The 288,358-nt window shown below is 37.7% G+C and overlaps 1 long non-coding RNA gene and 2 pseudogenes across 2 annotated transcripts; all 3 read left to right on the top strand.

Moving 5' to 3' along the window:
- The first annotated feature begins 6,109 nt into the window (after positions 1–6,109).
- On the top strand, positions 6,110–14,061 carry LOC149158950 (G-type lectin S-receptor-like serine/threonine-protein kinase At5g24080; annotated as a pseudogene). The gene is made up of 7 exons (XR_016261736.1): positions 6,110–6,662; positions 6,993–7,180; positions 10,492–11,764; positions 11,854–12,009; positions 12,166–12,382; positions 13,622–13,701; positions 13,801–14,061. The product of XR_016261736.1 is annotated as a G-type lectin S-receptor-like serine/threonine-protein kinase At5g24080 (transcript).
- Positions 6,223–6,633, top strand: LOC149158951 (DNA damage-repair/toleration protein DRT102 pseudogene; annotated as a pseudogene).
- Positions 14,062–285,126: 271,065 nt separating the features above from the next.
- LOC149158949 (uncharacterized) lies at positions 285,127–286,375 on the top strand. The gene is made up of 2 exons (XR_016261092.1): positions 285,127–285,857; positions 285,962–286,375. It is a non-coding gene; the product is annotated as an uncharacterized LOC149158949 (long non-coding RNA).
- The last annotated feature ends 1,983 nt before the right edge of the window (positions 286,376–288,358 follow it).

Here is a 288,358-nt window from a genome sequence, read left to right as displayed (position 1 = left end):
ATAATGCCAACAATGCATTATTGGAAGCATAGGAAATTCTCCCTTTGAACCTGTGCCATATCTATAGACTGTACTCAACCAATTCTAGAACCAATTAATAAAATTGGAGCTTGTTTCTTCATCATACCAAGATATACGCGATTGTTCAGTTCATAACTTGCATATATACGTGACTTGTCTTTATAGGATCCATGTACAAAATGTGAAATACTGAAACCTCTTACCTTCAGCTCCTCTTGAGCCTATAATGTCTATGCCAGTTTATTGTTACGACATCTGATGCAATGTCAATAATGTAAACAATCATGGAAATAAAAATCAACCATGGGAGTCATCATCAAGACACATATTTGTTACTCCCCCTGAACTTGAACAATCAACAAAGTGATGAGGCAGGGACCATTCCTAATTTCTTTCTGAGATATTCAAATGCATCATGTGGAAGAGGTTTTGTAAAATTATCAGCAACTTGTTCTTTTGAGGGAACATATTCCAGTTTGACCTTTTGTTCAAGTACTTGTTCTCTTAGAAAATGGTATTTAATTGGAATATGTTTGGTCTTTAAATGAATAACACGATTTTTGAAATACTGATGGCACTTTTATTATCACATAAAATGGAAATGGGTGGAGAACAATTGATTTGAATATCCTGCAATGTTTGCATCATCCAGAGAAGTTATGTGCAACAAGATGCATCAGAAACATATTCTGCTTCTATAGTAGATAAAGCAATTGAGATTTGTTTTTTTGCTGAACCATGATACCAAGTGGGGTCCCATATAAAATGTTCCCCCAATAGTGATTTTTCTGTCATTAAAATTTCTTGCCCAATCTTCATCTATATAAGCATGAAGGGTAAGATTTGCATCTTTGGGATACCATAAACCAAAGTCTTGAGTGCCTTATAGATATTTGAAGATTATTTTGACTGCCTGAAGATGCATTTCCTTTGGATTAGCTTGAAATCATCCAACAATCCCACTGCATGTTATGAAACCAGCTCACAAAAAGATAGAAAAGATAGATCAACGCCTTAGAATTCAGCCTCTTCGAGGGGGCAACCTCCTTTACATTACACAAATGAATGATTCCTTTCCTTCCACAGAAAATTTCATGAAAAGTTCTTGAAAATTAAAAGCTATTGTACCCAAGGACTGCAGCCATTGGACTCCTAGTACAACATCAACACCTCCCATTGGAATGGAAAGCATTGGGCTAGTCAATACATATTCTCCCATGGATAGCTAGATATTATGGCACTTTCCAGAGCAATTTATTTTTCCTCCATTTGCAACCATCACTTGACACTCTAGTGCTGGATATAGGAAGCAATTCAATTCTTTTGCTACCTTGAAATGAATAAAATTGTGGGTACTTCCTGAATCAATCAACACTATTACCTTTTTCTTCTTGATTTGTCCTTCTATCTTGATGGTTTGAGGAGTGGTAATTCTAGCCAATGCATTACAATATATGGCCATATTCATTTCTTCTTTATCTAGGCTTTGTTCTTGGAGTATATCCTCTTCTTTTGACCTTTCTTGCTCCTTTTATTCTTCCTCTTCACAATCTATGTAGAATAATTTATTCTCAGCACACTTATGACCTTTAGTGTATTTGCTATCACAACTGTAACAAAGCCCTTTTGCTCTTTTTTCTTCCAATTGTTTTGGTGTCAACCTTATAGGTTGTGGAAGACTAGGGGCAACAACACTTCCATCTTTATAGTTGTGACTGGTATGCTTCCTAGTTGCCATAATTTTGCTTTCCATTTTTCTTGTTAACCTGAATGCATTCTCTAATGAATCAAGTTCCCAAAGGCGAACATCATGTTGGATATTATCCTTTAATGTCCCTATGAACACATCAATCCTATGCTCCTCTGGAATATTTTTTACCCTTATGTTCAATTTTTGAAATTCCTCAATGTGCTCCATTATTGAACCCTTTTGTTTGAGACTTATCAATTGGCTAAAAAAAGTGTTGCTTTTTGTATCCTCATAATGTGCTGTCAATTCTTTCGTAAAAATTTCCCAAGTGATAATTTTTTTACGAGAGCAAAGCCATTGATACCATACAAACTGATTTGGTTCCAAATAAAAAGTTGGAATACGTACCTTTTGTGTGTTTTGCACATTATTGAGATCAAAAAATTGCTCCATCTGTAATATCCATGTTGCGGGATCCTTGCCATCAAACTTCCTCATATCGATTTTTGGAATATGGTGGGTCTTCAATCCAACATTAGAGTCTATGAAATCATGATTAACATTTCTTTTGTTTGCATCATGAGTTTCCTTTACTACCCTTTCACCATTAGTAAGTATTTCTTGTAGAAAATTTGTCAAATCTGCCTTCAAATCTGCCATGCCTATCTTCAAAATTGTGTTCAAATCTATCTTCCCATACCAAATGTTATGAAACCAACTCACAAAAAGATAGAAAAGATAGATCAACGCCTTAGATTGCATGCATGATATATGGTCTCATTCTTGTAAGATAAAGTACAATTTCAATCATGGATCTCTATTATGGTTGGTTGACTGCAAGAGAATCATCATGCGAACTGAGACTACATCCTGTCACCATGGGTGTGCATACCGGTTTGCAATCTTCCATTCCATATTTCTTCAGAATTTGCTTGAGGTACTTTGTTTGTGAGAGAAAGATGTCATTCTTTGCTTTTTTCACTTGTAAACTTTGATAGTATGTTCATTCACCAAGTAAATACATTTCAAATTTTTGCTACATGATAGAAGCAAACCCTTGAATCATGGATTCTTCATTGCTACCAAAGATGATTTCATCCACATAAACAACAACAATTAAAAGTTTACCATCCTCCACCTGTATATATAGGTTTCTATCTGCAGACCCCTTAAAGAATCCTTGTTGTTGAAGATACCTATCAAGGCGATAATACCATGCACGAGGGGCTTCTTTTAGCCCATATAATGCCTTCTTGAGTTTGCAAACAAGATTTTCATCATTTCCTAGAATAAACCCTTCAATTTGTTCAATATAGACTTCTTCTTCTAGGTTCCCATTTAAAAATGTAGATTTAACATCCAATTGATAAATTTGAAATGATGAAAGATTGGAAAGGAACGAAAAATTCTTATGGCTTCAAGTTTGGCTACAGGTGCAAATGTTTCTAATTCTATTCCTTCTTGTTGAGCATAACCTTTGCAAACAAGTCTTGCTTTATTTCTAATTACTTCTCCATTCTCATTCAATTTATTTTTGAATACCCATTTTGTCCCAATAACATTCATATCATGAGATTTAAGAACTAATTCCCAAGTGTGATTCTTTTCTATTTGGTCAAGTTCTTCATGCATAGCCTTCACCCGACATTAATTTTTGCTAGCTTGATTTAGATATTTTGGTTAAATTGTGGATAGTAAGGCTACATGACTAGCAGTTCCAACAAGAGTTCTTCTAGTTTGTATTCCAACTTCCTTACCACCTAGAATTTGAGATTATGGATGATTTTTCAAAAACTTTACCTTGATGGAGTCTTTTCTGGTGCTTCTATATTGTCACTTCCTTCATTTGATGCTTCATTTATTCTTTCTTCATCATTATTTTGGCTTGTTTTAGGAGTATCTTCATCATCTACTAGTGCTTCCTTTTTGATACTTTTGGATGCTTCATCAATCACAACATCAATGCATTCAACAATCTTTTGAAGTCTTTTATTGTAACATTTATATCCTTTGCTTCTAGAGGAGTATCCAAGGAGAATTCATTCATCAGCTCGAGCTTCAAACTTTTCAAGTTTGTCATTATTATTCTTTATGTAACACTTACTTACAAAAACTCTAAAATGCTTAACAATTGGGGGTTTATCATACCAAAGTTCATAAGCCATTTTATCATTGTTCACACAGATATGAGCTTTGTTAAGAATATTCATTGTTGTATGTGTTGCTTCGCCCCAAAAGGTATGAGGTATCCCAGACTCATCAAGCATGTCACGTGCCATTTGTTGAATTGTTTTATTCATTCTCTCTGCTACCCCATTTTTTTGAGGAGTTTTAACTATAGAGAATTTCCTCTTGATGACATGTTGTTCACAAAAGTCGAAAAATTCATCTGATATGAATTCTCCTCCTCTGTCAGATCTGAGACATTTGATTTTCAAGTCTAACTCATTCTCTACTAAAGCTTTGAAGACTTTAAATTTATCAAATGCTTCATATTTATACTTTAATAAACCAATCCAACACATTCTAGTAAAGTCATCAATAAATAAGATGAAATATTGTTCACCTCTAGGTGACCTTTTCTTCACTGGCCCACACAAATCAGTATGAATAAGTTCAAGGGGTCTACTTGCAGAACCTTATTTGGCATTGAATTGTACCTTGGTTTTCTTACCGAATTTGCATGATTTGCATATATTATTTTCTAGTAGAGAGATGTTGGGAAAATCACGAACTTCTCCTAGCTTGCTTGACTTATGTATTTGAGTGAAGCTTAGATGTCCCAATATTTTGTGCCATAACCAACCTTCTTCTGTTTTTCTTAAGTAACATTGTTCTAGACCACCTTCCAAGACATAGACATTACTTGGATTTCTTGTTCCTTTTATTACGGTTTTGCCTGTATCGAGATTTCGAACCACACAATTATTTGATCTGAAAATCACTTCATTCCCTTGGTCACTGTTGGGTAATTTAATTGATTGTTAAATTACTTGCATTTATATGTCAATCCAGGTACGTGAGCTTACGAAGTACACTACACTATATGTGCTAGGAGATTAGCTTTCAATACTTATGCATAACTAAAATGAATTGGAAACTTAAAAAAGAAATTAGATTCTTTAATATAAACTATGAAAGTACTAAGTTTTTGGAAAGGAAATTAATATTAAACTAAAAAAAAGCATAAAGATTCTTGATCTACGAAAACATGATTTTTACCCTATGAAAGCATAAACATTTAATCTATGGAAAGCATGAGTTTTTAATCTATGATAAGCATAAAAATAATCTATGTAAAACAAACCATTCATGAGAATATGAAATAAATGGAAATAATCTATACTATTCTCATAGATCTTTAGGGGGCCCTCTCGAGGACTGCAAGGTGTTGAAAACTCAAATCAAGAGAAGAGATTTAAATCACCAATTTCATTCAGAGTTGTGCCATATTAAAAAAATTACATTCAATGAAAAAAATAGAGTTCTTCTCCTTCAATAAGAAGAAACAATTACAAATTAAGATCATCCTTGACATCTCTGATCATCCCCCCTCTCATCAAAGAGACTGCAATTTATAGAATTTTGAGACAATTAACAAACTCAAAATTTCTTGCTTGAGTTTTGGTCATGAGATCAAATCAAATAAAATTTCATGGATTTTTGGATCAAAGATCAGCCCAAATCTGATCAAACTTATCTCTATGCCACAAATTTTCTAAAGAACAGCTCGTTCTTTTTTTTTACTGTGCATTAAATGAAAAATTGAAAAACCATATATCCACGTAATTTGCAAAATAAGGCTCCAAAGAACTTCAAAAATCTCTCAAATGGTAACGAATTTGAGAAAACTGCTCATAGAAAACCTAATTGGGCCCGTGCTTAACAAAGCACATGTTTTTGTTTTCCAAAATTCGCTTTCATTTTCTCATAAAATGCATTTGAAGTTGACTAGTCAAAACTGCTCCACTTTTCCCTTGATTTGATGCTAGAGGTCCACATGTGCATCTGGGTGGAATTTGACCAATAAAAATACATTTTGGAGCTTCTAGAAACTAAGTCCAAGTGTTGTATTTCCTTATAGAGTGGTGCTACTACCTCAACCGTGGAGATAGCTACGAAAAATTGACAAAATTGCAACAACTTGAACTTGCTAAACTGCCATTAGTAAAACCATGCAAAATTCTTCTTAATTCATTATGTAGTAAGGCGTTCCCTCTGAAATGAACTCCCCTCCATGCCACCGTGTCTTGTTATGGGCCCTCAGATCGATTGTTAGACAATCAAATAATCTTCAGCCATTGGATCATCGGTGAAGAATGTTGTAGGCAGTTTAGAATATTGGAATGTCATAGGCCAGAGTTCCAGGACACCCCTTGGGTGCAGCACAATCCCAAATCCAGGTGCATGCACCTGTGTGCACCTACTCCTCCCTCTATATTCGACACTACCCTTTCTCCCTTCATTGCTTTTCCAATCTCCCAAACCCTCCTCATTGGCGGTCCAGGAAAATGGGAAGCACTGACGCCAATAAGCCTCTTAAGATCATTGCAGGAGCTGATGACTTCGGCTGCACACTCAAAGATTCATTTGTCGAACACCACCGATCAAAGGGTATCGAGGTCCAAGATCTCGGCACCAATAAATACTACAATGTCGGGGAAGAAGTCGGAATAAGGGTGAGCGAAGCCGAGCACAGTGAAAATCAAGTGGAAATCAAGGGACTGGTGGCCTGCGGAACCGGTGTCGGGGTCTCCATTTTTGCCAACAAGTTCCCAGGCGTCTATTCTGTCACCTGCGATTCCGTGGAGGATGCCCAGAACTGCAGGTCGATCAACAACTCGAACGTTATACCAGTTGGAGGAATGCACACCATCCCCGAAGAGGGCTTCTGTCTCAGACCCCACTTCACATTTCTTTGACAATGGAGGGCGATTCAAGATAATGTCTGGTACAACCCTCCGCCTTCCCAATAATCAAAATCCCTGTTTCCAATTTAATGCAATTCAAAATCAACCTTTTCGAATTAAAGTTTGGATCAGATTGGACATTGTTGTCCGAATCAGTTCAAACTCTGGTTTTGATTCTTATATATACATGTATAAACTGAGGGATACATGTGGCAGTGGAGGAGGAAGCAGAAGTGGGAATTGCATTGATAGAGAGGCCATTATTATTAGAATCATTATTTACTGATTCATTAGTAGCAGGAATGTATTCATATATAGCCCTAATAACGTTAATGATAATCTACTTCATACCACCCTCCTTGCAATTTTAGGGTGAGATGACGACGGGTCGGGTTTCCCTCAATTCCACAATTTCAGTGAAGGGGCAAAAGTTTTGGATGTCCAAGAATGGGACCTTTGCATTAGGCTTTTATCCCGTCTCTTGCCAATTGTATGTGTTGGGCACACTGTATGTAGGCATACCGGGCAATAATAACAAACCTGTTTCGATGGCAAATAGGTATGTTCAACTCTGCATTTTAATTTGCAACATTTTGTGTGCTTGTCGTTATCATTAAAAGAGACTTGATGCCATTAAGATTCAAGATATACAACCAATGGTGAATAAATTCTTTCAGGCTATCATACAAACTAAGAGAAAACTTTCCCCACATAAACCAGAATGCCTCTTATTAACATAAGAATCTGTTTATTGATGCATTGTTGGGTGGCATGCTGCCACCTGCCAAGGTTGGATTCCCTCAAGAATAAGTTATTTGGACAGAGTGCAAGTCCCGACAATACTTAGCCAAATGAAGGTGCTTGCTTTAAGTAGCTTCTCCTTTTTAAATTTGATCTAAACTGAAATAGTATTACATTTCTTAAACATTATTACATTTCTTTGAGCTTGCATATGCCGATATCCTGGCATGGAGCAAAGCCAACAGTTAACTTTGTTTCATTCTCTTTGGGATGTCTAGAATCTGTAATTGAGATTTGTTTCATTCTCTTTGGGATGTCTGGAATCTGTAATTGAGATAAAGATGTCTATTATATTTAGCTTAAAGTTAACTATGAGGAACTTGCTAATAATCTTATTTCAAAAATTTGAAAAAATGAACTACTTGGAAATTATCAAACCTGGTGTTGCTATGTTGCTATTTCTCTAGTGAAGCTCACTGCACAGAATGATGGGAGAGTATCATCAATTCTGGTGTTGCTACTTCTCTCGTGAAGCTCACTACATGCCTTAGGAGATGAAAAAAATTACAAAGATCTGAGAACAACAGACGAGAGCTCATAACTCATTATCTAAACTTCTTGCTTCTTGATACCTGTACCAAAGAAAGTCTACCCTCCAACTCCCACCAATTAGGATCCAAAGCCTGGTGATTTTCTGCTGTGTAGATTGCTGGTTTGGGCCATCCGAGTCATCTCCTCTATAGCTATCTCTCCTTTTCACCATAACATCATCCATGACAACCCGGTACCTGTGTAGCCTCAACATCTTGTAGAGGATGTCTTTCAATTCCTTGCAGTCCTTTTTGCCCCATCCTGCTCTCTTCACTTGTTTACTCCTCCTGAGATTTATCTCGATCATCTTTGAATGAATGAAGACTTGAGGAGCAGGATTTGAATTTAGCATCTGAGGTGCATGCATTAATATAAGACTGTGATGAGCCAGCCACGTTACACCAGCCTTCAACTCTCTGTCGTTGCATTTAGCGTAAGGTCCTAATCATAGCTTTTGAGAAGATAGTTCCTATTGTTTGGCTGACATGCAGCCAAGCTGTTTCTTTTTCTCATCAAGGCATGATCATTGGCCTTAGTACCATATTTTGTGGGCAATATTAAACATCATGTAGTAAGTGAATGTTTGATTCTTTCTGTCCTGTTCATTGATTATTATTTTATTCTCATTCAAGAGAGAAGATGTAAAGGCAGTGAGTGAATCAGTAACTTACTATATGGTGCTTAATATTTGCTGTGAAGGTGCATTTTGTGTGCTTGTCGTTATCATTAAAAGAGATTTGATGCCATTAAGATTCAAGAGATACAGCCAATGGTGAATAACTCCTTTCAGGCTATCATACAAACTAAGAGAAAACTTCCCCCACATAAAACCAGAATGCCTCTTATTAACATAAGAATCTGTTTATTGATGTGTTGTTGGGCGACATGCTGCCACCTGCCAAGGTTGGATTCCCTCAAGAATAAGTTATTTGGACTGAGTGCAAGTCTCGAAGATACTTAGCCAAATGAAGGTGCTTGATTTAAGTAGCTTATCCTTTTTAAATTTGATCTAAACTCAAATAGTATTACATTTCTTAAACAATATTACATTTCTTTGAGCTTGCATATGCCGGTATCCTGGCATGGAGAAAAGCCAACAGTTAACTTTGTTTCATTCTCTTTGGGATGTCTGGAATCTGTAATTGAGATTTGTTTCATTCTCTTTGGGATGTTTGGAATCTGTAATTGAGACAAATATGTCTATTATATTTAGCTTAAAGTTAAGTATGAGGAACTTTCTAATCAATCTTATTTCAAAAATTTGAAAAAACGAACTACTTGGAAATTATCAAACCTGGTGTTGCTATGTTGCTATTTCTCTAGTGAAGCTCACTGCACGGAATGATGGGAGAGTTTCATCAATTCTGGTGTTGCTACTTCTCTCGTGAAGCTCACTACATGCCTTAGGAGATGAAAAAAATTACAAAGATCCGAGAACAGTAGACGAGAGCTCATAACTCATTATCTGAACTTCTTGCTTCTTGATACCTATACCAGAGAAAGTCTACCCTCCAACTCCCACCAATTAGGATCCAAAGCCTGGTGATTGCCTGCTATATAGATTGCTGGTTTGGGCCATTTGAGTCATCTCCTCTATAGCTATCTCTCCTTTTCACCATAACATCATCCATGAGAACCCGGTACCTGTGTAACCTCAACATCTTGTAGAGGATGTCTTTCAATTCCTGCTCTCTTCACTTGTTTACTCCTCCTAAGATTTATCTCGATCATCTTTGAATGAATGAAGACTTGAGGAGCAGGATTTGAATTTAGCATCTGAGGTGCATGCATTAATATAGGATTGTGATGAGCTAGCCACGTTACATTAGCCTTCAACTCTCTGTCATTGAATTTAGCGTAAGGTCCTAATCATAGCTTTTGAGAAGATCATTCTTGTTGTTTGGCTGACATGCAGCCAAGTTGTTTCTTTTTCTCATCAAGGCGTGATCATTGGCCTTAGTACCATATTTGGTGGACAATATTAAACATCATGTAGTAAGTGAATATTTGATTCTTTTTGTCCTGTTCATTGAATATTATTTTATTCTCATTCAAGAGAGAAGATGTAAAGGCAGTGAGTGAATCAGTAACTTACTATATGGTGCTTAATATTTGCTTATTATATGGTGCTTAATATTTTTTGTGAAGGTGTGTAAAATGACAGGGAGAACGAAAGCAGTAGGAATTATATTAATGTCCAAAGATCACCAAATCAGGTTGATGGGAATCATGAATTCCAATTCCTTATCATCAAGTCCAGAGATTAGTCAGCAATGTTCAAATTGGAATTCATGGAAAAATAGCCCCCAAAAAATACACCCTCTGTTTTTGCATTTTTACGTTCCTCTCTTATGTTTGTTACTGCATTGCTTTTGTATTAGCCGACTCATATTTCATATATGTTACGGTAGTGTCTTTATATAGTGAAATTTCCTGTTTGGATGCATAAGTTCTTGGATTGCAGTGATGATCGACTTTTATTATTGTATTGTCTATGTATTTGTTAAATTTGAAGGTTTGCGGTTTTAGGTTTGTCAGAGACCGGCCAGTAAGTGAAGAAGGACTCCTCACTCTTGGCCAAGATGGAAATCTTCAACTGGGAGATGGACAATCAATGGTCTGGATGGCTGAGACCACTGGATTATCTGTTGAGTCAGGGGAGATGCAAGATTCGAGCAATTTTGTTCTCTACAACTTCGACTCAGACATTGTTTGGCAAAGCTTTGCATCTCCAACAGACACACTACTACCAGGACAAGAATTGACACAATCTTTAAACCTCACCAGCTGGAATTCTTCTACTGATGTATCTAGAGGCCGTTACTTTCTCAAAATAATGCAAGATCCAGAATCTCTGAAGATTGCATTGAATTACAATATCCCTTATGAATTTTTCAATTATTCATACTGGTCAGGGCCCATGATATACAACGTGACCGGTTCTGTGGTTGCTTTCCTCAATCTGTTTGGAAGTTTTAGCATGAGCTTTGGTGAGCCCTCAAAGGAGTTGGTATATATTTATCATAACAAAAATAGTTTGGCTCAAGACGGTCGAGCGTTGAGGCAGATCACTCTCGAACATGATGGCAATTTGAGATTGTACAGATGGGATGCTAATGTCAGTTCCAGCTGGATTGTAGATTGGGTTGCAGTTTCGAATCCTTGTAGTATTGCTGGAATTTGTGGGAATGGTATCTGTCGCCTTGATGCTAAGGGTAACCCACATTGCAGCTGCCCACCTGGATCAAATCCAGTTGATTCAAGTAGACCATTTCTAGGGTGTTTGCCTCTAATTTCATGAGTATTCAAGGTACAAGATTGTGACTGTTCTGCAAACAAATTACTATGGTGGAAGTTCAGTCATTTTCAATTACAGAAATATTTCTGCAATGTCTGCATGTTGGGATCTCTGCTTGTCTACATGCTCATGTGTAGCTTCTGTATATGGGGTTTCTGACCTGAAACCCTACTGTTGGACACTAGGAAACCTTCTTTTTGGAGGTTTGCAAAATCCCAATTACACATTTTTCATGAAAGTTAGCCTCATTAATAATAGCAGAATGGGATCCTCAAATGGGTGCCCTCTCCAGCATTTGAAATATCAATCCCATCTAAAGATACTTATTCTAGGAACTATTCTTGGTGTTGTATTTCTAGTGTGTGTGTTTATCTTATTTGCTGTAGCAGCATAATTATGATGAAAAATAGATGAAGCTTGGATGCTTCCATTTTTGTTCCAGGACTCCTGTGAGTTTTCCCTTCGTGAATCTATAGATTGCGACAAACAACTTCAGAGAGAGGCTTGGAACTGGTATGAAAGCCTAACAATTTATCTGCAAAATATAAAGGTTTTGATTTTAAAATTTGTTTTGTACTAATGGGAGACCGCTTTGGCATGAGGTTTTGGGACTGTATACAAGGGTTCACTCTCAGACGGTTGGAGAGATTGCTGCCACAAGGAGAGAGGGAATTTAAAACAGAGGTGACAACGATTGGTGCCATTCACCATAGGAATTTAGTTCGTCTCTGTGGATATTGCTCCGAGGGATTACAAAGGTGAGTGTTTGTTTGCATTCCTTTTGATTTTTCACATCTTCATCTTAGCAAAGAATAGGACAGAATCCCAGATTACGTGTTAAGGTAAAAAATCCCTGCTAAAGTGTGTATCACAGAACTACTAATGAAATTTAACTTGTAAATTATTCATTTTAGGCTCCTTGTCCATGAGTTTCTGCCAAATGGATCCTTGGATAGATGGATATTCCGTTCATCTTCGAATGATCCAAGGTTTCTAGATTGGGATACTCGCTACAACATCTACTTAGCTACAGATCAGGGAATTACATATTTTCACGAGAAATGTAGGGATAGGATCATACACTGCGACATCAAGCTTGAGAACATCTTGCTGGATGAGAACTTTTGTGCTGTGAATAGTTGTCAGATTTTGGGCTGGCCAAATGGGCTTCAACAACATCTGCATATATGACATGTAGTGATGTTGTAGGTACATTTGGGTAAATATCCATTTCTTTCTTTACACCAGCTCTTTCCTTAGGAAAATAAATGTCATTATAATCAAGATTTCATAAAACTAGCTGCTATCATATTTCAGGTATCTGGCTCCCGAATATTTCATGTATGACAAGGTTAATAAGAAGACGGATGTGTATTCCTTTGGAGTAGTTCTTCTAGAGCTAATAACTGGAAGAAAACCAATCAATGACAAGAATCCTAAAGGCCAAGAAAGCCTGGTTATGTGGGTAGGGCTCTAGTGTCCTTGCTTGTTTTGTATTTGATAATTTTGGATTCTTTTGGTTTCATTGTCTTGGTTCAGAATCTTAATCTCTTGTAAATTTCAAAATTTAGGCAAGGCTATTACTGGCAGTTGGCTTTGTAAAAGAACTTGCAGATCCACTTTTGGAAGATGCTTATGACATGAGCGAGATGAAGAGAATGGTCATTGGTGAAGCACGTTGTCCAAGACAGGCAACTCAGTTTCGACCTTGAATGAACAGAGTAATTACTCTTATTCTCTTTCCTTGCGTATATATGTTTCAGTTTCTGATCTTATGTCAAATTTAGTTGCTTGAAGACGTTTCCTTTCCTGCGAGGAGTTAGTGCTAGAATTGTTTTTGCCCATAACGAAGAAATTGTTTCATTAATTGGTTACTGTGTTGAAGAGGAGGAGTACTTTTTGGTCTACAACTTGTTACTGAGAGGAAGTCTGGAAGAAACTCTTTATGGTATGTAGTATGCCAATTTTCATGCATTTATCATGTTACGTCCTTGGAGATTTTTATTATTTTTTAGTGTTAAGTGTTGTTCCCAGTTCTCAGAAAAAGTTGGGTTACAGGAGGAAAGGACAAGCCACAGGCCCATTGGAAAGGTAGGCTGAAAGTGGCCATTGGAATTGCTGAAGCTTTGACTTATCTGCATGAAGGTTGTTCTCATCCTATCATCCATAGAGATGTGAAATCATTTAATATTTTTCTTTCTGAAAACATCGAACCTCAGGTATCTTGATCTTTGTGAGAGAAACAAGTTCTCAAGCTTCTGTTGAATTGTTTGTATTTTTTGGTTGGAGATGTTATAATAAGATTTGCTTGATCATTAACTAGCAAATCATCTTTCGATGGATTGTTAACTAAAGATATTCTGTGAATAGTTGTCAGATTTTGGGCTGGCCAAATGGGCTTCAACAACATCTGCATATATGACATGTAGTGATGTTGTAGGTACATTTGGGTAAATATCCATTTCTTTCTTTACACCAGCTCTTTCCTTAGGAAAATAAATGTCATTTATAATCAAGACTTCATAAAACTAGCTGCTATCATATTTCAGGTATCTGGCTCCAGAATATTTCATGTATGGCAAGGTTAATGAGAAGACGGACGTGTATTCCTTTGGAGTAGTTCTTCTAGAGCTAATAACTGGAAGAAAACTAATCAATGACAAGAATCCTAAAGGCCAAGAAAGCCTGGTTATGTGGGTAGGGCTCTAGTGTCCTTGCTTGTTTTGTATTTGATAATTTTGGATTCTTTTGGTTTCTTTGTCTTGGTTCAAAATCTTAATCTCTTGTAAATTTCAAAATTTAGGCAAGGCCATTACTGGTAGCTGGCTCTGTAAAAGAACTTGCAAATCCACTTTTGGAAGATGCTTATGACATGAGTGAGATGAAGAGAATGGTCATTGGTGTAGCATGCTGTTTGAGACAGGTAGCACAGTTTTGACCTTGAATGAATAGAGTAATTACTCTTATTCTCTTTAGTTGTGTATATATGTTTTAGTTTCTGATCTTATGTCAAATTTAGTTGCTTGAAGACGTTTCCTTTCCTGTGAGGAGTTAGTGCTAGAATTGTTTTTTCCCATAACGAAGAATGGCATATGAAATATCGAGTTGATGGTGGATTATGGAAAAATATTCAAAGCCTCAATTTCCAATAATCTCTTTTTCCATTAATGAAATATAAGATTCTTTGAATATTAGCGAAAGAGATTACATCATATCTCAAACTAAATATTCAGTATGCAAATTACCCCTCCCTGAATAGGCAAGAAGAGCCAACATATCTACTTTCGCTCCAATATCAAGAGAGTATATATCTTTTCTGAGAATCACTATCCTAGCTTAAATCTGGATTGCAAGATCTGAATTGAAAGCTTTGGTTTCTCCAAATAAAGTGGCTTACCTTTTCATTAAACTGGCTTTGTCAAATTTCAAACAATGGATAAATGTTAATGTAAGAACGTGAACTTATTCTTCCTCATTGTTTGTGTATAACTTATTATTGCAGATTTTAAAATTACTACAGAGGAGAAGGAGATGACCTACCTTATTTGACCAAGAGGCAATTGACAATGTCCATGGAATTAGATGAATTGATTGAGGATGAATCTGGAGCAAACTCTGGGAGTTGTGACATCCAAACTCATCTATCACTTGCAATGCTTGGAGTTGATGATGATTTGGTATCAAACAATAGTCCAGATCAAAGTGTAGATCTTGTACATGAGAGCAGAACCTTGGAAGATTATTTCTATGGATGTTATAGCCATTCAACAAGCTTTGATTGATTTAAATCTACTTCTCTGAGCTTCATAATTTTTCTTACTCCTTACTTCTATAAAAGCTTCAATATTTTATACTTGGTGTATCACTGTGAGCCAATGTCACTACTTAGTTGTGTTCAATTTCAATCACTCTGCATATTGGCTGAAGTTGTGTTTGAAGTTGAGTGGAGTCCATGTAAAATCCCTTGCCAGTTCCTTGTATAAATGTGAAAGTCATTAGTGGTCACTAGTTTTAGTGACCCACTGGTGCTCACTAGAGCTGAAAATTTTCTTGTCCTTGCCTTTGGAGCAATTGTATGTATGTGGAAGGAAAAACAATTATGATATCGCAATTGATCTGCCAAACCATTGTTATGTATTTTTTCAGGTCTGAAGATGTGTAACTTGTGGTTTAGCAGAACTGTCTGCATGACAGAATTGCATTGGGCTTGAACTTTTCTAAAAAATTAAGTTGAATTTAAAGAAATATGGTGTCCAAAAAGCATAGAACTCCAAACATCAAATCTCTTTGCTCCTTGTAGGCTTGAACCAACATCTCTTCTAGAGAAATTTGACAATTCTAATTTAATAATCCTATCGACCTCTCATTGTACCTTTTGGGACAATTGCTAGTAATAGCCAATGTTATTTGGTTATGTTCCTTGGTAGCAAAAATAAGAAGAGTAGCTCTCCTCGTCTTTTATTTTTATTCTTTTCTGGGTTTGCAAGTACACGTGCAACCTTAAATTGTATATATTTTTGTCAGTGGTTATGTTGATGTTTGGGATGGAGTGAATGTGTATTTAAATTTTTCCTAATTATATTTTCTTTAATATTTGTAATTACATTTCTGTGTGCTTTTAAAAGTTTTTGGTGCTTTTGAAACAAAATGTAATGATTGCATGATCTCGTCTTCTTTTTATTTTCTTTAATATTTATAATTACATTTATGTGTGTTTTTAAAAGTTTTTGGTGCTTTTGAAACAAAATGTAATGATTGCATGATCTCATCTTCTAATGATTGCATGATCTCGTCTTCCTTTTAGAGGAATATCAACAAGTAATTTTGTGTTGTTACAAAATGTTGCGCTGATTCCTGTTTTTTTTTCCACTTCAAGACAGTGAATTTGAAGTCGTCAACAAGATTGTAGGCAATTTTCTAAGGCATTTGTCAACTTACCTTAGAGCTTTGTTGGGTTTTCGGTATGGTATCTTCTTTATTGTTATTGCTTCCTAGAGACTGTTATTGTAAGATAAATTCATTTAATAATATCAAATTTACCTGAAAGCTTTGTAAGAATTCTCACTAATTGATATAATTAATTGATTCTAAGGGATTTTATGGGATTTAAGGGATTTTAACCTTGAAACAGTTTTTGAAGTTGGCAAGAATATGCTTGAAATTACTAGCTCCTCTCATGTGGGAGTCGCATGTCTAATGGTCATATAGACATTTTTCCATTAAGTTGCATTAATTAAAAAAATTCACTTAGACCATTAGTAACGATGATGAAATGCGCAGTAACATAATTTGCATTTTTAATTGCATTTTGTTGACTGTTTCAATGCAGTTCTATGTCCTTTTAGTTCAGTCCAACCCTTGGCAAGCTTGTCAAAGGAATTGGTAGCAATTCAGTTAATGAATTTTGTGCATATTCTTATCTGCATACATACACATTTCATGGCCATTCCAAACAAATTGGGGTTAACGCATGAGCCCTCTTCAAAATATATAGTGAGTTATATCAGTAATCCTCACATTTCATGGCCATTCCAAACAAATTGGGGTTAACGCATGAGCCCTCTTTAAAATATATAGTGAGTTATATCAGTAATCCTCGAGAAAGGATCGAAATTTTAAGGAGTTTTCTCTACAATGTATAGTGAATCTTTTTACAATTCGCGGGAACCTGTTAGCCTGAAGATTACTCTGGAATGCAGTATGTAATTTGCAGAAATAATATTTGATGTCAGAATTAAATTATCTCAATGTATAGTGAATCTTTTTACAATTCTCTAGGCTGAAGAATCTTCTGGAATGCAGTATGTAATTTGCAGAAATAATATTTGATGCCAGAATTAAATTATCTCATGCATTTGAAATATTTTAAGAGAGTCTTCGTTTTACAATATTAACATCAGTGATTAAACAAGCAATACCTTTAAAATGTTCTACAAGATTAAGATTATAATTTCCTTGAAAAGTTACAACAACTTTCTCTTTTATGTGGTAACTTCTATTCGAATATTATTAATTTTTTTGATGAATTTTTCACCCTCCCCTCTCTCTTCATTATGCTTAAACACCTTTTTAGCTTCTAACCAATAACCCTGCTCCCCATAGGCATCAATATTCAAATATTCTGCTGGACCATGGATTGCATGTCAGTCTTAGAATTTGTATAGAGACTGCCCAGGCATTTCTTAACTGCCATGAACCGCCTATTTTCCACAAAGATGTAAAATGTTCAAATGATTTTACAAATATTCTATTGGACGAGGAATTGCATGTCAAAGTAGAGGATTTTGGACTTTCAAGATTTGTAGCAGGTTTGTAATTTTAAAATTTATTCTTTGGGACAACCCAGTAAGTTTAAGTTTATAGCGCAATAAGTTTATACCCTGTAACTCTAATTGCAGTATGGAAAATGTTTATATGGATAGAATTCTTGTAAATCTATTTCAAACTCTAAAATATTCCATAATCTGAAACTTGTTTTTTTATTATTTATATTTTCCTACACTAAAATAGTATGAATGACAGCTTCCAAAAATTTAATTACATTATGGAAAATGATTATATAGATAGAATTTTTGTGAATAGATTTGAAACACCAAAAATATTCCATAAACTAAGGCTTGTTTTTATTTATTTATATTTTTCTACTCTAAAACAGTATGAATGACAGCTTCCAAAAATTTAAACACTAATAAAACAGTTGCATGTACACTTTTATTTACTGCATATAATAATATTTATAACCACATATCTCTCCACTACATAACCCTTCGAAAAGGTATATGTAGTATGGCTTCTGTGTCTCTGCTCTCTGTTTCGGTGATTTTCATTCCAAGTCAATATCACAGCGCCACTTATATACACCCAGGATTTAAGCAGAATAAAGCAAAGCAAAAATCTGTTAATAGGAGTAAAGCAAAGGACAAAGTTCCCAACCGTTGAGATTTTATATTTCTTATTTTATTGACCACTTAAATTTTCTTTAAATCAGTGTATTTTAGGAGTTGCCACTATAATGCATGTTCTTAAAAGTTAACATATCGATTTAAAAGAGAAAAGAAAAAGAGTAACCATCTAAAAAGTAAAAGAAAAAAGAGTAAGCATTTCACTACTCATTAAAAAATTCAATTATTTGCAAGAACAAAACTAAATCTAATTTTATTTAACTTGTAAAGGTTTGCGATTAACCTTATTTTGAGTTGGTGGTTTTGGAGGTGACGTCATTAGTTAAATACCTTTCCCAAATGAATTTGGATTAATTTTCTGATCTATGTAAATGTTTGTTATTATGTTAAATAATCAGAGAAAATATTGAATTAATTGTTTCCTTACTAATTTGAATTATGTAGTACATATAGTATATATTTTTTTGGCAACTAAATGATCTGTGCTCAACTCTAAACTAATTCAATACTATTGACAGAGGATTTAATGTTCACTCTAAAGGTGACAATTTAGCTCTCCATTAATATATCATTCTTCAAATATACGTTTCGTTCATAATAACTCTCTTAATGTTTTCTTTCTGCCTAGATAAGCAAGTGCACATCTCCTTCCTGAATGGTTTCACTCATTTCCTGCACAGACTTTAATATTAATTAGTCAAACTCAATAATAGAATATTTTTTCAACACGGATACGAAACCTTCAATTAATTATTAAACCTAAAAGTTCCCAGTTAAATAGATATTGGAGATATGGTGAGAATAGAATATGAGGCACCTAGGTCGAGTTCCCTGGTAGCCTTCGTTGCTCTGGGTGTAATTCTACACAAGAAAACACTTTCATTTTTATTTATTTTATTCCAAGATAAAAGCTAATCACAAACACGTGTTCGGTTGAATGGTGGGAGGGAGGACTTTTCAAAAGCACACCCAAGTTTCATAATCCACGTTCAAGGCACGTTTAATAGGTTAAATAGTTGATAATGATCTTGCCAATTGTAAATTAAAATAAGAATAGACGGAGGTAACTTAAAAACGATATTTGGAAACATATGATTTTATCAATTAGATCATGTATGCGAGAAGGAATACTCGTATATTGTTTAGTCTAGACTATCCATAATTTTTGAAAATTTAAATTACTTTTAAAACAAATATACCATGCCCATGCTAACAAAAACAAAAATAGTTTTATTGTAGTTTTAAACAATAAATATGTTTTTTTTTAATAATAAATATAGTTTGATACCATGTTTGACTACAAAAACAAATATCTAAGTGCCTATGTGAATGTAAAAGAAATTAAAATATGGTTTAGGAAGAGATGAAAACGAAAATTCTGTAAACAGGGCCCCACTCTGATGCTGTCCACTCTGATGCTGTCCATGCTGGCCAACAGACCACATGCACCCTCGTGCACATATGCAATCGCTGTTGTTTGTGGCCTTTGATGTTGCCGTTTAGTCTAGGTGGATCCCACTATAATCTCCAAGAAATTATTCGATGTGATCTCTCCGAAAAATTCTCTTCTAATACATTTATTATATTAACATTGTTTTATATATTAATAGAATATTAGTTATTACATAAGTATTGTTAATATATTGATAGCTCTATTTAAAATTATAATCTAATTCATATATAATATAATAATAACATTTAGTTATTAATAATAACATGCATTTATCTAATGATAAAAAATTATTATATATTTATTAACATAATTGTCCATATATTTTATATATTTACTTGGAGTATATTAATACTATAAACTATATATTAAACTAAAATATATTATAGGAAATAAAATATGAAAATATATATATATATATATATATATATATATATATATATATATATATATATATATATATATATACAATGATGGTGATGGTGATGGTGATGGTGGTTAACATTCACGACCAAACTTTGGTCTATCTGACCTAAAGAAACCAATTATTTAGTTTGATTTAAGATTTTATTCTTGTGCTCAAAAAGCTTGGAGGTTTGGAGAGAAGCCTCTCGAGCTCACTATAATTTTGACATCGTAAAAGGCTAGGAAGGTCAGTGTTGCAAAAAATATTATGAAACTGAGATCTAATGTGGTTGTATGCAGGGCACTCTAAGAGGAAGTGATTTTCATCCTCGATGTTCATATTCTCATTGTGATGGCAAATCCTTTCCATCCATGGTGTTTTAGGAACTGCCCAACGACTCATTTCACTATGGAGCTCATAAGAGTTTGTTCTAATCTTGGCTATATTAATTTTCTTCTTTGAGCTAGTTAAAACATAGAGATGCTTTTGATCTTATAGGGTGAGGTTGATGACCTCCTTATAATATCTTAATTTTCTTTTCACTGCTAGATCTTTCTCACACCACATTTTTTCTTTGAATTTAGAAGTAACGATATTTTTAATGTTATTAATGTTTTGCAATGTAACATTCTCGTTGATCTCCCAATGATTTAACCAAGAGCTCATGTCTTTATACCAACCTTGTTTGAGCCTTAGGTGGTTTTGGCTAGAATTTAAAGCTAACATAGGAAGTCTACGGTCTCCTATGTTATTGAGTTTGTTCTTGTACAACAAAAACCTAGTCATAGCTAGGCTCTCGATAGGGGAAAGACACACTTCTATAAGGAGAATAGGATAGGATGTATTGCTTTTAATTTTGAGGTTATACCTTATAAAACGCTTCTGGAACATAAGATAACCTTAAGCAATTGGTATTCCCATAAATACTTAGTAATAGGATTTAGAAATACAATTTGTTAATTGAAATTTAGAGTGAAAATCATTTTGATACCTGGAAAAGAGTGAAATGGATCAAGAAAAGGATAATAGTTTACTTTTACTTGTTGGCTGCACAGTTGGGGTTCCTTTAACTACATCATGCCTCCCTTGAATTTCTAAGGCCAACTCTGTTATTATAACTTGTAGCTTTGTTCCAACCAACAAAATTATCTGTATATTTTGGAGATAAAATGACATAAAACCCAAAGAATTCAATCAAAAAAATTGTTATGATTATTATCTCCCATTATCAATAATTCAGTGTCATATAAGTCCAAGATTTTTGTGCACTTACATCTAAGGGAACTAAAGAGAGCCAACAGAATGAATACCAACAGCAGCACAAACGCCTTTTAAGAATATGCAGATTGAAGTCAATAGAAGCAGAGATAGAGTGTTGAAGACTTACCATACACACTGAGAAGCAAAAAGATTACAGAAAAAGCCCACAATGGAGGACTCTAGATAACCCTTTTTAACCCTTCTTAGTTCCTCTTTTCTCGTTTCCCTTATTCATCTTACTAATGACGACAACATTCTACTCCTCCTCAATACCTACAATAGTATTCAATATTGTCTCCTTCTAGTTGAAGTCATTCCATAGCCTCCTAAAAATGGGAAGTTTTTTTTCCAAGATGTCATAGCCAAAAAGTTTCCAAAAAAAACAAGACCTATTTAATGCAATGGACATTGGGTATTAGCTCTTTACCCTTCACCTACTAATTTTCATCTTCAATGATTCTTTATATGTCACAATGCTTCTTGAATTTATGCCTTACGACGTTTCTTTTGCAACGTCTGGTGCAAATGCTAGTTAAAAATAATGGAAGTAATAATAATAAACCATGTAAACATGTATGCGGGAGTTTGGTGTGTTTATGAAAAAATGTGGTTAAAAATGATGACAATGGGTGAATGGAATGATGCAAAATTGGATGGTTTCATCAACAAAATCATGACAAGTTGGAGGTCCAACATTCCCCCACACCGAGGATTTTGCATGTCCTCATGCAAAAAAATCATTTCAAAGTTTCATAATCCAACTGGTTCCTTGTGTTCCTTTATTCTGTCATTTCAACTAAATCCTTGACCAAAGCTCCAAGAGAGAAATATTGACCCTCTATCTCAATAAGATGCACTTTTCTCTCTCTATTTTTCAAGATTACTAATCTGGTAGCATAACTCTTTGTTTCTACACTTTCTTGTTGTGTCATTAGAGTAAGAAAGAAGAGTTACCCATCCTCCTTTGAAAGTCAAACAACTTGAAGTCTTCACATACTAGGTTGCTCATGGATGCTATAAAGGTAGAAGCGATGCTTGTTGATTTGTTCTTCTCTAATAAAACAAACATCCCTGCATTACTTATTAGCCCCTTGCACATTATCATATACAACTTGTGTGAAGGGAAAGGGTGCCCACAAAGTAGCACATCCAAGTACTTTTTCATTGTTGTCAAAGCCTTTGCAAATTCATGTTTTTTATTATTTAAATATATCTCTTTCAATAACTTGGAAACTATTTATGAGGTTCTTGTCACTACTTAATTATGCACAATTTGTTCAATCCTTGGTAGAATGCCATATTGTGAAGAACACATCAAGACTCTTACTACATCCATAGAATGTGCTTTCCATCCTTGTGAAATTCATCCCATTAGTATGGCTGGAAATGATCATAGATTGCAGCCCATAATGATTGTCTTCTTATCATCCATGCATAACAACCAATCTTATTTCAACAATGTTATCAAATAGTTTCTTCAAGAACTCACAAACTAATGAATGAAGAAGACTTCCCAATGTGAAGCTTTGACAAGATGAGTTGCACATAACACAAAATAAGAGTTGTTGGTGAGGGTTATACAACTTATCAAAGCCTAAAATATGCTTCCAAGTGATTTCAAGAGTGTGTGAACAAAGCCTTGTTGCAACCTTCTTCTTCTTGTGGCTTTGTACTCATCATTCCTTGACTTGCATTAAAAATTTGAAGATGAAAAATATGACAACATAATTTAAGTGCTCCATGTACCTTTTGATCATGTGCTACAAACATGTACCATGAAGTCAAGTTTTTCTATTTCTCAAGAACATCATGTTGATGGACCATTAAGGAAAGCATGGATTAACAAGAAGAGAAAGTTTAAACAAGAGAGTGGTGAAAGCATAGAAGAACATCATTATGACCATGGAAAACAATGAGATGATTGCATGGGTGGCAAGACTTTGTTGATAAAGAATCAATCATAGCTTGTGGGATTGGTTGTTAAAGGGTATGACAAAACATAATGGGAGATAAATTGGAACTACATGTTTACAATAGCTTTTCATCAAAATTTCTAGAATTTTTAACAAATTAAAAAGTTTAAGGCTAGTTTTACCTCAAGTTTACCTTTTGGAATTGGAGAAGAGAACATGATCTGATGGCTGATTTGGTGTTGACTTGGATCAGGTACTCTGCTCCATGATGCGTTGACCACCACTTTGACCTTGTTCCACAAAATCTATCTTTTTCATGTAACAAACTTGTTTTTCCACTTTCTCTCAAATGGTAAATTAGATTCTCCTGAAATTTCCTGAGATTTTTACCATTACTATTATGAATCTTACCACAAAATATCTTTGCCAATGGGTGCATAGATCTTGAGAAAATTGAGAAATGGTTGTAGGTGAAAGCGGTCAATTTCTTGAAAAATACACTATAATTTCTTGAAATTTTGTGTATTTATTTACCCTACCTCAGTGCATTTACCATAAATTTTTTAGGACCAACAAATGCATGGTTTGAAAGTTATGATCAAATCAATTTCTTCCCTATTTCACCCTTCTCACTACCCAATGTTGCAACAAAAACATATGCCACGAACTCATTTTAAGGCCAAATTGAGTGTTTCAAAAGGGAAACAATGTACTTTTACCTTTTTAACTACTACATGCCTTCATAATCCATTTTTGATGTTGAAATGTAGTTTATCTGCAAAAATACCAAATCCTATACTAATTTGTGCACATTGATAAAAATTGAAAAACTTCCTTAAAAACCCGTTGAAAAGTCCTAGAAAATTGCGCTTTTTTTTAAATTTTCTCACGTTTTACTTAATTTACCATATTCTGAGAAAAAAACAAAAGCTCGTAATTTTTTATTTCTGCTCCAATCTCTTGCAATATTTGTGCCAAAACTACCTCTGGAACAAGTTGCTACAAAAAAGAGAGGTTGTTACAGCAATAGTTGCAAAAACCGCAACTTTCCATAGTTGTTGGAAAAATTTTAATTTTTGTAGAAATTTGTTTTCTCCAAGTTTGAACTGTTGATTTGGATTGTATACTACATGCTGAAGTAGAAACCATGAAACATAATGCATATTGAGTGAATTAGACCCAGTTTTATTGTTTTGCTTGAAAATGAAGTGAATGTAAAAGCGTTGTAGTGGTGCCATCATGCTATTGTTGAATGAAAACAAGATGAACATGCTGCTACAAGGAACCAATAAAATATATTGTTACAAGTTGTTGTTGATTCCATAAAACCATATAGTCTTCATCAAAGCCAAAATTCATGGTGCAATTCTTACCATGCGAATGAATGTGTTGAAGTTGAGCATGGAAATAAATTATTGGATTACCGATCAATGATGAAAATCATTAACCAATGCGAGAAAACTCATCGATAATGTAAATGAGTGTCAAGGTACCTGAGTGCATCTAGACATGGACAAATGAATGTGTTGAAGTTGAGTCACCTGCAATATTTGATAATCAAGAGACATTGTTGTATTACCATTGTTGTCAAAGAGGAGGCTTTCCATTGATGTATGCAAGTTCCAAGGCACTCCAAATAATCTATGATCTTAATCCCAGATAAGGTGTTGAGGTCAATGGGACAAGATATGTTAGAAGGTGGGTCTTAAGGAATCCCATATTAACCCACTCGAGCATAGAACCAAAAATGATTTCAAGAACCATAAATAAAGATTGAAACCATCATAAAATTGAAGAACTTATTATGAACTTTGCTTGCCAATTGCTTGGTTTTCAAGCAAAGGTCAAGTCCAATTGCGCCAGCAAGATGGTTTTCACAATAGGACTTATTTTTCTCTTTAATTTTTTATTTTTTATTTTTTATATGTCCTACTCTATTTGAAAAATAAATCTTGTTCAAGTATATGAATACTTCCAATGGAACCATGTGTGTAATAAGATGATAGATAAACTCATGTGCAAGTTTGAAATATACTCTTTGATATGTACTAATATATGAGAGACCAACTTCCTTGATTGAGATGATGTTAGAAGATACTGAAGAATGGAATATTGGGATCTAATGACTATCTTGAACCAATATTCAATGTAATCTTGTCTTCCTTGGCTTCCTACTATCATGCCATGCAAGTGTTCAGAGACATGATCTTCATTCATAGAACATGGTGATAGGCATGCATGAAACTTTTCAATCTCAGGTGCCAACAATTTCTCTTTATCTACAGACATCCATGATTCTTGGACTGTTATGAAACCAGCTCAAGAAAAGATAGAAAAGATAGATCAACGCCTTAGAATTCAGCCTCTTCGAGGGGGCAACCTCCTTTACATTACATAAATGAACAATTCTTCGATGATACAAATGACAAAACCTCCTTTCTATATATAGGAGTCTAAGGAGTCACAATATAATCCAGTCGACCTAACAATAATAATATAAAGCCACAAAAATAACAATAGAGGGATTCTATGGGGCACAGAAATAACAACATGGGGGTAATAGGGGCACAACAATATAAATAAGGGGTATAACTACAATAGTAATGGGGTAATCACTAGTATTATAGGGACCCAACATGCCCCTCTCCTTCAAAAAAGTGTTGTCCTCAACGCTTGAGTAGTTCTGGATACTTCTGCATAAAATTCTCATCCTCCCATGTGGAATCTTCAGCGGATAAGTTCTTCCACTTGATAAGATACTCTGAAATTGATCGATTTCGTAGCTGTCGAGTTCTTGTTTCTGTGACTGCTTCTGGTTCTAATATAATTTTTCCTTCCTCATCAAGTTCTGGCAATATTGTTTGCACTGGGAGCTTGTCGCCTATAACCTTCTTTAAACATGAAACATGGAAAACTGGGTGCAATCGAGAAGCTGCAGGAAGCTCCAATTTGTATGCCATAGTACCAATCTTTTGCAACACCTTGTACGGACCATAATACTTTGGTGATAATTTATTATCCTTCTTAGCTTGCTTTAGGGACATTTGCTTATATGGTTGTAGCCGTAGGAATATCCAATCACCTACATCAAAACTTCTTTCACTGCGATGTTGATCTGCCTGTTGTTTCATTATATTTTGTGCCAACATGAGGTTATCCTTTAAGAGTTGGAGGACTTGTTGTTGATGTTCGATGTGATGTTCCACTGCCTGAACCTTAGAATTTTCTCTTAAATATGATGTGATGGATGGTGGTTGATACCCATAAAGTGCCATAAATGGGGTCATTTTTGTTGCTGTATGGAAGGAAGTGTTATACCACCATTCAGCTAGAGGCAACCATTTGACCCATTGTGTCTGTTTATTAGATACAAAGCAACGAAGATATCCTTCCAAACATTTGTTTACTATCTCAGTTTGCCCATCAGATTGAGGATGATAAGATGAGCTATGAGCTAACTGAGTACCAAGACAAGAAAATAATTCTGTCCAAAAATTTCCAGTGAAAATGGGATCTCTGTCACTTACAATAATCTTTGGGTTTCCATGTAGCTTTTGAATTGTTTCCATAAATGCAGTAGAAACTGTACTGGCTTTAAATGGATGTGATAATGCACAAAAATGTGCATACTTGGTAAGTCTGTCAACTACCACCATGATGACACTCTTTCCCTTAGACTTGGGTAAACCTGTGATAAAATCCATTGAAACCTCCTCCCAACGTTGGCTTGGAATGGATAAAGGTTGTAATAGACCCGGTGTCTTAATTGTTTCAACTTTATTTTGTTGGCAAACCAAACATTCCGCCACAAACTTTTGAATATCTGATTTAAGGCCATCCCAAAAAAATTCCTTCTTAACCCTGTGGTAAGTTTTTAAAAATCCTGAGTGCCCTCCTAAGGGAGAAGTGTGCAATTCCATAAGAATCTTTTGTTTTAGCTGTGAATTCTTACAGAGGTATAAGCGATCTTTGTACCATAATGAATCATTTTTCCAGCTAAATGTATCAGACGTACTGGAATCTTGTTGTAGCTTTCGAATAAGTGCCCACACTTCTTCATTATTCTTCCATTCCTCCCTTGCTTCGTTTATCCAATCTGGTTGGATAATAGAAATGGCGCACAACAATGCTTCCACATCCTCATCCTTTCTTGAGAGTGCATCTGCCACCACATTTTGCTTCCCTTTTTTGTAGATGATTTCAAAGTCATAACCCAACATCTTTGTGACCCACTTTTGTTGCTCTTCAGAGGATAATCTTTGTTCTAAAAAGTATTTAAGGCTATCATGATCCGTTTTTACCTTGAAGTGTCTTCCCATTAGGTAGGGTCGCCATTTCTTAAGTGCATGGAGTATTGCCAACATTTCCTTCTCATAAATAGCTTTGCTTAAAAACTTTCCCTTGATTGGACGACTTTCAAAAACAATGGGTCTTTCATCTTGCATTAGAACAACACCAATTCCATTTCCTGAAGCATCACATTCCACAATAAAGGTTTTTGTGAAGTTCGGTGTAGCTAAGACGGGTGCTTGGCACATTGCCTCTTTAAGATGTTCAAAGGCCTTTGTTGCTTCCGGAGTCCATGAAAATGCATCTTTCTTCAATAATGTTGTTAGAGGTGTTGCTATTCTCCCATAATTCTTAACAAACTTGCGATAATACCCTGTAAACCCAAGAAATCCTCGCAGATGCTTTATGGATGTGGGGATTTTCCATTCCTTAATGGCTTTAATTTTGCTAGGGTCTACCTTAACTCCTTCATGAGATACAATATGACCCAAATATTCCACCTCCTGGACTCCAAAGAAAAATTTGGATCTTTTTGCATATAATTGTTTCTCCTCCAATAGTTGTAGCACCCTGTCAACATGTTCAACATGATCCTTCCAAGACTTGCTGTAGATTAGTATATCATCAAAAAATACTAACACAAATTTTCTAAGGAATGGTTTGAAAATTGAATTCATCAAACCTTGAAATGTTGAAGGTGCATTAGTAAGGCCAAAAGGCATGACCAAAAATTCATAATGACCCTCATGAGTTCTAAATGCCGTTTTCGGAATGTCTTCAATCTTCATTCTGATTTGATGATATCCCGAACGAAGATCCAACTTGGTGAAGTAAATTGATCCATGCAATTCATCCAGTAATTCATCAATGACATGAATGGGGAACTTATCTTTAATAGTGAGCTTGTTGAGCTCCCTATAATCTGGACACATGCGCCATGATCCATCCTTCTTGTGCACCAATACTACTGGAGTAGAGAAAGAGCTTTGACTTGGTTGAATTATACCAGCCTCTAGCATTTCTGCAACCATACGTTCAATTTCACTTTTTTGGACATAGGGATATCTGTACGGCCTGATGTTTGGAGGAACACTTCCTGGAATCAGATGAATAGCATGATCATGATCACGCATAGGTGGGAGACCTTTGGGATTCTCAAATACCTTGGAATGATTGTCCAGGACTTTTTGGAGATCTGGAGAAATAGATGATTCCGATGTGGAAACATCTAGCGAACATAATTGTGAAATTACACCTCTTTGCTCCTTTTTTAGAAGCTTTGTCATACCATTAGAGCTGATTATCTTTCCTGGTTTCCCTACAATACCCCTTAATTCAACTTCCTTTCCTTCCGTAGAAAATTTGATGAAAAGTTCTTGAAAATTAAAAGCTATTGTACCCAAGGATTGTAGCCATTGGACTCCTAGTACAACATCAGCACCTCCCATTGGAATGGAAAGCATTGGGCTAGTCAATACATATTCTCCCATGGATAGCTTGATATTATGGCACCTTCCAGAGCAATTTATTGTTCCTCCATTTGCAATCATCACTTGACACTCTGGTGATGGATATAGGAAGCAATTCAATTCTTTTGCTACCCTACAATGAATAAAATTGTGGGTGCTTCCTGAATCAATCAACACTATTACCTTTTTCTTCTTGATTTGTCCTTCTATCTTGATGGTTTGAGGAGTGGTAATTCCCGCCAATGCATTACAAGATATGGTCGGATTTATTTTTTCTTCATCTAGGCCTTGTTCCTGGAGTATATCTTCTTCTTTTGACCTTTCTTGCTCCTTTTCTTCTTCCTCTTCACAATCTATGTAGAATAATTTCTTCTCAGTACACTTATGACCTTTAGTGTATTTGCTATCACAACTGTAACAAAGCCCTTTTGCTCTTTTTCCTTCCAATTGTTGTGGTGTCAACCTTATAGGTTGTGGAAGACTAGGGGCAACAACACTTCCGTCTTTATAGTTGTGAGTGGTATGCTTCCTGGTTGCCATAATTTTGCTTTCCATTTTTCTTGCTAACCTGAATGCCTTCTCTAATGAATCAGGTTCCCAAAGGCGAACATCATGTTGGATATTATCCTTTAAAGACCCTATGAACACATCAATCCTATGCTCCTCTGGAATATCTTTTACCCTTATGTTCAATTTTTGGAACTCCTCAATGTGCTCCATTACTGAACCCTTTTGTTTGAGACTTATCAATTGGCTAAAAAAAGTGTTGCTTTTTGTATCTTCATAATGTGCTATCAATTCTTCCGTAAAAATTGCCTAAGTGATAAATTTTTTACGAGAGAAAAGCCATTGATACCATACAAACTGATTTGGTTCCAAATATACAGTTGCCATACGTACCTTTTGTGTGTTTTGCACATTATTGAGATCGAAGAACTGCTCCATCTGTAATATCCATGTGGCGGGATCCTTGCCATCAAACTTCCTCATATCGATTTTTGGAATATGGTGGGTGTTCGATCCAACATTAGCGTCTATGGAATCATGATTAACATTACTTTTGTTCACATCATGAGTTTCCTTTACAACCTTTTCACCATTAGTAAGTATTTCTTGTAGAAAATTTTTCAAATCTGTCTTCAAATATGCCATGTCTATCTTCAAATCTGTCTTCAAATATGCCATGTCTCTCTTCAAATCTGTCTCCGAATCATTCATCTTAGCTTCCATGCCCTTTATCTTAGATTCCACGCCATTTATCTTAGATTCCACGCCACTTATCTTAGCTTCTGTTAGCTTTTGTGAGCGTGACATTTGTTGCACTTGTTCTTGTAATTTTGATATATCATGTAGCATTTCTTCCTCTTCTTCATGAGTCATGCTAGAGATTTCAGGTTCCTTACTAGGTGTTTGAATTTTCTTTCCTTGGGGCATCAGTTACCAATAATAATGCTTTACTATGTCCTTTGAATTCCGTTAAACCAAGCTTACACAAAATTTTTAAAAAACACACCTTTTTTCACTTTATAGAAGCCTGATATTGAACTGATGTATCTCTGTAATTTCGGATCATCTAGTTCTGAAATTGCGACCTGTAGTAGCCTTCTTCGTCCTCTTTCCAATGCCACAAGTCTGACCCAACTTGGATTCTCCAAGGAAGAGTTATGTGAAATCTCCCACAGTGACTTGCTTTTAGACTAGTTCAGTAGAGCGAACTTGTACGACTTGCCACGAGTCACTATTTAAACCTTTGAATCTGAAACACACATACAAGAAACTGCAGTCTGTCCTCTTTCTGTACCTTCTTATGAAATTTCAATCCAATCCCCAGAGAGAAAGTTATGATGATTTTCCCCAGGTCACCTGTTTTGAATGTAATTCAGGAGTCTGCAAAAAGACCAACTTCCTCAGATCATATCTCTGCAAATATCGCGTAAAAAGCTCTCAAATTTGGACCCAAGGTTCAGCGCGATTTCTTCTCAAATGGGTTTTTTTTGCAACTTCTGAAACGTCACAGAAAAAAAGTTATAGCGAAAATTCCATGATGACCTGTTTGGAGCAGCGAAACCCTAGAATCCAAAGCTCTGATACCAAATGTTATGAAACCAGCTCAAGAAAAGATAGAAAAGATAGATCAACGCCTTAGAATTCAGCCTCTTCGAGGGGGAAACCTCATTTACATTACATAAATGAACAATTATTCGATGATACAAATGAAAAAACCTCCTTTCTATATATAGGAGTCTAAGGAGTCACAATATAATCCAGCCGACCTAACAATAATAATATAAAGCCTCAAAAATAACAATAGAGGGATCCTATAGGGCACATAAATAACAACATGGGGGTAATAGGGGCACAACAATATAAATAAGGGGTATAACTACAATAGTAATGGGGTAATCACTAGTATTATAGGGACCCAACATGGACCTTATCTGAATCTTCTTCTTTTGGTTGTTGTTCTTCAATGACAACTAGAGAATCATTTTGCAATACCTAAAAATTGTAAGTGGAATGAGGTGTTTTATTGTTGGGTATTCGAAATGGTTGTGCAGGTAGTGGAGTGGGAATGGATATTTAGGGTGTTTGTGTGGTTGGTAATGAGAAAGGTTGGATTGAGGTCAACTGATGGTGAAACTGGTGTTGCGGTGGAGGTGAATGGTATGGATAACATTGGTATTGGTATTGAGGATAGTGAGGAAAAGATTGAGGATATGGTGGATTTCCTCTATAAGGCCCTTTCCAACCTTTTTGTAAAGATTGGTTTTGAGATTGGGATTGAGATATCCAAGGTTTCCAAGGCAAGGGTGTTTTCCAATTAATTTTTGATTGTTGTGCATAACGTGAAATAAGATATCTCATCATACTAGATTGATGAGTCTGTCATGGTCTTCTTGGAGCTACATAATAGGATTGTTCCGGTGTTTTATTTGATCCTTGGTAAACTACCTTTAACCCTAGTAATGATGGACAATCTTTAGTAGTATGTGATGCACAAATTTCACAAATTTTAATGTTATCAAGTGGACATTCATGAAAAGCATGTTTCTTTCTACATTTAGGGCAAAATATAAATGAAGCAATAATCTCAACTTTTTGCTTGTTTTGCATTCTTAGCATATTAATTTGTTCATTTAAACTACCAATAATGCTTAGCAAAATGTTAACTTCAGTGTGACTTACCAATTCTGATGTTGATTTACTTACTCTTGCCATAAATGGGATATTGAGGGGATCTTACATACTTTACTTTTCCTCTTGATATGTTCTTGCACAGTTCACAAATATCTTGAAATGACAATTGAGAGACATCTCCTTTTCCCACCAGGTTAAGAACAACAATCCATTCATCTCTTATAGCATTTAGTAGAAGAGTTTTTAATGTGTCTGATCCTAAATTATACAATTTAGATATTTTTATATTATAAGTAAATCTCTCCACTAAATCTTCTAAGCGTTCATCCTCTTTTTGGTTCATCTTAAAGACTTCATTTCTAAGGTCATGGTATATGCAATAATCTTTATATTTTTCCAAAAATACTCTTTTCATATCATCCCATGTCATTATAGAATTTTTTCTTAAAGTCATGAACCATTAAGAGCTCTATCCTTCAATGTTGCCAGAAACAAATTCAATTTTTCAATGTGTAATGAGTAGCCATAAGATCTACAAATTATTTCAAATTCAAACAGAAATGTTTCTGAGTCTTCTGATCGCATGCCTTTGAAGTTAGGAAGTATGAATGGAGGGATGTTCTTCATATGAACATTGACATTAGTTTCTTGAATGAGAAATTTAAAAGGATCTTCCTCATTGTCATAATCTCCATCTATTTCTTCAACCTCCTTTGTCACCTTTTCTTCTATTTGCAAAAATAAGAATTCATTATGTGGATGTGTGGCTCTTACTACACCACGTGATATAGTGGGGGTGGTAGGTGATTGAAGTTTTTTTTTAATGAATCTACTTCTAGTATGTACCAAAATGAAATTAGTCTTATGCAAATAAATGGATGGAACTAAGAATGATATGTAATTGAAATCTAACGCCTATGTATACTTCCTTGGCAACAATGCCAAAATGTTGGGTAATTTAATTGACTGTTAAATTACTTGCATTTATATGTCAATCTGGGTACGTGAGTGATCCAGGTGGATATTGGTGGCCACCTGCATATTCCAGCTAGACCCCCTAGTTAGTTTCATATGTTTGCTTGTTCATTTTAAAATTTACTATTTTTAGTAGTTTTCGGGTCCTGAACTTCCAGAGCAGTTTTGACCCCCTAAACGACATTTTTTTTGGGGTTTGCAATAGACCCATAGTTGTAGGTAGGGTAATGCGGTAAAACGTATAGTACTCAAAGAGACCTTTCCAACAAGGTATCATACGCGCCAAACAGAGATAATATGACAAAGTTACTACCCCGGGAAGTTCGCTGCCCAACTAACCCCAACGGGGCCCACAAACTCTTGGTGTTACATCTCCTAGGGTTAGGGTTTTGGTTGTTTATGGTTTTCTCATATTTTCCAATAACAAATAGACTCTTGAACCTCATTGTAACTCAGTTCAGAGGCATTTAGCTGCCACATCTCTTCTCAGAGATAAGCTACCATTGCCCAATATATCTTATTTCCATTTTGTTTGTAAGCATAGTTCAATATTTTTCTATTAATGAAATGAAGTGTTTTTCTACTGCATCTCTATGTTTATGATTATATCTGTAAGTTGTTGCATTCCTATTTAAGTTCGTATCAATGGTATCAGAGTGATCTTCTATTTCTCGATCTTTTATTTGCATGTCCCCAACGAGGTCAGGGTATAAGGAGATAGGGCTTGATCTGGTTGAACCATTGCCAGATCAGTGTTGCAAAACTCGACGACCTCACATGGCAGAAGAAAATAAAAATGAGGGGTAGGAGATCCTTTCAAAATGTTGCTCGAGGAAGCCCTCGAGCGAGAGAGCGACGCAATGATGGATAACTTTGCTCAAATCCTTTAGTGGCTACCCATAGGTGATGCATCTTCATCCAACAGCCACTCTGGAGGCACCATTCCTTTTAAGGTACAAGTTAACTTTGATATTCCCATATTCGAAGGCCTAATAGATGTAGACGCTGTAGATAAATGGTTAAATCTATTCGAAGGATATTTTTCAATTCACGACTTTTCCAATCAGCAAAATATTACTTTTGCACTTCTTAAAGCCGCCCCACACATCAAGGATTGGTGGGAAACCTACTGTGAACAAAAGGACAAGAGTGAACCCTCATTCTTTTTAGCTGCACCCACTTGGAATTCTTTCCGAGATGCCATCAAGGAACAATATTACCTTGTCAGGAGCTATGAAGACAAATACATAAAGTGGACCACACTATGGTAGGGAAGGGACCAAGAGGTGCTAGAGTTCACAAATAATTTCCATACCCTTGGTGCTCAAGTACCACAACTGTTTGCATAGGTACATCCAGGACGAGATGGAGTTCTTGGACATTTTCTCGCTTGGCACAACGTAGTTGTACGCTGTCAATATTGAGCATAAGTTTAACAGAAGAAGCGGGAAATTAGATATGTGAATCCAAAGCAAGGAAAAGGCGCCCCCAAACCACAAAATAAAGGACCAAGCCAAGGAGAAGATACCCAGGACAACCCGCCGAAGCCACAAGCAAAGAACAACACTTGAAGATGAAGAAGTATATGGGAAAATGGTGTGATTTCCATAAGAGATCCACTCACAATACAAGTGAGTGTTGGGCCAACCAGTCATTGGTGGCTGAGCTGAAGGCTTCCGAATTAGATGCAGGTTCTAACTTTGAATTAGACCTGATAAGGGAAATGATAAATGGAAGCAGATCATTGATGTGGATCCCTGTGCCACCGTAGCCAACACTAAGATCTAGAAGATTAATCTTGAAGATCCAAAGGATGGGGAACGCCTCTTCCACTCATAGATGTGGGTGAAGGGTTCTCTGTTGCAATACATTGTTGATAGTAGGAGCCAAAAGAACCTCATTTGAGCAGAGGTCATGAAGTGGTTGGGCCTAAATACTATAGCACATCCACAACCATACACCATCGAGTGGCTTCACCAAGGACGAGATCTTCGTGTCATCCAACAGTGTCACCTTCCCTAGATCATCAAACCCTTCACGGATGAGGTATTGTGTGACGTTGCTCCTCTTGAAGTTTGTGATGTATTGTTATGACAACCATACTTGGGGAAGCAACATGTTGTATATGAGTCTAGACCTCGCTCTATGATTATTACTTTGGCTAATAAGTTGTACAGGATACCAGAGGTAGCCCTGCCTATCACCATCTCTTTGATCATTGTAAAGCAATGCAGTAAGATCATTTCCCATACCAAGAAATTTGTTTTCCTTATGATTCGCCCATAGGGCAAGAATAAGGTTTCGGCCACGGCTTCCAAGCATGGCTCCTATGCACAATAGTAGCAGATGGACAAGGTTGTGGAGGAGTACAAGGATATTTTCGCCTCACCCATAGGGGTACCTCTGCATTGTTAGGTCAAGCACTCCATCGATCTGACCCTGGGTGCGTTGCTGCTCAGTGGACCGATCTATCAACACTCTGTTCTAGAGAACGATGAGATCAAGAGGCATATTTAGGAACTATTGTAGAAAGGGTACATCAGGCCAAGCTCATCACCTTGTGGAAGTCCAATTGTATTGGTACAAAAGAAGGATGGCACCTGGAGGCTTTGTATTGACTATCGGGCGCTGAACAAGATCACTTTTTGGAATAGGTACTCAATCCCGCAGATTGATGACCTTCTAGACCAGCTCAAGGGGGGAAATTATTTTAGCAACATTGACTTGAAGTCAGGTTATCACTAGGTTCCAATCAAACCGTCCAATGTGTGGAAGACTGCCTTCAAATCCAAGGGCCTTTTCGAATGGTTGGTCGTGTCGTTTGGATTGACGAACACCCTTGCAACCTTCATGAGATTGATGGATGACATATTGTGACCCTTCACCAATGCATTGATGGTGGTGTATTTAGATGAAATCTAGATCTTCAGCCAGAGTTGGGAAGAGAACCTCCACCATATTCGACAGGTCCTTCAAACACTGCGCTAACACAAGCTGTGTGGTAACTTGGAGAAATGCATCTTTAGTCTACCTCAGGTTCAATATATGGGGTACATCATTGATGAGCAAGGTTTACATGTGGACCCATCCAAGATACAAGTCATTCAGGATTGGCCAGCCCTAACCACTCTAACAGAGCTCCGCAACTTTTTGGGTCTTACCAATTTCTACCATAGGTTCATGTTGGGCTTCTCTCATATCACTTGGCCTTTAAGTCAAGTCACCGAGGGTAGAGCGAAAGAAAAAAACATTTGGTCAGAAACCCAACAACAAGCATTCTCTGAGTTGAAGAATCTCCTCTGTTCTGCACCAGTGCTCATATTACCAGACCTACAACAACCATTTGATATTGAGACAGATACCTCTAACTATGCTATTGGTGCGGTTCTTACTCAGCATAGGCATCCAATGGCTTACCACAGTGAGACAATTTCAAAAGCATTCTAAAAGTACCCCACTTATGATAAATAAATGTATTCCATTGTGTAGGCCTGCCGTCAATGGAAGCATTACATTATGGGGAAGGAAACGATCATCCACACAGACCATCGACCTCTACAGTTCATACAAACACAAAGGAAGTTGCAGAACGATCACCATCATAAATGGTCCACCTATTTGCAACAATTCCATTTGAACATTAAGTATAGGAAGGGAAACACCAATAATGTTGTTTATTTCCTCAGCTGACCACCAGTCATGGCACTGATCACTATGCTTGACTCCTATGGGCATAAGACATCGGGGTGGCTATATCTTTACAAGAGCGATCCAGAATTCGATAGCATCTACCAGACACTCTTGGAAGGGAATAAAGTTCCAAATTTTCACCTTCATGATGCACTGTTATGCCACCTGGGACACATCTGTGTTCCTTCAAGTGAGCGTGCTGAGATTATTTGGGAGGCGAACTATAGTCGGGTCGCTGGACATTTCAGAGTAGAGAAAAAAATGGCATTATTGTAGAAGTATTTTTATTGACCGAAACTTCATCAAGATGTTGGGGAGTACATTATATCTTGCACTACCTATTCCATTGCCAAACCAACCATCAAGAAGCAAGGCATGCATACTCCTCTACCTACTCCTAGTCGGCCTTGGGAATCCATCTCCATGAATTACACATCGGTCCTTCCTTCTACTAAGCACGACAACAATTTCATTTTCGTGGTCGTCGACAGATTCTCTAAGATGGCCATCATGGTGGCCTGCAATAAGAGTATCACAACAGAGGCCACTGCTAAGCTCTTCTTTGAGCGAGTATGGGTACACTTTTGGATCCCATAGTCCATTGTCTTAGATTGGGACAAAATATTCCTAAGTGCGTTTTAGTGAAGTCTCTAGTCGATGTTGGATACAAAACTTACTAAGTCCGCGGCTTTCCATCCCCAAACTAATGGCTAAACAGAGGTTGTCAATATGATAATCGTACACATTCTGCGCATGTACAACTTGAAGAATCCATGCACGTGGGATGAAAGTCTCCCCTATGTCCAACACATCTACAACAGAGCTCTCCATAGCTCAACATGCCACAACCCCTTTTAGGTACGGCTGGGATTTCAGCCTTTATGCCCCATTGATGTGACCATACCATTTGCAGCCACTTAGGTAGATTCGTCTCATGTTCAATCCGAAGTTGAAAGGGCTAACAACTTCATTGAGCACATTTAACACATCTTCCAGTAGGTCCATGATATATTGGACAGAGCCAATGCTAAGTTCAAGCAACGACATGATCAACATCGAGTGTCGCACAAGTTCCGAGTGGGTGACAAAGTTTGGTTACATTTACAGAAGGAGCACCTTGCTAGACCCCACTACAAGCTTCACCCACTCCAATATGGGCCATACACCATCACCAAGGCTATCAGTGGCAATGCCTTCGAGCTCAACATCCCATTGTTCCTTGGTTTGCACCCAGTGTTCAATGTAGATCACCTTTTACCATACTTTTCACCATTGTTGGACACATTTGACATTGGAGAACAACTCACACCAACATAGCTCAACTCGGATTATATGCAACATGCCACAACTGATCAGATCATCGACACATAGATCAAGAACACTCGCCAAAAGAGGATACAACTATATCGAGTTGTCAAAGCAGGCCAACTCCTTCACCAGGGCAAGTGGTTCACCAAGGACCAGGTTTAACAGAAATTTCCTCACCTCATGGAGGCTCTGCACGCAATGGGGGACATTTCTTCCTAAGGGGGGAGGAATGATCCAGGTGGATATTGATGTCCACCCGTTTATTCTACCTATACCCCTATTGTGCTATACAACAGCGCCCCATTTCATAACATTTTTCTTTAAGAAAATCATAATAGGAAATGGGTCCCTTTTAAACTTAGATGTGTGAATAAATTGGTATTAACTCATCATTAGAAAAACCCTCATCACAAGGTCCAATGGAAATGATATATTTTAAAAATAAACCTTTTTGAATAGAAATAAAGTTGGTCTTGTAAATAATTATAAAGTTTAGATAATCTTCGGCAAAATCACATAACCAATCTTGTGTCGACGCGTTTCGAACCAACCAGTGTGGTTCATCGTCAATCGGGGGTATCAACCCAATGCATGTTTAAGACACATTCAAATCCTCCGACACGATAAGGCGTATCGCCATCGGTGATCGACGATGGAATAAGTAATATGACTCGTACCCATCCCCAATTGTGATGCATTAAATCAAGGCGTGTGTTTCGAAACATATTTAAAAGGATTGCATGCATTATATCACCTTTTGGTGATCGAAAGATATTTTGGACTATTATCAAAGCCTTCCTGTTCACGTTACCAATCACCTATTGCGATTTAATTCTGCTTATCCGCCAAAAAATCTAAGCCACGCTTGAATGGATCATTCATCATATAAACGATATGATGGGTATTTAAAAACTCCTTTACCATGATTGACAGGTTAAACGGCCAATTAATGAAGCAGTTATGCCGAGATTTTCCTTTAGATTGTATCTGTGGCAATTTCACTATAATCCTTTATTATCCGCTAATCGATATAATTCTTTCATATTGGCTCATACTAGCTATTCTCTGTATCACGTTGGTTTCATTCCTTGTGCAGAACTCCGTCGAAATAACAAATTTGAAACAAATGGGAAAGAAATCCAAGAGATCCGTAGCAGCAGCGGCTCCTACAGCAACGGTGTAGCCAACCAATGATCCAGGACCAGTAAAAAAGGTTTAATCTCATACACTACGTGTCTCGGCGTTGGAAATACAAGTTGGAAAAGTATCTACAATTTAATTGAAGCAAAGGAGCCTGAGGAAGTATCGGAAGAAGCTATTGCAGACTCAACTAATAAATCAGAAGCTTCCCTGAAAGATTTAGTCGATTCATATTTGCACAGGATAGCAGCACGGGAGAAAATTCTTCCATACACTGATGTAGTCAGATGGGTGGTAGAAGAAATTCCAATTTCAAATAGAACGTTTTGCACAGTTGACGGAAGGATTTTTGGTTCATTTCAGCCTGATGACTTAAGGAAGATGTATCACTTGCCCGAACCTGAAAAGAAATACAACAAAGCCTTTCTGGAAAAGTTCGCAGAGGAGAACGAGACTGAATCAGCCCCAATTAAGCAATGGAGACAGAATCCCACAAAGCACAAACATGAATCGTCGAGTAAGTACTCTATGGATTCATTATCATCTCCTTACTGTTATGCTGGGGCAATGATGTGTAGAATGTGGGGAATTCATGACTCTGCAAAGTTCACTATTGAAATGGTTCATTTAATGGAAGCGGCGGTTAATAGTTATGTGATGGATTGGGCAAACATATTGTCTGATAAATTAGCCACTGCAATTCTTGACTTTAGTTCAAATTCACGTTGTTAGCCTCCTATTGCAATAGGTTTCATATTTCATGATTGATTGTTTTACATGCCAAATATGTCATCTTTCATGTTGCAAGGTTCCATATTTCCAAGAAGTTCCATTTTGAAGAGTCATACCATTTTTGAAGAGTTTTACAGTTAAGGGAAAGCCAAACAGCTTAATCTTGGCTTCCCTAGGTTTAAATTGCTTGTTTTAGAATATAGAGAATGAATATCTGTCCAAACATCTTAAGCTTGGCAGATGAGTAGCTAGGTAGAGAAATGAAGGAGCCCAACTGCTTAATCTGGGCCCCTGGAAGAGATAAGGGTACACTTAGATAGGAGGGCAGTCAAAAGAAAATAAGATAATCAGGGTCTGCAAGTTTAAGTGCACCCACTCAAAAGGAAGAAAAAATGTTAGGTGTATTAGGTTGGGTAGGTAGTTTGAGGTTGCAGAAGCAAGGTTTTGATCAGTTTTGTCTTATCAAAGGAGAGCTCATCTCATCAATGACAAAAGTGTCAAAGCAGTTATTTTGATGGCAGAACTTTGGAAGAATGTCTAATTCCCCTTCTATTCCCCCATAAATCACTCACTAACATCCCCTTGAGGACCTTGGGATCTGCCCAACCAGTCCTGTTATCACTTCATTTTTGTAAAATACTAAGTCAAGCTGTGACTCTCTTCAATGAAAAGAAGCCACATTTCTTGTGTAAAGATCATTTCTCCATATTCCATTCAGTACTATGCCTAAGTTCCATTTCGTAAACTTAGCTTCATGCCCCTACACTTTCACTTCACAAGGTCATATTAACTCCTAACTCTATTATATAGCTCCCTAGATCATTTCCTTATCCCCTATTATACAAAAAATTATATAAAAACCCAAAAATAATACATATTCCCATCCCCCGGCACTATAGCCCTATAACATCAGTTTGGGGAAATGCTAAGTTCATTTGGGGCTTGGCATTAGCCTTTCCGCGTTCAAACCTGGGATTGATTTAGCATTTGGTTAAATTAATAACCACCGGCGCCCACTTACAAACCCATAAAACCCATATTACCCAAAGTCTAAACCCCAGCAGCATTGTATAAATATTTGAATATTCGGGCGCGTTCCATACATTAACCTGCCGCCAGCTCCGCGCTCCGTCGACCCTCCGATCCGCCCTCCTAGATCCAATGGCCCAGGTGGATTTCGGAGCCACCTTGACGTTCGACAATTAGCTTCCGATAGCGTAGCAATTTATCCGTCGTATAGAAGACATGTGTCCTGTTTTGATTGTATCGGAGCCCCTCTGACACTTACCGCCCTCGTACAGAAGGCGGTCCGATAAAACCACAAACCGCCTTCTGTCTCTCCGCCCCTGACATCAGCGCCACGTCGCCGCTCATGTCACCTCCGCGTCAAACCCCCGCTGCTTCGTGTCACTGCCAGCTCATCTGTCAGCGTCCCCACCCTGTCACTGTGTCCTCTGCCACGTCACTCTACCATAATGCCATGTCATCCGCCACCTGTCCTCCGCTGACATCACTGCCACGTCACACTGCCGTACCCGTGACCCGTCGATGACGTCATGTTGACGTCATCATAGAAAAGGCGCAAAGGGCGAGAATCGCGTCAAAGAATACCCGAAACGAGAAACAGAGGTAGTTTTCGATGCGCGCTGAGCTAAGAAAAATTACTCAAAAAGGAGAGTTTCCTATTGCTCGGCTACCTGCAAAACCCAAAAATTCGTAAGAGGCAACGCTGGAAACAGAGAACTAAAGAAAAGACAGCAGGCAGAGGGAGTCAAGATATGACTACAAAAATTTTATAGAAAGGCCAAGTATGCATACTGAAAGCAAGATAACAAAGCAGTGACTCAGCAAAGCACCAGGGTAGCAGGCCCAAAAACGCAATTAAATGCACAGCCTCAGCCGACTCAATTGATCCCCAAAAGTCTAAATTCTCTGACAGAACAGATAGCTAATACCCTAAATATCTACTGCATCATTTACTTTTTCATCTACTATTCCTCAGGAGTTGGTAAAGAAGTTATGAGTTATTAACTCATCAAATAGATATTTTGTAACTCATTTTTGTATATATACCGCCCCACAGAACATAGTTGGGGTTGGTGGTTGGTTGATAATCCTCATTCTAGACTTGTGCTGTATACTTTGAGAGCTCTATAATCAAAGACTGTTGGAATGCTTTGGATGAAGAACTATCTGTTGTGTTATTTAATGGCCAAAGAGTGACTGTGGAATTCCTGTGCTACTACATGGCTCAATAAGTGTTTTCGTACCTCTGTTTACAGTTTATATATGTTTATGCCACCATTGTGTTACCATCTAAATAGCAAGAAAGAAGAATAGCTTAGGCTTTGCTTGACTGCACTCTATGCTCAGTTCTTTTTATTTCTATATGTTTTCTTCAGAAATGGTTATGAATATGCATACTTAAATGATCATGTTTACCCTGTTTCTTTCACATATGAATGTTATTTAGGAATTCTTGACTGCTCCTAGACAAACTTTCATTCACCTTCCCTCTCTGTTAGCTAATGAAATATTCTTAGTTGCCTTTCATCTCTGACCTTCATTCCATCTTTATTCCAACTTGATATTGTTCTATGTGTAGCTATCCTGCTCTGTATTCCTCTTGTGACCAAGAAAACACAACAGCAAGCCCTAATCCATGACTCCATGCCCAATGGTTTGAACTTCTCATTCTATGCATCTCAACTCTACTTCAAAGCATCATCCTTCCCACCAAAATCAAAACAAAACCCATGTACGTTAAATCATAAACAGAGAGCCCTCTCTGGTTGCAGGTAGGCTAGGAGCTGCAGCCGAAAGATTGGTTTGTGGTTACCTCGGCCGTATCCCTTAAGGAGCCAAGGGACAACCTGAGTGATAAAATCATTGGCGACTCCGCTGGGGAACTATTCAGAAAATTCCAAAAAACAAGTTAGAAGCTGGCTCCCAAGAAGAAAACACATAATACTAGGTCAAATCTAGACCCAAATCCACCAGTTGTTTTTGAAAATCCCAATTTAATCTCTAGAAACCTTAGCAAACAAAAACAAGAAGAGTTTGCTGATTCTAGTCCTGAAACAGTTCAGCCAAGCTACTTTCCAACCCCTGTTAAAGTTTTGTTTCGTTCAACCCCTACTTCCCCTTGTTCGTCATCCACCTCTCCAAGCACCTTTTCCACACCTCCATTCACTGCACATACTACCACTACCACCACTGTTATTACAGCTGTTCCAACTGTTCCAGTCGTTCCACTTATCCCTGTAAATATGGCTAACAGATATGCACCTTTACAGTTACCTGCAAATCCAGGGGCTATGCCTCAGGATTATCAAACCAAAATCACATATTTTGATGGTACTGGTTCTGGCACAGCCCTGCAACATACCAAGAAAATGTAGGACTATTTTGAGAGTTATGAAATAGATGATGATAGTGTAAGAATGAAGATTTTTGTCCAAAGTTTAACAGGAGATGTAAGGCCCTGGTTTAGAGCTCTTCCTGCAAATTCCATAGCTGACCCAAAGGCCCTTTACCAAACATTTCTTAACAGATGGGAGAAGAAGAAGGACCCTCTGCACATATTATCCGAGTATGACACTATCAAAAGAGGCCCTCAAGAAGCTGTCTTACACTATTGTGGCAGGGTTAACAATGTTTACAAAGCTATTCCACAAAACCTTAGACCTCCACCTGATCTTGCTTTACACAAATTCCCTAATGGATTTGATTCAGACATGGCTTATCAGTTAAGGGAAAGAGCCCCTCAAACCTTAGCAGACATGCAGAATGTAGCTGTTAGTGTGGAGGAAAATCTTATTGCCAAGCGAAATAGAGCAAGAGCTGAGAGAAGAACCACTTTTAAAAATGAACCTTCAGCCTTTGAGCAAAAATTGGACACAATCATCAAAGGTATGGACAGCTTTGAAAATAGAATGGGAACTATTGAAAGAAAAGCCTCATGGGAAGGACAACAAAACAATCCTATCAGAAATCCAAACTTTAGAAAAAATCAGAACCCAAACGTTGGAAGGGCAAGTCCTGACCATGATATAAGACCTCCTTTTCATGAAAACTATGCTGAAGCATCCACACCTAGTGAGCAGATAGAGGAAACTCACATAAACTTGATGGGTTTGAAGAGTGAACAACAAGTATTTCTAACCCAAGAAGACCAAGATGACCATGATATAAATCAATTTCGGACCAAGTCTGGAGAGTCATTTGACTTTAAACAAGGCTATGATTCAGCTGTCTACAAAGTCCATAAACAATAAAAATTGAGAACAAGAACCATTGATGTGTCTGATCCCATCAAGACAAAGTATGCCAAGCATCCTAAGAAAGTAAAAGACAAGGCAACTATCACAGAACCTGTTGATAAAACAGACCCAAAATTAAAATAAGTGACCATAGAGGATGTATCTGACATGCAGCCCTCTAATAACCAGCCTTTTGTATCCTTTCCCTTAAAAGACAATGTAAATAACACTCCTCAAAGCCTTCCCAAAACAGAACAATCTCAAGAAATCACTGATAACCAAGAGAAGATCTCTGAAGATACAATTGAAAAGGGAAAATCTGCCAGTCACAATACTAAAACACAGTCAGAAAAGCCTTTTGATTTAGAAGCAGAAATTGGTAAATTAAAGATATCTATTCCTCTCTTTGAGCTTGCCAAACATGATGTGTACAGACATCAAATCAAAAGATCACTGCAAATGCCAGAGAACAGGGATGATGTTAATGTCTTAGATAATCAACCTAAATTACTTTTTGGTCTTGAAGTCAATGGTAAATCAGGACATGGAGTTGTTCTACCCTTTTATGTCAGTTTGCACATTCATGATAAAGTGTTGCACAATGCTATGTTTGATTCAGGTGCTTCACACAATCTAATGCCCAAAGCTGTAATTGAGAAGCTAAACCTTGATGTCACTAGACCCTACAAAGACTTATTCTCATTTGATTCTAGTCAGGTCAAGTGTTTAGGCTTAATCAAAGACCTTTGTGTGTCTTTAGTACAATTTCCCAACAAAACGATCCTAATGGACGTGGTGGTTGCTGACATTCCACCAAAGTATGGCATGCTCTTATCAAGATCTTGGGGAGCAAAACTCCAAGGATCTCTCCAACTAGACCTCTCCTATGCCACTATTTCAGTCTTTGGGCAACCAAAGAGACTGTATAGAGAAACACTGATGAAGTATGTGGTAAGTAGTGAGGAAAAACCCCAAAACTTTCCCATTTACTCAATCCATTCTGATATGGATTCCTTTATATTGTTCAATGATGATAGCTGCCCTCCCACCGATGAGAAGCCTTTGCCTTTAGAAAAAGAAACATGCATCAATCAAGAGTTGGTTGCCCATACCTGTGAAACTGTTAAAACAATTAGTGCAACCAGCATACAAGAAGAACCACATGAAGCACAAAACCTAGGTCCGCCCAATCCTAAAATGACTGAAACTCTTAATACTAACCACAAGCAAGAAATCACATGGTATTTAGAGTTTGATGGTTCTGTTAATAAGCTAGGAGTAGGGGCACGAATATGGATTCACAATACACATAACAGCCATGCAGAGGGTCATGCTTACAGACTAAACTTCAAATGCACCAACAACATGGCAGAGTATGAGGCTCTCCTTTTAGGCCTTAAAATGCTCAAAGCTCTAGGAGCTGCAAAAGTGTCCATTCTAGGTGACTCCGATTTGATCATTCAACAGATGAAAGGTAACTTTGTTACTAATGAAAAAAGGCTAAGAGCTTATAGGTCTACTACCACATAAATACTCAATTCCTTCACTAAATCCAAGTTTGCTAAGATTTCTAGAAGCCATAACATGCATGCTCATAGTCTAGCTACTTTTGCTAGCACTTGCAAGCTGCCCTTTGAGCCCAATCACCACTTTACTGTTGAGATAAAGCACAGGACTACTGTCCCTAACAATATCAAAGATTGGCAAGTGTTTGAGGATGATGCTCAAATCAACAATTTTCTTACCTTACAGCAAGAATTCTCAAGCTTAAACATTGATGAAGAGGCCATGGATGACCCACAACAGCAAATGAGCCAAAATGAGCAAACTATAACAGCTGAAGCAACAAATCAAATGCTGCACCCAACCATTTTTGATGAGAAAAACATGCAAGCGCTGAAGCAAATGCATTTAGATGAAATAGCTGAAGCAGAGGTCGAAGTAATTGATTTAAAAGACAATTTTCTACCTGTGGGCCTCACTCCATTAGAAGACATATTTGATTCAAACGATGTCCCCAAAAAGCCAAAGATGCGGCCCTTAAACGCTGCTGTGGAAGACTGTAATATTGGGACAGCAGAGAAGCCCAAAATGATTAAACTGTCCAAGTCTTTGCCTCCCAATCAAAAACCAAAATATGTTGATTTATTTAAAGAGTTTCAAGATGTATCTGCCTGGAGTTATGAGGACCTTAAGTCCTATGACACCTCTGTTATTCAACATACCATTCCCTTAAAGCCAAATCAAAAGCCCTTCAAACAGAAACTAAGGAGAATCAATCCTGTGCTTCTCCCTTTGATTGAGAAAGAAGTGAAAAGAATGTTTGAGGCTGGTATCATAGCACCCATTAGATTTTCAGAATGGGTATCCAATCTTGTTCCCACAAGGAAGAAAACATGGGAGATTAGACTATGTGTGGACTTAAGAAATCTGAATCAAGTCTCCCTTAAAGATCACTACCCACTGCCAAAAATGGACCACATTCTACAAAGAGTAGTGGGGTCTTCAAGAATTTCTTTGCTAGATGGCTTTTCAGGTTTTAATCAAATACTTGTTCACCCAGATGACCAAGACAAGACAACCTTTACAACACTGTGGGGAACCTTTAAATATGTGAAAATGCCTTTTGGACTAAAGAATGCAGGTGCTACCTTTCAAAGGGCCATGGACATTGCATTTTCGAAGGAAATCCATGATTTCCTAGTGGTTTACCTTGATGACCTTACTCCTTTCTCAAAATCCGATCAAGAGCACCTTAAACACCTAAGGCAAGTGTTCCTAACCTGTAGGAAATATGGAATTTCCTTAAATCCTAAGAAATCTCTCTTCGGCCTAGAAGAAGGCAAGTTGCTAGGCCATATCATTTCAAAAGACGGAATTAGAATAGATCCGGAAAGAATCCAAGCCATTTTGCAAATCCCTTATCCGAGAAACATCAAAGAATTGCAAGCATTGCTAGGAAAGATCAATTTCCTAAGGAGATTTATCCCAAACTTGGCCGAGCTGATAAGAATGCTAAATAACATGTTAAAGAAGATTTCCAAGGTAAAGTGGACTTTAGAGGCCAAGCAAGCCTTTGAGGGCATAAAATCTGCCTTAACCCAAGCCCCAGTCCTCACAAGTCCTCAATTTGATAAGGATTTCATCATTTTTTCATTTGCATCTGAACACACCATTGCTGCCGTCCTTTTGCAGAAAGATGATCAGGGAAATGAAAATCCAATTGCATCTTTTAGCTGAGCCCTTAGAGATGCACCCTTGAAGTACCGAATCATGGAGAAGTAAGCATATGCCCTTGTTAGAGCAATCAAAGATTTCAGAATTTACATTTTATATTCACATGTGATTGTTTATGTGCCAAATGCTGTTGTAAAAGACATATTAACTCAAGAGGGCATAGAAGGCAAAAGAGGCAAATGGATTTCCAATATCCTTGAGTATGACATTGAGATAAAACCCACCAAGCTGATAAAGGGACAAGTTTTAGCCAAACTGATGTTCGAAACCAATTTTCAAGCCTTAGACATTAATCAACTGGACAATGAACAGGAGCTGGCGACTCCACAGATCAGTAAAGCTTTTTTGCAATCCCCATGGTATGCTGATATATGTTTTATATTGTTAAACCTGTGTGCTCCTCCAGGGTTGTCCAGAACCAAAAAGAGATTTTTAAAGATGAAAGCATCAAAGTTTTGTGTCGTAGATAGTGCCCTGTTTTGGAAAAATCATGAAGGAATATTGTTGAATTGTCTAACTAAGAATGAAACTGACAGTGTCATGAAAGAATTTCATGCAGGGGACTGTGGAGGGAATTTATATTGGAAGTCCACTGCTGATAAGATACTAAGGGCTGGTTTCTATTGGCCCTCTTTGTTTGCTGATGTGAGAAAGTTTGTTGTTTCATGCCACAAATGCCAAATCTTTGAAGGCAAAAGAAAGCTTATGCCCTTGCCCCTTAAGCCCATTTCAACCGAGAAGCCTTTTCAACAATGGGGTCTTGACTTCATTGGAGAAATCCATCCATCCTCTTTTGGCCAGCATAAGTGGATTCTAACAGCCACATATTACTTTACCAAGTGGATTGAAGCCATCCCATGTAGGCAAGTCAATGACTCCACCATCATCTAATTCCTTGAAACCAACATTTTGTCCACATTTGGCTGTCCTGAGAAGATCATTACAGATAACGCTGCTGCCTTCAAATCCAAGAAATGATCAGTTTTTGCCACAAATTCCACATTACCTTAGGTCACTCCATAGCATATTACCCTCAAGGTAATGGCTTGGCCGAATCATCCAACAAGAGTCTGATTAACATCATTAAGAAAGTCTTGGAGGAGAACAAGAAGAACTAGCACAAAAAGCTTGTAAATGCCCTATGGGCAGACAGATTGTCAACCAAGAGATCCATTGGGATGAGCCCATATGAGTTAGTCTATGGCATGGAGGCCAAGTTCCCCTCTTCTTTGGGAATCCCTATTATCAAATTGCTGCAAGAGATTCAGGCAGAGCCAAATGATATCCAAAGAAGAATAAACCAAACCATCCATTTGCAGCAAACAAGAGAGCAAGTGTACGACAGAGCTCAGATTTTACAAGAGAAGCTCAAGAAAATGTTTGACAAAAGAACCAAGGCTGAAGATTTCTACATAGGAAACAAAGTCTTAAGATGGGATTCAAGAAGAGAGGACAAAGGAAAGCATGGAAAGTTTGATTTCCTGTGGAAAGGCCCCTTTATTATTTCTGTTGTTCAAGGCAACAACACATATTTTCTGAAGAGTTTGGATGGCAGCACAGCTGAAGAAGGCCCTGTCAATGGCCGGATTCTAAAGCACTATCATGATCCCTTTTTTTGAACGCAACACAGCTCTGTATACTATTTGTACATTAATATTTGTATTTTCAGCATTTTTTCTTATAGCAGGCCAATAAGAGGGAACAACACAACAAATTTTGAAGGAAAGATCAAAGAAAGCTCTATTTCAGATCTTTGTTTTTTGAAATAATTCCAAAGAAGTGCTCAAGCATATTTCAATATGTTTACAAGCACCCAAAAGGCAAGAAGCAGAGCTGTAATTTTTCTATAATTCAGCTCAAAAGGATACTGCATATCAGCTTATAAGAATTCAGTCAAAGGCATTGAGAAGAAGGAGAATTTCAGTTTACAGCAACAATTGAAGATCAAGGCATTCTGACCTGCTGTTCTTAGCTTTTCATCTTGAAAAACCATCCCCAAGTGGAGCCACTGTTAGCCTCCTATTGCAATAGGTTTCATATTTCACGATTGACTGTTTTACATGCCAAATATGTCATCTTTCATGCTGCAAGGTTCCATATTTCCAAGAAGTTCCATTTTGAAGAATCATACCATTTTTGAAGAGTTTTACAGTTAAGGAAAAGCCAAACAGCTTAATCTTGGCTTCCCTGGGTTTAAATTGCTTGTTTTAGAAGATAGAGAATGAATATCTGTCCAAACAGCTTAAGCTTGGTAGATGAGTAGCTAGGTAGAGAAATGAAGGAGCCCAACTGCTTAATCTGGGCCCCTGGAAGAGATAAGGGTACACTTAGATAGGAGGGCACTCAAAAGAAAATAAGATAATCAGGGTCTACAGGTTTAAGTGCACCCACTCAAAAGGAAGAAAAAATGTTAGGTGTATTAGGCTGGGTAGGTAGTTTGAGGTTGCAGAAGCAAGGTTTTGATCAGATTTGTCTTATCAAAGGAGAGCTCATCTCATCAATGACAGAAGTGTCAAAGCAGTTATTTTTATGGCATAACTTTGGAAGAATGTCTAATTCCCCTTCTATTCCCCCATAAATCACTCACTAACATCCCCTTGAGGACCTTGGGATCTGCCCAACCAGTCCTGTTATCACTTCATTTTTGTAAAATACTAAGTCAAGCTGTGATTCTCTTCAATGAAAAGAAGCCACATTTCTTGTGTAAAGATCCTTTCTCCATATTCCATTCAGTACTATGCCTAAGTTCCATTTCGTAAACTTAGCTTCATGCCCCTAAACTTTCACTTAACAAGGTCATATTAACTCCTAACTCTATTATCTAGCTCCCTAGATCATTTCCTTATCCCTTATTATACAAAAAATTATATAAAAACCAAAAAATAATACATATTCCCATCCCCTGGCACTATAGCCCTATAACATCAGTTTGGGGAAATGCTAATTTCATTTGGGGCTTGGCATTAGCCTTTCCGCGTTCAAACCTGGGATTGATTTAGCATTTGGTTAAATTAATAACCACCGGCGCCCACTTACAAACCCATAAAACCCATATTACCCAAAGTCTAAACCCTCGCAGCATTGTATAAATATTCAAATATTCGGGCAGGTTCCGTACATTAACCTGCCGCCAGCTCCGCGCTTCGTCGGCCCTCCGATCCGCCCTCCCAGATCCAACGGCCCAGGTGGATTTCGGAGCCACCTCGACGTTTGACAGTTAGCTTCCGATAGCGTAGCAGTTTCTCTGTCGTATAGAAGACAGGTGTCCCGTTTTGATTGTATCGGAGCCCCTTTGACACTTACCGCCCTCGTACAGAAGGCGGTCCGATAAAACCACAAACCGCCTCCTGTCTCTCTGCCCTTGACATCAGCACCATGTCGCCGCTCACGTCACCTCTGCGTCAACCCGCCGCTGCTCCGTGTCACCGCCAGCTCATCTGTCAGCGTCCCCACCGTGTCCTCTGGCACGTCACTCTGCCGTACTGCCATGTCATCCGCCACTTGTCCTCTGCTGATGTCACTGCCACGTCACCCTGCCGTACCCGTGACCCGCCGATGACGTCATGCTGATGTCATCACAAAAAGGCGCAAAGGGCGAGAATCGCGTCAAAGAATGCCTGAAACGAGAAACAGAGGCAGTTTTCGATGCGCACTAAGCTAAGAAAAATTACTCAAAAAGGAGAGCTTCCTATTGCTCGACTACCTACAAAACCCAAAAATTCGTAAGAGGCAACGTTGGAAATAGAGAACTAAAGAAAAGACAGCAGGCAGAGGGAGTCAAGATATAACTACGACAATTTTATAGAAAGGCCAAGTATGCATACCGAAAGCAGGATAACAAAGTAGTGACTCAGCGAAGCACCAGGGTAGCAGGCCCAAAAACACAATTAAAAGCATAGCCTCAGCCGACTCAGTTGATCCCCAAAGGTCTAAATTCTCTGACAGAATGGATAGCTAATACCCTAAATATCTACTGCATCATTTATTCTTTCATCTACTATTCCTCAGGAGTTGGTAAAGAAGTTATGAGTTATTAACTCATAAACTGTTAGAAAATTATATATTACGGAGCAATGGAACACATAAAATATTGCAGAAATATAAACATAGAAAACGCACAAAACAAGAGAGACACATATATACGTGGTTCACCCAGTTTGGGTTACGTCCACCCCTAACAGCCAGTCCTTCCTTTCTATTATCCAGCAAAATGAAGAGACACAACCTATAGCAAATCCGCTGTAATATCCTCTGTTTTCTCTCACAGTCTCACCTCTCTGTTTCTCGCTCACAGAATACACATCTATCACACAGCCTCAAATACAATACCCTCATACAAAGAGAGGGGTTGCCTTCTAGGGCAAAAAACCCTAAACTAAACATAAGTTCTACCGTCAGATCATCCGCCTAATGAACGGCCCAGATTGACTAGAAGTTACTATACTTTTACAAGGCAATTTTATAGTTGTTTTTAGCTTCGGGGGCACTGCCCCCGAAACCCCCTGCTAGGGGGGGGCTCCCAAAGGTCGTAGCCACCCCCCCCCCTGGACCCCCCCTGCAGCGAATATTTTACGGGCGGCAACATTTTGAACTGGGGTCCTATGTGGCGATACCTTTGAATATAGAAGATAATCAAGCTCCACACCCAACAATCTCCCACTTGGAGACTGATTGTAGCAACTCTACCGCTGCTCCATTTGCTAGACAATGACTCCTCTTTGGACCTGGCTGTTTCTCATCTTCATCGTCATCCTTGAAGACCAACTGAAACTGAGCATATTCTTAGTTTCTCCCTGGTTACAACTTTTGTTAGCATATCTGCAGGATTCTGGCTAGTGTGTATCTTTTCCAGCTTCAACTCTCCATCTTCCGACACTGATCGTATGAAATGGTACTTGAGCTGTATGTGTTTAGTCCTAGAACGAAATGCTGAGTTCATTGCAAGATGAGTGGCACTTTGGCTATCACTGTATAACGTGCCCATATCATGCTCCTTACCCAATTCACCCATAAACCTTTGTAACCAAATCATTTCTTTACTAGCCTCTGTAGCAGCAACATACTCTGCTTCTATTGTTGAAAGTGCAACAACACTTTGGATTTTTGAAACCCAACTGACTGTTGTTCCTCCAACAGTAAATACATATCCTGTAGTGCTCCTCTTGTTATCTCTGTCACCTGCCATATCTGCATCAACATATCCTTGTAGGGAGATGTTTGAACCACCAAAGCATAATGCTTGATTTGTGGTACCTTTCAAATATCTGAGAATCCATTTCACTGCCATCCAATGTTCCTTTCCTGGATTGTTCATGTACCTGCTTACAACTCCCACTGCATGTGCAATATCAGGCCTTGTGCAGACCATTGCATACATTAAGCTTCCAACTGTTGATGCATATTGAACTTTAGACATATTCCATGTCTTCTTGGGTCTTTGGGCACATTTTCTTGCTAAGTTTGAAATGGCTAGCAAAAGGTGTACTAACTGGTTTTGCATTGTGCATGTTAAATCTTTTCAACACCTTTTGTATGTACTCATTCTGAGACAATGTTAATTTACGATTTTTCCTGTCTCTAGTTATTCTCATACCAAGGATTTGTTTTGCAGCTCCCAAATCCTTCATTGCAAATGAATTTGCCAATTTTCTTTTGAGCAAATTTATTTCCTGCATGTTAGATCTTGCAACAAGCATGTCATCTACATACAATAACAATATAATATAACTGCCATCATTTTGCTTTTTCAAATAAAAACAATGATCAGAGTGACATCTAGTATAACCTTTTTCAGACATAAACTTGTCAAATTTTAGATACCACTGCCTTGGAGCTTGTTTTAAGCCATACAAGCTCTTCTTCAACCTGCACACTAGTTTCTCCTTCCCTTTCACCTCATATCCTTGTGGCTGCTGCATATATATCTCTTCCTCCAAATCCCCATGGAGAAAGGTTGTCTTTACATCTAATTGCTCAAGATGCAAATCTTTAGCTGCTACAAGAGTTAAAATAGTTCTGATTGAAGTCATTTTAACAACAGGAGAAAATATTTCATCAAAATCAATACCTTTCTTCTGTGCAAACCCCTTCACCACAAGTCTAGCTTTGTACCTCTGTTTTCCTCCATCTTCTTCCTTCAGCCTGTAAACCCATTTATTCTTCAATGTAGTTTTTCCTACAGGTAACCTGACTAAATCCCAAGTCTGGTTATGCATTAAGGAGTCCATCTCTTCTTCCATGGCTACCTCCCACTTCTTCCTGCTTTCAACCTGCATTGCTTCTTCATAACATTCGGGTTCACCGGAATCAGTCAACAATAAATAATATAATGAAGGAGAGTATCGTTCAGGGGGTCTACTTATCCTGGTAGATCTTCTAACACCACTTTCAGGTGTTTCGGGTGCCTGTTGTTGTTGTGGTGGTTGCTGTTGTTGTGGTTGTTGATTATTATTATTTTCAGGCACCTTTACTTTTTCAGTGATTTCATCAAGAACTGCGTATTCCTTGTTTTCCTTTTCCTATTTCTTTTCCTGTAATTGGTTCTTATACAAGACCTTTTCATTGAATATTACATCTCTGCTCCTAATGATTTTGTGATTTTCGTAATCATATAAGCGATAACCAAAATCATTAACACCATATCCAATAAAGGTACATTTCTTTGACTTCACCTCAAGCTTTGTTCTATTTTCTTTATCAATATGGACAAAGGCCTCACAACCAAAAGGCTTTAAAATAGAGTAGTTTACCTTTTTACCTGTCCATGCTTCCTCTGGAACACTTGTTGTGGGGAAAAATGCCTATGCAAGACGATCCTATCCACCTAAGGTGTGACAGTGCCTTAGCAACAAACGAATACAGCTATACTGGTTTCTTCCTTTATGAAATGTGAAAGAAGAGAGATCAATAGACTTACCGGTGTCTTCCGTTTGTCCCTCGATCAAATCTCCCTTCTCTTTGGGTGTCCACAGCTACTTGCCTTCTTGCTTGTCCAGCTTCAACGGGTTCCTGCAAGATCACAAGAGAACAGCTACTTGCGACAAGAGAACAGCTACTTGAGACAAGAGAAGAACACTACACAAAGACAGATGTTCACATTCATAACTAGTTTAGGATTAGAAATAAACTAAACATCCTAACACATTCATTCATCAAAAATACATCAGCATATAGGAGAAACCAAGATAGCTTTATTGATGAATAACAAGGTTCAGGAAGAGATACAACCCAGAGGGCTCCAATCCAGCATCTCCTTCCCAGCAAATGGAATTCTTATCTTCAGCCCCTTCAAAGCATTAAGCACCCAATGATTCCAGTCTCAAACCAACAACAATTCTTTGCAATAACAAAATTCCAGCCTCCAGATCTCATGGAGAAGAGATCCATATATAGATGTTTGGAGAGAGGATGAGTCAGCTTGAGATCTGACTAGTGTCCTCTCCCTCTGTCAGTTCTTGAGTCCACTTGGAGGTTCTTGCTTCCACTTGGAGATTTGGAACCTCTTACTCATCACCAGTCGAATTCCCTGAGGCAAGTGTCATTTTGGAAGCTTCCTGGGTCTTGACACCTTGAGAAATGAGCCTGCCACTTGTCCACTCTCGTTCAGCGCAGGTAGCCTTTGTTCTAGTTGACATTCAACGCAGGTAGCCAGTGTTGGCTTTGACATTCAGCGCAAACAGCTAGTGTAGCCACTGAAATGATCCTGAATTGACTTGTTTTTTAGCAGTTTCAGGTGGAGAACTTCTGTGAATTGCTGTGGTTTGTTAGCCTTGTTCCTCTAGGGGTAGGAACAACATGTTTAGGGACTTTGGATACCTTAAATTATGGACATTTCATGCTCAATGCTGTAAGGCACAAAAATGTCTATAACAGTTGCCCCCTAAAGTATGAGGTTGTTTATCGGGTGAAATGCTTTATCAGGGGGATCCGAAGTTCATCCAATGCTGGGAGGAGACCTGTAAATAAGATACAATACAATACATTATTTTTCATACTGCTTTCATGATCTAGCTGAGGCGGGCATTCCCATGCTCAGCTTTATAAATACATTTTTCTGTACATAGAACAGACAATCGTCTGATGGTAGACTGATAATTCTGATGAAATTATCATCCTTTGAGTAGGATGATTATCTGCTGCAATGATGTACATGTCAATGTCTTTATCTTTCCTGAATATATATCGCAGCCCGGATGGATGAAACTAGATCCGGGGTCTTCAAAACTCGTTCGATCTTCACTCTAAGTACAAGTCGATCCATGTGAGAAATGTTCTGAAGTCGAACATGGAAAGACATCGCTTGATTACCGGTCAATGATGTAAACCGTTAACAAGCGCGAGAGGAATCACCGATAATGATAATGACCCTCAAGGTGCTGCAGTACAATTCACGTGGTGTGAATAAAGGACTTGGCGTCGAACACCACGCAAAATATTTCGGTCGAAGGTCATTGATGTATACCTATCGCCGGAAGTGAGAAACTTGCCATTGTGGCATGCAAGCTTCAAAGTACTGAAGGGGGTGTTCCTAGATCAACTTCTTGGATAATGAGCTGATGTCGACAAGAAGTGATCCATCAAAGGAGGGCCTTAATGAATCCCACATCAGTGACATGGAACGGAGCTAATGATTTTAATGGAGGTGAAAACGATCTGTGAAATATGATTCAGGGTGGCGGTCATGAAAGGATGAAGGATAATGTATGGCAGTGGATGGGACACGGTTGACTTTTCTGAACGACTTCTCTTGAACATATGGCGACACTGATACGATGGATCGGTAGCATTACCCCAAATATGGATGGTATGGCGAGACCATGGATGTGACCGGTGAATGAAACAACCCAACCCGATTGTGGTACAGAGGAAAAGTGTCATGTTCAAGAGCGACTTGCTACCATCAAAGTTTTCTTTAGTTTCTCCCAATTTTTCCCTAGTCATTGCTGACCAGTACCTCCTTATTTTTGTCAAGCTTGAGGAGGATAACATATGCTTGTTCTATAACCTGCCCTTCGGGCAAGCCCATCGCTATGTTTTAACGAGCCTAGCGATAGTGAAACTCGTTCTCGTCTAAAGACAAATTTGTCGCTATTTAATGATTTTAACGAGTCTAACGACAAGGATAACTCGGTCCTTTTCATTTTTAGAGAGTCTGAAAAGGTACATAAAGTCAACTCCAAAATTCCTTTTTCGTCATCTAATCCCTTAAGTCCGAAAAAGTATAAAACAATACAGAAGGGATGAGTTTTCGATAGTTTTAACGAGCCGAATAAAACAAGCGCTCGATCTTTTTGTGCAATAATCCCTCAGGTCCAAAAAGATTAAAATCTAGAGGAGGGATAGCTCTTCCTGTCCTTTAACGAGCTGGAAGGCCAAAACTCGGCAATCTTTTCATATTTTACGAGTCAGTTGAAAAGAGCTTAAAGAAGACTCGTCTTTTGAGGAACGAGTGATAAACAGGGATAGCAGCTGATTCCAGGTACAGGTTGGAATTTTCCAATCACAGCAGTGTCACAAGGATGGCTAGGTGAAATCACTCTTCGCAGCTGTTCCTCAAAATGGGTAAACAATCATGTGGAGGTGAAAGATCGGCCAAATGAAAAGTGGAGGTGACAGTGCAAACACGACCAAGGCTTTAATGGCTGATGATATTACATTCATAGTGGTTATTTACCGGGATAGTTCATTTTTTAACGAGCTTAAACGCGGGTGGAAACATTTGCTCGATCTTATGTTTATTTTTTAACGAGCATGAACTATGTGCTAAAACTGCTCGGATCTTGCGTTTATTTTTTAACGAGCATGAACTTTGTGCTAAAACTGCTCGAATCTTGCGTTTATTTTTTAACGAGCATGAACTTTATGCTAAAACTGCTCGAATACCCAGTCATATGATAAGAGTGTCTCATCAAGATTCTATTTTTTATGGAGCTTCATCTCACTAAGCTTTGCTCCGCATCCTTTCTAAGAAGGGACAACGGTGGATGGCGTGATCACCTTCACACAGTTTGCAGGGAAATCTAGCTTTCCCTCTCTGTCCTGGGACTTCACTTTCACTAGTCGACGGTGAGTAGTCAACATGGCTATCAGAGGTTGATGCTACCGAATTGTGCAAACGGGGAGACCAGTCCCTTAGTATTCGAGGGATACAGGGACAATCTCTGTGGAAATGGTCTCCCCTGCATATGACACATGGCGATTTAGGCCTTGTCAGTGCTGTGTGTGGATTTTTGTCAGACGACACTTGTTTGCCCCCAGTCGCCTTTGGCTCCTTCTTCTTCTTCTCTTTCTTCTTCTTTTCCTTCTTCTCCTTAGGAACCTGGTTTTTTGTTTTACCAGTTCTGTTAAGCGAAGAGGAAGGAGGAGAGGAAGATGAAGTAGAAGGCTGGTTGGCAACTCTGGTCTGGTCTAACTGTTGACTCGACTGTTCAGGAATGGTGGTGTTCTGAACGACATTGGTTGAAAAGAGCCACACTAGCAGGCCAATTGTCAGTCCTGGAAGCAACAATGTGGCCATGTGGGGCGCACCAACATCTCCCCAAGAGGAGAAGGGACTAGGATTTCCACCAAGGGGAATTCCTTGGTTGGTGTGCTCCATATTTCAACCTAAAGATCAACGCAGGAATTAGGGGTGATTGTTCCATTTAAAATAAATTTTTTAACAACGCTTTAGACACAACTTGCTTTTTCAGTTTTAAAGAGTCGAGAAAAAGCTAAAGATGACTCTAGTCTCCTTCGATGTTTTAACGAGCCCGAAGTGACAAATGCTCGGATGGACTTTTTCCGTTATAGAGTCTGAAAAAGGCCAAAAGGAACTGCTCTGGAGTTCTAGGCAGAGGGTGTGCCAAACTTTTCGCAAAACCGCAGAATACTTTTTAGGGTACGGGCGGTCGATCTTCCTAAATGCTGTGTTCAGTGCATTGCGATCAGTAGGGCGGCCGACACGGCTTCCTAAGGATAAAGGTTTTATGCCTATAGGGGTCTCCCAATATATACGCGACGGTACGTGGGAGCACAATCCGTACTGGCGCTATCGTCCCTCAGGAGGAATCACCCACCATCCACGAGATCGACAGTCACCAGGCTTAACGACGCCGGAACACGTCTCTAGCCTAGACCTCTATGTTGTGCGTTATATTACAAAGCGTTGTTAAGTTCATTCAATTTATTTTAGGTTGATCTTTTTAAAGTTTGCCTTTCAAGGTTCACCACGAGATGTATGATACAAATTCCTAAATGCAGTCTAAAGATGATAAGCAAGCTTTATATCTTTTCAACTTTGAAAATCCTAGCTACTAAGGGAAAAGAAAGACACCATCTTTTCTCAAAGAGCAATCAGCACACTCTAATGCACTTTTCCTAAATCCAACATGCAAACTATCAAATGCAAATGCACAATGCAGGTGTTTGTTTTCCGCTTTCTTAGTATTGATGCCTACAAAGAAAGCTTTTTGTACAACTTTGAATTTGCTTTTAAATGATCAATACAAACAAGTTTACTTTTTCGAAATCAGAGAGGGTAAAAGAGATTACAACACTTAACGATTTTCGAAATAAAGACTTGTTTTGACACTTAAAAGAGACAAATTCAAACCAATAAGCAAAAGTAAATGTATAATCAATCTGCAAACAGCCAATGAACTCTCTTCTAAGATCACAATCAATCAGATCTGAATCAAGGGCTACAGGATGACTATTTCACTCATGCAAAGGAAAACTGTAAATGACGCCACAAACACATAAAAACACTCACAGTATTTTTGTACAAAAGGAGGCGGAATGTAAGCAGAGAAAAGGGGTTATTAGATTGGTACCTATGCTGGTTATAGGATGCAAAAAACAGAGATCAAAACAAGGCAAAACAGAGCAGAGAACCCCAGCTGCACAAGGACAAACTGGTTCAGCGCAACCTCAACACAGGGGTTTTGACATTCAGCGCAGGTAACCTTCACGGGACCTGCGTTGAAATGCAGAATCCCTTTACTGGGTCTGCGCTGGAGGAGAAACTCTCGTTTCCCTTAGGTTCTGGGTCACAGATTGCTCTTTAATTCACTGTTTTAGGCCAAATAAAAGCAACAAGCAAGGTGTAATCAAAGGGATGCTTTGAAGGGCTACTAAGATCTATCACAAGGATCATCAAATCATTGTGAATCCATTGTTGAGATCATAGACAAGTCCAGTAACTGGATCAAAGCAGCAACTGTCTACTTTGCATCCGGGAAAAATGCAGTTCAACTGTTGCTGTCAATTCTATGATGCAAACAATGATAGAAACACAAATAAAATGACTAAACAAATGTCCCCAACGGAGTCGCCAATTTGTTGTGGGTAAAAATGCCTATGCAGGACGATCCTATCCACCTAAGGTGTGACAGTGCCTTAGCAACAAACGAATACAGCTATACTGGTTTCTTCCTTTATGAAATGTGAAAGAAGAGAGATCAATAGACTTACCGGTGTCTTCCGTTTGTCCCTCGATCAAATCTCCCTTCTCTTTGGGTGTCCACAGCTACTTGCCTTCTTGCTTATCCAGCTTCAACGGGTTCCTGCAAGATCACAAGAGAACAGCTACTTGCGACAAGAGAACAACTACTTGAGACAAGAGAAGAACACTACACAAAGACAGATGTTCACATTCATAACTAGTTTAGGATTAGAAATAAACTAAACATGCTAACACATTCATTCATCAAAAATACATCAGCATATAGGAGAAACCAAGATAGCTTTATTGATGAATAACAAGGTTCAGGAAGAGATACAACCCAGAGGGCTCCAATCCAGCATCTCCTTCCCAGCAAATGGAATTCCTATCTTCAGCCCCTTCAAAGCATTAAGCACCCAATGATTCCAGTCTCAAACCAACAAAAATTCTTTGCAATAACAAAATTCCAGCCTCCAGATCTCATGGAGAAGAGATCCATATATAGATGTTTGGAGAGAGGATGAGTCAGCTTGAGATCTGACTAGTGTCCTCTCCCTCTGTCAGTTCTTGAGTCCACTTGGAGGTTCTTGCTTCCACTTGGAGATTTAGAACCTCTTACTCATCACCAGTCGAATTCCCTGAGGCAAGTGTCATTTTGGAAGCTTCCTGGGTCTTGACACCTTGAGAAATGAGCATGCCACTTGTCCACTCTCGTTCAACGCAGGTAGCCTTTGTTCCAGTTGACATTCAACGCAGGTAGCCAGTGTTGGCTTTGACATTCAACGCAAACAGCTAGTGTAGCCACTGAAATGATCCTGAATTGACTTGTTTTTGAGCAGTTTCAGGTGGAGAACTTCTGTGAATTGCTGTGGTTTGTTAGCCTTGTTCCTCTATGGGTAGGAACAACATGTTTAGGGACTTTGGATCCCTTAGATTATGGACATTTCATGCTCAATGCTGTAAGGCACAAAAATTTCTATAACAACACCACCATCCAAGGAACTTGAAGGCCCTCTGTTTATTAGATAAACAACAATATCTACAACATCTGCCCAAAACTGTAAAGGCAATCTTGCATGCAATCTCATGCACCTTGCACGCTCCATGATTGTTCAGTTCATCCTTTCTAGTACACCATTTTCTTGTGGTTTTCTTGGAATTGTCTTCTCTCTACGAATTCCATGTTCTGAACAATACCTATCAAACTCTTTGCTGCAATATTCACCTCCATTGTCTGATCTAAGACACTTCAATTTCTTTCCTGTCTCAATCTCAACCAAAGATTTTCATTTCTTGAAAGTATCAAATACATCAGATTTATTCTTAATACAATAAATCCAAGCTTTTCTAGTTGCATCATCAATAAAAGTAACATAATAATGAGAGCCACCGAGAGATGATACCTGAGCAGGTCCCCATACATCTGTATGCACAAGCTCCAATTTTTCATTCTTCTTTTCTTTCCCAACTCTGAGAAATCTGACTCTCTTCTGTTTTCCATAAATGCAATTCTCACAGAAGTCCAAATCAACATTCTTCAAACCCAGCAACAAATTCCTTGAGTAAAGAATCTTCATCCCCTTTTCACTCATGTGTTCGAGCCTATGATGCCATAATGCTGCATCTGCTCCTTTGGAAGTTAAAGCATTAACAGAGTTAGAAATACCATTGCATAAATACAATGTACCAACCTTTTCGCCTTTTCCCATTACCAGGGCTCCTTTGGTGACCTTCCAAGCTTTATCTGTGAAAGTTGTCACACAACCTTCACCGCCTAACTGCCTTGTTGAAATCAGATTTTTCTTTAGATCTGGAACATGCCTTACCTCCTTTAATAGCCATTGGTTTCCATTCTGTTGTTTTACAAGAACCTTACCCATTCCAACGATTTTACAGGGTTTATCATCACCCAGACGAACTTGTCCAAAATCTCCTTGAACATAGTCATGAAAGTATTTCTTATCAGGTGTGGCATGGAATGAAGCCCCTGAATCTACCACCCAGGAATCAGTAATATTTTCGAAAGAAAGAATCAAAGCATCTTGTAACACCTCACCTGTCACATTTGCTTCATGATTGTTTTCTTGCTGTGCATCTCCTTCTTTTCCCTTCCGAGATCTACAGTCTTTCTTTAGGTGTCCTTTCTTTCCACATTTCCAGCACACTATCCCCGATCTGGACTTGGATCTGCCTTTCCTTGATTTACTGCGATATCCTGAGCTCTTTCCTCTTTCCATTTTTCTTCCTCTAGAATCTACACTCAAAGCATTTCCCGATGTCTCACCGGAGCTTTTCTGTCGCATTTCCTCGCTAAGGATAGCACCGACAACATCATCAAACTTTAAAGTACTAGATCCAGAAACGGAGTTACTAATGGCCATTACCAAACCATTCCAACTTTCTGGTAATGAGCACAAGAATAACAGAGCTCTAACTTCATCATCAAAGTTTACCCCTACAGAACTTAACTGACTTGTAACTGTATTAAAATCATTTAAATGGTTTGCAACAAATCCACTTTCCGACATATTCATATTAAATAACCGTTTCATAAGAAATACCTTGTTTGAGGCCGAGGGTTTTTCATATAGTTTCGACAACGTCTGCATCAAACCCTCTGTTTTGGTTTCCTTCAAAATGTTGAAGGCGACTGACGCAGCAAGGCACAACCGTATTGTTCCGAGTGCCTTTCTATCGAGAAGGTTCCATTCTTCATCTTTCATACCCGTCGGCATCTTTGTTTTTCCGCCCAATGGTAGGTATAGATCTTTCTGATACATATAATCTTCCATCTGCATCTTCCACAGCGAGAAGTTTTGGCCGTTAAATTTCTCGACCCTAAACTTACCATCTTCCGCCATTGCTCCCACTCGAACCAGGAACCCTTCTTTCCTGCGAGTTTATCAGCCAAATAGACCTTCGGCTCCGATACCAGTTGTTAGAAAATTATATATTACGGAGCAATGGAACACATAAAATATTGCTGAAATATAAACACAGAAAACGCACAAAACATGAGAGACACAAATATACGTGGTTCACCCAGTTTGGGCTACGTCCACCCCTAACAGCCAGTCCTTCCTTTCTATTATCCAGCAAAATGAAGAGACACAACCTACAACAAATCCGCTGTAATATCCTTTGTTTTCTCTCACAGTGTCACCTCTCTGTTTCTCGCTCACAGAATACACATCTATCACACAGCCTCAAATACAATACCATCATACAAAGAGAGGGGTTTCCTTCTAGGGCAAAAAACCCTAAACTAAACATAAGTTCTATCGTCAGATCATCCGCCTAATGAACGGCCCAGATTGACTAGAAGTTACTATACTTTTACAAGGCAATTTTATAGTTGTTTTTAGCTTCGGGGGCGCTGCCCCCGAAACCCCCTGCCAGGGGGGGGCTCCCAAAGGTCGAAGTCGCCCCCCCTGGACCCCCCCTGCAGCGAATATTTTACGGGCGGCGTTGCCGCCCACATTTCGAACTGGGGTCCTATGTGTCGATACCTTTGAATATAGAAGATAATCAGGCTCCACACCCAACATCAACTAGATATTTTGTAACTCATTTTTGTATATATACCACCGCACAGAACATAGTTGGGGTTGGTGGTTGGTTGATAATCCTCATTCTAGACTTGCGCTGTATAGTTTGAGAGCTCTATAATCAAAGACTGCTGGAATGCTTTGGATGAAGAACTGTTTGTTGTGTTATTTAATGGCCAAAGAGTGACTGTGGAATTCTTGTGCTACTACATGGCTCAATAAGTGTTTTCGTACCTCTGTTTACAGTTTATATATGTTTACGCCACCATTGTGTTACCATCTAAATAGCAAGAAAGAAGAATAGCGTAGGCTTTGCTTGACTGCACTCTATGCTCAGTTCTTGTTATTTCTATATGTTTTCTTCAGAAATGGTTATGAATATGCATACTTAAATGATCATGTTTACCCTGTTTCTTTCACATATGACTATTATTTAGGAATTCTTGACTGCTCCTAGACAAACTTTCATTAACCTTCCCTCTTTGTTAGTTAATGAGAGATTCTTAGTTTCCTTTCATCTCTGACCTTCATTCCATCTTTATTCCAGCTTGATATTGTTCTATGTGTAGCTATCCTGCTCTGTATTCCTCTTGTGACCAAGAAAACACAACAGCAAGCCCTAATCCATAACTCCATGCCCAATGGTTTGAACTTCTCATTCTATGCATCCCAACTTTGCTTGAAAGCATCATCCTTCCCACCAAAATCAAAACAAAACCCATGTACACCATAACTAGCCTAAAATTACACCAAAAAAAAGTTAAATCATAAAGAGAGAGCCCTCTCTAGTTGCAGGTAGGCTAGGACCTGCAGCTCAAAGATTGGTTTGTGGTTACCTCAGCCGTATCCCTTAAGGAGCCAAGGGACAACCTGAGTGATAACACACGTAAAACCACCAGGACCATTCCCCATTTTTATTACAGTGCTTATATTATGGATATTCTTTGCTTTAATTCTGAATACCCGGTACTTGGGTGGAGATGGACTTCACAAGACCCTAAGACAATCCACATTTATCATCAAATGTTATGGAAGGCGCACTATAAAGTCCACTTGTACCAAATCTGTAATGGTTTCATGTTACCTATCTATTATGCCATTTTTGATAAGCCTGCCCCAAGGATTTTCGAGGAAGCAGGGATTGACTTGACTGCTGTAGGGAATTGGTTTGGGGAAGACAAGTTCACATATATAAGGGTTTATGGTAGCCTTGCAAGACCCCATGTCCTTCCTCTGTATGTACCTGATAAGCTGTTAGCTCGAGAGTTGGCCTACCAAATAACAACAGTAGGAACATCCAAAACTCCTAGGAATTTTAAAAAGTAGGCGTGGCCTACATTTCCTTTGAGATGCGGTGTTTACACCCTACATGATTACAAACATGCAGAAAAGGAGGCAGGAAAAATAAACATGCTCAATCTTGCAACCATCCCTAACAGGCAATACAATCCAAGGAAAGTTGCCTATAATGTGCTTGAACAAGCCAAACTTACAAAGTTTGATCATGAAAAAGATGAATTTGACGACTTGTTTTCTTCAGCAGAATCATTATTTCAGGTAAAAACATTGGCCAAAATGAAATATAAAGATGAAGGGCTGGTAGAATTCAATAGGCTTAGAGAACAGAGGTTGCAAACTCTACCTCTGGACTTATTAGCTACTACCCCAACAACCCAATCAAGCGAGCTTGAACAACAAATTATTCACAAACCTCCTGCTATAGAGAAGATTCCCGAGAAAGGAGAGCAACCAGAACATGAGACAGAGCAGGATAAAGAAAAGAAATAGGGCAGTGAACATATTGATATAGATACTCATATTGATCCCAAACTCCTCAAATAATGGCAACAATTTGACTCCATTGTAAGCAATCTCGAGACTTCACAAGGTTTCAACACACCTCAAGTAACAATGAGTCAAGAGACATCGACAACTACGGTTCCAATTGAAGGGACCAACGGCCTACCCACCAGCAAAGATGTAGAAATAATTCCTAAGGATCCATCCGATCAAATTGTTTTGCAGATAGAAGACATACCACCATTAGATGTCTTTTACAGTCCCAAACACAGGGCTGTAGTGAAAAGACAAAGGAAAAGGAGAAGACCTGATCAATATTCCCCTTTACCAGCATAAACAGAGATGGCTAATGTGGTGTGGAAAGAAGAATTTAATCCTTCCGATGACCTTACAAAACTTTCTTAGTATGCCGGAGCCTATTCGGCAGCCACTATGGATAAAGCCTCGGAAGTAAGCAATCTACTTAAGGAAAGAGACCAAACAATTGTTTCATTGCAATCACAGGTGTCCGAAAGACTACAAAAAATAGAACAGTTAGAACAAAAAATATCAACACAACAGCAGATAAACAACCAATTAAATGAGCAATTGCTCAAGAAGAAGCAGAGGATAGACCAAAGCGCAGTACAGAAACAAAAAAAATTTATCCAAAGCATTGGCCAAGTTGAAGACAATGAATGAACAAATGAGTAAGACGAAAGATGAGAAAATCGCTCAACTGTCACACCAAGTAGAAAAATTCAAAAGTCTTCCTCAACCAGCAGATTTCAGGTTTGAAGCTCTCCAGATCAATAAACCATTGATTACACAGCTAAAATTGCTATGGCATAATATTTCCCTAGTTGAGCCCCTCTGTGAGATTACTTCATCAATAATTGACAAATCAGTCGATGCGAGGCAGGATTTGAAACAGGCCGATGAGACTTTGACCAAATTTCTTGCTTGGCAAGAAACCAGTGAAGGGCAAGCCATGAATCTGCCTAAAATTCTAGAGTCACACAAAGAAATCCTTTTCCTAGAATGGCGGTCACAATTGATGAAAGCAGAAACAGAAAACTCAAGATGCAGATTATCAACTAGTAATTTAATCGAGTTAATCAATGATACTCTTTATCTGTCTACCTTGATTTCATAGTGCACTCCAGGTAAATTGTCGTCAGCTAAAGCATTGGAACAAACATGCAATCAAGAAGTGGAGAAAAATGGAAGATTAATCGTTGGCATCCAAAGTTTAACTTGGGATACCTTTTGGTTTTTCTTAGTTAAACCATACAGTCAAAGGGAAGCACTCAAATGTTTAACCGATGCAATCGGTTACATGATCCCTGAAATCCATGATGCCACATACTCAGCCCAACTGCATTCTCGTCTGAGTCACCCTCCAGAATTGCAACCAATGCTTGCTATCTGCCAGCTCAAGCCAAAGGAGGATCATCCGAAACAGTGAATCATGTTGCCGACTGCAAACAGGCCTATTTCAAGGAGATTCTCATGATTTAGTTGTACCACCTAATAGCACTTTTATTTCGTAATTAGTTAGCCTAGATAGTATTTATAGACCCTTTCATTGTCTTTAGAAAGGGTCCTCAGTTTTTGTATAAACTCAAATCAGTAAGTCACACTATTGTGCTTCTGATATATTTTTATGAAGACTAGGCTAGTATTTTGAATTTTAACGAAGAAAGCTTTGATGAGATGTGCACTATTGCCTTGTTGTGGAAGTGTTTCTAAGTTAGAAGAAGGAATTTGAATGCGATTGATATCGAGAGTGATCCAAATAACATATGGTACTATTATCTATGCTCTTGCTTCATTCTTTCATGTAAATCAACATTTATTTAATCTTGCTATCATTGGATATATATATGTGTTTTAACAACAGTCCTTATGCTTATCACTATTGAATGTTTAAGGAGTGTTATCCTTTCAATCATATTTATGTCAATGATATATATGAAGAATAGTGTAATAATGTTTTCATGATTACTTTGTTCAACTATTTGAACAAAGTAATTATCATATGAATAAATGTCTTTGTTTACCAATAGAGTCATCTATATGCCTGTTCGTAGATAAAGATCATCAAAAGTTACACTAAAATGGAAATTTCCCGGGATAGATTAGTTGTTTATAATTTTACTTTTTAGATTAAATCATTCATCCATTATCATTATATTAGAGAATCAACTACTTATCCATCCTATTTATCAATCATTGGGAAACTGGTCCCATTATTTCCAGTGAGAGCCACCACACCAAACGGAAAAGGAGCTGCCTTTAAGGTCCGAATCGGGTGGTTTTCCCCGATGTTGTTGCAACGATTTTCGAGGCATCAACATTTTTGCCGCTAGAAGGAGGGCATGAACTGTGAATGGCGAGCCAACCCAAACCTATAACCCATTTTGAGAGTAAATCTCCCTCCACCTCACCTTAGACCTCCCGTTTGCATGCTGGAACACCAGTATTCAAATGAGAAGAAGAGGAGTCAAATACCACTGCTCAAACCCATCATACTTCAGAACGATTAAGTCCTGAGTCCCCTGAAGTTCAGTCTCTTATCCATAAACTTCAAGGATTTTCGATATCACCACAGAAATCTGAGGTATCTCAAGGCAGTGAGACTTCGCAATTCAATCCACCTCACCCTCTCACCAGACTTCAAAGAGGAAAGCTCGGTATTGAACCTACTGAGTTGCCTTTACCCAAAAGTAAAAGGGAAAAAAGACTACTGAAGGATCTAACAGTGATACTTTCTCATCATCATCCTCCATTTCATCTTCTCCAGTGCGAAGTCAACCATCCACTCCTCCATTACATATTGTTGTACAACAGGGATCAGGAACTTCACTACCTCAAACCTCAATATCAACTCCTTCCCAAACATCTGGAATTTCATCGGCAATATCATCTACTATTAATCTTACAATGGCTCAGAATCCATGGAACAATCCTGGTGCGATCACTATGCCTCCACCATTACATCCATTGCCAGCACACCCTGAAAAATGGTTGCCAAAATTTAATCCAGATGCAAGAATACAAGCCGACGAACATATTAACAATTTCATGTTATCAATTAATTTAAAAGGAGTGATAGAGGAAGACGTTGTTGTTAGGATTTTCCTTTATACCTTACAAGGATCAGCTGGGTCTTGGTATTTCTCCCTGCCCTCTGGATCCATTACTAGTTGGAACATTTTCCAAGAACAGTTTTTGACTAAGTATGGCGATGATAGATCTTTAGCAACGTTAATTAATGATCTCTTGAATCTTAGGATAGAATCTAAAGGACCTATAAAGGAGTTCAACTCACGGTTTAATAAACTCTTGAATAAGATTCCAACTGCATCTAAACCAAGTGAGAAAATCAGAAGTGAATGGTATATAACAACCCTACCTTCAAATATAGCTATTTTTGTAGATAGAGCTGCAAAACCAACTTTAGCTGAAAACATGAAAGAGGCGCTTACTGTAGAGAAAAAAATTATTGCTTAGAAAAGAAAGCTGCTCTTGAAGATAGAAAATCCAAAAAAATTTCCTTTAAAGATGATTCAAAGAAGAAAACCCCTAAAGATCCATATGATATGGAGGGTCTACAAGAAGTTCTCAAGACTATGTCAAATGAAATGGTAGAAATGAAGAAGCAAGTAGTTGAAACTTCAATGAAAAGGCCATTTATAAATTTTAAAGAACCTAAATCAAAACCACCAAATACTATATCCAATGTAGACTCAGATCCTGAAGAGGAAGAAGAAGATGAAACAGTTTTGTCATCCGAGGAACCAGAAGAAGAGGAGACTGTTGAATGCCATGGGATGTGGGACTTTATTTTACCTAACTCCGATACAGAAAATGAACAAGAAGCTTTTCCTGTGACTACCAGAAGTAAGGGTACTTCTGAACCTGTTCAGACAACTTCAAAGAAAAGAAATGCAGTACCACTACTACCAAAGAAAAGGTTCCCACAAAGAAAGCTGCAACAATACCATCCCAAAATCAACCATCATCTTCAAACCTACCTTCAACATCTAAGACATTAGTAGTTACAGATTCTATGGACTACAATATTATCGAAGACATGAAGAAGACTAAGGCAAATATTACTATGTTTGAGCTTAGTAAACTCAAACATCAACATAAATTACTTCTTAAGGAGCTAAATGTTGTACCTTCTTCACCTCTTCCTAATGCTGTATTGTCCAAAGCTGCTAATGATTCAGGCCAACCACCTCCTGGTAGAGTAGAAGCTACTGATGCTGTTTTAATTGGGGATAGATCAAATTCTCATACTCCTCCTTTCCTCTTAACCTATGATATCTATAATAGAAATCTACACAAGTGTTTGATTGACTCAGGGGCTTCCTCTAATATAATGCTAGCTTCAGTTTGTTCAAAACTAAACATTGAACCCCAAAAGTCTGCAATTCATATTGTACAGTTGGATAGAACTAAGGTCCAGGTTTTAGGAGAAATCAACTCAGTGACTATCAGGTTATCAGTTGATCCAAGAGTGGTTTAGAGAATTGATATTTTAATCGCTGATATCCCTGAATTCTATGGTTTGATTCTAAGTAGAGATTGGTCTGAGAAACTCCATGGTTATATTTCCACCGATTGGTCTCATATGTGGCTTCCTTATAAAGGAAAGCCAAATCAGATCAAGATCGATTGGGAGAAACACATGACCCATACTGTTACCGAATTCGAACAAGAAAATCAACCAATAGTGTTCAATAACAATATTTTGGGGAATTACTCATTCGAATCATTCTTTGGAAATTTCACTGCTCAACCATCTCCTTTCTCAGTTAATAATTTCACATATCAAATCCAAATTTTTTCACAAACAGATAGATCAAGATGTGTTAATGTTACTAATGAAATTGTAAATAAAGTTGTTGATAATTCTTTATTTTGGTCATTATACTTTGATGGGTCTAAATCTAGTGAAGGTGCAAGAGCAGGATGTATTTTAGTTAGTCTTGAGGGAGAAAAGACCATGTTATCATGTAGATTGAAATTTGAATGCAAAAACAATACAACTGAATATGAGGCCTTAGTTCAAGGATTATACAAAGTAATTGGCCTTAAAGTTCAATATTTGAAAGTGTTCGGTGATTCCGAAATCATTATAAAATAAGTTAGATGTTATATATCTAGCGGGGATAATATGGGGTACCAAGGGAGGTACCCAAGGTAATAATGTAATAATGGGATGGGTCATAGTAATAAATAAGGTGGTTAACCCATATCATGTAAGGGACCACAAGTAGTTAGTAATAATGTAATGGGCCCATGGTATTAGTTTGATGGTGTGAGGGAACCATGGTAATGACCCATGGTATTGTATGTATGAGGCCTATATAGAGGCTAGAGACTCCATGTCAAGGAATAGTACCAATGATTATTGTATGAACAGGCATATGGCTTGTGGAGTGTTTTCATTCCTTGAGGAGTGAATATATGGTGTTGCCCTACCTTAAGGGTTTGATATCAATAAAGTGAATCATTTCTATCTATGTCTATTTTTTTTATTTTTGGGTTTATTTGCATTGTCTTATATTTTCATATTAGATCTATAATATTTCCAGGTTAGATCAATAACAAGTGGTATCAGAGCACTTTCTTGGGCAAAAGTGGAGAATTTTTTATTTTTTATTTTTTATTATTTTTTTTAATTTTTTTTTTTTGCAGGATTTCGGGGGAGGCAAGTTTGCATATCAGATCTATATGTTTTGGTGCAAGTTCTGAAAAATATAATTGAAGATCTGGATTCTTTGTGAAAAAATAGCCTATTTCAAAAAAAAAATTGGTTGAATCGGATTTTGGATGAAGGAGATATCGCTGATCTAAAAATCAGTGGGGTTGCAGACAATTTTTCAGGATAGCAAGTTTGTGGCACAGATATGGACGTCCTGGTGCAAGATCTGCAAAATATAATTGTAGATCTAGATTTTATGTGAAAAAATAGCCAATTTCAAAAAAAAATCGGTCGAATCGGAGTCCGGATGAGGGAGATATCGCTGATTTAAAATCAGCTCTTTTTGCAGAAATTTTGGTGACGATGGGAGAGTTGCAGCACAAATCTGAAATTCCAGTGCCTGGATCAAGATTTCTATCACATGGGTAGATGCAGAATGATTGTTCCATTTCTGAAAACCGGTCATAATAGGGATTCTGAACAATATTGACTAAACTGTGACAATTTCAAATTTTCGCCAAGTTTTTTCAAAACCCTGTTTATGGCGGGTCTAGGTTTTACAAGAAAAGATAATGGTCCTACTATTGAAGAATACATAAAAAATAGAAATCATTATAGAAAAACAATTGGAAATGGTGGGTAGTGGAGCTATTTAGAGAGGAGGCAGCCACATGGTGGGGATTACTTAACAAAACGAAGTGTTACAACCTGCCCGATGAAGAATTTGAAAAATTACTTTTAGACAGATGGTCTCATGCCAGAAAACAAGATAAGGAGAAACATGTGGGACTATGTCATACTGGTATATCCTTATTGCAGGTTCATGGATTGATTCATAAGGAGAAGATCATTGTTTCAATAAATCCTAGTTGCAAGCATAATTTCATCAATGTTAATTTGGCAAAAAAATTGCAAATTCCAGCAAAACACATTGAAAACACACAAGTGGATAATGAGGATGTTCTAGTGTATAAGGATTTGAAGATTTCTATGGATAAGTATGTGTTGCATGGTGATTTTTATACTTCAGAGATGGATGATATGGATGTTGTTTTGGGATATCCTTGGATGGAATCTGCGGGTACTATCAATATTAATGTGCAGAACAAATTCCTGAAGCTCTGGTATAAAAAGAAGAAGATTACATTACAATATATTTCCATCAATAAACAGGTAGAGTACATGGAGGTTGAAGCAGAAGATGTTCCAGGGACTGACATATCAGATGATGAGCCTTTGATGATCGACAATCAAACACAAACAGAGGCTGAACCAGAAAAGGTTACAGGTACATTAGATGAGGGCTCAGTGGTTGAAGTCATATTGGAAAAGAAGACACCACAACAGGCACCACAGCAAGGTGAATTAAAGAAAAAGACACCGTGGGTTAAAAATTCAACATATCATCACCCACATCACCCCGCAAGAAAAGAACCAACAAGATGGAAACCAATTAGCCACAAGGAAAACAACCCCCGTATGACGGATAACGAGGAGCGAAGATCCACCTACTACACATCAACACAGAAGAGCTACCACGGTCAACTTCCATCTCAAGCGAGTGAGGCACCAGCGAGACCGAGGGTTCACCTCTCTCTTGGATGGCTAGATGCACATGCATGGTACCAGTGGACTACTCTTTTGAGTAGATCTTATTATTTGTGTTCTTCCCATGTTTCGGGGACGAAACATGCTAAGGGGGGTGGAATGTTATATATCTAGGAGGGATAATATGGGGTACCAAGGGAGGTACCCAAGGTAATAATGTAATAATGGGATGGACCATAGTAATAAATAAGGTGGTTAACCCATATCATGTAAGGGACCACAAGTAGTCAGTAATAATATAATGGGCCCATGGTATTAATTTGATGGTATGAGGGAACCATGGTAATGACCCTTGTTATTGTATGTATGAGGCCTATATAGAGGCTAGAGACTCCATGTCAAGGAATAGTGTCAAGGATTATTATATGAACAAGCATATGGCTTGTGGAGTGTTCTCCTTCCTTAAGGAGTGAATGTGTGGTGTTGCCCTACCTTAAGGGTTTGATCAATAAAGAATCATTTCATATTGTTTCTGGGTTTATTTGCATTGTTTTTTATTTTCATATCAGATCTATAATATTTCCGGGTTAGATCTATAACATTAGAAATGCAATTCATTGCCTTTCTAGTCATCTTGTTAACACTCAGGTTCTTCCCTTTGACTCCCAAGGGAATACGGCCGAGGTAACCTCTAACCAATCTTTGGACTGCAGGTCCTAGCCTACCTGCAATCAGAGAGGGCTCTCTCTTTATGATTTAGCTTTGTTTAGGGGTGATTTTAGGCTAGATATGATGCACATGGGTTTTGTTTGAGTTTGGTGGGATCGATGAGGCTTCCACGTAGAGAGGTAGGTATAGTATGAAAGTTTCAAACCATTGGGCATGGAGTCAAGGAGTAGGACTGCTGGTGCGTTTTCTTGGTCACAAGAGGAATATGGAGCAAGATAGCCACATATGAAACAACGCTCAATCTAAATGGAGATGGATTGAAAGCTAAGGAATGAGAGGCAATTAAGAATCTCTCGTTCAGCTTAACATAGGGAAGGTGAATGAGCTCTATCTAGGAGCAGTGAAGAATCCCTAGATAACTGTCAAACATGGATGAATTAGGGAAATATGAGCCAAAGGGAATTCATATTCATGACTAATTCAGATGAAAACATAAAGAAACAACAGAAATTGAGCACAGAGTGCAATTAAACAAAGTCCAAGCTATTCATTTTTCCTGCTATTTTAGACGGAGACATATGTATGATATGAGCATATATCAATGGAAAACAGAGATAGGAAACACTTATTGAGTCATGTTGTAGCACAAGAATTCCATAATCACTCTTCAACCATTAAACAAACAGCAAACAATCCATCCTCCAAGCTTTCAGCAGTCTTTGATTAATGAAAACATCAACTATACAGAGCGAGTCTCTAGTGGAGCGAATCAACCAACCAACCCTTAAACAATGAATCAGGGTGGTTTATATAAGCAAAATATCTACAAGAATCAGATCTGAGACAGATATGATGCAATAAGTGTCTTTAACCTAACATATGCTTGAAATAAATGCAAAAATATCTATCTAATGCTGCGCTGGGGGTAGCTGCATAAAAAATGAGTAACTATGATGTCCTTAGAGCTCTGTGCTGGCATTTGGCCATAACTGTGCTTTGATTTCTGCAGCGCTGCCCTTAGGTGGCCTTATGCATTAACTTTGATCTGGTGAACTTTAAATGGCTTCACCGCTTTCTTTGACTTTGCTTGGGGACCTTTAATGTTCACCTGCTTTGGTATTGCCGATCTGATACTCTTTGCTGCTTCACTGATATTCTTTGACTAAACCTGGACTCCTTCTTGTCTTCTGAATGCTTTAAACTGTCCCATCGACACTTTATGGCTGCTGTTCGACCCTCTGGAATGATATCGGCGCTGACCGATTTGAATATGAACATATATGAAAAGATCCTATTGCCTCCGCGAATTTTCGGGCATGCTGGTAGCCGAGCCATGAGAGGCCCTCCATTTTGACCAATTTTTCTTAGCGATGTGCGATTAGCGCTAAGCACTAAGCACTAATCGCGCATTGAAAAATGCCTCGGTTTTTCATTTCGGGCATCCTTTGCTGCAATTTTTGCGCTTCGCACCCTTTTTGGTGATGACGTCAGTGGTGGGTCCGGGTACAACAGTGATGTGGCAGTATGGCAGGGTGATGATGTGGCAGTACGGTGGCAGTGACGTGGCACAGGACACGGTGGCGGGAGGCCGATGTAGGTTGATGACGTGGCAGTGACATCACAGGCGGGGAGCGGTATCCGGTTTTCTCCCGCACCGCTTTTCCGCGTAGGTGGTATTGGGGGAGGGGCCTCCGAACACGCCGGGAGGCCGACACGTGGCGGGGGTACGGCAGGGAAACCGCCCATCCCCCGGATGTTAACCTCCGGTGGATGGGGGAGCAGGAATGACCGCCCACCCTTGGATTTGGAGTGCTGGCCATCGGACGGCTGGCGGGTTAATTGGGGTGGCGTGCAACTTTGGAGCGGGGCCCGCGCGCTATATTAAAATAATTACGCGCTGAAGGGGGTATAAAACCTTAGGTTAATGCGGGTTTGGGGGTTTTATGGAGTGCTATGCGGGTATGAATTAACTTTAATGTTCAACCAAAACTATTAAACATTAAACATTGGGAAAATGACTGCGGAGGGGTAAAATTATAGGGTTTTGGTGAGTAGAGGAGTAAATATAGGTTATTAACTCAACCAGAGGTTGGATCAATTCCAGAGTTCAAGATGCAGGTGGGTTGATAATGGTCCCAGGTGGACTATTATTTCCCAGAACCGTATGTACATAGCTATAGTGCTATAAGGTGGGATATGTAATATTTTTGGGATTTTATATAGTTTTTGTAGCAATTAGGGATGGGAAAGTAGCTAGGGAGCTATATAAATAGAATTAGAAGTTAATATGAAATTGTGAGAAAAGCGCCAAGGATAGAAATATTTAGGCTTTAAAGGGGAAATAGAACTTGTAGAAGAAATATAAGCATCCTTAAGCAAAGTAGAGCTTTACTTAAGCAATATTCATGGAATATGATGAATTTTAAAGATATTAAGCAGATCTTAACATCTTTTGGGGGAAGTTAGTGAATGATTTGGGGAAAGTAAGAAGGGGAAGGTTAGACATGCCTCGCTTGAGCTACTCCAAGGGAAAATTGCCTCATACTTGTGATCTCAATGGATATAACACTTGAAAACATAAAATGGATCACAGTTCCTCATTCTGCCACCACAAAACTACCTACCCAGCCTGCTTACCTAGCATTTTCCCTTATTTTTGGTTTGGGTGCACTTGAACTAGCAAACCCAGCTTTTCAACTTTTCTTCTGGCTGTCCTCCTATCTAAATCTAGCCTTATATCTTTCAAGGGCCCAGATTAAGCAGTTGGGCTCCTTCATTTCTCTACCTATCTACAAATCTACCAAGATTAAATAGTTTGGACAGACATTTATTCTCTATTTCTAAAACAAGCAATTTAAACCTAGGGAAGCCAAGATTAAGCTGTTTGGCCTTCCCTTAATCGAGAAATATTTCAATAATGGAACTTTTGCAGCATGGAAAAGATGAACATTTTTGGCACTTCCATTGTCAATCATGAAATATGAAACCTATTGCAATAGGAGGCTAACAGTGGCTCCACTTGGGGATGGTTTTTCCTTGTGAAAAGTCAAGAACAGGAGGTCAAATTGCCTTGACCTTCAATTGTTGCTGTACTCTGAAAACTTCCCTTTGCTGGCTGCTTTATTTATGTATATGACAGCAGACTTGAAGAGCTTAGGGCCTTCGCTTCGGGCTTCAACTGCAGCAAGCTGCTATCTAAACAGAAAACTGAAATCCTACCTACCTACTCTAATCAGCACTTACTTTGCTGGTTAGGTGAAATGAAACAGCCAATGCAACCACTTAAGCATTATATACATCAGTGACCTTTGCTGCCTGTATTTGATGGTGTTTAAAACTAAGATCTTACAATCAAATCTGGCTTTGTTAAACTTTGAGAAGATAAGGAAACTCCTGATCTCCTTTGCTGAATCTAGAAACTGTACAAAAGGATCTTGCAAAATATATACACTATTCCTGAGCTGAATCAAACAACTGTGCAAATGTTCTGGATAGCTTTCATGCCATGAACCTGAAATATCATCCTTGTCTTCACCACCCTTCATGCTTTCAACTGTTGTTTGTGGTGATATTTTAACTGACTGTAGGGCTTGTCCACTGCAATCATTATCATCTTGATTTGGACCTTCATGGTCTGTTAATGGAGAAGAATTCTGATTTCTCTCCTCATTCGACCTGTTAGCTGTTGGATTATTGAGAGTTTGGAAGGTATGCTGTAATCTATTACATACAGGTTCAAATGGAACTTGACAGATTCCTACCAGCTGTTTTTCTTTTTCTTTGAATAATTCAGTTGATTCAAAACAAAAGGGCAAGGAACCAACTTGGATTTTTTGATCATATGTTGCTGCTTCCATGCCTTTTTCTGCTATCTGATGTTCAATTGGATTCTGGGACTGCAAATTTAGATATGACAAATTTTGAACAAATATTTGATTGCTTTCCAGATGGTCAATGCCAAGGCTTGTTGACATTTTATTTTTTGTAGCATGATAGTTATCTCTGATAAACTGAAAAGTCTCAAAACAAAATGGTAAAGTTCCTTCACTTATTTCAAAATTTTGTGCACTTTCCTCCTCATTCTTATTGCTGAAGTGAACGAGATGATTAGTACCTTGAAGCTGTTGAACCTGAATCTCTTTGTCTTTGCCCAAATTATCTTCTGATTCGTCTACAAGGTTATTTTGGATCTGAAAAACATAGTCATCATCATATTGATCATATTTGAGCACATTATCAAAAGAAGCCATATTATCGAATGCACATAGTAAATTAGGGGATTGCTCCTCCACACATTGTTCTGTAAATCTGTCTTCTGATCTATGGTTGGTTGAATTGGTAAAAATCTGTTCAAAAATGTCAACCCTTTCTTCTTGTGGAGCAAAAGTGTCATGGTGATCTAAACATTCAACTTTGATTGTGATCTTCTGCTTTAATTCCTCTGCTTTCTTTATCAAGATATCAAGTTCATCCTCTTTTTCTGCTTTCAGCTTCCTCTCCCTAACTTTCAGATTAACCTCTACATCTACTGCCATGTTTTGCATCTGTTGCATAGTGGAGGGGTTTCTCTCTCTCAGATGAAATTCTATCTCTGGTTCAAATGCTGTTGGATAATGCAGTAGAGCCAAATCAGGGGGAGGTTTTATATTCAATGGCATTGAATGATAGATTTGATTGAATCTATCTAAAAATTGTTGTACTGTCTCATCTGGATGTCTTTTTAACTGATTATATTCTTCTATGATCATGAGGAGATTGACTTTGATTATCCATCTATCAAGGAAGAGTTTGAGAAATTGCTCAAGATTTGAGATGCTTGCGTGAGGCAAAGTTTTGAACCAACTCCTGACTTTGCCTTGCAAAGAAAGAGCGGAAATCCTAATACTAACATTCTCAACATCCACTTCAAACAAGTTAAGATAATCTTCAAAAACTTGGACATGCTTCTGAGCAGTAACTCCATTCTCTCCATCAAATTTTGGGAGATACTTAGGATGATCTTTGGGCAAAGGATTGAGCGTGGGAGGCAAAATGAGAGGCTTTTATCTATCAGGAACCTTACGAGGCACGGGAGTATGTACAGGGATTGAATGGCTGGGCTCGATATGAACAGGGATAGGATGATTTGCTTTGATACTTGTTTCCTCCTTGGCTGTATGATGATCTTCAGCAACATTTAGAGGTGCTGTTCTAGTGTGCAAGGAGGGCTTTCCTCAACATTTTCAAAAGGCAAATCATAAAAATAAAATTTAAACTCGTACTTAAAATACAATATACACAACAAAATTTTATGGAAGAGAAAGAACATGACCTCTTGGATAATAATCCGGGTCAACAGCCTGATATGCTCATATATTTCTTTTGGGTTCATTTCTCTAGCGGAGTCTTTATTATGAGGATTATGTGGAGTTTCCAGGTGGATAAACTAACTTTGAAGGGTCTGATCTCTATCCACCAACACAGACCAGATCTAAATATGAAAATAGTCCTGAAGAAAAGGGAAATCTCCTTCAGGAATCAAAATATTTTGAGATTTTTGTGATTATTTTTTATTTTTTGGGATTTTTCAAAACAAGTTTAAGATTTATTCGAAAGGCAAACTGATAAAAAATGGGGATTTACAGCAATAAAAAAATGATTGTCCCCAGTGGAGTCGCCATTATGTTAACACTCAGGTTGTTCCCTTTGACTCCCAAGGGAATACGGCCGAGGTAACCACTAACCAATCTTTGGACTGCAGGTCCTAGCCTACCTGCAATCAGAGAGGGCTCTTTATTTATGATTTAGCTTTGTTTAGGGGTGATTTTAGGCTAGATATGATTCACATGGGTTTTGTTTGAGTTTGGTGGGATGGATGAGGCTTCCAAGTAGAGAGGTAGGTAAAGTATGAAAGTTTCAAACCATTGGGCATGGAGTCAAGGAGTAGGACTGCTGGTGCGTTTTCTTTGTCACAAGAGGAATATGGAGCAAGATAGCCACATATGAAACAACACTCAAGCTAAATGGAGATGGATTGAAAGCTAAGGAATGAGAGGCAATTAAGAATCTCTCGTTCAGCTTAACAGAGGGAAGGTGAATGAGCTCTATCTAGGAGCAGTGAAGAATCCCTAGATAACTGTCAAACATGGATGAATTAGGGAAATATGAGCCAAAGGGAATTCATATTCATGACCAATTCAGATGAAAACATAAAGAAACAGCAGAAATTGAGCACAGAGTGCAATTAAACAAAGTCCAAGCTATTCATTTTTACTGCTATTTTAGACGGTGACATATGTATGATATGAGCATATATCAATGGAAAACAGAGATAGGAAACACTTATTGAGTCATGTTGTAGCACAAGAATTCCATAATCACTCTTCAACCATTAAACAAACAACAAACAGTCCATCCTCCAAGCTTTCCGCAGTCTTTGATTAATAAAAACATCAACTATACAGAGCGAGTCTCTAGTGGAGCGAATCAACCAACCAACCCTTAAACAATGAATCAGGGTGGTTTATATAAACAAAATATCTACAAGAATCAGATCTGAGACAGATCTGATGCAATAAGTGTCTTTAACCTAACATATGCTTGAAATAAATGCCAAAATATCTATCTAATGCTGCGCTGGGGGTAGCTGCCTCAAAAATGAGTAACTATGATGTCCTTAGAGCTATGTGCTGGCATTTGGCCATAACTGTGCTTTGATTTCTGCAGCGCTACCCTTAGGTGGCCTTATGCATTAACTTTGATCTTGTGAGCTTTAAATGGCTTCACCGCTTTCTTTGACTTTGCTTGTGGACCTTTAATGTTCACCTGCTTTGGTATTTCCGATCTGATACTCTTTGCCGCTTCACTGATACTCTTTGACTGAACCTAGGCTCCTTCTTGTCTTCTGAATGCTTTAAACTGCCCCATCGACACTTTATGGCTGATGTTCGGCCCTCTGGAATGATATCGACGCTGGCCGATTTGAATATGAACATATATGAAAAGATCATGTTGCCTCTGCGAATTTTCGGGCCTGCTGGTAGCCAAGCCATGAGAGGCCCTCCATTTTGACCAATTTTTCTTAGCGATGTGCGATTAGTGCTAAGCGCTAATTGCGCATCGAAAACTGCCTCGGTTTTTCATTTTAGGCATCCTTTGTTGCAATTTTTGTGCTTCGTGCCCATTTTGGTGATGACGTCAGTGGTGGGTCTGGGTACGGCGATGACGTGGCAGTACGGCAGGGTGATGACGTGGCAGTATGGTGGCAGCGACGTGGCACAGGACACGGTGGCGGGAGGCCGATGCAGGTTGATGATGTGGCGGTGACATCACAGGCAGGGAGCGATATCTGGTTTTCTCCCGCACCGCTTTTTCGTGTAGGTGGTATTGGGGGAGGGGCCTCCGAACACGACGGGAGGCCGACACGTGGCGGGGGTACAGCAGGGAAACCGCCCATCCCCTGGACGTTAACCTCCGACGGATCGGGGAGCAGGAATGACCGCCCACCCTTGGATCTGGAGCGCTAGCCATCGGACGGCTGGCGGGTTAATTGGGGTGGCGTGCAACTTTGGAGCAGGGCCCGCGCGCTATATTAAAATAATTACTCGCCAAAGGGGGTATAAAACCTTAGGTTAATGCGGGTTTGGGGGTTTTATGGAGTGCTATGCGGGTATGAATTAATTTTAATGTTCAACCAAAACTATTAAACATTAAACATTGGGAAAATGATTGCGGAGGGGTAAAATTATAGGGTTTTGGTGAGTAGAGGAGTAGATATAGGTTATTAACTCAACTAGAGGTTGGATCAATTCCAGAGTTCAGGACGCGGATGGGTTGATAATGGTCCCAGGTGGACTATTATTTCCCATAACTGTATGTACATAGCTATAGTGCTATAAGGTGGGATATGTAATATTTTTGGGATTTTATATAGTTTTTGTAGCAATTAGTGATGGGAAAGTAGCTAGGGAGCTATATAAATAGAATTAGAAGTTAATATGAAATTGTGAGAAAAGCGCCAAGGATAGAAATATTTAGGCTTTAAAGGGGAAATAGAACTTGTAGAAGAAATATAAGCATCCTTAAGCAAAGTAGAGCTTTACTTAAGCAATATTCATGGAATATGATGAATTTTAAAGATATTAAGCAGATCTTAACATCTTTTGGGGGAAGTTAGTGAATGATTTGGGGAAAGTAAGAAGGGGAAGGTTAGACATGCCTCGCTTGAGCTGCTCCAAGGGAAAATTGCCTCATACTTGTGATCTCAATGGATATAACACTTGAAAACATAAAATGGATCACAGTTCCTCATTCTGCCACTACAAAACTACCTACCCAGCCTGCTTACCTAACATTTTCCCTTCTTTTTGGTTTGGGTGCACTTGAACTAGCAAACCCATCTTTTCAACATTTCTTCTAGCTATCCGCCTATCTAAATCTAGCCTTATATCTTCCAAGGGCCCAAATTAAGCAGTTAGGCTCCTTCATTTCTCTACCTATCTACAAATCTGCCAAGATTAAACAGTTTGGACAGAAATTTATTCTCTATTTCTAAAACAAGCAATTTAAACCTAGGGAAGCCAAGATTAAGCTGTTTGGCCTTCCCTTAATCGAGAAATCTTTCAAAAATGGAACTTTTGCAGCATGGAAAAGATGAACATTTTTGGCACTTCCACTGTCAATCATGAAATATGAAACCTATTGCAATAGGAGGCTAACACATCTCAAACACTATCAGTCTTTGGTGCAGGAACTCATATTTCAATTTTTAGCATTCAATATTTCCCTCGTCCCTAGGTCCCAGAATGCAGCAGTAGACCTATTAGCTAATGTTACTTCCAAACTCCTACCATCCGAAGATTACAACCCAGACAGATTTTTAGTGGAATTAATTTTTAGACCATCAATTCCCGATAACGTCACCAATTGGCGAGTTTTTAATCATGATGAAGACATTTTAAATTTCTTGACTTCTGACAAGTCCTACGATGATCAAATCATTGATGAAACTGATCATGACCTTCAAATGAAGGAAAAGAAAGAAGAAAACTCAATACCTAAACCAGTGGTCAAGCTTGAAGATCTTTATGATATTAAAGACAAGTTTAAACAGGTGACCAATTCAAAGCTCTAGAGTTCCACTTTAAGATTTGAATTGATAAACTTAGGCAATAAGGAAAACCCTCAAAACATCAATTTGGGATTAGGACTTTCTTCAGAAGAAAGAACAGCATTCATTAAATTGTTGTGGAAAAACAAATATGTCTTCGCTTGGAAATATGATGATTTGAAAACATACGATGCATCGATCATTCAGCATACTATTCCAATGCTTTCCGAACAAAAGCCAGTGCAACAGAAGTTAAGGAAGATTCATCCTAACCTAGAGAGTCAAATAAAGGCTAAACTAAATAAACTCTTGAAGGCTAAGATAATTTTTCCTGTCAGAAATTCAAACCGGGTGTCCAATATGGTGCTAGTAAGAAAGAAAAATGGCGACATTAGGATTTGTATCGATTTTAGAAATATTAACAAGGCAAGCCAAAAGGATAACTTCCCTTTACCTACCATGGAGCAGACACTCCATTCGGTAGCTGGTTCTGAGTTAATGTCCTTTTTAGATGGTTTTTCAGGATATAACCAAATTTTGGTCCATCCTGATGACAGGCTTAAAACTACCTTCAGAACTCGGTGGAGAACTTATGCTTACCAAAAAATGCCTTTTGGACTTATCAATGCAGGAGCTACATTCCAGAGAGCAATGGCCATAACATTCAAAGGATTGATTAATAAATCAGTAGTTGTCTATTTAGATGATATTACTGTATTTTCCAAGAAAAGATCAAATCATTTACATGATTTGAAACAAATCTTTGAATAATACAGAAGGTATGGTATCTCGCTTAATCCAAAGAAGTCATTTTTTGCTCTTAATCAAGGAAAGCTTTTGGGCTTCATTGTTTCAAAGGATGGTATTTATATTGATCCAGATAGAATTAAAGAGATTTCTGATATTCCATTCCCTCATAATAAAAAATCCATGCAGTCATTTTTGGGTCAAATTAACTTTGTCAAAAGATTTGTTCCAGATTTTTCCCAGATTATTTTACCATTGCAAACGATGATTAAGAAAAATTTGGTGTTTAAATGGGGACCTGCAGAAAAAGAGGCATTTGATTCTATCAAACAATCAATCATTAATGCCCCTGCTTTAAGCACTCCCAATTTTTCAAGTCATTTCATGCTATATACCCTCGCATCCGCCTCGTCTTATGCAGCAGTGCTGACTCAGATTAATGATCAAAACTTGGAAGCACCAATCTCATTTTACAGCTCAAATCTTCAAGGTGCTGAACTTAATTACTCGGAAGTTGAAAAACAAGCCTTTACTATGTACAAAGCCATTAAACACTACAGATCCTTTCTCTTAAAAGCTCACACAAAAGTTATAGTTCCTTTTTTAGTAGTAAGACAATTACTAGTTCAAAGGGAATTAGGAGAAAATAGAGCAAATTGGGTCACAACATTACAAGAATATGACTTAGAAATCAAGCCAGCAAAGATTGTCAAAGGCCAAGGTTTTTGCAGGTTGTTAGCAGGAGCATCCAATATTCAAGAACCTGAAGGTACAGAAGATACTGAAGAAATCAATCAAATAAGTATCACAGACCCTGAATCACAATATGCAGATCTGATTTTCTATTTAAAAAATGGGTACGCTCCTTCTAATCTTTCCTATAAAAACAAACATGCCATTAGATTGAAAGCAAAAAACTTCATAATTGTGAATGATGTATTGTTTAGGCGAAATTATGATTCAATTTTATTAAGATGTTTAGAAAAACCTGAAGCACAAAAGGTTTTGCAGGAACTACATGACGGACCAGCAGGAGGACATTTTGGAGCTGATACAACAGCTCACAAAATCATTCATGCTGGATATTATTGGCCCACCTTGTTCAGAGATACTCATGAATACGTAAGGAAATGCCAAAGTTGTCAAACCACTAGTGGAAGACAAAGAAAGCCAGCTTTCCCTTTGCAACTAGTGAACATTGAACAACCTTTTGAGCAATGGGGATTGGATATCATTGGGGAAATCACTCCACATTCATCTAAATAGCATAAGTATATCCTTACTGCCACTGATTACTTTACTAAGTGGGTTGAAGCAATTCCTTTGAAGACAACAAACTTTGAGGAAATCATGGAATTCATATATCAATTCATTATTACCAAGTTTGGTGTCCCAAATGCTCTTGTTTTTAATAATGCATCCTATTTCTTTGGAAATTCTATGTTTGAGTTTGCTATTAAAGGGGATTTAAATTGAAGTATTCTAGAAATTACTACCCTCAGGGTAATGGTTTAGTTGAATTCACCAACAAAAACCTGATCAAAATTATTAAGAGGACTATTAAGCAGAATCATAAAAACTGGCATAAATCTTTGATATTTGCACTATGGGCTGACAGAATAACACAGAAGGCCTCCATAGGAACTTCTCCATTTAATCTAGTATATGGAAAGGAAGCTGTCATACCAGCAAACTTACTACTTCCATCTCTAGCTTTAGTGCAGTTTATTGAACAAATTCCCTCATCTTCTATTCAACTAAGACATGATCAAATCTTGAAATTAGAAGAAGGGAAAAAGCCAGAATCATACATGCAAAACATCAACAAATTATCAAGTCATCATTCGACACAACTTCAACCAGTTCAAAACAATTACAAGTCGGTGATCTAGTTTTGAAATGGGACAAAGTCCATGAAGATAAAGGGAAACACACTAAGTTCCAGAAAATGTGGCTTGGACCATTTCAAATCAGCGAAAAGATAGACCCTTCCACATTCATATTGAAATATCTATTAGGAAAGAGAGATCCTCTTCCTGTTAACGGCCTTATCTTGAAAAAATTCTTCAATTAAGGAGGTAACCCCTTCTCCCTTGTAAATATTCAATTTTCAGCAAATTTGTGTACATAGTTTATTTGTTAGAATCTTAGGAAAATAAAGTTGTATGAAGCCTTCCATTGGTTTTTACTATATTGAAAAGTTACTCAAAAGAAATAGTTTTGATATTTACTTTTGAGAAATGGAAGCCTTAAATGAAAGAAAAATTTCTATGGAATTAGGTATGTTTAGATCCTGAAAACCTCATTTTATTTTTGTGAAATCTTCTCAAGATTTAGAAGTATTGTAAATCATTTTAATGTTTTCAAGCAGCCTGAAAATGGTTATCAATACAAAATAGAAACTGATTCAATCTTAGCATCTTCAACTCTTACCCTGTCATCCATCTTCTCTTAAGGAGAAAATTGTTCATCCCATTCGTCAAAGTTTATAATTACTCAGAGTGTAATTCTAAAATATGTATGATATAAAAGATAAGAGGTCTTATTACAAGCCTTCTTACCATGATCATTAGGGGAATAGTTCAACTAACATTACCAATACTGCATACCAAACAGGGTAATGGCTTATAATTATAAGACAAGGGGTCTCATCATGAGCCAACTTTTTCAGTTAAATTACAACCAGTAAATGGCATTGTCTAAACAGCTGGCCACCAAACCAGGACAATGGCTTTTTATCTTACAAAATAAAGAAAAAAGAAAAGTAATACAAAATATGGAGACATATTTTTGAATTCATTCTTTTTTATTATACTCTTAAATGGATGGAATAATGAATGATCAAATGGTTAAAAGGTATCCCTATCGAGACTATAGACATTTGCTAGCAGCAGAGGCTCTACCTATGACAGAGGAGTCATTATAAAGCTAAGTTGGAAAAGTCTTTTATTTTATTATTATCAACCAATTAAGGCTGATTTCAAATATAGAATGTATTTAATTTTAACAAGAGAAGAAAGTAGTAGAAATAGTTATTATTATATTTAGGATTTATGATTACCTAGTTATATTAGAATTCTTTTATTAGATGAGATTTCTAGATTAAGAAAGTTTAAAGTATTTTAACATTTCTAAGAGATAATTGTTTCTCCCAGTGAATCGCCAATTGTTGTGCTGTACAACAACCCCCCATTTCATAAAAAATTTCTTTAAAAAATCATAATAGGAAATGGGTCCCTTTTAAACTTAGATGTGTGAATAAATTGGTATTAACTCATCATTAGAAAAACCCTCATCAAAAGGTCCAATGGAAATGATATATTTTAAAAATAAACCTTTTTGAATAGAAATAAAGTTGGTCTTGTAAATAATTATAAAGTTCTTTATTATTGCGATAAAGCGATCGCATATCGCAATAATAAGGAAAACATATATAAAAGACCCATTGACTTACTCCGATCCGAAAAGAAAATAACTATCGGATATCAAGAAAGAAGAATCACAAGTATAATAAAAGACCATCCCTTATTTCTCCGATGCGATATCGCTATCGGCAATCGGGGGTAGCAACCCAACGCATGTTTAAGACACATTCAAATCCTCCGATGCGATAAGGCGTATCGCCATCGGTGATGAGCGATGGCATAAGTAATATGACCTGAACCCATCCCCAATTACGATGCATTAAATCAAGGCACGTGTTTCGAAACATATTTAAAAGGCTTGCATGCATTGTATCACCTTTTGGTGATCGAAAGATATTTTGGACTATTATCAAAGCCTTCCTGTTCACGTTACCAATCACCGATTGCGATTTACTTCTGATTATCCGCCAAAAAATCTAAGCCACGCTTGAATGGATCATTCATCATATAAACGATATGATGGGTATTTAAAAACTCCTTTACCATGATTGACAGGTTAAACGGCCAATTAATGAAGCAGTTATGTCGAGATTTTCCTTTAGATTGTATCTGCGGCAGTTTCACTATAATCCTTTATTATCCACTAATCGATATAATTCTTTCATATTGGCTCATACTAGCTATTCTCTGTATCATGTTGGTTTCATTCCTTGCACAGAACTCCGCCGAAATAACAAATTTGAAACAAATGGGAAAGAAATCCAAGAGATCCGTAGCAGCAGCGGCTCCTACAGCAACAGTGCAGCCAACCAATGATCCAGGACCAAGTAAAAAAGGTTTAATCTCAGACACTACGTGTCTCGGCCTTGGAAATACAAGTTGGCAAAGTATCTACAATTTAATTGAAGCAGAGGAGCCTGAGGAAGTATCGGAAGAAGCTACTGCAGACTCAACTAATAAATCAAAAGCTTCCCTGAAAGATTTAGCCAATTCATATTTGCACAGGATAGCAACACGGGAGAAAATTCTTCCATACACTGATGTAGTCAGATGGGTGGTAGAAGAAATTCCAGTTTCAAATAGAACGTTTTGCACAGTTGATGGAAGGATTTTTGGTTCATTTCAGCCTGATGACTTAAGGAAGATGTATCACTTGCCCGAACCTGAAAAGAAATACAACAAAGCCTTTCTGGAAAAGTTCACAGAGGAGAACGAGACTGAATTGACCCCAATTAAGCAATGGAGATAGAATCCCGCAAAGCACAAACATGAATCATCGGGTAAGTACTCTGTGGATTCATTATCATCTCCTTACTGTTATGCTGGGGCAATGATGTGTAGAATGTGGGGAATGCATGACTCTGCAAAGTTCACTATTGAAATGGTTCCTTTAATGGAAGCGGCGGTTAATAGTTATGTGATGGATTGGGCAAATATATTGTCCAATAAATTAGCCACTGCAATTCTTGACTTTAGATCAAATTCATGTAAAACCACCAAGACCATTCCCCCTTTTTATTACAGTGCTTATATTATGGATATTCTTTGCTTTAATTCTGAATACCCGGTACTCGGGTGGAGATGGACTTCACAAGACCCTAAGCCAATCCACATTTATCATCAAATGTTATGGAAGGCGCACTATAAAGACCACTTGTACCAAATCTGTAATGGTTTCATGTTACCTATCTATTATGCCATTTTTGATAAGCCTGCCCCAAGGATTTCTGAGGAAGAAGGGATTGACTTGACTGATTAGGGAATTGGTTTAGGGAAGATAAGTTCACATATATAAGGGTTTATGGTAGCCTTGCAAGATCCCATGTCCTTCCTCTGTATGTACCTGATAAGCTGTTAGCTCGAGAGTTGGCCTACCAAATAACAACAGCAGGAACATCCAAAACTCTTAGGAATTCTAAAAAGCAGGCGTGGCCTACATTTCCTTTGAGATGCGGTGTTTACACCCTACATGATTACAAACATGCGGAAAAGGAGGCAGGAAAAATAAACATGCTCAATCTTGCAACCATCCCTAACAGGCAATACGATCCAAGGAAAGTTGCCTATAATGTGCTTGAACAAGCCAAACTTACAAAGTTTGATCATGAAAAAGATGAATTTGACGACCTGTTTTCTTCAGCAGAATCATTATTTCAGGTAAAAACATTGGCCAAAATGAAATATAAAGATGAAGGGCTGGTAGAATTCAATAGGCTCAGAGAACAGAGGTTGCAAACTCTACCTCTGGACTTATTAGCTACTACCCCAACAACCCAGTCAAGCGAGCCTGAACAACAAATTATTGACAAACCTCCTGCTATAGAGAAGATTCCTGAGAAAGGAAAGCAGCCAGAACAGGAGACAGAGCAGGATAAAGAAAAGAAACAGGGTAGTGAACATATTGATATAGATACTCAGATTGATCCCAAACTCCTCAAAGAATGGAAACAATTTGACTCCATTATAAGCAATCCCAAGACTTCACAAGGTTTCAGCACACCTCAAGTAACAGTCGGTCAAGAGACATCGACAACTACGGTTCCAATTGAAGGGACCAGCGGCCTACCCACCAGCAAAGATGTAGAAATAATTCCTAAGGATCCATCCGATCAAATTGTTTTGCAGATAGAAGACATACCACCATTAGATGTCTTTTACAATCCCAAACACAGGGCTATAGTGAAAAGACAAAGGAAAAGGAGAAGACTTGATCAATCTTCCCTTTTACCAGCACAAACAGAGATGGCTAATGTGGTGTGGAAAGAAGAATTTAATCCTTCCGATGACCTTACAAAACTTTCTCAGTATGCTGGAGCCTATTCGACAGCCACTATGGATAAAGCCTCGGAAGTAAGCAATCTACTTAAGGAAAGAGACCAAACAATTGTTTCATTGCAGTCACAGGTGTCCGAAAGACAACAAAAAATAGAACAGTTAGAACAACAACTATCAACACAACAACAGATAAACAACCAATTAAATGAGAAATTGCTCAAGGAGAAGCAGAGGATAGACCTAAGCGCAGTACAGAAACAAAAAGAATTATCCGAAGCATTGGCCAAGTTGAAGACAATGAATGAACAAATGAGTAAGACGAAAGATGAGCAAATCGCTCAACTGTCACACCAAGTAGAAAAGTTCAAAAGTCTTCCTCAACCAGCAGATTTCAGGTCCGAAGCTCTCCAGATCAATAAAGCATTGATTACACAGCTAAAATTGCTATGTCATAATATTTCCCTGGTTGAGCCCCTCTGTGAGATTACTTCATCAATAATTGACAAATCAGTCGACGCCAGGCAGGATTTGGAACAGGCCGATGAGACTTTGACCAATTTTCTTACTTGGAAAGAAACCAGTGAAGGGAAAGCCGCGAATCTGCCTAAAATTCTAGAGTCACACAAAGAAATCATTTTCCTAGAATGACAGTCACAATTGATGAAAGTAGAAAGAGAAACCTCAAGATGCAAATTATCAACCAGTAATTTAATCAAGTTAATTAATGATACTCTTTATATGTCTAACTTGATATCACAGTGCACTCTAGGTAAATTGTCGTCAGCCAAAGCATTGGAACAAACATGCAATCAAGAATTGGAGAAAATGGAGGATTAATCGCTGGCATCCAAAGTTTAACTTGGGATACCTTTTGGTTTTTCTTAGTTAAACCATATTGTCAAAGGGCAGCACTCAAATGTTTAACCGATGCAATCGGTTACATGATCCCCGAAATCCATGATGCCACATACTCAGCCCAACTGCATTCTCGTCTGAGTCACCCTCCAGAATTTCAAGCAATGCTTGCTATCTGCCAGCTCAAATCAAAGGAGGATCATCCAAAACAGTGAATCATGCTGCCGACTGCAAACAGGTCTATTTCAAGGAGATTCTCATGATTTAGTTGTACCACCTAATAGCACTTTTATTTCGTAATTAGTTAGCCTAGATAGTATTTATAGACCCTTTCATTGACTTTAGAAAGGGTCCTCAGTTTTTGTATAAACTCAAGTCAGTAAGTCACACTATTGTGCTTCTGATATATTTTTATGAAGACTGGGCCAGTATTCTAAATTTTAACGAAGAAAGCTTTGATGAGATGTGCACTATTGCCTTGTTGTGGAAGTGTTTCTAAGTTAGAAGAATGAATTTGAATGCGATTGATATCGGGAGTGATCCAAATAACATATGGTACTATTATCTATGCTCTTGCTTCATTCTTTCATGTAAATTAGCATTTATTTAATCTTGCTATCATTGGATATATATATATGTGTTTTAACAACAGTCCTTATGCTTAACACTATTGAATGTTTAAGGAGTGTTATCCTTTCAATCATATTTATGTCAATGATATATATGAATAATAGTGTAATAATGTTTTCATGATTACTTTGTTCAACTACTTGAACAAAGTAATTATCATATGAATAAATGTCTTTGTTTACCAATAGAGTCATCTATATGCCTGTTTGTAGATAAAGATCATCAAAAGTTACACTAAAATGGAAATTTCCTGGGATAGATTAGTTGTTTATAATTTTACTTTTTAGATTAAATCATTCATCCATTATCATTATATTAGAGAATCAACCACTTATCCATCCTATTTATCAATCATTGGGAAACTGGTCCCATTATTTCCAGTCGGAGCCACCACACCAAACGGAAAAGGAGCTGCCTTTAAGGTTCGGACCGGGTGGTTTTCCCCGATGTTGTTGCAGTGATTTTTGAGGCATCAAAAACCCCCCAGTCAATTTCATCTGTTTCCTTGTTCATTTCAACATTTACTATTTTTAGCAGTTTTTTCGGGTCCTGAACTTCCGGAGCAGTTTTGACCCCCTAAACGAAATTTTTTTTGGGTCTGCGACAAGCCCTTAGACATAGGCAGGGCCTGCGGAAAAACCTATAATACTTAGAGAGACCTTTCCAACCAAGTATTGTATGCGCCAAACAGAGATAATATGACCAAGTTACGACCCCAGGAAGTTGCCTGCCCAACTAACTCCAACAAGGCCCATAAACTCTTGGTGTTACATTTCTTGGGGTTAGGGTTTTCTCATGTTTTCCAATAATAAATAGGCCCTTGAGCCTCATTTTAACTCAGTTCAGAGGAATGTCATCGCTACATCTCTTCTCAGAGATAAGCTACCATCACTCGAGCTATCTTATTTCCATTCTGTTTGTAAGCATAGTTTGATATTTTTCCATTAATGAAATGAAGTGTTTTTCTGCTGCATCTTTGTGTTTATGATTATATATGTAAGTTGTTGTGTTCTTGTTTAAGTTCATATTAGTGAGATTGCGAAGTATAATACATTGTATGTGCTAGGAGATTAGCTTTCAATATTTATGTATAACTGAAATGAGTTGGAAACTTCAAAAGGAAATTAGATTCTCTAATATAAACTATGAAAGTACTAATTTTTGGAAAGGAAATTAATGCTAAACTAAAAAAAAAAAAAAACATAAATATTATTGATCTAAGAAAACATGAGATTTTACCCTACGAAAGCATGGATATTTTGTTCTAAAAATTACAAATTTTAATCTATGGAATCATGAACATTTTAATCTAAGAAGGCATAAACATTTAATTTATGGAAAACATGAATTTTTAATCTATGATAAGCATAAACAATTAATATGTGTAAAACAAACCATTCATGAGAATATGAAATAAATGGAAAGCATCTATACTATTCTCACGAATCTCTAGGGGGGCCTCTCGAGGACTGGAAGGTGTTGAAAACTCAGATCAAGAGAAGAGATTTAAATCACCAATTTCATTCAAAGTTGCGTCATATTAAAAAAATTACATTCAATAAAACAAATAGAGTTTTTCTCTTTCAATAAACAACAACAATTACAAATTAAGATCATCCTTGACATCTCTGATCATCCCCACTCTCATCAAAGAGACTGCAATTTATAGAATTTTGAGACAATTAACAAACTCAAAAATTTTTCCTTGAGTTTTGGTCATGAGATCAAATCAAATAAAATTTCATGGATTTTTGGATCAAAGAGCAGCCTATATCTGATCAAACTTATCTCTATGCCACGAATTTGCTAAAGAACAGCTTGTTCAGGCCTTTTTGTTGACTGTGCATTAAATGAAAAATTGAAAAATTGTATATCCACGTAATCTGCAAAATAAGGCTCCACAGAACTTCAAAAATATCTCAAATGGTAATGAAGTTGAGAAAACTGCTCATAAGAAACCTAATTGGGCCTGTCTTGAACAAAACCCGTGTTTTTGTTTTCTGAAATTTGCTTTCATTTGATTAGAAAACGCATTTGAAGTTGACTGGTAAAAAATGCCACACTTTTCCCTTGATTTTATGTTGGAGGTCCACACGTGTGAGATGGGTGGAATTTGACCAATACAAAGCCATATTGGAGCTTCTAGAAACCAAGTCCAAGTGCTGAATTTCCTTCTAGAGTGGTGCTACTATATCAACCATGGAGATAGCTACGGAAACTTGACAATACTGCAACAACTTGAACTTGCTAAACTGGCATTAGTAAAACCATGCAAAATTCTTATTAATTCATTAAAAAAAATGGAAATAATAATAATAAACCATGTAAACATGTATGCAGGAATTTGGTGAGTTTATGAAGAAATGTGGTTAAAAATTATGATAATGGGTGAATGGAATGATGTGAAAATTGATGGTTTCATCAACAAAATCATGACAAACAGTCACATATGTCGCTAACACTTAACAAGTTATGCTTGAACCCATCAACAAATAAAACATTTCCAGATTTAACCTTTTCTTTTAGCAAAACAATTCTTTTTCCTTTGATAGCAGCATGTGCATTATTTCCAAAGGTTACGTTCTTTTCTTTCTTTATTTCATCAAAAGACATAAACTTATCTTTATCACCTGTCATGTGTTTTGAGCATCCACTATCAATGTACCATAGTTTTTCTTGATCCCCTGCATATAAATCTAGACCACAGTTCTTAGATTTGATGGTATTCTTCTTCCATACCTTAGATGTTGTTTCCATTTTCTTATCCTGAGGTATTGATCGTCCTTTTCTCCTACATTCATATTCTTTATGCCCAAAGTTATTGCAAAAGGAGCATTCAGTTTCATATTGAAGAGGAGAGAAGGCATTGTAAGAGAATTTATTTACCCCAACCTCATTCTTTTGTTTCCTTGCTTCTCTAGTCATGATAGTTTTGTAAGCAACACATTGACAAACCTTATGACCAAAATTGTGACAAGTGAAACATTTTCCATTAAAGTAGAAGTTTCTGGGAGTATAGTACCTTCTAGTGTTGTTTTCCTTTTGATTGAACCGAGCATAGTTTACCTGAGAAGTATTTGGTCCTTTATTCTTTTGTTGTAGGATGGAGTGATGTTGACTGCTTCTCTTTACTGCATTGAGATAACTTCCTGTTTCTGTAGAAGAATTTACAATCTTTGATGTTTCTTCACAGTATCCAAGACCTGTCTTTATAAGAGGAGAGCGTTAAACTTTGATGATTTCATATAAGGTTTCAAATCCTTTAGAAAATCTAAGATTAAGACTTTTTTCTTTCTCAAGTTCTTTCCTTATTCTCACTATTTCACATTCTAGATTCTCATTACGCTCTTCCTTTGCTATGATTTGTTTATTCAAAGTTTCTTCTAATAATTTAGCTTCTTCTAAACAAATCTTAAGTTGAGATATTTCTTCAGTAAAAATATCCTTTTATTCTAGGGCATCCATGAAATTATCATCAGACTCATTACTATCTTCAAATGCCATAAGTAACTGACATTCTTGATTGGAATCCCCTTGTTTAACATTTGAAATACCATTACTACCATTATTGCATAGACAAGGAAATGGATCGAAGTTAGAAAAAAAGCTCATGCCTGATAATGTTTCTTCTTCATTCTTGATCAATAGAAATGAGAGTGCTCCGAAACTTGAATATTTACTAACATCTATAACTGTCACTACATATGATATATCACTATCACAATTTTATGAATCCCTTCTTCGATCAGTCTTCTTCTTTCCCATCAGTTGATGGATATTCTTCAAGCAATTAAGCTTCTTCTATTAATTCATCATATCTTTATCTTGATCCAGTGCATAAGTACTTCATTAGACATTAAATAAACAGTAACCATGTGCAATAAGAACAAAACAAACCATCTCACATAAGCAACACATCAACACACATGATCACAAGGATTTTTAGGTGGAAACCCAATGTGGGAAAAAAACCACCACTGTTGTCATCTGTGTCTTACTTTATTATAAAGAAAACTTCTTACAATCTTGTACTGGCACGCAGGAACCCACCTATAGAAGGCTACAAACCTTCTCTTGTTCTCTAGCCCCCACTGGAAGGGATCTTCAGCCCCTTGATCTCGTTTACCGACACCCACCTAAAGGGAGCTCCAACCCCTTGATCTAATTTACTAGCTACCACTGGAAGGAAGCTTCGACTTCCTCATTGAAGTCTCCAACCCTCAACATCTCCGTGGACCACGTTTCATAAATTTTCATATTGGATCCACCTGATATAACACATCACAATTGTAGGCCACGTTTCATCAAATTTCAGACTGGACCCACTACCATCATTTAAGCGCAAAATCAAACATCAAAGTTGAAACTGATCACTGCAACAAATCAGTCAATCATCAACTGAAACAACCAATCTCTGAATCAACTGAATCAAATGAAACCCAACTCAATCAACTTATTCTCAAACAACCAAAATAGTTAGATCATTCTAACCAAAGTACTAATACTGAACCCAAACATTGCATCATCTTATAGAATCAACTGAAAGCTTTGATCAATAAATTATTAGAATATATATGTTAATTTGTTGTAGCAAACCCACATGTATACGTGACTTCCTTGAAGCATACCCACGTACATATCTCAAAAAATTGAACCTTGAAATTGAACCACTGTCACTCTGAAACAAACATTGAATCATACACAGATCCACTACATCATTATGAAATAATCACAGAACCATCACTGATCTTCAATCACAAACATCTAGTAGCTTCATCATTCTTCAATCAATCAATCCTCAATCAAAACATCATTATTAAGCCCAGATCATCAAGTAAGACTTCATTGACAGACAATAGAAACACAGTAACACTGATTAAACTGATCATACATCTTTTCCAGCAAAACCCTAGCTTATATATTTTCTCTATTCAAAACATTTCCGCATGTATACATGATTTTCAAGAAACAAACCCGCGTATAGATTTGAATATACGCTACTTACTAGTATTAAACCCGCGTGTGTATGCACCTTTCAGGTTATCAATCCCACGTACAGATCTACAATTACTGGCACAAACTTTTGCTACATCACAAAAATTTAGACATACCCATATCTTAGCATACATAAAAAATCACATGTCAAGTTACTATCATCATTGATCAAATCAACGCATAATCAACTTTGTCATTTCAGATCTATTGGATCTGATCCATCATCAAATTCCTGAGTGCATACTTAGCTTTAGATCAAACAAATCAATAATAGTTCATTACACGCACATTTTCTTCAGATCTAACTATTCATGAAAATATTCATCACTTGCACACCCAAACACTTTGATCTTCATCTCCTTATATAACTTAGCTCTTATCCAATACCACGGGTCAAAACCATACTAATGTCGATGGTATTCTTAGACGGGATCAAATATATGTTGATGGGCTCAATACCATAGGTCAATACCATGGTAAATACCCTTGATATTTAGAATACCATGGTGTGGAAAGTGTACTCACTTTTCCTTCTTCATACCCATTTGCGTACGCAATTTTTCTTTACAAAACTTGCATATACTCTACTTTGCTTCACCAAACTTGAGTGTGTACATGAATGTGCTTCATAGAACCTGCATATACTCGACTTTTGCTTACCAAACTTGCGTATACTTCTTCAAACTTCATCTTTATCATCCTTATGTCTCTACACTGATAATCCTTTTCTGTCAGATGTAGACATATCCTGCTGACATCTTCATCAAGTAATTTTCCATCAAAGGACAACTCATCAAGTAGGTTTCCATCAAGGAAAACACATTAGTCATAATGCCAACACAGTGTTGGAGCTCTCTCATTATTCTCTCTCTCTCTCATACTCTTGGATACTTAGAGTTTTCCTGGAGAACTTTTGGAGGGTGTGGCATACTTGGATTTTTGGAGCAAGAAGGAAAAGGAAGAGTAGGAAAGTGCAAGAGGAAATCCAGATCAACAGCTATAATGATATTTTCTTGCAGGTACCAAGTTGCATGTATGTTTTTATCACTAGTTTTGGCATGCCTGGCATATGCATGTGGATTTTTGGTCATGATCTATCACTGGCATGGAGGATTGTTTGGATTGACAATGGATTTCCTAGCCTTTCCATTTCATGGATAGCCATGGAGATTGTGGGTTTATTTCCTTGTTTTGTTTTGGTTGGTTATCATGTTTCCTTAGCTTGGGTTGAGTTATTAGTTCTTGGAAGCCCTGGTTGGACAAATGCTTTGGAAGCCCTATAACATCTTGGGTTGAGTTACTAGTCCTGGAAGCCTTGGTTGGACAAACTCTTTGCAAGCCCTTGGTGGGTTGAGTTACTAGTTCTGGAAGCCTTGTTTGGACAAACACTCTGGAATCCTGACGACAATTGTGGGTTGAGTTACTAGTCCTAGAATCATTGGTTGGAATAAACGCTTTGGAAGCCTTGGAAGGCTTCGATAGAGACCAATTTGATGATGGTTTTATGATGTCTAACCTTGATGTGGAATCATTGTTTGATGGGTTGAGGTGGATGGTCGCTGGAAGCCCTAGATGCTTTTAGATCGATGCGTTCTATGAGATCACAGATTCATGCTTGGAATATGACACAGGGGTGAATGGCTGAAGAGAGATTTGGCTCAGCCATTCTACGATTGAGTGGAACGTGGTAGTCCCATACCTTTGGATTTTGCATCATTAATATGATGTGATTTCTCCTTGTTATCTCATGAATAATATACTAGTTTATATGCGATTATAAGGCTAATGTATCCTTGGTATTTCTGTTGTTATTATGTTGGTTATGATCATGTATTATGACAGTAGCTATGTATGGCTCTCATCATGTTTTTACTTTTATATGAATGAACAATGTATCTATGGCCTAATGGATGAAACTACAACTAATGTGATAAGGAAACAATGCTTCATAGCGAATCTCAGATAAGTATGAGACCCATATGCTCAAATATGTTATTTACACCTGTAGATTACATATTCGTGATATGTTTGACGAAATGCTTGTCATGGATAGTAGGGGTCCAGTCAAGGTCTCATTCAAGTGATTTCATTTATACTGTCATTTCCTTGTTATTTTACTATTCTAAAGATGTCATTCAATTCTGGGAAGTGACCTGGGCTTTGGGCCTGAAAAAGTGGCTCAAATCCTAGGGACGTAGGCACATCACTGTGAAAAATAGTCCTTGGCCGCTGGCTTGCAAGCCTATGAGGGCGTCCAGAGGTCCCTGGACACTGGCACACACATAGCATGAGATCGTACATAGGTCAAGTGATCCAAAATCTTAGTGGGACCCAGGGGCTAGTTGGCAAAAAGGTTGGATTGGTTCCTGAGGGTTCTAATGCTGATGTTGAATGTCTCTATGGTGTGTTTTTGTCAGTTCCACTTCCTTAACATGACTTAGGAGGTCAAATCATATCATAATGGCCTCTCGTCGCATGTTTACCCCTATTGGCTAGTTTCTTGGGTAGATGTGGGAGGAGGGTGTTACAGAGTGGTATCAAAGCATGCTTCACCCGTCGAACTAGATGGGTTGTGTGTTGGTCATGCATTCATGGTGGTTGCATATGTGTTTCTTGTGTTGTAATATCATGCATTTGTTGCATTTTCATGGTGTTGATCATGGTTGTAGTGATGTCGCCATGTGAAGGTTGATGGTGTTGTTGTGGGATGTGCCGTCATGAGTGTATGGTTGTATATGCATTTGTTATGCATGTCAGTGTCTATATGTTGTTATGCATGCATTTTCATGGTGAAGGTTGTTATGCATGAGGTCATTGTATGAAATTAGGTCATCATGATGCGATTGGTATGTTATAATGCTATTGTGTTGGATGAGAAATTGCAGGAGATGTAGATCATCAGAATGAGGTTGTGACATTCGGCCTTGGGGTAAGAGAAAATCTTCATACAAGTATTGTATGCTTGGCATGCAGGTATGTTAGTTAATGGATTTTTATATGCATTAGGGTTATACACATTAGGTTTATGTACATGTCTATTGATGTTATGGTTACATACATGATAGATGCTAGTTGATTAGTGTAGTCATATGCACATTGGTCAAATAGTCATGAATGATAATATCTTGTGGTTATATACATTGTTATTTTTGTTTTATGCTAGTTAACTTGATGATTATGTTACATGTTGTTGATGAATATGTTATATGTTAACTTGTAGTTAGCTTGATGATTAGGTTATATGTTGTTGATAAACATGATATATAACTTGTTGTTGTTATATGATAGTTAACTTGATAATTAGGTTATATGTTGTTGATGAACATGATATATAACTTCTTGTTGTTATATGCTAGTAACTTTATGATTAGGGCTATTACATTAAGATCTTGATGTCATATGTATCATACTAAGTTGGATTGGTCTATGTGAATGGTTAGGGTTATGACATTCAGGTATGAATTAATATGTTGTGATATTATGTCATACTAATCTAGACTAACTGTGGAAATGTGATTATTATGTATGAATGATAAATGTCTATGAGCTTATGATGTGGACATTTTAGCTAGTGACTATTATGGATATCATGACCTTATTTGTGGTTGAGTTGATATGTGGTGAAGTTATATCATGCTAATATGGATTGATTGTGCAGACAAAATTTACTCCCCTGAGATACATTAAGGTATGAACTTGCTTATGTTGTCTAATTTGTGATTGAATGTTTGATCATGTCATCTAGTTAATTTATTTAACATGGTATGTTTGCCAGTTGGTTCAATGTTTGATGAATTGCATAATATCACTATGCATGTAATATTGCTTGAAGAAATGATCTTGTTTTAAGATGGTTTTACTCACACATATGTGTTGAGACAGTTGATATGTACTTGAGTGTAGTAGGTGATAATTGTAGCATTATGTATAATGACTATGAGTTGACTATGGATTATGACATGATTGCTAGTCTTGGTAAAGGTTGATTTAAAATTGATAGATATACTTGTCTTGATATTTGGAACATGTGGTTGACATGTGTGAAGAGTTGCAAGAAACGTGCTTGGTATTAGCATGAAAAGGTAATAGTTGATATGTTTATGTAACTAATAGTTGGGTGATGTGACAACACATAGTAAGCCTCGATTCCAACAAAGTAAAAAGGTAGAAGAAAGGAATTGGGAAAGAATTTCTTTGCCTATGTTTGGAAACCCTAATTCCAAATGAATGAGTGCTTTTCATACATGAAGTCTTCTTAACGTTAATTTTTTCTGACACTATGTGGATATGTGCTATAGACATGAACACATATTTGACAGGTATATCAGCTAGTTTCCAATTATGGATGGATTCGTCAAGGGAATTGGAGTCCCTTGAGAGATGGCACATATGTGCTTAGCTACAAGGCAATGTGCTTGTCATGACAAGATAAGGTAATTGGTGTATTGATACGTGTATTTATGCACTGACAATTATGTGTTTATGGCAGTAGGATGCTAGGGATTGCATGGCAAGGGACTTCCATGAAATCTTGAAGAAGGCTCAAGTTGAGATTTCCTTTGGAAGCACTGGGAACCATGCAGATTGAGTCATGGTGTCTATTGTTAGTATTGTGCTTGATTTACAGTTTTATTATGTCTAGTGCATGATCATGCCACTTTATATGTGGTGTTGTATTGTTATTGGTTTTCATGGTTTTCTTCTTGTTTGTTTCTTGTGTTTGCCTTTTAAGATTTGAGTCTTGGTAATTGGTTGAGGAAGGAGGAAGTTAATGGAGCTTAGGGAGAGCTGTGTGGTACCTGATAGGTAAGGTAAGACCTGGATGAATCTCGGTGCATGTATAAGGGCAGTTGAAGGCAAGAGCATAACAACCAGTTAGGCTGGTTGGGTCCATGGTGGTAAATGGACAACGGTAATACATACATGAGAAAGGTAACCATATGGGTAAATTAAATGGATTTTAGGCATCAGATTCCCTGGCTATGTTGGGAATGGTTGTTCTCAATGTTGTGCATGATGTGCATGGATAAAGGGAGTTCTCTTAACCTTGACCTTATGATATCTGGTGATTATGTTGATGTCTATATATGTATACATGTATGTATGTATGTATGTCACGTCTGACAAGGTCATCATGGATCAAAATTGTTTTTATGCTAATGTTTATATGTATATATGTATGTCGTTGTCTGACTAGATCATTATTGTTTTATGTTGATGTTTATATGTATATAGGTGTATGTATGCATATCGTCGGCGAACATGAGCATGATTGTTTATTCTAATGTATATATATATATGTATGTATCTATGTATCTATGTCACTGTCCAACAGGGTCATTAGGAATCATTCTTGTGGAAGAATGATTGCTTACATAAGTGAATGTCATGAAGAGGTTCCTGGTTTATGAGGAATCAAGTGGGAGAGTAGTATTGACAAATCTACAAGGTCAATATCATGTGGTTATGAGTTGATATTATGTGATTATATTATGTCTATGTTATGGACATGCTATACTGAGTGATACATCGGCGAAATGAAAGTAGTATGGTTTGCGGTATGCTAGGATAAGAATGGATGGAAGATAAGACACTGGAGGTAGGGTCACTTGGTAGAGACAATGTGATTTTGGATGTGTGGTACTATTGTTATGCATATGTTGTATATGTTGTACACATTGCATATGTGATTTTGTATGCATGCAATGTTGTGTATATATAGTGTGTGTACATGTTGTTTATGCAATGTTATGTACAGGGTGGTACATATAGTGTTGTACGAATATTGCATACGCAGTTTTGGGTATAGATGGTGCTATGTACATGTTCGATATGCAGTGTGTGTGCATATGGTGTTGTGTGCATGTTGGATATGCAGTGTTGTGTACATAGGGTGCTATATACATGTTGTATATGCAGTGCTATGTACATATGGTGTTGTGTGCATGTTTTACATTTGGTACTATGTACATATGGTGTTGTGTGCATGATTGTACAAGTGGTGTTGCGAGCATGTGGTGCCATGTACATGTTGTACATATGGTTCTATGTGCAGGTGGTGTTGTGTACATGTCATGCATATGGTCTTGTGTACATGTGGTGTCATGTACATGTCATGCATGTGGTGTTGTGTACGTTTGGCATTGTATACGCATTGTATATGTGGTATGATGCACATGTGGCGATGTGTACACGTTGTGTAGGTGGTGCCGTCTACATGTGATGTTGTGTACACGTTGTATAGGTGGTGATGTGCATAGGTGCTACTGTGTACATGTTGTACATGTGGTACTGGTGTACATGTGGTATTATGTGCATGTCATGGTGTGTACATGTGGTACTGTATATGTGCATTGTGTAGTTGTGGTATCGTGACATGTGTACTCATTGTGTTGTACTCTGCGTAGTACATGTATTGTGTTGTTTTGTATGTGTTATGAAACCAGCTCAAGAAAAGATAGAAAAGAAAGATCAACACCTTAGAATTCAACCTCTTCGAGGGGGCAACCTCCTTTACATTACATAAATGAACAATTCTTGGATGATACAAATGACAAAACCTCCTTTCTATATATAGGAGTCTAAGGAGTCACAATATAATCCAGCCGACCTAACAATAATAATATAAAGCCACAAAAATAATAATAGAGGGATTCTATGGGGCACAGAAATAACAATATGTGGGTAATAGGGGCACAACAATATAAATAAGGGGTATAACTACAATAGTAATGGGGTAATCACTAGTATTATAGGGACCCAACATGCCCCTCTCCTTCAAAAAAGTGTTGTCCTCAACGCTTGAGCAGTTCTGGATACTTCTGCATAAAATTCTCATCCTCCCATGTGGAATCTTCAGCGGATAAGTTCTTCCACTTGATAAGATACTCTGAAATTGATCGATTTCGTAGCTGTCGAGTTCTTGTTTCTGTGACTGCTTCCGGTTCCAATATAATTTTTCCTTCCTCTTCAAGTTCTGGCAATATTGTTTGAACTGGGAGCTTGTCGCCTATAACCTTCTTTAAACATGAAACATGGAAAACTGGGTGCAATCGAGACGCTGCAATTTGTATGCCCTAGTACCAATCTTTTCCAACACCTTGTATGGACCATAATACTTTGGTGATAATTTATTATCCTTCTTAGCTTGCTTTAGGGACATTTGCTTATATGGTTGTAGCCGTAGGAATACCCAATCACCTACATCAAAACTTCTTTCACTGCGATGTTGATCTGCCTGTTGTTTCATTCTATTTTGTGCCAACACGAGGTTATCCTTTAAGAGTTGGAGGACTTGTTGTTGATGTTCGATGTGATGTTCCACTGCCTGAACCTTAGAATTTTCTCTTAAATATGATGTGATTGATGGTGGTTGGTACCCATAAAGTGCCATAAATGGGGTCATTTTTGTTGCTGTATGGAAGGAAGTGTTATACCACCATTCAGCCAGAGGCAACCATTTGACCCATTGTGTCTGTTTATCAGATACAAAGCAACGAAGATATCCTTCCAAACATTTGTTTACTATCTCAGTTTGCCCATCAGATTGAGGATGATAAGATGAGCTATGAGCTAACTGAGTACCAAGACAAGAAAATAATTTTGTCCAAAAATTTCCAGTGAAAATGGGATCTCTGTCACTTACAATAATCTTTGGGTTTCCATGTAGCTTTTGAACTGTTTCCATAAATGCAGTAGAAACTGTACTGGCTTTAAATGGATGTGATAATGCACAAAAGTGTGCATACTTGGTAAGTCTGTCAACTACCACCATGATGACACTCTTTCCCTCAGACTTGGGTAAACCTGTGATAAAATCCATTGAAACCTCCTCCCAACGTTGGCTTGGAATGGATAAAGGTTGTAATAGACCCGGTGTCTTAATTGTTTCAACTTTATTTTGTTGGCAAACCAAACATTCCGCCACAAACTTTTGAATATCTGATTTAAGGCCATCCCAAAAAAATTCCTTCTTAACCCTGTGGTAAGTTTTTAAAAATCCTGAGTGCCCTCCTAAGGGAGAAGTGTGCAATTCCATAAGAATCTTTTGTTTTAGCTGGGAATTCTTACAGAGGTATAAGCGATCTTTGTACCATAACGAATCATTTTGCCAGCTAAATGTATCAGAAGTACTGGAATCTTGTTGTAGCTTTCGAATAAGTGCCCACACTTCTTCGTCATTCTTCCATTCCTCCTTTGCTTCATTTATCCAATCTGGTTGGATAATAGAAATGGCACACAACAATGCTTCCACATCCTCATCCTTTCTTGAGAGTGCATCTGCCACCACATTTTGCTTCCCTTTTTTGTAGATGATTTCAAAGTCATAACCCAACATCTTTGTGACCCACTTTTGTTGCTCTTCAGAGGATAATCTTTGTTCTAAAAAGTATTTAAGGCTATCATGATCCGTTTTTACCTTGAAGTGTCTTCCCATTAGGTAGGGTCGCCATTTCTTAAGTGCATGGAGTATTGCCAACATTTCCTTCTCATAAATAGCTTTGCTTAAAAACTTTCCCTTGATTGGACGACTTTCAAAAGCAATGGGTCTTTCATCTTGCATTAGAACAGCACCAATTCCATTTCCTGAAGCATCACATTCCACAATAAAGGTTTTTGTGAAGTCCGGTGTAGCTAAGACCGGTGCTTGGCACATTGCCTCTTTAAGATGTTTAAAGGCCTTTGTTGCTTCCGGAGTCCATGAAAATGAATCTTTCTTCAATAATGTTGTTAGAGGTGCTGCTATTCTCCCATAATTCTTAACAAACTTGCGATAATACCCTGTCAACCCAAGAAATCCTCGCAGATGCTTTATGGATGTGGGGATTTTCCATTCCTTAATGGCTTTAATTTTGCTAGGGTCTACCTTAACTCCTTCATGAGATACAATATGACCCAAATATTCCACCTCCTGGACTCCAAAGAAACATTTGGATCTTTTTGCATATAATTGTTTCTCCTCCAATAGTTGTAGCACCTTGTCAACATGTTCAACATGATCCTTCCAAGACTTGCTGTAGATTAGTATATCATCAAAAAATACTAACACAAATTTTCTAAGGAATGGTTTGAAAATTGAATTCATCAAACCTTGAAATGTTGAAGGTGCATTGGTAAGGCCAAAAGGCATGACCAAAAATTCATAATGACCCTCATGAGTTCTAAATGCCGTTTTCGGAATGTCTTCAATCTTCATTCTGATTTGATGATATCCCGAACGAAGATCCAACTTGGTGAAGTAAATTGATCCATGCAATTCATCCAGTAATTCATCAATGACAGGAATGGGGAACTTATCTTTAATAGTGAGCTTGTTGAGCTCCCTATAATCTGGACACATGCGCCATGATCCATCCTTCTTGTGCACCAATACTACTGGAGCTGAGAAAGAACTTTGACTCGGTTGAATTATACCAGCCTCTAGCATTTCTGCAACCATACGTTCAATTTCACTTTTTTGGACATATGGATATCTGTACGGCCTGATGTTTGGAGGAACACTTCCTGGAATCAGATGAATAGCATGATCATGATCACGCATAGGTGGGAGACCTTTGGGAGTCTCAAATACCTTGGAATGATTGTCCAGGACTTTTTGGAGATCTGGAGAAATAGATGATTCCAATGTGGAAACATCTAGCGAACATAATTGTGCAATTACACCTCTTTGCTCCTTTTTTAGAAGCTTTGTCATGCCATTAGAGCTGATTATCTTTCCTGGTTTCCCTGCAATACCCCTTAATTCAACTTCCTTTCCTTCCATAGAAAATTTCATGAAAAGTTCTTGAAAATTAAAAGCTATTGTACCCAAGGATTGTAGCCATTGGACTCCTAGTACAACATCAGCACCTCCCATTGGAATGGAAAGCATTGGGCTAGTCAATACATATTCTCCCATGGATAGCTTGATATTATGGCACTTTCCAGAACAATTTATTGTTCCTCCATTTGCAATCATCACTTGACACTCTGGTGCTGGATATAGGAAGCAATTCAATTCTTTTGCTACCCTACAATGAATAAAATTGTGGGTGCTTCCTGAATCAATCAACACTATTACCTTTTTCTTCTTGATTTGTCCTTCTATCTTGATGGTTTGAGGAGTGGTAATTCCCGCCAATGCATTACAAGATATGGTCGGATTTATTTGTTCTTCATCTAGGCTTTGTTCCTGGAATATATCCTCTTCTTTTGACCTTTCTTGCTCCTTTTCTTCTTCCTCTTCACAATCTATGTAGAATAATTTCTTCTCAGCACACTTATGACCTTTTGTGTATTTGCTATCACAATTGTAACAAAGCCCTTTTGCTCTTTTTTCTTCCAATTGTTGTGGTGTCAACCTTGTAGGTTGTGGAAGACTATGGGCAACAACACTTCCGTCTTTATAGTTGTGAATGGTATGCTTCCTAGTTGCCATAATTTTGCTTTCCATTTTTCTTGCTAACCTGAATGCCTTCTCTAATGAATCAGGTTCCCAAAGGCGCACATCATGTTGGATATTATCCTTTAAAGACCCTATGAACACATCAATCCTATGCTCCTCTGGAATATCTTTTACCCTTATGTTCAATTTTTGGAACTCCTCAATGTGCTCCATTATTGAACCCTTTTGTTTGAGACTTATCAATTGGCTAAAAAAAGTGTTGCTTTTTGTATCCTCATAATGTGCTATCAATTCTTCCGTAAAAATTGCCCAAGTGATAAATTGTTTACGAGAACAAAGCCATTGATACCATACAAACTGATTTGGTTCCAAATATAAAGTTGCCATACGTACCTTTTGTGTGTTTTGCACATTATTGAGATCGAAGAATTGCTCCATCTGTAATATCCATGTGGCGGGATCCTTGCCATCAAACTTCCTCATATCGATTTTTGGAACATGGTGAGTCTTCGATCCAACATTAGAGTCTATGGAATCATTTCTTTTGTTCTCATCATGAGTTTCCTTTAGTACTCTTTCACCCTTAGTGACTATTTCTTGTAGCAACCTATCCATCTTATCATCCATGCCATCAATTTTAGAGTCCATGCCATTCACCTTAGCTTCCATGCCATCCATCTTAGCTTCTACACCTTTCTTTAAACCATCCATCTTAGCTTCTACATCTTTCCTTAAACCATCCATTTTAGATTCTGTTGCTTTTTGTGCAAGTGACACTTGTTGCACTTGTTCTTGTAATTTTGATATATCATATAGCATTTCTTCTTCTTCTTCATGAGTCATGCTAGAGCTTTCAGGTTCCTTACTAGGTGTTTGCATTTTCTTTCCTCGGGGCATCAGTTACCGATAATAATGCTCTAATATGCCCTTTGAATTCCTTCAAAATAAATTTTCAAACCAAGCTTAAGCAAAAATTAAAGAAAATCTACACACCTTTTTTCACTTTGTAGGAGCTCGATATTGCCTCTGATGTATCTCTGTACTTTTTGATTATCTAGTTCTGAATTTGTGACCTATAGTAGCCCTCTGTGTCCTCTTTCCAATGCCACAAGTCTGACCCAAATTGGATTCTCCAAGGAAGAGTTATGCGAAATCTCCCACAGTGACTTGATTATAGACTAGTTCAGTAGAGTGAACTTGTACGACGTGTCACGTGTCACTGTTTTAACCTTTGACTCTGAAAAATATATAAAAGAAAACTACAGTCCGTCCTCTTTCTGTACCTTCTTACGAAATTTCAATCCGATGCTCAGAAAGAAAGTTATGATGATTTTCCCCAGGTCACCTGTTTTGAATGTAATTCAGGAGTCTGCAAAAAGACCAACTTCCTCAGATCATATCTCCGAAAATATCGTGCAAAAAACTCTGAAATTTGGATCCAAGGTTCAGCGCGATTTCTTCTCAAATGGGTTTTTTTTGCGACTTTTGAAACGTCACAGAAAAAAAGTTATAGCGAAAATGCCACGATGACCTGTTTGGAGCAGCGAAACCCTAGAATCCAAAGCTCTGATACCAAATGTTATGAAACCAGCTCAAGAAAAGATAGAAAAGAAAGATCAACGCCTTAGAATTCAGCCTCTTCGAGGGGGAAACCTCCTTTACATTACATAAATGAACAATTCTTGGATGATACAAATGACAAAACCTCCTTTCTATATATAGGAGTCTAAGGAGTCACAATATAATCCAGCCGACCTAACAATAATAATATAAAGCCACAAAAATAATAATAGAGGGATTCTATGGGGCACAGAAATAACAATATGTGGGTAATAGGGGCACAACAATATAAATAAGGGGTATAACTACAATAGTAATGGGGTAATCACTAGTATTATAGGGACCCAACAGTATGCCATGTGTAGGTACATGTATTATGTAGTGTTTTACATCGTGTATATTTATTGTGTTTTGTTGTATTCCAGGTGTAGGTATATGTATTATGTGGTGTTGTACATCAGGTATAGATGGATGTATTATTTTATACATAGGGTGTAGGTGAACATATGTGTTGTGTTGTACATCGGGTGTAGGTGTACATATGGTTTTGTTGCACCCTGGGTGTAGGTGTATGTGTGGTACATTAGGTGTAGGTGCATGTATTTCATGGTGTTGTATGTCATATGTGGTTGTATGTGTGTGATGCACACTATGTGTATGTGCACATGGTTGAGGAGAAGGAACTTGGTATTTTTTGGGTGTGGCAACCAATCCAGAGTGCGTACGGAATAAAGAAAAAGGTAGAAGCTAAGGATTGATTAAAGGATAAGTATCAGTATTTTATTTCAATTTTTTTATGCATGTGATCTATTATTATGGTTTATTATGATTTAATGTGATTTATGATTCTGGTCTATGATGATTACATGTGATCTATGATTTTGGTTTATCATGATTACATGTGATTTATGATGTTCAGCTATGATGGTTGTGTTTTGAGCTAACTTGATGTGATATGTTTATATATGATGATTTTATTAAACAATTAGTTTGACTTGTTGTGATAGGCAGTAAACAGGATTGCAAGTGTACCTTATTGACAAGATACCAATGAGGTATGATGTGAATTTATTTCAATTTATTTTAAATCTAATGGAATTTATGTGATTGGTACATGAAGCACAGAAATGCTCGGTTGGGTGGTTGAAAACAATTGCAAGAAGTAGCAGTAGTAGTGAAAGGAATTGGAACAAGAAACAATATGTTGGTAAAGCACTTCAGGAGCAAGGCCATTGTGGGACATTGGTATCCAATAATGTCCATTGATTTTCATGAGCATGCTATGACTGGTATGATGGTTTGAGGTGGCGATATGCCTTGGTTTTTTATATCTTCCAATGTGAGGAAGCCTTACCAAGGGATGGATTTCCCGGGATGGGGTTGCTAGTGGAACTTGAAAGGTGCGTGACTGCACAGAAGGGGGTGACTGGATTGCCTGAGGAACTATGTACTAGTGAAGGGAAGGCGAGGGATATATTTGTTTTGGTCATTAGCATTACCATATGGAATCAAATGCACATTAGGAGTGCGCCCTAGAACAATGAGCCGATAACTGTTCACGGAGAGGACAAGTGGTGCGGGATTATAATGCTAGACATTGGATGTATATTTGACCTTGTAGTGGATTTTGGACTTCCTGGGAAGGAGGTGAATCCTAGTATTACTTTGAGGGTGGAGGTGTGAGCCTCTGGATTCCCTTCTTGTGGATTAAGGCATCGTATCCTTCTATTTCCTGGTTGAGAAAATGTGTATATGTGTATATTATTGTAAATATTGTATTGAGCTGGTTTATAAAGCTCTACAAACAATATGGTGATTTTCTGGGTGAAGCAAATGTATCTATGTGTATATGTGGTTATTATTGTAAATACCATAATGAGTTGTGTTATAAAGCTCCAATAAACGGTATGTTTGTAATGTTTTAGTAGATTGTCATTGTAAATATTGCAATGAGTTGTGTTATAAAGCTCCATCGGCACTATGTTTTGTTTTCAACGGTCTTGGTGGTTCTAGGTGTCATTGAACACCGAGGATGGTGTTCCCCCAAGGGGGAGGGTGCTGTAACAACCCTGGTGAAAATTCTATGTACTAAAAGTTAATAAAGGAAAAATAATAACCACGGTTGATGGGACACTTATTCCAAGCTGAATGTTGGGCGAGACATCCTAATGTGGGTGATTATTTGGTTATTAAGGGCTAAGGAAATTGGTAAAGGAAATGACTAAGGCTTTGGAAATACAAAATGGAATTTTTGGCACATTTATCTATGAAATTAATGGAAATTAGGAGAAAAGGGAGGTGAAGTGTCATAGGTTGCATGTGAGGAGGAAAATGAAGGAAAATAATGGAAAATGAAGAAAATAGAGGCCTCATTAATAAAAATGTTTTTAGGATCAGTTGGTAACCTTTTGTCAGTTCAGTGTTGGAGCTCTCTCATTATTCTCTCTCTCTCATACTCTTGGATACTTAGAGTTTTCTTAGAGCACTCTTGGAGAGTGTGGCATACTTGGATTTTTGGAGCAAGAAGGCAAAGGAAGAGCAGGAAAATGCAAGAGGACATTAGGATCAACAACTACAGTGAGATATGATTATAGGTACTGAGTTGCATGTATGTTTTCCTCACTAGTTTTGGCATGCATGGAATATGCATGTGGATTTTTGCTCATGATCTGTCACTGGCATGGAGGATTGCCTGGATTAACAATGGATTTCCTAGCCTTGCCATTTCCTAGATAGCCTATTAGCCATGGAGATTGTGGGTTTATTTCCTTTTTTTATTTTGGTTGGTTCTCATGTTTCCTTAGCCTGGGTTGAGTTATTAGTTCTTGGATGCCCTGGTTGGATAAACACTCTGGAAGCCCCATAACAGCTTGGGTTGAGTTACTAGTCTTGGAAGCCTTGGTGTTATAGCATCATTTACCACCTTTATTTACTTGATTCTCTGATTCATTGCCTTGGGAAGCCCTTTCCCTTCAAACTTGGTTCAATTATTAAAAAACATTATTTTAAATTCCATACATGACTCCGCCCTTCAAAAAACATGTGCACACGTGGATTCAACTATATCCAACTTGCGTATATGATTTAAAATATGAATTAATATAAAATCCCTATTTTTTCGATAGGGTTTATGGGTTACACCGGAAGCCTACCTAAAGGAGCTCGTGGCCTAACTGTATCCCAACTAAAAAAAAATGTTTTGAGGTGATATAAATACACCTCATGGGGAAGGCCTAAGGGGAGAGAAAGATAGGATATTAACATTATAACCAATTTGTCCCTAATCAAGTCTAATTTATCCCTGTGCCTCTTGCACTCCCAACTATAGGAAACCCCTATTTCCTCATTGAGATGTCCATCTCCTTTATATGGCATCCATGTGTATGCATTTGAAAGAGGATTGTTGAGGCTTGGGCTAGACGGATCCAGAGGAAGGTTTCGCTTGGAGCCATGGACGAATCAGGTTGTATTCTTCCACATTCTTTTGTAGTCATCAATAAAGAAGCTCTGTCTTATTCCCAATATTATGACATTAATGATTTAATTCATGTTTTAATCTAACTTATGTATGATTTCATGTTTTATATTTATGTGCTTATATGATCTAACATCTATATCATGAACATGCTTTGAACTACTACTAGTATATGTGATTTTCTTGAATGAGTTGCAGGTTTTGAAGCATTGGAGGAAGTAGAGGGCTTGGACCGAATGAACTCAAACGTAAGACCTTCGGGTAATATCTCTTCTTCCTACTTTAGTAGTTTAAGTATTAGGACTGCTTGTTTGTTTTCTTCTTGTTGGTGTATGCCCTTCGCTTTGTTGGGGTGCTCAACCCATACCTTAGGGTGTATTATTCCTGTAAAAAAATAGGCGACTCCGCTGGGGAATACATCTTGTATTTCCTTGTTTGGGTTGTTTCTTTATTGATCTGGTCCTTCTTGTTTGGTTTCTTGATTTTTCTAGTATCTTTGACTTGTTTGCAACATGCGAAAATAGTTTGGTCTTCTGGATCAGACCTAATTTTTTTATTTTTCTTTACTGAATTTTCTATACATGAGTTTTAGTTTACACAGTCACATATACACTTGTTTTTTTTTCCAAAGAAACACGCATATATGTGTGTTTCCTTGAGAACAGTCGCATATACATGCGGTTCTGTCACTGCACAGTCGTGTATGCTTGGTTTTGAATGAATTTTTCAAATGCTAATTCCAGTAAAGGATTTTTCCTAATTTTCTTGCTTTTGTTTAGTCATTGATTGTCCGAGAAAGTCCCGTTTCTTACAAATTTTCAGTTTCATGTCTCTTTGTGGAAAGACCTACTCAACCTAGGGTTTGCTTTTTGGTGAACTGTTGGCTTTTTTGTTTGGGTTCAAGGCTTCTCAGTGAAGTTCTTGGCTGTTATAAGCCTTTGGAACAAAGAATTGGTCTCAATTCACTTATAAACCAACCTTTACATTGCTTTTTGATGAGCCCCAAAAATGGATAATTATTTGGGCTCATTCAACCTCCTAATTTGACTTAATCCACCATTCTCATTAGTTTATTGCATGTTTTTTATTATATTTATGCTAATAGAGTGAATTTGGTTAGTCATTATGCCAACAAGTCTAATGGGTGCTTTGTGTAGCCTTTTTGGTCAATTTGGAGACAAAATTGAAGGTCTTAATGAGCACTTGGCAGCCAAATTCGTGGGAAGACAAGGGAGAGGATTTGTAGGAAGGTGTCCCCTTCATTTATGGGCCCTTACCTCGAATTCTCCACCATCAGCTCGGAGTTCAAAGGCCACCAAATCAATCAACACAAGGGTAGCCAAGCAAGTCAAGTAGGATTGCTGTTAACTACAAGTCTTGGGTAGCCGAGTCCCTAAAGTTTAGGAGGGCTGTTGGGTCCTCAATTTGTATAAATAAGAAGGCTTAGGGCCTCATTTTGGTTAGCTAGTTAGCCAGTAGATAGTAGCTAGTGGTTAGTCATTTTGTAGCTGGTAGTTAGTCATTTCATAGTCTTGTTGTAGTCATTTTGTAATTCGATTTCTAGGTAATAAATTAGTTTTGATGTCAGCTCATTTTCAAGTTCTCCTTGTGGACAGTTTTGATGTAACTCTTCATTTCTTGATCAATAAAGATGAATCCAGCTTTGCACCAGCTCTAAATCTCTTTTTGGAGGCTGTAGCTCTTGGGGTTAGGCCCATCTCAAGCGCCCAGTACCTCCTTTGTTTATCTTTATGTGTTTTGATGTGTTCTTAAAATAAAATCTGCTATCTAGATTTAGATCTTTCTTTGTTATCTAGATTTCTTTTGATGGTTAAGGTAGCTTTTTATGTTTGGAATAGAGTGGTAGGATTTAGTCATGCATTCAGATCTTTTGGACTGTTCTTGCTCACGTGTTGTACATGGTTTCCTTGCAAATAAAGTTGTTGTCCATTCCTGCTACTGTTAGCTAGATCATATTAGGGTAGCATAACTAGATCTTTGTTTTCTTGCATGCCTTTGTTTGTTCAGTTTGAAAAACCACTTGCAGAGTACCTGTTATCTTTCCTTACCTGCCCATACTCCATCCAACCTACCTGCTTCATCCTTCACTTATAAACCTTACCTTACATTTGCCTCATCTGCTTACTTTGCCATGATTCTCATCTTCTTGTGCAACATCGCTTCATCCATCCTTGAACAAATCCAATCGCTCCTTAGCCTCATCCACCAAGTCCTAGACCTCTTCACACCCCTATTTCACCTCCATACTCATTCCTCCATCTTTTTCCCTCCATCCATGCTCCAAAATCCCATTTCGAAACATCCTGTAGAAGAATTACAGAACATCCTGTAGAACCCCTGCAGACTTCCTGTAGAAGCTCATAAACACGGTTTCTTGGCAGCCAAACTTTGTGAGACTCTCTGGAAGGGTGTTAGGGACCCTTTAGACCCTCTCTGAACCTTCCCAACCTTTCCCAAGCGCTTCTCCTCCTTGATCCACCTCTGCACAGTGAAAAGCTAGTTAAAAGCACATGCATGATAATTCTAATAACTTAATAAAAAATACAAAAAGATGTTTTCTTCAGATAGTGATAACTTAGACACATGCATTTTACCTTCCTAGAATTAATGGCATCTCTTTCAGTAGTTTGCATGCTCTCCTTTGCGTCAGTAGGACTAGCTGGTAGAATTAGGGTTTGCTAGGGTTTGCGTTTCTTTTTGGCTTTCATTTTCTTTTCGCAATTAGATTAGCTTCCTTCGAGTTAGCTTTCATCCATCAATTAAAAAGCTTCTTCTAAGAGCTCATAGAAGTTGGCTTAAGCTCCTAGCGGACTTGTGCCAGCTGACCAAGTGACAGTTGCGGCAAGAGCTAGTACTTGTGCATACAGCATCGTCGCTTCCAAGTTTGTTACGAACTACCGGGTTGATAAAATTAAAGAAGGGAGTTCCAGGAGTTGTAGCATTATTGCTACAATACTGGGGCCCACCATCTTTTTGGCGCCGTTGCTGGGGAAGCGTCAGAGTATTGGTGATTGCCTCTTTTCTTCTATTTTCCACTACAATCTTCTGCTAAGTAGTTGATTTCATTTCCATTATGCAATTTCGTTTATGAAAAAGTAGATTAGCATTTCCCGCTTTCATAGATTAGCATTTCAATTCTGCAATTTCATTTCTGCAAGAATAGATTAGCATTTCAATTCCGCAAGCGTAGACTAGCATTTCATTCCTGCAATTTCATTTGAGCAAAATAGATTAGTCCTTTCTTGCTTTCATTTCAATTCCGCATTTTCATTTTAGCAAGATAGTTAGTTGCAGTTCAATCTATTTCAATTTTGTAGGTAGAAGTAGAAAAAAGCAAAAATCAACCAAAAATATTTCCTTTCATGCCTTGTAGGAGTAGAAATAAGTTAGAAAAATATTTTCACAACACCCCCCTTTGCTTCACACAGCCAATCTTCTCTCTTCTTCGATGGCTGTGACTAAGAAGAACCCCTGGGTGGACATCAAGACATATTTGAAGAACCTCTAGGGGAGAAGAAGAAGAAACCATTCCTCTGGAGCAAATGGCTACAAGTAGAAATGTTGGGAGCAATACCTTGTCCAAGAATGAGTTTGCAACTCAAATGGAAGATTTCAAGAGTGATATGAGGCAGTTTCTTGCCATGCAACTGGATACCTTACAGATCCAAAGGAAGCAAGAGGGAGCCAAGAGCGCTTTGGTCATCTTTTGTCCTAGGTGCACTAGAAAGCATCCTAGGAACGAATGTCCAATGCACTCCCTAGAAGTGTGTTTCATCTGTGAAGAATACCATCCTACAAATCAGTGCCCTTCCTTGCCTGGACTTAAAGTTGCATATCAGAGAGCCAAAGGAGCCACTGAACCACTCTATTATATGAACCAAAGGAGGCTGCATGGACCTAGATCTTACCAGCAGGAACTGCAAGGGACATCCGAGACCTATTATGACCCCTATCAAGCCACTTTCATGCCTTCTTGGGGTCCCCCTGCTCATCCTTCTTGGTTCACACCTCCTCCTTGTTCCTTCCCAGATCCATATTATGCCCAACCAGTTGCTCATTCATTTCACTCTTATGCTCAGCCACAGCCTCAGTGGAATGCACCTCATCAGGGGTGGAGGCCCCAATACAACACTCCTCCTGCTTCTTTTCCTCCACCACCTGTTCATCCACAACCATCACCTCCTGCTCCACCAAGGCAACCCCAAATGCCTGCCCAACCACAACCCCATCCACATCCATCTCAAATCTATGCCCCCACTCAGCTACCCATACCACCATTTCCAAATCTACACATTGGAGTAGCTCAAGTCCCTTACAATGCTGAGGCACAACATGTCCAAACAACTCCTCTTGAGCTCCAAGATGTTCACCATAGCTCAGGAAGAGCCTTGCAAAAAAGAGATTATCTTGAAAGCATTGAAGGACCACATCCGGAAAAACAAGATTCAAAAGAGGAGATCAAAGAACCATGGGCTGCACTTGATGAAGAGAATAGATCAGAATCAAAGATGAGGAGAGAGATTGGTTGCTCAGAGGATGAGCAACACTTTCAGTAGGGGGGTGATGATGAGCCCCAAAAATGGATAATTATTTGGGCTCATTCAACCTCCTAATTTGACTTAATCCACCATTCTCATTAGTTTATTGCATGTTTTTTATTATATTTATGCTAATAGAGTGAATTTGGTTAGTCATTATGTCAACAAGTCTAATGGGTGCTTTGTGTAGCCTTTTTGGTCAATTTGGAGACAAAATTGAAGGTCTTAATGAGCACTTGGCAGCCAAATTCGTGGGAAGACAAGGGAGAGGATTTGTAGGAAGGTGTCCCCTTCATTTATGGGCCCTTACCTCGAATTCTCCACCATCAGCTCGGAGTTCAAAGGCCACCAACTCAATCAACACAAGGGCAGCCAAGCAATTCAAGTAGGGCTGATGTTAACGACAAGTCTTGGGTAGCCGAGTCCCTAAAGTTTAGGAGGGCTGTTGGGTCCTCAATTTGTATAAATAAGAAGGCTTAGGGCCTCATTTTGGCTAGCTAGTTAGCCAGTAGATAGTAGCTAGTGGTTAGTCATTTTGTAGCTGGTAGTTAGTCTTTTCATAGTCTTGTTGTAGTCATTTTGTAATTCGATTTCTAGGCAATAGATTAGTTTTGTTGTCAGCTCATTTTCAAGTTCTCCTTGTGGACAGTTTTGATGTAACTCTTCATTTCTTGATCAATAAAGATGAATCCAGCTTTGCACCAGCTCTAAATCTCTCTTTGGAGGTTGTAGCTCTTGGGGTTGGGCCCATCTCAAGCGCCCAGTACCTCCTTTGTTTATCTTTATGTGTTTTGCTGCGTTCTTAAAATAAAATCTGCTATCTAGATTTAGATCTTTCTTTGTTATCTAGATTTCTTTTGATGGTTAAGGTAGCTTTTTATGTTTGGAATAGAGTGGTAGGATTTAGTCATGCATTCAGATCTTTTGGACTGTTCTTGCTCACGTGTTGTACATGGTTTCCTTGCAAATAAAGCTGTTGTCCATTCTTGCTACTGTTAGCTAGATCATATTAGGGTAGCATAACTAGATCTTTGTTTTCTTGCATGCCTTTGTTTGTTCAGCTTGAAAAACCACTTGCAGAGTACTTGTTATCTTTCCTTACCTGCCCATACTCCATCCAAACTACCTGCTTCATCCTTCACTTATAAACCTTACCTTACATTTTCCTCATCCGCTTACTTTGCCATGATTCTCATCTTCTTGTGCAACATCGCTTCATCCATCCTTGAAAAAATCCAATCACTCCTTAGCCTCATCCACCAAGTCCTAGACCTCTTCACACCCCTATTTCACCTCCATCTTTTTCCCTCCATCCATGCTCCAAAATCCCATTTCGAAACATCCTGTAGAAGAATTACAGAACATCCTGTAGAACCCCTGCAGACTTCCTGTAGAAGCTCATAAACACAGTTTCTTGGCAGCCAAACTTTGTGAGACTCTCTGGAAGGGTGTTAGGGACCCTTTAGACCCTCTCTGAACCTTCCCAACCTTTCCCAAGCGCTTCCCTCCTTGATCCACCTCTGCACAGTGAAAAGCTAGTTAAAAGCACATGCATGATAATTCTAATAACTTAATAAAAAATACAAAAAGATGTTTTCTTCAGATAGTGATAACTTAGACACATGCATTTTACCTTCCTAGAAGTAATGGCATCTCTTTCAGTAGTTTGCATGCTCTCCTTTGCGTCAGTAGGACTAGCTGGTAGAATTAGGGTTTGCTAGGGTTTGCGTTTCTTTTTGGCTTTCATTTTCTTTTCGCAATTAGATTAGCTTCCTTCGAGTTAGCTTTCATCCATCAATTAAAAAGCTTCTTCTAAGAGCTCATAGAAGTTGGCTTAAGCTCCTAGCAGACTTGTGCCAGCTGACCAAGTGACAGCTGCGGCAAGAGCTAGTACTTGTGCATACAGCACCGTTGCTTCCAAGTTTGTTACGAACTACCGGGTTGATAAAATTAAAGAAGGGAGTTCCAGGAGTTGTAGCATTATTGCTACAATACTGGGGCCCACCACTTTTCCTTTCTTTCTTGAAAGTTGACATATTTGGTTTTTGAGAAAGTCCTTCTTGCAATCTTGAAAAGTTTTCTTGGTATTCTTGAAATCTTTCTTGTTTGCTGGAGTTTTTATGTTGTTGTTCAGATCAGCTTGTTTGAGTTTGTAGCCTATTTTCACTTTAAGTCTTATCATGTCAATTATTCCTATGGCTTGTGAAATTTCGGGTTCTTTATGCTTGAATTTGATCTTGAAGCATTTAAAAGCTTTTGTTTTCTCAAGAACTCTTTGTGTCCTTAAAAGGAAAAAAGATAAAAACATTGTTTTGTTGCCTTCCTTTTTCTTTTTGGTTTTGTTTTTGGTCTTCTTATCATTTATAACAAGTGTGAAGTCTTTTCATTAGGTTGAATTTGCTTGATTTGGGGAAAAAGTTTTTGATTGAAATTGTTTTTCCTTTTTTCAAGTTGGGCCTCTTGATCATTTTGAGAAACACATATGCTTGTCTTAAGAGTAGTCCTTAGAATATTGGATTAAGCATTTTATTTGCATTAGGATAGTTGCACTGTAAGCAATTTTAGTCTTTTTGTAGATTTTGAGTGTGTGAGCGTGTGTTTTGAAAAATAAAAAAGAAAAATTTTCTTTCTTAGTTTGTTCATAGAACCTTTTGTAGAAATCTCTTTCATCGAAGAAAAAGAGTTGCATATGCATGTAGCCAGGTTTTCTATTGGTTTTTTCTTGCGTCAAATAACATCATAAGTTGCACTTCCATTTTACCCTTGACTTAAGAACAACCATTAAAATCAAGCGCTAAAACTAAAATGAACTAGAATTTTTTGATTTGTCATAGTTACATCAACTAGTCTAGGTCATTTAGGGCCTTGGAATAGGTGTGTGGAGAGTTAACTCTCTAAGGCCACTCTGAATTTAAACATAGAAGTTGATTAAAAGAGTGAAATCCAGTGGCGTGAAGTTGACTGAGAAAGCTCTTTTCTTCTGGGAGTTAAGCATGAAGGTGAGTAAAGGCAAGGAAGAGAGATACCCCCTCTCCTACTTGTTGTATCTCGATCAAAGACTATTCCACCTCGCTTTTGATACGAACTAGTGACCTAAGTTGCATTTCCTAGGGACCACATATGTGACTGCAGGGGGGAATACCATGGTACCTAAGGAAAACGTTGTATCACTCTCATTAATACTTTTGGAGGGTGCCCTCACGAAGCTCGGGTACTTGCACCGACAAATTCTTTTGTCTGGCGGTTTGCGTAATTGTTTATGTTACCTTCACTGGTAGGTTTGGGCTGTAATTATCCCAAAATATCTTCCAAAGGTCCCTTATCTTCACTTTATTGTATTTTGGTGTCATGTCCTCATCACCTAGAACAGAAATAATTGGAAGTTTTTTGATTGGTTGCATATTTAGGGACTTTATAGTGGAGTGCTCTTTGCTCTTTGTATTTAGTTGGCTTTAGATGGATTTTTCTTGTCACTTTTGGACCTTAGATTCTGAGTGACTAACCAACCACTCCATTGGTCTTGAAAGGCTTTTGATATTTCTTTTGAAAGTTGTGGAGTTTCCTCCTTAAGGGCAAATGTTTAATTGTGCATCTCTCTTCCTTGGAAAGTCATTTGTACGATCCCGTAAGGGAAGGATCTATGTATAAGTTGGGTATGGCCAATATTCATATGGAGGCCAACCAAGGGACCCTTCCAAAATGGGATCCTTGTGCTTTTCCTTTCTTTTGAAATGTTGGCACCCCCTTGATGTCCACTTTGAATATTCCTGGATTGACTATTGGACTACCAGTTTGGTTGTGGTCTACTCCGAATATTCCAAATGTTCTTGAAGCTTCTCAAATGAATGCTTTATTTCAAGGGCATCAAATGGGTGTTAATTGTTCATCTTCTTCAAAAGAGAAATATATGATTCCTCTTTCTCCTCCCTCTTGTAATAAGAGATCTAAAATGAAGAGAAAGAGGAAGAAGAAGAATAATAATAATTCTATCCATGAATCATCATCAACCCCTGCAAGTCATATTGGAGATGAGCTTTCAGCCACTGCAAGTCACGATGGGGGCATAAGTCTAGTCACTGCAAGTCATACTAGCCATGGGTCACCTACCTCTGTGTGTCATATTTCTGTTGGCTCACCTTCTTCTATGAATAAGACAAGGGGTACAAGTCATATCTCTCTTAGCAAAGAGTCACTAACCTCTACGAGTCATGATGGGGACTCTCCACCAACCACTGCTAGTTATGTTGCTGAAATCGATGTTGATTAGAAACCTACGCATAAAATATTTAAACCTAAGTTCCCTTGTAAGATATGTAAGGGAGACAATCTTACTCATTTGTGCCCTGGTATTCCAGTGGTACAAAGGATATGGTCCGAGTCTGAAGGTTCTTCTACTCCTGAATTTGTTATGGTTTCTCAATAGTCTAATCAACCATTGGTTGATGAAGTGGTTGAGCCAGTGCAATCTCTGGCTAATTCCACTCCTCTTTTGGGGGTGAAGTGCCTAACAACAAAGTCTTCTTGATTTCTAGTACGTAGTCTTATGGTCTAGGGGGATATTCCAGTCTCTTCGAGTGTACCCCCTCCAAGTTCTAGGAGTGTCTCCTTTAATTTGGATAATCTTGTCAAGGTCGTCTTCCTTCTGCTGCACCTTTCCAAATAAGGGTTAGAGTTAATTCCACAAATGTCTATTAATGTATGGTGGATGAAGGATCCTCTGCAAGTATTATATCCTCCTTGACTTGGAAAGCTTTGGGCTCTCCAAAGTTTTTGGCAACTGATAATCAGTTGTTAGTTTATGATAAAAGACCTGGTGAATCTATAGGTGTTCTTCCTCAATTATCTATTACTTTAGGTGGGAAGGTTGTCTTAATCGATATGATGGTAGTTGATCTCCCTTTAGACTTTAATATGCTACTTGGGCATGATTTTTTCTATGCTATGAATTTTGTGGTGTCTTCACTCTTTCGAGTGATGTATTTTCCTCATAACGGAAATATTGTCACTATTGATCAGCTTGCATATGATAATCACCCCCCTAATTCGAATTTACTACAGAATACCCCTTGGTATGTTCCAAGTGTTCAGGTAGACTCTACCCAGCCATGGGTGAACTATGTGGCATTGTATCCTCAATGTTCAATTTCTTCTGAGAAGGATCCTTTGAACTATTATTTTCCTTCTCGGGACTTGGTCCCAATAGTTGACTGAGTGATTTCTTCTATGGGGACATGGGACCCCTTAATTCCCTCTTTTGATCCTTCTAGTTCTCATGATTTCTTGGAAGTTGAGTTGCCTTCACAGGAGGAACTTTTTGAAGCCATGAGTTTTAACTACCAAAGGAGTCCTTGGCCTAAGCCCTGCAAGGGGCTTGATGTAAAGAACTATTATGCATAAGCCACAAGGCTGCGTGGTTCCTTGTATCATATTGTACATATAAGGTACACGTTTTCAAGTTTTGTATTCTATAACACAAGTTTTTACCTGAAGTTTATATATGGGATGTATTAGCTTCTTGTCTAGTGTTCCTAATTGTGTCTACAGAACTTGGAAGACTTCTCCTTTGGGCATTTTTATGGTTGATCTGCTTTGACATGTATTGGTTCTCAAAACTAGCATGTAGGTAAGTTTTTTCACCTGCATTGTGCACTTATCAATTTCCTTTTCCATGCTGACCTTAGGATCGACCCCACCAAGATATGACACAGAACCTTCTCATTTCTTAGAAGTGGCGTAACTTGTGTGGTAGAGCCTTCCTTTACATGGGATTCCTAGTTAGATCCTCGCTATATGTTTCCCATGTTGTAAAGATTGAGTAGGCTCGGGAGTCCTCTTTAGTCCCACCATGAATTTTGTGATGAAGCTTCATTCTCCTTCTTCACTATCTTTTTGGCTTTATACCCTAGAGGGTCACACATGTTGAGTTGTACTGTTGCATTGCATGTTGACTATTTGTACCTTTTAGGCCTTAAGCCAGCTTCACTTGGACTCGTGTATAAGCCACTTTTTCACCATGTCTTTCTGCAAAATCAACCTTGCAATCACCTAGCCTCTGTAACTTGACACCTTTTTCCAGTGGAAAGAACATTCCTTTGAGTGTCATTTGACTAGTTTTGTCACCTTGCATTGAGTATAGGAATGTTCCCCTACCAGGAACTAGTACATTTGTATTTGGACACTCGTTCTTTCCACTATACCATAGGCATTCTTTTATTCTTTTTTAGGCTTTCCAAATATGAAAAAGACAAAAAAAAATTATATATTCCAAAAAAGAGCGGGAACGAGAGTTTATTTCCATAATTACCTACAACAAGAGTTAGTTGTGTCGCCCTTGAACAAAGCACTCAAAGCAAGTCTTTCCTCCATCGGGATGGGCTTTAGTTTTACTTAGGAGAGTTGTAACCTTGTTATTGAGTCGGTACTCCTCCGTTTGATTATCTCTTCCAATCATATGGAGAGTTTGTTTATGCCTCCTGCATGGCAAACTTATACAAAGTTATCATATGTTGCCATACAATCACATTTGAGTTGTGCTTTTGTTCAAGGAAAGTGAACTAGAGTCTACCTTTTTGCGGTGTCTCTTGACTCCAATCCAGTCGGCCATACCCGGTCTACCAAACTTATGTTCTGTATCACATCAACTATTTGGTCCTTTGCTCGTGCTGGTTGAGAAGGTCTCCATTGACTTCTTGCTGGCAGGTCTGCTCTTATCAACTTTGACAAATTACTTTGAGAGTAGCCCTAGAGCTACACCCTAGCCCTATTTCCATCATTGATAGGTGACCTTGTGCTCAACATTGATCAATATCATGGGTATTTGACTAAGTGGTTTCCCTTGCATTCGACATCATCTGACATTATCACACATTGGGATTTGTGCAATACCTTAGTTTCCATTTGACCCTATTGGTGGATTCCTCGCCTCTGTGTCAACTTTCATTATTGGTTGGTTTAGAGGGTTTCTGTCGTGTGCTAGCCACATCTTGTGTACACCATAAATGTGCTTCAGTATGGTTACTTCATCTTTCTTCGTCCGATTCCTTCCACATTATTGGCTTGTGGGTTACACTCGCGCTGGATTGATGTGGGATGCCTTAATGTCTTCCTTCCAATAGATCTTTTCCCATCGACTCCAACTCATTTCTCTATGAATAAGATCTAGAGTCCTTTGTCAGTTCCTTACAATTTGCAGTCATTAATGGCGGACTCCTTTGCTATCGACAATGAGAATACATCAATGTCTCCTGATTGAGAGATTCTCTCAAGTGTTCAAATTCAACTCATTTATTCACACTTATTAGATTAAACTAGGGTACCTTGACTCTCATAATCATTATCGGTGAGTTGTCTCGCATTTGTTAACGATATACATCAATGACCAGTAATCAAACGATTTCTGACATGGTCGACTTCGGCTCATTTATTTCCATAGTGTAGAAATGTACCATGGAGGTCGATGAAGACCTCGGGTTGCATCAACATTTCATGGTTCTCTTGTCAGTACCTCTAGTTTACTGCCAGTGACACCATCCACCTGATATGTTGCATTTTATCGCAACAACATCTTATATGCTGGCACTTGAGATGCATGCAGTACCATTATTCCACTTTTTGACTTGGTCGTTTTGAGGATTCGTTATGTGATTTCAGTGATCAAATATCTATTTCAGCATCATTGACCAGTTCTTCTATATGTGATATTCTGACATGGCCTTGACATGTACTTTTGCAGCTATGATCAGATGATCCACTATGTATTTCTTAGTTTCCTTTGTACTTGTATACATATTGGATTCGCTCTACACTTGATATGCGAACATGATTTACTATCTCTAAGTATGGGTATGCTCACCTCAGACATGAGCTTTCTTTCTAATCTCTTCCACTAGTTTGGCAGGCTAGAATCTGGTGATATCCTCCCAAGTCCTCACATGATTCTTTCTATACACTTAATACATTTCGGCCATCATGTACCCCTTCTGACCTCATATATTAGGGGGCATATGTTATAGCATCATTTATCACCTTTATATACTTGATGCTCTGAGTCATGGCCTTAGGCAACCCTTTCCCTTCATACTTGGTCCAATTATTAAAAAACATTATTTTAAATTCCATACACGACTCTGCCCTTCAAAAAATGCGTGCACATGTGGGTTCAACTATACCCAACCCACGTATATGATTTAAAATATGAAAAAAATATAAAATCCCTATTTTTTGGGCGGGGTTTACAGGTTACACTAGAAGCCTACCTACAGGAGCCCATGACCTAACTATATCCCAACTGAAAAAATTGTTTTGAGGTGATATAAATACACCTCATAGGGAAGGCCTAAGGGGAGAGAAATATAGGATATTGACATTATATCAAATTTTTCCTTGATCCAGCCTGATTTATCCTTGTGCCTCATGCACTCCCAACTATAGGAAACCTCTATTTCCTCATTGAGATGTCCATCTCCTTTATATGGCATCCATGTGTACGCATTTGAAAGATAATTGTTGTGGCTTGGGCTGGACGGATCCTGGGAAGGTTTCGCTTGGAGTCGTGGACAAATCAGGTTGTATTCTTCCACATTCTTTTGCAGTGATCAATAAAGAAGCTCTTTCTTGTTCCTGATATTATGATATTAATGCTTTAATTCATGTTTTAATCTAACTTATGAATGATTTCATACTTTATATTTATGTGCTTATATGATCTAACATCTATATCATAAACATGATTTAAACCATTGCTAGTATATGTGCTTGTCTTGAATGAGTTGTAGGTTTTGAAGCAGAGGGTTTGGACCCTAAGGGAACGACCTCAAACGTAGGACCTTCAGGTAATATCTCTTCTTTCTACTTTAGTAGTTTAAGCATTAAGACTGCTTGTTTGTTTGCTTCTTGTTTGTGTATTCCCTTCACTCTGTTGGGGTGCTCAACTCATACCATAGGGTGTATTATTCTCGTAACACTTGGTTGGACAAACGCTTTGGAAGCCCTTGGTCGATTGAGTTACTAGTCCTATAAGCCTTGGTTGGACAAATGCTCTGGAAGCCCTAGAAGGCTTGGATGGAGACCAATCTGATGATGGTTTTGTGATGTTCGATCGTGAGGTGGAATAATTGTTTGATGGGTTGAGGTGGATGGCCTCTGGAAGCCCTAGATGGTTTTAGTTTGATTTGTTCTATGAGATTCCACATTCATGCTTGGAATATGACACAGGGGTGAATGGATAAAGAGAGTTTTGGCTCATCCATTCTACAGTCGGGTGGAATGTGGTAGTCCCATACCAAGTTGGCTTTTGCATTATTAATATGAAGTTATTTCTCCTTGTTATCTCGTGAGTAATACACTGGTTTATATGTGGATTATAGGGCTAATGTATACTTGGTATTTCTATTGTTATTATGTTGGTTATGATAATGTATTATGACAATAGCTATGTATGGATCTCATCATGTTTTTACTTGTTTATGAATGAATAATGCATTTATGGCCTAATGGATGAAATTGCAATTAACGTGATAAGGAAACAATGCTTCATAGCGAATCTCAAATAAGTTTGATACCCCTATGCTCAAGGATAATTTTAGGGGCGAATGTTCGCCCTTTGGCGAAATTAAGGGGTTTTAAATTTTTAGTGGGCGAATATTTTGTATCATAGTACATTTTTACAAATCACCTCAAATAGCCCACCTTATTTTAAGGGAGAGGGTAAAAAAGGTAAATTTAGCCCTTGAAATTAGGACTTACAACCTTCCATTCGCCCATTTTCAAGAATAGATTTTATTTAAGTGAATCCATTCGCCCATTTTCAAGAATACGTTTTATTTAAGTGAATCCTATGGGCCAAATACCATATTTATAAAAGAGGTGTGGTAAATTAATAAAAATATAAATAAATGAGAGGTATGATAAATAAATAAAACATTTTTTATATTTACTCCATAAGTCACCTTATATACACATAACGGTGTAAACAAATAAAAATATAAGTAAAGTGGAGGTATGGTAAATAAATAAAACGTATTTTTATACTTACTCAAACGGTATGATAAATAAATAAAAATATAAATAAACTAGACGTATCGTAAATAAATAAAACCTCTTTTTATATTTAGTCCATAACCCTCGTTCTATTTATGAAGGCTTATGAAAGCTCAAGAAAGAGGTTTTATTTAAGTGAATCCTATGGGCCAAATACCATATTTGTAAAAGAGGTATGGTAAATTAATAAAAATATAAATAAACGAGAGGTATGGTAAACAAATAAAACATTTTTTTATATTTACTCCATAAGTCACCTTATTTACGAACACTCAAAATATGGGTTATATTTAGGTGAAACCTATGGCCAAAATACTACAGGACAAATACCATGGACTAGATTGTTATTAATACCATGCAAAAAACCATTATTAACCCTAATATTAGAATTAATAAAAATAAAAATGGCACATGGTATTGACCCATGGTATTCACCTGGAATGTAGCCTATTTAAATGGGAGAATTAAACCAGCATGTAGCCTATGCTAAGATTCACTAGGACTTTACAAAGTTTTATTATTTAGTGAAAGACTCGCGAAGATCTTACAAGATTTTATAATTGAGTAAAATATTCGCCATGCCTGGTGAGAGATTCGCCAAAAAATTATATATACATATTATATTATTGATAAAATCGCCTTCCATTTTTCCTATATACCATGGAGATTCGCCCATTTATTATATTTATAAATTTAGGGGGGGTTCTTAAAATTTTCCCTGCCTATGCTCAAATATGTTATTTACACCTGTAGATTGCATATTTGTGATATGTTTGACGAAATGCCTATCATGGCTAGTAGGGACCCAGTCAAGGTCTCATTCAAGTGATTGCATTTACACTGCCATTTCCTTGTTATTTTACTGTTTTGAAGATGTCATTCAATTCTGGGCAGTGACCTGGGCTCTAGGCTTGAAAAAGTGGCTCAAATCCCAGGAATGTTGGCACATCACTATGCAAAATAGTCCCTATACGTTGGCTTGCAGGCCTATGAGAGCGTTCAGAGGTCCCTCGACGTTGGCATGCCCATAACATGAGAGCGTCCATAGTTCAAGTGATCCAAAAGGTCAGTGGGGCCTAGGGGCTGGTTGGCAAAAAGGTTGGATTGGGCCTTGAGGGTCCTAATGCTGATGTTGAATGTCTGTATGGTGTGTTTCCATCGGTTGCAATTTCTTAACGTGATTTAGGAGGTCGAATCATATCATAATGGCCTCTCGTCGCATGTTTACCCCAGCTGGTCGGTTGCTTGGGTAGATGTGGGAGGAGGGTGTTACATTAGTTCACCTTCTTTATATCTCATTGGAATGCATTTGGCATAACAATTCTGAGTAAGCTTATTGAAAAGCTTGACTTTGTGCTTCATTTGCAGATCTACCATACCGATAAAATTATCTTTGTCAAATCCAAAAGACGCTGCGGGGCCTATAACCATTTTTATATATCTTGAACCATTGATAAACATACTACTCAAGTGTGCCATGACAAACAATGTGAACTACTCAATGAAAAGCAATAACACTTCAACATCAGTTCATTCTGCTTAGGCTTCATTGTTATTCACCATATTGAATTTTTTTGTCGGACAGTTGCAGATACACGTTGCCTCTACTTAGTGATGTCCTCGGAGATGAGAGAAAATTAGCCCTCTATGCTCACAAAAGGATTAAACAACTAACTTGTGAAGACAAGATAAATAAGTTAGTAGTGCCACCAAAATATAGACATAGGTTGCTGCGTCACTGCATCATACCCGTTAGTCATGAAAGTGACAAACTTGGCCCCCTATTAAAGGAATACCTATAGGTTGTACTTATATCACACTAGTGAAAAATGAACACGTATTATAGATGTGAGTGTCGATTGTCCTTGTCGGTGAGGAACTTAAGCATTTATGCCAATCCCAAGTAGATGCCAAGATGTCCACTACCAACTTATTAGTAGCTAGACAATCTCGTGAAATAAATAGGCATTAGAGACGTTTTCGAAAAATGGTTGCCGATCAAAAACATGTTTTCAACCATTTCAAGCACGTCTGGAAAAACAGTTATCCAAAAATTCTAAGCATAAAAAACGGGCAAGATGCGCTCTACGTCAAATTCCATCCATGATTCCGTTTAAATAGTAATTAAAAGATTTGTTTACCGAAGGGTAATTAAAAGATTAGTTTAATATTTTAAGAGCATTCTTGAGTAAAAAGGTTGGAATCACCTCAAAGGTAGTTTTCAAAACCATCATTTAAAAAAAACCAATAAAAATAAAAGCAAAGTTGAAAGCGCATAACAGTTCAATTATAGGAAACATCATAAATTATAAAATACTAATACTCACTTAAAAGATGGTTTAAAGATTGGTGATGAAAAGAATGGTCCCGCCTGATTCTGTTGAATGAAGAATGATCGATTGAGAAGAGGTTCTGCACAGGAAATTCAGGCAAAACGACACGGAAAGGCAACAGGCGATCAAGTGTATTATTCTCGGGCACAATAATTTTCTGTTTGTCTATCTCTTTAATTCGTTCCACGGGGACAGGGACATTTGCGTAACCTGATAAATTGGTTTTTATGTTCATTCATCAGGTTAAGCATAAATGTTTTATCATCTTAGCTCTTTCTTTCTCTCTCAAGCACTCTGTCTTATGGAGCGCTCCATAAATGTGCTGTTTAGTGTTGTTGTATTTATCAATGTACTGTGTAGTGTAGTTGTATGCGATGTGGATTTGTACTAATTGAGAGAGAAAGTCTGGCTAAGGAGAATATGCACCGGTGGTTGAAGGGCCAATTTGATCAACAAATAATATATTCAGAGTGAGTTGATATTTATGTAAATATTTTCTTCAATTAATTTTAAAGTTATTTGCGGCCCTTCTTCTATTTACTTTTCTGATGAGTTGGAATGTTATATACCAGGAGATAGAGCAGCGTTTCCAGCGCCTTTGCAATTGAGGAGTTTCCAGCGTTTACAATCACCAGTTTCCAGAGTTTCAACTACAAAAGAAAGATTCGTAAGAAGCAAGGTTAGTATTCTTTGTTGATGGCCTTGTTCTTCTTTAGGCAAGGGCAAAGATCTGTGAATCTTTAGTCTATGTATCCAGTTTCCAGAGTTTCAACTACAAAAGAAAGATTCGTAAGAAGCAAGGTTAGTATTCTTTGTTGATGGCCTTGTTCTTCTTTAGGCAAGGGCAAAGATCTGTGAATCTTTAGTCTATGTATCCAGTTTCCAGAGTTTCAACTACAAAAGAAAGATTCGTAAGAAGCAAGGTTAGTATTCTTTGTTGATGGCCTTGTTCTTCTTTAGGCAAGGGCAAAGATCTGTGAATCTTTAGTCTATGTATTTTAGAAAGAGGAAAACATATATGTATAAATGGCTTGTCCTATTTATTTTCTACGATTTAAACAAATTGAACTTAGTCTAAATTCAAAATTGAACATAGAGGCCATGAATTTTTGAAAATTATATCGAGACATTTACTACATCAAACACACTACTGCCTTTTGTAGGGGAATGAAAGTCTTAGATTGGTGAGAGAGGCGCATTGATATCCTCTGTTCCTTGTTACAGTTTATGAATACCTCTTCGATATGTTCTATAAGAACAGAGCATGTCCATTGCAGAATAAAAGAACTGTAAGAACATTTAAATTGAGAACAGATTATAGAATTTAATTACAATGATTTTCTTGGACCTGAATGCTGACAGCAAATGTTTACATTCTTTTCTCTGGGCTGAGCCCTGGTGTGACTGTAACATCTTTCCTTCCTCTATGTCCACTGCCTCTTGTTCCAAAACCATCCTCTTTTAAGAAAACTTAGTACTAACAACTAAAAGTCGCTGTCAGAGCTACTAGCCGGTTATGAAAATAATAATAATAATGTTATTATTATTATTATTTTGGTTTTTCCGGTTATGAAATTATTATTATTATTATGATGGTGGTGGTTTGTTTTTTTTATATTAATTTTTTAATCATTTTCTTATTGTTTTATTTTTTTTCTATCAAAATTATAAATATTAATAATATTAATTTATTATTTTAAAATGAAAAATAATATACACATTACAATAACACTAAAAAGTCTATAATATTAGCTGACATGTACAATTCAATTAATGATTCATATTATAAAATATTATGCAAACCATAAAATTCAAAGTTCAAATCCCTTGAAAAAAAAAATTACATAAATTAATGATAGTCATATTATAAAATATTATACAAACCATAAAACTCAAAGTTCAAATCCCTTGGAAAAAAAATTAACATAAATTAATGATATACAAACCATAAAACTCAAGTTCAAATTCCTTGAAAAAAGAAATAACATAAATTAATGATTGTCATATTATAAAATATTATACAAACCATAAAACTCGAAGTTCAAATTCCTTGAAAAAAAAATAACATGCTACATTTGTATGTGTCTTGTTTACTTGTATATATATATATATACATATATTGTAAGCTACGCTGTTTCCTTTTCTATTATATACAACGAATTTAAACTATACAAGCAAAGGCGACCTCAACCCTCCTCGTAGGGAAACCGGGTCTGTTGGTCCCTCAAAAATATTGTCTGGAGAAGTTTACTTATCCAACGTAAAAACATAGCCTATCAAAAATCATGACAGTATTCTATCTGCAATTTGTCCCTAGCTGTCTAGATTCAAAAACCTGACAAACTACCATGCACATTGGTTCACTACAGCTTATAACAGCAAGCAAAATTCAAAAAGAGTAACTGGGCAGACACTTCAATCTACCATAATTTCTTGCTTAGTCTCCTCATCTCGCTTTGCCTTTGTCAGGTCCTTCAGCATACCTCAAATTTCCTCTATTTTGATGTCCTGTTTCTGAGTCATGAACTGCAGACTGGCCATCTCTTTCTTCATATCCGGCACCCCTTGGGCTATCTCTGTCATCTCAACTGCAACTTGCTCCATGGCTCTGGCAAGCAGATGCTTCATCACCCAGTACATATGTAATGCTTGCTTGTATAGCGTTAATCTCCCTCTCGTGTTCCCAGGGTCCGGCAGCAGGGTATTCCACTCCTCCATTTTAGGATCCGAGGGTTCTTCCAACACTCTGTTCTCCAACGCATCAATTATCCTCCTTATGTCTTCATTTGTTCCTTTGTTGTAGGCTGCCTCCACTGCCTGAGCTGCCTGCCGGATAGAACGCCGCCCTCTCTTCTGCTGATCTGGTGCTGGAGTCTCCATTTCGCCATGTTCATCCTACCTCGTTCTTCCTCGTCCCGTGCGTCTCCTTCCTTTACCTCTTTTACCTAGCCTGCCTCTGTTGTTGTTTCTGCTGCTCTGCCCAACTTCGAAAGTCACCCTCGCCTTGCATTCCTCCTTCCCTGTCTCCATTTCCTTCTCTCCAGAGCTATCAGTCGCCACCGTAATCTGTTCCTGCTCCCTCCAGGTGGTCTTCCCTTCTCCCTCCTTCTCCTGTCTTCCCCTTCTTCCTCCCTCCGCCATAACACTTTGACGACGCCTGAGTCTTTGTTTCGCGTCTCTCTGCCAGACTATTCCTTCCCTCACCACCTTCCCCGACTTTCGATTGTCTGTCATTCCTCCTGCATCACTTCTTAAATGGGTTCCCCCACCTAGCTTCTGTTGCTGCAAATAATCGCCGTTGGACCTTTCCCCTGCCATTGCCATAATTCGTTCTGCTCCTTTCCTTGGTATGTGTACTGCTTCACCACCCTTCGCCTCTATTAATGATAGCCGTGATGTGTGGCGTCTGCCGACCACCTCCCCATCCCATCACTGCCATGGATTGACCGTATTTCTCCACCCCGATCGAGGTTGTTTACTTGTAAATATATGAATATAATTTGTGTGAATGTATTTTTTTAAAATATTTATTTATATGATTATAAATATACTATCATTATTTCTATATATAAATATATTATTTAGAATATAACTTGTAAATATATTGGTTAAATATTTATGAAAATATTATTATTATTAATTTATATATTATTATTTTAATTTTTTAATCATTTTTTTATTGTTTTATTTTGTTTTTTTATCAAAATTTTAAATATTAATAATATTAATTTATTGTTTTAAAAATAAAAATAATATACACATTAAAAAAACATTAAAAAGTCTATAATATTAGCCCATGTGTACAATTCAATTAATGATTGTCATATTATAAAATATTATACAAACCATAAAACTCAAAGTTCAAATCCCTTAGGAAAAAAAAAAAAGTAAATAACATATATGTACATGTATATGAATCTATTATTCTTTGCTACATTTATATGTGTCTTGTTTACTTGTATTTTTTGTATGTGTATGTGTCTTGTTACATGTATTTTTTGAATGTGCATGAATGTATGCTTTGAATGTGTATGAATGTATTCTCTCTCTCTCTCTATATATATAAATCTTTAGTTGTTACATTTGCACATGTTTTATTTACTTGTAAATACATGAATATAATTTGTGTGAATATTTTTTTTAAAATATTTATTTATATGATTATAAATATATTATCATTATTTCTATATATAAATATATTATTTAGAATATTAAATTATAAATATTATTAGTTAAAAATTTATGAAAATAATAATATTATTATTAGTTTGGTTTTTATTTTAATTTTAATTTTATTGTTTTATTTTTTTTCTATCAAAATTTTAAATATTAATAATATTATTTTTTGACTTAGGTACCGGAGAATCCAAACCATTTAACCATTTTCTGTCAACGTTTTAAATCCCAACAGGGATCCACAGTAAAATAATAATATTAATTTATTATTTTAAAATGAAAAATAATATACACATTACAATAACATTAAAAAGTCTATATTGGTCAAATATTTATGAAAATATTATTATTATTCATTTATATATTATTATTTTGGTTTTTTATTCTAATTTTTTAATTATTTTTTTATTGTTTTGTTTTTTTTCTATCAAAATTTTAAATATTAATAATATTAATTTATTATTTTAAAATGAAAAATAATATACACATTACAATAACTTTAAAAAGTCTATAATATTATAAATATATTATCGTTATTTCTATATATAAATATATTATTTAGAATATTAACTTATAAATATTATATAGAATATTAACTTATAAATATTGGTTAAAAATTTATGAAAATAATAATAATAATAATAATAATATTATTATTATTATTATTAATTTATATATTATTATTTCGGTTTTTATTTTAATTTTTTAATATTTTTTTATTGCTTTATTTTTTCTATGAAAATTTTAAATTTTAAATATTAATAATATTAATTTGTTATTTTAAAATGAAAAATAATTTACACATTACAATAACATTAAAAAGTCTATATTGGTTAAATTTTTACGAAATTATTATTATTATTAATTTATATACACATTACAATCAAGTGGTCAAGCAAGGGAAACCATGGAATCAAAGCCTCATTATCCCTATTTTTAAAAGTGGGGATACAAATAACCCCTCTAATTATCGGACAATCGTGATCAACCCTCTCCTAGCCAAGTTATATGGTATTATTTTGCAAAGGAAGTTGAGCATATGGCTTGAAAGTGAAGGTAAGTGGGCTAAAGGCCTAGTGGGTTTTAGAAAGCAGCACTCAACAACAGACCACCTCCCAATCTCTTCTGTTGCTTTGTGGACTTTAGAAAGGCTTTCGATACGGTTCTTAGAAACAACCTTTGGAATAGATTAGAAGAGCTAAAGGTTCCTTTTGAGTTGAGAGCTACCGCTATAAGGTTATACGAGAATGTAATTGCCAAGTTAAAGAGCAATGAGGGGTGGTCGAAAGATATTAAGTGTAATATCAGAGTTAAACAAGGTTGCCCCCTCTCCCCTACCCTATTTGGCATTTACATTGACAAGCTAGAAGGTTGTTTAGAGGAAGCAGGATGTGCTGGCACGATCTTAGCTGGGATAGTCATCATCCTTCTTCTCTACGCTGACGATATTGTTCTTCTCGCAAGGTGCCCATCTGATCTTGATAAGCAACTTACGCTTCTTAAGGATTTCTGCTCTACCATGGGTATGATTGTTAACATTGAGAAAACAAAAGTTATGATTATCAAATCCAAGAAGGACACTTCTGCTAATTTTATGTATGACAATAGTAACTTGGAGGAAGTGTCTTCCTACAAGTACCTAGGAATTGATATTCATCACAAGCTCAACTGGAACTATAGCATTGAGAAAAGGATTAATGGGGGATGGAAAGCTTATTTTGGTCTTGAAAGTAATTGTAAAACAATGAACCTCGTAATGTGGGATAGAAAGAAGTTCCTCTTTGAAAATTTAGTCACTCTGGTTATCTTATATGAATGTGAGGTTTGGGGTTGTAGCATCTCTAGAGAATCATGGAGAAAGATTGAGCAAATCCAGAAGCGTTTTATAATGTATAACCTCAAAATTAAAAGCAACACACCATATCCTATTCTCCTTATAGAAGTGGGTCTTTCCCCTATCGAGAGCCTAGCTACGACTAGGCTTCTGTTGTACAAGCACAAACTCAATAACATAGGAGACCATAGACTTCCTAAGCTAGCTTTAAATTCCAGCCAAAACCACCTAAGGCTCAAACGAGGTTGGTATAAAGACACCAGGGCATGTTTAAACCATTGAGAAATCGACGAGAATGTTGCATTGCAAAACATTAATAACATTAAAAATATTGTTACTTCTAATATCATACTAATTAAATTATAAAATAAATGTAATTATTAACATCGTTAGTCCATACCAATGATAGACCGTTTTTGGGGTCAAATAAGCTCTCACCTTCACATGGTTGACCTTGTTAGTAGAGATTTTACATCTCCAAACCAAAAAGAACTTTTGTTTATAATAATTATTTATATTATTTTAAATTAAAAATACATTAAGATAGACCGTTTTTGGGGTCAAATAAGCTCTCACCTTCACATGGTTGACCTTGTTAGTAGAGATTTTACATCTCCAAACCAAAAAGAACTTTTGTTTATAATAATTATTTATATTATTTTAAATTAAAAATACATTAAATATATATTTTCGTTAGTTGACTTTATAAGCTCTCACCTTCACATGGTTGACCTTGTTAGTAGAGATTTTACATCTACAAACCAAGAAGAACTTTTGTGTATAATAATTATTTAATATTATTTTAAATTAAAACTAAAATAAATATATATTTTCATTGGTTAACTTTACAGTATTTTTTCGCCCTAGTCTAAACGAGTGCGAACTGAAAATGCCTAAATAAACTTGTCCCATTTTTTCAATTATATTAATTATAAAAATAAACTAACATAATTTCAAGAAATGTATAATTTTTAATTATTATAATCTTTTATTATAAATTAAAAAATATTAATATTAATAATATGTTATTATATCTATTATTCACATTTAATTATTAAATCATAATAATAAAATAAAATAAATTTCAATATTTATTATTATTTGTTTTATTAAAACTAAATTATTTACATTTAATTATTAAATCATAATAATAAATAAAATAATTTTTTAGTGTTTATTATTATTTGTTTTATTAAAATTTGAAAAATATAAAATGTATTAAATTTTTTGAAAATTAAGTTATTAAATATTATTTAAAAAATAAAATAAATATATATTTAGGAAAAAATAAAATTATAATAATAATGTGTTACTATATTTATTATTCACATTTAATTATTAAATTGCAATAATAAAATAAAATATTTATTATTATTTGTTTTATTAAATAAGTTATTAAATATTATTTAAAAAATAAAATAAATATATATTTAGGAAAAAATAAAATTATAATAATAATATGTTACTATATTTATTATTCACATTTAATTATTAAATTGCAATAATAAAATAAAATATTTATTATTATTTGTTTTAATAAAATTTGAAAAATATAAAATGTATTTAAAAAAATAAATTGAAAATTAAGTTATTAAATATTATTTAAAAAATAAAATAAAATAAATATATATTTGGGCAATATCGACAATAATATGTTATTATATTTATTATTCACATTTAATTAAATCATAATAAAATAGAATAAATTTGAATGATGATGATGATGATTAATGTCCACTAAGACCAATGTGGTCTATCAGACGTTAAGAGAGTCTAATTGTCATTCTTCAAAATCTTGTTTCTGTGATCAAGAAGCGTTCCAAGATTGCTATAGTTGGGTTGGATTAACAAGTCAAGAAGATTGGAGGTGTGACTGATGAAAGGGAATTGAGTGGATGTGCGTAAGAACCAGACAGTCTTAAAGGAAGTTCTTTTCATCTTCCACCTTCCTAGTATCACAAATTTGACAAATTCTATCGTCCTAGGGAGTCTTGGGGGTAGACCACTGCTCGGTCTCACTCTGAAGCTCATGAAAGTTAGTTCCAATCCTAGCAATGGTCATTTTCTACTTGGTGCTAGTCAACATAGAGAGATAATTCTAGTTATCGAGGGTGGGATTGATCACTTCCTTATAGTACCGTAGCTTCCTTTTACCATCTAGCTCCTTAGCATCCCACAACTTGTCCTTAAAACCAGAGGTAATAATATCTTTGATACTGTCCTTACTTCCCATGATTATCTCCTCCTTAATTCTCCAAAGGTTGAGCCAAGACTGAGCATCCTAATGCCACTTGCGCTTCAGGCGCAGGTGGGGGTTTTGACTAAAGTTAGAAGTAATTTTTGGGAGCCTCTTGGATTCCATATTGTCAAACTTCTTCTTATACATCATATATCTAAATATAGTCGCACTTTCAATGGGGGACAGACCAACTTCGATCAAGAGGATAGGATAGGGAGTATTTCCCTTGATCTTGAGGTTATAAGTTATGAATTGCTTTTGGATTATCTCAGTATTTCTCCACAACTCCCTAGATATACTGCACCCTCAAACTTCACATCTGTATAAGATAACAGGGGTGACAAGAGTCTCAAAGAGGAACCTTTTTTTACTCCAAATGTAAAGATCAACTAGCTTACAATTGTTTTCAAGCTCATAATAAGCTTTCCAACCTCCAATATGAGGAAAGTCAATACCCAAATATTTATAAGAAGAAACTTGCTCAAGGCAATGGTTGTCATAGACGAAACTACCATGGGTGATCTTTTTTTATTTAATGATCATGACTTTAGTCTTGTCGGTATTAATTGTCATACTCATCTTGGAGCGGTAGACATGAAGAGTCTTAAGCTACTTGTCTAGATCATCATGGCTCCTTGCAAGAAGAACAATATCATTGATATCATTAGCATAATGGAGAAGAGTAATGTATTTAAAAAAATAAATTGAAAATTAAGTTATTAAATATTATTTTAAAAATAAAACAAAATAAATATATATTTGGGAATTATCAATAACAATATTTTATTATATTTATTATTCACATTTAATAATTACATCATAATAAAATAAAATAAATTTGAATATTTAGTATTATTTGTTTTATTAAAATTTTAAATATATAAAATCTATTTAAAAAAAGAGAAAAAATGGATCACAAAAGTCTTAGATCTAACAATGGATATCATGTTAAAGATCCATGATTGATAAATCTTATAGGGCTCCAAAAACTATGAGTAACATATAGTTTCTTCTATATAAATAATTGATGCCAAGGTTGTATTATATATCTATTTTTTAAAACATAGACCTGCGTCGAATATTCGACAACAATGGTCAGCCATCGAATATTCGGTGGCTATCAGTCTGAGTACTCATTGGATAATCGACATCTGAATCGACAGATCGAAGCGTCATTACCTTAGCACTCTCGTCGGACAAAACTCTCATCTGTCACATATCCAACGCTTTACCAATGACATTTGAGTGCGAGAGAGATAACACTCATGTCGTACAATTTACCTATACCATCAGTTATCCAACACAAACGTCGATTTTTCCCATCGGACAAAACTCTCGCTCGTTGCCTATCTGATGCCTTTCCAGCGGCATGTGAGCTTCATAATGATAACACTCAGGTTGCACGATTTACCTATAATGTCGATTAATCGATGCTTAAACATTAGTTTTTCCCATCGAACAAAATGACTTGTGTCAAATATCCTATTTTTCACTGGCGCGAGACGTACAAAATATTCGACATACGACCCTTCGAATATCTGAATATTTTTAGTGTCACAAAACTTACTTCTAAATGTGTGTTTTTAATGCCTTTTTATGTGTCAAAGTTAGGTCCCTATAAGACTAGTGTATTCCCCTTATTGTTATTAGTGTAGCCCCTATTGTTATGGGTGTACCCATGTATACCCCATGTTGTTATTGTTGTGCCCTTATATTATTATTGTTAAGTAGGCTCTGATTATATTGTAACCCCTTAGACTCCTATATATACCAAGGAGGCATTTTTATTTGAATCATCGAAGAATTGTTCATTTATGTAATGTAAAGGAGGTTTTCCCCTTGAAGAGGATAATTTTTAAGTAGTTGATCTATATTTTCTTTGAGTTGGTTGCATAAAATTTGGTATTAGAGATTTGGATTCTAGGGTTTCGCTTCTTCAAACAAGTCATCTTGGAGTTTTCACTATAACTTCTTTTCTATGAGGCTTCTGAAGCTTAAATTTCGACCACATGGATTCAAAATCTTGGTGAACTTCATGTACAAATTTTAGATCTCGTTTCGCTATATTTTCGGATATATGACCTGGGGAAGTTAGGGGTTTTGCAAGCTCTATAATTCCATCTCAAACAGGTAACCTAAGGAAAATCATCATAACTTTTGTTTCAGGCATCAAATTTGAATTCTGTAAAATGTGGCTAAAATTTCATGGAATTTAGTTTTTTTTGTAGCAATTTAAGGGTCTAATTTTGAAAAAGTGACACGTGACATCCCCTACAACTTCTCTCTACTGAACCAATCCATAATCTAGTCATTGTGGGAGATCTGGCATAACTCTATATTGAAGAATCCAATATCAGTTTAACTTGTTGCATTAGAAATAATATTCATAGGGCCACCATAAGACTGAATTTCAGACCTTGAAAATATGAAATTATAGAGATACAACAATTGCAATATCGAGCTCCAAAAAATAAAGAAAAAGGTGTGTATTTTTTAAATTTTGTCATAACTTTTGTTTGAAAAATCAATTTGAAGTGATTCAAAGGGCATATTGAAGCATAGATATAAATATTTGGTTCTAAAATTCCTCCAAAAAAAAATAATTTTGCACCCATTAAGCCCTCAGAAATCTCTACTATGACGCATGAAGAGGAAGAATTATAGCATGATATATCAAAATTACGGGACCAAGTGCAACAAATTTCTCTCTCACAAAGATCAACCAAAGATGACATGGATGGTTTGAAAGAAGACATGGAAACTAATATGGATGGCATGGAAGCTAATATGGATGGTTTTAAAGAAAACATGGAAGGTTTGAAGGAAGGTTTGACAAAGTTGTTGCAAGAAAGGCTTTTCAGTAGTGACAAGGTAATCCATGAAAATAATGATGAGGACAAAAGGAATATGAATTATGATTTTAGAGGCTCCAATGTGGGGTTTAAGAACTAACACATTCCAAAGATAGATATGAGGAAGTTTGATGGCAAGGATCTAGTAAAATGGATACTATAGATGGAGAAATATTTTGATCTAAATTACGTGCAACACACACAAAAGGTACGTATTGCATATTTATATTTAGAACCCAATCAATTTGTATCGTATCAATGTATTTGTTCTCATAAACCACTTGTCACTTAGTCAATTTTTATGGAGGAAATGACATCACATTATGAGGATACAAAGAGCAACACCTTTAGCCTATTGATAAATCTCAAACAAAAGGGCTCAATGGTGGAGCACATTGAGGACTTCCAAAAATTGAATATTAGGGTAACTAATATTCTAGAGGAGCATAGGATTGATGTATTCATAAGAACTTTGAAGGATAACTTTGACATGAGGTTCTCCTTTGGGAACATGATTCATTGGAGAAGGCGTCTAAGGTGGTAAGAAAATTTGAAAGCAAAATTATGGCAACAAGGAATTCTATCGCTCACAATTATAAATATGGAAGTGTTGCTGCTCCTAACCTTCCACAACTGACAAGGTTGACGCCACAACAATTGAAGAAAAAATAGAAAAAGGGAATTGTCACAATTGTGATAAAAAATACACTAAATGACATAAGTGTGCTGACAAGAAATTATTCTACGTATATTGTGAAGAGGAGGAAGAAAAGGAACAAGAAACTTCAAAAGAGGAGGATATACACAAGGAAACGACCCTAGAGAAATAAGAAATGAATCTGACCATATCTTGCAAGCAATGGCAATAATTACCACTCTTCAAACTCTTAAGATAAAAGGATATATCAAAAAGAAAAAGGTAATAGTGTTGATTTATTCAGGTACTACTCATAATTTTATTCATTATAAGATAATCAAAGAATTGAATTTATTCCTATATCCAGCACCCAAGTTTCAAGTGATGGTTGCAAATGGAGGAACTATACATTGCTTTGGAAAGTGCCATAATATCAAGTTAACCATGGGGGAATATGTATTTAATAGTCCAATGCTTTCCATTCCAATGGGTGGTGTTGATGTTGTACTAGGAGTCCAATGGTTACAATCTTTAGGGACAATTTCTTTTCATTTTCAAAAACTTTTCTTGATTTTTTTTTGGGAAGGAAAGGAAGTTTAATTAAGGGGTATCGCAAGGAAACTAGGAAAGATAATCAGCTCTATTGGCATGACACAACTTCTAAATAAAGAACAACGAGGTTTAATTTCACAATTATGCTCACTAGAGGTTAAAACATCAAAATCATCTATTTCTCCATATCTCCAAAAAGCCTTGGACAATCATTCCAAGGTATTTGAGACTCTAAAAGGCCTCCCCCCTATCCATGATCATGATCATCCTATTCATTTGATTCCAGGAAGTTTTCCTCCAAACATCAGACCCTACATATATCCCTATGCCCAAAAGAGTGAAATTGAACGTATGGTTTCAGAAATGCTAGAGGCTGGCATAATTCAACCTAGTCAAATTTATTTATTTGCTCTAGTAGTATTGGTGCACAAGAAGGATGGATCATGGAATATGTGTTCGTATTATAGGGAGCTAAAAATATCACTATTAAAGATAAATTTCCCATTCCTGTCATTGCTGAACTGTTGGATGAACTACATGGAGCTATTTATTTCAACAAGTTGTATCTTCATTCAGGATATCATCAAATTAGAATAGATATTGAAGACAGTCCAAAAAAAAAACATTCAGAACCCATGAGGGTCATTATGAATTTTTGGTCATGCCTTTTGGAATTACTAATGAACCTTCCAACATTTCAAGGTTTGAGGAATTCCATTTGCAAACTCTTCCTTAGAAAATTTGTGTTTGTATTTTTTGATAATACACAGGTATACAAAAGTCTTGGAAGGATCATGTTCAACATGTTGACGGTGTGCTCAAATTATTGGAGGAGAAACAATTATATGGAAAAACCTCCAAATGTTTCTTTGGAGTACAGGAGGTGCAATATTTGGGTCATATTGTATCTCGCGAGGGTGTTAAGGTAGACTCTAACAAAATTAAATCCATTAAGGAATGGAAAATCCCCACAATAATAAAGCATCTTCAAGGATTTCTCGGGTTGACAGGGTAATATCGCAAGTTTGTTAAGATTTATGGGAGAATAATAACACCTTTAACAACATTACCAAAGAAAGTTGCATTTTCTTAGACTCCAGAAGTGACTAAGACCTTTGAACATCTTAAAGAGAAAATGTGCCAACCACTAGTCTTAGCTACCCCTGATTTTACAAAAACCTTTATTGTGTAATGTGATTCCTCGAGAAATGGAATTGGTGTTGTTTTAATGCAGGAAGGAAGACCAATTTCTTTTGAAAGTATTCCAATCAAAGGAAATCATTTACACAACCCTATTTATGAGAAGGAAATGTTGCCAATACTACATGCACTAAAGCAATGGAGACCTTACCTAATGGGAAAAAACTTCAAGGTAAAAATAGATCATGATAGTCTTAAATACTTTTTGGAACAAATATTATCTTCAGAAGAGCAGCAAAAATGGGTTACAAAGATGTTTGGTTATCACTTTAAAATCATCTACAAAAAAGGGAAGCAAAATGTTGTTGCAGATGCACTCTCAAGAAAGAATGAGGATGTGGAAGCATTACTTTGTGTCATTTCTATTATCCAACCTAATTGGATAACTGAAGCAAGGGATGAATGGAAGAATGACGAAGAGGTGTGGGCACTCATTCAAAAGTTGCAGAAATATCCTAGAACATATGATACATTTAGATGGGAAAATGATTCATTATGGTACAAATATCGCTTATATATTTGTAAGAATTCCTAACTCAAGAAAAAATATATTTTGTAATTGTACACCTCCCCCTTAAGAGGGCTTGGGAATTTTGAAAACTTACCACAGGGTCAAGAAGGAATTATTGTGGGATGGACTTAAATATAATAGTCAAAAGTTTGTTGTTGAATTTTTGGTTTTCCAACAAAATAAAGTTGAGACAATTAAGACCCTAGGTCTGTTACAACCTTTCATCACTCCAAGTTAGCATTGGGAGTAGATCTCAATGATTTTATCACAGGGTTACCCAAGTCTAAACGAAAGAGTGTCATCATGGCAATAGTTGATAGACTTACAAGGTATGCACACTTTTGTGCAATATCTCATCCTTTTAAATTAAGTGCAATTGCTATTGCATTTATGGAAACAATTCAAAAGCTACATGGAAACCAAAAGATTATTGTAAGTGACAAAGATCCCATTTTCACTGGAAATTTTTGGAAGAAATTATTTTCTTTTCTTGGTACTCAAGTAGCTCATAGTTCATCTTATCATCCTCAATCTGATGGGAAAACTGAGATAGTGAACAAATGTTTGGAAGGATATCTTCATTGCTTTGTACCAGATAAACAAACACAATGGTTCAAGTGGTTACCTCTAGCTGAATGGTGGTATAATGCTTCCTTCCATACTGCAACAAAAATGACCCCATTTATGGCACTTTATGGATATCATCCACCATCCATCACTTCATATTTAAGATAAAATTCTAAGGTTCAAGCAGAGGAAGATCACATCGAGCATCAAAAACAAGTTCTCCAACTCTTAAAGAATAAGCTCACTTTGGCGCAGAATCGAATGAAACAACAGGAATATCAATATCGTGGTGAAAGAAGTTTTGATGTAGGCGACTGGGTTTTTTTCACAACTACAATGATACAAAAAAATGCCCCTCAAGCAAGCTAAGAAGGATAATAAATTACCACCCAAGTACTATGGTCCTTACAAGGTGTTGCGAAATATTGGTACTATGGCATACAAATTGGAGTTGCATGCATCTTCTCGAGTACACGTAGTTTTCCATGTTTCATGCTTAAAGAAGGTTATCGATGACAAGCTCCTAGTTCAAATAGTATTGCTAGAACTTGACAAAGAATGAAAAATCATATTTGAGCCTTAAGAAGTCACAAAAACAAGAAGCCAACAATTTTGGAATCAATTAATCTTATAGTATCTCATTATGGAAGAACTTACCCACTAAAGATTCCACATGGGAGGATGAGATTTTTATACAGAAGCATCCAGAACTACTAAAGCATTTAGGAAAACACTTTTTGAAGGAGAGGGGCATGTTAGGTCCCTATAATCCTAGTGTATTCCCCTTATCATTATTAGTGTAGCCCCTTATCTTTATTGTTGTGCCCCATAGAATCCCACTATTATTATTGTTGTGCCCTTACATTATTATTGTTACATAGGCTTTCATTACATTTTGTCCCCTTAGACTCCTATATATACCAAGGGGATCTTATCATTTCAATCATTAAAGAATTTTTCATTTATGTAATGTAAAGGAGGTTTCCCCCTCAAAGAGGATAATTTTCAAGTAATTGATCTATCTTTTATGTGAGATGGTTCCATAACGTAATTGACATTTTGGATGTAGAATATCTGACGGTTACAAAATTGTCAGCTATTCGGCATATTTCTAGTGACGATTGGATGAGCATCGATGTGTCAGATTGTTTACGCAAGAAATTCACATATCCTACTAATAATTGTCATATTTCTGCTCCATTTGTACTAGTACAGGGAGTGCTCTCTCAAAATGAGCTAATAACATTTCCCTGGTCACATGCATAGTCAACCAAGGATCTGAGAATAAGGATTATTTCCCAACTAATCCCATGAAGTAGGGAATTAATTCGTGGTGCAAAAGAATAATAAAAAAAGATATATTCACTTCACAAGAGAATGACATGAAGCTCAAATGTGTGGTACAATAGTTGAGCTTCTCCATCACATGAGTGGTCCAATAGGGAAATGGTCACCTCAAGAAACACATAATTACCTATAACAACTAGTCCAAGTGGCCAACAAGGCCAAGTAAGCGTCATGTGTGAGAGGATATGTCCATGTCAAAAAGTGTGCTCTCCAAGAATAGTCCATGTGATACATGATGATTATGTGGATTCCTTATCATCACCCAATGTATTATTGCATATTTGGTGTAGTGACATGTATCTGAATGCCGTATATAGATTGAAAGAAAAATTGCATGGAGTGTGAAGGTACATTGATTCTAAGGTAGTATCACATATTCTAGAGTGAGTATGTGAATCTTGAGGTATCATACATGGATTCCAAGGCATATATGCCACCCTTAATGTATGTACGTGGATACCAAATCAAGGTACCCATTTATAATGGTGGGTATCTCCTTTAAAAGTGATTAGGTGATACACATATACTAATTTCCTCTAACAACATCATAACATAAGTTGATTTTAATATTTGCATAAGTTTTATCCTAGGAATGTTGGTTTACATTACACTCAATAGTTCATCAAGGCCTCATCAAGACCTACACTCTAGTCATTATTAGATCTTACTCCATACGTTATTATGGGCGCATGTGACCACTTTTCATTCACTACTAGACATTCCTATCATTTGGTCAATTTTATATTTTTAGCAAGCCTATTTTTAAAAATGGGTGCCACCAAGGATGACATGTGGTGTTGACTAGGAATTGGTGGGAGGATGATATGTCTATCTTCATTCCATTAATTTGTACTACTTCATACATAGGCCTTCGTAGAGTAAGTACACATTCCTCCCTACGTTACATAGCAGTTAACCACCATTTTTCTCTTTCTTCCCCTTGTTAATTGACCTTTTGTCCTATTTTGGAGTTTCAGTTTAATTTGGTTAGTATTTTGAATGTGAGAGTTATTAATTAGTTCTAAATAATTTCTAACTCCACTTCTATTTCTCTCCATTTTAGGGTAATTGTTAATGTTGGTCTCCTATTCTATTTTTGATGTGTTTACTAATTAGGGAAAGTGATTTTGAGTTATACTGAGTGCATGCACTTGGGACCCCAGGACAAACCCCCCCCCCCCCCCCAATTTGAATTGGTTGCCCTCTTAGAGAGTATATATATTGTATTCATGTTCAAAAATAACATATTATTATATTTTATGAGTAATTCAAATTGTCTCCTTGGTTCATTAGTCAATTTCTTAGTAGTTTTATTCTCTCTTCTTTATTGTTTTGCAAGTATCTAGTCTAATAATTTTTCACACTTAGATCCTATGATTTTGCTTGAACTAAAATAGGAAGGAATGTTGGAAAATGTAACTAGTTTCAGTATTGATAATTTCCATTGTACTCATGTCATTATGTATATCTTATGTTACAAGAAAAAGAATAAAATAAATATATTATTTTCAAGCAGGGGTTTCATGCTTATTTTGATTGGTCATCTAGGTTAAGCATGTTCTTCATGCTTCTAAGGTTTTTCATGTCATAAGAATTATTGTCATGATTCAAGAGAGTCAATATCATTTCTATAAGACCTTATTTGGAAAGATGTAACATGTAAAACATATTAATTTCATGTCTAGAAAGTCAAAAAGACCTCCAAGCACAAGTTGTCCCTGCCAGTAATAAGTCGACGTAGAAGAGGCTATTCGACCTCCACAAATGTGTATATATAGAAGTAGTTTCAAACTCAATTGGCATATATTCGATCTACACAAGAGACAAGTTATATTTGAAGCAAGGAGAAAAAAGGAAGCAAGAGCGAAGATCAAGAAAGCAAGAATAAATCAAGAAAATGAAGAAAGATATGATTTTTAGCCTTATTCTCTCACAATTGTGAAGGAATTGGGGTTTATGCATCTATTTCAAGTCTGAGAGTTGCAAGTTGAGATTGTATATCCGAGTTAGGGTTTGAAGCTGATATTTGAAGCAGGTTGAAGGAGGATTGGCCCTTGATGACTTGGTTGATATTTGACTTATTGGGAAGGGATTCTTGGAGGATTGACTCAGTGCTTGGAAGAGGTATTTGTCTAGAGGCTTAGGTCTTGGTTTTCTCATTTGAAACAGATTATATAAGAAGAAAAGAGATTATTTTTGGGTTTTCCCCTTGGAGGGGTTTTCCCTGGCTTCGAGCCTACTTCTCGTGTCCATTGTCTTTATTATTTTTACTCTTGATAATTGTTTGATAAAGAGATCTAATAAAGAAAAATAATAAGATAACTAAATTTAACAAGCAATTATTAAGGTTAAGGAGAATTGGATAATATGTTTAATAATATGTTTGGGTACATTACACTCAGTAGTTCATCAATATCTCATCATCACCTACACATTGGCCATAATTAGAGCATCTGCCATACATTATTTGGGGAACATATAACTACTTTTCATTCACTACTAGACATTCCCTATGATTTGGCACATTTTATTTTAAGGTTTTCTATTTTTAGAAGGGATTCCACCTAGGATGACATGTGGCACTAACTAGACATTGGTTAGAGGATGATATGGATAATTACACTCCATTAATGTGCATTCCATCATGCATAGGCCTAACTATTGTGATTGCACAATTCCTCCCTAATTTTTAGCAATTAGCCACCATTTTTCTCTCTAGTTGTTTTGTTAGTTGACTTTTAGTCCTGTTTTGGAATTTAACTAGTTAGTTTTCTGCTTGTGAAAGTTATTAGTCAATTATAAATGATTTATAACTCCAATTACATATGGACAATGCACTCCATTTTTCATATTTTTCTAAATTTGGTTCTCCAGTCTAATTTTGACTCACTTGCCAAGTAGAGAAAGTGCTTTTGTAGTTAACTCAATGAATGCTCTAGGAATCCCAACCTAATTTGAATTGGTTCTTCATATTGGAGAGAATATATATTGTATTCATGTTTAGAAATAATACATCATTAGATTTAATGAGTAATTTGAATTGTCTCCTTAGTTCATTACTCAATTTCTCAACAATTTTATTCTCTTTTCTTGTTTTGTAAGTAGTTAGTCGAATACTTTTTCACACAAATCTTGTGGTTGTGCTTAAAATACAACACGGTATCAGAGCATAAGTGGGTTTGTGAAGAATGTTTATATTTAATTGTAGATTTGAAAAATATTATAACATCACATAAATAATGGACCATCTCACAATGATCCTCACTCCCTTCAATTACTTTCACTGGAAGCCAAAGATTCTTCTATTACTACACAGTTAGGGACTCTATAGGATTACATTGGTTACTAAAATTGGGCCTATATTATCCATTTAGGAATAAAAATACTTCAATAGGATTGATTAAGCCTATGTGATATTTTGTTTGTTTATCTCCCCTTATCTACTCTTTCATGTTAAGTCATGCTCAACACTTAATGAAGTTTGGGAAAAACTAGAGGGATTGTTTGGAAATAAATATGAGTTGACAGGATATTAGCTAGAGAAGGAGTTGATTACTCCAAATCCAAACGATTTAAAGACCCTATAGGAATTCTTCTCCAAGTTCAATACTTTGATGGGATAGGAAAAATATTGTGGGGTAGATAAGAAGGAGGAACAACTTATCCTTTTTGTGTTTTCTAAACTAGGTCCTTAATATTTAGTCTTTCTCTCTTCTTTCCATATTGCTAAACTCTTCATGGGTAAGAATTGGGAAATTCCATCTTTGGATGATTTCATTATGTCCTTATACATGAGGAGAATAATATCATACACATTTGGGCTCTTAATCCTTCCACATCATCTTACATCGAATTATGATAACAAGAAAGATGGTCTTAACATTAGTTGGGCTTGCATTTGATCTGAGTGGTATATCAACACATGGAATAGTGTACACAAAAATATCACATGTTAGAACCATGGAATTGTTATATCTTCTTGATAAACTAACACAAAAGAAATTTTTGGTGAATAAAAAAATATTAGAAGAAATGAAATCTTAAGAGCTCATGCGTTGTGGAAACCAAAATGCATACACAAGCCAATAACAAATGCAAATTTTACTTTAATGATTACAAGTTTGAATACATGAAGTCTATATGCTCATGTAAATGACATTGTACATGATGAATATCTAAAAATAATTATGATAACAAGAAATATGGGGTTAACGTTAGATGGGCTTGCATTTGATCTGAGTCGTATATCGACACATGGGCTAGTGTACACAACATTGTCACGTGTTAGAACCATGGAATTGTTATATCTTCTTGAGAAACTAACACAAAAGAACTTTTTGGTGAATAAGAAAATATTAGAAGAAATGAAAGCTCAAGAACTCATGCGTTGTGGAAACCATAATACATACACAAGCCAATAGCAAATGAAATTATTTTAACGATTGCATATTTGAATACATGAAGTCTATATTCTCATGTAAATGACATTGTGCATAATGAAGATCTAATGAGTACTATGATTCTTTGTATCCAAGAAACACATGTAAACTTTATTCCATCAAATATTGATTTTTTCAAATTCAATTTCAACGTATCAAATTGTCTTCATGGAGTACTTACTTGCATAGAAGAAAACATATAGATCATATCAACCAAGAACATTTGCAATAACAAAATTGAACTTGTTTTGTCAGAAATCTATTTCCAATACTAAATATGCATAATAAATGTATATGATGTGCCACTTGTATCTATTTCAACTGTTATTGAATCACTTGCAATAGCAAAGGTACAATTCATGCATAGTGATTATATTTTTACAATTATTGGAGGTTTCAATATTGACATCAATTTAGATAACAAACAAAGTAAACAATTATTAGAGTACATGTTATTAGAGTAGTTTATTCCTGAGAATAAAATGATTTTTTATCACATTTGGACAAATTTTCCTATTGAACAATGCCAGGTGCATATTTCACATTCAGATTGGAGAGATCATGATGTAGTTCATGATTTTCTAGACTTTATGTGATTCTAATGGTGCATAAGCTAAGAATTTTGTTTTGAAGATATAAATTTCACTGGCTATTATTAATGTAGTACACCAAGTCCTTGTAAACATTACCTATTTCATAGAGGCTAGAATGATACATTTGTTTGTTCGTTTTGACCTGGAGTTCAGAATGGAGAAGTAATTAATTTAATCGTGATAATGCAAGAAAAATGATAATTAATAAGCAAATAAGTTCAGTTATCATGAATACTTCTGAGGTGTGATTATTCTTAAATCTTCAAGCATTTCTTTTTCCCTTTCCAACATTTCATGATTCAGGTTTGTTGATTGTGTTATCATGACTTAAGCTAGTTCCTGGCGGTCATCTATTGAGTGTGGGGCCCCTTCCTTGTGACGTCACTGAAAAATGCAGAAAATGCATGAGTGTTGTGTTGGAGGTGAAAAAATGTAGGCGTCTCTGTCATGTCTTGCTCCCTCTGCTCATATTTCTCTCTTCACACATTTATTTCGTACACCTCCATCCCACACAACACTTCTACCACACATTCATGAGATCTTTTTTAATGGGATTAATTTTTCCACTAAACTTTATTTAGGGGTAAATAGAGTTGAGAAATTTGGTAGTAGTTGTGTATTTCTAAGAAAGAATGGAATATGGTTGATTGAAAACAAAGAAAAACAATTTGCAATGATTGGAAAACATTGCATGTGCCTCTAAGGTTTCTCTTTGCAAGGACATTTATGAAATTTCCATTGTATACAATCTTAGGACTTATGTTACAAAAATTCGGCACCCATTCTAGTTCTTCAAAGTTGCATCCAACTATTCATTTTTTGCAACCAAATCCAAGTGTGTTGATAAATCTGTTATCTGGTGTGTAGCATATCCAATGAAACTATTCTTCCTAGTTTTCAAAACAACATGTCGGGTTATTCGTAAAGAAATTTTTGTGTAGCTTCTTTGTAGCCCAATATCAAATAGGGAAAAACAACATAAATTTTGAAATGAGAACTGATACTGTTACCCTCGTAGAGATCCAATGAAACTTTTCTTCCTAGTTTTCAAAACTGCATATCGTAAAGAAAATTTTGTGTAGCTTCTTTGTAACCCAATATCAAATAGGGAAAAACAATGTAAATTTTGAAACGAGAACTAATACTGTTTCCCTCGTAGAGATCCAATGAAACTTTTCTTCCTAGTTTTCAAAACCGCATATCGGGTTATTAGTAAAGAAAATTTTGTGTAGCTTCTTTGTAACCCAATATCAAATAGGGAAAAACAAACTTTGAAACGAGAACTGATACTGTTACCTGTTGATACTATTACCCGTTTCGTAGAGATAGCAAAAAACTGATACTGTTACCTGTTGATACTATTACCCGTTTCGTAGAGATAGCAAAAAACTGATACTGTTACCCGTTGATACTATTACCCGTTTCATAGAGATAGCAAAAAACTGATAGTGTTACCCGTTTCGTAGAGATAGAAAAAAATTGACCTGATTTTAGAACACACATATTTTTTTTAGAGCATAGTTTTTGGCACTTTAAATAACTGATACGATTACTTATTTCGTACGGGTAGTAAAAACCGTACACATATATTTTTTTAGAGCATAGTTTTTGGCACTTCAAATAACATAGGGGTAGTAAAAACCATAGGGGTAGTAAAAACGCATAGGGGTGGTAAAAAAACATGACTCGATTTTGAAATATTTTGAAATGTGTGTGTGGATGCAACGTCTTAAAAACTTACATTTTTTATTTTAAAAATAATAATAATAATTTAATCAACTTTTTTTTTTTTTTTTTTTTTTTTTTTTTTTAATTTAAAAAAAAAATTAAACAATAATTATTTTATTTAAAAAAAAATTAATATATATATATATATATATATATATTAAAAAAAACAATTTTCTTTTTTTTATTTAAAAAAAAATTATAAAAAATAAATAAAAAAAAAAAAATTATTTTAATTATTAAATTTTTTTGAAGAAAAACAAAAAAACAAAACAAAACAAAAAAACTAGATTTAAAAAAATAGAAAATTAACCCAAAAAAAACACACACACAAAAACACAAATAACACAAATAAAAAACTAGTGAAATTAATATTAAAAACATTAATAAATAAATAATATATATATATATATATATATATATATATATGAAAATTTTAAAAATACATGTCTTTAAAAAAAAAAGAAAGAAAAAAGAAAAAATAAAGTTTTAAACATTTAAAGTTTATAAAGGAATATGTATTTTTAATAAAAAATATTTTTTATTAAGCTTACATTTTTTATTTAAAAATTAAAAATTAAAAAAATTTAAATATTTTTTTTAAACAAACTTTTTTTTTAATAAAAGAAATTAAACATTAAAAAAATAATAATAAATAAATAAATAAAACATTTTTTTTTTCTTTTTTCTTTTTAAAATAAATTATATATATATATATATATATATATATATATATATATATATATATATATATATATATATATATATATATATATATATATAGATAGATAGATAGATAGATAGATAGATAGATAGATAGATAGATAGATAGATAGATATTTATTAAAAAAAAATATTAGTGGGGCCACCACGACGGTGGAGGGTTTTTTAATATATTTTTTTAAAATAAAAAAGAAATTTGTTTAAAAAAAATTTCAAAATTTTTAATCATTTTTTTTAAATAAAAAAAGTTGTTAAAAACAAATTAATATTAAAAGAAAAAATAATTATATATATATATATATATATATATATATAATTTGTTAAAAAAAAATTATATATATATATATATATATATATATATATATAAAATTTGTTAAAAAAAATTGTATTTTTTAATTTTTTGTTTTTAAATAAAAATGTAAGTTTAAAAAAAAAATTTAAAAAACATTTAAAGTTTATAAAGAAATATGTATTTTTGATTTAAAAAAATAAAATAAAATAAATAATAATAATAATTAAATCAAAAATACATATTTCTTTATAAACTTTAAATGTTTTATTTTTGAATAATAATAATAATAATACCCTGGTCCTAAGGTCAAAATTAGCCGTTGGTCGAATTAGCCGTTGAAGACTCTGCTTAGACTATTTAACATGCTAAGCTGGATCTGTTTCTTCAACTTTGTCCTGACGATGAACCACACTAGTTGGTTCGAAACGCGTCGACAAATGATATGAACCACACTAGTTGGTTCGAAACGTTCAAAACGCGTCGACAAATGATATGAACCACACTAGTTGGTTCGAAACGCGTCGACAAATGATATGAACCACACTAGTTGGTTCGAAACGTTCAAAACGCGTCGACAAATGATATGAACCACACTAGTTGGTTCGAAACGCTTCGACAAACGATATTCTATGTGATTTACGTTGAAGAATCTCTCATAAAAAGACATATATATTTTTAAAATTTTCATATATATAGATATATATATATATATATATATATATATATATATATATATATATATATATATATATATATAATTTGAGTTTATTTTTAAATGCTTTTAATATAAATTTTACTAGTTTTTTTTCTTTTTGTTGTTTGTTTTTTTTTTCTCTTAATTTTCTATTTTTTTATAATTTAATTTTTTTTTTTTTTTTTTTAATTTTCATATATATATATATATTAATTTGAGTTTATTTTTGTTTTTTTAAAGGTTTTTACTTTTAATTTTACTAGTTTTTTAAATTTATTTATTTTTTTTCCAATTTCTTTTATGGTTTTTTTTGTCTTTTTATATATATTTTTATATTTCTTTTTTAAATAATCAACATTTTAATCTTAATTTTAGTAGTTTTTAATTTTTATTTATTTTATTTTTTTTAAATCTAGTTTGTTTTTAATTTTCATTTTTTTAAAGTCTTTTGTTAATGTTTTTTAAATTTTTCTATTTTTACCTACTTAATTTTATAGTTTATTTTTATTTTTATTTTTTCTTTTTCTTTTCCATATTTTTGTTTTTTTGCCAATTTTTTTTATGGTTTACAAGATATTTAATTTTTTTTTTCTTTTTTTTTTAAATAAGTTTTTTTTACTATTTATTTGTTTATAATTTTTTTTTAATTCTTATCTTTTATAGGTTAATTTTGTTTTTTTTTTTTTTTGCCAATTTTTTTAATGGTTTACAAGATATTTATTTATTTCTATTTTTTTTACTATTTATTTGTTTATAAATTTTAATTAATTAATTTATTTATTTATTTTTTTTTTTTTTTTTTTTAATAGGTTAATTTGGTTTTGTTTTTGTTTGTTTGTTTGTTTGTTTGTGTTTTTTGTTTTGTTTTGTTTTTTGTTTTTTGTTTTGTTTGTTTGTTTTTTTTTGTTTTTTTTTTTTTTTTTTTTTCGTCTCTTTTTATATATTTGATTTTTTTTTTTTATGTTTTGTTTTTAGTATATATTTTTATTTATGTTTTGTTATTTTTTTAACCTTTTTTTTGTGTTTTTCGTTGTCTTAATTTTTTTTATCTTTTATTTTATTTTATGTTTTCATTATTTTTTTGAAATTTTAATGTTTTTCGGGGTCATGATAAAATATTTTACGCTATTATTTCAAAATGTTGAAATTTTACCCTCGAAAAAAAAAGTGGTATCCCAGCGTCACCGCCATTTTTAAAACATGTTGAAAATTTACCCTAGAAAAAAAGTTGTTATTCGAGCATCAACACTTTTCATTTTTAGCACTGTTTTCGATGTTTTTACGGAGTCGTTTTGAGTTTGTAGTTCTCGTTTCAAAGTTTACATTGTTGAAAGTCGACATCTGTTGGAAATGTAAATAGCTTTGGTCTTCATAATTGTTGTTGTACTTGGTGGGCTCCAGTATTGCAGCAATAATGCTGCAACTCCTGGGACTCCCTTCTTTATTTTTATCAACCCGGTAGTTCGTAACAAACTTGGAAGCGACGGTGTTGTATGCACAAGTACTAGCTCTTGCCGCAGCTGTCACTTGGTCAGTGGGCACAAGTTCGCTAGGGGCTCAAGCCAACTTCTATGAGCTCTTAGAAGAAGCTTTTTAACTAATGGATGGAAGCTAACTCAAAGGAAGCTGATCTACTTGCAGAAAGAAACTGAAATCCAAAAAGTAACATAAACCCTAGCAAACCCTAATTCTACCAGCTAGTCCTACTAATGCAGAGGAGAGAATGAAAACTATTAAAAGAGATGCCATTACTTCTATGAAGGTAAAATGCACATGCCTAGGCTACCTCTATCTGAAGGAAACATCTTTTTGTATTTTCAGATAAATTATCAGAATTATCATGCATGTGTTTTAACTGGCTTTTTACTGTGCAGGGGTGGATCAATGAAGAGGAATGCTTGGAAAAGGTTGGGAAGGTTCAGAGCGGGTCTAAGGAGTCCCTAACACCCTTTCAGAGAGTTTCACAAAGTTTGGCTATCCAGCAACCTCACTTGTGAGCTTCTACAGGAAGTCTGCAGGGGTTCTACAGGATGTTTTAGGGATTTCTATAGGATGTTCAGAAATTTCTATAGGATGTTCTAAAATTGGATTTTGGAGGATGGGTGAGTGAGAGAGGATGTATGAAAGGATAGGGCGGTAGGGTAGGGGTCTGAAATGACCCAGTGACTGATGGATGAAGTGATGAGAGAGTGATGGAGATGCCCTGCACAGTGTACACTTAACCAATTCAACCAAGTCCTGCACACAATCAAAATCTTAGCTAATCTATCCTAACTGTCACCGAAGCAAATGAACAACAACTTTATTTCTTAAAGAGAACTATGTACATCACTTAATCAAAGAAACATCTCAAAAGGTCTGAACACATGACTAACTTCTACAAATGAAGACATTACACCAAAGATTGCATGGTCAAGCAAACTAGTGTTTTTGTTGGGCAGCACTGTTTCTGCAATTCCAGCCCCTGATCCAATAAGGGAGAGGTGAAACTGAGAGTGCAGACAACCCCTTTTTCTGGAGCTTTATCAATTATTATCCTATCAATCTATTCTACACATTTGAAGCAATTCTATTCCTCAACAGTGACCTATTTAACCAACACAACTAAATCTTGCTCAACAAAACCACGTTTCAAATGCATAAAAGGAAAATCACAGTGCTTAAAGGAAAGATAACAATACAAAGAAGGAGGCCCTAGGCTCTCAGGTTGGGCCCAACCCCGAGAGCTATGGCTCCTATAGAAAACTTAGAGCTGATATCAAATCTGACTGCTTCTCATTATCAAAAAATAATCATAAGTCAAGAGTTATGCCAACGATGGCTACAAAAGAACAAAACAGAGCTAGCAGCATTGTAGTGCAAAATATGCAAGAGTTTTTCAAAAGTCCCTCACGAAGGCTGAGGCCTTAACATTTATACACCACGAGGCCCTAGCTGGCCTCCTAAATCCATGGGACTTGGCTGCCCAAACTGTGAGTGAACAGCTCCTTCCAAAAAATCTGTTTGGCTGCCTTCTAGATCCAGTTTTGGTGGCCTTTGGAGCTCGGAGTTGGGGGTGAAGATCCCGAGGGAGGCTATTTAATGCCATAGACAACCCCCCTACGAATCCTCAACCCAAGCTTGGCTGTCTCCTAGCCCATGTCTGCTCGGTTTTGCTCCAACATGTGTTAAAAAATCCTGAAATGAGCACATGTTAGCCACCTAGGAATAGTGACTACCCTTATTCGTACAAATGACATAAACATACTAAAAAATAATGCATAAGTTATGAAAATGAAGGATTGAACAGGGATAATTAGGCCAAATGAGCCCAAAATGTTACCAAATTTGGGGCTCATCATCACCCCCCTGCTAAAATGATTGCTCATCCCTGAGCAACTAGTCCAGCTCCTCGTCTTTCATTGCTTTAATCGCCACTCTCACATCCCAGGCTTCTGAAGTAGTATCCTCCTCACTGTCATGGAATCTGGCCTTCTTCTCCACCTCTTCCCACTGCTTATGCTCCTCTTTTTCTGTGCTTCCTTCTACCAATCCCAAAAGCAAAGGTGGGCTTAGCTTGAGGCCGATCCAGTTGGCCTAGAGGTTCTGCATGGACTTCTTGTAGAGAGGTACCCGTACTAGGCCCTCCCTCATTCTAGTTGGAGTGTGATACTCCCTGATTTTGAGGCTGTGGGACAATGTGTTCCACCTTCGGGTGCAAGCATGCACACAATTGTCCCCTAATAATCGCTCCATATCCTCGAAGTGCGCTATAGCCTGAGCCTGCTGATCCATGTATTTTAATAAAGCCAGAGAGTTGGTTGCTAGGTGTTGGTGGGTTGATATCAATGTAGTGGGGTCCTCTGGCTCTGCTCTAATCAGTAGTGGTTCATGTAACTCTTGATTCATAACATCTTTGACCTCTGTCGCTCTCTTTTCTTCATGGTTTAACCATGAGGTGAATGCCATCAGCTGCATATCCCCCACGACTGTGTTGGGGTCCCATGAAGTTACGTTTGGAAGGGCCAAATTATGGAGGTAGAACTCTGATAGCTTGGCCTTGTCCTCTGTTGAGCTGCTGTTGCATAAATCTGTGAACTGCTGGGGGTTTTGGATTTGGGAGATACCCCTCTGTGCCAATGAATTAATTTGGAATTGCAGCCACTGGTCCCGTAGGTATAAGCCATAAGATTTGGCCGGCTGCCTACATTGCAGAGCATCCATAGCCCAACTGGCCATGCAGGCCAGTTGTGCCTCTTTTTCTTGCACCTGCTATTTGAGAGCTTGTATCTCTATGTTTTCTTGCAATTCCCTTTCCTGTAGTTGCTGGTTTAGTTCCTCAAGACCAACTTGCATTCCTTCTTTGCCTTTAGGTTCTGCTGTAGTGTCCTCTGATGTTGTGCCACTTTCTTTCCTCTGTTCCTGTAGCTGCAGTTTGAGCTTCTCATTCTCTTCCTGTAGAAATACTCGCTGGCAGTTTCCCACGTGTTTTGCCATAGCCAATTCTCTTCTTGCCTCCTTGAGTTGTTCCTCCAAGGGGCCTATATCTGCTACTCCTTTAGATTTGGCTATCCTAATCCATGTGTGGGTCCTCACTCTTTCTTCCTCCAGTGCAAAGAAAAGCGGCACTGTGAATTTCTATGGAATAATTTTCCCAGCCTCCAAAAAGTTATAATAAGAGCTCAAGCTGGGCTGGGGGCTAGGCTCCATAATGTGCTCTACCTCTTCTTCCTGTTGTGGTGATGTTGCTGCCTCCCCCTTCATTCTTTCTGTCTCCTTGAGCTTGGCTAATGTTTCCTATAGAACGGCTTCAACATCCTGTAGAGGGGTTTTTGAAGCTGACCTTTCCATTCTCTCCCTCCAGGTAGTTGTCTTCGGGCTCCCCCGCTCATAAGTGACTGATACTTTGGAGGGGAACTTCTCCTTTGGCGAGGTAGGGGTGTCTTCAATGGTAATTGGGTCTTTGGATGGAGGTTGGGGCTTGCCGGTTTTAATTCTTACACTTCTCCTCGCTTTGAAATACAGAGGAGTCTCCCTCTTTCGTTTCTCCTTTGGCTTGGGAGAGGTACTTAGGGTGGCCAGCACAGCTGCTGCTTCCCTAGCAATAATTTTGGCCATTTTCTCCTTTTGTTTTCCTTTCTTAGGACTTCCTGTAGAAAGCCCTGTAGTGGCTGATTTCTGGCTTCCTGTAGAAGTCGTTTTTAACTTTCCTGTAGAAATAGGTGGCACCATTTTAGCCTGCTTGGCTGAGGGTGCTTTTTCTTTTAACTTTGTTGAAGCTGCATTAGAGGTGCCCTCACTGATGTGGACTTTTTCAGTCCTTTCCACCCTACTCTATAGTCTTTTCTCCCTGGGTGTTAGTGTGGTTTTGTCACCCTCTGTTTTGGCAGCTTGATTTTTCTCTTGTTTTCCCTTCTGTTCTTTCTTTGGTGTTTTGGCCAAAGTTTCTTGGCCTTTACCTTTCTTCTCTACTTGAGTGTGTTCCTTTTCTTCGCCGCTGGAGGAGGTGAGCTCCTCAGCCAACATTTGGATGTCATCATCCTTAGTCAAATTTCGAAAGGTTTCCTAGGAGAGAGGGACGGTGTACGTGTGGAGTGCATCTTCCACGAGGAGCTTAATGAGCCCATGATGGGCTATCTGGTCTGGCGTTCCCTCTCTCAATTTGGTGGCACACTCAGTCATGGACTGCAGGAGGAAGTAAGGAATGCTCAACTTTTTCTTTGAGGGTAGGTCTATTTGGTGCCTAAGTTCTGTGAGCAACCAGAAATGATATCCATACACGATGTTGAATCGCCCCTTGCACGTGATATACTTCATAATTTGGAGGCTGACCTCACTCCAGAACGGCTATAGGCTGGTTCTTCGAACTCCATTCTTGTCTTCTGAGAATTGTTCCTCTGGCAAAAAGAACTCCTTCTTAGCTTTTTGACCCAATTTTCTCTCCTCCTTATCCCAAGGTACCCCCATCGGTAGATCAGTGACTCTGCTAATGAATTGTGGGGTGAGTCTGAGGGTCAATCCTTTGAAGTTGACAACGGCCAACATCTTTGACTTTGGTTGCAAGGATCGCAGGAATTCTTTTGCAACCTCGTCATCGTGACCTTGAAGCTTGTCACCGAATGACATCGATCATGCACGGGAAAACAGGTCCACCACCTCAGGGGTTTCCCGTAACTTCTTTGAATCTGTAGGCTCTTTTCTAATGAACCCTCCCGGAATGGTAAACACTTGTTGTGTTGGCCTAAGCTTGCCTGCTCGTATACAGAAGTGGATCTTTGGGATTTCCTTAGATAGAGCACAGAGCTATGTCTCTGTTATGCACACAGTTTATAAAATTCACGACTATCTACGAGTGAGCCTTGACAGTGGCTCAATTATGAATCAAACCCTGGATAAAGTCCCGCATACACACTACGACGACAATTCTCATGCAGCAATAAGAAGACGCTTGTAAATTCATGCACAGACTATAATTCATGGTTTCCTACACCTTTAACACGTCGACTTCACCACCTTTCAAACCAATTGCATGGGAGAACTATATTCAGGCTTACCTCATTCCAGAATTGCCACCTTCGACGTGAACAGTTCAAATTCCTCCGTAACATTGAGCTTCCTGTAGAAGTCGTGCACGGGTTCTGGGGAGCACTTCAATGGTTCTGGGCCTTCTGTGCAGCAACAAGACGTTGGAACAGGCCGAGAACTCGGAGTAACAGCCTTCAGAAAATTTAGGATGCGTACTCGGCTACAAAATGGTTGGGAATAAATGAGTGCAGTGCGCCATACGAGATCTAGCCGGCGGATTTGAATTCTGCGGAATTCGTGGCGCGGGGGTGAGCTGTCCCCGTCGGCCCGTTGGCTGACGTCACCTGCTATCATTCCGCTGCATGTATGCCTGACCGCCGAATCATTCCCTGTATATCTACCGCCGCCACTCCTGTTAGATCGCCGCTTCTCTCCGACTGGATGCTTCCCACGTGTCCATTTCCTGTCTCGTCGACACAACCAAAGCTTTTCGGATCGGACGAGGTTGTCGGGCTGGTTGTGGTGGCCAGTTGAATGGCTACCCGACTTTTTCAATCCATTCATTTTCATATTTACACACATTTTAGAGCATCGTTTATGTAATTTGACGAAACAGGGTGAGGCACTTACCTGTGCGGCCGTGGACGTGATTTTTCTCATGCTTCAGGACGAGGGGTGATGGATCCGCTTGCTGCTGCTTCGTGCACAAGCACGAGAGCTCCTTTTTATTGACTACTGCTGGTTGCGAGACCGGTTTCCTGGTTGTGGATGGTGCATGCACCGACTTCATGAGTTGCAGGTATCTTCATGGTGTGCGCTCTAGCTAGATCAACTGCTACAGGATTCCTGTAGGACATCCTGTAGCCGTTTCTCCTCCTAGGGTGCATGCCAAAATGGTGGAGTCACGTTCACAGGTGCAAGGTCCTTAGATCGCCTTGATAGGTAGTGCATTGGGCCTCTGCATGCTTTATTTTCCACTTAACATTATTTCTTCTGAGAGTCCAACGTTCTGGTATGACTGTGCAGGTGTTTCAATCATATGGCAACAATGGTGGTGAAGGGAGGCGACAGTAGTGGGGGATGGAGAAAAAAAAATTGGTTGCATGCCTCCTTATTGGACTTCGAGCTTCAAATTCTTCTACATAGTCGGTCCTGGCCCGTCCAAAGATTCTACAGGAAGTTTCCTGTAGAAATACAGAACTTCCTGTAGAAAGTCCTGTAGCTTCCTGTAGAAGGCTAAACTATGACCAGATCGTGCCCAAACCTTGGAAGAGATGAGTGTTTATGGAGGGAGTGCTGGTGAGGTCACCTGGTAGCATGGTAGGGACCCTTATCCTTGAGTTGAGAGGCCTCCTTTTTTGCATGGAATACCTGCAACCTGCATTAATTTCCAAAGATTGAGCCTGGTTTTCTGTTTCTGCCTCCTTCTTTTTCTTTTTCTTTGTTTTTGTTTTGTTTTGTTTTGTTTTTAGGAGATAGCAGGAACACCTCAATGAGGTTTTCACCCCTACTATCTGCCTTGGGCGCCTCAGAGAGGTTTTCACCCAAGGGTCTTTTTTATTCCAATTCTTTTTTCAGAGAGACAGCAGGGGCGCCTCAATGAGGTTTTCACCCCTACCATCTGCCTTGAGAGCCTCAGAAAGGTTTTCACCCAAGGATCTCTTTTATTATTATTATTATTTTATTTTTTTTATGATGCTCAGGGCATGCCCAAGACAGAGGCAGAGCCCTTCTCTATGACCAGCATTGATTTTTCCACAGTTTTGATGAAATATTGCCTCGAAAGAGGTTTCCTGTAGATCTTTAGTTAATGCCCATTGACGAGCATGGGGATGGCTTCCTCATCAATGGTCTGAATAAGAACAGACCCATTTTCATTACACTTCTCCACTACATATGGTCCTAGCCATCTTGTCCTCAGCTTCCCCTTGAAATCCTTATGTCTGGAATCATACAGCAGCGCCCAATCTCCCGGTTGGAATTGCTTGTCATTGAGGTGCCGGTCATGCCATATCTTCCTCTGAAGTTGAACCACTTCTGAGTGGAGAAGGGCCTGCATTCGGTGTTCATCTAGCCCATTCAGCTGCAATAACCTTTCTTGTTGGGCATGGCTGAGATCTAGGTCCAGCTGAGTTGCCATCCTCAATGTGTTGTACTCGAACTCAATTGACAGCAAAGCTCTCTTCCCATAGACCAGTTCATAAGGTGTGAAATCGGTTGTGGTCTTCCAAGTGGTGTTGTAAGCCCAAGTGGCCTCAACGAGGCGATCTGCCCAATCCTTTCTGCTGCTGCTCACTACCTTAGTCAAAATCCCTTCTAATGCTCTATTGGTGACTTCCACCTGCCCATTTGCTTGAGGATGATAGGGGGTGGAAGTCCTATGCTTGATCTTGTGATGAGCAAGCAAGTCTTCAATTAAGTTGGAGGTGAACTGGCTTCCTTGATCGGTGACTAACTCTCTTGGGTAGCCAAATTTGTAGAAGATGTTTTCTCTTAAAAACTCAGCCACCTTTTCTTCTGTCGCTGCTTTGATTGCCTTGGTTTTCGCCCACTTTGTCAGATAGTCTGTGCACACAATGATGTAAGACCTTTTCCTTGAAGGAGGATTGATAGGACCCACAAAATCCATACCCCACTTCTCAAATGGTTCAAGAGTCACTTGAGGTTGGAGAGGCATTTCATCCCTTGGTGTCGGCTTCCCCATCCTTTGGCATTGGTCACATTGGCTGATATATCTCTTGACATCTTGATGAAGTGTGGGCCAATAGTAGCCTGCCTGTAGAATTTTGAAGGCAGTCCTCTTGGCTGCAAAATGTCCTCCACAATGCCCATCATGACAGGTTAGGAGGATGTCAAAGGCTTCCTCCTCCCTTACACAATGCCTTAAGATCTGATCGGGGCCAAGTTTGAACAAGTTGCCCCCGATCCAAGTGAATGAGGCACTCTTCCTTACGATTCTGCTTTTCTCTTTTGAAGATAGATTCGGAGGGAACTGTGCTGAGACCAGATAGTTTGCTATATCAGCAAACCATGGAGAGAGTACTGATAGTCAAACTGCTGCAACAGAAGTAACCATCTAATAATATGAGCATTCACATCTGGTTTATTCATTAAATATCTAATTGCAGCATGATTAGTATGTTCAAATGTTTGATAGCCAGTGATGTAGTGTTGGAACTTGTTCAGGGCATGGACCATGGCCAAGAACTCTTTCTCAGTTACAGTATAATTCATTTCTGACTTGGATAAGTTTTTGCTGACAAAGTATATGGCATATGGGGGTTTTTGTTCAACCTCTCCTAAGGCTGCCCCTATGGCTTTGTTCGAGGCATCAGTGTGGATGTGGAAAGGTAGGGCCCAGTTTGGACCTCTCAATATCGGGGCGGACACCAACTTATCCTTTAATTCATTTAGAGCCCTTTGGCAGTCATCCGTCCATTTGAACTCGACATCTTTTGCTAAGAGGCCAAACAGTGGCGAGGCTAACTTACTAAAGTCTTTAATAAATCTTCTATAATATCTTGCTAAGCCTAAGAAACTCCGAACATCTCTTACCTTCTGGGGAGGTGGAACCTTTTTGATGAGAGCAATTTTATTAGGATCCACCTGCAATCCTTGGCGAGAAATGGTATGTCCTAGCATGGTTCCTTCAATCATCAGGAATTCACATTTTTCAGGACTAAGGGACAGGTTCATCTCAATGCACTTGGTTAGAACTTTTCCCAGATTGGACAATGCTTCCTGGAAGTTGGACCCATAAGGAGTGAAGTCATCCATATAGATTTCCACCGAATCATGGACCAGCTCAGAGAAGATGCTCAATACTGCTCTTTGGAAAGTGGCAGAAGCGTTGCATAACCCAAAGGGAAGGACTTGGTAAGCAAAGGTACCCCAAGGACAAGTGAAGGTGGTCTTATCTTGGTCTTCCGGGTTGATTTGGATCTGGTTATACCTGCTGAACCCATCTAGGAAAGAGAAGAACTTCTTCCCCGCCAGTCCATCCAACACTTGATCTATGAAAGGCAGAGGAAAGTGGTCTTTCTTGGTGGCTTTGTTCAGTTCTCGGTAGTCCACACAGATTCTCCACTTTCCATTTTTCTTGGGTACCAACACTAGAGGGGACACCCACTAGCTATCCGAGATGGGGTAGATGAATCCTGCATCCAACAGTTTTTGCAATTCTTCTTTGACAATGTCCTTAAGGGTTGGATTCATTCTCCTCTAAGGTTGCCTGACTGGTTTACAATCTTCTTTGATGTAGATATGATGGGTATAGACCAAAGGATGGACTCCTTTCACCTCCTTATAGTTCCAAGCGAAAGCATCTAGATGATTGGCCAACAGACTATACAACTCCTTTTCCTGGGAAGGAGATAGGGAGGAGCTGATCTTTAACATTCTCTCGGGGCCAAACTCCACATTTTTGACTCTGGGAGAGATTGGATCGGTCATACAAAGGTCCACTAAGGTGCTGGCTTGAGTATCCTCCACCAATTTCTCTAAGGACAATGCACTGGGAGGCGGATACTGAATCAAGGTCTCAATCAAATCATCCTTGGTTTGAGGACCTCCCCTGGTGGTTTCTAAGGTGCACAAGGGTGTAGAGTACACCTCATCCTCTTCTCCTTCTTCCAACCCAAGTGGTAATTCATGCTCTAATAGAGGTTGGGCAGGAGGGTATAGGACTAGCTGCTTGGACATAGGACCATTTTTGATGGTCATGTTTCCTGCTCGACAGCTTATGTAAGCATCCGCAGTGGCTAACCAAGGTCTTCCCAAAATAAGGGGGTATCTAGTAAGCTTTGCCTTTGGTTGAAGAACCAAGAAGTCCGTAGGATACTCCCAAGAGTCAACAGAGAAAAGACATCCTCCACAATCCCTTCAGGAGTCACGGTGGAGCGATATGCCAACTGCAGGACCGTCGAGGTCTCCCTTAAGGAACCCTGAAGGTTGAGTTTGAGCATGGTATCCCTGGTCATCACATTAATGGCAGCCCCTAAATCAATCAAAGTGTGGGGTATGATGGTGCCATTGATGTGGACATCAACTACAGGACTCCCAGGATCCAAATACTTTGGACAGATTACTTGCCCCAACATAAGATCAGACAGTTGTCCTATGACATTGATGGTTGAGGCATCTCTTTTTCGCCTGCCTGGGTGCCTGAAACACTTTCCTTAACCAATTTGTTGTATATCGGTACATCTTTGATGGCTTGGAGAAGTGGTATTCTCACACACAACTGTTTGAGTTCTCCCAGAAGCTCATTCTCCTCTGGGTCGGGTTGTGTGGTGGCGGTTAGTCTCTCAGGAAAGGGTGGAGTGGTCTTGGGTCCACGTTCCGGAAGAGTCTTCCCGGATTGCAGGTTGATCTCCTGGATCTCCACAGCATAGGTAGGGCATGTTGTTTCCTCGGTATATACCTGTTGGGCCTGTCGGTTGTTAGGGTTCGGGTTCGGTTGAGCAGACATTTGGGGTTGTCTTGGAGGAGCAGGAGGTAATGGTTGTGGTTGAGCTGGTGGTGGAGGCAAAATGGCAGGAGGAGTGTTGTACTGGGGCCTCCACCCCGGTTGAGGTGCATTCCACTGAGGCTGTGGCTGGACATGGGAGTGAAACGAATGAGTAGTGGGCTGAGTATGGTATTGAGGTGGGTAAGACCATGGAGGAGGCACAAACCAGGAAGGATGAGCAGGGGGACCCCAAGAAGGAATAGGAGCAGATTGGTTGGGGTTATAATAAGCTTGGGATGTCCCTTGCATCCCCTGCTGGTAAGGTCTAGGTCCGTGCGGCCTCCTTTGGTTGAGGAAGTAGAGAGGTTCAGTGGGTGCCTCAGTTCCTTGGTACATGGCCTTAAACCCAGGTGTTGTGGGGAAAAATGCCTATGCAGGACGATCCTATCCACCTAAGGTGTGACAGTGCCTTAGCAACAAGCAGAGACAGCTATTCTAGTATTCTTCCTTTATGAATTAAGAATGAAGAGAGATAGATGGACTAACCGGTGTCTTCCGTTTGTCCCTCGATCCGGTCTCTCTTCTCTTTGAGGGTTCCCAGCTACTTGCCTTCTCGCTCGCCCAACTTCAAGAGGTTTCTGCAAGATCACAAGAAGAGAACACTACACAAGACATGGATTCATATTCATAACTAGTTTAGGATTAGAAATAAACTAAACATACTAATGCAATCATACATCAAAGATACATCAGTATATAGGAGAAACCAAGATAGCTTTATTGATGAATAACAAGGTTCAGGAAGAGATACAACCCAGAGGGCTCCAATCCAGCATCTCCTTCCCAGCAAATGGAATTCCTATCTTCACCCCCTTCAAAGCATTAAGCACCCAATGATTCCAATCTCAAACCAATAGCAATTCTTTGCAATAACAAAATTCCAGCCTCTAGATCTCATGGAGGAGAGATCCATATATAGATGTTTGGAGAGAGGATGAGTCAGCTTGAGATCTGACTAGTGTCCTCTCCCTCTGTCAGTTCTTGATTCCACTTGGAGGTTCTTGATTCCACTTGGAGGTTGGGAACCTCTTACTCATCACCAGTCGAATTCACTGAGGCAAGTGTCATTGAGGAAGATTCTGGAAGCTTCCTGGGTCTTGACACCTCTTGGAATGAACTTGCCATTTGTCAACTCTCGCTCAGCGCACCCTGGTAGTGCTTCTACCTGCGTTGCAGTGCAGGTAGCCAGTGTTGGCTTTGACATTCAGCGCAGACAGCTAGTGGAGCCACTGAATTGATCCTGAACTGACTTGTTTTTGAGCAGTTTCTGGTGGAGAACTTTTGTGAATTGCTGTGTTTTGTTAGCCTTGTTCCTCTAGGGGTAGGAACAACATGTTTAGGGACTTTGGATCCCTTAGATTATGGACATTTCATGCTCAATGTTGTAAGGCACAAAAATGTCTATAACAGTTGCCCCCTAAAGTATGAGGCTGTTTATCGGGTGAAATGCTTTATCAGGAGGATCCGAAGTTCATCCAATGCTGGGAGGAGACCTGTAATAAGATACAATACAATACATTATTTTTCATACTGCTTTCATGATCTAGCTGAGGTGGGCATTCCCATGCTCAGCTTTATAAATTCATTTTTCTGTACATAGAATAGACAATCGTCTGATGGTAGACTGATAATTTTGATGAAATTATCATCCTTTGGGTAGGATGATTATCTGCTGCAATGATGTACATGTCAATGTCTTTATCTTTTCTGAATATATATCGCAGCCCGGATGGATGAAACTAGATCCGGGGTCTTCAAACTCGTTCGATCTTCACTCTAAGTACAAGTCGATCCATGTGAGAAATGTTCTGAAGTCGAACATGGAAAGACATTGCTTGATTACTGGTCAATGAGGTAAACCGTTAACGATAGCACTTCCTGTCCCTTTAACGAGCTGGAAAGCCAAGGACTCGGCAATCTTTTCATATTTTACGAGTCAGATGAAAAGAGCTTAAAGAAGACTCGTCTTTTGAGGAACGAGTGATAAAATGGGTTAGCAGCTGATTCCAGGTACAGGTTGGAATTTTCCAATCACGGTAGTGTCACAAGGATGGCTAGTGAAATCACTCTTCGCAGCTATTCCTCAAAATGGGTAAACAAACATATGGAGGTGAACGATCGGCCAAATGAAAACTGGAGGTGACGGGCAAACACGACCAAGGATTTAATGGCTGATGATATTACATTCACAGTGGTTATTTACCGAGATAGTTCATTTTTTAACGAGCTTAAACGCGGGTGGAAACATTTGCTCGATCTTATGTTTATTTTTTAATGAGCATGAACTATACGATAAAACTGCTCGGATCTTGCGTTTATTTTTTAACGAGCATGAACTGTGTGCAAAAACTGCTCGAATCTTGCGTTTATTTTTTAACGAGCATGAACTGTGTGCTAAAACTGCTCGAATCTTATGTTTGCATGCCCCCAGCATAATAACGCAAATCGAGGTGCATGCATATTGGTCACTATTTAAGCATAGTAACGCTTGAGGTACAACCCATTACGAGGTTGCGCCAGCAGGATTCCGTCATAATCCATTAACTCGTAGGCTCCTTTTGCTAACACTCGTTTAACAATATAGGGGCCCATCCATAAAGAATTAAATTTACCTACTCCCAATTTATCGGATTCTTGGTCATAAAGCAAGACCAAGTCACCTTCTGAGAAGACACGGGGTTTGACATTTTTGTCGAACTGCGCCTTGACTCATTTCTTATGGGCTTCGTTAGCCAAAGCGGCATCACGACGGGTTTCATCCAATTGGATTAATTCCAAGAAACAGGCCTCTTCTTCCGAAGTTCCGGGGAGGAGATCAATTGCGAGTTTAAGAGACGAGATTTCACACTGGATTGGCAAGACTGCTTCCAGGCCATACACCAGTTGGAAAGGTGTGAACCCGGTCGCATTCCTTACCGATGTTCGGTAAGCCCACAAGGCTGAGTACAGGATTAGGTGCCACCTTCTTTTGTGAACTTCGATCATCCTTTGCAACATACGTTTCAGGACCTTGTTGATCGCTTCAACTTGTCTATTGGATTGCGGATAATACGGGGTAGAGCTGTCGTGAGATAGCCCTAGCTTGGCAGCTAATTCAACCATCATGTGATTGCGAAAATGCGATCCATGATCTGTAAATATAGCCTGTGGTACGCCGAACCTGGTGACTACATGATTGAAAAAGAAAAGGGCAGCTGTTTCACCAGTGTTATCTAATGTAGGCATCGCCTCGGCCCATTTGGTAAAATAGTCAACGGCGACTATAATATACCCATGCCCCCTGGTCGAGGTGGGGTTACATGTCATGAAATCGATGCCCCATTTGGCGAAAGGCCCAACAGCAACTATTGGTTGTAAAGGTGCGGGTGGTCTTCTGGCTTTGCTATCAAAAATTTGACAAGCATGGCAACTTCTGACTGCGGTTATGCAATCTTTGAACATGGTTGGCCAGAAGTATCCTGCTCGTAAGATTTTCTGTGCTGTAGCATATCCAGATTGATGCCCCCCACACGCGCCTGAATGGCACTCATTCAGGGCTTTTTCGGCCTCCTCATGGGTGAGTCACCTTCTCAGAACTGTATCGATACCACGACGGTAAAGCGTATCACCGACGATCATGTAGTCTTTCGCTTGGTATCGTATACATTTCTGTTCTGAGTGAGAGGTGTTAGGCCTGAATTTTTGGGTTTGGAGATAAATTATTATATCTCCATACCACTCATTGCTTGCAGATATCAGAAACAAACTTTCGTCCACGATTGATTCTTCGGATGTTTCATCGTTGGACGATGATGGGAGATCGCACAATAATTCTGCGAAAACTAAAGCTTTCTTTGATTTGGATTTTACAAATTCCAGATCAAACTCTTGAAGGATCGCTATCCATTTTGAATACTTGCCCCCCAGCAACTGTCGCGACAATATATAAGTCATGGGGTTGCAATCTGATAGAATGGTAGTTTTCCGAAAGAGGACATAATGTCGAAATCTTTGTATCACTTGAACAGCAGCTAGTGCTAGCTTTTCAACGTAAGAATATTTTCTTTCTGTATCATTCAAGTTTTTACTTAAATAATATATAGGATGTTCAATTCCATCGACTTCTTGAACTAAAACCATCGCAATGGTCGTATCCGCTGTAGCCAGATACAGGTTAAAATCTCTTTGATAGTCCGGGGCATACATTAATGATGCTTTTACTAGAGAATCTTTCAGAGCATCAAAAGAAGCTTGCGCCACCTGATCCCAGACAAAAGGTACATCCTTTTTCAAAAGACGAGTATAACCTTTAGCAAGTTCTGCGTAATTTGGAATGAACCTCCTCAGAAAGTTTGCTTTCCCTTGGAGTTTCTGAATCTAAAGCAAAGTCGAAGGTGGAGGCAAATTAATGATTGCCTGAACCTTGCAAGGGTCGAGACGAATCCCATCCTTAGAGACTACAAAGCCAAGTAAATGACCAGAACCGACGCAAAATACACATTTGTGCGGATTGAGTCTAATCTTGTAGTGTCGGCAACGTAGAAATATCGCTCTTAAATGCTGTGGATGATCAGTCCGCTTTCGCGAATGAGCCGGAAGGTTGTCGAGGTATGGTTGAAGGATGTTCTTGATGTCATGGAAGGCATAATTCATTGCCCTCTGAAACGTCGCCCCTGCGTTCTTTAAACCAAAGGGTAATTTTCGATAAGCGAATGTGCCCCACGGACAAATGAATGCAGTCTTTGACTGGTCCTGTGGGCGGATATTTATTTGATTATACCCGGAAAATCCATCCATGAATGAAAAGATTTCACATCCGGCGCATTCATCAATTATCTGGTCGATGAAGGGTGTAGGGTAGTTGTCTTTCGGACAAGCTTGGTTTACATCCCTATAATCGACACACACTCTAATTGTCCCTTGTTTCTTCATAACAGGGAAAATATTCGATACCCAATCGGTTAGAGGAACCGGGTAGATGAAACCAGCATGGAGAAGTTTTTCAACTTCTGCTTTAATGGCAGCGGCTTTCTTGGGGTGCACCTGCCGAAGCCGTTGTCTTACTGGTTTGACATCTGGATACATCTTAATTTTGTATTCAACAATACTCGAGTCAATGCCAGGCATTTCATCATATGACCAAGCAAAGACATCTCTGAACTCGCGAAAAAGAGCGTTATATATTTCCAGTTCTGAAGGAGAACAACCTTTGCCGACATAAATATTCTCTCCAACATTTGTTTTAGTTGAGATATTTATGGCTATAGTCTCTTCAATATTGGATAAGTTTCGCTCGGAATCCACCGTATTTACAGTGTTTGATAGGAATTCAAAAACTGAAGGGTGGTAAAGGTCATGTTGAGTATCTTCTTCATAATCCGGAAGAAGGGAACGATGGTGGAAATCATTCCATGGTGCCCCCTCAATCAACATTGATTGTAGGATTCCTTCGTCAGTCCCATGTACTTTCGACCAAGGTCTAATGGGGTACCATATTCTCTAGACCTATCTACCCAAACACTTGATGAGCGTTGATTTGGGTTCGCCTCCCATGCCCGAAACATTGATTGCTACAATATTTCTATTGGGCTTGGGGGCAAAACCATTGCATGATCCATGTCGATATCGTCTTCTGAGATCTTCGTGGAAGATATCATGTTGCAGGCTCCTACCAACGCTACTTCTCCTATATAGATTGGAGGTGGAAGTGCGAAAGTTCCCATTAATATGGGGTCTTTCAGTAGGCCTACTCCGATATCTTGAAGCGAATGGTTGCTTCCATGGATCATGGGAATGCTTCCTGTAACTTGTGAACCATTAGGTAGGAAGTTTTGTTGGTCGACGATCGTAATCCCTCCTTGAAAAGGGAATGCGATCTTCCTAAAATAAGTCGACACTACAGCTACCATGGCATATATCCATGGTCTTCCCAGTAGGATGTTGTAGTCAAGATTCCCATCGATGACTTCAACGTCTATTTCTACTGTTTTTCCCCCTAGTTCAACCTTCAAGTTATTTAGGATACCATACGGGGTATATGTCCTTCCGTCGAATGCTTTTAATGTTGTCGAAGATCGCGACAAGGTTGGAGATCCTAAAGTTTTCCAGCAATTCATCGACATAATACATGTAGATGCCCCCTCATCAATAATTGTTCGGTGAACAGTTTTGTTGAGGGCTTTCACTTGAATAAGGAAAGCTAGTTGAGCTGGTAACTGAGGATCGTATCCTTTGTGGTCGAAGGATACAAGATTGGAATCCTTAGGATAGCTGATAACAAAGCCTGCCTTTGGGATGGGCAATTCTGTAGTACTTCAAGAGTCGACATAGCGGATGGCGATTGGGCCAAATCTTCCACTATGTTATAATGCTGCGCCGCTCTGGTGTGAGGATTAAATTTCGACTTGTGTACTACTCCCTTTGGCGGTTTTATTGTTAATTCAGGAATGATGGGCGGTACAACTTCTGTTGAAGTTGTTGTCAAACTGCTTGGTTGATCTTTACCTTTGTCGTTCGACAGCTGCAGATTCCCGTAATCTTTATTCCTTGTCCAAATCAAAGCATCATTCTGTTGCTTGGAGATCGACAACATTAGCACTTGCGACGGGGAAGCATTTCCACTATCAACCAGATTTTGACCTGGATTTGGGAATGGATCAGTTAACACAGCTGAGGTCTGCGAACTCTTGAAGAACCTTTTAAGCTCAGCTTTGTATGGACAATTGCCTGTCCAATGATCCTCATCACATATTTGACATGGATTTTTTGGTTTCCCTTTCCCAGGAGGGTTTGAAGAAGTTTTTCCCGGAGATGACTCACCCTGTTTCTTCTTCTTCCCTTTGTTTTTCTTTTTCTTGCTTCCTGGTTGTTTGGTTTCTTTGCCTTTATCTGCTGATACGGCATTTACTTCCGAAGCAAGAATTTCTTCTTTTGCATTTTGATTTGAAGTCTTACGGGCTTTCTTAGACAAAGCCTTTGTCGATTTCGCGTTTGCCGTGCCAATCACACCATCGCCGGCATGAGAGTCACTATTTGATTTAGGAGGAGGAGGAATTGAGAATTCCGGTCTAGGGGCGTCAGGTATTTTGTCGTAGAGCGTGCCAGACTGGGTGTAGACTAAGTCTAGATATTGTGCACGAGCAATAACTTGCTCCTCTGTTACGACTCCCCCCTTGGCCACATCTTCCGTTATGGCAGGAAGTAACGACTTGATAAACCATTCAGTTAATAGCTGATCGGGAACGTACGTTTTCACCATCCTACGACGACGACGCCACTCATGTATATGATCAGATATGTGGGTGGCTGTTTTCTGCTTGAAGTTGGTTAAGATTTCCATTCCCGTTTCATACCTTATTGGTAATTGAAAATGGGTTAAGAAAGTCGTGGCTAGGGAGCTGAAATTGTCGAATGAGGCTCTAGGTAATTCAATATACCATTTTGCCGCTGGACGCGTTAACGTCCTCTGAAAAAGGCGAAGCCTTATCGAATCATTGTTTAGGGTGTTTGATGAACACCACAGATGAAAAGTCATCACGTGATTCGATGGGTCTTCACCTGGATTTCCATTGAATTTAGGAATGTCAGATGGAAGTTTGTGAGGAATCGCTGGCCACCAAGGGGAGTAAGCAATTGGATCGTTTGTTAACCGGTGTAAATCGGGTAACTCTAAAGTTCCACGAATGGTAACTATTGATTCAGGTTAGGTGAAGCATACCCAGGGTACGATGGAATCGCCTGAGCAGTTGGCCTTTGCATACTAGCATAATGCAATTGATGTTGGTATGACTGATATGGTTGGTGGACTTGACCACTGTAAAGCGGTTGGTTTTGATCGTTTTGAATATACGGTTGTCCACTATTCGCAAAGATCTGCTGCTCAGAACCTTGGTACACTTGCTGGAATTGTGGTTGTTGGTATTGCACCAGCCACGGTTGTGAAGCCATGCTCTGTTGTGCTATACTAACTGTTGGACCAAGGTGTGGGGTAATTGTACCCATTTGGACCTGTGTCGCCCCATCAGTAGGCGATTGTGGTTGAGTCACAGGGTCAAGGGGTTGTTGCATTACAACCTGAGAAATCTGAGGTTGACATACAACAGGCAACGTTTGAACTTGTGACACTGTCACAATAGCCGGTGTGGTCGGGATGTTCGACATAGGTACACATTGTTGCATAGAATACACAACCCTTGGTTGTTGAGGTAGCATAGGTACCCAACCACTTGATGTAACTCCAGTATAACCTAAATACTATTGTGAACTCCCGTATGGATATCCTCCCGGAGGGGGTAATGAAAGGGCATACTGTCCCCCATACGGTAGCAATCCGGAACTCAAGGGGATTGTTTGTCCTTGGGGATTGGATTGCCCAAATTGACCTCCAAATGGATCAATCTGGCGAGTTTCAACATAAGAGTTGCCGGATATTATTCTGGAGGAACAAACTAGAACATACCACACTGTCGAAATAGTCCCTGGGTGGACTCCTTCTAGCGGTTGAGAGCTAGTCGGGACAGATGGTGTACCGGCAAACATTGTCGGAGTGACGGCAGGGAGTTTTGCTGTCGCTGTTTCATTCGACACAGTCCTAGATGTTGACGGTTGTTCAAACATTTTGAGTCTATCCAAGAGATTACCTAGCGATTCTACAGGAACTTCCACTGGTGGTAGACTAACTTCTGTTGTCGAAGGAAATAGAGTGACCCCGACTCCAAAATGTGTTGGAGTACTTGCTTGCGGATCTTCTACAATTTCCTCTATCGCAATCAAACCAGGTGGAAGAGGAAGACCGTCAGGTCCGTAAAATATTTCTGGTGCTGAAGAAGGGGTTGAATCAACAGCGACAGTTGTTTGAGGAGTAAGACTCTCTGAACCGGTTACAGATGGAACTGGTTCAGTAACGCGAGTATTTGCTCCCAGACTAGGATCAGTATTACTGTCCCTCTGTGGCTGTTGAACTTCTTCTATAGAGGCAGGGTTTCCAGAAATGTTTGGAGTAACCGGAATCTCAGATGTTGTTGGAACACTTGTTCTAACTTTGATAGGAGATTTCGAACCAGTTAAACGAGTTCGCTTTGTCCGTACTGTTTTCGATTTCGAAGACAAAGATGGTTGACTCGTAAGCCTCCGCGAACGACGGGGTTGCAATTGACTTTCTTCCACGATTGCGGATTACTCGATCAACCAAAATACAAAAGGGGAAAGTGTGTTTCCGAATTAAATGAATTTTTTAGACGCTTTTAGACACAACTTGCTTTTTCACTTTTAAAGAGTCGAGAAAAAGCTAAAGATGACTCTAGTCTCCTTCGATGTTTTAACGAGCCCGAAGTGACAAATGCTCGAATGGACTTTTTCCGTTATAGAGTCTGAAAAAGGCCAAAAGGAACTGCTCTGGAGTTCTAGGCAGAGGGTGTGCCAAACTTTTCGCAAAACCACAGAATACTTTTTAGGGTACGGGCGGTCGATCTCCCTGAATGTTGTGTTCAGTGCATTGCGATCAGTAGGGCGGCCGACACGGCTTCCTAAGGATAAAGGTTTTATGCCTATAGGGGTCTCCCAATATATACGCGACGGCACGTGGGAGCACAATCCGTACTGGCGCTATCGTCCCTCAGGAGGAATCACCCACCATCAACGAGATCGACAGTCACCAGGCTTTACGACGCCGGAACACGTCTCTAGCCTAGACCTCTATGTTGTGCGTCATGTTGCAAAGCGTTGTTAAGTTCATTCAATTTATTTTAGGTTGATCTTTTTAGAAGTTTGCCTTTTGAGGTTCACCACGAGATGTATGATACAATTCCTAAATGCAGTCTAAAGATGATAAGCAAGCTTTATATCTTTTCAACTTATGAAAATCCTAGCTACAAAGGGAAAAGAAAGACACCATCTTTTCTTAAAGAGCAATCAACACACTCTAATGCACTTTTCCTAAATCAAACATGCAAACTATCAAGATGCAAATGCACAATGCAGGTGTTTGTTTTCCGCTTTCTTAGTATTGATTCCTACAAAGAAAGCTTTTTGTACAACTTTGAATTTGCTTTTAAATGACAAATACAAACAAGTTTACTTTTTCCGAAATCAGAGAGGGTAGAAGAGATTACAACACTTAACGATTTCCGAAATGAATACTTGTTTCGACACTTAAAAGAGACAAACTCAAACCAAAAGCAAAAGTAAATGTATAATCAACTGTAAACAGCCAATGAACTCTCTCCTAAGATCACAATCAACAGATCTGAATCAAGGGCTACAGGATGACTATTTCACTCATGCAAAGGAAAACTGTGAATGACGCCACAAACACATAAAAACACTCACAGTCTTTTTGTACAAAAGGAGGCGGAATTTAAGCAGAGAAAAAGAGTTATCGGACTGGTACCTATGCTGGTTACAGGCTGCAAAAATCAGAGATCAAAACAAGGCAAAACAGAGCAGAGAACCCCAGCTGCACAAGGCCTAACTGGATCAGCGCAACCTCAACACAGGGGTTTTGACTTTCAGCGTAGGTAGCCTTCATGGGACCTGTGTTGAAATGCAGAACCTCTTCACAGGGGTTGCGCTGAAGGAGAAACGAGAGTTTCTCACTGGGTTCTGGGTCACAGATTGTTGATTAATCTACGGTTTCAGGCCAAATAAAAGCAACAAGCGAGGTGCAATCAAAGGGATGCTTTGAGGGAGTACTAAGATCTATCACAAAGGATCATCAAATCATTTGTGAGTCCATTGTTCATATCATAGACAAATCCAGTGATTGGATCAAAGAAGCAATTGTCTACTTTGCATCTGAGAATAGCAGGTGCAGTTCGATTGTTGCTGTTGAGTCTATGAAACAAACAATGATGGAAACACAAATAAAATGACTAAACAGATTTCCCCAGTGGAGTCGCCAATTTGTTGTGGGGAAAAATGCCTATGCAGGACGATCCTATCCACCTAAGGTGTGACAGTGCCTTAGCAACAAACAGAGACAGCTATTCTAGTATTCTTCCTTTATGAATTAAGAATGAAGAGAGATAGATGGACTAACCGGTGTCTTCCGTTTGTCCCTCGATCCGGTCTCTCTTCTCTTTGAGGGTTCCCAGCTACTTGCCTTCTCGCTCGCCCAGCTTCAAGAGGTTTCTGCAAGATCACAAGAAGAGAACACTACACAAGACATGGATTCATATTCATAACTAGTTCAGGATTAGAAATAAACTAAACATACTAATGCAATCATACATCAAAGATACATCAGTATATAGGAGAAACCAAGATAGCTTTATTGATGAATAACAAGGTTCAGGAAGAGATACAACCCAGAGGGCTCCAATCCAGCATCTCCTTCCCAGCAAATGGAATTCCTATCTTCACCCCCTTCAAAGCATTAAGCACCCAATGATTCCAATCTCAAACCAACAACAATTCTTTGCAATAACAAAATTCCAGCCGCTAGATCTCATGGAGGAGAGATCCATATATAGATGTTTGGAGAGAGGATGAGTCAGATTGAGATCTGACTAGTGTCCTCTCCCTCTATCAGTTCTTGATTCCACTTGGAGGTTCTTGCTTCCACTTGGAGATTGGGAACCTCTTACTCATCACCAGTCGAATTCACTGAGGTAAGTGTCATTGAGGAAGATTCTGGAAGCTTCCTGGGTCTTGACACCTCTTGGAATGAACTTGCCATTTGTCAACTCTCGCTCAGCGCACCCTGGTAGTGCTTCTACCTGCGTTGCAGTGTAGGTAGCCAGTGTTGGCTTTGACATTCAGCGCAGACAGCTAGTGGAGCCACTGAATTGATCCTGAATTGACTTGTTTTTGAGCAGTTTCTGGTGGAGAACTTTTGTGAATTGCTGTGGTTTGTTAGCCTTGTTCCTCTAGGGGTAGGAACAACATGTTTAGGGACTTTGGATCCCTTAGATTATGGACATTTCATGCTCAATGTTGTAAGGCACAAAAATGTCTATAACACCAGGTAAGGTTGGGCATTGGTTCGTGGGGTGGTCCTCCTCACAAACGAAACATACCTCTACTGAGTGTAATGGACACTCGTTCTTAGGGTGCTTCCTTGTACACCTAGGACAGAGGATGGCCAAAGCCCTCTCAGCTTCTTCTTTCTTTTGCTGGATTCAGAATGTATCAAGTTGCATGGCAATGGTCTATCTCACCTCACTTTTGAGGTCCTCCAGCTGATTAACAAACTCATGCTTGGAGAAAGTAGTACTAGCTGAAAGGGGGTTTCCCTTACCTCTTTTCTGGGCTGCCCTAGAGTGGTTTCTAAACACAGTCTTTATATCCTCATAAGGTAGTTGGTAAATATCTCCTCCAGCTAGCATGTGAAGGGTATCTAGAAGGTCTTCAGGGACTCCTCGGAACAGGACCAACTTGAGAGATTCAGGGTCAAGTGTGCACCTGGCCCGTTTATAGCTAAGTTGGAACCTTTCCTCATAATCTTCTAAAGACTCATGATTTCCCATGGTCATCCGAAAGATTTCTCCCTTGGCTTCCTTGGACCTACAGTAGTCCCGGTATTTGGTATTGAAATCTTGCTGCATCTGAGCCCAAGTGGTGATACTATTTCCAGGTAAGCCCATGAACCAGCGTAATGCTGCATCCTTGAGGGTAGAGGGAAAGAGTTTCAATTTTTTCTCATCTTCTGTATAGTCATAGGTTCGACAAAGGACAACAAACTCAAACAGGAAGGTATCAGGGTCTTCAGTAGTCAATCCATGGAAGTGAGGTAAAGCGGAGGGGCTTATGTTTTTCATTTTCATGTCTCCATTGGTCTCTCGGATGGGAAAGGCACCTTCTATTCTCTCATCTTCTCTTCTATTCTCAGCCATGGCTTCAGGTGGAGTGTTCTCTAACTCTTCTTCTATTATAGGATCTTTGTATATCTCAGGAGGCTCGCCTATAGGTTCTTTTGGATCACTATCACCAAAGAAGAGAGAAGGGTGACTTAGTGAAGTGGTGGGGGTGTTGGGTAAGAATTTTCTGTTTTTATCTCTGTTCCTACGAGGCATGAAATGGAAAGGCTTTTGATTGCTTTTTGCTTTGTTCCTGGCACCTGCAAAACTGAAAATAGATTAAACTGCAACTAACTATTTGCTGAAATGAAAATGCGGAATTGAAATGAAAGTAGGAAATGACTAATCTATTTTTCTCAAATGAAATTGCAGGAATGAAATGCTAGTCTACGCTTGCGGAATTGAAATGCTAATCTACGCTTGTAGAATTGAAATTGCAGAATTGAAATGCTAATCTATGAAAGCAGGAAATATCTATTTTACTTTTGCGGAAATGAAATTGCAGAATGGAAATGAAATAAACTATTTAGCAGAAGGCGAGTGTAGAAAAATAGAAGAAAAGTAACAATCACCAATACTCTGACGCTTCCCCGGCAATAGCGCCAAAAAGATGGTGGGCTCCAGTATTGCAGCAATAATGTTGCAACTCCTGGGACTCCCTTCTTTACTTTTATCTACCCGGTAGTTCGTAACAAACTTGGAAGCGACGATGCTGTATGCACAAGTACTAGCTCTTGCCGCAGCTGTCACTTGGTCAGCTAGCACAAGTCCGCTAGGGGCTCAAGCCAACTTCTATGAGATCTTAGAAGAAGCTTTTTAACTGATGGATGGAAGCTAACTCAAAGGAAGCAGATCTACTTGCAGAAAGAAACTGAAAGCCAAAAAGTAACATAAACCCTAGCAAACCCTAATTCTACCAGCTAGTCCTACTAATGCAAAGGAGAGAATGCAAACTATTAAAAGAGATGCCATTACTTCTATGAAGGTAAAATTCACATGCCTAGGCTACCTCTATCTGAAGGAAAAATCTTTTTGTATTTTCAAATAAGTTATCAGAATTATCATGCATGTGTTTTAACTGGCTTTTTACTGTGCAGGGGTGGATCAAGGAAGAGGAATTCTTGGAAAAGGTTGGGAAGGTTCAGAGCGGGTCTAAGGAGTCCCTAACACCCTTCTGGAGAGTTTCACAAAGTTTGGCTATCCAGCAACCTCACTTGTGAGCTTCTACAGGAAGTCTACAGGGGTTCTACAGGATGTTTCAGGGATTTCTACAGGATGTTCATAAATTTCTACAGGATGTTCTAAAATTGGATTTTGGAGGATGGGTGAGTGAGAGAGGATGCATGAATGGATAGGGCGGTAGGGTAGGGGTCTGAAATGACCCAGTGACTAATGGATGAAGTGATGAGAGAGTGATGGAGATGCCCTGCACGGTGTACACTTAACCAATTCAACCAAGTCCTGCACACAATCAAAATCTTAGCTAATCTATCCTAACTGTCATCGAAACAAATGAACAGCAACTTTATTTCTTAAAGAGAACCATGTACAACACTTAATCAAAGAAACATCTCAAAAGGTCTGAACTCATGACTAACTTCTACAAATGAAGACATTACACCAAAGATTGCATGGTCAAGCAAACTAGTGTTTTTGTTGGGCAGCACTGTTTCTGCAATTCTAGCCCCTGATCCAATAAGGGAGAAGTGATACTGAGAGTGCAGACAACCCCTTTTTCTAGAGCTTTATCAATTATTATCCTATCAATCTATTCTACACATTTGAAGCAATTATATTCCTCAACAATGACCTATTTAACCAACACAACTAAATCTTGCTCAACAAAACCACGTTTCAAATGCATAAAAGGAAAATCACAGTGCTTAAAGGAAAGATAACAATACAAAGAAGGAGGCCCTAGGCTCTCAGGTTTGGCCCAACCCCGAGAGCTATGGCTCCTATAGAAAACTTAGATCTGATATCAAATCTAACTGCTTCTCATATAGCAGCACTGTAGTGCAAAATATGCAAGAGCTTTTCAAAAGTCCCTCACGAAGGCTGAGGCCTTAACATTTATACACCATGAGGCCCTAGATGGCCTCCTAAATCCATGGGACTTGGCTGCCCAACTGTGAGTGAACAGCTCATTCCAAAAACTCTGTTTGGTTGCCTTCTAGATCCGGTTTTGGTGGCCTTTGGAGCTCGGAGTTGGGGGTGAAGATCCCGAGGGAGGCTATTTAATGCCATAGACAACTCCCCTACGAATCCTCAACCCAAGCTTGGCTGTCTCCTAGCCCATGTCTGCTCGGTTTTGCTCCAACATGTGTTAAAAAATCCTGAAATGAGCACGTGTTAGCCACCTAGGAATAGTGACTACCCTTATTCGTACAAATGACATAAACATACTAAAAAATAATGCATAAGTTATGAAAAATGAAGGATTGAACAGGGATAATTAGGCCAAGTGAACCCAAATTGTTACCAATTGGGGCTCATCAGTACTCATTCAATATGTATCTCTTATGTAACAAACAAAAGAAGAAAGAAAAATTATTATTATAAAGCATGGGTTTCATGCTTCTTATTGATGGTCTTCTAGGTAAAAGCATGTTCTTTGTGCTTATAGGGTTTGTTAGGTCATAAGATTTATTGTCATGAGTTAAGGGAGCATAATGTTTATAATACCCTCTTGGGAAAGATGTAATTTGTAAAAGAAATTCTTTTATTTCTAGAAAGTCCTGGAAACCTCCAAAGTACAAGTCACTTAAAGAAAAGAATTCGACTGCTTTGAAAGGTTATATAAACAAGGAGTGTTGACCTCATTTGGTGCTTATTCACTCACATGTTATATATCTAAACAAGAAGTTCGAATTGTAGCTAGTAAGCGAGAAGAAAAGGAGAGCAAAGGTCTAGAAGGAAAGAAGAAGGAAGATATATTTTTGGGCTTTATCTCTCTCACACGTGTGCAAATCTAGGGTTTCTACAGCTTCCAAAAAGCCCAAAATCGCAGGTCTGAATTGTAGGAGAGAGAGTTGCAGTATCAAGTTGTTAGAAGAGAAAATATTTTATTTTTGACTTTGTTAACCTTGGAGAATATGTCTCGCTCAAAGGAGGATCTCTTGAAGAGTCGAATTAGGGTTTATGAAATAGTTTTAGGGAAAAATTATAGGTTGAATTTGTAGGGTCAAAAGCTCATTAAATTAGGATCAAGCCTTGTTTTTTGTTTGTTTGTCAACTTGTTTGTGTTCCTCTAGGCTTGACCTGTGGCTTGAGAAATGATGACCCATTTGCATCTAAGTCCTCAAAGTCACCTAGGGATTTCACCCAGATTAGGCCATGCTAACCCTTAGCTGACTAGATTTTAGCGTTTCTCCTCCCCCTAGCACAGGCACAACAACCTTCGTGAGGTTTGATCCTAAGTCGCCTTACTAACGAAGCCCATCCTCAACCGGTTGTGCTAGTGGAAATTGACAAGACTTATTGATCTAATCTACTTGAAATGTTTTCTTGGAGGACTGAATTGGTACTTGGAGGAGGACTTGGCCTAGGGTTTGGGTCTTTGTTGTCTCAGTTGAAGAAAATTCTATAAGAAGAGAAGTGTTTTTCTGGGTTTTCCCCTTGGAGGGGTTTTGGCCTGGATTGGAGCTTAATATATGTTTCCATTGTATTTATTGTTTTGATCTTGACATTTATTTAATGAAAATATCTAATAAAGAAACACAAGAATATAAATAAGATTCACAAGCAAGTATTAAGGAAAAGGGAAAATATGAACTAATAAATGTTATATTGCAATTTTCCAACATGGTATCAAAGCTAAGGTAAACAAGAGAAGGCAACTGGAAGGATCATCTTGTGGATACAAGAAGGGTTTTCTAAGGGGAAACACTTGGAGAAGACTACATCAAGCCCTCATCAAAGGAAACCCTTAAGAGGAAGATTACGAGAAGGTTTTTTATCTCTCTTGGAAGGAGATCTATTCAAAGGCTCATTGGAAGACATATTTGAAGGAAGCATCAAAGGATATTGTTATTACTCATCACTCTTTGAAGTTGTTGTTGAAGGTATCCTACAAGACATCTTTAGAGGTAGTCATTTTTCTAAAATGGATCATCAAGATCCGATAAGAACCATCATTTTGGAAGGTTCTTGGAAGAAGCATTATGAAAAGGTTAGTATATATTTCATATAGCATGGAAACAATACTCTTGAAGGATGAAGGAATGCAGTTGGTCAAGTTACAGGCTCATTTTAAGGCACATAGCTAGATGATTGAATGAAATAATAACATTGCATATTTGAAATATATATTGGGTAGGAATCATGTGTACAGAATCCCGTAAAAGAAGTTGGTCACAAAATATGCTTGATAAGTCTTATATATGGTTATATGATGCTTAAGATAAGAATTTGACTTACTAAAATGATTTTTTCTCTCTAGAATATATAGAATGGTAATCAACATCTAGTATAATCTTAGGAAGAATATTGTAACTTGGTAATCAAGTTCAATCCTTGGTCAATTTGATGCATGAAGGAAGATCCTTGTGAAGATGGACCATAAGGATGTTGATGTTTTGATGAAAAGGTCATCATGATGAGGCAAGTCTAATGTTAAAATTTTTATTATCTAGTTAAACGTATTGTTTTTCTACATGGAAGGATATTGTAGGAATACATGATGGTAGTTGAGACAATTTCAACTGTATGGATTGAATATTAAGGCTAGCTCAACATATGATTTTGGTAATTATGAAGTCAAGATGTTCTCATCTTTGGATTAAAAGGTAGCAATGCAAGAAGATAACCTAAAGTTCAAGTTATTACAACAACAAGGAGATCAATTTCATGAGGAAGATATGATCAACTTGGAGTTTGGAAAGGCTTAATATAATGCCTTCATTAATGATGACGAGATAAAATTGATGTGCAAAATTGATGACCTGGATCCTGTCACAATACTGGAGGAAGAAGATGGTTCCATGATACCTTGTAAAGAAGCAAGCTCGATGCAATGATATGTGAAGGAAATATGGAGCTATGTAACTATGTCCATAAATAACAGGGAGTTGACATTCTTATAGAAAACAAGCTATAAGGCTTGTTGTTATGACTTCTCATATTGGCAATAATTCAAAGATCTATTTGAGAGGGAGAAAAGGAGTCTCCTTGAATAGGAGTAAGGATCAATTCCCTAGCCAAGAAGGAATATTTATATCCTCTTTGGTTGAGAGGAAGTGATTATGGACATTACATGTGCATTATCTTCTTCATGTGTAATGCACTTAACCAGGACTAACAGTCTTAAGTCTAAGTGAGGGCAATGGAGAGAGAATGGTGGAGGATTGGATAAGCATTTGTGGTTTCCTCGAGGATAGAGCATCCAAGAAAGGAAAGGTACTAACACTTTTTGAGGATAAGACAAGTATCCAAGATAAGAGTGGTCAAAGAGGATGAATGTTCTTTAAGGATTGGGAATCCAAGATAAGAATAGTCCTAAAAGGACATACCTAGTGAACATCTAGGTTAGGTATGTTCCTTGTAGAGGTAGTGCATTATCACATGTAAAGTCTCCCAACATAATTCTCTTGAATGAATCTTGAGCTTGTCTAGTTAGGCCTCAAAGACCGTGTTGGTTATAATGCTGATACTTATAGTTGAATTATCAATCTAACTCTTTTTATGAGAAATATTCAACTTGAGAATGATGTTGTATTGGTTTTACAATTATGAATACCTCCCTAGTTAAGAGGGATTGTTGGAAATGTAACTAGTTTCGGTCTTCATAATTGTTATTGTACTCATTTAAATATGTATATCTTATGTAACAAACAAAACAAGAAAGAAAAGTTATTGTTGTAAATCATGGGCTTCATACTTCTTATTGATGGTTATCTAGGTAAAAGAATGTTCTTTGTGCTTCTAGGGTTTGTTAGGTCATAGGATTTATTGTCATGAACCAAGGGAGTCAACATCATGTTTACAAGATTCTTCTAGGCACAATGTAATTTGTAAAAGAATTTATTTTGTGTCTAGAAATTCTTGGAACTCTCCAAATTACAAGTCAACCTTGGCAGCTACAAGTCGGCCTAAAGAAAGGAATTCAACCCTTTGGAAAGGCTATATAAAGGAGAAATTTCAACCTCATTTGGTACTTACTCACTCACAAGTTCGATATCTAAACAAGAAGTTCGAACTATAGCTCGGAAGAAAGAATAAAAGGGGACAAAGGTATAGAAGGAAAGAAAAAGGAAGATCTATTTTTGGTCTTTATCTCTCTCACATGTGCAAATATCTAGGGTTTTTGCAGTTTCCAGGAAGGCAAAAATTGTAGGAGAGTGAGTTACAGTATCAAGTTTCTAGAAGAGAAAATATTCTATTTTTGACTTATTTCACCTTGGGAGAATCTGTCTCTCTCAAATGAGGATCTCTTAAAGAGTTGAATTAGGGTTTTCTGTAGGAATTGCAAGGCTGAAATTGCAAGACAAAATTATAGGTTAAATTTGCAGGGGTGAAGCTAGGGGTCGAAAGTTGGTTGAAGCGGGATCAAGAATTATTGATCTAATCTACTTGAAAGGTTTTCTTCGAGGGTTGAATTGGTACTTGGAGGAGGACTTGGTATAGGGTTTGGGTCTTTTTTGTCCCATTTGAAGCAGATTTTATAAGAAGAGAAGAGTTTTTCTAGGTTTTCCCCTTAGAGGGGTTTTTCCCTAGCTTAGAGCCTAATATCTGTGTCCATTGTCTTTACTATTTTGATCTCGATATTTGTTTCATGAAAATATATAATAAAGAAACACAAGAAAATAAATAAGATTCACAAGCAAGTATTAAAAAAAAGGAAAATATGAACCAATAACTACTATATTGCAATTTTCCAACAACATCGACATAGTGGTGGGGACCAACCCAGCCATCAAATAACTCCCTAGTAGAGGTATTGACCAGATCTCGACACAATATTTATTGTTTTCCTTTCATTCTTTTCGACTTAGAGTTATTATTAATGATGTGTATAGTAAGTGTCATGATCACAAAAATTTCATATTTATTTTATTTTGTAATTTTCTACCACTTAGGGTACGATTAAATTTAAATAATGTATTAATATACAATAAGTATGTATTGAATTCTACTCATATGATTAAAAAAAAGCACTTTTGCAAGTAAATGCAAATATTTTCAACATTTAATTTGGCAAATTCATGCAACATCATGTCATGAGTCTGCATGTTGTTCACATTGGTTGAGTGTTAAATTGCACTTACTATGAAACATGATCAAATGATGGCTAGTTTTTGAAATTATCAATAGGCATTGTAGTTGTAATCGATTCGTGATTTTATTCTTTTTTTCTCTATGTACTCAAGCTCCAATATCTTCAAGATTTTTGGAGGCTCAAGTTATGGTGAAAAAAGTCAAGGAACTTTACAGACCTCATCAACTAGTAACAGTAGATCAAACGAACAAAATATGAATTCCAATCTATTATTTGATACCATTATTACAAGGGCACACACATAAATATGTTCCTAATATTGCATGTATAAGTTTCTATAGGAACTAGTGGAGGGAATTTCATAAGAAATAGAGTGAGGTCGTCCCATTGTTGAGACCCCCTTGCGTGATGTGGCGACATAAAATTTGCATAATGTTTTTGCATGTGTCATAATTATTTTGAGCTTCTATTGTGTTACATATTTTTTTCCCACAAAGTTCATGTCGCATAAAATCACATCTTTGGTTTTAAATTATGCCTAAATGGAATCTTTAACTATCACATAGAAGGTACCCAAAAACCCAAATTTCTTAAAATATAGGTGAACTAGCACTTATTAGAGCACAAAATGATAAACATAAAGCTATTTACATTAACTATTAATTCATTATTGATGAGAAATCATTATGCAGGTGTGAGGAGGTAGAGACAAATTAGGGTTCAGGATTTTTAATAATAAATGTAATCAGGGAATTCTTCAGTGTATCATGGTAACTTTTTGTTCAGTATTTCATATTTTGATGAGTGCCAATTCTCTTGAGAGATTAGAGAATGAAGCGATTTACAATGTTTGGCGAATGTGGCATGTGCCTCTGAGATTTCCCTTTTCATGGACATTTCCGAATTTCCCAGTGTATACGATCTTAGCACTTTTTTTATTAATTAAAAAACAATGAAAATAAAGCTACTAGAATAAACTATTAGTTCACTTTTGATGGAAAAAATCATTATGCAGGTGCGAGGAGGTAGAGAAAAATTAGAGTTCATGAATTTCAATAATAAATGTAATCAGAGGATCCTTCAGTGTATTGTGGTAAATGTTTGTTGAGTATTTTGTATTTTGATTAGTTCCAATTCACGTCTATGTTCAAAAATTGGGTTTTTGGGTGCTTTTCATATGATGTTCCTTGTTATTGACGGCTAACATAGGTTGGAGATGCCATTTAGGCTCAAGTGGAAGTTGAGGTTGTAACTTCCAAGAAATCATGAATGTCAAAGACAATCGATGCTTCAAAAATCATGATCCTTGCTTTTGTATGATGTGAGTATTCTTAAATCTTGAAGAATTTGAGGATTCGGGTTTGTAGATTGTGTTATCATGAATTAATCTAATTCTTGGTTACATAGTATGGAATACACAGCCCCTTCCTTACCACATCAGCGGGAGATGCGAAAGATGCAGAAGTGTTGTGTGAAAGGTACAAAAGTGCAAGTGTTTATTATGCATCTTCCTCCCTCCGTACACATTCACCACTTTAAACATTTATTCCAGACACTTACATATCATACAACACTTATTTAGTACATTAATGAATTATTTTTTAATGGGATTAATTTTTCAACTAAACTTGAGCAGGTCGATAGTAGTTCATGTATTTTTGAGCAAGGACAAAGTATGATTGAAAGATATGAAAGTGAAGCAATTTAAAATGATTGGAAAACACTGGATGCATCTCCGAGGTTTTTTATTTCTAAGAAATTATGATGTTCATTTCTCTTTGCATTAGCACTTCCAGATTTTCTAGTGTGCGTGACCTTAGCATTTATGTTACCAAAATTCGGTAATCGTTCCAGTTCTTCAAAATTACATCTCAATTATTAGTGTCTTGCAACTAAATCCCCATGTGTCCAAAAATATGTTATTAAGTGTATATCATATCCAATAAAACAATACAAAAATGTCTCAATTGGCTTGAATTCATTGTGACAACCAGATTTGCACCCTAGTTTTCAAAATTGTGTGTTAGGTTATTCGTAAATCAAATTTGGTGCAACTTCTTTGTAGTTTTATATCAAATAGAGAAAACTATCATCGACATGGTGGCGAGGATCAATCCATCCATCAAGTCACTTCGTAGTAAAGGTAGTTGATAATGTATCCACACAATATTTCTTTGTGGTTGTCCTTGCACACTTTTCTAGTTAGAGTTATTATTGAAAACCTATATGCTAACTGTCATGATCACAAAGAATTCATATTTATTTTAGTTCATACATTTTTGTCACTTAGGGTATGTATATCAACGATATTAAATCAAGAGCAAAGTGAGAATTAAATGGATGAGATGGTTTTGGAATTTCGAGATTTATTTCCACTACTTCCGGTAAACATCTAATTTGATATCTTCAATTGTTATTTATTGAGACTATATTGTATAACATATTTAACATGTGAAATAGTAATAGCTAGTGATTATATAGGGAACTGAGAAATCTACGGTTAAATGACATTAAGAAGTTTATTGATTGAGAGAGTGTTTTTAAGTACAAAGTGGAAATGGCTAGCATAGGAAGTAAATAAGATATATGCACTGATACAATTAACTCACTTGCTCGTATTGATGAGAACTTTAATTGGTCAAATGTGTATGAGTGGTACGTGTTGAAATTCCATTACACCCTAGCTCTAGTCTATGGCTAAGCAAACGAACAAACACACTAGGATTTCTCAACTTGCACAATAGAAATATAACAACAGTGAATCAATGAAATATACAAGAAATGGATATTGCCCAAAAAAATTATTATTTTCCATCAACAAGAAATTCATAGGGATCCCATACTAGGGATTATGGCCCTTTAGAAACACGATACAAGGCTACAATATACAACAGTATACACTAGGGCTTGAATTCAACTCCCTTTGACCTTCAATTTTCACAAAAAAACAAAAACAAAGCAAACAACTTACTTGTTGATGTAGTCCCTTCACAACCAACCCTTTCAATCTTTATTTCCCTTAACACTTGGTTATCCTTTGCCTCCTTCACATAGATATTAGGCTCTTTTATAATATTTTTCCAATCAAACTACTCACAATGGTCATATCCTTTAGACCTCTTGCATATATCAGTTCAAAAATCAACAAATAATCACAATCAACTTATCCCTTCAATTAATTATATGAATTAGCTTTCAAAACTCATTGTTTATTGCTCCATTACCAAACAACCCTGTCAATATCAACTAAGAAATATTTCCTTCAATGAAAAATAGCCCTATCTCACCCTTTGATGGCCTTACTCATATTTGAGGCACCTTCATTGGCTTCTCTAACCTTTGATACCTCTCATCCCCTCTTTTGAGGCCTGTGGCCTAATTCTGAATCCCTCCTTATCTATGGCCTACCTCCAGAATACTTTTCTACTTATGACCTCCTACAAAACACTGTGACTGGATTCCGCAAGGGCTCAACTAAACTCATTTAATCCGCATCCCTGTTGGTTCAAAAACTGAGGGCTAGAAACTTTTTCCTAGGGATTTGGCCCTCCTTTAATAAAACATAACATACTAAGATACCTTCCAACACTTCCTTTCACTTTTCCAAACAATATAGAGACATATGCCTTCTATTAGCAGACAAAAAATTAGGCTTGAACCCATAACATAATGAACATACTTGGCCTCCTTACTTTAGATATAGATCTTCTTTAAAAACAAAAACATACCTCTTTCTCTTCCTCCTATTCTTGTTGCAACTCACTTACTTGGCTTGCTTGATCACACAAGGATGATTTCTATGTGGTGAAATGACCTCACATTAGCCTCCAATATATGTGTTCATGGGGACTAATTAACCCCAAGGTTCATATCCATGGCACCCAGCTGACCTGAGCCTACATTCTCAAACACAAATATATAAAATTCATTTTCATGTTCTAAACTCACTCCTTTGGGTTTAAAACCCTAAGATTGGATACTTTTCCGACAAGGTGGGTTTTCTCCACACAAACTTAGTACCCAAGGCTTGTGGGAGTACCTCCCAAGCTACACTTTTCAACAGTATGTGAACCTACCAATGGAAGAGAAAAATAGAAAGAAGATTTGGACTAGCAGATTGACAAATGTTGTATGTGTTCCAAAAGTATTTAATTTTAAAGGAATTTCTTATTTTTGCACAAACAATTATGGTTCAAGAACAAGAACAATTATCCAGTAGTGAAGAAGATTCCTCTAAATCCCAAGGCATTTAGATGGATATTCAAGCTACTATCTAAACCAAATAAGTTCATAAAATTGTTGGAAGTAAATAATTTCCTAGAGTCACAAGTAGTCGAGACTAACTGTAGAAATTCTGCAAATTCTCTACAAATCTACCTCTGAGATCTATGTATAAAATCTGACTGTATATTAACTCGATAATGCAATATACCAAAGCAAAATACTATAATCTACTTCTACTATCAAACTTGTGGAAGCTTAAAGATAGAGTAAGAATTGAGCTGAACACATATAACCAAAAGAAGAATCAATGCACATGAAACATAGAAAATACTCAGGGGAAAGCCTCAGCTAAAAAACCCACTATATGTATTATCATACAAGGTGGAAATATATCATAATTATATAAATCCTTAGCTCTCAAAGCTAGCCAGCTCTCAGTACAATCCTCCTGGATGCTCACAGGAAATCAAAGACTATCACAAGCCTTCTCCTCTACCCTCCAAGCTCCTATTTCCTTGCACAGTTTCTTTGGGTGATCCCCCTGTTACCAAGTGGAAGACTGATCACTCACACTGATCCTACACCCTATCAGAACTGCACAATCCTCAAGGAACCTTACCTTGACTGCATGGATGAGTTTCCTTTATAGGAAACACATGCAACTGATAGTAACCTGTCCTTGACATTTAGCTCAACTGGGTCTTTCTCAGAACAGACATGCATGAGTTAATGATGAGATAATCTTCAGTCATATGGAGTACACTAGTTAAGTGCATGCATGCATCAACTGACTGATAACTCACAATTAGTACCTCAAATAGTTTGGAACTAATTTAACTAGACTTAACTCAGTAAACTGAGCTAACTAATTACAACTGAAATATAACTCAATCTTATCTCCTTAATTAAGGGATAATCTCCTTAATTTAAGGGATAACTATTGCATGACCTCAGAAAGGCTTCTAACTTGATTTTCTCCAACTAATTAATCCATAATGAATTAATTAATTAATTACAAGCAGCTGGTGAGACTAAATTCGAATTTTGATTCAAGGACAAATTAAAATTTGAATATTTTGGATTCTATTTTTATCATTTCTTGTTGCTATTTTCAACACTCCCTCTCAACAAGAAAGGAATTCAACTCGATCCCAATCCTAAACCTTTGGAATGTTTTGCATGCAACACTTCTCTCAAGTATTGTAGCTCTAGCAACTCCAAAAACAAAAAAAACATCCAACCTGAATCAATATGATGCATCTATCATGAAAGTCTCTGACTGTTATTGCCTCTGTCAACTGAAAACTTTGCGCTTTGGCTGAATTTGTCTTTCTGCATTGTTGTCAATCCCTCTTTGTGCTCTTCAATATCTGACTGCTCTAGCCTCTATCACTTTGATCTTTGACTGCATCAATCCCATTGATTCCTCCCACTACTATGTACTTTGGGCTCCCGCAGCAACGTATGATCCATGAGATAAAACCTCTCAATGGACCCTACCCAATTTCAGCCTTCTTGAGACTATCACTTCACATCGCCCCACCTCGCACCTGGGGGTATGGCTGCATGTGATCCCTTTGCCCACTTATCCAATTGTGGCTCCTCCACAATTGTCTGAGACTTCTTCTGGGGTTGCATGTTGAGAGGTAATTTACTCTCCCTCTCAACCACCAAGTCTCTAACATTCTCCTTGCTCCTCAAGGCTTTTCATGCATCTTGAACCTCAAGAGCATATAGGTTCTTGACTCGTGAACTGATCTGCTTCACCTGTCTCGTGGTGATGTGTCTAAGGAAAACCTTTCCCTTACTGAAGACAACATCGTAGCCTTTGTCCTCCAACATCATGACCGATACCAAGTTCTTCTTCAGTCCAGGCGCATACTTCACATTTGTCAAGGTGATAGAAGCTCCATGCTCCCTCTAAAAAGCAACTATGCCCACTCCTGAAACACTAAACCTTTCGTCGTTACCCATCTCAATGCAAATCTTGAGGTCTTTCTCCTCCAAGGTACTGAAGAAAATTTTATCGTCGTCATGTGGAATGAGGCTCCACTGTCAAGATACCAGACACAACCCATCATCGATGACACCATGCATGCGATGAGGGTAAAGTCCATTTCGAACTGAGAGGCTAATGCCTCACCTTCCGATCCATCTGAGGATCCCTTCATGGAATTATTCGATGGGCAATTAGTAGCATAATGTCCCATCTTGTGATAATTAAAGCATCTCACTTTATACTTGTCACTCTTCTTCCCTCCATGAGAAGAATTCGATTTGGAATGGGAATCCTTCCCCTCCCCTTTCCTTGCCTTACTCTCTAAGGCCAAATTTTCTTCATCATCATCCTTGGATGAAGAACCATCTCGTGTGCTCCTCCTGATCTCCTCCTGCATCAGATCCAACCACAGTCGTTCCCAATCCAACAGTTTCTCCCTTCCATTCACAGAGTCCTAGTAGCTATTCCAGCTCTTTGGAAGGCCAAGGAGAATGAGGCTCGCCATATCATCATCGGCAGTAGTTATTCCCACACTTCCAAGCTCATATGTACAGGTGGTGAGCTTGTTTAGATATGTGGAAATAGTATCTTCGTTCTCCATCTTGATTCTTCGAAGCTTATCCTTGAGTCCCAATTTCCTCTGGTCACTATTGTTCTGGTAGAGGTCCTTCAATTTCTTCCACATTGAATATGGAGTATCCCTTCCATGGAGACTCGAGACAATATGGTCTTGAACTCCCTCAAGGATGATCTGTCTCACCCTCGCCACACACTTCTTCCATTCAGCCAACTCTTGTGCATTAGTTGGACTTGGCTTTGGGATTTCTTGATCAATGAAATCCTTCAAGTTGTTGTCTTCTAATACAACCTCCATGTGATCTTTCTATGCTATGTAATTTGAGTTGCCTTCCAAGGCATACTCGAGTCTTAAGCCATAGAACGCCATTGGCCAACCTTGAAGTATGATAAGAATTTGATTTTCACCTGCAACCCCAAACTTCAAACTTCGAATTCTCTTCTCCGTATACTGTTCACTGCTCTGATAAACTTAGCTCCGATACCATGTAGAAATTCTGCAAATTCTCTACAAATCTACCTCTGAGATCTATGTAGAAAATCTGATAGTAGATTAACTCGATAATGCAATATACCAAAGTAAAATACTATAATCTACTTCTACTATCAAACTTGTGGAAGCTTAAAGATAGAGCAAGAATCGAGATAAACACATATAACTAGAAGAAGAATAAATGCACATGAAACATAGAAAATACTCAGGGGAAAGCCTCAGCTAAAAACCCCACTATTTGTATTATCATACAAGGTGGAAATATATTAGAATTACCCAAATCCTTAGCTCTCACAACTAGCCAGCTCTCAGTACAATCCTCCTGGATGCTCACAGGCAATCAAAGCTTATCACAAGCCTTTTCCTCTGCCCTCCAAGCTCCTATTTCCTCGCACAGTTTCTCTGGGTGATCCTCCTATTATCAAGTGGAAGATTGATCACTCACATTGATCCTACACCCTGTCAGAACTGTGCAATCCTCAAGGAACCTTACCTTGACTACATGGATGAGTTTCCTTTATAGGAAAACACATGCAACTAATAGTAACATGTCCTTGACATTTAGCTTAATTGGGTATTTCTCAAAATAGACATGCATGAGTTAATGATGAGAGAATCTTCAGTTATCTGGAGTACACTAGTTGAGTGCATGCATGCATCAACTAACTGATAACTCACAATTAGTTCCTCAAACAGTTTGGAACTAATTTAACTGGACTTAACTCAGTAAATTGAGCTAACTAATTACAACTCAAATATAACTCAATCTTATCTCCTTAATTAGTGGATAATCTCCTTAATTTAAGGAATAACTATTGCATGACTTCAGAAAGGCTTCTAACTTGAATTTCTCCAACTAATTAATCCATAATTAATTAATTAATCAATTCCAAGCAGGTGAGACTAAATTCGAATTTTAATTCACAATTTTAATTCAAGGACAAATTAAAATTTGAATATTCTAGATTCTATTTTTATCATTTCTTGTTGCTATTTTCAACACTAACATTATTTGAGAATTTATTTCCCAAACTTCCTAGGTTCCTTTTGATCTTTCCCTCCTAGATATTTCTTTGTTTAGAGAGTTGTTTAGGGACTTATGTTAGCTCCGTGCCGACGCGATGGGCTGATAAACTACAATGAATGTCCTAAAATCCATTCTCTATTTTCTTTATCACACATATAAAAAATATTGTTTATTCCATTGGGATGATATCATTTCCAATGAATTAGCTTTTCAGTTAGTTGATTTGTCTAGGAGCAACATATTCTTTATGATGACATACCTAATAACAACCCTCATCTCCATCCATGTTTTCTGTGACTTACCCTATAAACCTAAATTTAATCCCAACAAATAATCAATGCAATTATGATATCCCATACAACAAAAGCACAAAACTTCGTTAATTTTTTTATAAATGTAAGACATCTTTGTAAAGCAAGTCAATTACATGATAATTGGACAAGAGTCCCATCGAATATTTATGAAGCCCAAGTTTTCCTATGGGGAAAGGGGTGCATGAAGAAATAGAAAGTAATACGATAATTCAAATTTATGGATTTAAAGGTAAGCCATTGTTGATGCCAAACTTTGTTATAGATAGGTATTTTTTTGCTGAAATATGCAGGTAATACCGTGGCTGGTTAGTTATATTTGAATGCAAAAAGAAAAAATAATTTATTTCTTTACCTTTTATTGTTGGAAAAGTCATTGTGAAGAATGTGACTCACATTATAGAGCTTGCAGAGTCTTTATATTATTTTAAATTAAGTGAAGTTGAAGCCCTTGTAGGCTTTGATCCAAAAGGCCTATTTTCCACACACATAGGTATTGTTAGGTATGGAATTTTTTTTACAAGAGTAATAGAAAAAAAGGAGAATCAGAGTGCACAAATGAAAAACCAGGAGCTAGTAATTGATATTAAATAAATCGTTGAAGAAGCCAACATCGACACAGAAGGAAAATACAAGCAAAGACCACAAATCCTACGCAATAATATCCACCTTGCATACTCGGTACTAATCCAAGTTCATCTTCCAGTCAAAGGAAGAGAAAGGCTACCGCAAGTGGAAAATTGGTTCACATTGGACTATCAGGTGGTCTAGATGGTGAAGATCCCCCTCAAATATTCACTCCAGAGAGAGCACACACAACTAAATCATCCAAATCCAAAATTGCCCCCAAAATAGGTAGCATTGAAGAAGATATGGATGTGGAAGTTGACAACGCTATACCATGTGACTAGGTTAGTGTTTTTTTAGTAGAAAATCAAAAAATAATGGAGCAAATTACAGAAGAATTCACTACTTTCAATGACTGCCTTGTCACATTGCAAAATGCAGGCTATGACAACACAATTAAAAATTGAGAATTGAAAAAGTAAAGGATCATAATAAAAGGTTATTGGTCAAGTAGAAATGGATGTTGATGTGTTTGGGGTTGGATCCATGTTTCTCATAAATTTGCATCAACTACTAGTGACGCACTTGGACTATTTATTAGCAAACATGAAGCAGAAAATTTGAGACTAAAAGAAAGAATAAAAGAGCTAGAATATGCTCTAAATCTAGGTCCTTTGTTAATGAATCCATTGGAAATATAGGAACCACCATTGGGAATTTCTACCCCGTGTACACCCCAAAGATTTAATAAACCTGTAAACCTCCTTAATGTAGTGAAACCATATACTATCAATAATATATCCGAAATATTAGAAATGATTGAACATGCATGGAAAGAAACTTTCGATCTATGACATTTAGTAAAAAGATTTAAGTCATTTGTCGAGTGGTTTAAAATGACCTAAGAAACTTTCAATCTATGACATTTAGTAAAAATATTTAAGTCATTTGTCGACTGGTTTAAAAGTGACCTTGAGGCAGATAAGATTTTCATAGACAATGACTTACTTTTTAGTCAAGGAATTGATTTACTCTCTGATCTAGAGAAAAAAAACAAGGACTCCCAAATGCTAATCAAATGAAGTAATTCAAATTTGGATGGTCTAAGAGAAGTAGGACACTAGATAATTATTTTTGAACGTTAAAACATAGACAGTAGAAGATTTGTTACCTTTTTCAAGGCAGTGGAGTTTGTTCAGGATCTAAATGTTCTGTGCATCACATGTGACTTTGGATTAATTTTGAGAGAGATGCAATTGGCTAAATTGGAGAAGCTAAAAATGTTAAAGGAAATAGAGTTCAATAGTATAACTAATTTTATTATAGGGGAAATTAACAAATGGCTAATTACTTTTGTTAGTGTCAATGAACAGAAGCTTGTCTTGGTTGCACAATTGCAAGAAGAGGCTAGGAAAATTGAGGAGGAGATATTCAATGAATGTGTCAAAATGGAGATTACAATCCCTCTAATGACAGATTTCATTCAAGCTAAAGTGCATAAATCCCTTCAAGAAATCATGAATATGAAAGACAGTTAACAATCAAATGATCATGGTCTATGCTTTCACATATTATTAGTGTTCCTAAATCTTGGAGCATTCATATTTTGTTTGCTAGTGTTTAATTTTTTAGGTTTGTTGGTTGTGATATCATGAACTAATCTAATTACTGGATGTAGTTTCTTTTTTTTCCTTGTAGATTTTCTTTCACATTACGGTTCCTGGGATCCCAATCCCCATTGGTACGAATGCATTTACTTTTGCAATTAAGTATCAAGATTTTGATAAGTGATTTAGGCACCAAATATTATTCTCTGCACCAAAAACATTTGAAATGGTTTATTATCTAAATGTAAGTCTAGTTACATAATGTATTCCATTTTCACATGCCTTCCTTTCCCTATATACCTTTGTTTTAGAGATAAATTATCATTTATTATATGTACTTAATTTATTAAGGAATAATTATTGCTATTTTTTGGAATGCAAGGGTGGATAGTTAAAGAGAGAACATGCCATAACTGCATAGTGAATGAGCTACTAAGTTGGGGTATCAAAAGATTCTCATTACCAATATAAGAAACCTCTGAGATTAAAAAATATTGATCCCTATAAATAAGGGGATGTGAAGTTTGTATTAAATTATGGTCGTAATTCTAATTACTCTGTTCCAATTCTCATTTTGTTTACCAATTTTGTAAAGAATGTTGAGATAATGTTTTACATAAGATCTTGTGTAGGTTTGAATTGCGTGCTGTTGTCTAAAAACATTATGAACATAAGTTTTTGAGGATATGTTTTTAGATTTTATATTATATCTGATGTTCTGTAATTGATCACAATGAAAATGAATTTTTCATTGATATGTTCTAATTCTAAGTCTGTTTACCAATTTTGTGAAGAATTCTAAGATAATGTTTTGAATAAGATCTTGTATAGGTGTGACAGGCCCTGGTTGCTTCTCCACTATTGTAAACAATGTAATTATTTGATAAAAGAAAATGGGTTGAATCTAGGGTCACAAATTTCCAAATCCAAGGAGGATTATTTGTTTGGGATTTTTGTTGTTTTGTCACAACCATGGAGACTAGAAAGTGTGCAAGAAGGGGACTGGTGTATTTAAATTGCCAACATGAATGAAGGGACAAGAGCATACTCCTTTGCAACCTCATGAAACAAAACAATAACAACAAATGAATAGTCACATGGTCATTCAGTAAGCAATCGATTGGTGGCTAGAAGCATGCTAGGGTGAGCTGGCCATCTAATGTAATGAAAAAAAATAATAGATAGGAAAAATCTAGGGACTAAGAGGTGTGTGGCGTAATTTTGATTGGCCTAGAATATTTTAGATATATAAGGAAAACATAATTGAGAAAGATGTGATGTAGACAATAGGAATTCAAATTAAAAAAAGGGAATGCTTACATTGGAGAGGCAACAAGGAAGAAAAGAGAATACATTGAAGGATGAAAAGAGAATACACTGAAGGAAGAAAACAAAATATGCTAAAGGAAAATAGAGGACGCTAGAGGAAAACATTGAGGAAGACGAAACAACATTCAAGGAGAGCTATGTAGAAGATCAATGTAGTAGCTGGCATAAAAAGGTTTACAAGGGGAACATGCAAGTACACCAGAGAGTGTGTAATGTAAAGGATTGTGAAAGCATGTGGATTGTTGAATCACCAACAAAACCATTTGAATGGATCATTCAAAGGAAGCCATATTCTGTGTGTGAAATCCAAGATAATAAACCATCAGAGTGACACACATAATGCATCACTGCATGTGCAATTAATAAGTTCCCCTATAAGCATAGAAAAAAAAGGAATCCATCCTGAATCATGTAGGAGAAATTGGGAATTTACAACTAATGATGAAATATGGAATATACCAGATACAGGGGGTTGTACATGTTTGAAATATGAAGGAAGCATATCGGAGTAGTAATCTTGGGGTGGATTCAACATTACTACAGGTAAAATCACTCAAGAAAAATTCAGTTGAGCATGAGGAGAATGGAAATAATTTCTCTCGGGCGAGGGATAGTGAGCATTGGATTCCTTTTTGGATGGAGGGTGGAGATCATCTTCTATGGATTCCCTTGACTGCTGGGGTGTAGACATGTTCCCTTGGATCCTTGGTAAGAGAATTACAAAGTCTCCTATGCTGGGTATTCTGGATTTTACAGTGGATTTTGGACTCCCAAAGTTGGGTTGAAACAATGTGCATTGTATTGACTGAGGGTGGAGTCATAGATCTCTAGATTCCCTTGTGTTTTATTGATGGTGGAGGTGGAAAAATTATGGAATCCCTTATTAAAGAATTACTGCAATGGATTCAACTAGTGGGTGGAGGTTATTGGTCTTATGGAATCCTTATTTCAACTGGCAGTGTTGGTTTCATCCCTTAAGAAAACCTCCTCAACTTTGGAATCTATCTCTAGGGTGATTGGACTACAAGAAAGGCCATAGTGAAAGCCAACCTATGGTTGGGAAGAAATTTGTAGTCCCCAACTCAGTTTCACAATCTAAGTATATACCACAATTGATATGAGCAATGGATGTCATGATTATATTTCTAGAATGGCCTATATGCTAATTAACTATGTGAAATATGCCTTCTTATTGGTTTCATCCCTTAATCAAACCTCCTCAACTTTGGAATCTATCTCTGGGGTGATTGGACTACAAGAAAGGCCATAGTGAAAACCAACCTATGGTTGGGAAGAAATTTGTAGTCCCCAACTCAGTTTCACAATCTAAGTATCTACCACAATTGATATGAGTAGTGGATGTCATGATTATATTTTTAGAATGGCCTATATGCTAATTAACTATGTGAGATATGCCTTCTTATGGGTTTGGAATTGCTCATGTTATGATAATGCTTAGATTGTTGATGAAAGTATAGATGATTATATGTCATAGTGTTGATCTCATGATATGCCTATGATCGTGTGAAAATTATAGTATTGTGTATGTATGGAATCTTGAGTCTAGTTAATCTCATAATTAAGTGTGGCTATGGATATTGTTCAGGATTATGGTGCTTGCATTAATATATTCTTGTGTGGTAGAAGGAATGTGATAGTTCATAGCTTGAATATTTATTAAATATGTATACACTTGTGTGAAATCCTATTTGTTATGTTTACACTACTGAAAGAAAGGTGACCATAATCGTGAATTAGCCTTAGCTATACGTGCCATAGGAATGCATCACATTCATTGAGTGGTTGATTTTAATTATTATGCCTAATCTTGTGCTACAAGAGCGTAGATGTTTATGTACCTGGATATTTTATCAACTGTTCTTGAACACCTATGTGAAACCCAAATAATACAAATGATACCATCTGAAGTATGAATAGTTCATCATGTGCGAAATTCTGGAAATTAATCTCTTGCTAGGCACAATTGCATTGAAATATTATGTAGGAAACCTACAGGCATGTAGGTATTTTACAAGTTTCTATGAATTGAAATGAATGTATCACTGTAGGGTTACAACCTAGTACGTTAGCACTCTGTAAATCCCTTAAGGTTGAGGTAATTGATCCCAAAGGTAACCATAAACCACTTGTAGGTTAAGGTTCAATCCCCATAACCTTGGAGAGGGATCTCTTGTTGGATCAACTATCAATCCAAAAGGATGATAGGGTATGGATTTTAGAATGGTTATTAAGCTCAAAGGAAAATGATATAAGATTTGATGAAATTTTTGGGAGTGAGAGTCACTGAAGTATAGGATAATATCACATCAAGGAATGCATGAGCCATCTAGATAACAGAGGCAAGGTAGGCACATATCTCAAGTCATTTGTCGGTTGTAGTATAGCAAAGAATAGGGGAAACACATAAATATTTAGTTAAATGTAACAGAGCATATGATTATGAATTATGCTACACAAATTCTAACCAAATATTCAGAAGAAACATGACAAAGAAATAAAGAATTCTATCATGTATTAGATCCACAATTATCCTGAGCATACAAAGATGAATTCAAGACAACAATTTCAGAAATGGATATTAATTAAACACAAGGAAAACACATACTTAAGACCACACACCACAGGAATCTCTGAAACTAATAGCAAATTCTACTCTGAGATTTATTAAAAATATTTACATATAGTGCCTCTTCCTCTCAACAATTCTCCCTCCTTGTTACATTGAATATTTAACCTTTAAATACTATTTCGGCCAAAGGCCAAATACATTGCATTTCATCCAACTAAGTGGATAAAAGGTGTGTTTGATCATTTCTAATAGAAACAACAAGATTTGGGTTAATTACAGAGACAAAATTAACTTAGAAAAATCACCTTCATTCTCATCTGCTCGTAGTCCTCTGGAAAATCTCGCACTGCCTTCCATGATACCAAAAATCCTACTAAAAATCCTTCTGATGCCTTGGTTAATTCCCCTTCTGCTTATCGAGGCACTTTCGATTAGTTAAAGTCATAAAACATTGCAGAACATAGAATCATGATTGTGGAAAGGATCTTAAGTTGTAAAACTAGTGAGCAGTAACCGTAGGCTTATGTCTTTCGGGTTAAGCCCTTTATCTTGGGACAGGGGGCCGATTCTTTGTAATATTATGATATAACAACGGTTCCACCACATATGACATGGGACCACATGTATATACATAAGGGCCCTTTGTATGATTGGATAATCACAATCGGTGATTTCATAGTGACGCACTTGGTTGTGCCCTTTAAAACTTGCGATCACCAAACATCGATAACCCTTTGATTTTGGCCCTTGGTCCCTTTGAACTCTTTATGACTGTGGTTAGCCCCCTTATCAGAGCCCCTTTCCCAGCGATTTCACTTGGAATTTTCATTCAGTGAACACATTACATTTCACTGATTGTGATTGTTCATCACCTTTTGCGTGTGGCTCTTGGTCCTATGACTCTTCATGTGCCCACGTTCAACCCTCTTATCAGATCCCTTCTCCCAGAGGTTTTCAAACGGAGGTTTCACTCTGATGCACAAAAATCCTCAATCTTCTATCACTGATATGTGATTTATGACATCATCACTTCCACATCATCGCCACGTCACTACTATGTGTTAGCATGTGAGTGGTGACATGTGTCACCCATTTTTGGCCCATTTTGACCCTGAAAATGCCTAATCCGCCTACCACATGTCCACGTCATCCTCCACGTGGCCCTTATCAGAACCAATCACCGACTGCCATGTGTATCTAATCATATATAGTCTATGTTTTCCACGTGGCCTTTGTCGGATCCAATCACTGTGCGACACGCGTCCCTTTGGGAGGAGAGAGAAAAGGCCCGACCTTCCCTGTTTCGATGAACAATTCCTTTGTTATTTGGTTTTTGGCCCTCCCAGTAATTTACCACTAGAGGCCTATTTTATTGCAATATCGGTGATTTCAAAAAGTGACCACCCTGCCTTCATTGTGAATCATTGATCATCGATATGCAGGAATTGGAACTCTACAATTAGGCATTTTCCTTTGTTTTGTGGGTTTTGAAGAGTAAATTTCAATTTGCTCTAACTTTTTCTCTAGAAGTCAGTTTGAAGAAATGAATTTACCATTGGAAAGATGCTTCTGAGCACTTCATCATGGAAACACTTGAATCTTGATTTTACAGAAGCTTGACAAGAAAAAATCCTTCCCAACCTTAGACAGGTTTTGACCACAATACCTCAAGGACTAAATGACTCCTTGGACAAGCAAACCTTGTTAGAAAATTATATATTACAGAGCAATGAAACACATAAAATATATTGTAGAAATATAAACACAGAAAACACATAAAACAAGAGAGACATAGATATGTGGTTCACCCAAGTTGGGCTATGTCCATGGAGAAACAGCCAATCCTTCCTTTTATATTATCTAGCAAAATGAAGAGATACAACATATAGCAGATCCGTTGTAATTCCCTCTTCACTCTCACACAATCTCCTCTCTCTTTCTCGCTCAGAATACCGATGTACATAGACGCAATACAATTCCCTCATATATATCGAGGGGTTTCCTTTTAGGGCAAAAAACCCTAAATTAAACATAACTTCTACCGTCAGATCTCTACCTAATGAATGGCCCAGATTGACTACAAAATTACAACATTTTACAAGGAAACTTTACATCTATTTTTAGCTTCAGGGACGGTGTTGAAAATAGCAACAAGAAATGCTAAAAATAGCATTGCTATAGATAACATTTCAGGATATATTCCAATTTTAATTTGTCCTTGAATTAAAATTGAGAATTAAAATTCCAATTTAGTCTCACCAGCTGTTTAAAAAATAATTAATTAATTCATCTTGAGTTAATTAGGTGAAGAAATTCAAACATGAAGTCTTTGTAAAGTCATGCAACAGTTATCCTTTTGATTAAGGAAATTATCCCTTAATTAAGGAGATAAGGATGAGTTGTATTTGAGTTGTAATTAGTTAGCTCAGTTAACTGAATTAAGTCCAGTTAAATTAGTTCCAAACAATTTGAGGAACTAATTGTGAGTTCAGTCAGTTAATGCATGCATGCATGCAACTAGTGTACTCCAGATAACTGAATATTCTCTCATAAATAACTCATGCATGTCAGTTTAGACAAAGACCCAGTTGAGATTAAAGGAAGGGACAATGTACTATCAATTGCAAGAATTTTCCTATGAGAAAATTTCTTGCATGTAGAAGGAATTCATTCCTTGAGGATTTCATAGTTTTACAATGTGTAAGAGCAGTGTTCCACTTGGTTGAAGGTGAATCATCCCAAAGGAACAACGCAAGGAAATAGGAGGCTTGGAGGGCAGAGGAGAAGGTTTGTGAGAAGCCTTGTTTGCCTATGAGAAGCAGTGAGGGATTGTACTGAGAGCTAGATAGCTATGAGAGCTAAAGCTTTGTGTAATCCTGAGATATTTCCACTTGTATGATAATATAGCTAGCAGGGTTTTTAGCTGAGGCTTTCCCCAAAGTATTCTTCTGTGTTTCATGTGTGATTGTTTCTTCTTCTCTGTTATACGTGTTTTGTTTGATCTTGCTCAAAATCGATTAAGCTTCTGTAAGTTTGATAGTAGGAGTAGATTAAGTATTTTGCTTTAGTACATTGCATAATCAGATTAATCTATAGTGAGAATTTCTACATGGTATCAGAGAAAAGGTGATCAGAGCTGTGAACAACATATTGAGAAGGGAAAAGTTCGAAGTTTGAAGTTCTTGATTGCAGGTACACAATCGATTTCTTATCACACCTCAAAGTTCACCAATGGTGTTCAATGGCTTGAGACTCGAGTATGCCCTGGATGACAGCTTTAATTACATAGCATGGAAGGATCGCATGGAAGTAGTATTAGAAGAAAATGGTTTGAAGGATTTCATTGAACACGAAATCCCCAAGCCAGCAGTAGCTAATGCCCAAGAATTGGCGGAACAGAAGAAGTGTGTGGCAAAAGCGAGAAGGATTCTTCTAGACAGATTTCGAGACCATATTGTCTCGAGTCTCCATGGGAAGGAGACTCTGTTTTCAATGTGGAAGACATTGAAGGACCTATATCAAAATAGTAGCGACCAGAGGAAACTGGTGATGAAGGACAAGCTTCGGAAAATCAAGTGTGGAAAGGGCGACATGATTTCTACATATCTGAAGAAGCTCACCACCTGCAGAGATGAGCTTGGAAGTGTAGGAATAATGACAGTCGATGATGACATGGTGAGTCTTGCTCTCCTTAGTCTTCCTAAGAGCTGACATAACTACCAGGACTAATTGAACAGAAGAGAGAAACTGCCGGATTGGGAACGACTGTGGTCGGATCTGATGCAGGAGGAGATCAGGAGGAGTACCAGAGATGGTTCTTCATTTAAGCATGATGATGAATAAAATCTATCCTTAGCCAGTAAGGCAAGGAAAGGGAAGGAGAACGATTCTCATCCCAAATCGAGTTCTTCTCATGGAGGGAAGAAGGGTGACAAATCTAAAGTGAGATGCTTTAATTGTCATGATATGGGTCATTATGTGACTAATTTCCCATCAAAGAAGTCCAAGAAGGGATCCTCGGAAGGATCTGAAGGTGAGGCATTGGCCTCTCAGTTCGAGATGGACTTCACCCTCATCGCATGCATGGTTTCATCGATGATGGGTTGTGGTTGGTTTCTTGACAGTGGAGCCTCATTCCACATGACCAGCGATAAAAGTTTATTCAGTACCTTGGAGGAGAAAGATCTCAAGATACTCATAGAGATGGGTGACGATGAAAGGTATAGTGTTTTAGGAGTGGGCACAGTTCTTTTTCAGAGGGAGCATGGAGCTTTTATCACCTTGAAATATGTGAAGTATGTGCCTGGACTGAAGAAGAACTTGGTATCAATCGTGATGTTGGAGGACAAAGGCTACGATGTTGTCTTCAGTAAGGGAAAGGTTTTCCTTAGACACATCACCATGGAATAGGTGAAACAGAATGATTTTGGGGGAAGCTCAGGTGATGCTACATGACCAAGGCCTACCACTTCACTTGTGGGCTGAGGCATGCAACACAACAGTCTATTTCTAGAATAGAAGCCCGCATCACATTCTTGGGATGAAGACACCAGAGGAAGCTTTCTCCGGGAAGAGACTAGATGTGGTTCACTTCAGTATTTTTGGCTCATCGATTTATTGCCATGTGACCAAGGATGCCCAGAAGAAACTTGAGTTGAAAGCAGAGTTGGGGATAATTGTGGGGTACGCTGATACACCCCACAACTATCGGGTGTATTTACCTACTAGTCAGAAGACAGTGGTTTGCAGAGATCTTAAGTTTGATGAGCAGAAGTCCATGCGAGTTTCCCTTAAGAGGGAGCTCCAACTACAGGTTGTGAAGGAACTTATGGTTCCTAAGGAGGAGGAGTCTCAGACTGATGCAGAGCAGCCACATGCAGAGGTTCTAGGAGTGGAGACATCCAATCAAGTAGAGTCTTCCAGAGATGGGCGAAAGCACACAAGAGAAGCTGACAGATTGTTGTTAGATGCAAAAGAGAATGTGGGAGAACCATGTAGATAGAGGAGGTCACCTGAAAGGTACACTAGATACATGGCCCTTGTTGGGGAATGTGTTGAGACCAAGCCATCTTCCTTTGAGGAAGCAGTGCAGCAGCCAATTTGGGTTGATGCTATGGTGGAGGATTATGACTCCATAGTTCAGAACAGTGTTTGGGATGTGGTTCCATGACTGGAGAACAAGTCAGTTGTGAGTTCTCGTTGGCTTTACAAGGTAAAGCAAGCTGCTGATGATAGTGTGGAGAAACCTAAGGCAAGTTTTGTTACATGTGGTTTCTCACAGGTTGAGGGGATTGACTATGATGAGACTTTTGCTTCTGTATCAAGGTACTCATCTATCAGATCGATGTTGACATTATTAGCATAGATGGGTTGGAAGATCCATCAGATGGATGTGAAGACTGCATTCCTCAATGGCAAGATTGAGGAAGAGGCGTACATAGAACAACTAGAAGGTTTTGAGACCTTCGATCGTGAGTCGCATGTGTGCTGACTCAAGAGAGCTTTGTACAGGCTGAAGCAAGCATGTCATGCTTGGTACACCAGGATTGACAACTACTTCACCGGGTTGGGCTTCACAAAGAGTGAAGCGGATGCGAACTTGTACCACATCATGGTGGAAGGTACGAAGTTGATCATTTTTCTTTATGTTGATGATCTGATATTGACAGGTGATGATCAGTTGATCATGTCTTGCAAGGAGGACCTTGCAAGAGAGTTCGAGATGAAAGACATGGGTTTCATGCACTACTTTCTAGGCATGGAAGTGTGGCAGAAGGATGGGGATTTGTTTGTGTCTCAAGGCAAGTATGCCAATGAGATACTCAGGAGATTTCACATGGAGAAGTGCAAGCCCATGCAGACTCCTATAGAAGATAACTAGAGGAAGGAGGATGCTACTTCAGGAGAAGTAGTAGAAGCTACTGTGTACATGCAGCTTGTGGGTTGACTGATGTACTTAGTGAACACACAACCAGATTTGTGCTATGCGATGAACCAGTTGAGTCAAGCTATGGTTCAACCTACCAAGTTGTTTTGGAAGGAAGCTAATCATGTTTTGAGATACCTCAGAGGCACATCTCAGTATGGATTATGGTAAAAACGGATAGAGGGAGTGAAGCTACAGGGCTTCACAGATGCAGATTGGTCAAGGAGTCCATCAGATCGGAAGAGCACATAAGGAGGAATTTTCAACCCTGGTTCAGCTGCAGTTTCTTGGTACAGCAGGAAACAGAGGTCAGTTGCACTCAGCTCAATAGAGGCTGAATACATGGCTGCAAGTCAGGCAGCATGTGAGGCCATTTGGATAAGGAAAAATCTAGTTGGTTTGTTTGATCAAAGGATGGATCCAACTGTGATCTATTGTGATAATCAGAGTTGTATCAAACTCTCTGAGAATCCAGTATTTCATGACAGGTCCAAGCATATCGACATTCGGTATCATCATCTCAAAGACTGTGTGGCAAGGAGGATCATGTTGTTGTAGTATATTTCGACTGAGGAGAAAGATGCTAACATTTTGACTAAGGCATTTTCAAAGTGTAAATTCAAGTTCCATAGAGACAGGATCGGGGTGGCAGATAATCCATTTCTTGTTGAGAGGGAGTGTTGAAAATAGCAACAATAAATGCTAAAAATAGCATTGCTATAGATAGCATTTCAAGATATATTCCAATTTTAATTTGTCCTTGAATTAAAATTGAGAATTAAAATTCGAATTTAGTCTCACCAGTTGTTTAAAAAATAATTAATTAATTCATCTTAAGTTATTTAGTTGGAGAAATTCAAACATTAAGTCTTTGTGAAGTCATGCAACAGTTATCCCTTTGATTGAGGAAGTTATCCCTTAATTAAGGAGATAAGGATGAGTCATATTTGAGTTGTAATTAGTTAACTGAGTTAAGTCCAGTTAAATTAGTTCCAAACAATTTGAGGAACTAATTGTGAGTTCAGTCAGTTAATGCATGCAACTAGTGAACTCTAGATAACTGAACATTCTCTCATAAATAACTCATGCATGTCAATTCAGACAAAGACCTAGTTGAGATTAAAGGCAGGGAAAGTGTACTATCAGTTGCAAGAATTTTCCTATGAGAAAATCTTTTGCATGCAAAAGGAATTCATTCCTTGAGGATTGTGCAGTTTTACAGTGTGTAAGAGTAGTGTTCCACTTGGTTGAAGGTGAATCATCCTAGAGGAACAGCGCAAGGAAATAGGAGGCTTGGAGGGCAGAGGAGAAGGTTTGTGAGAAGCCTTGTTTGCCTATGAGCAGTAGTGAGGGATTGTACTGAGAGCTGGATAGCTGTGAGAGCTAAAGCTTTGTGTAATCCTGAGATATTTCACTTGTATAATAATACAGATAGCGGGGTTTTTAGTTGAGGCATTCCCCAGAGTATTCTTCTGTGTTTCATGTGTGATTGTTTCTTCTTCTCTGTTATATGTGTTCTGTTTGATCTTGCTCAAAATCAATTAAGCTTCCGCAAGTTTGATAGTAGAAGTAGATTAAGTATTTTTCTTTAGTACATTGCATAATCAGATTAATCTACATTGAGAATTTCTACAGGCGGTGCCCCCGATCCCCCGCTGGAGGAGGGCTCCTAAAGATCGATGTCGCCCCCCCTAGAACCCCCTTGGAGCACAAATATTATAGGCGGCGTTGCTGCCACATTAAGAACTGGGGTCCAATGCGGCGATACCTCTTAATAAAGAAGATAATCAGGCTCCATACCCAACAAAATTTTAGGCTATGGCACCTAGTGATTCATAGGCTAAATTGACCACAATGAATAATGGGAGGCTAATACCACCAATTCCTATTATAGTACTCTAACATTGTCTCTAATGGGGATGACAACCTCCTAGTGAGGTTCTAAGAACAAAAATCAGACTAGTGGCCTAACCATTGGGAAATGGAGTCAAAACTAGAAACCAACTAACTGACAAACTTACATAACAATAAAATTTACAAGAAATAAGAAAATTTGACAGCACATCACTGAAGTCTTAGGGCCTTCTCCCTGAGCTTCAAACTTCAATGATAGTTGTCTGTTGTTGCTGAGAATATATACACTAGGTGATCTCCTCCTCCCAATGTAACCAATGAAGAAAATGGATACTTGACTGAGTTATGCTCACACTTCCCATGAGTAGGCAGAAGAGATATAACACTGACAACCCAAACTACCACTGAAATTGTTGACTACACTCCACAAATGTAAGAAAAACCTTTTTTCCTTGATGGTTGCAATAGATTGGTCAAAGGATATTGAATAACAAGAAAAATCACCTCTCTTGATGACTGCAGCAAATCAACAAAAGAATCTTCAATAATCTGAAGCATTACCCCATCTTGAAAATCATCAAGAAGCTAAGAAATCTCTTTGTTTTCAGCCACTATGTTATCAACAAAAAAAATATCCACATTCATGAGGTCTTCAACAATATGCTCTTCTTCATAATTTTCTTGCAATATTGGGTGGCTATTACTTCGAAAAATTTAACTATCTAAAGCTTATGCCTACAAATTCAAAATTCTGATTTTCACAAACTTTTTCTTGAAATAATAGTTCAAAAAATGAATGGCCTGAAGAAAAACTCAAAACAATATATTGATCTTCTTCTTAGTCGCTTAACAATTGGCTAGGGTGTTGAATATAGCCATCAAACTCAAAAGATAAAACATGAGATTCATCATCAAGAATACAAACTGCTTCATTTCCAACGAAATAATAAACCTTTCTCTACCAGAAATATTCTTGAAAAAAAAATAAGTCTCCATCACTCCTATTTTTAGACTCACAACTAGTTAAAGGAGAAGAAATTTGACTGCAGAAATCATCCAAGTAACAGCTATTGGATGATCAAAAACTGAAGAAGGTTGATGCAATCTTTGACTGAAGGAGTCTTCAATGTAACAAGTAACAAAGTCCTCAATTATATCAGAAGGTCATTGCCAAGTTATGCTAGCTTCAACTTACTTTCTTGCTTTATTAGCGATCTTATAATTTTATTTCATCAATTCAAATGTAGCATAACAAAAAGGTAGAGAGTTACCATCAGAAAAATCATTTTTTTCTACATGTTCAATGTCAAAATTATGAGACTGCTCACTTGAATCAATACTTTCCTCATATTCTTCAAGATGACTATTTTCCCTAAATTTATGAAATTGAACATCCTTTTGTTGAGAACATGTCATTGGTTTCTCTTTAGGACTGTCTTCAAATGAATAGATAAAACAATCAGTTTCTGACTTATGTTGACATAAATCAACAACCTCTTCTTCTTCTACTAAATTTGCTTGGAAAGGAGTTCTTCTTTGTTTCCCTCTAATATCAGTTTTGTTTTGCAAAATGAATGTTTCCATCAACCCTTCCATGAATTTCATCAATGTATCAAGATTATGGTCCAACAATGGAGAAAAATCCTTCTTTACCACTTCCCTTCTTTCAGCTTCCATTTTGGCTCATTTGGTCAACATATTTGCTTCCACATCAACAACAATTTTCTGCATATCCTCCAAAGTGGCAGGATTCCTCTCTCTGAGATAATATGCAAGCTCATCATCAAAATCGTATGGATAATGAAGCATAGCCAATGTAGGGAGAGGATTTATATCTGAAGGTATGTCATTTAAAACTCAATTAAATATGTTTGAGAATCCTTGGACTCTCTCACTAGGTTGCATCTTTAGGTTTTGATATTCATCCATAATCTGAAAAGGGTTCACTTTGACCTCCCATTTGTCAATGAAAACATGTTCAAACTGTCAAAAATAAGGAATACTTCCAACTGCCAGGATTTTATACCATGTCTTGACTTCTCCTGTAAGGCTTTGAGAAAAGAGCCTTAATTCATGTCCTCGTAATCAACTTCCTCTTAATCCATAAAATCGGTAATTCTGTTTACATGTTGTTGTGCTGTGACCTTGTCTGTACTATCAAATTTAGGCATCCTTTGCCATAAATTCTATGGTAATTCATGCAAAAGAGCTAAAATATTTAATGGGGCATACCGAGCAGTAGCCATGACTGAGGTCTGAGATGAAATTGTACTTGCTAGACTATGATTATTTTTTGTGTCTTGTTCAGGATAGCCAATACTAAAATGAGATGCATTTCTAGATTCAGGGGAATGATATACAATTCTAGTAGGGGACTCATGTGTAGGTTTGTAGTCTACATCCAAATTCAGTAGATAAAATACAATCCTTTGGAAATTTCCAAGAAAGGACAGGAAGCAATTAATAAAACATAATACTATACCCTGAAGAAAATCCAAGTTTAAGTACCTGAATTTCACATATTGTCCTTCCATCCTTCTGCTGACAAGGCCTGTTCTTCTCTAAATATGATTTAAAGTTTCTTGGAGTCACCAAGTAAATATTTGATCTTCTGGGTCTTTTAAAATCGGAGTCGCCAGGTGAATGATTCAGCCTTTGTGTGTCTGTTTGTTGTTCACCATCAACAAGAAGATCTGACACTTTAAATATCTATCCTGGAGAAGATTAAATTTCATTTGTTCCCCGACAATAGCGCTAGAATGTTAACACTCCATAAATCCCTTAAGGCTGAGGAAAGGGATCCTAGAGGTAACCACAAGCCACTTGTAGGTTAAGGTCCAGTCGCCCTAACCTTTTAGAGGACTCCCTCGCTGGATCAACTATGAATCCAAAAGGTTGATAGGATATGGATTTTAGATTGGTTATTAAGCTCAAAGGAAAATGATATAAGATTTGATGAAATTTTTGGGAGTGAGAGTTGTTGAAGTATAGGATAATAGCACATCAGGGCATGCATGAGCCATCTAGATAAAAGAGGCAAGGTAGCCACATATCTCAAGCCATTTGTCTGTTGTAGTATATAAAAGAATAGGGGAAACTTATAAATATTTAGTTAAATGTAAAAGAGCATATGATATGAATTCTGCTACACAAAATCTAACCAAATATTGATAAGAAACATGACAAAGCAATAAAGAATTATATCATGTATTAGATCCATAGTTATCTTGAGCATATAAAGATGAATTCAAGACAACAATTTCAGACATGGATATTAATTAAACACATGGAAAACACAGAATTAAGACCACACACCATAGGAATCTCTGAAACTAATAGCAAATTCTACTCTGAGCTTTATTAAAAATATTTACATAAAGTTCCTCTTCCTCTCAACAATTCTCCCTCCCTGTTACATTGAATATTTAGCCTTTAAATAGTATTTCGTCCAAAGGCCAGATACACTGCATTTCATCTAGCTAAGTGGTTCAAAGGTGTGTTTAATCATTTCTAATAGAAACAACAAGATTCAGGTTAATTACAGAGACATAATTAACTTAGAAAAATCATCTTCATTCTCATCCGCTCGTAGTCCTTTAGAAAATCCTGCATTTCCTACTACAATGCCAAAAATCCTACTAAAAATCCTCCTAATGCCTTGGTTCATTCCCCTTCTACTTATCGGGGCACTTCTGATTAGTTAAAACCATAAAACATGGCAGAACATAGAATCATGATTGTGGAAATGATCTTAAGTTGTAAAACTAGTGAGCAGTAACCATAGGCTTATGTCTTTCAGGGTTAAGCCCTTTATCTTGGGTCATGGGGGCAATTCTTTGTAGTATTATGATATAACAACAGTTCCACCAATATGACATGGGACCACATGTATATACGCATGGGCCCTTTATATTATTGGATAATCGCAATCGGCGTTTTCATAGTGACACACTTGGTTGTGCCTTTTAAAACTTGTGAACACCGAACATCGATCACCCTTTGATTTTGGCCCTTGGTCCCTTTGAACTCTTTGTGACCATGGTTAGCCCCCTTATCAAAGCCCCTTTCCCACCAATTTCAATCAGCGGTTTCATTCGGTTCACACATTACATTTCACCGATTGCGATTGTCGATCACCTTTTGTGTGTGGCCCTTGTTCATGTGACTCTTCATGTGCCCACATGAAGAGCCCTCTTATTGAATCCCTTCTCCCATAGGTTTTCAATCGTAGGTTTCACTCCTATGCACAACAAACCTCAACCTTTTATTGTCGATATGTGATTACTGACATCATCACTGCCATGTCACTGCCACATCACTACCACATGTCAGATTATGAGTGGTGACATGTGTCACCGATTTTTGGCCTATTCTGACCCTGAAAATGCCTAATCCGCCTGTCACGTGTCCATGGTACGACTACATCATTGCTGACATCATCCTCCACATGGCCCTTATTAGAACCAATCGTTCAATGCCACGTGTATCTAATCAGATCCAATCTCTATTTGTCATGTGTTTTTTATTGGATCCAATCGTTGTGTGACACGCATCCCTTTGGGAGGAGAGAGAAAAGGCCCGACCTTCCTTGTTTCTGTGAACAATTCCTTTGTTATTTGGTTTTTGGCCTTCCTGACAATTTACCACTAGAGGCCTATTTTATCGAAATCCTGATGATTTCAAAACGTGACCACCCTACCTCCATTACAAATCGTTGATCACCGATATGCAAGATTTGGAACTCAACACTTAGGCATTTTTTTTTTTTTTGTGGGTTTTGAAGAGTAAACTTCAATTTTCTCTAATGTTTTCTCTAGAAGTCAATTTGAAGAATTGAATATACCACTAGAAAGATGCTTCTGAGAACTTCATCATGGAAACAACTGCATCATGTTTTTATAGAATATTGATAATAAAAAATCCTTCCCAACCTTAGACTGGTTTTGACCACAGGACTTCGAGGACTAAATTAGTCCTTGGACAAGCAAACCTTTAGGCTATGACACCTAGTGATTCATAGGCTAAATTGACCACAATGAATAGTGAGAGGCTAATAACACTGATCCCTATTATAGAACTCTAACATGGTGTAAGTGTGTAATGCTTAGATTTATATTTGGAATTTGTTTCATGTATGCCTATGTAATTTTATTATACACCACATTCTTATCCTTGCAATAGTAGAGTACAATTTTACTTTTGAAAAAAAAAAGGAAAATGAAAATGGGGTCACAAAAGAAAGCTTCCTGACCTGTTGGCTTGAAAGTGAAAATGCACCTGTCATAGAAAATTCATGATAACCCTCAGGAGGAGGTGAATTAAACCTCAATCTTGAATGAATCATCTACCTAGAGTAAACTAGGGATCAAAATTCAACCACTGCATGCATACCTATAGGCATATGGGATGCATAGCACAAGATTTCCATAGATTGAATAACTATTCAATTATATATATTGGGAAAACCCACAAAAACTTGTGATTAGAAGCCAACACCAACAAACCTTAACCCATGTTACATAGCCAAAATCCATTGTCATTCTATGCAATTTCATAGTAATCCTTCTATTGTCTATCTTTTCTTTTTTGGGAATTCATGGAAGATTTGAGTTATTCATGATACATCAGATCCCATTAATTAGTTGTATGTTCTTTTTCCACAACCTTCATCACTGCAAATATTACAAGGGAGACAATAATTCTAGTATTGTTGCTAATCTAATTTATTTTATCATACTTGAGTGTTGAAGTTGGATTGCGCTAAATTTTCAGTGTATGTAATAAGTCTACCACTAAATGAGAGGAATTTTCCTATGGTGGAATTTCATTCCACATGATGCTTGCTATACTGTGTCATGGATCATTAGAAAAGGATAAGAAGAAGAGATTGTTTATGATACATTATCCACACCAAAAAGTTGTCATTTTAGACATTGGCTTTGTAAGTTTGTAGTGCAAGATTCCTATTGAATGTGGTGACATCTTCATTTGATGCAGTACTAATGACGTTTCTCTTGTAAAATTTCATTAGCTTATCATTTCTATACACATATTTTCTAAAATTAAAATCAATATCACAGTGACATGTCCAAATGTTGGATCTCATTCTAAATTAATACTTCCTTTGCAAGGGGCAAGCAACTGATATCCAACTTTCTCTTTTCAATGGCCTAATTATCTTACCCACTTGCAATTGATTGTCAGTCTTATGTATATATTTCATGCATACAAATTAAATAAATCAATATTGAGTGGACTAAAATGATGTTGAAAATTGTGCAACAAGAAATGCTTGTTGAGAATACAACAAGATGATGGAGCTTAGTGAAAAGAGTCGCCTTCACTAAGTGGGCCCGCAGGCTATTTTTGGCGCAAGTCTATTTTTAAACTATGTCTATTTTTAGACATATGGATCATGTCTATGGATTGCAGGTTGCTGTTTATGGATGATTGGTCAAGTTGGGAAAAATAGATGGACTTCTATTTTTGATCAAAATGTGAATGATCACAGTGTGAGTGATCAAAGTCTATTTTTAGACTGGCTGTCAAAAATAGAAAAGTCAAATATTATTGTCTCATAATAATATTTGGACTATAAACTTGATCTTATTCTCTTGGAGCACTTCAGAATGAGCTACGGATGTGGTACATGCAGATCCCACAAGGAAATACGTGGTTACCTATGGGATGACTAATATTTGCATGCAGGACTTCAGTTAGAACTCAAGTGAGTTGAGTTTAGTGGACTGGAGGTACAGTTGATGGAGTTGTGTTCAGTTTGACTTAGTTAAACTAGTTGTAGTTAGTCTAACTGCAGATAGACTAATGATGAGTTGTTAAACTAATTATTAACTCATAATACAACTAAAGAATACATCAGTTAACTCAGTTGCATGTCAGTGCATGTTCAGTTCAACAGGGACAAGTGGTAGAGAATCAGATAGCTATCAGTTGTGACTATAGTTGTGCATCAGATCTTGCACAATCAATGGATTGAGTATGCCAATGAGTTTGCTCATGTATTTGGCCCACATTTTAGCCTTTGCTCACGTCCACAAAGAGTGAGTGACTATTTTGCAGGTGAAAAACGAGTTTGGGAAGCTATTCTCATCAGTTCTTGAGCAGGTATTGAGCAGTGGAGGCAGGCAAGCAGTGGAAGAGATTTGGAGATCAGATCTGAGTTGTATTGTGTGTAACAGAGGTGGAGATACTTGTGAGAAGTATTATGTTGTGTAATGTTACATGACTCAATCATTAATATACAGATAGTTGGGGTTTTTAGCGCGATGCTTTCCCCGAGATACATACTGTGTTAATGTGTGAATGCTCTTGATGTTTTATTGTTATTGATGCTGCTATATTGTTGATCAACGTAGAGGAGCTTATGTATTGTGTATGTTTTCCGCAATAGTACATGATCAGGATAATCTCCATTGAATATGTGTCATATTATTCAAAATTTCTACATGGTATCGGAGCAGCTTGATTTGTAGAAGAGATTTTTACAGGATATCAAGCGAGGATTGATCATCAGATCTACTATTCAGGAAGTGGTTACATTCTATTTCTTCAGGCAGAGTCTGTAATTGGGCCAGGTAGCCTCTGGATTCATCCTTCCTTTGGAAGGTGAAATATCCGGTAAAAGCCCATACAGTCAATCTCTGTACGAGAAATATTTTGTACTCACGAATTCTAGATCGGAAGCAGTTAAGTTGGTTGCTGGTGGAATTCGAATTTGCAGCAGTGTTTTCTTGGTGACAACGCAGCAATGTCTTTCAACGGATTGCGATTGGAGTATGCTCTTGAGGGCAGCTCAAACTATATTGCATGGAAGGATAGGATGGAGGCAGTATTGGATGATAACGGGCTGAAGGAGTTCATAGATACGGATATCCCAAAGCCTACTGATGCTACTCAAGCTGATGCTTGGCAAAAGAAGATCGCAAAATGTCGAAGGATTCTATTGGAGGGCGTGAAGGATCACATTGTGTCCAGCCTCCATGGAAAGGCTACTCCATATTTGATGTGGAAATCATTAACAGAATTATTCCAAAGCAAGAGCGATCAGAGGAAGCTGGCGCTCAAAGATAAACTCAGAAACATCAAATGCGAGAAGGGTGACAGTATTCCCAAGTATCTCACGAAGTTCACTCAGTGTTGAGATGAGTTGGGAAGTGTGGGGGTTACTGTCGATGATGAGGACTTGGTGAGCTTGGCTCTCCTTGGTCTTCCGAAGAGTTGGCATTCCTATCAGGACTCTGTCAATGGTCGGGAGAAATTGCCAGGATGGGAAAGACTGTGGTCAGATCTTGTGCAAGAGGAGATTAGATGGAGCACCAGAGACGGTTCTTCATCCATGCAGGATGAGGAGAACTGTGCCTTAGCGAGTAAGGCGAAGAAGGGGAAGGGGAAGGTTTCTCTTTCCGAATCCAGTTCTTCCAATGATGGGAAGAAGGTTGACAAGGCGAAGGTGAGATGCTTTCGTTGTCATGAGTTGGGTCATTATGCTACTAATTGCCCAAAAAAGAAGTCCAAGAAGGGATCCGGGGAAGGATCTGAAGGTGAGGTAGCCTCACTTGCTTCACAGTTTGAGTTGGACTTCACACTCTTCGCATGCATGGTTTCATCCATGATGGGAAGTGGTTGGTTTCTTGACAGTGGAGCTTCTTTCCACATGACCGGTGACAAAATTTTGTTCAGTACTTTGGAGGAGAAAGATCTCCAGATACTCATAGGGATGGGTAATGATGAGAAGTATAGTGTCTCAGGTGTAGGCACGGTTATTTTTCAGAGGGAGCATGGAGCTTGCCTTACCTTGACCGATGTCAAGTATGTACCAGGACTGAAGAGAAACTTGGTGTCGATCGCGATGCTGGAAGACAGAGGCTATGATGTAGTCTTCAGTAAGGGAAAGGTTTTCCTTAGACACATCATCACCAGACAGGTGAAGAAGATTGGTTCACGGGTCAAGAACCTGTATGCTCTTGAGGTTCAAGATGCATGCAAAGCCTTGAGCAGCGAGGCAACTGATGGAGACTTGGTGGTTGAGAGGGAGCGTATATTACCTCTCAACATCAGAGCCAGAAGAAGTCTCAGACGATTGTGGAGGAGCCACAATTGGTGCAGCAGCTTCAGGAGATTGTGGAGGAGCCACAACAGGGAAAGCTGAGAGGAGATCGAGTAGAGACATCTACTCCTCCAGAGACCTCCAGTAGGGGGAAACTTCAAGCTAGGTGGGCTGAGGGATCGCATGCAGCCATACCTCCAGGTAGGAGGTGGGGTGATGTGGATTGATTGTCCCAAGGAGGAGGGGCAGGATCCTTGAGGTACCCAACCTCTTGGATGAGACCTTGCTACGAGAGCCCCAGATGTGTAGTAGCAGGAACTCACTGATTGGGTAGAGACAGATGCGGATGGAGCGGCAGTGCAGGGAATCCCAGGACAGCGCATAGCTAGCAGGCTGTAGCAATGCGAGAGGCACAAGTGTTTTGCACAGTGCTAGGTGGCACAGAGAGGTGTGCAATGGTGCGAGATGCATGAAGATGTTGCAGTAGCGTAGATGTCAGAGAGGGAGCACTTGTCAGCAGCAGGTAGAGCTTCAGCATCAGAGGGTGTTTCTATCCCAACAGGGAGGTCAGTTGGGAGGTGCAGTGCGGATGCAATGCTGGGAGATAGAACCAGCAGCAGCACGGATGCAGTCAGAGATCAAAGTGACAGAGGCTAGAGTAGTTAGATACTGAAGAGCACAGAGATGCAGAGTTTCAGTCGACAGAGGCAATAGCAGTAAGAGACTTTGATGACAGAGCAAGTGGACCAGCCAGATGTGTTGCATGGAGAACATTCCAGAGTTACAGGATCGGGTTTGAGAGGAAGCCTTTCTTGTTGAAAGGGAGTGTTGAAAAGTGTGGAACAAGAAATGCTTGTTGAGAATACAACAAGATGATGGAGCTTAGTGAAAAGAGTCGCCTTCACTAAGTGGGCCCGCAGGCTATTTTTGGCGCAAGTCTATTTTTAGACTATGTCTATTTTTAGACATATGGATCATGTCTATGGATTGCAGGTTGTTGTTTATGGATGATTGGTCAAGTTGGGAAAAATAGATGGACTTCTATTTTTGATCAAAATGTGAATGATCACAGTGTGAGTGATCAAAGTCTATTTTTAGACTGGCTGTCAAAAATAGAAAAGTCAAATATTATTGTCTCATAATAATATTTGGACTATAAACTTGATCTTATTCTCTTGGAGCACTTCAGAATGAGCTACGGATGTGGTACATGCAGATCCCACAAGGAAATACGTGGTTACCTATGGGATGACTAATATTTGCATGCAGGACTTCAGTTAGAACTCAAGTGAGTTGAGTTTAGTGGACTGGAGGTACAGTTGATGGAGTTGTGTTCAGTTTGACTTAGTTAAACTAGTTGTAGTTAGTCTAACTGCAGATAGACTAATGATGAGTTGTTAAACTAATTATTAACTCATAATACAACTAAAGAATACATCAGTTAACTCAGTTGCATGTCAGTGCATGTTCAGTTCAACAGGGACAAGTGGTAGAGAATCAGATTGTTATCAGTTGTGACTATAGTTGTGCATCAGATCTTGCACAATCAATGGATTGAGTATGCCAATGAGTTTGCTCACGTATTTGGCCCACATTTTAGCCTTTGCTCACGTCCACAAAGAGTGAGTGACTATTTTGCAGGTGAAAAACGAGTTTGGGAAGCTATTCTCATCAGTTCTTGAGCAGGTATTGAGCAGTGGAGGCAGGCAAGCAGTGGAAGAGATTTGGAGATCAGATCTGAGCTGTATTGTGTGTAACAGAGGTGGAGATACTTGTGAGAAGTATTATGTTGTGTAATGTTACATGACTCAATCATTAATATACTGATAGTTGGGGTTTTTAGCGCGATGCTTTCCCCGGGATACATACTGTGTTAATGTGTGAATGCTCTTGATGTTTTATTGTTATTGATGCTGCTATATTGTTGATCAACGTAGAGGAGCTTATGTATTGTGTATGTTTTCCGCAATAGTACATGATCAGGATAATCTCCATTGAATATGTGTCATATTATTCAAAATTTCTACAAATGATTCAACAAGAATTGATCTCATGGAATGTCATGAGCTCAGGATATGGCATGCATGGCCATGCCAAGGAAGCCCTAAAACTCCTTGAGAGAATGAACTCTCTAGAATAAATGCAAGGCATGTCAACTTGATTAGTGTATTGTCTACTTGTAGCCATGCAACCTTAGTGGATGAAGGTTATTACTACTTCAATTGCATCAATGAATATTATGACAAGAGGCCTACAATGGAGCATTACATTTGTTGGCTATGTTAGGCATTTGGATAAAGCAAAGGATTTTGTTAATAATATGCCAATAAAAACCTAACATTGTTATGTGTAAATATTGGCTTGGTGCCTATAGAATGTATAATAATCTAGAATACATAAAGATCTACTATTTAGATATTTGATTTGACTAGTATTTCCTTTATACATTCTTGCGTTTCCCATTCAATATTATTACCTATTTTAGATAAAAGCATATGATGAATAGGTTGTTATAGTTACAAGACAAAAGAGGACTATTGAGGATGCTATAATAGTGAATTTTCATTAGAGAAACATGTCATGTGGGCACTACGTGGGGACCACATGGGTGCCACATGGCATGTCAAGATAATATTGTAGAATTACATAACGAAACCATGTGGCATGTCAACGTGACGATAAAAACATTATGATGTCGTTCATTCTTAGTTTTAAAGAATTTTGAAGAAGAAAAAAAAGAAAATTTTAGATCTCATTCTCATTACTGTACATTGGGAATTGGGTTAGCATAGTAACCACATCTCCTTATTGGGTGAATAAGTGGGTGTGTTATAGAGTGGTATTAGAGCAAGGCTTCCAACACTAGACCTTGGGGTGAAAATGACTTTTTAGGGCCGCATGCTATGCGTTAGACTTGATTGTCTTGGGATTGATGTCATGTGTTTCCCGATGTGTTTCCTGATTATGGTTGGTTGTGATATGTACATGCATTTATAATATGTTCGTATTGATCCTGATGATTAATGTTGTTATGTATGCACTAACTTTAAATTACTTGTTTCATATAGCCTCATACCAACAGCTTCAACAAAATAAGTTAAGGCGATCACTTTTATTATGCATTTCTGTTTGATTTATCTAGTAGTTTTGTGTGTTAATGACAACACATCAAAGACAACAAAAGGACAAAGGAATGAACAACAGGATGGTAGAGTATATTTCTAATAGGTCACAACATGGGAAATAAGAAAGATCAGTTGAACAAACATTGAGGAGCTTAAGGGGAGAAATAAGAAGTTGCAAGTTTTGATCATGAAAGGATTCTGAGAGGATAGGAAAGGCAAGCAAAAGTTAATGTGGTCATCTTGCAAATCCTTTCATACTTGCAGAGGCGAGAACATCATGATTTGGGATCTAGTCATGGAGATAAACAGGGTCATAGGGAACAAGAGGAAACAAAAAATGGGTAGGATGGAAGCAGGTTGAAGAAAAAGGCATATGTGGGAAAGTGAAGATATGGTAAGAGGAGGTACTCCATTGAGTACTCTAGAAAGGACAAGTACCCATGGGCAACACTCTGGTTCTACTCATAGGAGACATTGTCATCACCAAAAAGGGAAGGGAAAAGACCACATGCCAGAAGAATTTAAGAAGGCCAAGCCCCCTACCTTTGATGGTGAGATGAAGAAGTCTGAAGATGCAGAATATTGGTTGATAGGAATGAAAAATTTCTTCATAATTCATAACTATTCTGAGAACATGAAAATTTCTTGGTTGATAGGAATGAAAAAAATCTTCATAATTCATAACTATTTCTTCAGTTTGAAAGGAAAATAAGACATATGGTGGGAAGATGTGAAAAATGTGAAAAAAATAATGGAATAGGATCTATCATCTAGTCAATTTGAAGGGCTCTTCTAGAAGAAATACTTATCAAATAGGTACTTTGATAGCAAAGAAAAAGAATTCTATGAGCTCATAATGGGACACATGTCAAATGGGGCGTACACCACCAAGTTTCTTAACCTATTGAGATAAATGCCTTATCTAAAGGATGAGAAGGAAAAAGTTCAAAGGTTCATCAATAGGCTTCCTTTGTCATTCAGGGATCAAACTGAAATTGATGAACCTCAAACATTAGAAGATGCCATCAAAAAATTAAAACATTTCTACGAGCAGTCAAAACATAGGCTTGAATTCAAGATTGATTGGAAGGCCAAGGGCATCATGAAAAATAAAGGAATATGGCATAAGAAAGAAGGGAGATTGTAAGTTGAGGGAAAGAGAGAAGGTGTGACCTTAACCAATCCAAACTGACATCAATAGAAATTTGACGCAGCTGAAAATGACCATGTACATTAGCTTGTGGGAGGACATAACATATTTGATGCCAAAGAGCCATTGTGATGTTGGAAATGTGGAGAGAATCACCATAATAAATATTGTCATCATCAAAGGGATGCAGAGCTACAAAATTATAGTGCACAAGAAGCTCATACTATGGGAGACATAGAAAAAAGCACACCCATAATATACACAGTCATGGACAATAGAAAATCCAAACATCAAGCTTCCATAATTGAAATGGAAGGTAAGCTTTGTAATAAAATTGTTTCTACCTTAATTGAACTGGGCTCGAATTAAAACTATATCAATCCTAAACTTGTTGATCACTGTCGATTAGTTAGAGAGATGCACGCAAAATTATGGTTGGTTCAATTAGAAGCAAGGATAAAAACAACGGTAAATTAATGGGTGAATCCATGCACATTTGAGCTCAATGGCATGCCAGCAACATCAAACTTTAATTTTCTTCCCATGGGTGCATACACCATGTTGTTAGGCTTAGACTAGTTGTCCATGCATTAGATAAATGTAGAAAGTTATGAGAAGGCCATTGTATGCCTAGATGAAGCCAGAAAAAAAAGAGAACATTGTAGGGAAAATGAAAGCCCACTTCAGTGAGAATGATCACAATCATGCAAGTTAAAAGCATCCACGTAAAAGGGTGTCTTATTTTTGTTGTACACATTTCCAACAATGTTAAAGCTAACAACATTATAGAGAAAGGGGACAATGAGGTCTTGAAAATATACCATATCTTCTAACAATACCAAGATGTGTTTCCTATAGATATTCCTGGATTGCCTCCTCGTAGGGAAGTATAATTTTCCATTGAGTTGATGCCAAGAGAAACATTAAAATTGAAGGCACCATATAGTATGAGCACTCCTGAATTTTTTGAAATGAAATTACAACTTTTTGAGATGCTTGATACAGGATTTTTGATGATGTTATATGCCACCAACATGTAAGGGGATCTCCCTAATGTGAATTCCCCATTATACCTCACACCATTTGGTGTAGGAGTCCCATCCGAGCATATGGTCTGACCACCGCTGGAAAGCTTTCAAAGGTATGCCTTGGTTACACACACATGCAAGAGATCACAACACCTCTTTGGGTAACAAGTATGTAGGCTTTGTGAGACACCCAATGCAAGGTGCACGAGGGAACATTCATTACTGGTAAAAGGAAAAAGAGCCTCCAGTTAGAAAAGTAGAAGTACTATCCTAAAGGGGGACCCGAGAAGGAAGAGAAAGACTTGTTGAATACCTACAAATTATTCTGCACAATAAACAACAATCATGATAGCATAATAACACTTGTCCAATAATAACCATAGCTAATCAATGAGGTATTTCAATAACTTAGTATGTAACTAAAGCAACATATATCATGAACATGACAAGAATAGTCCCACTATACCTACAATACATGCATGAAGAAGTGTCAACTCATAGAGCTTCTGTTTAAGAATGGAATATCCCAAGTAAATTATTACATGATTGAAACACTATATCCAGTAGTGGAACATGAAGCCATAACTTGATTCTCCAAATAATGATCTATCTTCTATGCACTACGAAAGAATCCAAGAATCCAAGCCCTTGGCTTGAGTTATAAGGATTTATTTATAACAAATGGTAATGACCTTTGAGCTTCCTCATGACTCTTCAACTCCTATGACTTTTCATATTCTATACATGTCTTATTACATTCCATGGATATTCATATTCCACATGTGCCTCTTGGACTTCATTAAATAACATTTATTACAAAATACAAATTATATCTGAGACAGTGGCTATATAAGACAAAATTGATAATGGAATAAAGTCTTGTCAAATTGATAAGTCATTTGCTTCCTCATGGAGCTCATTTCTAATGTATGTGTGCCATGATTTGAACTTTGTTGAGATGGTTTTGACCCAAACTACCAAGTCCCTCACATAATGCATCTTCACCTCCAGTGCCTCTGTCAATATAGACTTGGAGCTTGACTGTATATTATTCCATATCCATGAAAAATCATTTGAGATTTAATGGGTGCAATGGCGTATTGTAGAATAATGTCTTTGGTGACTTTATTTGTTCAATGTATTTCCAGATCTCCTGGAAGATGATTTCTTTGCCTTTGATTTCTTCAAGTGTTCCTATTGAAGGCATCCCATGTTTTTATGCTAGAGACTCAAAACCATTGTGCAGTTGATTATAAGAAGCAATATTACTAATTGATTATTCTCTAAGACGCATGTAGTTATGATGGTGGAGTATCAGCTGAACTCTATCTATCTTTGTGACAATCCTATTTTTTCTTTCCAAATGTTGTGGAGCATCCAAATACTTGGCAACTCACACCTAAAGATAATCGACCACTTTGTTTGCTACTTTCAAGAGTTTCACCACTTCTTGTGCTTTCTTTTGCATGCCAACAAGAGGAGACACCACTTACTATAGAAGTATCATCTCATCATATAATTATTCCATGGACCATGGTGTCCTCAATTGGCCCTAGTTCCTCTTGAATGATTGAATTCCATTATGCGGCATTGAAACTATATGAAGATAACCGTTGATTTTATGCCGCAAGGTGTTCTGCCTATTGCTTCACTGCAGCAAGTTATTTCCTCAATCTAGCATTCTCACTCAATAGATATTCAGAGTTGTCCTATGATTTCGTGGCAAAAGAAACATTTTCCGCTATGATTTCCCTAGGATTCCTTCTGGTATTGGTAGTTATCACCTTTTCTGTAGGAACCGAGGCTAGATTCTGAGGATCATTTGGTAAGTATCTATGCCTCTACTGCACAATCATCTTCTTAAGTTGAACAAGTGTGACATTGCATACATACATGACTCTGTTTGTTGGTGGAGGTGTGATTCCCATTTCTCCAAATGGAAGATGACCACCTTAGAGAGAAGTTTCTTCTGGAGAACCAGGTTCATCATCCATGGGTTGGATGGTATCATCTTCCTCCAATTCTTCCTCTTTTATCTCTTGAGTCAATTTTTCTTCTTCTAGTCTATGAGTTTCTTTCTATTCCTAGGACTGCCTTTGTTGTTCCTCTTTTATTCTTCTCCTTTATTCTTATTCTTCTTGTTTCTTATTATCAACTCATCTTACTTCCTCTTCTCCTTTTCTTTTGCTTCTATCCTCTCTTATTCTACTTGGATAGCTCTTGTGTTCAAATGATCAACTTTCCATTTCTTACTTCTCTCACCTATCGAATCATACATGATCCTATTTTTAGGAGCCACTTTCCTTGCTTGGGGGGTTATTTGTTCTGCCTCCTGCACCTGTATGTCATGAGTTGGTGGATCTTTGGCTAAACTAGTATCCATTGCTAGGTGTGTCTTTCTAATTGCATTATACCAATTGTTCACCTTCTCATATTCTGTTGTGGACATTGATGAATACCCCAAATTGAAATTGATCCATTCACAATGTTTCATGCACACTCTCTTGGGATCATATCCATGAAATTCCTTAGTTTCTAAGTGTAGGCGATCCAACTCTTGTATTTTTGTCATTGTCGCCTAGTGGTTCTTTAACTCGTATAGTTTGTTCCTCAAAGGGAAGGTGGGCCAAGGGGATTTCTTCCTGCTGTGAAGAACTCCTAACAGTCCCTTGTCCAACTAATTTTCTACTTCCTGCATGACCACCTTATTGGTTACATATCGCGACGTGAGATGAGGGGATATCTAACAACTAAAAGATTTGATGTATGTACCCTCAGGCACTGCAAAAAAAACTTTAATATCCCATAGTGACTCCTTCACCAGATCGGTCATGCAAGGAGGATCGACATCGAATATCATATGAAAAATAATTGTAAATAAGTGTTCATTCAATCTATCATATTTTCCTCTGAAGCTTGATTTTTACAACACTATACAGTGAAAGTAAACTGATAACTTGTCTTAAGGGGTAAAGTTCCAGTACATTCCTTAGAACACATATTACGCACAAATTCGATCTAGTAGAAATGCATACATATAGGATTATGGGGCCTGATTCACCCTCAAAGATGCTTTTTCCTTCCTAACATGATGTTGCAACTCAAATGACAATATATCTGTGCAATTGAAAGCTTTACCATGGGGTACCACCATATTGAGCATATGTATCCAGTTTTCCTCAAACACCTCAATGTTCTTCTGCCCATGCAACTAACAACACATGGAAATAAGATACTGATATGCATCTTTGAGAATCTTGGTCAGATAAATTACAGATGGGTGGTGATGAAACTTAGCAGGCTCTCGACACGATGATTTTATGATGTTGCTTCTGTTGAGGTCAACTCATCTGATATAGAATTCATCGTTTTCATATTTTGTGGGCCTAAACATCTTGTAGTAGGTATGCATGTATTCTCATTGAATAATAGGTGGAGATCTGACCACCACTTTCACTATGAATCACGAGATAAGAGTCATCCATATGTGTAATGATCCACTCAATCACTTCCGCACAAGGGATGATTGAGAATGTGCATGCGATCCTATGCATCTTGAACCGCTTGATGTTGATATATACTTCCAAATTCTCGAAGTTGTTAGGAAACCTTTTTTGCATGAATGTGTCTTTTATGCCACTCCATGTGACCTCGGTAGACTTATAAATGAAGCATCATGTGTCTGCATAAATAAGAATGTTTGGCTTTGTCACTTCAACAACTTCCTTAGTGCTTTCCTCTGAAATTTCTTTGGAGGCCACTTTATGGGGAGGCATGGCTCCAATAGATGATGAAAGGGTGAAAATACTTATAGCTCAAACACCTGTTTGTGGCATCACACTCATGATGACAAGATTAGCTTTAAGAAACTAACTATGCAGCAATATCTTCAACAACCCACATTCAAAGATCTGTTAAATGTACTGAGAATGTAAATCTCTGAACGACATCACATAATCACTTACGTGCATGGGACAATAGGCATGCAAACAAGGAGAGTGCACTTTTAAATCATGAAGAGGGGTCAAGGGTCATTCATGGCTTTGCAGTGTGCTCATGCACTCAAGCAAGGGAAGTAAAACCACCAAAGGGGCACTACCTGACTCTGAAGGGACAACGGATGATGCTTTGGGCCTTCAATCCTTCATGGTATGCTCATGCACTCAAGGGGAGAGAGAGAGTGCACTAATGCACTCCGAAGGGATGAAGGAACATATTTGAGCCTTCAGACCTTCGAGGTGTCCTCATGTGCTCAAGGGAAAGAAGGGCACAATGATGCTGAAGGGACAAATGGAACTCAATCAAGCCTTTAGGGTGCACTCATGTGCTCAGGAAGGGCACAATTATTTGTGGTGAGGGAGTGTGCTCAAGAGGGAAATTGGATTGTTTTGAGTGCAATTTTCAGAGCTTATTGGGCTTCAAGTTCCCGAAGTGTGTTCTTCCTGGGGATGTCTCAAGAACAAGCCTAACAACAAGATTTTGTGATAAAATGAGAAGAAGAAGGATCTACAAGATTTTGTGGATGTTGTCACAATCATGGTGAGAATGTGAAAAGACAAGGAACATGCAGAGTTTTAGCATGCGACAACAAAATAACACTTGTAGAAGCAAGATTTAATAGAAATGCCAGTAAATAAACTAAAAAACAAAGAAACGCCAATAAGGAAAGAAAGATCTACAGTGAAATAATGGAAGGCAATGAATACATTCAACATGAAAAACTTACTTGTAACACAGATTGATGAAGAGTTTATTGATTCATAGTTGTGTGCCCAACCCAGATGAGAATGATTATGAAAATGAATGATTACTAGGTTGATTTAAAAGAAATTACATGCAAATCAGTTTCATGCATGATTGCCACTTTTCGACTAGTGAATGAGTTAGTTAAGGGAAGTTATGTGGGCTCCTATTTTCTAGAAGTGTGTCTGCATGAAACAAGAAGCCCATGCATGCATTCAAGAAGGGCGCATGTCTTCAACATGAAGGAATGCACTCAAGGGGGGCACATGTCTTTAGCCCGAAGGAGTGCACTCAAGCAGGGCACACTTCTTCAACTTGAAGGAGTGCACTCAACACAAGAGCATGTCTTCGTTAACTTGAAGTGTGATTTTTCCTTAAAGGGTTATTTTCTTGCTTTTGTTTGCTTTTGCATGTTTTTCAAGTTCTTTTCTAGTGTGTGCATGGAGAGAAAGGCTATTTTCTAAGTCAAAAAAAGTCATAAGTCCACCTAACCATGGACTAGATAACACAAGCGCTTTTAAGGGTTAGGTGATGACACTTTGGAAGCATTGACATAGGAGGATGTGATACTAGAAGAAAACATAAGAATCACAAAACAAGCAATGTCACAACACTAAGGGGCTTGAAATGATGATTCATGTAGGCTCCAAAATTGACTTAGGCAAAAAAAATGGAGGGTCGTTGTCGTAGTGACAACAGGGCTACATAAGACCGAGTGTGTTTCCATGGGGAGCACCAATTTTGTTTGTCAATAAAATAGATGATACACTCATACTATGCATTGGTTACAAGAAATTAAATAAGGTGACCATCAAGAACAGGTATCCATTACCATGGATCGATGATATATTTGATCAGCTGAGAGGAGTAGTAGTCTTCTCCAAAATTGATTTTAGGTTAGGTTATCATCACGTGTGCATCAAAGATGATGATATTAGTAAGGCTGCATTCCAAACGAGGTATGGGCATTATGAGTTTGTAGTAGTTCCCTTTGGGCTTACTAATTCCCCTGTCATTTTTATGTGCTTAATGAACAACGTGTTGCACCCATATCTAGATAAATTTGTGGTTGTCTTTGTTGATGACATATTGATCTATTCCATAGTATTCAAAGTCATTTGGTTCAAACTTGAAATCGGTCAAACCAACTGGTTCATTAGCAAACTCCACCAGACCAGTAGAAAAACTTGGTTAGACCACCCTCCTCATCGGATTTTTTGTCAAACCGGACATAAACCGACCGATTTTCCCATAAACTTGTTGGTTTTGTCATAAACAAGTCAATTCATTACCATGTCGACCGTGGACCTCACGAAAGGTTCTTTCATAGGTTTTCAAGTTATTTTGAGGGAATCTCGGGGTTGTTTCCCTCAAAAAACAACCCCTCCAAGCCTTTAAAAGGATGTCTCCCCTCTCATTTTCATCACGCATCTCATTTGGAGTTTTTGTGAGCTTCATTGTGAACTTGAAGAGTGTTGATATTTTGCTAGAGTAGTGGAACAACAGAGAGTTTGGGTTGATTAGTAGCCACCATGCCTCTAAAATCCAAGGATATTGTGTGGGCTCATTATGATATGATTGATAGAAAAATGATTTGCAAATATTGCCAAAAATATATTGAAGGAGGGGGTATTAATAGGTTCAAATAACACTTGGCTGGGATAGGAGGCCATGTAAAGCCATGTAGAGAACCAAATTAATTAATAGGGCATGTTAGGGCATAATAAATTCAGAATTTTTTGACTCAAGTCAGTCAAACAACTGAGATGTTTGTGACTCAAGCAGTTGAAAAGTTTGAGAATCAAGACTCAACCAATTGATGAGAATTGATAATGTTGATCATTGATATGTAGACTTGTAATAGGAAACTAGTACCATAGCTTGTAGCATTGTTTTTTGACTCTAGAGACCATTTAGAACCTCATAGATTATGTATTTTGTTTTTGATACACATTACACTCGGTGAAATTTTGACATATTCACCTTTACATGGTATATAGATGAGAAAAAATTACATATTTTGTCTCTATTGGTTTGGAATCATGGTTTTAAATCTTAAAAATATTTTTTTTCATTAATAATTATTTCATGTATTTTTTTTAAAACCAGTTCATTGAGATCTAACCATTCTTGGTTTGGTTGGTTCTAGTTTGGAACTCTTTTTAATAGGTGGACAGGTTTGGTCACCAGTTCTAGTTTTGAATACTATGGTATATTCAAAGACCAAGGAAGAACATGAAGAGCACCTAGCTGCGATATTATAATTTCTAATGGAACACAAGCTTTATGCAAAGCTCAGCAGGTGTGATTTCTTTCAATCACAGATCCATTACTTGGGACACATTGTCTCCAAGGATGGGATAGTTGTTATCCAGAAAATATCAAGGCCATAATGGAGTGGCCAATGTCGAAGTATGTGACAGAGGTTAGATCATTCATGGGGATGGAAGGATGCTATAGGAGGTTCATTAAAAAGTTATCCAAGACAGGCCACCCAATCACTACTTTGAAAAAGAAGGGAAAGAAGTTTGAGTGGACAGTTGAATGTGCAACAAGCTTTGATCAATTGAAATAGTTGCTCACCAATGCAGTAGTGTTAAGGATTGATGAGAATGTGTAACAAGCTTTGTGGTTTGTACTGATGCCTACAAAGAGGGGCTCGAAGGAATCTTGATGCAAGAAGGACATGTGGTTTTATATGAATCACGTAAATTGAATGACATGAGCTAAATTATGTATGCCATGACTTGGAACTAGCTTTTATTATCCATGCATTCAAAATGTGGAGGCATTACCTCCTTGGTAGAATATTTACTCTAATGAATGATCATGGAGGGCTGAAGTACTTGTTTGCTCAGCCTAAATTGAATGCAAGACAAGCTTGATGGTTGTCCATACCCAAGAAGTTTGACTTTGAAATCAAGTATATCAAGGGAAAATAAAATAGGGTTGTTGATGCACTCAACGGGAGAATGCAAATGAACCACATAGCAGCCATAAGTTCTTATGGAACTAACCTTGAAGGATGGGTGAAAAATGTTGGGAAGCATGATGAAAAGTATCAATGAATAAAGGACAAGTTACAACAAGCTAGTGAGAGTGAAAAGAATGAGGAATATCACCTTACAGGAGAAGGCCTAATTAGATTCAAGAATATAGTCTATGTGCCAAAAAACAATGACTTAAAAAAGCTCATCTTGAAGGAATTTCATGCCAAACTGGTGGGTTGGTTGTAGGTGTTAAGGATAATCGTTCAAAACCAGAAACGATTTCTTCAAGCTCGGGTGGAACTTCTTCTCAGGTTTTCTTTGGAGTATCAATCATCAACCTCCAATTTTAGTTATTCTGCTAAAATAGCAGAATTGTTTATTTTACCCGTTATTTGGCAAACATTCAGAATTTCCACGGAATCAAAAGGAATTAAAACCTTGGTTCATAACCTCATCGTTTCCACCATTCCAAACCTTTAGTGCATTAAATCTTCGCCATCGATCTCATTCCTCAATCCAACGGTTATTGCTTCACCCGCTCGCCAAGTAGCTTGCCGATCTCCATCGTTGATCAATCCCGCTTGATCCAACGGCTGTCGCATAATCTCGCATGGAATCTTGCACGATGTATAACAAGCTGAGAGCACCTGAGAAAAGTGGTTTTCTCGTGCTATGTGTTGGCCATTAAGGCTAATCGCGTGAATTTTCAAAATACCAATTACCACCTTGAGACCGCGCGAGATACAACTTACACCTAAGAAGACCGCTTTTCTATTTTGACTAACACCTGCGCTTGTTGGCACGTGATGACCATTAGATCTGTTGGATCTCTCAATTGAATGATTCATATCTTTTCCTAGGTTTCTCGCGAATTTATCAGGTTTTCTCTAACTCAGTGATTTCGAATATATCCAGGTTATTTCAATGCACAGTGAATGAAGATTTAGATGCGATAACACAAGATTATACAAAACTCTAATTCTAGAGGTTCAAATTGGAAATCAACAAAACTCAGAAATATTTCGAAGGAAATTAAAACCTACGGGATTGACATTCATGCACAGAATACATAGAGACATAGAGAGATTCCAAATTTTACAATCCAATCCTCCATAGCGAAATCTCATTACACTAATTCAAAACTTACATAAATACCTGTACATACAAAAACCAAATCCTAAATCAATGGATCGAATCTGCCTAATCCTAGATAAAATCTAATCTACATGATATTCTCCTCTAGAATCTCAACTAAGCCTAACTACTTGAATTTATTACAAGATAATTCAAATCCTTGAATTCTAGCTCAAATCCTATCTAGAAAGCTTTGTAAAGTGACAGCTAAAGGGTCCCACTCCTTTGCTTGTAAACTTTTTTTGTATTTTTTGAATCAAATTTGAAGTCTTTTGTCTTCAAGCCTCATGCCCCTGCATCAGACTCCTGAGGACAAAATTCTTCATGGGCTCCTATCCATGAGCTCTTCTACAGAACTGCCCAACTTTTATAGCATGGAATCTGTCATCTAGGTAGCATCAGCAATTGGTTGATCCTTCCACTTGATCAAATACTGAAAATACTCATTTCCTCTTGTCTTTTTAAACAATCTCTTATCTAAAATCTTTTATGGCTGTAATACCTTTGCTATAGGTAACTGTTTTACCCAATCAACCTCTTGTTCTTCTTTATCTTTTGTTGTATCATCTGCATTTCTATTTTCATACTTGTACAAATCAACAACATTGAAAATTGGAGATATTCCAATGTTAGGGGGTAATTCAATTTCATATGCATTTGTAGAAAATTTCCTCAAGACTCTGCATGGTCCAATTTTCTTAAATTTTAACTTGTTATACTCCCTTTTTGAAAATCTTTCCTTCCTCGAGTGTGCTAAAACCAAATCTCCAATCTCAAAATTAACTTCTCTCTTATTCAAGTCTATTATGCTCTTGTACTTTATGTTTCTATCCTGTAACTGTTGTTTTACCTATTCATGTATTGCTTGAATCTCTGAAGCAAAATCTTCTCCTTTAGCACTTCTCATTTCAGGTTTTCCCAAGTCTCTCAATTTAGACACTCCTCTTGGGTGCATTCACTTCTCATTTCAGGTTTTCCCAAGTCTCTCAATTTAGACACTCCTCTTGGGTGCATTCCATAAACTATATGGAATGGACTCTGCCCTGTACTCTTGTTAGGAGAATCATTATAAGCGTATCCAGCCTGTGCCAAAATTTGATCCCACCGTTTTGGATGTTCACCTACAAGACTCCTTAGAAGATTTCCCAAGCTTCTGTTTACAACTTCGGTCTGTCCATCAGTTTGAGGATGATAAGTTGAACTGAAACTCAGTTTAGCACCAAGTTTCTTCCACAAGGTCCTCCAGAAATGACCAACAAATCTGGTGTCTTTGTCTGAAACAATGCTCTTAGGTAACCCATGAAACCTTACAATCTCATTAAAAAACAGATTAGCAATGTGAGTAGCATCACTGGTTTTATAACATGGAATAAAATGTGTCATTTTAGAAAATTGTCAACCAAAACATAAATTGAATCATTTCCTCTTTGAGTTTTTAGTAAACCCAAAACAAAATCCATACTTACCATATCCCAAGGTCTATCTGGAATAGGTAATGGAACATACAAACCTGTGTTTTGGCTCCTTCCCTTTGCATACTGACAGACTTTACAATTTTTTACATACTTCTCCACTTCAAATCTCATCTTCGGCCAGAAATAAAACCAATTCAACTGCTCATAAGTCTTGTCTACACCAAAATGTCCTCCAAGTCTACCACTATGTTTCTCCTTGATTAAATTTTCTCTCATAGAGAAATTTGGTATGCACAGCTGATTTATTTTAAACAACAATCCTTCTTGCAAGAAAAAATCCAGCCACTTACTTCTGTCTAACAAAACAGGATTTTTACAAGCTTCAAATGCCTCTTTAAAATCTAAATCTTTCTCATATAATTCTTTAAGAAAATCAAAACCCAACACTTGAATTTGACTTTCCTAAACTAGGATACTTTTTCTGCTTAAGGCATCTGCTACCTTGTTTGATTGGCCATTTATATGTTTTAATACAAAATTAAAACTTTGAAGATATTCTACCCATTTTGCATGTTTTTGAGTAAGCTTTGGTTGTTGCGTAATGTACTGCAATGCATGATTTTCTGAATAAATTATAAACTCTTTAGATATCAGGTAGTGTCTCCACTTTTTTAATGGTTGTACAGCTGCATAAAATTCCTATTCATAAGAAGAATATTTCTTCTTTGATTCATTCATTTTTTCACTATAAGCTACAAGTCTATCCTCCTGACTTAAAACAGCGCCAATAGCTTCTCCACTAGCATCACATTTCACTTGAAAAGGTTTATTAAAATCATGTAAAATTAAAATAGGTTTTTTAGTGATATTTCTTTTCAATAGTTGGAAGTTCTTTTCTACTTCAACAGTCCATTTAAATGGTTGTTTATCCTTCTTTATAGTGTCAATAATAGAAGCATTGATCTTACTGAAATTCCTTATGAATTTTCTATAAAAACTAGCAAGACCATGGAAACTTCTTACCGAAAAAACACTTTTCGGTGAAGGCCACTCTATGATTGCCTTTATCTTCTCTAGATGCATCTTTAATCCATCAACAGAAACAAAAAAGCCCAAATATACCAACTCTTCCTTCATGAATGAACATTTCTTTCAATTTAGCAGTAACTTTTCTTGTTGCAGCTTCTATAAGACATAGCTCAGATGTCTCATATGTTCCTCTTTAGATCTGTTGTAAACCAATATATCATCTAGATATACTATTACAAATTTACCAGTAAATTCTTTCAGCACTTCATTCATAAGCCTCATAAATGTACTAGGAGCATTTGATAACCCAAAAGGCATTACCATCCATTCATACAATCCTTCATTTGTTTTAAAAGAAGTTTTCTATTCATCACCTTCTCTAATCCTTATTTGATGATACCCACTTTTTAAATCTAGCTTTGTAAAATATCTTGCTCCACTTAAACAATCCATTAAATCTTCAATTATAGGTAAAGGAAATCTGTACCTGATTGTTATTTTGTTGATTGCTCTTGAATCAGTGCATATTCTCCAGCATCCATCTTTCTTCAGACTCAACACTGTTGGCAATGCACAAGGGATCAAACTCTCTCTAATCATTCCTTTATCTAACAATTCTTGAACCTGTTTTCTGATTTCTTCATTTTCTGTGGGAGTCATCCTGTAAGCTGCTTTATTTGGCAGATTTTCCCCAAGAATCAAATATATATGATGATTGATTTTCTAACTGGTGGTAACTCATTAGGAAAATCATCTACAGTGATATCATAATAATTCTCCAGCATCTCTTGAATTTCGTTTGGAAAATCAAAAATTTTAGTGGAAGTAATTATTACCTTGGGTTTGCAAATCAATGCAAAATTTACCTCATCCTCTTCAATCTGTTGCAAGTATTCTTTTCCACTCAGCAATAGAGTCTTTGGATCAGATTTTCTTAATGCATCCTCTTCTTCCATAGGCAACAATGTATGATTAATACCATCTTTACCAAATTTGTATGTGTTCTTTTTCCTATCATGCATAGCTCCTCTATCATATTGCCAAGGTCTTCCCAACAATATGTGACACACATCCATAGGCATCACATCGCATAGAATTTTGTCTATCTCCCCAACTACAACTCCACTTCACATTGTTCGTTAACTAACAACTGATGTCCTTTTTGAAGCCATGACACCTTGTAAGGTGTTGGATGTTTCTTTGTCTTTAATTTCAACTTTTCCACCACTTCTATAGAGACCAAATTATTGGTGCTGCCACTATCAATTATCATTTGATAGCATTTTCCTTGAACCTTGCACACAGTCCTAAACAAAGTCTTTCTCTGTGCTGGTTCAACAACTTCCTTTGTTGGCTTTAACAAAACTTTGTTAACTACCAAAGATTCCCCTTTTGTTGAAAAGTGTGCAACAAGAAATGTTGAATTTAGGAAGTGCTAAAAATAGAACTGCTACAAAATAGCACTTCTAAAAATAATAGTTTGGCCAATGAGCATTTTGGCCACCTTGGGTGAGAGGTGAAACTGCTAAAAATAACATCTTCTAAAAATAGCATTTCTAGGTCCCTTCCTATTTATAGCAGTCCCTGGTCTATCTATAGGAAGTAAGTTCAAATTTGGTCTTACCAGCAGTTTGGAATATTAATTAATTAATTCTCCATGAGTTAATTAGTTAAGGAAAAGAAAACTTGAAGTCTTTGTGAGAACATGCAATTATTTCTCCACTAATTGGGGAATGTGTCCTTGATTTGCTCCACTGATTGAGGAATTAAGGATGAGTTATATATTGAGAGGATCAGTTGACTTATTTTAACTTAGTCAAGTTCAGTTAGATTAATTTAACAAGTTGTTAAATTAATGAGATACAGTTTGTTGATGCTTGCATGCATGTGACAATTGTTATTTTCAAATAATTGAGTATTTCTCATGGATAACTGATGCATGGCAATTCAGACAGAGACCCAGTTGAGATCAGATGTGGGACAGTGTACTATTAGATGCTAGGATATTTCTAGTAAGTATTCCTTGCATGCAGGAGGAACTTGAGTCCTCAAGGATTGCGTAGTTGGACCTGAGGTTGACAGCAGGTATGATCAAGCCAATTTACATGTGTTTTGTAATTGGACCCCAATCAAAATTGTGTAAGGAAATAGGAGCTTGGACCTGAGGTGCAGCCTTTATATACAGGGCTAGGTAGTCCATGAGCATCATCATCAGAGTACAGAGAGAGCAGGATAGATTTTGAGCTGATTCTTTTTGTATGTTGTTGAGGATTTCCACTTGATTGATAATATAGTGTTGGGGTTTTATGCTGGTGCTTTCCCTAGTGATATATTCTGTGTTATGTGTGATTGATTCCTTCTTATCAGTTATATGCATTCATGCTTGATGTTGCTCATCTTCAATTAAGCTTTCGCTAAGTTTATGGTAGATGTAGATCTAGTATTATGCTTTAGTACATTGCATATATTAGTTGGATCTGCAGGTGAAATTTCTACATGATATCAGTGAGCTAGCTGATTTGTAGAGAAAATTATACACCTTTCTCTAGTACATTTTCTTCTTCTGGCACCTTTGCTACTTCCTCTTTAGTTTGTTGATTTGTCCGTACGCTTTCTGGGCACTTATAGGCTCTGTGTCCCAGCTTGTTACATCTGTAACATCTGATTTCTCTTCCTCTACCTCTGCCTCCTCTTCCTCTGAAGAAACTCCTTCTGCCACTTGCATCACCTTCCATGGGTGTATGCTGATTCGAGTTGCTGCTAGCTCCATCTCTAGGTGTTGTAGATCTTCCTCTACCACCTTGACTTCCTCTTTTTTGGAAAGTACCTCTACTTCTGGCAGATTGCTTCCTCATGATTTTTTCTTCAGCCTTCAATACCATCTGATAAGCCTCTTCTATTGTTTTAGGAGAAAGCACACTTATCTCATCTTGGATCTCCATTCTGAGACCATTTATATATCTTGCAACCTTCTCGTCTGTATCTTGAATTTGTCCAGCTCTTATGCTCACTTTGTAAAATTCCTATGTGTATTCTTTCACTGTCAAAGAACTCTGTCTAAGATTCTGCACTTGTCTATATAATGAAAGTTGATAATCACTTGGAAAAAACTTACCTCTCAACTTTGCCACCATCCCGTTCCACTTTTTAATTGGTTGCTTACCAAGTCTCCTTCTTTTTTCCTGCACTCCATCCCACCAAAGTGCTGCATGTCCTTTCAATTTTGTGACAGCAAATTTCACTCTCTTTCCTTCTTCCATTTCTTCATAATCAAAGAATTTATCCATGTCATTAATCCAGTCTATCAACTCCTCAGGGTTTAAACCTCCTGTATAAACTGAACCCTTAAGTCTGGGTTTAGATGTGGATCTAAACACTGATTTAAAGAATCTCATTTCAGGAGTAACTTCTGCAACTTCAACTTCAGGCTCACTGACATCTCCAACATCTGCATCTCCTTTATTTCCCATTTCCACTGCTTCTAGTCTAGCTTGCATCTGTTGCATAGCTTCCAACACTTCAATATTTGCAATTGGTCTTCCTCTTCTTCGACCACCACCACGTCTTCCTCCAACTTTGAAAGCTATGTTGGATTTCTTTTTCTGATCTTTGAGATCCTGCTCAGTGTCAGTAGGCTGCTCTGATACCACTAATGGTGGGCTAGTTGCAGGTGTTAAGGATAATCGTTCAAAACCAGAAATGATTTCTTCAATATCGGGTGGAACTTCTTCTCGAGTTTCCTTTGGAGTATCAGTCATCAACCTCCAATTTTAGTTATTATGCTAAAATAGCAGAATTGTTTATTTTACCCGTTGTTTGGCAAACATTTAGATTTTCCACGGAATCAAAAGGAATTAAAACCTTGGTTCATAACCTCATCACGTCCTCCATTCCAAACCTTTAGTGCATTAAATCTTCGTCGTCGATCTCATTCCCCAATCAAATGGTTATCGCTTCACCCACTCGCCAAGTAGCTTGTTGATCTCCACCATTGATCAATCCTGCTTGATCCAACGGTTGTCACGTAATCTCGCGTGGAATCTTGCACGATGTATAACAAGCCAAGAGCACGCGAGAAAAGTGGTTTTCTCGTGCTATGTGTCAGCTGTTAAGGCTAATCGCGTGAATTTTCAAAATACCACTTACCACCTTGAGACCGCGCGAGATACAGCTTACACCTACGAAGACCGCTTTTCTATTCTAACTAACGCCTGCGCTTGTTGACACACGATGACCATTAGATCTATTGGATTTGTCGATCGGATGATTCAGATCTTTTCCTGGGTTTCTCACGAGCTTATCAAGTTTTCCTCATTCCGCCAAGTTAAGTTCTTATCTATCATATTTAGGGTATTGTAACTAACTCTGTGATTTCGAATATATCCAGGTTATTTCAATGCACATTGAATGAAGATTTAGATGCGATAACACAAGATTATACAAAACTCTAATTCTAGAGGTTCAAACTGGAAATCAACAAAACTCAGAAATATTTCAAAGGAAATTAAAACCTCCGGGATTGACCATTCATGCATAGAATACACAGAAACACTGAGAGATTCCAAATTTTACAATCCAATCCTCCACAGCCAAATCTCATTACACTAATTCAAAACTTACATAAATACCTGTACATACAAAAACCAAATCCTAAATCAATGGATCGAATTTGCCTAATCCTAGATAACATCTAATCTACATGATATTCTCCTCTAGAATCTCAAATAAGCCTAACTACTTGAATTTATTACAAGATAATTCAAATCCCTAAATTCTAGCTCAAATCCTATCTAGAAAGCTTTGTAAAGTGACAGCTAAAGGATCCCACTCCTTTTCTTGTAAACTTTTTTTGTATTTTTTGAATCAAATTTGAAGTCTTTTGTCTTCAAGCCTCATGCCCCTGCATCACAAACCATACTCCAGTCACCTAGGTTATCAAAAGACTTTAACAACCATCAAGAAATTTTATTTTTGGCCTCATTTGAAAATAGAGGTGATTGATTTCATATCTAAATGCATAGAGTTCCAACATGTGAAAGTTGAGTGTAGGCACTGAGCTAGTTTACTACATCCTATTCCCTTTTCAGAATGGAAATGTGAGGTGATATACATCGACTTTCATTAGAGAAATTTTGAGGTAAAAAATGGGCCTCCTAAGAAACATGTACAACCAAAATAAATTTTAATAAGAACCAACAGGATTCGAGATGATGACATCAACCATGGGGGATGATTCACCACTTTTGGGGTAAAAATAATAAAATAATAAAACTACTTTTTAAACTTGTATTTTCAACTTATCTCCATAACGTTTTATCACATTTTGAGCGAGAGTACTCATTGGATGCAAAATTTAATTCCTCATCCAAGGAGTACCCATATTGCACACTTTCGATGGACCCTACTACACGAAAAATGACAAATACACGAAAAATCGTGATTGCAATCAAGTTTTTCATGTATTTATATTTTTTTGTGTAGCACGGTCCATCGAAAGTATGTAACATGGATAATCCTTCAATGGGGAATCAAATTCTGCATCCAACAAGTGTTCCCTCTCGAAATTTGAGTAATCCATAGGGAGATAAGTTGGAAATACGAGTTGAAAAAGTAGTTTTTTTTCCCTCTAAAATTTGATTATGTATCTAATCTTATTTTATTATTTCCACTATTATTTTATAATTTCCTTAGGAGGCCCATTTTAGACTTCAAAATTCCCCTAATGATTAAAGGGTTGCCAAGGACTTCCGGGCAACATGATGCAATCATGGTTGTGGTAGACAAATTGAGAAAAGTGGCTCAATTTGTAGTAGTCAAGTCCACTAATTACGCTAGTGAGGTGACCCAAATCTTCATAAAGGATATTGTGAGGTTGCATGGAGTTCCCAAGAAGATCATATCAGATCGAAATGCCAAGTTCACTTCAAAGTCTTTGAAGGAAATATTTGTAGGTTTGGGAACAAAATTGGATTTTAGTACAACTTATCATCCATAGATGAATGGGAAAACAAAGAGGAAAATTGGAATCCTCAAAGACATGTTGAGGATGTATGTAATGCACCATCTAAACAAGTGTGAATAGTATCTTCAAATGTGCATCAATAATATCTAAAGACGAACCCATTTGAGGCACTATATGGGAGGAGTTGCAATACTATTATTAGATGGAATGACCCAGTGAAAAGGGTCCTCATTGGGCTTGATATTTTGAAGGACATGGAACATGAAATGCAAGCTATTATAAGAAATTTAAAAGTGGCACGTGACAAACAAAAGAGCTATGGTGACCAACATAGAGTTCACAAGGAATTCCAAATTGGAGAACATGTTTATCTAAGAATTAGACCTATGAAGAGTTCTTTGAAGATTGGGTCATGTGCCAAGATGGAACCATAGTTTTGTGGGGCCTTTGAAGTACTTGAAAGAATAAGGCCATTGGCCTATAGGCTGGCAGTACCACCATCAATGAAAATTGATGATGTTTTCCATGTTTCTTTGTTTAAAATATATGTACAAGATCCTAATAATGTAATTGTTTGGTTTGTGTTGTAGGTGGAACCAGAGGGATAGTTCCAACCGGAACCTATTTTCATTCTAGATAGGAGGTAGCTCGTGTTCCAGAATTGAATAATCGAGCACATCAAAATGTAGTGGAGACACTTTGTGCCCGAGGAAGCCACATGGGAAATGGTTGATCAAATGCGGGCAACATATCCTTTTTTGTTTATCGATTGAAATAAATGTACAAAAATTTGTAAATTTTGTACAAAATTATGTATATAAAGCTTCATAAACAATTCTATTTGGTTTTTAAGCATGTTTTTATATTGTATATGGTCATAGAACACTAAGGACGACATTCCCCCAAGGGGGAGGGGTTTGTGGCAACCCTCGTTACTTATCCGCTATTTTAAACAATGTAATTATATGTTAAAAAAAATGGGTTGACTCTAGGGACACATATTTCTAGAGTTGAGGATTAATTGATTGGGTTTTTTTATTGTTTTCTCATATCCATGGAGGCTGACATGTGTGCAAGTAGGGGACTAGTGTATTTAAATTGCTAGCAACAATGAAGTGATAAGAGAATACTCCTTTGCAACCTCATGCAAGAATATAAGAAGAACAAAATAAAAGTGATATGACCATTCAATAAGCAATCCATTGGTGGCTGGAAGCACACTAGGGTGAGCTAGCCACCCAATGTAACAAAATAAAATAAAAGACTAGCAAAATTTATGGATAGAGAAGTATGTTGCGCGATTTTGATTGGCCTGGAAGATTTTGGTCAGACAACCTAAACATAATTGAGAAAGACATGATGCAGAAAGGAGGAATTCAAACAAAAAAAGGGGAATGCATACATTGAATAGGCAACAAGGAAGAAAAGAGAATATGTTGAAGGGGGGAAAGAGAATACATTGAATACGCAAGGAAAACAAAGGAAGCTAGAGGAAAACGTTGAGGAAGAAGAAACAAGATTCAAGGAGAGTTTTGGAGAAGATCAATGTAGTTGTTGGCATTAAACGGATTGCAAGGGGATCACACAGGTACACCATAGAGCATGTAATGGAAATGATTATGCAAGAACATCGATTATAGAATCACCAACATAACCATTCAAATGGAGCATTAAGAGGGAACCATATTCTATGTGTGAAATCTAGGAGAATAAACCATTACAGTGACATAAAGAAGGCATCAATGCATGTGAAATTAATAAGAGTCCTTATAGGAACAGAAAATAAAAGGGAATCCACCATGATCATGCAGGATAATTTGGACATTTACAATTGATGATGAAATATGGCATAGACTAGCTACAAGGGGGTTGTGCACATTTCAAATATGAAGGAAGAAGGTCAAAGCATATCAGAGAAAGATAAGGGCATATTTATAATTGTTGTAGGTGATCCGGATTGGATCATTATATTTTTTTCATCTATATAAATTCTTTTAGAGTGGAAAAAGTGGAGGAATCATCTCATAGGACCCTTTACCATTGGGACCCAATTTGGCAAATTGAGGTTTGAAACCTTCCGTGAGATTTTTGAGGCATCAAACAACATTTTTTTTAGGGTAAACATTTTACACTTTAGTGTGGGACCTTATTTTCTTATTCTAAACAAAAATTCCTTTCCAATAGTGCAAGAATCATGTCAATCAAAGTTTGTATGTGAAAGTTATGCCACTCAGAAGTTGACCTTCCTGTTTTCACCGCCATAATTCGAGACGATGCCACGTTAGCCCCCATAATTCATGGAAAATGGGCTAGCCATGTGATAATGATGAAGAATACTATAGAAGAGTCTATATTGTAACTTTGGTTAAGAGTTGAGGTAGTCAATCCTAACCACTAGTAGGTTATTGGGTTGTGTTATAACTAGGTTACTAGGAGGAAAATGGGTTCCATTATTTCGAGTTCATCTATTCAATAACTAAGAAAAAATAACCAAGAGGGAAAGGAGATAGAGGGGATTTGTGCACTGTAGTATCCTAAGATCCACATACCATACTTCTTTGTACTCATAGGCATATTTCTAAATTGGCCATTTCCAAAAAGAAAGACAATAATAAGAATAATCTCATGGCCACTAATTCGAGAAACCAAGTTGAAAGAAACTCAAACATGGATGAGAAGATTGTCTGCACATCAACAGAAGGAGGTAAATATAAGTATCCTTTAGTAACATGAAGAGAAAGAAATTAACAATCTCTTCCATATAAAGATACAGGTCAATAAGACTAAGATTGATGCTTTGTTTGACTTAAGATTGCAAACAAATCTCATTGCAGCAGAGTTGGTCAAAAATTTGGGGTTGGAATTTTGTGATCATCCAAGCCCATATCCATTGGGATGGATAAATAATGATGTTGAGTTAAAGGTAAATAAATAGTACAAAATTAGATTTGACATCAATGTTGATTTTATTGATGAAGTAGAACTAGATGTGGTTCCCCTTGATGTATGTGGAGTCATGGTTGGGAGTCCCTCTGTGTACATGCAAGGTGTAAGATTAATGTAGACAACCAACTAATATTGGCTCTTCAAGGATGGAAAACTGTTCGCCATCAGCATGCACAAAGGCAAGTCAAAAATTTCGTTGGTGAGTGTCAACCAAGCTAAGAAATTGATCAGTTCTAGCAAGAAGTATGTTTTTTGTTTTTAAGAGAAAAACAGTCTATAAAAGAGACAATAAGATGCAAGGCATACCTCAAGGGTGTACTGAGAAACATAAAAAAACAACTGGAATAGTTTTTATATGCATACATGGATGTGTTTCGGGAGCCTAAAGGGCTACCACCTAAGAGAGAAGTAAAGCATGAGATCCAACTATTGTTGGACTCTCCATTACCAAACATTGGGTTATACAAGTAGTATATTATAGAAGCAAGTGAGGTGAAGAAACAGTTGCATCAGCTACTGAAACATGGTGTCATTCAACTGAGTACATCACAATGTGGGTCACACATCATCATTGTTCCAAAGAAGGATGAGACTTTGTGGATGTGTATAGATTATAGGGTGTTGAAGAAGATCATGCTTAAGAACAAGTACTCCCTACCCAAGATAGATGATCTATTGGATTAGTTGTAACAAGAGAAATACTTCACCAATATGGAGTTAAAGTCTGGATATTAGTAGGTTTGAGTCAGAGAAGAATATACTTGGAAGATTGCCTTCAAAACCACGCAAGGTTTGTATGAGTGGTTAGTTATTCCATTTGGCCTATGTTATGTACCAACTATGTTTATGAGATAAATTAAAAATGTATTTCACCCTTTCATAGATTCATTTTTTATTGTCTATTTGGATAGTATATTAGTGTATAGTGTTAAGTGGGAGGAGCACATCTCACATTCGACACAGGTATTGGAGACATTAAACAAGCACTACCTGCTAGAAAATCTCAAGAAGTGTGAGTTTGCACAACTGTCTTTGGTGTATATGGGGTATGCAATAGGTGGAGGATAATTGAAGATAGATCATGTCAAGATGGAGGCCATCATGAAATGGCCAATTCCTACTAATGTTTTTAAGATTAAGGGTTTCATTGGGGCAACGCAGTACCCGAGGAAATTAATAGTCTCATTTTTAGCCATAACAACACCACTCCATGCTATAACAACAAGTGGTAAGAGTTTCCAGTGGGGAAAGGGTCAATAGAGGGCCTTCAAGGAGCTAAAGAAGAAGATCAGTCAAGCACCAGTTCTAGAATTACCATTCTTATAGTAGCCCTTTGAAGTGGAGATAGATGCAAGTCTGTATGCTATGGGATTAGTCTTGATGCGGGGAGGAAGGCTTGTATGCTACCATTATAAAGTATTTCATGGGGAATTTCTTAACTACCATATCTACGAAAAGGAGATCTATTTCCTGGGGAAAGATGTGAAGAAGTGAAAGAATTATCTGATGGGAAAGGAGACAATAATCCACACAAATCACCGGTCGTTATAGTACCTATAGACCAAGAGTAAGCTACAACAAAATAGATATTACAAGTGGATGGGGCTTCTACAACAGTTTCATTTAGTGATTAAGTACAAGAAGGGAAGCACAAATTACAAGATGGTTGACATGATTTCAAGGCTACCCACACTAAATATCACAACTTTGGGAACTCTTATGCACATGGATCCATTCATCCATGATGCATATAGAGAGACATATTCAGAGGATGTGGACTTTAAGGTGTTTCAGCATTCACAGAGTCAGAGTCATGTGCATGATGACGACAACACCATTGACTACCATCTCCATAATGGGTTACTCTACAAGTTTGATAATGTGTGTTCCTAAAGGTGAGTGATTACAACTAATTAGAGATGCTCATTCCTCCAAGGCTGCAGGGAACTTTGGTGTGGGAAATACCATGGCCAACTTACATAGGTATGTGTATTGGCCCAAGATGCAAGAATAGGTAGCTAGGTTCATAAGATGATGCATGATTTGTTGTAACAACAATCCTAGCAACACAAAACATGTTTACATCATCCCTTACTTGTACCTACTCATCCCTGGGAAAGAATTTCCATGGAATTTCTGGGAGGTTTATCAACAACTAGGAAGGGACATGACTACCAATTTGTGGTAGTACACAGGTTCAACAATATGTGTCTTGATGCCCTGTAAGAATACCATCGGTGGGTAAGAAGCAAAAAAATTGTTCTTTGGACAGGTCTTGGTGCACTTTGGGATACCAAGGAGCATCATTTTAGACAGGGATGTAAGATTTATTGGTGCATTCTGGACAACATTGTGGGAAAATATGGACATGAAGTTGAAGTGATCTATATCATTCCATCCATAGACAGAAGGCCTATTAAAATTGGCAACTAGGGCCAAACTCCACATGGGTCATCTTGTTTATGACAACTGGTATTTTTCTTGGATTCCTCTCTTCGATAAGTGTAGGATTGATCTAAAGATCATCTGATTCTGACATGGACAAATGAAGATATGAATTTATTTATATTATGGACAAATTTTCAAGGTCGGACAACAAGCAAAACAAGCATTCATACCCCCAACTCATCCTCAACGTTGCATATAAAAGGAGGCCTCAAGTCATTTTCACCATCATCTCATCTCACATATCTCTCTCTCCTCTTGTGATTGGGTACGCATTTCTGGGCATTCTTCTCTCTCACACGTGCGAAGGAAAGGAGGACAGATTTTTGTTGACTACATTGACCAGCATTGACTGATTTGTAGGGTGGTTGTTTGACTATGTTGACTTGAAGTGTTGACCTATTTTGACTTTGGTTTGGGTGAGGTATCTCTATCCTAGCAAGCCACAGATCCGAGCACTAAAACCAAGGCAATCTAACCTCTCCTTTGACCAGCGTTGACTATACTAGGGCTGGCCATAGAGTTGAATTTTGTTGACTAGTTTTGGCTGGACTTTTTCGAATTGTTTTGGGCTGATTATAATTGTTGTTGGAGGCTGAAGTTGACTAGGTTTGACCAGGTTGAATTGAGGAAGGAATCTGCCCTATTGACCAGCATTAACTTTTCTGGTTAGGGATTTTTGTTGTTGTCATAAATTATCAAATTTGTAAATTGTATTATCTCTCTCTCTGCTAAACTATTGAAGAATATAAGATGAATTGATCAAGGGTTTCCCCACATTGGGGTTTGTCCCTGGCTAGTCCCACATCTTGTGTTCTCTTGTCTTGGCTTGTCTTCTACTGTTTATGTTTATGTTATATCTTAATTTTACTATTATGTTGATGTGATTGCTAAACTGGATATTGATATTGGGCTAATAAAGAAATTGAAGTAAAATTGCTCTAAAGCATAGAACATACCATTTTTACCTAAAAATTAATAAGGGCATGCATAAGTAGTGAAGAAGACTTTAGTGCAACTTTTGAGGGGATGCAACCATAAGCATCCGAAGACCTGGGATGAAAAATTGGTATGTATACAACATTCCTACAATATATCAGTCCACACTTCTGCAATAAAGTCCCCATTTAAAAATTGTTTTGGATATTTTCCACCTTCACCTTTGGAAATTCATATGGGCAGTAAGGAGTAGTGAGGGAAGATCTTACAGGAGGCGCCTTAAGGATTGAAAAAATTATATAGAAGATCAGGTAGATACATATACAAGTACAAGAGACACTCCAGAGGTCATGGGAGAAATATAATGCCATACATGATCAACATAGAAAAGAGAAATTATTCAAGGTGGGAGACAGAATATGGCTATAGTTGAACAAGGAGAGGCTACAAGGGGCTGGTAAGAAAATCAAGTCTTTGCAATATTTTTCCTTCAAGATAATAGAAAAGGTGGATGATAATGCCTATTGACTCTTTTTACCACCATATATGCACATTTACTTAGTTGTGAATGTAGAGAATCTAAAACTCTATGATATTTCCATGCTAGATCAGGAAGAGGAACAAGTCCTACCTTTTGTGGAATATTTGGCACCATATGCTTAGGTAGAGTTGAAAAAATATACAATTTTGTAGATTAGGTCCAAAACTACAAGATAACAATAGCATGACCTTTGGGAGATTGGGTAGAAAGGAAAACTTCCAAGAAAAGCTAAATGGTACACCCGAGAGAATGTGGAGGAACAATTTCCTCACCTTATTCAGTAGAAGATTTTGGGGACCAAAAGCCTCCCAAAATGGGAAGGTCTAATCTAGATTGGATCTTTATATTGTTTTTCATCCATATTAATGGTTTTAGAGTAGAAAAAGTGGAGGAATAAACTCACAAAACCCTTTTTTTGACATGGTCCAATTTGGGAAATTGGGGTCTGAAACCTTCAAGGAGCATTTTGAGGAATCAAGTGATGTTTTTTGGGGTAAAACTTTGCCACTTCATTTCTGCTACTTTTTTCCTATTCTACACACAGATTCCTTTCCAATAGTGCAAGAATCATGTCAACCCGAAACTGTATGCAAAATTCATGCCACTCAAAAGTTGACCTTCCTGTTTTCACCACCATAATTCGAGAGGATGCCACATCAACCCCCATAATTCATTGAAAATGGGCTATCCACATGATTATGATGAAGAAGAGTCTAGAAGAGTCTATATTGTAACTTTGGTTAAGAGTTGAGGTAGTTGAACCTAACCACTTGTAGGTTATCAGGTTGTTTTATAATTAGGCCACTACGAGGAAAGGGTTCCATTCTTTCAAGTGCATTTGTTCCATAGTTGAGAAAAAATAGCCAAGAGGGAAAGGAGATAGAGTACATAAAAAGGATTTGTACATTGTAGTAGCCCACGTGACACAGGCCATACTTCTTTGTACTCACAACCACATTTTCATTCAAAGAAAGGGAGCAAACTGACCTCACCTTCTAGCTGATCTTTTCTCTCGAAGGGGTTTCTCGGGTCATATCATGTGTCAAATGTGTGTGGGATATTTTATTTTGGCGTTCTCTATTTTTTGCATAATTTTAATTTGCATGCATACACTATTAACAATAATCTACAAATTTATAAATCTAAAGAGAAATAAAATTGTAATAATGTAGATTTTGGATTTTTAAGTATAATTTTATCAGAGCTATTGTGACGAACTATCCAGCAGAATATCCACAACAGTTTATAGATCAATAGGTCAAAGAACTCAAGAAAAATTAAGTTGAGCATGAGGAGGATGGTAATAACTTCTCTCAGGTGAGAGACAATGGCTTTGGATTCCCCATTGGTTGGAGGGTGGAGATGGTCTTCTCTGGATTCCCTTGACAGTTGGGGTGGAGGCCTATTCCCTTGGATTCCTGGTAAGATAATTTTGAAGTCTCCTATGCTTGGTATTCTAGTTTTTACAATGGATTTTGGACTCCCAAAGTTGGGTGGAATCATTGTGCATTGTGTTGACTAAGGGTGGAGACATAGGTCTCTAGATTCACTTATGTTAGATTGAGGGTGGAGGTGGAAAACTTATAGAATCCTTGATTAAAGCATTACTGCAATGCATCTAGCTAGATGTTGGAGGTGGTTGGTCCTCTGGAGTCCCTATTTCAGCTGGTAGTGTTGGTTTCATCCCTTAATGAGCAAACGTCCTCAAATCCAGAATTTGGATTAGGGGTGATTAGGCTACAAGAGAGGCCAAAGTGCAGCCCAATCTATGGTTGGGTGGAGAGATGCAGTCCTCGACTCAGTTGCCTACTCTTAATGTGAGATAAGTATCTACCACAATTGATATGAGTAATGGATGTGATGTTTATATTTATGGAATGACTTATATGATAATTAACTGTGTGAAATATGCCTTCTTATGGATTTGGAATTGGTCATGTTATGATAATGCTTAGATTGTTGATGAAAGTGTAGATGGTTACATGTCATAGTGTTGATCTCATGATATGTCTCTGATCATGTGAAAATTACATTACTCTATATGTGTGGACTCTTGAATCTAGTTAATATCAACATTAAGTGTGGCTATGGATACTATTCAAGATTATGATACTTGCATTAATATATTCTTGTGTGGTACAAGGAATGTTGCAGCTCATAGCTTGGATCTTTATTACATAAGTATACACTTGTGTGAAATCCTACATGTGTTTACAATGCTGAAAGAATGTTGATCATAATCATGAATTAACCTTAGCTATACATGCCACATGAATGCATCGCAGTCATTGAGTGGTTGATTGTAATTACTATGTCTAATATTGGGTTGCAGGAGCGTAGATGTATATGTACTTGGTTGTTTTATTAATTGTTCTTGAACACCTATGTGAAACCTAGTTAATACCAATGATACTATGTGAAGTATGAATAGTTCATCTTGTGTGCAATTTTGGAAATTAATCTCTTGCTAGGCGCAAGTTGCGTTGAAATATTATATAGGAAACCTATAGGTGTGTAGGTATTTTACAAGCTTCTATGAAATGAAATGAATGTATCACTGTAGGGTTACAACCTGATGTAAGTGTGCACTGTTTAGATTTAGCTTTAGAATCTATTTTAAGTACACCTATGTAATTTTATTGTACACAACGTTCTTAACCTTGCAACAATATAGTACAATACTATTTTTGCAAAAAAAAAAAGGAAAAAAAGGCGGCCATAAAAGAAAACCTCTTGGCCTATTGGCTTGAAAGTGAAAATGTACTTGTCATAGAAAACTCATGATAACACTTGAGATGAGGTGAATTAAACCTCAATCTTAAATGAATCCTCCACCTATAGTAGACAAGGGCTCAAATTTCAGCTACTACATGCATACTTGTAGGTGTATGGGACACAAAGTATAAGATAGACACATATTGAAGAACTATTCAACCATATATAGTGGGAAAACCCACCAAAACTTGCCATAGAAAGCTAAAACCAAAAAACCCTAACTCATATTACATAGCTAAACATCATTGTCATTGCTTGTAATCTCACAATAGTTGTTCTATTATTTGTCTTTTCTCTTTTCAGAATTCATGGAGGCTTTGATTTATTCATGAGACATAAGATCCCATTGAAGTAGTTTTGTGCTATTTTGCCACAACCTTCATCACTACAAAGAGTACAAGGGAGAGAATAATTCTATTATTGTTGCTAATCTAATTCGTTTTCTCATACTTGAGTGTTGAAGTTGGATTGTGCTAAATTTTTAATGTATGTAATAAGTATACCACTAAATGAGAGGGATTTTTCGATGGTGGAATTTCTTTCCACGTGATCCTTTCTATATTTTGTCATGGAGCATTAGACAAGGATAAGAAGAAGAGATTGTTTATGATGCAATATCCACACCAAAAAGTTGTCATTTCAAAGAGTGGCTTTGTAGCACACGATTCATAGTTAATGTGGTGACATCTTCATTTGATGTAGTACTGATGATGTTACTCTTTTAAACCTTCATTAGCTTATAATTGTTGTACACATAGTATCTACAATTACAAGATAGATCACAATAACATGTACAGATGTTGGATTTCATTCCAAATTAATACTTCCTCTACAAGAGGCAAACAATTAATATGCAACTTGCTCTTTTCAATGGCCCAATCTTCCTACCCACTTGCAACTGATAGTTATTCTAATGTATATCTTTCATGCACACAATGTAAGGAAATCAATAATGAGTAGAATAAGATGCTTCAATAAGAATTGATCTCATGGAATGTCATGCATTCAAAATATGCCATGCATGGCCATGCCAAGGAAGACCTAAGACTCCTTGAGCAAATGAAATCTATGGAATAAATGAAAGCCATGCCACCTTGATTAGTGTATCTTCTGCTTGTAGCCATGTAGGCTTAGTGGGTGAGGGCTATTACTACTTCAATTGTATCAATTAATATTATAACGAGAGGCCTACAATGGATCATTACATTTTTTGGTCATATTGGGAATTTGGATGAAGCAAAGGATTTTGGTAATAAGATGCCAACAAAAATCTAACACTCTTGTGTGGAAATGTTTTCTTGGTGCATATAGAATGTATAATAATCTAGAATGAATAACAATCTAGATTTAGGAATAGTAGATATGTGGTTTGGCCAGTGTTTCCTTTGTGCATCCTTGTGCTTACGATTCAATATTCTTACCTATTTGAGATGAAAGAATACAATGAATAGGCTATGATAGTTAGAAGATAGAAGACGACTGCTAAGGATGCTACAACAATGAAGTTGCATTAAAGTAGAATGCCATGTGGCATGTCAATGTAACACTATAAAATTAAATAATGAAACCACGTGACATGTCAAGGTGACAAGTCAAACATTATGATGCCATTCATTCTTAGTTTTAAAGAAGTTTGAAGAAAAAAATATCAAAACTTTTAGATCCCATTCTCATGATTGTACATTGGGAATTGGGTTAGCATAGTAACCACATCTCCTTGTTGGGGTTTATAAGGGGTTTGTTACAATATGTCTGAATTCTCTAACATTGTCCAAAAACATTAATTGAACGTAAGTTTCTCAGGATATGCCTTTTATATTATATCTAATGTTGTGTAATTGATCATAATGAAAATGAACGTTCGACAACAATTTTTCATCTCAGATATATGTTCCATTTGTAGTACTTATTTTAATCATAGCTATGATGATTAACATTTGAATCTGGATACAGTTCTTGTTATTGTAACTGTGCTAGTTATTATTCAAGGATTCTCAAGCATAAATACTAATTACTTTGTTCCAATTCTGAGTCTGGTCACCAATTTTGTGAAAATTTCTAAAATAATGTTTTACATAAGTTTTTGAGGATATGATTTGATCTTTTATATTATATCTAATGTTTTGTTATTGATAAAAATGAAAATTAACATTCAAAAAAATTTTGGATCTCAAATATTTCTTCCATCTGTAATATTTATTTTAATCATAGCTATATATGATTGGAACTTGAATCTGGATACAGTTACTATTACTATAGTTGTGTTGGTTACTGTTCAAGACTTCTCAAGCACAAAGACTGATTACTTTATTCCAATTCTGAGTTTGTTTACCAATTTTCTAGAGAATTTTGAGATAATGTTTTGAATAAGTTTTCAAGAATATGCTTTGAGCTTTCATATTATATCTAATGTTCTATTATTGATCTAAATGAAAATGAATGTTTCACAACAATGTTGGATATCATATATATGTGTAGAATTTCCTGCAAATTCTCTACAAATCTACCTCTGAGATCTATGTAGAAAATATGACTATAGATTAACTTGATAATGCAATATACCAAAGAAAAAATACTTTAATATACTTTTACTATCAAACTTGCGGAAGCTTAATAGATTTGAGCAAGATCAAGTGGAACACATATAACTAGAAGCAGAATCAATGCACATGAAACACAGAAGAATACTCTGGGGAAAGCCTCAACCAAAAACCCCGCTATCTGTATTATCATACAAGGTGGAAATACATCAATATTACACAAAACTTTAGCTCTCACTGCTAGCCAGCTCTCAGTACAATCCTCCTGGATGCTCATAGGCAAACAAGGCTTCTGACAAACTTTCTCCTCTGCCCTCCAGGCCTCCTATTTCCTTGCGCAGTTTCTCCTGGGTGATCCTACTGTTACCAAGTGTAACACTGATCACTCACACTTATCTCACACCCCGTAAAACTACACAATCCTCAAGGAACCTTATTCCTTCTGCATGGATGAGTTTCCTTTATAGGAAAACTCATGCAACTGATAGTACAATGTCATTGTCTTTAATCTCAACTGGGTCTTTCTCTGAATAGACATGCATGAGTTATTTATGAGAGAATCCTCAGTTATTTGGAGTACACTAGTTTGATGCATGCATGCATTAACTGACTAAACTCACAATTAGTTCCTCAAACTGTTTGAAATTAATTTAATTGGACTTAACTCAGTTAACTGAGCTAACTAATTACAACTCAAATATAACTCAATCTTATCTCCTTAATTAAGGGATAATCTCCTTAATTTAAGGGATAATTGTTGCATGACTTCACAAAGACTTCTAACCTGAATTTCTCCAACTAATTAATCCAAGATGAATTAATTAATTATTTTTCAAGCAACCGGTGAGACTAAATTCGAATTTTAATTCAATGACAAATTAAAATTGGAATATATTGAATGTTATTTTTAGCATTTCTTGTTGCTATTCTCAACAATATGTTACATCTGCAACATTTATTTTAATCATAGCTATGATGATTGACATTTGGACCTTGATACAATTCTTGTTACTATAATCGTGTTGGTTAATGTTTAATACTTCTCAAGCACAAAGACTCATTACTCTGTTCTAATTCTGAGTTTGTTCACCAATTTTGTGAAGAGTTCTAAGATCATATTTTACATACGTTTTCAAGGATATGCATTGAAATTTTATATTGTATCTAGTGTTCTGTTATTGATCAAAATAATCTAAATTTTTGTAATTAAGTAATTAATGTCAATTTAAACCGAATTTACTACTTTCATATCTATGTTTATGTTGCATGCATCAATTAGGTGTAAGACTAAATTCCTCTATGCTTCTACAATTGTAGAAGGGGTCAAATGATGATTATTCCTTTAAGTAGACACATGCTTTACCTGTGTACATGGTTTATTTTCGCATAGACTTTAGCTTGTCACATGACTTGTTTCCACACAATATTTGGATAGACACATTCTTGTGTGGAACAAATATTTCCCTTTACTACACATGCTCACTTCTACATGTCCACACACATTCTCATTTCCATACAATTATTTGATGCACCTATATCCTGCACACAAGTTTTGCATTTCCGTACACATTCTCCCTTTTGCACATTTTTTCACACATTTTCATCACACGCAACACTTTTAACAAACTCAATTATAAATTGATTATCTCCATATTGGTTCTAATTTCTGCAAAGCTATGAAACTTACCTTTTTTCCTTCACACATTCAATATATGTAGTTTGCATATGCACTTTAGCTTTGCACACATCTCATTTTAACATTTTTTAACTCATATATGTGTTAGATTTTCACATGTCTTATTGTGCACATTCCTTACTTGAGAAACAATTGCAATAATATTTTCATTTTGTAGGGTGCAGGAGACTCTCTAAGCATTTGGATCAATAATCAAAGACATATGTGTAAAATATTTAGTCAAATTCCAAAAAATCTTGTTAGAGATAAAGAAGGTGTCTACGTCTCTTCTACTTGTGAACATTTTCCCCTCCACACAGTCTTTAACTCATAAATGTGTTAGCTCTACAGATGCCTTATTGCGCACATCCCTTACTTTCACCATTTTAGTGTTATTGAGCTATTTTCAAGCGGAGACACTTACAACACAGGCCTATACACATTAGCAAATGAGAAAGACTATCATTGTTCACTTTGTTTATATATAAATGGAATTGGAAATATAAATACCATCATCCGTAGGCATTTCTGCCTCCACACATTTGTTGCATACATCTCTATGCCATGTTCCTTTTCCTATGTTTGATCGGGATCTAATGTAAGAAGTGTTCTGGGAAAGGTGAAAATATCTCTTTGACATGTCCCTCCCTCCATACACACCTGCACTTTTGCACCTCCACATACATTCACCCTCCATATACTTCTTTTGCATATCTTCATCCCGCACAAGAAATGAAAATTTTAAGATTAAAACTCTAATTAGTATAACGTAGAAGTGTTGTTGTAGAGAACTATTTACATATAGCCTTCAACTAGGTCTAATATATTTAATCATCAGGTGTTACAACAATATGAATATATTTCTATTGAGCCCTAGAAAATTATTTGATGCAAAAATTTGTCATTGCATAAATTATCTATTATATTTGATTATCCTCATCATGGTTAAAATGTATTAAGTAAAGTCATGGATAGGAAACTCGGTGTTTTCGGGCTCGAATATACATATTCATGAAACTTGACAATATTTTTATAGTTGTTTTGTTTAATGGAGAATCTATTATGTTCTCTCATTTAAGAGTACTAACAAATGTATTCACATTCGATTCTTGGTCATTGTGAAATAAAGCATTTTTCTTCAAAAAAATAAAAAATACTAGGCCATAGACTATAGAAACACAAAATGCGTTCACATGATTAATTATTGAATAAAATTGATTATTTCATGCAGGGGAAGAGGATTTAGTTCCGACGAGTTATCAATATGAACTTAAAATATTTATTCCTTCCAAAATCTTGTCCTACATATTCTTGAAACTGTGATAAGCATATCCTTTACTGGTTACTCTTGTGGATTGATGAGTAACAAGCATAAAAGTAATTATTGTTATATACATTGAATGTAAAAAATCTGCTGGTAGGTTAACCCAATAATGCAATATAAATCAAATCAGAATACTATAACCTACTTCTACTATCAATTTGTGGAAGCTTAAAGATCGAAATAAATAATATAACTAGAAGAAGAAGAAATCAATGAACAATACTCATGAAAATTCTTTGGGGAAAACCTCAGCTAAATACCCCACACTATTGTATTATCATACAGGTGGAAATACATAGGAATTATACAAAGCCTTAGCTCTCACAGCTACCCAGATCTCAGTACAATCCTCACTGATGCTCACAGGAAATATTGGCTTCTCTACAGCCTTCCTCTCCACCCTCCAAGATTCTATTTCCTTGCGCTGTTCATTGTGGATGATTCTCCTATTAGCAAGTGGATGATATCTTTCAAAACTGCGCAATCCTCAAGGATTAAATCCTTGACTGCATGCATGAGTTTTCTCCATGAGAAAACACATGCAACTGATAGTACACTATCCTTGACTTTAATCTCAACTAGGTCTTTCTCAGAATAAACATGCATGAGTTTCTAATGAGGGAATCTTCAATTAACTGGAGTAGCACTAGTTGAGTGCATGCATGCATCAACTGACTGTTAACTCACTATTAGTTCTTCAAACAGTTTGGAACTAATTTAACTGGACTTAACTTAGTAAACTGAGTTAACTAATTACAACTCAAATATAACTCAATCTTATCTCCTTAATTTAAGGGATAACTCTTGCATGACTTCAACAAGACTTCTAACTTGAATTTCTCCAACTAATTAATTTAAAATAAATTAATTGATTATTTCCAAGTAGGTGTTAAGACTAAATTCGATTTTAATTCAAAATTTAATTCAAGGACAAATTAAATTGGAATATTCTTGTTTCCATATTTCAACGCTCCCTCTCAACAAGAAAGGGATTATTTGCCACCTCGATCCTGTCTCTATGGAACTCAAATGTACACTTTGACAATGCCTTTGTCAAAATGTCAGCATCTTGCTCCTCTGTGGAAATATACTACAACAACATGATCCTCTCGACCTGTGAAAAGCCACGGGCAACAAATCTTGCCTTATGCTTCTCCACACTACCATCAGCAGCTTGCTTTACCTTGTAAAGCCAACGGGAACTCACACTTGACTTGTTCTTCGGTCTTGGAACCACGTCCCAAACACTGTTACGAACTATGGAGTCATATTCCTCCACCATAGCATCAACCCAAATTGGCTGTTGCAATGCTTCCTCAAAGGAAGATGGCTCGGTCTTAGCACATTCCCCAGCAAGGGTCATGTATCCAGTGTACCTCTCAGGTGACCTCCTCTGTCTGCACTGAGAAGATGTTGCTCCCACATTCTCTCTTGTATCCTCCAACAATCTGTCAGCTTCTCTTGTGCTCTTCCGTCCATCTCTGGAAGACTTTGCTTGAGTGGATGTCTCCACTCCTGGAACCTCTGCATGCGGCTGCTCCACATCATTCTGAGGCTCCTCCTCCTTAGGAACCAATAGTTCCTCCACAGCTTGTAGTTGGAGCTCCCTCTCAAGGGAAACTTGCATGGCCTTCTACTCATCAAACTTGAGATATTTGTGAACCACTGTCCTCTGACTGGTAGGCAAGTACACCTGATAGTTGTGAGGTGTATCAGCGTACCCCACAAATATGCCCAACTCTGTTGTCGGCTCAAGCTTCTTTCGTGCATCCTTTGTCACATGGAAATATACCAATGAGCCAAAGATCCTGAAGTGACCCAAATCTGGTCTCTTACCGGAGAAAGCTTCCTCTGGTGTCTTCATCCCAAGTATGTGATGCGAGCTTCTATTCTGCATATAGACCGCTGTGCTGCATGCTTCACCCCACAAGTGAAGTGGTAGGCCTTGGTCATGCAACATTGCCTGTGCTGCCCCTACAACAATTATGTTCTTCCTCTCGGCCACCCCATTCTGTTGTGGGTTATGAGGTGCCGTCAACTCTCGTTTAATTCCTTCCACTGCACAGAAGTCCTTAAACTCTTGAGAGACATATTCTCCACCATTGTCGCTTCTCAAGGCCTTGATCTTATTCCCTGACTCTTTCTCGACCAAAGCTTTGAACTCACAAAACTTTGTGAAAGTTTGGTCCTTATTCTGCATGAAATAAATCCAGCATTTACGAGAATAGTCATCAATGAAAATCACATAATACATTTTCTTTGTTGTGGATGTCGTCAAGAATGGTCCACACAAATCAGTATGAACTCTCTCTAAGATAGCCTCTACTCTACCGTTTCGATCATGAAAGGAAGACTTGGTGTACTTTCCCAAGATACAACCTTTTCATGTGTCAACATGCTCAAGTTTACCTTTGGGAAGTCCTGTAGATATTTGATGCATTATCTTCAAAGCCCCATGATGTAAATGGCCCAACCGCATGTGCCACAACTCCCCAATGCCTTGGCTTTGCACCAATTCTGCTTTCGTACTCAATGTTGAACAATCATCTACCTCTAGTTTATAGAGATTCTTCACCCGAACCCCTATCCTCCTGGTCGGACTTGTGGCTATGTGTCTTAGCAATGCCTTTCCTTTACTGAAGACAACATCGTAGCCTTTGTCCTCCAACATCGCGATCGATACCAAGTTATTCTTCAGTCCAGGCACATACTTCACATCTGTCAAGGTGAGAAGAGCTCCATGCTCCCTTTAAAAAGCAACCATGCCCACTCTTGAAACATTATTCCTTCCGTCGTCACCCATCTCTATGTGCATCTTGAGGTCTTTCTCCTCCAAGGCACTGAATAAATTTTTATCACCGGTCATGTGGAATGAGGCTCCACTGTCAAGATACCAGACACAACCCATCATTAATTACACCGTGCATGCGATGAAGGTAAAGTCCATTTCGAACTGAGAGGCTAATGCCTCACCTTCCAATCCTTCCGAGGATCCCTTCTTGGACTTCTTCGATGGGTAATTAGTCGCATAATGTTCCATCTTGTGACAACTAAAGAATCTTACTTTAGACATGTCACCCTTCTTCCCTCCATGAGAAGAATTCGATTTGAAATGGGAAGCCTTTCCATTCCCTTCCCTTGCCTTACTTTCTAAGGCCGGATTTCCTTCATCATCATTCTTGGATGAAGAACCATCTCGTGTGCTCCTCCTGATCTTCTCCTGCATAATATCCGACCACAGTCGTTCCCAATCCGGCAGTTTCTCCCTTCCATTCACAGAGTCTTGGTAGCTATTCCAATGCTTTGGAAGGCCAAGGAGAGCGATGTAGAAATTTTGAATAATATGACACTTATTCACAGAGATTATCTTGATTATACACTATTGCGGAATACATGCATAATACATAACCTCCTCTACGTTCATCATCAATTTAGCAGCATTAAAAACAATGAAACATCAATCGCATGCACACATTAACAAAGTATGTAACCCGGGGAAAGCATACAGCTGAAAACCCCACACTATCTGTATATTATAATGATTGAGAACATGTAACAATACATAGTACAATACTCCTCACAAGTACTCAGTACTATGTCCACCTGTTACACACAAAACTAGCTCAGATCTGAATCAATCACAGGTTCAAATCTCCTCCACTGTCTGCCTGCCTCCACTGCGCAATCCTGCAAGAGAATAATGATGAATGGCTGAAGAAAACTCGTATTTCCTTGGCTTAACCACGCAATCCTCATTGGCATTACTCAATCCATTGATTGTGCAAGATCTCATGCACAACTATAGTCACAACTGGTAGCAATCTCAACCTCTAACACCTGTCTCCACTGAACTGTCCATCCATTGAGTTAAATGATGTATTCTTTAGTTTCTTTATGAGTTAATAATTAGTGAATTAATTAACAATTAATTCACATCACCCATCACTAGTGTATTATGCAGTTAGACTAAATACAACTAGTTTAACCAAGTCAAATTGAACACAACTCCATCAACTCCTCAATCAACTCCACCAAAACTCAACCACATGAGTTCTAACTGAAGTCCACCATGCAATAGCTCAACTGACTCATAAAAAAAGCCTATTTCCTTCTGACAGCTGCATGTTCCACATCTGTAGCTCAAACTGAAGTGTTCCAAGAGGATAAGATAATGTTTATAGTCTAAATATTATTATGAGCTAATAATATTCGACTGTTCTATTTTTAGCCTGACAGTCTAAAAATAGAAACCGACCATATGTCTAAAAATTGAAGTCCATCTATTTTTACCAACATGACCAATCATCCACAAATAGCATCCTGTAACTCATAGGCCATGATCCATATGTCTAAAAATAAACTTTGCGTCAAAAATAGCCTGCGGGCCCACTTAATGAAGGCGACTTCTTTCCACTAAGCTCCATCATCTTGTTGCATTCTCAACACTCCCTCTCAACAAGATATGGATTATCAGCAACGCCTATCCTGCCTCGGTGGTATTCGAATTTTCTCCTGGTTAGTGCCTTCGTCAAGATATCAACATCCTGATCCTCCGTTGGAATGTATGAAAGTAACATGATTCTCCACTGCACACAATCTCTGATATGATGGTACCTGATGTCAATGTGCTTAGATCTATCATGAAATACTGGATTAGCCGAGAGTTTAATGCAACTCTGGTTATCACATTAAATCACAGCAGGCTCCAAGTATGAACCGAATAACCCGATCAAAATCTTCCTCATCCATATAGCCTCGCATGCAGCCAAACTTGCTGCCATATACTCGGCCTCTGCTGAACTAAGTGCCATGGATCTCTGCTTCCTGTTGTACGAAGAGACTACTGTCGACTCGATACTGAAGACCCCTCCACATGTGCTCTTTCTGTCTGTTGGGCTCCCTGCCCAATCTGCATCCGTGAAGCCACATAGCTTCACCTCATCCTCCTGTATGTACCACAATCCATATCCCGATGTGCCTCTGAGATAACGTAATACATGCTTGCCTGCCTTCCAGAAGAGCTTGGTTGGCTTAACCATAGCTTGTGAAAGCTGGTTAACAGCATAGCATATATCGGGTCGTGTATTGACCAGATACATAAGCAACCCCACCAACTGTCGATACACAGTGGCATCCACTACTTTTGCTGAAGTAGCATCCTCCTTCCTCCAACCTCCAGGAAGAGGAGTGTCAACAGGCTTGCAACCATGCATGTTGAACTTATCCAGTATCTCCCGAGCATACTTACCCTGAGAAACAAATAGTCCATCACTGCGCTGCCAAATTTCCAATCCCAGGAAATAATGAAGGAGGCCCAAGTCCTTTATCTCAAACTCCTTAGCAAGATCATCCTTGCACGAAAGTATCAACAGCTCATCACCTGTTAGAATCAAATCATCTACATAAAGTACAACGATAAGAAACTTACCCTCCACCACAATCTAGTATAGGTTAGTATCCGCCTCACTCTTGGAGAATCCAAGTCCGGTGAAATAACTGTCTATCCGTGTGTACCAAGCACGTGGTGCTTGTTTCAACCCATACAACACTCTCTTGAGCCTACACACATGCTACTTGCCGCTGAAGATCTCAAAATCTACGGGCTGCTCTATGTACACCTCCTCCTCAATGACTCCATTGAGGAACACAATCTTCACATCCATCTGATGAATGTGCCACCCCATCTGCGCTGAGAGAGCAAGAATCGTCTGTATGGAAGAATACCTTGCGACAGGTGGAAAGGTATCCTCATAATCGATCCCCTCTATCTGTGAAAAGCCTCGGGCAACAAATCTTTTCTTGTACTTCTCCACACTCCCGTCAACTGCCTGCTTCACTTTGTAGATCCATCTCAAACCCACCACTGATTTCCCCTCCGGTCTTGGGACAATCTCCCATGCACTATTTCTGACAATCGAATCATACTCTTCCACCATGGCATCTACCCATGCGGGATCCTCCATAGCTTCCTCAAAAGAGGATGGCTCAGTCACAACACATTTGCTCACAAGAGCCATGTATCCAGTGTATCGATCAGGTGACTGTCTCTGTCTACGTTGAGCTGTAGGTGGTCCTACAACCTTCTCTGCATCTTGAGCCAGTCGCTCAGCTTCTGTCAAGCACTTTCGCCCTGTGATGGTTGGCGCTGCATGAGTGGTCTCTTCCACTCCATGAAATTCGTCCTATGGTTGATCCACGTCCTGAAGCTTATCCTTAGGAACTAATAGCTCCTCATTTGCATGCAAGTGTGGCTCCCTCTCAAGCGAACACTTCATGGCTTTCTCCTCATGAAATTTTATATCCCGTCGCACAACAGTCTTGCCACTGTCTAGCAAATACACACGATAGTTGTGGGGCATATCAGTGTACCCCACAAATATCCCAACCTCTGCGGTCGACTCCAGCTTCTTCCTGGCATCCTTCGTCACATGCATGTAAATGTTAGAACCAAAAATCCTAAAATGAGAAATATCAGGCCTCTTACCAGAATAAGCCTCCTTGGGTGTACTCATGCCAAGTATCCTGTGAGGACAACGGTTATGCACATATACTACAGTATTGCATGCTTCCACGCACAAGTGAAGGGGTAGGCCCTGATCATGCAACATCGCCTGTGCAGCACCCACGATCATTCTGTTCTTCTGCTCAGAAACCCCATTCTGCTGTGGGTTATGCGGAGCTATGAGCTCTCTTCGAATCCCTTCTGCGCTACAGAAATCCTTGAACTCGCCAGAGATGTATTCACCACCATTGTCGCTCCTAAGATCCTTCACCTTCTTCCCCAACTCCTTCTTGACCAGTGCTTTGAACTCATAGAACTTTGAGTATGTCTAGCTCTTCTTTTGCATGAAGAAGATCTAACACTTTCGAGAGAAATCATCAACAAAGATCACATAGTACCTGTGCTTTGCTGTCGAAGCAACTGAGAAAGGTCCACACACGTCTGTGTGAATTCTCTCAAGGATCGTCGTGGCGCGACTATCCTTCTCGTGAAAGGTGGCTTTCACAAACTTTCCCAAAGTACACCCCTTGCACTGATCTGACTGCGCAAGAGTGCCTTTAGGAAGCCCAGCAGTGATCTGCTGCAGTATCTTCAAGGCTCCATGGTGAAGGTGACCCAATCTCCTGTGCCACAGCTCGCCATCATCTCAGCTCACCAATCCTTCTGCCTTGCATGCCATTGCTGCGCAGCCATCTACATGCAACTGATAAATGTTCTTGACTCGAACCCCTATCTTCCGGGTTTCTCCAGTTGTCTTACTGCGCAGGAAAGCCTTTCCCTCACTGAAAACAACATCATATCCCTTGTCTTCTAACATCGCCACAGAGATAAGATTCTTCTTCAATCCTGGAACATGCATCACTTCCTTCAATATGAAGGGTTTACCAGACTCCCTCTCAAAGGAAATGGTACCGATACCGGTTGCACTGTCTCTACCATCATCGCCCATCTCGAGGTGCACTCCAAGATCTTTCTCCTCCAATTCAGAAAACAAATCTCTATCTCCTGTCATGTGAAAAGGTGCACCACTATCCAAGAACCACACCAATCCCATCACACTTGATACCAAGCATGCAATCAACGAAAAATCAAACACAAATTGTGAGGCTAAGGCCTCTCCCACTGCAGATCCAGTAGCTTGCTTATTCTTCTTCTTTTGCGGACAATTTGTGGCATAGTGTCCGTGCTAGTGACAATGAAAGCACTTCACCTTGGACATGTCCTGCTTCTTGCCTTTCGCACCGGAATGAGAATCTTTCTTGTTCTTCCCCTTCTTTTCTTTGGTAGCCAAAGCGCAATTTTCTTCATCGGGTGCCTTTGATGAAGATCCGTCCCTAGTATTCCACCTAGTCTCCTCCTGCACAAGATTTGACCAAAGTCTCTCCCATCCTGGAAATTTCTCTCGACCATTGACAGAGTCCTGATAGGAATGCCAACTCTTTGGAAGACCAAGGAGAGCCAAGCTCACCAAGTCCTCATCATCGACAATCACCCCAACACTTCCCAGCTCATCCCTGCACTGAGTGAACTTCGTGAGATACTTGGGCATACTGTCTCCTTTCTCACACTTAATGTTTCTGAGTTTATCCTTGAGCACCACCTTCCTCTGATCGCTTTTGCTTTGGAATAGATCTGTCAACGCTTTCCACATCAAGTATGGAGAGGCCTTTCCATGCAGGCTAAACACAATGTGATCCTTCACGCCTTCCAACAGAATCCTTCGACACTTTGCTGTCTTCTTTTGCCAAGCCTCAACTTGCACAGTATTAGTAGGCTTTGGGACCTCAGCCTCTATGAACTCCTTCAACCTATTATCATCTAACACCACCTCCATCCTGTCTTTCCATGCACTATAATTCGAGCTGCCCTCAAGAGCATACTCCAATCGCAATCTGTTGAAAGACATTTCAACTTTGACACCAAGAAAACACTGCTGCAAATTCGAATTCCACCAGCTAAAAACTCAACCACCTCTGATCTAAAATTCATTAGAACAAAGTATTTCTCGTACAGAGATTGACTGTATGGGCTTTTACCGAATACCTCACCTTCCAAAGGAAGGATGAATCCAGAGGCTACCTGTCCCGATTACAGACTCTGCCTAAAGAAATAAAATGTAAACACTTTCTGAATAATAGATCTGATGATCAACTGCTCCGATACCATGTAGAAATTTTGAACAATATGACACTTATTCACATATATTATCTCGAGTGTACACTATTGTGGAATAAATGCATAATACATAACCTCCTCTATGTTGATCATCAATTTAGCAGCATTAAAAACAATGAAACATCAATCGCATGCGCACATTAACACAGTATGTAACCCGGGGAAAGCATACAGCTGAAAACCCAACACTATCTGTATATTATAATGATTTAGAACATGTAACAATACATAGTACAATACTCCTCACAAGTACTTAGTACTATCTCCACCTGTTACACACAAAACTAGCTCAGATATGAATCAATCACAGGTTCAAATCTCCTCCACTGTCTGCCTGCCTCCACTGCGCAATCCTGCAAGAGAATAATGATGAATGGCTGAAGAAAACTCATATTTCCTTGGCTAAACCATGCAATCCTCATTGGCATTACTCAATCCGTTGATTGTGCAAGATCTCATGCACAACTATAGTCACAACTGATAGCAATCTACACCTCTAACACCTGTCTCCACTGAACTGTCCATGCACTGAGTTAACTGATGTATTCTTTAGTTGCTTTATGAGTTAATAATTAGTGAATTAATTAAAAATTAATTCACATCACTCATCACTAGTGTATTCTGCAGTTAGACTAAATACAACTAGCTTAACCAAGTCAAACTGAACACAACTCCATCAACTCCTCAATCAACTCCACCAAAACTCAACCACATGTGTTCTAACTGAAGTCCACCATGCAATAGCTCAATTGACTCATAAGAAAAGCGTATTTCCTTCTGACAGCTGCATGTGCCACATCTGTAGCTCAAACTGAAGTGCTCCAAGAGGATAAGATAATGTTTATAGTCCAAATATTATTATGAGCTAATAATATTCGACTATTCTATTTTTAGCCTGGCAATCTAAAAATAGAAACCGCCCATATGTCTAAAAATAGTATTCCATCTATTTTTACCAACATGACCAATCATCCACAAATAGCATCCTGCAACTCATAGACCATGATCCATATGTCTAAAAATAGACTTTGCGCCAAAAATAGCTTGCGGGCCGACTTAGTGAAGGTGACTTGTTTCCACTAAGCTCCATCATCTTGTTGCATTCTCAACACTCCCTCTTAACAAGATATGGATTATCAGCAACCCATATCCTGCCTCGGTGGTATTCGAATTTGCTCCTGGTGAGCGCCTTCGTCAAGATATCAGCATCCTGATCCTCCGTTGGAATGTATGAAAGTAACATGATTCTCCAGTGCACACAATCTCTAATATGATGGTACCTGATGTCAATGTGCTTAGATCTATCATGAAATACTGGATTAGCCGAGAGTTTAATGCAACTCTAGTTATCACAATAAATCACAGTAGGCTCCAAGTATGAACCGAAAAACCTGACCGGAATCTTCCTCATCCATATAGCCTCGCATGCAGCCAAACTTGCTGCCATATACTCGGCCTCTGCTGAACTGAGTGCCACGGATCTCTGCTTCCTACTGTACCAAGAAATTGTTGTCGACTCGATACTGAAGATGCCTCCAGATGTGCTCTTTCTATCTGTTGGGCTCCCTGCCCAATCTGCATCCGTGAAGCCACATAGCTTCACCTCATCCTCCTGTCTGTACCACAATCCATATCCTGATGTGCCTCTGAGATAACGCAATACATGCTTGCCTGCCTTCCAGAAGAGCTTGGTTGGCTTAACCATAGATTGTGAAAGCTGGTTAACAGCATAGCATATATCGGGTCGTGTATTGAACAAATACATAAGCGACCCCACCAACTGTTGATACATAGTGGCATCCACTACTTTTGCTGAAGTAGCATCCTCCTTCCTCCAACCTCCAGGAAGAGGAGTATCAAGAGGCTTGCAGCCATGCATGTTGAACTTCTCCAGTATCTCCCAAGCATACTTACCCTGAGAAACAAATAGTCCATCACTGCGCTACCAAATTTCCAATCCTAGGAAATAATGAAGGAGGCCCAAGTCCTTCATCTCAAACTCCTTAGCAAGATCATCCTTGCATGAAAGTATCAACAGCTCATCACCTGTTAGAATCAAATCATCTACATAAGGTACAATGATAAGCAACTTACCCTCCACCACAATCTGGTATAGGTTAGGATCCACCTCACTCTTGGAGAATCCAAGTCCGGTGAAATAACTGTCTATCCGTGTGTACCAAGCACGTGGTGCTTGTTTCAACCCATACAACGCTCTCTTGAGCCTGCACACATGCGACTCGCCGCTGAAGATCTCGAAACCTTATGGCTGCTCTATGTACACCTCCTCCTCAATGACTCCATTGAGGAACGCAGTCTTCACATCCATCTGATGAATGTGCCACCCCATCTGCGCTGAGAGAGCAAGAATCGTCCGTATGGAAGAATACCTTGCGACAGGTGCAAAGGTCTCCTCATAATCCATCCCCTCTATCTGTGAAAAGCCTCGGGCAACAAATCTTGCCTTGTACTTCTCCACACTCCCGTCAGCTGCCTGCTTCACTTTCTAGATCCATCTCAAACCCACCATTGATTTCCCCTTCAGTCTTGGGACAATCTCCCATGCATTGTTTCTGACAATCGAATCATAATCTTCCACCATGGCATCTACCCATGCGGGATCCTCCATAGCTTCCTCGAAAGAGGATGGCTCAGTCACAACACATTTGCTCACAAGATCCATGTATCCAGTGTACCGATCAGGTGACTGTCTTTGTCTACGTTGAGTTGTAGGTGGTCCTACAACCTTCTCTACATCTTGAGCCAGTCGCTCACCTTCTGTCAAGCGCTTTCGCCCTCTGATGGTTGGCGCTGCATGAGTGGTCTCTTCCACTCCATGAACTTCGTCCTGTGGCTAATCCACATCCTGAAGCTCATCCTTAGGAACTAATAGCTCCTCATTTGCATTCAAGTGTGTCTCCCTCTCAAGCGAATAATGGCTTTCTCCTCATGAAATTTTATATCCCATCGCACAACAGTCTTGCCACTGTCTAGCAAATACACACGATAGTTGTGGGGCATATCAGTGTACCCCACAAATATCCCAACCTCTGCGGTCGACTCCAGCTTCTTCCTGGCATCCTTCGTCACATGCATGTAAATGTTAGAACCAAAAATCCTAAAATGAGAAATATCAGGCCTCTTACCAGAATAAGCCTCCTTGGGTGTACTCATGCCAAGTATCCTGTGAGGACAACGGTTATGCACATATACTGCAGTATTGCATGCTTCCACGCACAAGTGAAGGGGTAGGCCCTGATCATGCAACATTGCCTGTGCAGCACCCACGATCATTCTGTTCTTCTGCTCAGAAACCCCATTCTGTTGTGGGTTATGCGGAGCTATGAGCTCTCTTCGAATCCCTTCTGCGCTACAGAAATCCTTGAACTCACCAGAGATGTATTCACCACCATTGTCGCTCCTAAGATCCTTCACCTTCTTCCCCAACTCCTTCTCGATCAGTGCTTTGAACTCACAGAACTTTGAGTATGTCTCGCTCTTCTTTTGCATGGAGAAGATCCATGGTGAAGGTGACCCAATCTCCTGTGCCACAGCTCGCCATCATCCTGGCTCACCAATCCTTCTTCCTTGCATGCCATTGCTGCGCAGCCATCTACATGCAACTGATAAAGGTTCCTGACTCGAGCCCCTATCTTCTGGGTTTCTCTAGTTGTCTTACTGTGCAAGAAAGCCTTTCCCTCGCTGAAAACAACATCATATCCCTTGTCTTCTAACATCGCCACAGAGATAAGATTCTTCTTCAATCCTGGAACATGCATCACTTCCTTCAATATGAATGGTTTACTAGACTCCCTCTCAAAGGAAATGGTACCGATACCAGTCGCACAGTATCTAACATCATCGCCCATCTCGATGTGCACTCCAAGATCTTTCTCCTCTAGATTAGAAAACAAATCTCGATCTCCTGTCATGTGAAAAGACGCACCATTGTCCAAGAACCACACTGATCCCATCACACTTGATACCAAGCATGCGATCAATGAAAAAATCAAGCTCAAACTGCGAGGTTAAGGCCTCTCCCGCTGCAGATCCAGTAGCTTGCTTATTCTTCTTCTTCTGCGGACAATTTGTGGCATAGTGTCAGTGCCAGTGAAAGTGAAAGCACTTCACCTTGGACATGTCCTGCTTCTTGCCTTTCGCACCGGAATGAGAAGCTTTCTTGTTCTTCCCCTTCTTTTCTTTGGCATCCAAAGCGCAATTTTCTTCATTAGGTGCCTTTGATGAAGATCCGTCCCTGGTATTCCGCCTGATCTCCTCCTGCACAAGATCTGACCAAAGTCTCTCCCATCCTTGCAATTTCTCCCAACCATTGACAGAGTCCTGATAGGAATGCCAACTCTTCGGAAGACCAAGGAGAGCCAAGCTCACCAAGTCCTCATCATCGACAGTCACCCCAACACTTCCTAGCTCATCCCTGCACTGAGTGAACTTCGTGAGATACTTGGGCATACTGCCTCCTTTCTCACACTTAATGTTTCTGTGTTTATCCTTGAGCGCCAGCTTCCTCTGACTGCTCTTGCTTTGGAATATATCTGTCAACGCTTTCCACATAAAGTATGGAGAAGCCTTTCCATGCAGGCTGGACACAATGTGATCCTTCACGCCTTCCAACAGAATCCTTCGACACTTTGCTGTCTTCTTTTGCCAAGCCTCAACTTGTGCAATATTAGTAGGCTTTGGGACCTCAGCCTCTATGAACTCCTTCAGCCCATTATCATCTAACACCTTCTCCATGCTGTCTTTCCATGCAATATAATTTGAGCTGCCCTCAAGAGCATACTCCAATCACAATCCATTGAAAGACATTTCAACTTTGACACCAAGAAAACACTGCTGCAAATTCGAATTCCACCAGCTCAAAACTCAACCGCCTCTGATCTAAAATTCGTGAGAACAAAGTATTTCTCGTATAGAGATTGACTGTATGGGCTTTTACCGGATATCTCACCTTCCAAAGGTAGGATGAATCTAGAGGCTACTTGGCTCGATTACAGACTCTGCCTGAAGAAATAAAATGTAAACACTTTTTGAATAATAGATCTGATGATCAACTACTCCGATACCATGTAGAAATTTTGAATAATATGATACTTATTCATAGAGATTATCCTGATTATACACTATTGCAGAATACATGCATAATACATAACCTCCTCTACGTTGATCATCAATTTAGCAGCATTAAAAACAATGAAACATCAATCTCATGCGCACATTAACACAGTATGTAACCCGAGGAAAGCATATAGCTGAAAACCCCACACTATCTGTATATTATAATGAATGAGAACATGTAACAATACATATTACAATACTCCTCACAAGTACTTAGTACTATCTCCACCTGTTACACACAAAACTAGCTCAGATCTGAATCAATCACAGGTTCAAATCTCCTCCACTGTCTGCCTGCCTCCACTACGCAATCCTGCAAGAGAATAATGATGAATGGTTGAAGCAAACTCATATTTCCTTGGCTGAACCACGCAATCCTCATTGGCAATACTCAATCCATTGATTGTGCAAGATCTCATGCACAACTATAGTCACAACTGATAGCAATCTCAACCTCTAACACCTGTCTCCACTGAACTGTCCATGCACTGAGTTAACTGATGTATTATTTAGTTACTTTATGAGTTAATAATTAGTGAATTAATTAACAATTAATTCACATCACTCATCACTAGTGTATTCTGCAGTTAGACTAAATACAACTAGTTTAACCAAGTCAAATTGAACACAACTCCATCAACTCCACCAAAACACAACCACATGAGTTCTAACTGAAGTCCACCATGCAATAGCTCAACTGACTCATAAGAAAAGCATATTTCCTTCTGACAGCTGCATGTGCCACATCTGTAGCTCAAACTGAAGTGCTCCAAGAGGATAAGATAATGTTTATAGTCCAAATATTATTATGAGCTAATAATATTCGACTGTTATATTTTTAGCCTAACAGCCTAAAAATAGAAACCACCCATATGTCTAAAAATAGAAGTCCATCTATTTTTACCAACATGACCAATCATCCACAAATAGCATCCTGTAACTCATAGACCATGATCCATATGTCTAAAAATAGACTTTGCGCCAAAAATAGCCTGCAGGCCCACTTAGTGAAGGTGACTTCTTTCCACTAAGCTCCATCATCTTGTTGCATTCTCAACACTCCCTCTCAACAAGATATGGATTATCAGCAACCCCTATCCTGCCTCGGTGGTATTCGAATTTTCTCCTGGTGAGTGCCTTCGTCAAGATATCAGCATCCTGATCCTCCGTTGGAATGTATGAAAATAACATGATTCTCCATTGCACACAATCTCTGATATGATGTTACCTGATGTCAATGTGCTTAGATCTATCATGAAATACTAGATTAGCCAAGAGTTTAATGCAACTCTGGTTATCATAGTAGGCTCCAAGTATGAACCGAACAACCCGACCAGAATCTTCCTCATCCATATAGCCCCGCATGCAGCCAAACTTGCTGCCATATACTCGGCCTCTGCTGAACTAAGTGCCATGGATCTCTGCTTCCTGTTGTACCAAGAGACTACTGTCAACTCGATAATGAAGACCCCTCCAGATGTGCTCTTTCTGTCTGTTGGGCTCCCTGCCCAATCTGCATCCGTGAAGCCACATAGCTTCACCTCATCCTCCTGTCTGTACCACAATCCATATCGCGATGTGCCTCTGAGATAACGCAATACATGCTTGCCTGCCTTCCAGAAGAGCTTTGTTGGCTTAACCATAGCTTGTGAAAGCTGGTTAACAGCATAGCATATATCGGGTCGTGTATTGACCAGATACATAAGCGACCCCACTAACTGTCGATACACAGTGGCATCCACTACTACTAAAGTATCATCCTCCTTCCTCCAAACTCTAGGAAGAGGAGTATCAATAGGCTTGCAGCCATGCATGTTGAACTTCTCCAGTATCTCCCAAGCATACTTACCCTGAGAAACAAATAGTCCATCACTGCGCTGCCAAATTTCCAATCCCAGGAAATAATGAAGGAGGCCCAAGTCCTTCATCTCAAACTCCTTAGCAAGATCATCCTTGCATGAAAGTATCAACAGCTCATCACCTGTTAGAATCAAATCATCTACATAAAGTACAATGCTAAGCAACTTACCCTCCACCACAATCTAGTATAGGTTAGGATCCGCCTCACTCTTGGAGAATCCAAGTCCGGTGAAATAGATGTCTATCCATGTGTACCAAGCACGTGGTGCTTGTTTCAACCCATACAACGCTCTCTTGAGCTTGCACACATGTGACTTGCCGCTGAAGATCTTGAAACCTTTGGGCTGCTCTATGTACACCTCCTCCTTAATGACTCCGTTGAGGAAAGCAGTATTCACATCCATCTGATGAATGTACCACCCCATCTGTGCTGAGAGAGCAAGAATCGTCCGTATGGAAGAATACCTCGCGACAGGTGGAAAGGTCTCCTCATAATCGATCCCCTCTATCTGTGAAAAGCCTCGGGCAACAAATCTTGCCTTGTACTTCTCCACACTCCCGTCAACTGCCTGCTTCACTTTGTAGATCCATCTCGAACCCACCACTGATTTCCCCTCTGGTCTTGGGACAATCTCCCATGCACTGTTTCTGACAATCGAATCATACTCTTCCACCATGGCATCTACCCATGCGGGATCCTCCATAGCTTCCTCGAAAGAGGATGGCTCAGTCACAACACATTTGCTCACAAGAGCCATGTATCCAGTGTACCGATCAGGTGAGTGTCTCTGTCTACGTTGAGCTGTAGGTGGTCCTACAACCTTCTCTACATCTTGAGCCAGTCACTCAACTTCTGTCAAGCGCTTTTGCCCTCTGATGGTTGGCACTACATGAGTGGTCTCTTCCACTCCATGAACTTTGTCCTGTGGCTGATCCATGTCCTGAAGCTCATCCTTATGAACTAATAGCTCCTCATATGCATGCAAGTGTGGCTCCCTCTCAAGCGAACACTTCATGGCTTTCTCCTCATGAAATTTTATATCCCATCGCACAACAGTATTGCCACTGTCTGGCAAATACACACAATAGTTGTGGGGCATATCAGTGTACCTCACAAATATCCCAACCTCTGCGGTCGACTCTAGCTTCTTCTTGGCATCCTTCGTCACATGCATGTAAACGTTAGAACCAAAAATCCTCAAATGAGAAATATCAGGCCTCTTACCAGAATAAGCCTCCTTGGGTGTACTCATGCCAAGTATCCTGTGAGGACAACGGTTCTGCACATATACTACAGTATTGCATGCTTCCACCCACAAGTGAAGGGGTAGGCCTTGATCATGCAACATCGCCCGTGCAACACCCACGATCATTCTGTTCTTCCGCTCAGCAATCCCGTTCTGGTGTGGGTTATGGGGAGCTATGAGCTCTCTTCAAATCCCTTCTGCACTGCAGAAATCCTTGAACTCGCTAGAGATGTATTCACCACCATTGTCGCTCCTAAGAGCCTTCACCTTCTTCCCCGACTCCTTCTCGACCAGTGCTTTGAACTCACAGAACTTTGAGTATGTCTCGCTCTTCTTTTGCATGAAGAAGATCCAACACTTTTGAGAGAAATCATCAACAAAGATCACATAGTACCTATGCTTTGCTGTCGAAGCAACTGAGAAAGGTCCACACACGTCTGTGTGAATTCTCTCAAGGATCATTGTGGCGCGACTATCCTTCTCGTGAAATGTGGCTTTCACAAACTTTCCCAAAGTACACCCCTTGCACTGATCTGACTGCGCAAGAGTGCCTTTAGGAAGCCTAGTAGTGATATGCTGCAGTATCTTCAAGGCTCCATGGTGAAGGTGACCCAATCTCCTGTGCCACAGCTCGTCATCATCCCGGCTCACCAATCCTTCTACTTTGCATGACATTATTGCGCAGCCATCTACATGCAACTGATAAAGGTTCTTGACTCGAACCCCTATCTTCCGAGTTTCTCCAGTTGTCTTACTACGCAGGAAAGCCTTTTCCTCGTTGAAAACATCATATCCCTTGTCTTCCAACATCGCCACAGAGATAAGATTCTTCTTCAATCCTGGAACATGAATCACTTCCTTCAATATGAAGGGTTTACCAGACTCCCTCTCAAAGGAAATGATACCAATACCAGTCACACTGTATCTACCATCATCGCCCATCTCGATGTGCACTCCAAGATCTTTCTCCTCCAGATCAGAAAACAAATCTCGATCTCCTGTCATGTGAAAAGACGCACCACTATCCAAGAACCACACCGATCCCATCACACTTGATACCAAGCATGCGATCAACGAAAAATCAAGCTCAAACTACGAGGCTAAGGCCTCTCCCGCTGCAGATCCAGCAGCTTGCTTATTCTTCTTCTTCTGCGGACAATTTGTGGCATAGTGTCTGTGCTGGTGACAGTGAAAGCACTTCACCTTGGACATGTCCTGCTTCTTGCCTTTCGCACCAGAATGAGAAGCTTTCTTGTTCTTCCCCTTCTTTTCTTTGGCAGCCAAAGCGCAATTTTCTTCATCAGGTGCCTTTGATGAAGATCCGTCCATGGTATTCCACCTGATCTCCTCCTGCACAAGATCTGACCAAAGTCTCTCCCATCCTGGCAATTTCTCTCGACCATTGACAAAGTCCTGATAGGAATGCCAACTCTTCGGAAGACCAAGGAGAGCCAAGCTCACCAAGTCCTCATCATCGACAGTCACCCCAACACTTCCTAGCTCATCCCTGCATTGAGTGAACTTCATGAGATACTTGGGCATACTGTCTCCTTTCTCACACTTATGTTTTTGAGTTTATCCTTGAGTGCCAGCTTCCTCTAGTCGCTCTTGCTTTGGAATAGATCTGTCAATGCTTTCCACATCAAGTATGGAGAAGCCTTTCCATGCAGGCTGGACACAATGTGATCCTTCACGCTTTCCAACAGAATCCTTTGACACTTTGCTGTCTTCTTTTGCCAAGCCTCAACTTGCGCAGTATCAATAGGCTTTGGGACCTCAGCCTCTATGAACTCCTTCAGCCCATTATCATCTAACACTGCCTCCATCCTGTCTTTCCATGCAATATAATTCGAGCTGCCCTCAAGAGCATACTCAATCGCAATCTGTTGAAAGAAATTTCAACTTTGACACCAAGAAAACACTGCTGAAAATTCGAATTCCACCAGCTCAAAAATCAACCGCCTCTGATCTAAAATTCGTGAGAACAAATTATTTCTCGTACAGAGATTGACTGTATGGGCTTTTACCGGATATCTCACCTTCCAAAGGAATGATGAATCCAGAGGCTACCTAGCCCGATTACAGACTCTACCTGAAGAAATAAAATGTAAACACTTTCTAAATAATAGATCTGATGATCAACTGCTCCGATACCATGTAGAAATTTTGAATAATATGACAATTATTCACAGAGATTATCCCGATTATACACTATTGTGGAATACATGCATAATACATAACCTCCTCTACGTTCATCATCAATTTAGCAGCATTAAAAACAATGAAACATCAATCGCATGCGCACATTAACACAGTATGTAACCCGGGGAAAGCATACAGCTGAAAACCCCACACTATCTGTATATTATAATGAACGAGAACATGTAAAAATACATAGTACAATACTCCTCACAAGTACTCAGTACTATCTCCACCTGTTACACACAAAACTAGCTCAGATCTGAATCAATCACAGGTTCAAATCTCCTCCATTGTTTGCCTGCCTCCACTGCGCAATCCTGCAAGAGAATAATTATGAATGGCTGAAGCAAACTCGTATTTCCTTGGCTGAACCACGCAATCCTCATTGGAATTACTCAATCCGTTTATTGTGCAAGATCTCATGCACAACTATAGTCACAATTGATAGCAATCTCAACCTCTAACACCTGTCTCCACTGAACTATCCATGCATTGAGTTAACTGATGTATTCTTTAGTTGCTTTATGAGTTAATAATTAGTGAATTAATTAACAATTAATTCACATCACTCATCACTAGTGTATTCTGCAGTTAGACTAAATTCAACTAGTTTAACCAAGTCAAACTGAACACAAATCCATCAACTCCTCAATCAACTCCACCAAAACTCAACCACATGAGTTCTAACTGAAGTCCACCATGCAATAGCTCAACTGACTCATAAGAAAAGCGCATTTCCTTCTGATAGTTGCATGTGCCACATCTGTAGCTCAAACTGAAGTGCTCCAAGAGGATAAGATAATGTTTATAGTCCAAATATTATTATGAGCTAATAATATTCGACTGATCTATTTTTAGCCTGGCAGTCTAAAAATAGAAACCGCCCATATGTCTAAAAATAGAAGTCCATCTATTTTTACTAACATGACCAATCATCCACAAATAGCATCCTGCAACTCATAGACCATGATCCATATGTCTAAAAATAGACTTTGCGCCAAAAATAGCCTGCGGGCCCACTTAGTGAAGGCGACTTCTTTCCACTAAGCTCCATGTTGGGTCCCTATAATACTAGTGATTACCCCATTACTATTGTAGTTATACCCCTTATTTATATTGTTGTGCCCCTATTACCCCCATATTGTTATTTCTGTGCCCCATAGAATCCCTCTATTGTTATTCTTATGGTTTTATATTATTATTGTTAGGTTGGCTGGATTATATTGTGACTCCTTAGACTCCTATATATAGAAAGGAGGTTTTGTCATTTGTATCATCCAAGAATTGTTCATTTATGTAATTTAAAGGAGGTTTCCCCCTCGAAGAGGCTGAATTCTAAGGCGTGGATCTCTCTTTTCTATCTTTTTGTGAGCTGGTTTCATAACATTTGGTATCAGAGCTTTGGATTCTAGGGTTTCGCTGCTCCAAACAGGTCATCGTGGCATTTTCGCTATAACTTTTTTTCTGTAACATTTCAGAAGTCACAAAAAAAACCCATTTGAGAATAATTGGCGCTGAACCTTGGGTCCGAACTTCAGAGCTTTTCGCGCAATATTGTCGGAGATATGATCTGAGGAAGTTGGCCTTTTTGCAGACTCCTGAATTACATTCAAAACAGGTGACCTGGGGAAAATCGTCATAACTCTCTCTCTGAGGATCGGATTGAAATTTCGTAAAAAGTTATAGAAAGAGGACGGACTTTAGTTTCTTGTGTGTGTGTTTCAGATTCAAAGGTTGAAACAGTGACTCGTGGCACGTCGTACAAGTTCGCTCTACTGAACCAGTCTAAAAGCAAGTCACTGTGGGAGAGTTCACATAACTCTTCCTTGGAGAATCCAATTTGGCTCAGACTTGTGGCATTCGAAAGAGGACACAGAGGACTACTACAAGTAGCAATTTCAGAACTGGATGATCCGAAATTACAGAGATACATCAGATTCAATATCAGGCTTCTATAAAGTGAAAAAAAGTGTGTAGTTTTTTTTTTTTTTTTTTTTAATTTTTGTGTAAGCTTGGTTTAACGGAATTCAAAGGGCATAGTAAAGCATTATTATCGGTAACTGATGCCCTGAGGAAAGAAAATGCAAACACCTAGTATGGAACCTGAAAGCTCTAGCATGACTCATGAAGAAGAAGAAGAAATGCTACATGATATATCAAAATTACAAGAACAAGTGCAACAAATGTCACGCTCACAAAAGCTAACAGAAGCTAAGATAAGTGGCGTGGAATCTAAGATAAAGGGCATGGAAGCTAAGATGGATGATTCAAAGATAGATTTGAAGAGAGACATGGCAGATTTGAAGACAGATTTGACAAATTTTCTACAAGAAATACTTACTAATGGTGAAAAGGTTGTAAAGGAAACTCATGATGTGAACAAAAGTAATGTTAATCATGATTCCATAGACGCTAATGTTGGATCGAAGACCCACCATATTCCAAAAATCGATATGAGGAATTTTGATGGCAAGGATCCCGCCACATGGATATTACAGATGGAGCAGTTCTTCGATCTCAATAATGTGAAAAACACACAAAAGGTACGTATGGCAACTGTATATTTGGAACCAAATCAGTTTGTATGGTATCAATGGCTTTGCTCTTGTAAAAAAATTATCACTTGGGCAATTTTTACGGAAGAATTGATAGCACATTATGAAGATACAAAAAGCAACACTTTTTTTAGCCAATTGGTAAGTCTCAAACAAAAGGGTTCAGTAATGGAGCACATTGAGGAGTTCCAAAAATTGAACATAAGGGTAAAAGATATTCCAGAGGGGCATAGGATTGATGTGTTCATAGGGTCTTTAAAGGATAATATCCAACATGATGTTTGCCTTTGGGAACCTGATTCATTAGAGAAGGCATTCAGGTTAGCAAGAAAAATGGAAAGCAAAATTATGGCAACTAGGAAGCATACTATTCACAACTATAAAGACGGAAGTGTTGTTTCCCATAGTCTTCCACAACCTACAAGGTTGACACCACAACAATTGGAAGAAAAAAGATCAAAAGGGCTTTGTTACAATTGTGATAGCAAATACACAAAAGGTCATAAGTGTGCTGAGAAGAAATTATTCTACATAGATTGTGAAGAGGAAGAAGAAAAGGAGCAAGAAAGGTCAAAAGAAGAGGATATACTCTAGGAATAAAGCCTAGATGAAGAACAAATAAATCTGACCATATCTTGTAATGCATTGGCGGGAATTACCACTCCTCAAACCATCAAGATAGAAGGACAAATCAAGAAGAAAAAGGTAATAGTGTTGATTGATTCAAGAAGCACCCACAATTTTATTCATTGTAGGGTAGCAAAAGAATTGAATTGCTTCCTATATCCAGCACCAGAGTGTCAAGTGATGATTACAAATGGAGGAACAATAAATTGCTCTGGAAAGTGCCATAATATCAAGCTATCCATGGGAGAATATGTATTGACTAGCCCAATGCTTTCCATTCCAATGGGAGGTGCTGATGTTGTACTAGGAGTCCAGTGGCTACAATCCTTGGGTACAATAGCTTTTAATTTTCAAGAACTTTTCATGAAATTTTCTGTGGAAGGAAAGGAAGTTGAATTAAGGGGTATTGCAGGGAAACCAGGAAAGATAATCAACTCTAATGGCATGACAAAGCTTCTAAAAAGGGAGCAAAGAGGTGTAATTGCACAATTATGTTCACTAGATGTTTCCACATTGGAATCATCTATTTCTCCAGATCTCCAAAAAGTCCTGGACAATCATTCCAAGGTATTTGAGACTCCCAAAGGTCTCCCACCTATGCGTGATCATGATCATGCTATTCATCTGATTCCAGGAAGTGTTCCTCCAAACATCAGGCCATACAGATATCCCTATGTCCAAAAAAGTGAAATTGAACGTATGGTTGCAGAAATGCTAGAGGCTGGTATAATTCAACCGAGTCAAAGTTCTTTCTCAGCTCCAGTAGTATTGGTGCACAAGAAGGATGGATCATGGCGCATGTGTCCAGATTACAGGGAGCTCAACAAGCTCACTATTAAAGATAAGTTCCCCATTCCTGTCATTGATGAATTACTGGATGAATTGCATGGATCAATTTACTTCACCAAGTTGGATCTTCGTTCGGGATATCATCAAATTAGAATGAAGGTTGAAGACATTCCGAAAACGGCATTTAGAACTCATGAGGGTCATTATGAATTTTTAGTCATGCCTTTTGGCCTTACCAATGCACCTTCAACATTTCAAGGTTTGATGAATTCAATTTTCAAACCATTCCTTAGAAAATTTGTGTTAGTATTTTTTGATGATATACTAATCTATAGCAAGTCTTGGAAGGATCATGTTGAACATGTTGACAGGGTGCTACGACTATTGGAGGAGAAACAATTATATGCAAAAAGATCCAAATGTTTCTTTGGAGTCCAGGAGGTGGAATATTTGGGTCATATTGTATCTCATGAAGGAGTTAAGGTAGACCCTAGCAAAATTAAAGCCATTAAGGAATGGAAAATCCCCACATCCATAAAGCAGCTGCGAGGATTTCTTGGGTTGATAGGGTATTATCACAAGTTCGTTAAGAATTATGGGAGAATAGCAGCACCTCTAACAACATTATTGAAGAAAGATTCATTTTCATGGACTCCGGAAGCAACAAAGGCCTTTGAACATCTTAAAGAGGCAATGTGCCAAGCACCGGTCTTAGCTACACCGAACTTCACAAAAACCTTTATTGTGGAATGTGATGCTTCAGGAAATGGAATTGGTGCTGTTCTAATGCAAGATGAAAGACCCATTGCTTTTGAAAGTCGTCCAATCAAGGGAAAGTTTTTAAGCAAAGCTATTTATGAGAAGGAAATGTTGGCAATACTCCATGCACTTAAGAAATGGCGACCCTACCTAATGGGAAGACACTTCAAGGTAAAAACGGATCATGATAGCCTTAAATACTTTTTAGAACAAAGATTATCCTCTGAAGAGCAACAAAAGTGGGTCACAAAGATGTTGGGTTATGACTTTGAAATCATCTACAAAAAAGGTAAGCAAAATGTGGTGGCAGATGCACTCTCAAGAAAGGATGAGGATGTCGAAGCATTGTTGTGTGCCATTTCTATTATCCAACCAGATTGGATAAACGAAGCAAGGGAGGAATGGAAGAATGACAAAGAAGTGTGGGCACTTATTCGAAAGCTACAACAAGATTCCAGTACTTCTGATACATTTAGCTGGCAAAATGATTCGTTATGGTACAAAGATCGCTTATACCTCTGTAAGAATTCCCAGTTAAAACAAAAGATTCTTATGGAATTGCACACTTCTCCCTTAGGAGGGCACTCAGGATTTTTAAAAACTTACCACAGGGTTAAGAAGGAATTTTTTTGGGATGGCCTTAAATCAGATATTCAAAAGTTTGTGGCGGAATGTTTGGTTTGCCAACAAAATAAAGTTGAAACAATTAAGACACCAAGTCTATTACAACCTTTATCCATTCCAAGCCAACGTTGGGAGGAGGTTTCAATGGATTTTATCACAGGTTTACCCAAGTCTGAGGGGAAGAGTGTCATCATGGTGGTAGTTGATAGACTTACCAAGTATGCACACTTTTGTGCATTATCACATCCATTTAAAGCCAGTACAGTTTCTGAGTTGGTTTCATAACACTCCATCATCTTGTTGCATTCTCAACAAGCGAGGCTCACCATATCATCATTGGCAGTAGTTATTCCCACACTGCCAAGCTCATCTCTGTAGGTGGTGAGTTTGTTCAGATATGTGGAAATAGTGTCGCCCTTCTCTATCTTGATTCTTCAAAGCTTATCCTTGAGATCCAATTTCCTCTGGTCGTTGTTGTTCTAGTAGAGGTCCTTTAATGCCTTCCACATTGAAAATGGAGTATCCTTCCCATGGAGACTTGAGACAATATGGTCTCGAACTCCCTCAAGGATGATCCGTCTCGCCTTCGCCACACACTTCTTCCACTCAACCAACTCTTGTGCATTAGTTGAAGCTGGCTTTGGGATTTCTTGATTAATGAATTCCTTCAAGCCATTGTCTTCTAATACAACCTCCATTCTATCTTTCCATGCTATGTAATTCGAGCTACCTTCCAAGGCATACTCGAGTCTCAAGCCATAGAACACCATTGGCTAACCTTGGAGTATGATATAAATTCGATTTGCACTTGCAACCCCGAACTTCAAACTTCAAATTCTCTTCTCAGTATATTGTTCGCAGTGTCGATACCATGTAGAAAATTCCTACGAATCCAGCTCTGATACCATGTAGAAATTTTCTACAAACCTCACTCTGATACCATGTAAAAAATCTGCTGGTAGGTTAACTCGATAATGCAATATAAATCAAAGCAGAATACTATAACCTACTTCTACTATCAATTTGCGGAAGCTTAAAGATCGAGCTGAACAATATAACCAGAAGAAGAAGAAATCAATGCACAATACTCATGAAAATACTTTGGGGAAAACCTCATCTAAAAACCCCACACTGTTGTATTATCATACAGGTGGAAATACATAGGAATTATACAAAGCCTTAGCTCTCACAGCTACCCAGTTCTCAGTACAATCCTCACTGATGCTCACAAGCGATCTTGGCTTCTCTCTAGCGTTCCTCTCTACCCTCCAAGCTGCTATTTCCTTGCGCTGTTCCTTGTGGATGATCTCTTTCAAAACTGCACAATCCTCAAGGATTAAATCCTTGAATGCATGCATGTGTTTTCTCCATGAGAAAACACATGCAACTGATAGTACACTATCCTTGACTTTGATCTCAACTAAGTCTTTCTCAGAATAAACATGCATGAGTTTCTGATGAGGGAATCTTCAGTTAACTGGAGTAGCACTAGTTGAGTGCATGCATGCATCAACTGATTGTTAACTCACTATTAGTTCCTCAAACAGTTTGGAACTAATTTAACTGGATTTAACTCAGTAAACTGAGTTAACTAATTACAACTCAAATATAACTCAATCTTATCTCCTTAATTTAAGGGATAACTCTTGCATGACTTCAGAAAGACTTCTAACTTGAATTTCTGCAACTAATTAATTTAAAATAAATTAATTAATTATTTCCAAGTAGCTGTTAAGACTAAATTCGATTTTAATTCAATTTAATTCAAAGACAAATTAAATTGGAATATTCTTGTTGCTATATTTCAACATTGAAATTCAATCTAAGTTGAAGCAGTGCGTTATGCAGTTACACTTCATAATAGTAATTAAATGGACGTCCCTTCACAACAAATGAATTACGGCTTTAATTTTTGATATCATAATATGTTTGAGAAAATTCAAATAATTTTTATTATTTGTATTTTAATGGTTAAAAAAGTGTGTTTTCTTATCAAAAGTCAAAGGTCAGAGGTTTCCAGTGTGCAAAATAAAGGAGGTGCAGAAGAGGGGTATGTGCAGGAGAACCTTTATTCCCCCACTTCTGCACACCTGCACACTTCTTCTGCACGCCTCCATCACATACAAAACTTCTACACACTCATGAACTCTTTTTAATACTATGCATGAAAAACATAGTCAATAAAACCAATATAACTAAAATTGCAAACTAAGGTTAATTAAAAATTGCAAAATGTCAATTTCCACAGTATTTGACACACACAAAATGTCACATAAACATAATCAATCTACCATAGTGCAGACTAATGTCTATTATAAAATTAATTAAGTCTTAATTTTACAATTAGCGAAAACTACATCATCCGTAAATGTAAATATAGTTCTTAAATGTATATACAAATAATGCAAGAGATGTGATACTACAAGTGATACTTAATAGATGTGTAATTAGGACATCATTTGAGTGCTTAATAGCATTTATTTTGATACATTGTGTAATTATTATTAGTTGTAAATAAATCATGAAGGTGTAGAGGACTATGGACCCAATATTAAAAAAATGATTAAGGCTTATTCCTACTATTAACAAAATCTCCACTATTAGTAAATGTAAGATGTTCCAACATTTATTCGACGAATCAACACAAAATCAAGACATTGTTCGAATGCTTAATAACATTTACTTTGACGTATTATGTAATGATTACTAGTTGTAAACAAATAAAAAAGTCATATGCATCCATATTATAAAGTACTTTTTTCTGCATTTATTCAATGAATTGACGCGTAACTAGGACAACGTTCCAGTGCTTAATGGAATTTACTGGTTGTAAAAAAATCAAGAAGATATAAAGGGCTCTTCAACTAGTATCTTTCGTAGAAAATTGAAAGGATGTGCATTAGAGGGATATGAGCAGGAGAACCTTTATTCCATCAGTTCCACACCTCTGCACATATTCCCCCTTTGTACACTTCTTCAACACATTGCTCGTTCCACAGTAACGTTTTGGAAAATGTTACATAGGCTCAACCAACCTCCCACGATTATGATTAGTAGATACAAAAAAATTAATTAAGACTTAATCCTACGATTAAAAGAAGCTTCCCTATTGGTAAATGTAAGTCTTTTCGACATTTATTCAATGAATCGACGCATAATCAATACAATGTTCAACTACTTAATAACATATTAAAAATTAGTTAAGGCTTAATCATATGGTTAACAAAAGCTCCTTTCCTTGTAAACGTAAGTCTTTTTGACATTTATTCAGCTAATCAATGCATAATCAGGACCGTCATAATAGATCACAAAATACGTGGAGGAACCTATATTCCCCCACTTCTATACCTCCATGCACTTTCCCCCTCTGCATACTTCTTTTACACATTTCCCTGTTTTGCAACAACATTTTGGTGAAATGTCACATAAACTCAATCAACCTCCCACAACATGGATTAAAGCATATTAAAAGAATAATTAAGGCTTATTGGTTGTAAACCAATTGAGAAGGTTTACTACTTGTAAACAAATAAAAATGGTGTAGAGGGCTCTGTAGTTAGTATCCATCCTAGTAGATTGCAGAATGTGTGGAGAGATCACTATTCCCCCACTTCCGCACCTCCAGACACTTCGTCCTATTAATAAAATCTTTCCTACCAATAAATATAAGCATTTTCGACATTTATTCAGAAAATTGACATGTAATCAAAACATCGTTTAAGTGCTTAATAACATTTGCTCTAAAGCATTGTGTAATGATTAATAGCTGCAAACAAATCAAGAAGGTGTAGAGGGCTCCACAACTAGTATATGTTCTAGCAGATTGCAAAATGTGCGGATGAACTTCTATTCCCCCACCTCCATATATCCAACCACATTCCCCCTCCACACACTTCTTCTGCATACTGCCCCATTTTGCAACAATCTTAAAATATTAATTAAGGCTTACTAGTTGTAAACAAATCAAGAAGGTTTAATAATTGCAAACAAATTTGTTCTTGAAAATTACAGAATGTGCGGAGGAACCTTTATTCCACGTCTTCTGCAGCTCCGTGCACATTCCCCTCTGCACACTTTTTCTACACACTACCTCATTTCGTGGCAATGTTTTGAAAAAATGTCACATAAACTCAATCAACCACCCGCACAACAGATTAGAGCATATTAAAAAAATAATTAAGGCTTATTAGTTATAAGCGAATCAAGAGAGTTTACTAGTTGCAAACAAATAAAAAGGGCATAGAGGGCTCCCTAGCTAGTATCTATCCTAGCAGATTGCATATTACAGAATGTGTGGAGGAACATGTATTCCCCGACTTCCGCACCTCCACACATTGCTTTGTTTCACGACAATGTTTTGGTCAAATGTCACATCACTGTCGCATAAACTCAATCAACTTCTCGCGGTGCAGACCAGCAGATATAAAAAATTAATTAAAGCTTACTAGTTGTAAACAAATCAAGAAAGTGCAGAAATAAGAGATGCCCCCACGTACCCTATTTTTTTCGGTGAATTGACCAATCAACGTGTAATCAGGGCATTGTGCACTCCACGGTTAGTATTCTTTGTCGCAGATTCCATAAACAAGAGATGCTGCCACGTACAAATAGTCGTTTTCATAAAGACAAGATGCAGAACTCACACTACCTTAATCGCACCAGCATATCAATAACTATCAAAAGAAACAAGGACTATGCTACTATGTAGCTATCATTATGGCTTCAGTGTGGCTCTTCTGCAGCTGATCAGATCTCCTGCGGCTCTTTGAATCTTATGTAGTGCGGCTCTTCTGCAGCTAATCTGCGGCTCTTCTATGGCATTTGTGGCTCTTCTGTGGCTAGATCTTGAGCCTTCTGTGATCTGCGACGCAAATAATAATTTTCATGGGTATTGTTTTAACTAATTTGCATTTTATACTGATCTACGACTCTTCTGCCCGCTCTTCTCATCTGCGACTAGTTCTTCGGCTAGATCTATAGCAATGATTAAAGTTCAATGACGTAGTTTTCATGAGGGTATGGGCATCTGACTTATGCTTAAATAGATCTGCGGCTCTTCTGCCCACTAGATTTTAATTCTGATCTACGAGTCGGCTAGATCTTGGGCCTTCTGCGGTTAGATCATAATTTGAATGGGTTTACTTCATCTGTGGTAAAGGTTTGGGAATAAAGGTTCTGCGACACTTCTGATTTGCGGCACTTCTGCCCGCTTTTCTCATCTACGGCTCTTCTGCGGCCAGATCTTCGACAAGATCTTGGGCCTTCTGCGATTTGCAGCGCTTCTACGGCTAGATCTGCAACTAGATCTTGGGCCTTCTGCAGTTAGATTTGCAGCTCTTCATCGATTGGGCCTTTTCTCCAGATGGCTCCCAGCTTCGTGAAAATAGCAGGTGGCTCAGTTCCATCCGCCTCTGAGGGGCAAGCTCATGCCCATATCGTCAGTGAAGCCCCAGTTCCCACCATCCAGGTGGTCTAGGCCTCACTCGATGAGGCTTTGAAGTTCTTTGAAAGTGCCCTAATCTGCCGATTCAATGGTTTTTGGCTGCAGCTGACAACTTTCCATAGTTGGATCTCAGAGGTATGGAAGCCTCCAATTATTGATGCAATTAATATATACCCCTGTGTTAGGGGTTTTTTTATAGTAGATTTTGAAAACCCTGAAAGCAAACAATGTATTCTAGATTCTGGCCCTTGGTTTTGGGAAAAATAAGGGCTATTCATGAGGCCATGGAACCCATCATTCGATCCCTCAACAACAGTCATAATCTCAGCACCAGTTTGGGTGAGATTGCCAAACCTACCTTTGCATCTCTGGAATTTGTCTTCGCTAAAAGCCATTGGAAATGCAATTGGAAAATTTTACTGCAGGTGCCCAAAAACAGAGGAATATGCCAGAACCACCTATGCACGCATCTGTGTGGAAATGGACTTCAGCTCTAGATTCCCAGCTGAAATACACCTAACAAGTAAAGACTATGTGTGGAATCAGAAACTCGATTATGAAAGTGTCCTCTTCAGATGTCGATCTTGCTTTGAGATAGGCCACCTAGCCAAAAATTGCCCAAAAGCCTCCCAGAAAAATTCTGCTAGAAAAAATCACCACAGATCTACATGGTGGGAAGGAGCACAAAAAGAACACTATACTGTTATCAAAGAAGAACACTCTCGAGAAAACTCTGAATCACAGGAAATTGGGCAAGAAAGAAACAACTCTCAAGACAAGCAGGGGGAAAGCCCCGCCCAACAACAAAAGAGTGAACTCGACAACCCCTCAAGCATCAACAGTTATGAAGATTCAAATACCGCACAAAATAAATCTTCATTTAACAGTAAAACAGATCTCCTAGACGAAACTTCTTCTCCGACTATCCTCAAAAGGACAAACACAATAGATCGCGAAGCTAAGACACCAATGTCCCAAGAACCAGAAGAGATGAAGGAGATGCAAGATAAAGAAAGTTGGAAAACCGTAGAGAAAAAAAAGAAAGCTACAACACCAATCTCGCCAAGAAAGACGAGGAGCCAGACAATTAGAAACTAAGAAATTATAGGTCCGATAGACCAATTTGGTCTCAGTGAACGTTAACCATCATCATCACAATTTCAAAAGTAACATGAATCCCGTAATTTAAAGTTTGTTTACATTTTTGCAAATTAATTCTGCTAATAACAAGCACCATGCTATATATAATTATATCATATACATATATACATATATCGTATTTTATATAAACGGATATATCAAAGAATACTCTTTCTCTCTTTTATATATATATATATCCTTTTCAACTAAGCTTTCTCAAATCTAGATATTGGAAAGCTTTGAAAAATATATATTATAAACATAATCTAGATAATCTAAATTAACCCAGAAAATATTGGAAATTTTCTTGTTACGGATCCCACCAAGAAATCTGCCATTAAGGTGAATTTGAAACGTCCTATGTTCGAATATGCTGGTTCCAACGCGTATATTATATATGGAATATTATGTTCGAATATGCTGGTTCCAACGCGTATATTATATATGGAATATTATGTTCGAATATGCGGGTTCCATCCAGCAAGCACAGCTAGCGGGTTCAATCCAAGATGTATAACTTCATTGAGAGGTTTGGACTCTGAAAGAGAATGTATTATTATTGGATTCCGTTTTCAAATCGGCTTTCTCAATTCTTTTAACGTCTGTAAGTGGCGGATTCAATCCAATGAGCATGCTGGAAGGCTCCGAATTAGAGAAAACCACTGTGAAGATTCGCAGAATTGTCTGTGTGATTGATGTCAGGTTTTCTGTAAAGAACCTCATTTCGTGGAAGATTAATAATAATTCGCACCAAATGCATTGAGACCACTCGTACCCATTAAATAAAAATGCAATCACCGTACAGGAGGGCTACTGATTGGAACTTCTCGTCGCCGGCCTACCCCACAACCCCGTGCTAGTCTCGACTGACTGAGAAAACTTGTGGAACTTGTAGAATCACGTTCTTTCCGTTTCAAAACCCTCGACTCTGCTAACCCTTCTGCAAACCCTAATAGTAGCAGATTTGGACCGTTGATCTCTTCCCGATCAAACGATTGCACTTGCACAATGTTTCTCATTTAAAGGCTTTGAAATTTCATTGCCATTCTCCATTCCATTCGCCGATTCGCCAGCGCTCGCCTCCCTTGGTTTCATCGTTCACAAAATGCTACTGCCATTGAGTGCGAAATGGATTGGGCGAGTTCCGAATGGCGGCATGTCAGACAGGTATTACTGGCCTGTTTGAAATGCTATGTTCATCGTTGAAGGCATTTCCAGAAAACTTCACAAGGATGAATTGTCAAGTAATAAAAATTTCTCTTCTTGTACAGCTTCCTTTAAAAAATTACAAATAGGCAATAATCGGTCGATCTTTCTACCAAAAAATGAGACAACTCCCAAATGCCAAACGAAAATCCAACCCTGTCAGTGGACAAAAGCGACCTAAACCAGACAATAAAATACTGTAAGGTTTAGGTTGCTTCTGTCCACTGTCGGGGTTGTTTTTCACTTTGACATTTTGGGAGTTGTCGCCGGAGCTGTTTGTATTCTCTCGTTAAAGGAAGCTGTGCAAGAAGAAATGTTTTGTTGTTGAAAGGTCTTTGGAGCGGCATAAACAGTCTCCAGGCTGCAAAAGAGGTATGGGAGCATTGGCCAGGACTGAATTTAATTTTCCCATTTCAGCCATAAGATGTGTGAATTATTCTCCGGTAGTTGTAAAAGCTTTAGTTAGAAGGTATAAATTATGTAGTCGCTCAGGTAGTGAGCAAGGCCAGATCATGCACAGAGCTGCAGAAAGGGTAAAGTGTAAATTTCCATGGACATAAATGAAGCCTATTAGTTATTCTTGCATCTTTTAAGACCTTATCAGCGGGAGCTTCTGGGATTTGCTGAGAGTTAGGACTTAATTTTTACAGGTGTAAGAATAAAACCATATAGCCACAATTGGTGATTCATATATGGGAATTCTCCTCCCAGATTATATAATATATTTTTATTTTGAAACATATAAAGCGTCTTGATCTCGGAGACGAATTTAATGGTATGGACTTGTTAAAAGGATCCTTTTATGTGGACGATACATATTCACTAGCGGTGAAACGATGCAGTTTCTGTTGTGCTTTGTTTTGCAGCATGTGCCATTTAAAATCATTCATATTTGTATGGCTTCATACTTGGATTATGGTGCAAAAATCAGAATTCCTTTGATCAGTTTCTTAACATGGGGCACATGTGAGTTTCTATTTATAGTTACGAGTTTACTGTTATGTAAATATGTTGAACAATTTATGTGGCTGCAATCTTTATGGCTTCTGGAAAATAAAATTTTGAACTATGGAATCAATATTTCTTAAATAAGGGAAACAAACAACATCTGTTCTTGTGTTCTTGTTTTAATGGCTTAGGCACTTTACCAGTATTTTGTAATGTTTTAAACTAATTCGTCAGTTTTATTCCCCAGAGCTGCTCTACAAACGTTGTTGAATTTCTTGGATCTTGTTGCTTATTCTGTGAATGTGTGTCTTTTAAGATGATGATGAAGAACACCATTCGTTGAGATGGGCTTTGATTTACAGATTTATAAACTTCAATTAACTACCTTGATTTATTGAATACTGTTTCTGTTATCAAATAACTTGGAGATGCAGTTTCTAAATTTCATTTTATTTTCATGGGTAAATAAAGCTGTGGAGTTCAGTTTTATAACAAATGTTTTAAGAGTTACATATAATGTCTGTGCAAGCTAGGCACTCTAAGAGAGTTTATTTTTCATTTTCTACTCTCTTATTTTCGTCTTTCTGAAGTTACATATTCTCTTTTTTCATTTTTCTGAAGTTACATATTCTTTAGTGTCAAGGTATTTTCAAGGTCATTTTGCTATATAGATTATGGAAATTTGTTCTTATCTTTACAATATTTATTTTCTTTCTCATACGACAACAATGCAATGGAAAAATATTTTTATTTTTTAATTTAGGGTTTATAAATTATTTATAATATCTCAACTTTCTCTTATTCTAATTTTCCGTTTGTTCTATATTATCTTCTTAAACTTGTTATTGTAGCGCTTTTAATAGTAGTGGTATTTGAAGGGCTTCTTCCTGCCCTATCCCCAACGAAGACATCACATTTTTATTCTAAATTCTTTAACTTGTTATTGTAGTGCTTTTAATAGTAGTGGTATTTGAAGGGCTTCTTGCTGCCCTATCTTCCAATGGTTTAACGAAGACATCACATTTTTATTCTATTTTTTTTTTGAGTTTTGGATGATTTTTCTAATATTTAAGGTTTCTATTTCTTATTCTTTATGCTATTTAACTTGTGCTGGTACATTAAATACCTCATCATATTGTGCTTGTACATTAAATACCTCATCATATTTAGCTACCTAATCATATTTAGTTTGTGCTGGTAAACTAAATATCTAATCATAACATTACGCTTCAGGGAAGAAAGCACAACTTCCATGAAAGAATAATACGATAAGGTGTTACACTTCAGGGAAGAAAGCACAACTTCCATGAAAGAAGAATACGATAAGGTGTGTTGCACTCAACCGTAAGGTTATTTATTATAACTCAAAACCCATGAAACATTGTGGTAGGGAGAGCAAATGCTTCAAAAAGTCTCATAAAACCAACTTGAATTTGGAGGTTTACTTGCATTCAGAGACACTAAATTTGTAAAAAAAAGTCTCTGCCTCTCTACTAAAAAGTTGTCTGAAACAT

Source organism: Pinus tabuliformis, chromosome 5_2, assembly GCF_031772625.1.
Source record: "Pinus tabuliformis cultivar Carrire ecotype Pingquan chromosome 5_2, CPIR1, whole genome shotgun sequence".
NCBI classification, from domain to species: Eukaryota; Viridiplantae; Streptophyta; class Pinopsida; order Pinales; family Pinaceae; genus Pinus; species Pinus tabuliformis.
Note: the sequence above shows the minus strand (reverse complement) of the source record. Positions and strands in the feature narration are given on the sequence as shown.